The sequence below is a fragment of the Schistocerca nitens genome, chromosome 1 (assembly GCF_023898315.1).
Source record: "Schistocerca nitens isolate TAMUIC-IGC-003100 chromosome 1, iqSchNite1.1, whole genome shotgun sequence".
In the NCBI taxonomy this organism is placed as follows: Eukaryota; Metazoa; Arthropoda; class Insecta; order Orthoptera; family Acrididae; genus Schistocerca; species Schistocerca nitens.
Window position 1 is genome coordinate 135,528,201 of NC_064614.1, and position 288,358 is coordinate 135,816,558.

At 43.0% G+C, this 288,358-nt stretch overlaps 2 protein-coding genes and 1 non-coding gene across 3 annotated transcripts; 1 reads left to right on the top strand and 2 right to left on the bottom strand.

The window, feature by feature from the left end:
• The first annotated feature begins 28,814 nt into the window (after positions 1 to 28,814).
• On the top strand, positions 28,815 to 61,579 carry LOC126243215 (NADH dehydrogenase [ubiquinone] 1 beta subcomplex subunit 2, mitochondrial-like). Its single transcript, XM_049948147.1, has 3 exons — positions 28,815 to 28,998; positions 46,750 to 46,873; positions 61,409 to 61,579. The coding sequence occupies exons 1-3, from the start codon at positions 28,892 to 28,894 to the stop codon at positions 61,481 to 61,483; spliced, it is 306 nt and encodes a 101-aa protein (XP_049804104.1). The 5' UTR covers positions 28,815 to 28,891; the 3' UTR covers positions 61,484 to 61,579.
• A 14,653-nt stretch (positions 61,580 to 76,232) lies between these two features.
• LOC126243231 (aldehyde dehydrogenase, mitochondrial) lies at positions 76,233 to 217,964 on the bottom strand. The gene is made up of 12 exons (XM_049948148.1): positions 217,802 to 217,964; positions 117,770 to 117,874; positions 117,477 to 117,578; positions 113,988 to 114,153; positions 110,324 to 110,514; positions 110,128 to 110,241; positions 100,485 to 100,587; positions 98,914 to 99,098; positions 87,560 to 87,724; positions 78,039 to 78,196; positions 76,559 to 76,633; positions 76,233 to 76,472 (listed from the first exon to the last, which is right to left on the bottom strand). Exons 1-12 carry the CDS (start codon positions 217,835 to 217,837, stop codon positions 76,403 to 76,405), a joined length of 1,470 nt encoding a protein of 489 aa, XP_049804105.1. The 5' UTR covers positions 217,838 to 217,964; the 3' UTR covers positions 76,233 to 76,402.
• Trnas-cga (transfer RNA serine (anticodon CGA)) lies at positions 190,630 to 190,704 on the bottom strand. The gene has a single exon. It is a non-coding gene; the product is annotated as a tRNA-Ser (tRNA).
• Positions 217,965 to 288,358: the final 70,394 nt, after the last annotated feature.

A 288,358-nucleotide genomic window follows, 5' to 3' on the forward strand; every position in this document is an offset into this window, starting at 1 on the left:
GTATTATAGTGCATCGGTAGGTGGGGCTGTTATGTATTTCTGCAATAAATAATTCAAACTTTTGAAACGAACAAATAAGCAGTTGCAGTGTTATTTCGCTGCACTTAAACACTTTTGTCGAATGGTTCTACATCTAATTACTGAATAACCAGTCAGACTACTCCCCTGAAGAATACACTTCAACAGTTGATTCCTTTCATCTTTTTTTCTTGATGTATTCATATTCATATCGCTTCGCTGAATCGGTTATTTACAGGTTCAAAAACACAAATTCACGGCAATAGCTGCCGCGTTTGCACATTACCACCCTTACACGGAACAAATAAACTGAGCGAGAGTCTATATTTTTAAAGCTCTGCAGTCTGTTTCAGTGTGTGTCGCAAACCGTCAATACCGCTCTCAGATGGTCAATTGCGCAGTACTCAGTATCCCTACATATTTTAAAAAAGGATGTATGTATACACGTATGTTCCCCATCCCCTCCTAACTGGACCGATTTCAAACAAAATTGGTACACATACTATTTACTGTCTGGAAAGAACCGCTATCAGGATAAGAACCAACCGAATATCAAAAGGGGGGAAGATGTGTAGCTCACGAAGAGCGAAATATTCACAGTTTATTTATCCATAATTTGAAAATGAGACCACTTCATGATTTATATATAATCATCGGAAAAATGCTCTTATCAAACCACAAAAAGTAGAATATGCTCCTGTTTATTAAAAGATTTGACTGAAAAGTGGGTACATCTACACCTACATGGTTACTCTGCAATTCACACTAAAGTGCGTGGCAGAGGGTTCATCGAACCATTTTCATACTATTTCTCTACCATTCCACTCTCGAATGGCGCATGGGAAAAAGGAACACGTAAATCTTTCCGTTCGAGCTCTGATTTCTCCTATTTTATGATGATGATCATTTCTCCTTACGTAGGTGGATGTCAACAAAATATTTACGCATTCGGAAGAGAAAGTTGGTGGTTGAAATTTCGTAAATAGATCTCGCCGCAAAGAAAACCGTCTTTGTTTCAGTGACTGCCACCCCAACTCGCGTATCATATCAGTGACACTCTCATCCCTATTGCGCGATAACACGAAACGAGCTGCCCTTCTTTGCACTTTTTCGATGTCCTCCGCCAATCCTACCCGGTAAGGATCCCATACCGCGCAGCAATATTCCAGCAGAGGACGGACAAGTGTAATGCAGGCTGTCTCTTTAGTGGGTCTGTCGCAGCTTCTAAGTGTCTTGCCAACAAAGCGCCTTCTCCGCAATATTATCTATGTCATCTTTCCAATTTAAGTTGCTCGTGATTGTAATTCCTAGGTATTTAGTCGAACTGACAGCTCTTAGATTTGTGCGACTTATCGTATACACAAAATTTATCGGATTTCTTTTAGTGCCCATGTGGATGACCTCGCACTTTTCTTTGTTTAGTGCTAATCGCCACTTTTCGCACGATTCAGAAATTCTCTCTAGATCATTTTGTAATTGGAATTGATCGACTGATGACTTTACTAGACGGCAAATTACAGTGTCATCTGCAAACAGTCTAAGGGGGCTGCTCAGATTATCACCTAGATCATTTATATAAACCAGGAACAGCAGAGGGCTTATGACACTACCTTGCGGAACGGCAGATATCACTTCTGTTTTACTCGATGATTTACCGTCAATCACTACGAACTGTGACCTCTCTGAGAGGAAATCACGAATCCAGTCACACAACTGAGACGATACTCCATATGCACGCAATTTGATTAATAGTCGCTTGTGAGGAACGGTATCAAAAGCCTTCTGGAAATCTGGGAATTTGGAATCGATCTGAGACCCCTTGTCGACAGCACTCATTACTTCATGGGAATAAAGATCTAGCTGTTTTGCACAAGAACGATATTTTCTGAATCCATGTTGGTTATGTATCAATAAGTCATTTTCTTCAAGGTGATTCATAATGTTCGAGTACGGTATATGCTCCAAAATCCTACTGCAAATTGAGGTCAGTGATATGGGTCTGTAATTCAGTGGATTACTCCTATTTCCTTTCTTGAATATTGGTGTGACCTGTGCTACTTTCCAGTCTTTAGGTGCAGAGCGGTTGTATATGATTGCTAAGAAAGGCGCTATTGTGTCTGCATACTCTGAGAGGAACCTGATTGGTATACCATCTGGACCGGAAGACTTGCCTTTCTTAAGTGATTTGACTTGTGTCGCAACACTTAAAATATCTACTTTTATGTCACTCATGCTAACAGCTGTTCTGGTTTCGAATTCTGGAATATTTACTGAAGGAATTACGGAAAACTGTATTTAGTAGCTCCGCTTTAGATGCACCATCATCGGTAACATTTCCATCGCTTTCGCGCAATGACGGTGTTGACTGTTTTTTTGTCACTGGTGTACTTTACATACGACCAGAATCTCGTTGGGTTTTCTACCATATTTTGAGACCGTATTTCATTGTGGTAACTATTAAAAGCATCTCGCATTGACGTCCGCACTAAATTTCGAGCTTCCGTGAAACTTAGCCAGTCTTAGGGATTTTGCGTTCTTCTGAATGTGGCATGCTTTTTTCGTTGCTTCTGCAACAGTGTTCTGACCTGTTTTGTGTACCACGGTGGATCAGTCCCGTCTCTTATTAACTTATGCGGTATGAATCTATCTATTGCTGTCGATAATGTACCTTTGAATTTGAGCCATATCTGGTCTGCACTTACATAATTAGCTTGGAAGGGATGGAGACTCTCTCTTAGGAAGGTATCAAGTGAATTTTTATCTGCTGTTTTAAATAGATATATTTCGCTTTTATTTTTAGTGGTTTCTGTTGATACGGTTTTGAACCTCGCTACAATAACCTTGTGTTCACTAATCCCTGTACCCGTCATGACGCTCTCTATTAGATCAGGACTATTTGTGGCTAAGAGGTCGAGTGTTCTTTCGCAACCATTTACAATTCGTGTGGGCTCATGAACTAATTGTTCACTCAGAGAAAGCATTTAGTACAATTTCGTAAGATGTTTTCTGTCTACCACCGGCTTTGAAAATTTTCCCAAAAATTTTGGCATGCGGACACATTTGCGCTCTTTTCAACATCTTACTCATCACTTACTTCCACAAGCTCCCCTAGCTGTAACTCGCTCTCACCCACTACTCTATCGCTGGAAGTCTCTCATACCCATCCACTCCCAGCTGCCCTTTCTCACTCTAGCGCAACTCAGTGTCACTATCTCTTTGTGTCTCTCTCTACTTATCCTTGTCTGCTGTCTCTCGGCCACGTTTTCCTTCGTACTGTCCTACCACTACAGTCTCGTCTCACTGTCGCTGCCTCCCTCTTGCTCTTTCTCTCTCTCTTACTGCTGCTATCTGATTCGTTTCTTCCCACTGCTGCTGTCTCTTCTCGATGTCACTATTCTGTCTTCCTTGTTGTCATTGTCAGAGACTCTGTTTCTCATTATCACTGGCTGTCACCCATTTCCACTTTGTCTTTATTCCTTTCCCAAGAACACTGTTTCCTTCACTCTTTTCCTAGAGTTCTCTCACTGTCAACTATGTTCCACTGTCATTTATTCCCTTTCTTTCTCTCGCACTGCCATTGTCTCCTTCGTTCTTTCTACACCACAGTCACTGTCAACTATCTTCCAGTACTTACTACACTACTGGCCATAAAATTGCTACACCAAGAAGAAATGCAGATGATACACGCGTATTCATTGGACAAATATATTATACTAGAACTGACATGTGATTACATTTTCACCCAATTTGGGTGAATAGATCCTGAGAAATCAGTACCCAGAACAACCACCTCTGGTCGTAATAACGGCCTTGATACGCCTGGACATTGAGTCAAACAGAGCTTGGATGACGTGTACAGGTACAGCTGCCCATGCAGCTTCAACACGATACCACAGTTCATCAAGAGTAGTGACTGGAGTATTGTGATAAGCCAGTTGCTCGGCCACCATTGACCAGACGTTTTCAATTGGTGAGAGATCTGGAGAATGTGCTGGCCAGGGCAGCAGTCGAACATTTTTTGTATCCTGAAAGGCCCGTACAGGACCTGCAACATGCGGTCGTGCATTATCCTGCTGAAATGTAGGGTTTTCAGGGATCGAATGAAGGGTAGAGCCACAGGTCGTAACACATCTGAAATGTAACGTCCACTGTTCAAAGTGCCGTCAATGCGAACAAGAGGTGACCGAAACGTGTAACCAATAGCACACCATACCATCACGCCGGATGATACGCCAGTATGGCCATGACGAATTCACGCTTCCAATTTGCGTTCACCGCGATGTCGCCAAACACGGATGAGACCATCATGATGCTGTAAACAGAACCTGGATTCATCCGCAAAAAATAACGTTTTGCCATTCATGCACCCATGTTCGTCGTTGAGTATACCATCGCAGGTGCTCCTGTCTGTGATGCAACATCAAAGGTACCGCAACCATGGTCTTCGAGCTGATAGTCCATGCTGCTGCAAACGTCGTCGAACTATTCGTGCAGATGGTTGTTGTCTTGCAAACGTACCCATCTGTTGACTCAGGGATCGAGACGTGGCTGCCCGATCCGTTACAGCCATACAGATAAGATGCCTGTCATCTCGACTGCTAGTGATACGAGGCCGTTGAGATCCAGCACGGCGTTCCGTATTACCCTCCTGTACCCATCGATTCCATATTCTGCTAACAGTCATTGGATCTCGACCAACGCGAGCAGCAATGTCGCGATACGATAAACCGCAATCGCGATAGGCTACAATCCGGCCTTTATCAAAGTCGGAAACGCGATGGTACGCATTTCTCCTCCTTAAACGAGGCATCACAACAACGTTTCACCAGGCAACGCTGGACAACTGCTGTTTGTGTAGGAGAAATCGGTTGGAAACTTTCCTCATTGCAGCACATTGTAGGTGTCGCCACCGGCGCCAACCTTGTGTGAATGCTCTGAAAAGCTAATCATTTGCATATTACAGCATCTTCTTCCTGTCGGTTAAATTTCGCTTCTGTAGCACGTCATCTTCGCGGTGTAGCAATTTTAATGGCTAGTAGTGTACTTTTGCGTCTGTTACCCACTCTCTCAATATAAAAAGCGTGAATATGTTTGTATGCCAGAATTTTTGGGAAAATTTTTGAAGGTGTTGAGGGAGGTGGAATGAGGCAGCTGGTATCCCACTTTTCAGTCAGTCTTTTCATAAACAGGAGCATATTCGCTTTTTTTGTGCTCCAATAGGAGCATTTTTCGTCAGCTTCGCTTCTCTTCCCTGCACGCCAAGTCATGTCACTCATATGAAAATATCTGTAGACATCAGTAAAAATTTGATAGTTTACTTATCTGAAATCGAAATAACGCAACTAATTTTACATCTCAGACCTGATTTTAACTGCAAAAAAAATTTGCAGTGTGCTTCAGTACTGCAGCAAGGGGTTGCCATAACCTTTCTGATGATAACGAAGACATTTTACAGCATATTTTTCCGTGCTACGTCACTTTATAAAGTACGTTTTCCCCTCACAAAGGACTGTACGTATACAAGTAAGGTAACTTTCAGCCTCTGTACCTCGGAATCGAAGAAAGATATCAAGCAAATTTTCCAGATTGTTCGAGATTGGGATCTTAGGAATATATCTTAAGACTATCAACCATTTGCTGTGCATAGCCGTCTTGGAATCCGCGGCTCAGTTTTGGTACCCAAAAATTATATTTTTGGGGTGTTTCCCATTATGGCCCATGAACTAAATGGTGGCTCCATAAGCCCCATTAAAGCGCATCACAGACCACATATGACGCAAAAAAACATACGATTAGCTCCATTTACCTAAGCTGTAGGAACTGTGTAAGATTCAAATTTCGACCATGTATTGTACGATGTTTACAGTAAGATGAAATGGTCCCTAGCCGAAGGGCTATCCAAAATCCTTGACCCTACCTTTCTACCAGCAACAGAACCTGAGGTATGAACCACGTAAAAATCTCGTTTTTATGGGTGGTGTTTCGAGACATGTTATAAGGTGGCGCTCGCTGTCGCGTGGGTCGCGATTTCAAACCTTTACGAAACTTTTTCTCGCTGAGAGCCCTCATAAAATGATGAAAGTAAAGAAGTTTATCTCTTACCCAGTTTCACTGTTCATGCAGTGAAACTACCGCATTAACCACGACGTCTTAATTTGTTACTTCTTTGTATTCGAGATATATTTTGCAGACAGTATCCACACAGTAAACAATGAGCTACGTGAAAATGAAACTGCAGAGCGAAAATCGCTAGAGATACAGGTGAAATATGTGCACAAATACGTGTGAAGTATTTTAAATATATGGGAAATATAGAAGAAAACAGAAGCTTTTGAAATGTGCTGTTACAGAAGAATGCTGAAGGTTAGATGGATAGATCACGTATCTAATGAGGAGATACTGAGTAGAATTTGGAGAAGAGAAATTTATGGCACAACTTGACTAGAAGTAGGGATCCGTTGGTTGGACACGTTCTGAGCATCAAGGCATCACGAATTTAGTACTGGAGGGAAGCGTGGAGGATAAAAATCGTAGTGAGAGACCAAGAGAGGAATACACTAAGCAGATAAGAAGATACAGATGGATGTCCGTTGCAGTAGCTACTTGGAGATGAAGAGGCTTGCACAGGATAGAGTAGTACAGAGAGCTGCATCAAACCAGTCTTTGTACTGAAGACTGCAACAACAACAATGTGTGAAATATATTTGACATGTGTGTATACAGGTAAAGCCACCAGTAAAAAGCTCATCCTAAACCATGGGAAATACGTCAAACAAGTTCGGTACACATATTATTTATACCCTGGAAAGAAATGCTATGAGTAGTATATAAATGAGAGCTATGGCTCAAAGAACACATTGATTAAAATTCCAGGATATAAACCAAGATTTTAATTTCACCATATCCCCAACCAAAAATTTATCTACACCCATAAAACGAAATTTTCATTTAACTAAACATAAATTCTTCATTTAAAATTCATTATTCTAAAAGCTAAATTAAAAAATAAATAAATAAAAATTTTAAAATTTATTCAAATTCAATTACATGAATCGAACAGTCTTTATTTTCTTTTTTACCTCAATATATAAAATTCGGTCAAATAATCTTCTCTAATTTTTCATCATCTCTTGAAAAGATTTTAGTATAATGATCTGGAAGAGCAATTTCAAATTTATTATCTAAAAGTAATAAAACCTTTTCACCATATTTAGTTGACAAAATGTCAGCTTTTGAAACATTGTAAGATTTATGGTTTTTTCTGTTCTGATAATTTAGTGAAAACTTCTGCACTACCATTACTATAACTGTTAAGATTTTCAGCGCTATAAATTTTGTTGATTTTGTTTTGATTTTATTTATATAGATAAAATTTTAAGCTTTTAAAAATTAAACCGTTTTGATAAATGGGAAGAACAAAAAATGGACAACATATGTGAAAGAAAGTAAATGGAAGAAAAATGGAAGTAAATGGAGATTGATGAAAAATGAGGACACCAAAAGTTGACAACATATGTGAAAGAATGTAAATGAATAGAATACATGAATGAAAAATTGAAGTAAATGGAGACTGATAAAAAATGAGGACAACAAAAAATGGACACCACATGTGAATGAAAGTAAATGAATGAAAAATGGAAGTTCAAAAATGGCTCTGAGCGCTATGGGACTTAACTGCTGAGGTCATCAGTCCCCTAGAACTTAGAACTACTTAAACCTAACTAACCTAAAGACATCACACACATCCATGCCCGAGGCAGAACTGTAGCGCCTAGAACCGCTCGGCCACACTGGCCAGCAATAATGGAAGTAGATGGAGATTGAAAGGACAACAAAAAATGGACAACATATGTGAAAGAAAGCAAAAAAATGAAAGTACATGAATAACAAATCTGTTGTCCATTTTTTGTTGGCCTCATTTTGCATCAGTCCCCATTTACTTCCATTTTATTCATTCATTTACTTTCTTTCACATATGTTGTCCATATTTGTTTGTCCTCATTTTTCAAAATGTTTTAATTTTTGAAAGCTTATAATTTTTTCTACACAAATAAAACCAAAACAAAATGAACAAAATTTATAGCACTGAAAAATCTAGTAAGTGAATTTAACTGTTATAGTAATGGTTGTGCATAAGTGTTCATTAAACTATCAAAACTGAAAAATCATAAATCTTACGATGCTTCAAAAGTTCAATCTTTCTCAACTAAATATAGTGAAAAAGTTTTATTACTTTTAGATAATAAATTTGAAATTACTCTTCCAAATCGTTATACTAAAATCTTTTCAGAAGATGATGAAAAATTAGAGAAATATATTGACTGAATTTTATCTATTGGGGTAAAAAAAAAGATTGTTCGATTCATGTTATTGAATTTGAATAAATTTTAAATTTTTTTAAATTTAGTTTTTAGAACATTAACTTTTAAATGGATAATTAATTTTTTTGTTAAATGAAAATTTCGTTTTGCAGGTGTAGATAAAGTTTTGTTTGGGGGATATGGTGAAATTAAAATCTCGGTTTATATCCTGTAATTTTTAATCAATGCGCTTTTTAAGCCAGAACTCTCATTATATACTACTGCTTTGGGTCTAGGACCACCAGCCTTCTACTGGGGTGGGGGTGATAACATCGAGTGAGAACTGGGAGGAGGGAATGGACACACAGAGGGAGAGGAGGAGGAGATGGACAGAGATAGGAAAGAGGAGGAGATCGACAGAAATAGCGGCAGAAAGAGATGGGTAGTGAGAGTGGGAGGAGGAGATAGACAAAGACAGGAGAAGGAAATGGACAGAGAGAGGGGGAGCAGGAGATGAACAGTGAGAGGGAGGGGAGGAGATCGGCAGAAATGGTGGGAGAAAGAGATGGGCAGTGAGAGTGGGAGGAGGAGATAGACAAAGAGAGAAGGAGAAGGATATGGACAGAGAGAAGGGGAGCAGGAGATGAACAGTGAGAGGGAGAGGAGGAGTGAGAAGAAGGAGACGAACTCTATGTTTGTCTCCTAGGAGGAAACGGACGGTGGGGCAAGGATCTGATGGACATAGAGAGGGGAAGGAGGAGAAGAACAAAGGGAGGGGTAGGAGTGGGGGTGGAGGAAGTAGATTAGAGGGGGTGGAAAAGGTGGACAGAGAGGGAGAGAAGGAGGAGCAGAGTACCCATGTAAACGTACACTCCTGGAAATGGAAAAAAGAACACATTGAAACCGGTGTGTCAGACCCACCATACTTGCTCCGGACACTGCGAGAGGGCTGTACAAGCAATGATCACACGCACGGCACAGCGGACACACCAGGAACCGCGGTGTTGGCCGTCGAATGGCGCTAGCTGCGCAGCATTTGTGCACCGCCGCCGTCAGTGTCAGCCAGTTTGCCGTGGCATACGGAGCTCCATCGCAGTCTTTAACACTGGTAGCATGCCGCGACAGCGTGGACGTGAACCGTATGTGCAGTTGACGGACTTTGAGCGAGGGCGTATAGTGGGCATGCGGGAGGCCGGGTGGACGTACCGCCGAATTGCTCAACACGTGGGGCGTGAGGTCTCCACAGTACATCGATGTTGTCGCCAGTGGTCGGCGGAAGGTGCACGTGCCCGTCGACCTGAGACCGGACCGCAGCGACGCACGGATGCACGCCAAGACCGTAGGATCCTACGCAGTGCCGTAGGGGACTGCACCGCCACTTCCCAGCAAATTAGGGACACTGTTGCTCCTGAGGTATCGGCGAGGACCATTCGCAACCGTCTCCATGAAGCTGGGCTACGGTCCCGCACACCGTTAGGCCGTCTTCCGCTCACGCCCCAACATCGTGCAGCCCGCCTCCAGTGGTGTCGCGACAGGCGTGAATGGAGGGACGAATGGAGACGTGTCGTCTTCAGCGATGAGAGTCGCTTCTGCCTTGGTGCCAATGATGGTCGTATGCGTGTTTGGCGCCGTGCAGGTGAGCGCCACAATCAGGACTGCATACGACCGAGGCACACAGGGCCAACACCCGGCATCATGGTGTGGGGAGCGATCTCCTACACTGGCCGTACACCACTGGTGATCGTCGAGGGGACACTGAATAGTGCACGGTACATTCAAACCGTCATCGAACCCATCGTTCTACCATTCCTAGACCGGCAAGGGAACTTGCTGTTCCAACAGGACAATGCACGTCCGCATGTATCCCGTGCCACCCAACGTGCTCTAGAAGGTGTAAGTCAACTACCCTGGCCAGCAAGATCTCCGGATCTGTCCCCCATTGAGCATGTTTGGGACTGGATGAAGCGTCGTCTCTCGCGGTCTGCACGTCCAGCACGAACGCTGGTCCAACTGAGGCGCCAGGTGGAAATGGCATGGCAAGCCGTTCCACAGGACTACATCCAGCATCTCTACGATCGTCTCCATGGGAGAATAGCAGCCTGCATTGCTGCGAAAGGTGGATATACACTGTACTAGTGCCGACATTGTGCATACTCTGTTGCCTGTGTCTATGTGCCTGTGGTTCTGTCAGTGTGATCATGTGATGTATCTGACCCCAGGAATGTGTCAATAAAGTTTCCCCTTCCTGGGACAATGAATTCACGGTGTTCTTATTTCAATTTCCAGGAGTGTAGATGTAGAGATGGACAGGGAGAGGGACAAGGAAGAGATGAACCAATAGAAGACTGGAATAAGTCTACACCCGTGCAACGCCGGGTGCTCCAGCTAATTGAGCAGTAAATATTGAGCGCCTGAAGATCCATGCGCCCTAGCAGACGTGTACTCTTCAGATTTTACGCTACTAGAGTACCTTATCGGCGCTTCACACGTCTATCTCGTCGCAGAAAAGCTCATGCCAGACGAGCAGTTCGGGTTTCAGCGGGGTCACTCCACCATACATCAGCTGCTGCGACAAAGTCGTCCTCTCACGGGTCGTGAAAACGCATGTGGACGAGGATATGGTGACGTCACGCCATGGTACTCCACATTCCATTACAATGCGAAGCGTGAAATGAAGAATTTGGTTCGTCAGATTCTTGCTTCGTGGAGAGTATTGTGGCCAATGAGATGGTTTTATGTCACTATTCAGAACTTACGAGATGCCATATTTTATGGGGGTCAAATTCTGTATTTGGTGGTTTCTTTAATTATAGCAAAAATGGTATGAATGAAAGCTGTATCAGAGCACCAGCACACTGAGAACCTCTTGAAAAGGGTACGATTTGTTATAATGAAATGACAGGAAACCACTAATTGGGTGTTAAAAGTTTGCTGTATTTGACGTTTTTAATGTTATAACTTGTGTACTATGTCCCGTTTCAGTGCTACAGCACAATGATGATCCATCAAAAGTGCGTCGATTTTGTTACAATATGTCATAGTTCAATAGCGTAAATGATGGCATAGAAACTTGTAAAGAGACAGGTAGCAGGTTTGTGGCTAGCTACTATCAGTTTTTTTCATCTTTTGTGTTCTAATGGATTCCGGGTCTTTCTTATTAAATAGAAGTAGTCTGTGCAATAATCGATGTTGTTTATTATAAACAACGTATTTGCTCCAAATCTTGTTGCATAGGCCAACGACTGGAATGTTTCTCCCGTCACGAGCAATGTAAATGTGACTGCTAGTCTGTGTCAGAAATCAAACACAAGTTACACACTGGAAGTTGTTGCTATTACGAAACTTTGTGTAAAATATACAGGGTGCAACTAAATTCCGTTTACAGACATCGAGGACAGTTTCCTTACACTAGAGAAAATCAATATCCAGTAAGATATGCACTAAATCATCTACGATACTGTGAAGATACAGCTCTTTTACTAAACAACTGCTCGTAGCTCTTGAAGAATGCATTTTAGAGCTCATATTTACTGGAAATTTTTCTTATTTTGGTGTAAGAAACCTGTCCTCGAAGTCTGTATAGGGAATTTTATTACATCATGTACATACTTATCTCTTGGCTTCATGGAGTGTCTCATGTTTGTATCTTGCTGGTATATATCTTTTTCGGTGATAGTTAGCGGATTCAAAAAGATATCCTCCTCCATTAAATTCCTAAGCGAATCCCGATACTGGAACCTATGTGATGAATTACGTTACTTCATTGTGATGGTAGGTAAATCAACATCGAGTATATGGATTTATGAATGCACAAACTGACATTAGACACTATACTTTATCTACATTCGATTTAAAATCGAAAATGAGACGAAGATTCAACTGCGTTAGCGATTAGCTTCTGCTACAAGGGCCATTTCAAAATTTCTGCACACTGCACATGCGACCGTTACAATGGCGTCATCAAGTTTAAATTCATATCAGTTGTGAGCAAGATTTTCGCTGTGCTGTCATTATGTGTGTTTGCTGGTTCACGTGGCTGTGTCGTGAGCAATTCAGTTTTAAAGTGGAAGCTGAAATCGAGTCCGGTCGGTTTACATGTAATGACCAGCGTTCCTGCATCTGCATAGATACTCCGCAAGCCGACGTGCGATGCTTGGCGGAGAGTACCCTGTACCACTACTTATTATTTCCCTTCCTGTACCACTCGCAAATAGAGCGAGGGAAAAACGGCTGTCTAAATGCCTCCGTATGAGCCTTAATTTCTTCTATCTTCGTCGTTGTTATGCACAGTTTATATGGCGGCAGTAAAATCGTTCGGCACTCAGCTTCAAATGCCGATTCTCTAAATTTTATCAGTATTGTTTCTTGAAAAGAAGGTCACCTTCCCTCCAAGGATTCTCATTTGAGTTCCTGTAGCATCTCCGTAGCACTTACGTGTTGTTCGAACCTACAGGTAACAAATCTAGCAGCCCACTTCTGAATTGCTTCGATGTCTTCCTTCAATCCGACCTGGTACGGATCCCAGACACTCGAACAGTACTTAAGAATAGGTCGCAACAGCGTCCTATATGCGGTCTCGCGGTCTCCATTGCTAGTGAACCACTCCTTCCTAAAATTCTTCAACAGCAAAATCGAATTCCTACATGGAAAGAATCCGATGGAAATTTACAACGCTTTGTGAAAAGTGTGTAGGAATAGTTTAGTGGATCGTGGCACAGTACCCCGGTGGTTTGTTCGTTTCCGTGAAGGTCGGGTAAGCATTGAGGACATCTGAAGAAATTGAAGACCATCAGCTGGTCAGGTTACTGACAATGACATTTTGAGAGAGGATCGATGAAAAAGGTGTGACGAAATGTCTGACACTTCAGTTTACAGAATCATAACTGAAAAGCTAAAGATGAAACAAATTGCTGGCAGATGGGTTTCGCATGGTCTGACTGTAAAACGGAAAGTGGGTCGCAAAAGAATCGCAGAAGAATTGCTTAAACGTTATCGAACAGAAAGAGAATGGCTTCTGAAAAGAGTTGTTGCACTAAATGAAACTTGGTTACGGCATTTTGAACTAGAACTGAAATCTCAGTCGTCACAACGTGGGAGCTCTGACCCTCCAAGCCCGAAAAAATTTCCGGTGAGATTGATTATGATCTTTGCGATGATATGATGGAGTCATAGCTACAAACAGAGTGCCCCAGGGGCGTCTCCTACAGGCTCATACTAGAAGCTGTTTTTGCAAAATGTTTTGCGCCCGAAAATTTGTCAAAGAAGACCAGATTGCTTGTAGCCGGTGTTCTCATTTTGTACAATAATGGAAGACGACATACTGCCCTACCAGTGGGAGAAACGCTCGACACATATGAATGGGAAATACTTCCCCACCCCCAATATAGTCCTGATATGAGCTCAATAGACTTCGAGTTGTTTCACACATTGAAAAATGGCTCTGAGCACTATGGGACTTAACTTCTGAGGTTATCAGTCCCCTAGAACTTAGAACTACTTAAACCTAACTAACCTAAGGACATCACACACATCCATGCTCGAGGCAGGATTCGAACCTGCGACCGTAGCAGTCGCGCGGTTCCGGACTGCGCGCCTAGAACCGCTAGACCACCGCGGCCGGCTCACACATTGAAAGAATAGTTCTTGGCAAATGTTTTGATACAATTCATAAAGCTTCCAGTGAGGTGGCTCGAGTAATCAGATAGCTCAACAATGAAGCTGCCGGAATAAGGAAGTTGCCAAAACATTGGGAAGCTCTCATAAGCAAGAATGGAGATTATAATGAAGCCTTGTAAAGGTATTTTGTAAAATAAAGTATTTTCTTCAATTGCTTGTTTCAGTGTGCAGCAGTTTTGAAATGACCCTCATAGTATGTATCTCAGACTAGTGTACAGCGTTATGTAGTGTCCTCTACAAGCAATTCGTTGTTCAAACCACCGACGGGTCCACCATCTTCTTCACGTTTTTCTCTGTTGTTCTTCAACTACCGCTAACAGAGTTAATACAGTTATTTTACGCGCGTTCATTTTACTGAAGAAACTGGGTGATTTGCGCACCAGATGCAAGCGGAATCTGCCGCTGGAAAGCACTGTCGTCGCCAGTCGCGATGAGGAACACCACATTTGCCATGCTTCACGATGAGAAATATGTTCCGTGTGAGAAAGGCTTAGCAGAGGAAGCATTCTGCGCCGTGGAGCGATACGAGTACTTGTGTGCACTTCTGATCATTTGACACTATGTGGCTTGATGACCTCCTCTACAAACTCTTTATATTAGGGGTGCCCATGACACGTGTGAAAATCTTGCAGAGCTGTCTCGCAGGACGCTCGTTTCACGTCCGGACAGGCTGTGGAATTTGCACGTGGCGTCGAATACTCATCGGTGCACCGCAAGCTTCTGTCCTTGTACCACTGCTCTTCTGTTTGTACACTGCCGACCTGCTCCATACGGATCGAGCGAAAGTCGCCCGATACTCGGACGATACGGCTATATACAGTCGCAGCACGTAGATACGGATGATGCAGCGGCGATTGCAGGCCGCAGCAAATGACCTGGAAGACTAGCCAACGAAGTGGCGACTGGTGTATAACGCCACGGAGGCGCAAGCCGTCGTCACTGGTCACAAGATGGTTGCAGCAAAACTCTGAGAAGTAACAGATTGGGAAAGACCCATCCCATGGTGTGTCACTACAAAATATGAGGGCACGACACCAGACAAATGTATTACGTGGCGCCCATACGTCGAAGAAGTTCTCATAAAGGTACCGGGTAGAATCAGGATGCTTTACCCAGTGCTAAATCCGGGACCATTTCCTGAACATCTGAGCACAATCATGCACAAAACCCTCATACGACTGGTGATTGCACGTGTGGTAGCCATATGGAGGAATAGTGCAGCATCTAACCTGCAACGTCTGCAGTTGGTGCAGAAGAGATCGCTCAGATGGGCGCTCCATCTACCAGGAGACTACCCCAGCGACGAGATCCACGTCACGGCGTACGTCGTAACGCTGGCGCTGTTGCAGCCTTCCAACTCCGAGAGATTGCCAAACGCGGAGATACATAACTTCAGAAGAGGAGAAACATGGTGAGTACACCTGCATTGGCCGCACCAGCATCGTCAACAGCACTGATGAAGCCACTGTTTCATAGCAAAGAAACACCACAACAAAATGTACAACCATAAAGGCCGGAAACTAATGGCTGACAAAAAGCAAATTATAGAAAGAAGAACAACAAATGCTGAAACATCTCAAATTAATCAGAAAAACTAATGCCTAACAAAATGCAAATTATGGAAAGAAGAGCAACAAATGCTGAAACTTCCCAAATAAATCAGAAAACTTACGAATAGAAGTTTCAGTAGTATGAAGAGAGTGTGTATTATAAGTAGAGAAGCAGTAACGACAGAATAAGTTGGTCGAGAGAGCTCAGTGACTCTGAACATGTCTGTGGATGTTGCCTGAGTAATCAATCAAGGACTTGTCAATCCTTCCAGAGCTACCCAAGTCGATTGTTGCTGATGTGAAAGTGAAGCGGAAATCCGAAAGAACAACCACAGGTAAACCTACATCAAGTAGACATCATTTACAACATGGTCAGGGCTCATCGAGCATTGTAGAGGGTAGTCGTGAAAAAAAAATCGCATGAAGTCAGCAGGAGGAGTTACGTGAGAGTTCCATAATGTTAGCCGAGCGGTTCTAGGCACTTCAGTCTGGAACCGCGCAACCGCTACGGTCGCAGATTCGATAACAAACTTCTCAAAAAACAAACTTCGCACTTAAATAAAGAAAGAAAATAATTAAAAATTATTAATAATAATAATAGTATAAAAATATTCTTCTCTTGCCAATATAAACATATTTTTGAGAATAATGTGGAAGAATATAAAAATATAAATTAGTAATACAAACTAGCATAGAACCAGAATAACGTGACTGAACAGTAGGCAACAAATTTAGATAAAGGAAAATTTTTGACTGACTTAGACAACGATTCAATCATTGCCTAACTTCAGTGCAAAAATTAAGTTCGAAGGGTGGTGATATGTAAGGAGTCAGGCAAATCCAACACCTTCCATGAAAGCCCTGACATGATAAGCAAATCCAGTAGTATGTCGCATAGCTCCGAATAAATCGTGACATTAAATTAACCAAAGTAATACGAGTAACGAGTGACCAAATGGAATACCACAGACAAACACAAGAATGTCTAAATGCATGTCATACCTTCCCAGCGTGACACAAGCGCTGTTCCGAGGGGAGAAACGAGAACAGAAGCCGAGAGCAGAACCGTGTTAATCTAGAAGGCCCTACGATAAGGGACGGACACCCACGTCGCCAGCTAACAACCAGGACCACCCGCCAGCCCATGTTAAAAGCTAGAGCCCTCCAGAAGAACAGTATAGATCTTACGATAACACTAAAAGGGCCACACCAGCTGCAAGTTTTAGCGTGAGAGTCTTTTGCGTCTCTGTTACGTTGCAAACTTTAAAAACATTGCCCCGCCACGAAAAGTATAACGTTTCTCATTGGATAGACAGAATTTTTGTAGGCGGAGCTTAAGGTTAACATTGAGACCCTGATTGGTCAGATGAAAACACAGCCAGATAGTTTTTTTTTTTAAACCAACTTCGGTATATTGTAGTAAGGAGAAGTTAGGAGAGAGCTGCTTCCGAGACGGGGAGCTGTATAGAGCTGCGTCGCCCGCCGCCCTCTGACGCTGCATAACCAACGACAAGGTACCTAATGAACGCACGCGATGCCGCAAAACCTAGGTCAGCATACGACAGAGGAGCAGGAAAGTAGAGAGACAGCCGATGAGGATTCTATCTTGCATCTTGAATACGTAGAACCCATAGTACAAGTAATCAGAGCTCCCTCACCACGGAGTACAAGGAATTCGAGCAGAAACGTGTCACCGCACAGTTCAATGCAATAGGTTGCAAACCAACACTTGGGCGAAAACACAGAGCGTAGGACGTCGGAAGAAAACGCAATAGGACCCACCAATCTGGCAGAATTATTACAATTAATGAAGGAAACCATGACAAGACAAAATAAAGAAATTGCGAACCAAATTAAAATTCAGAATGCAGAAACGACGAAACAAATTGCAGAAACCCTGAGACAAATGCGTGAGATTAAAGAACAAAACACAAAAATTCAGTTACACCTAAGTCATATTGAAGACGAGGCAAAAGAATCTCGAGAAGTGATAGGAAACTTAATAACAGGTCAAAATCAATTGAGAACAGACATTGACAAGGTACAGGCGGACGTACAAACATTGCGTAATGACACTCAGGACTAGATCAGAACATTACGTAACAACACCCAGGGTGAAGTCAAGAAAATAGAGAAACAGATAAACGTAATTACTAGACAAGCAGCAGGTACAGCGCGTGAAATTGTTGAAAACAGTGTGTTACACAAACGTATCGCAAAAGCAGCGCTGAAAAGATATGATAACCGCATAGTCAAAATAGAAGCGCAAACGAAGCAACAATTTCAGAAATTGCGAACAGAGTTGTTGCAAACCATTAAAGAGCGTAGTGAACAAGATCGAACAAGCACTGAGTCTGCAACCACATCCGTATCTGTAACAGCACCGGAAAAACAAGCAATTAACGAAGATATCATGCATTTTCGATTCCAATCACAGGCGGAAAATAACATACGTGAAATCAGACAGCCTGCACCGCAACAAACACGTTTCGAAATTCTTGATGAACAAACGGCACCACAAACATATGCAGAACCACAAATGTATGTGTCAAGACAGTTTGGATCGTGCAATGAAGCAGCAAGGTTAGCCAGACAAGATATCGAACCAATACCTGACAATGGAAAGCCAGGTCGCGAAGAATACAGTGCAATGCATTCAGCTACACGTTCACAACCGATGGAAGAAAATTATTGCGTACCACTCCAACGATACTACGCAAGGGTAGGCGAAAGTTACAGTGGACAATATCCAATGGATCTACCACAACCGGAAAGAACGACGGGAGAAATGATCAGAGACAAAAGTGGCGAAGAATCGCGAATTTCATATGGAACTATGACGAAGTACAACGATCATTTCCTCACAGTCAGAAAATTTCAACACTTTCGAGAAGGAAACTCATTACATCCACGAACTTTTATTGATCAATTCCGAGCAGGATTATCAGAACACTGGACGCTAGCACACAAATTAGACTTTATATGTGCACACATGTCAGGAACAGTCGCAGAAACCATGCAGAATGTTGCAGCGACATGCCGATCGTACGAAGATTTCAGAGAGAAGTTTCTCTCACGATATTGGTCCAGTGAAGCACAGAACAGAGTGAAGTACGACAACCGGAACGGGTATCAACAAAGAAACCACTATCAACAAGCTGAACAAGAAAAGAGAATACAGATAGAAGAGGTGGAGGTAAGACCACCGAACCCCGATAAACGTTCGAATTGACAGCTAAGCGCCCATGCCAAAGAGAATGGCGCACCGACCCAGGACAATTGCAGCACCTTGAACAGAGAAGTAAATACCCTATCACGAGAAGAGAAGAAGGAAGAAACAAATCCGCAGGGACCAGATGAGAACGAAGACAGGAAAATAACAATATCGTGTTGGGACGAAATTAATTGGGAGAATACTGACGAGGAAGATGAATTACCAGAGGCATGCACAACGAACGTAGGAGGAAAGGACGAAGTAATGAGTATTTCAGAGCTATTTGAGATGGAAACCAGGGAAAGCGAATTCAATGAGGATAATGCGCAGTCGTCAGAAGTTGAAAATAAGTTACTAGTGGGCACACAACCCAACGTATATAATGAAGGAAGTTACGAAGCGATAATTAGAGCATTTAGATGCGATTATGTGGAAGTAGCGACGAAGAAGGAGAAGATAGACGAGGATGAGGAAAAAGTAAAGGATGTTGAAGAAAGCGTAAATGAAGGAAGAAATAGAGAAGAGGAAATAAAAGAGAGAGAAGTAGCAGTCGAAGCTTATCCTACAGAAAGTTCGAATTCACAAGGGAAATTCCTGAAAAGACTCATGTATGATTCAGGGGAGGACTCGTTGATGCAAGAAGAAGAAGAACAGAACCAAGCCTTTCAAATTCAACCAATTGTGAAGGCCATGGTAAAGCATATCCCAGTCAATATTGTAATTGATAGCGGAAGTGAACTGACTGCGATCTCAGAAAATTTATTCATGCAGTGTAATGCCAATGAGGAATTGCCAGTTCTGAAAACACGTAAGATTAAACTAAGAGGTCCTATTAAAAACAATGCTGCGGAACTTGCGAGACAAACAAGGTTAACTCTTTCGTGCCAAGGTCAAAATATCGAAGCCAACTTCGTGATTATACCTAAACTAACTGTAGATTTGATTATGGGTGCAGATTATTTTAAATGAGAGGCGAGCGATAATAGATATGGGGAAAGGTAGCGTAACATTCGGAAATGTCACACTTCTCTTTGAGCAAAAGCTAAAATTAGAAGAAATACCAGTTATAAAGAAACAATTAAGAATGAGGCGAGATAAAGAGGATGAAGAATTAGAATGATATGCACAAAAGGGGGAATCGCCTCAACTCATGTTAGAAGTCCATAAAGAAATCGACGAAAAATTGCAAGACGTTCAAGGTATTTCCTAACACAGTAAAAGAGAATTAGAGGGTATTTTACGAGATAAAGCAGAGGTATTTTTACCTAAGACTGGCAGTATTAAACACTTTCAGTACAAGTTTGAAGTAAAACAGCACAAACCATTTAGAGTGCCACCCTATACAATCCCATTAAGCTACAGGAATGAAGTATTCCAGGAGATATCTAAAATGTTAGATGATGATACTATTGAACCAGCTACCTCCACATATAACAGCCCACTCCATATTGTACAAAAACGAGATGTGAGCATCAGGTTAGTGCTTGATTTCAGGCAGATCAACACAATCATAATCACTGAGACAGATCGCCCAGAAAAATTAGAGGAATTGATACAAAACTTCCATGGTGCTAAGATATTTTCATCAATTGATTTACGGAGTAGTTTCTGGCAAATAGAATTGGCCCCAGAATGTAGAAAATTTACAGCATTTATCGTATTCGGTAGATGTTACCAGTAAAAACGATTGCCGTTTGGTTTAAACATATGATCAGCAGCGTTTATTAGGGGATTTAATACTATACTCAGTCCTGAAATTTTACAAAAAATTACTTGTTATGTTGATGATGTGATTATAGCAGAACCCTCTTGGAAACATCACAACGACACATTAAATCAGTTTTTACAGATCATAAAAGAGCATGGGGTCACAGTAAATATAACAAAATCCGAATTTGGAAGGCGAGAGGTCAAATTTTTGGACACATAATTTCAGAGAAAGGGGTAATGCCCGACCCAGAAAAACTAACGGCAATCAAAGAATTCTGTACTCCATATAATAAGAAAACTCTCAGAGGATTTCTAGGTCTCACCGGATTCTATAAAAAATTTATTTGAATCGACTCTCTCGCAACACCATGCCTATGTGCATTGACTGGAAAAAACACGCCATGGGTATGGGATCAACAAGCCAATGAAGAATTTTTAAAAGTGAGAAACGCACTAACAACAGCACCGATTTTAGCACATCCTGATCTAACACAAAATTTTTGTATGGCCACTGATAGCGCTAAAACAGGTTTAGGAGTTGTTTTATTCCAAGAATACGAACAGGCAGGGCTAAGATCATATAGAAAAATTGCATTTGCCAGTTGGGTACTCACAAAAAGCGAGAAAAACTATTCAGTCACGGAGCTGGAAGCATTGGCCATTGCATTGGGCTTCCAACGTTTTCGATACTTCCTATTCAGAAGAAAAACAAAAGTATACACTGACCACAAAGCATTAGAATTTCTGTTATCCGCCAAACTAACTCATGGGAGGTTAGCCAGATGGATGTTAATACTGCAAGAATTTGACTTCACTATTACACACATACCAGGACCAGCGAATGTATTAGCAGATGCTTTATCAAGATGTCCACAGGGTGCATACAATAACATAGGTTTGGAAGCAGCAGAAGACCAGTTTACAATGTACTACATGAAACAAGTACCTTTCGAAAACTACATTACGACAGCATTGAAAAACATAGGCAAAGAACAGGACAAGGATCCCGAAATACTAGGAATCAAACACAAGTGGAGAAGTAAGGATTTAGCACTATCTCGTAAAAAACAATGTTTTATTTTTTAGACGAAATGTTGCAACGAATGAATGGTTAATTTATATCCCAGATGAACTAATTAATAAGTACAAATGGTATACACATTTAAGTAATGGCCACTTTGTACCAAAGAAATGCTTTTTAAAAATAAAACAAACGAGCCATTTTCCTAATATGGAAAGACGAATTAGAACAGTATTAGTCAAATGCAAAAAATGTATGAGGGCTAAACACGTCACTTTCCAAACCAAACCACCTATGTTTCCAATAATCCCTAAAAAATTAAAACAAATAGCTGCAACAAATTTGATGGGGCCCCTCCCACACACAAAAAATGGATATATTTTCATATTTGTCGTTTTGGAACTTACTTATAAATATGTTACCTTGACACCATTAAAACGGGCAACAGGTCTTACTATAAGTAAAGCATTTAGACAAGAATTTCTCAGACAAGTAGGTCGAGTGGAACGAATAATTTCGGATAATGGCCCACAATACAAATCAGTGCAATGGCAGAACACGTTAAAACAACACAAAATAAAACCCATCTACATATCTAAGTACAAACTTAGTGTAAATCCAGCTGAACGATCTATGAAGGACAGAGCCACTTTATGCCGATTATATGCAGGCAAAAGACACAACACTTGGGATACATACATTAAAGATTTTCAAGAAGTAATAATAGAAATGCCACATAGCACTACACTACTACCTCCAGTTACTGTACTTAAAAATATTGAACCCCCAAACATAACCAGAGAAAATGTTAGATTTCCTATTGTACCACGTATACAGCACAAACAAGTCATAGCAGCAGCACTCTCCAACATCAGAAAGGCAGCCATTAAAAGAAAAGAAAGAGGAGATAGAACAGCAATTAAAAGAACATTCTCAGTAGGCCAGAAAGTATTTGTAAAAACACACCATCTCTCCAGCAAACAGAAACACAAAATCCATAAGTTTTAGGCTGCATACAAAGGACCTGTCATAATTAGCCGAATTGCTCATGATAATGCTGTGGAACTAATGAACCCAAAAACAGGCAAAAACTTAGGACTTCACCATGTGAGCCATATCAAAAAGTTTGAAGATTAATTTAATCCTGGTAAATAATCAGCACAATATTTCAAGATTATGTTGCAGATAAGATCGTCAGGAGGAAGAAGAATGAAGAGAGGGGAAGGTGGCAAAAAGAAAGTAGTTTCAATAAAAACAAAAACAAAAATAAAAAGGGATAAAGCATAGATAGTCTAACAGCATGAAATATTAAAATGCTATACACCACGACTCTACACAAAAATAAAAAACGAATTTGAGGATTCTTGAAGAAGTTAAGACTCAAAATATCTTAGAATTGTAACATGGAAAGGGCGCCAAAATTTGTAAAGCTTTTTAAGAAGGCATAAAAAAATGTAGGTACTAGACATATGTTAGATGATTATAAGTAAAACTTTTTGTAAGAACCATTGTAAAAACTCCAGCAAAGACCAGATGCAACGACCCACAAGTTGCAACACGAGAAGTATCAAGAAAGAAAAGGACATAATTAGCAAGACATGATTCCTACAAGGCAGAAGCATCGAGAGAAGGGAAAGGACAGCGAGACCAACAGAGGACCCTTGTAGCCGAAGTGGGCAGTAAATCTGCCCGCTAAGTGGAACCCTGCTGGGACAGAACACGGAAGGCCAAGAGGGTCTTGGAACGCCGACTCAGTGGAGCGAGCAAAAAACGGCCCATCGAGAAGACCGCTTGGGCAAGCCACCACTGGCAAAAAAATATGTGTAAAAGTCACACTACTGCTATTAAACAGCACGCTGATTCACGAAACTGAAGCAAACTTCGACAAAGTAAAAATGATACGCCCAAACAATTTATCAAACTGTTACTAAGAGGAGAATATCAAAGCGACTAGTTATCAACAGATATTTCCATATCCTGCCCAAAGAAGAACCAAGAAGCAAGTAAGAAGCAGAGAAAAAGCAGGAAGAACAGAAGTTGAAGATTCGCAAGATTGAGACGAAGAAAGAAGATAGGTGAAGAATAGACGACATACCTTCCCAAATCCCTATACTATTGTAAACTAGTCGTCTGCGAAGTATTACAACGAAAAACGACCGCTTTCAGCGACACATAACGATGACTTTCACGCATACAAAGCGAGTAAACTACGAGATTCTGCACTCACAGCACCATTCCATTATGGGACCTTCACAACAGCAACACACACTTGCAAAGCCAACAAGAAACGACGAACGAAGCTGTACATCAAATACTTGCCCACATCCATCTCGCTCAAGTCCATCACCTTCATGCAAAAACATTTGCCAACCACATGCTTAAACATTCATAGGATTGTGTGAAAGTGTGAAATCAAATTATGTGATGTAGGAATTGTGCAAAAAGAAACATGTGAAAAACTAAATAAGTTAAGCACACCAGACAGCTAATAAACTACAAAATAACAGTCATTGACTATGGACTTAAGTAAAAAATAGACTATCGATAAAAATAAGTCATTAGTTCTGAAATGGACAGTATATAAAGAACAAAAGTAAGGCATAGTAAACACTAAAACGATTTGCCACTTATTTTCTCCTAATAAAAATAAAACAATAACTATATTTTACTTATTTTCTCCTTATAAACACAAAGAATAAAAAATTATCTTGTTGGATGTTTTCCCTTTTTTTAACATTTGTACCATTTGTTAGGATAATATCTCAATACTTGTGTATGTATATTTCTTTGTCAAAGCAATTCTTGGAAATAATTCTTATTTGTTAGTGTAACAATGTTGAAATGAGTTCTAGAAACAAAAACATTTTACTTGTACATGATATTTAGAAAATGTGTTAGGAATAGATTTTACTTAATTACTACATTTATAAAAAAATATTTCTACGAAAATCGATGTGAAAGACTCCTCACTTTCGATAACAAACTTCTCAAAAAACAAACTTCACACTTAAATAAAGAAAGAAAATAATTAAAAATTAATAATAATAATAATAGTATAAAAATACTCTTCTCTTGTCAGTATAAATATATTTTTGAGAATAATGTGAAAGAATATAAAAATATAAATTAGTGATACAAACTAGCATAGAACCAGAATAACGTGACTGAACAGTAGGCAACAAATTTAGATAAAGGAAAATTTTTGACTGACTTAGACAACGATTCAATCATTGCCTAACTTCAGTGCAAAAATTAAGTTCGAAGGGTGGTGATATGTAAGTTGTCAGGCAAATCCAACACCTTCCATGAAAACCCTGACATGATAAGCAAATCCAGTAGTATGTCACATAGCTCCGAATAAATCGTGACATTAAATTAACCAAAGTAATACGAGTAACGAGTGAGCAAATGGAATACCTCAGACTAACACAAGAATACCTAAATGCATGTCATACCTTCCAACCGTGACACAGACGCTGTTCCGAGGGGAGAAATAAGTACAGAAGCCGAGAGCAGAACCATGTTAAGCTAGAAGGCCCTACGATAAAGGACGGACACCCACGTCGCCAGCTAACCACCAGGACCACCCGCTAGCCCATGTTAAAAGCTAGAGCCCTCCAGAAGAACAGTATTGATCTTACGATAACACTAAAAGGGCCACACCAGCTGCAAGTTTTAGCGTGAGACTTTTTCGCGTCTCTGTTACGTTGCAAACGTTAAAAACATTGCCCCACCATGAAAAGTAACCGCCAGGACCACCCCCTAGCCCATGTTAAAAGATAGAGCCCTCCAGAAGAACAGTATAGATCTTACGATAACACTAAAAGGGCCACACCAGCTGCAAGTTTTAGCGTGAGACTTTTTCGCGTGTCTGTTACGTTGCAAACTTTCAAAACATTGCCCCACCACGAAAAGTATAACGTTTCTCATTGGATAGACAGAATTTTTGTAGGTGGAGCTTAAGGTTAACATTGAGACCCTGATTGGTCAGATGAAAACACAGCCAGATAGATTTTTTTAAACCCGCCGCCCTCAGACGCTGGATAACCAATGACTAGGTAATGAACGCACTCGATGCCGCATAACAGCGCATAAAGCTTCACTCAGAACTGCAGAAGTCTCATCTGTTACACCCCCGTTTTGCGCAATACTAGTGTCGATCGTCAATTAAAGCTCATGGTATTCACATTTGCTACGTGAAGGAAAAAATCTGAAACGTGATGATTTTTCTGTTATATAATCATTGAGAAGCCACATCAGCCACTGTAATTTACGACAAGATAGATAAGTAATTTAAGATAATTGAGGGTCACTGTAGACCATTTTGATAATTTTCTCTTTTATTAAACTTAACTTAAATCTAGATTATAGATGTGATATGGCATAGGTCATCCTTTGATCCATTGTAGAACTTGGAAACCCATTCAGAGAATATGCGATCACATTTTTGTTGAACACAGTTGGTTTTTATCATCCTGTATTAAAACATTTCCTTTTATCAATAGTGCAATTTATAAACAATGTTTTGTGAGTAGAATAAAATTTCCAATGGTAAACTTAACTGCTCTTTCGACGTTATTTTACCAGCTAACTAAAAATAGGAAAGCCTTGAACCCCTTCCACTAAATTTAGTTAGTATTAAGATTCTTTTACAAGGAGTGCAGTGGAGCTGACGCTGAAATCATTAAGTATTTGGTTATATCATCGCTAGTCTCACTGAACTCTTCTGACCTCTATATGTCATGTGTGGTCTGGCGTCTCCTTACCAGCAACAGGTCCCAGGTTCAAACTAGTCAATTCCCTAAAAAAAAAAAAAAAACACGCTCAGAGCGTCGTTGCGCGAAAGTGGTAGGGAGACACGACATAGAACAACAGACACCGTGCAGAATGTTAGATGGAAACTAGTGATTTGGAATGATAAATCACTCTATACCGTCTGGTGGCCCAATGGAAGGGTTTGGGTCTGATGAATGCCTGGAGAACATTACCTGAGAACATGTGTAGTGCTGACAGTGAAATACAGAAGAAGTAGTGTTGCGGTATGGGGGGGAGGTGTTTTTCGCGTTTAGGGTACGGTGGTCTTACTGCACTTGCGAAAACGTTAACTGTTGAAGGATATGAATCCATTTTACAGGGTCGTCACATAATGTGTCACATCACCAACAACTTTAATCTTGCTATAGTTAAGAGCTCCTTTAAGCCATATGGACACAGAATCTGACTCATTTATTTTACGGTGATTCCTCGTTCTGAGAACATATTCTTAAGTATCATATATATATATATTTTCCATAGAATAGTATACTATGCTTATCTGCGATACTTAAGAATGTGTTCTCAGGACGAGGAATCATCATAAAATAAATGAGCCAGATTCTTTGTCCATATGGCTTAAAGGAGCTCTTAACTGTAGCAAGATTAAAGTTGTTGGCGATGTGACATATTATTATAGAAACTGAAGTAAAGCACTTATCCTTTCCTTATCTCAGATTTTTCATACAAGCGAAATTTGGAAACTAGTATTCCAAACACCTTTTTCACAATACCACAGACTCTCGACAGTCTATAAGTGAATAACCTTTCGTTGAAACTCAGTGGATCATGCTTGCTTTGAATAAGACCTCACTGACCAACTTTGATTGCTTCCTTTAGGCCTCATTAAACATGATCCCAACATTAAAGCGTCATCGCCAAATAAAACTGTATCTTGCAGCAAGCCGAGAGGTCTGGGCTCTGCTGCCAGTTTTAGAGTACTACTTGCTAAGTTCCATTAGATTTCAAGCTTTTCCGCTGTACCCTGCAATTCATCCTGAGGCCGAGGTGCCTATCAAAAATAATTAGGATTATGTATCCAGAGATTCAGTAGAATGGTACCAAATTATAATCAGGTGCGCTTCAACTCAGGCTGTAACAGTCTTGTTTTTTCCCATTGAGGATGATGATAAAGCAAATGATGAAGAAAATTTTCTGGCATCGGAGAACACAGTAAGAAAACCATAGACGCCCACTTCAAGAAAAATCAATGACAATGTTCATTGTTTCTGTAGCGGCTCACAGTTAGCGAGGTGACAGGGCACGAAGACAGAGTAATCACACAACAGCCTGAGGAGCATGATGAAATTGCCACTTTAACAAGAGTATTGTGACGCAAATGCGGAAGCTGCCAGAACAATACAACACTGAAGTTACAGAAGCAATCCAATCGCTAATTAATGCTAAGCGAATGCGTTTCTTGGCTGAGAGCTAAAAGAAAGAATATTACCACTCAGGGCAATGTGTTACTGGTGCTAAAGAAGTATTGAGCGAAGGAGGAGGACTGTCTGTCTAAAGCCATCACCTTGTAGTATGACGCCACATTATATTGAGTTGTAATGGTATTCCGCGCTGCAATTGTTTGTAAATGTACTTTTTGTTCTCTAAATCCCCATATAGATGACATCAAAAACAGCTGGACCTAATTTGGCATCTGTTGGAACGAAGTATAGGCACTGAAGAGACGAATGCGAATCCCCACTCACCAAGAAAGGCATTGTGAACTGTAGTTTCTGCCCTGCCGACAATGCTCCACGCATTACAGTGTCTTTCTTCCTTATTGCGTTAGAAACGTGAACCGTTCCAGTGATATTCTCAGATGAGTGAAATAACTTCTTGGATCTCCCACAACAACTTCTTTCAGCAAAGTCGTTGAGAAACCTAGCTGACTTCTTTTCTTTGGGCAATACGTTTCTTATTTAATTTCTTACGCAGACAAATTTTGACTCCGCAACTACTCCTATGGCTGCCAAAACTTTTATTCAGACACGATCCCGGCACTTAAAACTGAAGAAGTTACAGTAGTGTCACTATGTCTACCATTTGCGCGAAATGAGTAGCGCAACCTAATGTCGTCGTGTAAACTATCCGTTAGATAATTTTTTGTGTAGTATTGAAATTTTTATGGATATGGCTTGGAAATACAGTCGGACGTGTATCAACTGTTTCAAATGAGTCGCTAAAATGAGTACGGTACAACTGGTGTTTGGCAGTAATTGGTCGACTTGGTGGTGGTGATAGATTGATCTGTGGTGTCGTCCGAGCTCTAGGTTAGGCTGAAAGGTGATGATTTGATTGTGAGTTGGCGAAGTCAACGAATGCCAAATGAAGGTCCCAATAACAGACTGATGTGCAGTGTAGCCTAAATGTTTACGTTCACGTCATATTCAATCGGTCAGTTTCATCCTAACGCCAGATGTACCGTACTCATTTCAGTTTCTTGTTGGATTGATCGCGCAGTCTGGTGACGAACTGCTGCGAATCGTTGTAGATATACGGAAGGTCTCCAACGTTTAAGATGTTTGATATTTTGCTCCCCCGAAGATCTGGGTGTCTGTTGTTAATGACCTCGTAGAAGGAGGAGGTGAAAATGTTTTCGTCTAGGGGATTGTTGCTGTGTCGGAGATTAGCGTCAACTTCGAAGAGTATACAGAGGCGTACGTTTATGCTGAAACCACCTCTAAATGGCGGTGGCGAGTAAGTAACTTTGCGTAGGCATAGTGAGGTAATAAGGCATTCTAAATGAAGCAGACGATTTTTTTTTTTACAAGCATTTTTTCGATGTTCCGGGCTTATCATCAAAATAGTCAGACGTCAGTCACTGTAGATCGCAAAATGTATAGCAGGTGTTTATGAAAAACTCGGTTGGAGAGTGTTTCAGTTGTTGATGCACTTTTAGTCCAGTTGCAGTGTATATTTGTAAGGCTTACGTTTTATAGCAGAAATTGTGACATGCAGTTTTGGTGACAGTTGTTTCCATTGAAGTTCATGAACTCAAGGAAAATGTATACTTACTAAGAGAAATAAACCATCCGTTTCTGAAGAAGTCATTTTGTACTTGGTTGCCAGCAAGGGTAAACGTTTCATGTCTGTGCGAAAACATTGGTGCAAGTTTACTTTCAAATAATACACGCCCATCAAAATACGTTAGCATGAAATCGAGATAGAAACAACGGTTTATGCAAATACTGTATTTTGTTCGCGGAAACTTTAATGTTTTAAGTCCAGATGCCATCATGATTTAGATGTGACTAGAAAAAGTCAGATGTTGGCTGCAAGACATTGTTATGTTGTGATATGAAACAATTAAGTGTATAGCAAAAGCCAAACTAACGTGTGCAAGAACACTACAAGAATAAGATGTTCGTATCAGACCAGTAGATAAAAATTTGACGTTGTTACATATAACATCACTTGCAACTCTTGTTTCCTTTAAAACAAGTGACAGTGGAAAACAGAAGAATTATCCTAGTGGTATTTTCTGTAACTGTACTCCATGGGTCATAACATCGTGATAAGGATATTTCAACATTATAAATACCCCTTGCAACGGTGGGGATTACATTTTTTAAAAATTATTTTTCATCCTTTGGTCACTATTTCTAGAATTGGATTCATCAATATACACATGCTGTTACTGCAAAGTGTTTCTGTATTTACTCATAAACAAAAATTAGAGTTGCCAGCACATCATTACATGATGTTGTATGGGATCTGTAGACAAATGATATTTTAATGGATTTGTAGATTTTAACATGTATACTTGGCTCCAAGAATTCATTTACATTGTGACGACAGGCTGAGACCAGGTGACATCTTAGTTTTTATTTGAATGTAGACATTATTTTTCAGTTATTTATGCTGTATGGAGGTTTGTTATAAAATTTGCAGCTGGCTATTTCAGGATCGTTGTCATTTAACATAAGTGTATTTTTGTTTGTTAATAACAACAGATGAGGAGGGTATTTTACTAAGAGTAGCGCAGAAGAAAATTAAACTCAAAAAGAGAGAACATGAAATGTGTAGTCCCATAGTTCTTAATGTACATAACTGATGTTCCAAAACAAAAGAAACATAATTTTATTCAGTCATTTGATGTAGACTATTTCAATTGATACATGTTGTTTGGGGTCAAGCAATGTGAGTCATCCACTTGGATCACTGATAGAATGCTAATGGCTAAAGTGATGTTACCTGTTGGTGTGGATATTTACAGGCTTGTTGAAAAAAAAGCCAACAAAAATGAAAGCAAAAAAATTGGTTGTGGTGACAGGCTAATCTGTAGCTTTGCCCGAGGTCTAGGTTAGGTTGCAAGGTGACAGTTAGGTTGTGGGTTGGCAAAGCCAGCAAATGTGGAACTAAATAAACCTGGTCATGGTGACACACTGATTTGTAGCTTAGACTGAAAAAATTGCCACTGATCTCACATTGTCACAATGTTGTTTACAGCATTTATCACATGTTTCCGATATTATCACTGGTAAAAGTTCATTACTACAATGACATTTATGTAGTGTACTATACAATTCAGTGTCTGTATAAAACAGATTGCAGCATAATAAATGGATGGCATTGTATAGGCCCTAACGTTTTGAATTCTTTAAAGTTATGACTAATTCCCTGTGTTTAAATTTGCATACATGTTGTTTATCAAAATTTCATGTCAGTTACGTGTATTTTCTACTTGTTCATGCATAATTATTTAAAATTTACCTTCCAACAAACAGAAAATTCGTTTAAGGAGTAAAATTGAGTTTTCTACAATATTTCTCTGACTGTGTGGTGCAAGGCATTAATGTTCTTTATTTGGGTGATATCATTTGGAAGGCAGTTGAATAGGTATGTTCCCATGTGTGTTGAACTTTTCTCGTAATGTCTTGTCATGTGAACTGTTCTTAGTTTTTGGCAGTTTCTTGTTTCATAGTGATGAACCTCAATTTTTTTTTTTTAAACTAATATTCTTCTCTTTATAGGGATATGAGTTTTTTTGTAACCCCATGTCTTGACATAAACTGATGAACTTTTGTTCAACGATAATGAAAAGATATTCAGTTATTTTAGTTTCGGAAAATTATCACCCCCAACCAGAAGAAATCAATTTTTTCCATACTTTATTCTTATTTATGACATACAAATTACAAATAAATACAAAACTATTAACTTATAAGTATAAATATGATAAATGTTGCATCACTCTTGTGTCTGGCTGGACAAAATTAATGCAAACAAAATTTTCTGCTTCATTTTACAATAGATATTAAGATCTTGAAGACAGTTGATTGCCTGTTCTGCACACCGAGAACTGATAGCCTTGATGGTTCTTGATTCCAAAACTTTTTCACGCAGTTTAATGGTTTTCCATGAACCAGTGAGCTGCTGCGCAGCTTCTGATAGTCATGTGCATGCTACACACGGTCATTAAACTAATGATCTGCTTATTTGTAAGAGATGATCCTATGAATTGGAATAGTGAGTCTCTTCTCTCTGGTATAAGAACAAATGCCGAAAGAGCCTGTATTGCTCGGGAGTTCTGTCTTGTGTCACTTAACATTTGGTATTTTCTGAAGCTTAACCTTATATTCCAGTGAAACTGTCAGAAAAAAAAGCCTGTACCTTGCAAAAGGTGGGGTAGAAGATTTTATTTTATTAACCCGTTCATATTGTTGGAAAGGTTAGAAAACGAAGTTTTCCCAACAAATGGGAAAACTTTCTGCAGTCAAAAAACTTCGAAAATTTCGGACTTTTTTCAGTTTTTTCAAAATACATCTGTTTCATTTGCTCCTATCGCTTTGACGTCTATTTTCATTTTTAAAGAGCACAAAATTCTCTACAAATTTGATTCTTACCATTTTTTTCTACTCCCAGTATCTAAGGCACTACAGCATGTCAAAAAATACCATTTTTTTTCAAATTTCGAGCAAAGTGGCAAATTACCTAATTTTTGAACACTGTTATTTCAGTTTCTATTTGTGTGGTATAAACATATTACTCATCATGTTATTCATTGGAATGTACCATCTCACTCTGCTGCAGGGCCAGGACAAACAGCATCATATTCAGTAACTACAAACACATTCACGTCGGATTGCGTGAAGTTTATTTGTGTTACAATATGTAATACGATTGCATGCAGGTGCTGTACATTTTCTACAGTTGATTGACGTTAATGATCAGTTATAAGAAAAAGTATGTAGGAATTGTTCTTTAGCAGACAAAAGCATATTTATTCTTTGGCCTTCGTTCCAGTGGAAGATGTGAAGTCAGGTGGCCCGAGTAAATTTTTTGTCATTGATGGATGGTACCTTATCCACAAAGTGACTTGGACTCGAAATGTTTGCTTCAAGTCAATAGCCCAAAGCTATGTTTCTTACCTGCAAAATCATTTTGGATCTCAATTTTCTATTGTATTTGATGGGCATCCATGTGAGGGAGACAAATGTAGCACAAAGAGTGCTGAGAGGATTCGTAGGTCCAAAAAACATTCTTCAGTTGATGTTGTGGTTGAATCAGAGATGGTGAACCAAGTCCCTCAGGACAAGTTCTTGTACAACGAACGAAACAAGATGCGTTTGATGACATTTCTTAAAAAGGAATTTCTGGAGTGTAGCATTGAATTGCTCCAGGCACAAGAAGATGCTGACGTTATGATTGTAACATCTGCCATTTCAAGAACCAAAGATTTTGGAAGTGTTGTCATTGTAGGAGAAGATGTTGACCTGCTTGTGCTCATGACCGGTTTGGGGCACGGCATTGAAAACTTATTTTTCTTAAAGCCAGGAAGAAGAAATGCAGAAGACAAGTGGTTTTCCACTGCAGCTTACTAGTTTGACAGTGAATATGTTCTGTTCACTTACGCATTTAGCGGATGTGATACAACATCCGCATTTTTTGGTCAAGGAAAAATTAAGTGCTGCAATATTGTTGCAAAAAATGAACACCTAACCTCAGCCCTTTGCACGTTCAATAAACCACATGCTACCCGTGTAGAAATAATAACAGCAGGAGAACAGGTTACCTATCGCATTGTATAGTGGAGGTGTCAGCAGATCCCACACACTAGACCATTTGCGGTACCAGCTATTCGCCAAGTCTGCCACAAAAAGCAAACTGAATCTTGCACGGTTGCCACCTATACAAGATGCTGCGCATCATTCATTGCGGACTTACGAACAAGTCCAAAGTTGGATGGGAAACTGGAAGCCTCCTGAGAAATGTGGCTGGAATCACAGTGACCACGGTCCAATACCCATTATAATGAGCCAAGATCCAGCACCTGAAGCACTTCTTCACATTGTTTCATGCTCATGCAAGCTGAACTGTGGCGGAGCGTGCTCCTGCAGAAAAGCGGGTTTGAAATGTTCTTCAATTTGTAAGAAATGTATTGGGGTCAACTGTGAAAACGTGCCAAAATTTTTATATGAAGACAGTGAAGAAGATGTTATGGAGGATGTTGAGGACACCGCTGACGAAATCAACGAACTTGCTGAGGCTGACTCGCTGTTTAAAGAAGAGGTCAATCTGGGATCAACTCTATGTACAGACCATGAATCCGTAACTCAAGGTATTTCTGGTGACACTGAGGAACCTGGCCCATCAAAAAGTTGGAAATGATGCTCATATCTGTCTCAAGTGTGCTAAAGTGCGATATTACAAGTATTGCACACCCAGAACTGTCAACATTTTTTAGTAACTGACAATGCATTTTAATTGTAATAAAGCTACTTATTTTTAATGTCAACTGCGTGGCTTTTATACACAAGAATAATTACCTACCTAATTAGGTTGCCTATTGCAGCTAATAATAGTTCAGTTTCCTGAGACAAATTTGTGTGTGTGTGTGTGTGTGTGTGTGTGTGTGTGTGTGTGTGTGTGTGTTAGTTAGTTAGTTAGTTTTACAAATACCAGGGCAGAGGTGCCCCATAGTGAACTTGAGGTAGTGATGTAAGAATCACTATAGTTGGGTGCCCAGCAATCCTCATGTTGCATACAGAGAAATTGAATACCTGAAAGTGTATAATGTATTTATACTACACAAACAGAAACAGAAAAATAGTGTTCAAAAATAAGGTATCTTGCCACTATGCTTAAAATTTGAAAAATTGGTATTTTTTTAGGCGCTGTAGTGCCTTAGATATTGGGAGTATAAAAAAATGGCAACAATCAAATTTGTAGAGAATTTTGTGCTCTTTAAAAAAGAAAATAGACATTAAAGTGATAGGAGCAAATGAAACTGAGATATTTTGAAAAAATTGAAAAAAGGTCGAAATTTTTCAAGTTTTTTGACTGCAGAAAGTTTTCCCAAGCGAAATTTTGTTGGCAAAACTCGGTTTTCTAATCTTTCCAACCATATGAACGAGTTGAAAAAATAAACTCTTCTACCCCACCTTTTGCAAGGTATATCTGCAATTTGACTGGACTACTTGGGAAACCTTCCAGTTTCTTCATATCACAACCCCATTCCAAAGTTTCAGTAATCTCATCTTGAATACCTTGAAAAATTCATCTTAAGTTGCTCATAATTCTTGCCAAGTTCTGGGATAAATGGATTCTTGATATTTGGTGAATGTGTTATTTCCTCCAAGTTCACCATTCGTTATTATGTGAAGCGCACTGCCAAGAACATGGTGTCCAGATAATAAATTGTGGTTCTCCTAGTTTCTTTTGAGCAAGCTGTCTTTGTTGAATTATGATACCATTCATTCTTCCAGTGTTCACATTCATAGCGTCAGCAACAGTCATCTTTACACTCGTCCGTAAACTGTATTCTTTGAGAACAGCTGTTGTTCCTTTGACAGCAGTATGTGCTTTCCCATTTAGTAGATCTAATGTTTCCACCTTCACTTCTCTTCATTCGTTCTTGAAGACTAACACCTGATATTCTTTGTTACCAATATGCTTACCATCGCAATGTAGCGACTAGCTTTCTAAGTGTAGTGTTTTCTTCATTTCTACTTTGATTTTATCGGCTTCTCAAGGTGTCTGAATGTCGGTCTTACCTTCAGATAATTATCAGCAAATGGTTGGCCCTTTGGAGCTTAATATCTTTGAACTTGTTACTAATTGGGTTGCAGTTTTTGTTTTGTTGTACTTCTTCCCTGTACCTGTGGGCTGTTCACATAAACTATTGGACTCCTGATATCAACTGTCAGACTGTGATGTGATGTACGTGAAGTATAAGGGATGATCAAAAAGTTTCCATTCGAAGGTCGTACAATCCAGAATTGGTATACCAATGATGCAAAATCCCTATGAGCTTTGAGGCAGTCATCCCATCAGTGCACCAGGTTGAAGACACCCATTTACTAAAACACCATATCCTGCTGTATGAAGAAGTCTTATAATTGCGTGCTGCACATCCTCATCCAATAGGAATAGTTGACCCTTCAAGGCTGTTTTAAGAGACCGAGGGCATATGATAATCATATGGGGATGGATCAGGACTGTAGGGTGGGTACTCGAGTGTCTTCCACTTGAGATGGTGTAACTCTCCTGCATTCCGAAATTTGCAGTGTGAAAATATGTGTTATCATGAATCGGCAGCACCCGTTGTCGCGCACCATTTTGTAATGGTCGTTTTCAACAGACACGTTACCTCCCTTGCTGCATGTGCCTAGCTATCCCACAGTCCTAGCAGCCAGAGTAAAGATTGAGGGAATAGTGCTTAAGCTCTAGTCGGAGGTTTAATACTCTGTGAAGTCTTTCACTCTGCAGTCAAGTTGGCACGGCAGTGGTTTCGTAAGGGTGCAGATAGTACACCAAACTTTTCAATATCATGGAGTTTCACAGTTAGGCAATCTGCCGTCTGAAAAATAGAATTGTTAAACTGTCTTATTCTTGTGGTAGTTAAAGCATCAGTAATAAAATCGAGATGTAATCTTCTATTCAGTTTTGATATTACAAGCAGGATTAAGCTTAGTGGCAGTAGATGGATTTTTAAAACTTTTTAAAATCCTTTCTGATTTTAATACACTGATCACTTCTAAAGAAACTTCCTTGAATCTGCTATTTATTTGCCCCCCGATAAAAATAAAAATATTTGTTTAATCCACTTATTAAAACTGTACATGGCAGTGCCATTTACCACATAATTTATGAAATTTCTTTATTTCAGTAAATTTGGTATAAAATCTAGCAACAAGATCACAGATTGCATTAGGCTATAAATTCAAAATGTTGACTGTAACATTAAGAATTTATAATTTGATTGGTTGTTTGCCATTGATGCCATTTTGATGTCGTTAATCAGTAGAAAGTTTGTGCTTCTTCAGTTTCTCCCAGCGTATTTGTCAGTTGAACAGCCTATCGTTGTAATGCCAGTTTGTAGTGTCCAGCGGGCTTGACATTTCAGGGATCAGACATGTCTTCATTGTGAGGTGCTGACAAACTGAGCTCCTGAGGATGTACAGCCAACTTCTATCCTCTCCCATGCAGGGCGTAACCAATGCGGCCGCCTGATAGCGCATGTTGAGATGCTAGCATCGGCTTCTGTGGTAGCATTCATGAGTATGCTCTGCCTGTCCTGGTTGCCAGATCATTTTGTTTGCTGAAAGTCTCCGTAATTAAACCCATTACTGGTTCCAAAGCCTTGATAAGATTATAGACACAATCTCGGTTAATGAGGTCATCCCTGGTGCAAATTTCTACAGCCCCTCTAACGATGCTGTCCCAGTATTTGGAAGTCTGTGTAAACATCTTGATATGTTTGTACTCTGTGATGTTTAAAGCTTTCCCGGCGTACTGATTGTTCCGTAAAAACACGGGAGAACTGCCGGATATCAGTAACGTTCTGCCACGATATTTCGGCGCAGAGTCTTCTGGCCATCTTCAGGTGAATGCCACTGTAGTAGGACTGGCGAGTGCGTGCTGAGCTCCGCTATTTAAAGCCTTCTGAGGTGACATCGCTCATGCGCTGCTCAGCGTGCGCATTCATAACGGCTCTGTGCGCTGCGCCTCGCGCCCTCCACTGTGAAAGCGTGGCATATCGGCATCAGGTCGATTTCCATCTTTATGCAGATAACTACGTCGACTATGAAGTTTCTCTATAACGGGATTCCAAGCAGAGTTTAGCTGATAACCACTATCTCGATTGATGAGAGTCTCGTTGTCAGACAATCTTATTTCCACACATTCATTGATAATCGAGCTCCAAAATTTTTGTGTCGTCGTAATTCATGGAATGGTCTGTGGAAATACAATGTTCGGCGATTGCGGACTTGGTGGGTTGGAGAAGGCGAGTATGCCGTCGGTGTTCCACAATGCGTTCCTGCACAGTTCGTGTCGTTTGCCCTATATATGATTTGCCGCATTCACACGGAATTTTGTAAACACCTGGTTTACGCAGGCCCAGGTCGTCTTTAACGGATCCCACCAGTGATGAAATTTTGGAAGGAGGACGAAAGATGACTCTCACTTGATGCTTTCTCAGTATTCTGCCTATCTGTGAAGAAATATTCCCAATAAATGGTAGATAAACAGTCGACCTGAAAGCCTCTTGCTCTTCCTTGTTCCGTCGTTTGTAGGTCTTCATCACTCTGTTCACTTGCCTAGGTGAAAAGCCATTCTTCAAAAATACTTTTTGCAGGTGTTCCAGTTCCACTTGAAGACTGTTGGTGTCAGAGATAGTATGGGCACGGTGGACCAAGGTTTTGAGAACGCCCATTGTTTGTGCTGGATGGTGGCAACTAGTAGCTTGTAGATATAGGTCTGTATGAGTGGGCTTTCTGTACACCGAGTGACCAAGTGTGCCATCACTCTTCCGTCGCACCAAGACGTCTAAAAATGGCAGACAACCATCTTTCTCTATCTCCATGGTAAACTTTATGTTTTCATGTATGGAGTTCATGTGACGTAAAAATTCTTGGAGACTGTCCAGACCATGAGGCCACACTATAAAAGTGTCGTCAACGTACCGCCAAAATACTGTCGGTTTAAAAGTGGCAGAGTCGAGTGCTCTCTCCTCAAAATCCTCCATAAAAAGATCGGCCACCAGGGGAGACAAAGGACTCCCCATGGCGACACCATCAGATTGTTCGTAAAATTCGTTGTTAAATATAAAATATGTAGAGGAGAGAGTGTGCTCAAACAACGCTGTAATGTCTGCACCAAACATATTGCCAATGAGGTGTAGTGAGTCCACCAGAGGCACCTTTGTGAACAGTGAAACCACATCAAGACTGACCAATAAGTCACTACTTTGCAGTTGTAGTGACTGAAGTCGACTGATAAAATCACCAGAATTCTTTATGTGATGTGCACACTTGCCTATCATTGGTTTGAGCAAAGATGCCAAGAATTTTGCTAGGTCGTAGGTGGCTGCTCCAATGTTACTCACATTTGGACGTAATGGCACATTTTCCTTGTGGATCTTAGGCAGTCCATGTAGCCTAGGTGGAACTGAACTGTTTGGTTTCAGTCTCTTGACAACCTCCTTCGGTAGAGAACTATTTGATAAAAGTTCTGCTGTTTTTCGCACTACTCGGCTCGTGGGATCCTTATCGATTTTGCGATACGTTGAATCACACAATAAAACATTGATCTTACTAATATAGTCAACCCTTGGCATGAGGACAGTAGCATTTCCTTTGTCAGATTTTAAGACTACTGTATCCACATCTGCTCGTAAGTTACTGAGGGCTATCCTCTCCATGGGCAAGATGTTATTCTTCATTGGTGCACCCCTGGTCAATACATGGCAAGACTCTCGACGAACTTCCTCCGCTTCATCTGTATCAAGACGGCGTACAGCTTCTTCGATGGCACTGATGAAATCCACTAGTGGCAGTGAATCAGGTGTGGGAGCAAAATTCAGTCCTTTTGCTAGCACAGACACAGTCGCGTCATCTAAAGTTTACAGCGTTGTTTGAGCACACTCTCTCCTCTACATATTTTATATTTAACAACGAATTTTACGAACAATCTGATGGTGTCGCCATGGGGAGTCCTTTGTCTCCCCTGGTGGCCGATCTTTTTATGGAGGATTTTGAGGAGAGAGCACTCGACTCTGCCACTTTTAAACCGACAGTATTTTGGCGGTACGTTGACGACACTTTTATAGTGTGGCCTCATGGTCTGGACCATCTCCAAGAATTTTTACGTCACATGAACTCCATACATGAAAACATAAAGTTTACCATGGAGATAGAGAAAGATGGTTGTCTGCCATTTTTAGACGTCTTGGTGCGACGGAAGAGTGATGGCACACTTGGTCACTCGGTGTACAGAAAGCCCACTCATACAGACCTATATCTACAAGCTACTAGTTGCCACTATCCAGCACAAACAATGGGCGTTCTCAAAACCTTGGTCCACCGTGCCCATACTATCTCTGACACCAACAGTCTTCAAGCGGAACTGGAACACCTGCAAAAAGTATTTTTGAAGAATGGCTTTTCACCTAGGCAAGTGAACAGAGTGATGAAGACCTACAAACGACGGAACAAGGAAGAGCAAGAGGCTTTCAGGTCGACTGTTTATCTACCATTTATTGGGAATATTTCTTCACAGATAGGCAGAATACTGAGAAAGCATCAAGTGAGAGTCATCTTTCGTCCTCCTTCCAAAATTTCATCACTGGTGGGATCCGTTAAAGACGACCTGGGCCTGCGTAAACCAGGTGTTTACAAAATTCCGTGTGAATGCGGCAAATCATATATAGGGCAAACGACACGAACTGTGCAGGAACGCATTGTGGAACACCGACGGCATACTCGCCTTCTCCAACCCACCAAGTCCGCAATCGCCGAACATTGTATTTCCACAGACCATTCCATGAATTACGACGACACAAAAATTTTGGAGCTCGATTATCAATGAATGTGTGGAAATAAGATTGTCTGACAACGAGACTCTCATCAATCGAGATAGTGGTTATCAGCTAAACTCTGCTTGGAATCCCGTTATAGAGAAACTTCATAGTCGACGTAGTTATCTGCATAAAGATGGAAATCGACCTGATGCCGATATGCCACGCTTTCACAGTGGAGGGCGCGAGGCGCAGCGCACAGAGCCGTTATGAATGCGCACGCTGAGCAGCGCATGAGCGATGTCACCTCAGAAGGCTTTAAATAGTGGAGCTCAGCACGCACTCGCCAGTCCTACTACAGTGGCATTCACCTGAAGATGGCCAGAAGACTCTGCGCCAAAATATCGTGGCAGAACGTTACTGATATCCGGCATTCTCCCGTGTTTTTATGGAACACGTTTGTACTCTATTGGATAAGTCTTGGACAAACAGTGCTCTGCGACCATGTTGGGATACATCAGATCGAGTGTGTCTCCTTTGTTCTTGGTAATGATGTCTGACAGTGTGCCATGTCTGTCTAATACACGTATTTCCATATTGACATAGAACTGGCATACACTGACCCTCCACAAACCGAGATCATCTTTAACATTTCTCAGTAGTGCTTGTGTTTTGTTGGGTGGGCAAAAGACAATTTTTACTCGGTACTTCTTCATATGCATCTGATTTTTCCCGATAGTGTGCCAGTGTACGATATAAAGGTAGTGGCTGCCTCTTCCTCCATGACTGCTTCCATCTTCACTAGTTGTACTGTTGTGATGGGGTTGAGAGCACATCTAATCTCTGCCATTCTGGATACCCATTTTTTTGGATCACAGTTCTGAGGTGTTCCAGCTCCTGGAGTAGACTCTCTGTGTGCAAGATGGTGCATGTCCTGTATATTAGAGTTTTTATCATCCCATTCCTGTGTGAAGGGTGGTGGCAGCTGTCAGTGTGCATTTTCTTCCGATACATACAGTGGTCCAGAGTTCAAATGTGTAAGGAAGTCGAGTTTGTCCCTTCCATTGGGCCAGACGATGATCATGTCGTCCACATAAAGGAAAGAAAAATGTGAGTTTCCATTTGGTTAATGCCAGGGCTTTCTTCTCGAGGTAGTCTATATACAAATTTGTGACCACAGGCAATGTGGGCTTCTCATTGCTACTCCATCCGTTTGTTCATAGTGCTCTCCATTAAACAGAAAATGCGTGGAAGTCAGGACATGCCTGAAAAGGCCATGCATGGCTTTCTCGTCAAATTTCTGACCAATAAGCGCTAGTGACTGTCTTTGAGGCATTCTGGGGAATAATGAAATTGTATCAAAACTCACCAGAATACGAGTCTTTCATCCTGAAGTTGTCAAGGCCTTTTACAAAATCCATAAAATTGCAGATATGATGAGGGCATTTACCCAAATAAGAGCTTAACATTTCTGTCGGAAACTCAGTTCGATGGAGACAAGTCCGATCATCAAAACATTGTGACTGTTGGACACTAAATTGGCAGTACACACGTGGACTGTTTGGCTGACAAATATGCTGGATGAAACTGAAGAGTCACATCATGTACCTTTATGAGGGAAGAGATGTATCATAGCCTGAAGAAATTTGACCAGCTGTACCACCAAAGATGCCATTTGCTGAGTGCTCTTGCATTTCTGAAACTTTGCTGAAGTCACGCATCGCATCGACTCTGCAACAACCAGGAGAATTAAGAGGCGGGTCAGCCTTGCCTTGCTATGTGGAGGGTGCTCTTTACCCATCAAAACCCTGAGTACAACTCCCGGGAACTGTTTAGACTGCATTTACAACTGATCAATTATTTTAATTCCGGGATCTGGGACTGGACTTAGCATTACCAGGGTGGCAGGTGATTCTGCCCATAGGAAGGCCACAAGACCTAACTATCAAAATTATCTCATCTTTCTGACAAACCATCACTGGAGGCCCCATGTGAGGTGGTTATCAATCTGACTGACATGGAGCTGAGTGACAATGCAGTTTGTTATGGAGAAGGGACTTAATTTTGTTCCCACTCCTAAGTTCATACTGGTTGCAGGCATCATTGGCGCAGTTGAACAGTTTACGGTGCGACTACCGGCTGAAGAAGTATGTCGTGAAACCAGCCATGCTCTGATGAAAACTAAGTCCATGAAGTTGAACATTACCAGCAAAGAGAGAGGGGGGGGGGGGGCTATTCAGGACCTAGGAGTGTGCCCTCGGATTGTTGTCTTATCTGCAGACAAAGGAAAAACCACTGTTGCTCTTTACCACTATGGCTACATTGAGAAGGTGCAGAGGTTGCTAGATGACGACCCCTATAGGAAGATCAATGCTGACCCTGCAAAGATGATGGAGAACAAGACTAGGGCTCTTCTCAAGGACAGGGATTTACTGGAGGAGATCCCAAAGAATCTATTACCTCAAGGATTTGTACTGCCAAGACTTTATGGACTCCCTTAAGTTCATACAGATGGGGTGCCATTGTGCCCCAATGTCAGCAACATTAGGGCGCCTTCATATTTTCTGGCAGAATACCTGATGGAAGTACTGAGCCCTTATGTTGGTAAATGCACTCATCACATCTACAATTCTGTCAATTTTCTAAAATGCCTCAACAACTTCATGATGAAAGATTCATTATCCTGTTGAGTTTCAATGGTGTTTTGTTATTCCCCTGGGCTTATCTATGAGAGCCACTTTAGCTTATTGGTGAGAAATAAAAGGCCACTGAACTTTTCAGGCATGTCCTGACCGCCACATATTTTCCATTTAATGGAGAACTCTATGAACAAATGGAAGGAATCATAGAGGGCAACCCACTATCGCCTGTGGTCGCAAATTTGTATATGCAGTACTTTGACAAAGAAGCCCTGGCATAATCCAAATTGAAACCCACGTGCTCTTTTTCTTTTCTTCTTCTTCTTTTTTTTTATGTGGATGACATGTTTGTATGCTGGCCCCCTGGGAGGAACAAACTCCTTGACTTCCTTACATATCCCAACATAAATTCACTATGGAGACAAAGTGGAAGGAACATTTACCATTCCTGGATGTTATGGTCAAGAGAAGAGCTGACAGCACCCTTGGCCTGTGTGTGTACTGGGAGAAAACGCGCACTGACCTGTATTTGCATGCAGACAGTTGCCACCACCCTTCACAGAGGAATGTGGTACTAAAAACACTAGTACACAGGGCGTGCACCATCTCAGATGCCGAGTGTCTGCCTAAAGACCTGGAACATTTCAGGATTGTATTCTGAAAGAAACGGGTACCCAGAACGGCAGATGAGGAATGCTCTCTGCCCTACCACAACAGTACAAGCTGTGAAGACTGAAGAAGTCACAGAGGACGGGGCAGCCACTGCCTTGATACTGTACACTGGTGCACTATCAGGAAAAATCGGATGCATATTGAAGAAGCACCGAGTAAAAACTGTTTTGCGTGCCCAGTAAAACTCGAGCATTATTAAGATGTGTCAAAGATATTCTTGGTTTGTCGATGGCTGGTGTATACCAGATTCCATGTCAATGTGGAAAGACATGTATTGAACAGACAGTGCACACTGTTGAAGACTGTTAACGAGAACATGAGAGGCACACTCAAGTGATGTATCCCAACAAGCAAGCAGTTACAGAGCACTGTTTGTCAAAGATTCATGCCATGGGATATGAACATACCAGGATCTTGTCACAGACTTCCAAATACTGGGACAGTGTTGTTAATTAACATATCTGACAATGGCGAGATGTCTGATGTGCTGATGAACTGATGAACTGAACTCCAGAGAATGAGCGGCCGACTTGTATCCTCACCCTCCACAGGCTGAGCCTGTGAATCAGTGGATGTGGAAACGCTGGTGTCGGTGCCTGTTGTAACGCTGTTGTAGGTGCTTTGTCTGCCCAGGTCACCAGATTGTTTTGTTTGCTGAGAGTCTTCTTAAGTAAACTCAGTGCTGGTTCCCAAGCCTTGATAAGATTATACCTGCAATCTTGGTTGAGGAGATGGTCCCTAGTCTGAATTCTATGGCCTCTCAAACAACACTATTGAAGTAGAAAGGAGTAGTTGTGAATAAGCATCACAGTAAGCAGATCTGAAGCATATGAAATCTGATGTTAATTTGTACTTTCGTGGATGAAGCTTATTTTGTCATTTTTGCATGTAATCTACACTTACAATTAGTTCAGAATTCGATAAGTTACATAGTGGACACTGCTTTGTATTTTTTGTAGTTTATGTACGTAGAACAAGGAGCGAAAGGCTATTTACAATTTGTACAGAAACCAGATGGCAGTTAAAAGAGTCGAGGGGCATGAAAGGGAAGCAGTGGTTGGGAAGGGAGTGAGGCAGGTTGTAGCCTATCCCCGATGTTATTCAATCTGTATATTGAGCAAGCAGTAAAGGAAACAAAAGAAAAATTTGGAGTAGGATTTAAAATCCATGGAGAAGAAATAAAAACTTTGAGGTTCGCCGATGACGTAATTCTGTCAGAGACAGCAAAGGACCTGGAAGAGCAGTTGAACAGAATGGACAGTGTCTTGAAAAGAGGATATAAGATGAACATCAACAAAAGAAAAACGAGGATAATGGAATGTAGACGAATTAAGTTGGGTGATGCTGAGGGTATTAGATTAGGAAATGAGACGCTTAAAGTAGTAAATGAGTTTTGCTATTTGGGGAGCAAAATAACTGACCATGGTCGAAGTAGAGAGGATATAAAATGTAGGTTTGGCAATGGCAAGGAAAGCATTTGTGAAGAAGAGAAATTTGTTAACATCAAGTTTAGATTTTAGTGTCAGGAAGCCATTTCTGAACGTATTTGTATGGAGCGTAGCCATGTATGGAAGTGAAACATGGATGATAAATAGTTCGGTTAAGAGGAGAATACTAGCTTTCGAAATGTGGTGCTACAGAAGAATGCTGAAGGTTAGATGGGTAGATCACATAACTAATGAGGAGGTATTGAATAGAATTGGGGAGAAGAGAAGTTTGTGGCACAACTTGCCTAGAAGAAGGGATCGGTTGGTAGGACATGTTCTGAGGTATCAAGGGATAAACAATTTAGTATTGGAGGGCAGCGTGGAGGGTAAAAATCGTAGAGGGAGACCAAGAGATGAATACACTAAGCAGATTCAGAAGGATGTAGGCTGCAGCAGGTACTGGGAGATGAAGAAGCTTACAAGGGATAGAGTAGCATGGAGAGTGGCATCAAACCAGTCTCTGGACTGAAGACCACAACACCAACATGTACATAATACACATCAAAATGCTCATCCATTATCTAATATATGTTACAGGCCACTTTGTTACCACAATTTTTATTTAATATTCACATTCATTGGCTTCACCAATTCTCAACCAGATTGTCACCTTTCAACCTAAACTGGATCTATCTAATTATAAAGTATGTTACAGATTCCCGTCTACTATTTCATTCGTAATGATTTCAGTGAGAGTAAGTGGGTAAACTCTTACCCAACAAATAAACATTCTGTTACCTGTTTATTTAAGTAGTTGACATACAGAAATTTAACGTCTGTTGCCACAATGTTGCATTACCTTATTTTTTCAGAAGAGTTTTTTCCATAATCTACGTAAGTTTTTTATATTATTTGAAGGGCATTCAAAAGAAAAGATATAAAACAAGAATGTGGATATAATTGCAGTCTTTATTTGAAAGTAATCACCAGAGGCTGAGCACAATTATCCCACTGTTTGTTGAGCCAAAGGCTTTCCTGTTCTCAGAATCCCTGTGGTAGGGACAGGAGCCAGTACTCCACTGTGTCCTTCAGTTCATCATTAGAGTTGAAATGTTTCCCATTGAGATGCATTTTTTAGCGGACCAAACACGTGCAAGTCACAGGGCGACATATCGGATCTTGAGGGGGATGTTCGAGTTGCTCCGACTTGAACTTGGCCATTGCACTTTGTGTGACATGAGAGATGTGTGGACACATGTTATCATGGAGCAGAATCACTCCCTACACGATCAGTTCAGGCTGTTTGCTCATAATGGACTCGCGTAAGCTGTGGAGTGTCTCACAGTGTGTGTCACTGTTAATGGTTTTTCAGTGCTCGAGGAATTTGATGGGTATTGGACCTCTGACTTCAAACAAGACAGTGAGCATCACCTTGCCTGCTGAGAGTACAGTTTCAAAGTTTCTAGGGGTAGGTGATGACACATACTTCACTCTCCTAGACGTCTCGCTACATTATCCCACAGAAGCATAAGCAAATTTCCAGTGGTGTGGTTGCTGCAACATTTCATACCGTTTAATTTGAAAACTCCTTATATTTGAGCATTGTTTGTGTTATTGTGGAATCAAAAAATAATGCAAGATTTTCTGTAACTTTTATCCAACAGGTCTTTGAAGAACAGCCTGTGTTACTTCTTGTTGCCCCAACACTGTAAATAAAAAATATTTTGACTTTCTTTGGCATGCAGACTACTTTTTAAAAGTTTTGTGTGCTCTGTGATTTACCTATTGGTACTGTCTCTCATTTTGACACTGTGTGTACAAAAAGAGGTCAGAATAAAGTGCAACGCACCAAAACATCAAAAGCTACTATATATAGCCTAAACTTTGTTTTAATTTTACTTATTTAATACTACTGTGTGGATATACAGTATAAATATATGTTTAGTAACATTTCTTTATATGTTGCCAGATATGTATACCGATCAGCTCCAAAACCACATGCAAAAATTACAATATTCTTAGCAGAAGCAGTCGGAGCCTACATGTGGTGGTGGATCCTGTGGCACCTTTGGCATGAACCAGAGCATATTACAGTAAGACTATTTCTGCTCAAAATTTCTTTACTGTTCCTTCCTTTTTTGCTTTTGACACTGGTTCTTACATCTGCACTGATTTACTAAAAGAAAATAATACATGTTGTGTGTTGTATTATGTTTGTGAAGTCCAAGTTTGACTAGCCAGAAAACACATTTATGCATTAATAGTTTTAACTATTATGCAGTACAATTATAAGCAGGACTTTTTTTAATGTTTGGTTTTCTTTACAAGAAAGTCGCAGCAGTATCACAGTAATAGTAGTAATGGTACTGAATGTATACTTTGTTTGAGTTTTAGGTTTCCCAAGCAGATTCTATATACATTTGTGTTTTGCCATAAAACTTCCTCCCTGTCAGAACATTTTCCTCTGCAAACATACTAACCATATTAAATGAAAAGCATTTAAAGGCAGTGCACAAGCTGTCATTGATTAAAACAACTGCATGATGGAGGCTGGTTGGTACTGGCAATCCTATTACCATGTCTGAATGTGCTTTTGTGGCCCAAGAATTCTTCTGTAAGCCAGAGTTGCTGGTGTTAACAATAATGATGCACAGTCTTAATATTCTCAATATAATGGTCACACTGCCTCAAATATCAGAAGAGAAAGATAACCTAAGTACATTGAAATGTATCATTTACAGAGTTGATATCTGCTCTCTTACCTTGGCACTATTGAGTGCCATGTGAGTTCATATACTTCAGATGCGGCGTCAAAGTCAATTCCTGATTCAATATGAGGGTAAGAAACTTCATTGATTCTTTAAGACATGTAAAGAACAACCAAGATTAAAGTCAATAAACAAACTTCTGTTATAAGAAATAGAAACTGTTTCACCTTACAATTTCTCCAACCTGTTAAGACTTAGCTGTAGCTGATGAAACAATGACGTCAGGCTGGAAGTAGGATAGCAAATAGAAATCATCCAAGAATAAATAGTTGTACTGAAGCTAGTTACTGTGAAGACAGGCTGTCTCTGATTATCACAAGCAAATTAACAGTTAAAGTGTTACCTTTTATTCTTCCTTCTATTAAAGAGATCCATTCCGTATCATTATGAGAGGGTCTTGAGACAAATAATGGGAAGGGTATAATAAAGTACACACCTGAGAATGAACACTCTGTCCTTTGTGAAGTATTGGGTTCCGCTTTACACCCCAGCAACCCTGATAAAAAGAGGCTGTCACTCTACATTTTTCCATTTGTACAAGGGTTATTTGGAAAGTAAGGAACGATCGGTCGCAAAATGGAAACCACAGTGAAAATCTGATGAAGTTTTGCACAGGTATTGGGCGGTGCCTCCAGCATGCCCGTCGATCGCGTTATGTCATTCTTTTTAGTTCTGAACTCACAGGGAGCATATAAAGATACCTAGAACAATAGTATCTCCTGCCAAGTATGATGGCCTGGTGATAAATTTCGCCTGAAGCTATGCAGCATTGTCCGCCCAGGCAGCTGAGTGGTCAGTGCGGCAGCCTGTCACACCAAGGGGCCCGGTTTCAATTCCCGGCTGGGTTGAACATTCTCTCCGCTCAGGGACTGGGTGTTGTGTTGTCCTCGTTATCATTTCATCATCATCATCAGTGTAAGGCAACGGGAAATGTTTGATTACCTACAATACAGCCCATATTTGTCTCTCTCTCTGAGTTTCATCTCTGCTCACATGAACCACTGTCTATGAAGACAACATTTTGGCTTAGACAGTGAGCTGTAGACCAGCATAGAGAATTGGCAGAAAGCACTGGTGGCTGCCTTCTATAACGAGGGTATTGGAAAATTGGTGCAACGCTACAACAAACGTCTAAGTCAGATTGGCAACCATGGAGATTAGTAGCTGGAAGTTGTAGCTAACTGTTGCAAATAAAACAGTTTTGAATTTCACTGTGGTTTCCATTTCGCGATCTATCGTTCCTTATTTTCCGAATAGCCCTCGTATATCCCTGGCCGTGGTGTGATTAATTAGCAAGAACCTTCTGCTTACCTCTTGGCCAAGTGAAACTCGTAAATTTATAATTTAATAAATGCTTCACTAAATTTGGTAGAGATTATATTTCACAAAAAGCCTTTCTTCTTCTTCTTCTTCTTGCTTTTTTCAAAATAATGTTATTACCATGAAAGACATAAAATATGATGTGCCCCGAATGGTGACAAAGAGCACCAATAAAATTTTATATTCTTGTTTGCATGTGAATTGTCAACTGTATTCTGTTGTCACCCATCCAATTAAGAATATTCAGTAAGCAATAATGGATGTGCAGCGATATAAAATTCTGTCTGTGCTTTGTGTGGTATTTTGATACAGGAGATTGATTTTCTTTGAAATGATTACTTATTTGACTGTATAATTTTGAAAACAGTTTATTCTGCTTTCTTTAACAAGATATTGTTGCAGTGATCACATTCTGGTTGCAAAAACTCCAGAATTGATGACAATGTAGAACTGTTTTTTTTTTAATTATTATTTATTTATTTATTTATTTATTTTTTATTTGCCCTTTCGTTAATGAATTATCATTTGTAGCAAAAGCCGTTGGTGGGGAGGCTTGCGTGCCTCAGCGATACAGATGGCCGTACCGTAGGTGCAACCACAACGGAGGGGTATCTGTTGAGAGGCCAGACAAACATGTGGTTCCTGAAGAGGGGCAGCAGCCTTTTCAGTAGTTGCAGGGGCAACAGTCTGGATGATTGACTGATCTGGCCTTGTAACATTAACCAAAACGGCCTTGCTGTGCTGGTACTGCGAACGGCTGAAAGCAAGGGGAAACTACAGCCGTAATTTTTCCCGAGGACATGCAGCTCTACTGTATGATTAAATGATGATGGCGTCCTCTTGGGTAAAATATTCCGGAGGTAAAATAATCCCCCATTCGGATCTCCGGGCGGGGACTACTCAAGAGGACGTCGTTATCAGGAGAAAGAAAACTGGCGTTCTACGGATCGGAGCGTGGAATGTCAGATCACTTAATCGGGCAGGTAGGTTAGAAAATTTGAAAAGGGAAATGGATAGGTTAAAGTTAGATATAGTGGGAATTAGTGAAGTTCGGTGGCAGGAGGAACAAGACTTTTGGTCAGGTGATTACAGGGTTATAAATACAAAATCAAATAGGGGTAATGCAGGAGTAGGTTTAATAATGAATAAAAAAATAGGAGTGCGGGTTAGCTACTACAAACAGCATAGTGAACGCATTATTGTGGCCAAGATAGACACAAAGCCCATGCCTACTACAGTAGTACAAGTTTATATGCCAACTAGCTCTGCAGATGATGAAGAAATAGATGAAATGTATGACGAGATAAAAGAAATTATTCAGGTAGTGAAGGGAGACGAAAATTTAATAGTCATGGGCGACTGGAATTCGTCAGTAGGAAAAGGGAGAGAAGGAAACATAGTAGGTGAATATGGATTGGGGGGAAGGAATGAAAGAGGAAGCCGCCTTGTAGAATTTTGCACAGAGCATAACTTAATCATAGCTAACACTTGGTTCAAGAATCATGAAAGGAGGCTGTATACTTGGAAGAAGCCAGGAGATACTGACAGGTTTCAGATAGATTATATAATGGTAAGACAGAGATTTAGGAACCAGGTTTTAAATTGTAAGACATTTCCTGGGGCAGATGTGGATTCTGACCACAATCTATTGGTTATGAACTGCAGATTGAAACTGAAGAAACTGCTAAAAGGTGTGAATTTAAGGAGATGGGACCTGGATAAACTGAAAGAACCAGAGGTTGTAGAGAGTTTCAGGGAGAGCATAAGGGGACAATTGACAGGAATGGGGGAAAGAAATACAGTAGAAGAAGAATGGGTAGCTCTGAGGGATGAAGTGGTGAAGGCAGCAGATGATCAAGTAGGTAAAAAGACGAGGGCTAATAGAAATCGTTGGGTAACAGAAGAAATATTGAATTTAATTGATGAAAGGAGAAAATATAAAAATGCAGTAAATGAAGCAGGCAAAAAGGAATACAAACGTCTCAAAAATGAAATCGACAGGAAGTGCAAAATGGCTAAGCAGGGATGGCTAGAGGACAAATGTAAGGATGTAGAGGCTTGTCTCACTAGGGGTAAGATAGATACTGCCTACAGGAAAATTAAAGAGACCTTTGGAGATAAGAGAACCACTTGTATGAATATCAAGAGCTCAGATGGAAACCCAGTTCTAAGCAAAGAAGGAAAGGCAGAAAGGTGGAAGGAGTATATAGAGGGTTTATACAAGGGAGATGTACTCGAGGACAATATTATGGAAATGGAAGAGGATGTAGATGAAGACGAAATGGGAGATAAGATACTGCGTGAAGAGTTTGACAGAGCACTGAAAGACCTGAGTCGAAACAAGGCCCCGGGAGTAGACAACATTCCACTAGAACTACTGATGGCCTCGGGAGAGCCAGTCATGACAAAACTCTACCATCTAGTGAGCACGATGTATGAGACAGGTGAAATACCCTCAGACTTCAAGAAGAATATAATAATTCCAATCCCAAAGAAAGCAGGTGTTGACAGATGTGAAAATTACCGAACTATCAGTTTAATAAGTCACAGCTGCAAAATACTAACGCGAATTCTTTACAGACGAATGGAAAAACTGGTAGAAGCCGACCTCGGGGAAGATCAGTTTGGATTCCGTAGAAATGTTGGAACACGTGAGGCAATACTGACCTTACGACTTATCTTGGAAGAAAGATTAAGAAAAGGCAAACCTACGTTTCTAGCATTTGTAGACTTAGAGAAAGCTTTTGACAATGTTGACTGGAATACTCTCTTTCAAATTCTGAAGGTGGCAGGGGTAAAATACAGGGAGCGAAAGGCTATTTACAATTTGTACAGAAACCAGATGGCAGTTATAAGAGTCGAGGGGCATGAAAGGGAAGCAGTGGTTGGGAAAGGAGTGAGACAGGGTTGTAGCCTCTCCCCGATGTTATTCAATCTGTATATTGAGCAAGCAGTAAAGGAAACAAAAGAAAAGTTCGGAGTAGGTATTAAAATTCATGGAGAGGAAGTAAAAACTTTGAGGTTCGCCGATGACATTGTAATTCTGTCAGAGACAGCAAAGGACTTGGAAGAGCAGTTGAACGGAATGGACAATGTCTTGAAAGGAGGATATAAGATGAACATCAACAAAAGCAAAACGAGGATAATGGAATGTAGTCAAATTAAGTCGGGTGATGCTGAGGGAATTAGATTAGGAAATGAGACACTTAAAGTAGTAAAGGAGTTTTGCTATTTAGGGAGTAAAATAACCGATGATGGTCGAAGTAGAGAGGATATAAAATGTAGACTGGCAATGGCAAGGAAAGCGTTTCTCAAGAAGAGAAATTTGCTAACATCGAGTATAGATTTAGGTGTCAGGAAGTCGTTTCTGAAAGTATTTGTATGGAGTGTAGCCATGTATGGAAGTGAGACATGGACGATAACTAGTTTGGACAAGAAGAGAATAGAAGCTTTCGAAATGTGGTGCTACAGAAGAATGCTGAAGATAAGGTGGGTAGATCACGTAACTAATGAGGAGGTATTGAATAGGATTGGGGAGAAGAGAAGTTTGTGGCACAACTTGACTAAAAGAAGGGATCGGTTGGTAGGACATGTTTTGAGGCATCAAGGGATCACAAATTTAGCATTGGAGGGCAGCGTGGAGGGTAAAAATCGTAGAGGGAGACCAAGAGATCAATACACTAAGCAGATTCAGAAGGATGTAGGTTGCAGTAGGTACTGGGAGATGAAGAAGCTTGCACAGGATAGAGTAGCATGGAGAGCTGCATCAAACCAGTCTCAGGACTGAAGACCACAACAACAACAACAGCAAAAGCAGTACTTTCTAGCAAAAATTTCAGTAATGACAGTTGCAAATGGCCATTCTTACAGCTTTCCAAAACATAAATACTTTTACAATAGAAGTAGCAACAGCATTAATAGAATGTATGTACAATGTCTCAGTTTAGCCACATAATTACATTGCATTTTCTAGAAAATTGGTGATAAGAGACCTTTTAGGCAACCTATACTCTGCCAAAAACCTGAAAATCTGACATTAAAAATTCTTTTCCTAAATTTTTAGTAGTTATTTGTTGTTGTACAGCATACAGAGTTAATCGAATATTTTAAGTTCCACTATCTGCGCTATAAGTTTATGCCAAGAAAAGAAGGGAAAAAAGTCCATATTTAGTACCACCACTTTCCATAAAGCATTACATCTAATTACTTTTTCTCTCACACTACCTGAAAATTGCAACTTGCCACCTATTTTCTTTTCAGGCAGATGTGGGCTATCTTCATTCACTACAGTGTGACAATCACACTACGGATATATCTCAATGTATTAAGTCTAGCTAAGACACGGCCAAGTCAAGCAGGGCCAACTTAAAAATGTAATTAATGTAACTTCCCCAAGTACAGTAATAAAATTCATGCAATTACATTGGTGGCTTTCATATATATATCTATCTCTCTCTCTCTCCATCTCTCTCTCTCTCTCTCTCACACACACACACACACACACACACACACACACACACACACACACACACACACACACTTACAATGATTATTAGTTTATTTTGCAAACACTTACTTTGCATATCCTTAGCAAACATGTTTACTAGCCTATTTGATCTCATGTGTGGTGCAAATGCTTCACTTAGTGGTAACAAGTAAGATTAAATTCTTGTTGGATCTTTGAAGAAGGATAAAATTCTTCATTTATGGGGTCTTGGCATGAGACCTTATATGAGGTCCCAAAATAATTAAAGTCCTCCAAGTTGGTAGGATGTAGAGTTTGGATGAAAATTATCATACACAGGATAATGAAACGTGCAGTTCCAACAGTTGTCTTTTTTAACAAAACTTATAATTGTGGCTGTGACCAGCTAATATCAAAACACTCATTCGCAGAGCACACAAGAAGCAACTCTCAATGTTTGTGATGCCTCACTTCCTCTCCCTTTCACTGCCTGTTTGTTGACTGGACTGTTTACACTGACTTGTATATTGTACCTCACAGATTCCAGTTCTTTGCAAAAGTATAACCTACTTGTGGGCCCAGTGTTACTTAATTTCCACAATCACAATTTTGACCTTACATAGATACTAAGTGGCAAGAGGCAGACAAACAGAAGTTGCCAACACTAACAAAAGAGTAAAATGGATGTGAACCTATACATCTACATATACATAGATACTCCGCAAACCGCCATAAGGCGCATGGCGGAGGGTACCCTGTACCACTGCTTGTCATTTCCCTTTCTGTTCCACTCACTTATAGAGTGAGAAAAAGTGACTGTCTGCACGACTCTGTATGAGCCCTAGTTTCTCGTATCTTATTGTCATGGTCCATACGTGCGATGTTGGCTTCAAATGCAGGTTCTCTAAATTTGCTCAATAGTGTTTCCTGAAATGAATGCTGCTTTTCATCCAGGGAGCATATCCATAACACTGAAGTTTTGTTCGAACCTACCAGTAACAACTCTAGCAGCCCTCCTCTGAGTTACATCAATGTCTTCCTTCAATCCGACCTGGTACGTATCCCAAACACTAGAACAGTACTCAAGAATAGGATGCACCAGTGTTCTATATGTGGTCTCCTAAACAGGTGAAACACTCTTTCCTAAAATTCTCCCAGTGAAGCGAAGTTGACCATTTGCCTTCCCTACACTCCACATGTTGTAAGGAAAGCACGGAAACCGTCTGAAAATGAATCGTAATGATTCAAAACTGGTAACAGTACCCTTTGAATAAAGGAACTGAAAGTAAAATTGTGGCTGGTTGCTGTCCCAACACCATCAACAGTTAATTGTGTTGAAGGCAAATTCATTTGAGAAAATGAATAAATCAAGAGACAGATTTGACGACCAGTACTTACCTTCAGGAGGCAAAATGTGTAGGACACTGTCTGATTAAAGGTATGAGACACCACTATGTAATGCAGTCTCACCAATGTAAAAGGAGACAGAGAGTACTTTGTTGTCAGAACAGAACAACAGAATGGTTTGGCCAGGAGAGCTTAATAATTTCTGATGTGATCATTGGATATCACCTGAGTGACAGGTCCATCAGAGATGTTTCCACGCTTCTAAAGCTGCTCAAGTCAACCATTGGTGATGTTCTTGTGAAGTGGGAATGCAAAGAGAAAAACCACAGGTAAACCAAGACCAAGTGGGCCTCATGCATTTGTAGGGGGTTCAAAAGAATTGAGTACAGTCATCTGGCAGCTCCTTGTAAGTTGTGTATTTCTGTAGTCAGTGCTAGACAATACATCATCGTGTAAACAGCAATGCTATTGGACATTGAATGAGTGGAAGCAATGGACTTGCAGTGATGAAACACACTATGCCATGTGGCACTCGGGTGGAAGGATTTGGATTTCCATCTGTGGTGCCAACTGAAGTACAGTGGAGGTATCGGTAGAGTACGGTATGGGGGTGTGTTTTGTGGTTTGGGTTGTAATCCCCATATTGTGCCAAAGAAAATGCTGAATGCGGAAGTGTATGACCACATTGTACAACACTGCTTACTGTAGGGGAACAGATCGGAGATAGTTACTGTTTGTATTAGCAAGACAGTACACCCTGTCATAAAGTAGGTTCTTGTGGCAATGGTTTACGGACAATAATATTTCTGATTTTGACTGCCCTGCCTACAGTCCCAACCTGAATCCAATGAAACACCTCTGGGATGATTTAGAGCCTGAACTTCACTCCTGCCCCGTGTCAGACTCACCATTTTCTCTGGTTTCAGCTCTTGAGAAAGAATGGGCTGCCATTGCTCCACAGACATTCAGACACCTCACTGAAAGCGTCCCCAGCAGAGTATAAGCAGTCACAAAGGCAAAGGGTGGACAAACCCCATATTTGTAGTAACACTGTTCACGTTTACGTCGCACTTCACTTAGCGTAGACCGGGACTGTGTCCTAGGCATGCCCGATGTTGACTGACTGGGCACGGCCCGTGCTGCTGGAGTTGTTGTTGTTGTTCTTCTTGTTACGCCGGCAGAGGTCGCGTCCGAATTCTCGCGTGCCCTCTGGTAGACGGGACTCTACTTGCGGCAACTACCGCCTGTGACGCGCCGTGCCAATGTGCGCCTCCCGCGATCTTTCTGGTGGCTACTACACTCCTCCTCCTTCGGGGGGTGAAGCCACTGTGATCCACTGCGTCGGAAGGTGGAGCGTCGGGCAGGAGTGATGACCTCCACATCCATTGGATGGCCGGAGTCGAGGGGATCTGCCAACCCTCGAGCTGGAACCTTCGAATACGGCTGGAAGTGACCCACACGAAGAGGCCCCCGTCGTCCCACAACCGGAGCTCGGGACAGAACGGGTGACAAGCTGTCGAACTCCGGATCCCGTTCCACCTCGGGAGGGGCAATACCCAGTGGTGGGGATGAAGGGGAAGGGACAACCACAGGTGAACTAGCCCCCTGAGAAACCGAACCTGCTAGGGGAGCCGGCTCTCGCTGGGGCATCTCGAATGATGGCGATGCCGGTGCTGGAGCTACTGGAGGCTGCCAAGGCTGAGAACCATCGCAGTGCGGCAGAGTCACAGCGGGGAGAGGAGGTAACGTCCCCTGTGAAACCAATACAGGTGCCGGCAATGGGGAAGCCGGTGTCCGAGAGGTCGGAGGGTGGGTGCCCGAACGTGGACGTAGCTGATTTTGGTGACGACGTACCACCCGATCCCCCGCCTGCAAGGTATAGAGCCGGCGGCCATTTCGGCGCAGGACCACCGCCGGTATCCAACGTGGATTGCGACCAAACCCACGGGCCCAGACCGACATACCCAGTGGAAAGCCAGGTACTTCGTTTTGTGAAGACTGGCGAGGACCAGGCCGGAGGAGGTGCAGCAGAGTCCTAGGTTGACGCCCATGGAGGAGCTCTGCGGGGCTGCGGTCGCCCATTGGTGTGGTCCAGTATGCCATCAAGAAAAACGTCAAGGCTTCCTCTGCAGGAAATTCGTGCACATACTTTTTCATCTGCGTCTTAAATGTGCGCACCATGCGCTCGGCTTCCCCATTCGATTGTGGATGGAAGGGGGGAGAGCAAACGTGCCGAATACCGAAGCGCCTACAAAAATCCTGGAAGGTCTGCGAAATAAACTGCGGTCCATTGTCTGAGACCAGGGTGATTGGCAGACCTTCCACAGAAAAGATTTTTGCTAGTGCCTGGATTGCAACTTCTGAAGTGGTTGAGGAGCAGCGAACCACATATGGGAATCGGGAATAAGCATCGATGACAATGAGCCAAAAGCCATTGAGAAACGGGCCCGCAAAATCGATGTGAACACGTTCCCATGCTTGTGTTGCCGGCGGCCATGAAGAGAACGCTGCCCTGGGAGATGCTTGTTGGCTCGCACACTGGGAACAGGCGGCCACCAAGTGCTCAATTTCTCTGTCAATACCGGGCCAGTACACATGTCTGCGAGCCAAGGTTTTAGTATGGGAAACACCCCAGTGCCCCGCATGTAATAACGTGAGGACCTCCCTTCGTAAACCTGCAGGAACAACCACGCGAGGAGCTGTATCATCGGTAACCAGAAGGAGAACTCCTTCCAAGACCGAGAGGCGGTCTCGTAGAAGAAAATAATTACGAAGAGGGTCCGAGGCCCGGCCTGGAGGGCGGGAGGACCACCCCTGCTGAATGAGGCGAACTACTTGCCGGAGAACCGGGTCAGCCGCCGTTTCCCTGGCGACTCGAGAACTAGTGATCGGAAAGCCATCAACTGCTTGGCGGGATGCCACATCCAAATGAAAACACATAATCTCCTCCCGATCGAACGTAGGATCCGGGCCCACCGGAAGACGGGAAAGAGCGTCGGCGTTGGCATGCTGTCCTGTAGGGCGAAAATTAATGTCATAATGGTACTTAGAGAGGAACAAGGCCCAGCGCTGTAGTCTGTGGGCCGCCCTATCCGGAATCTGAGAGGTGGGGCCAAATAACGATATTAACGGCTTATGGTCAGTGATTAACTGAAACTTCGTGCCGTACAAGAAAGGGTGAAACTTGGTAACAGCGTAGACAATGGCCAAAGCCTCTTTTTCCACCTGGGAGTAATGGGCCTGCGCGGGACTAAGCGTTTTAGACGCAAACGCCAGTGGTTGCTCGGAACCGTCTGCATTGCGATGGGCCTGGACCGCCCCCACCCCATACTGCGAAGCATCTGTAGCCAGGACCAACGGCTTACGGGGATCAAAAGTAGCCAAACAAGGGGCTGAAGTGAGGAGGCCCTTCAACGAGGTGAACGCTCGCTCGCATGCAGGCGACCAATCAAAAGGAACACCCTTGTGCAGAAGGCAGTACAGGGGGTGGGCTATAGTGGAAGCCCTGGGAATGAACCGGTGGTAATAGGCTATCTTGCCTAAAAAAGCTTGTAACTCTTTCAGCGAAGTGGGCCGAGGAAGGTTGACGATACCTTGGACCAAACTTCCTAGTGGCTGTATGCCATGCCGAGATATGGTGTAGCCCACATACTCAATGGACGGTTGGAAGAAGGTTGACTTATGCAGGTTGCAACGCAAGCCCACAGACCTGAATTTGAGAAAGAGGGTGCGAAGGTTGTGCAAGTGTTCCTTCGTGCTGCGGCCTGTGACAGTTATGTCATCCAGGTAATTAATACAATGAGGGATTGTCGACGTGACATGCTCAAGATAACGCTGGAATATCGCCGGGGCACTGGATATTCCAAAAGCCAACCGCTGGTATTGGTAAAGGCCAAACGGGGTGTTGACGACCGCCAGCCGTTTGGAGTCCTCATCAAGAGGTATCTGATGATAAGCCTCCGACAGATCGATTTTCGAAAAATATTGGCCACCCGCCACGGCGGAGAACAATTCATCAGCACGAGGCAAAGGATAGGTGTCCACCACCAATTGGGAATTAATGGTGGCCTTGAAATCGCCACAAAGACGTAAGTTTCCTGAGGGCTTCTTGACAATAACGAGGGGCGAAGCCCACTCACTGGAAGAAACGGGAAGAACGACCCCTAGGGCTGTCAGCCGGTCTAGCTCTTCCTTTACCCGAGGGCGGAGAGCCAAGGGGATCTGTCTCGCGCGTAGAAAACGCGGGCGAGCCGACGCCTTCAACGTTAAGTGAGCTTCAAAATCGGAAACACGCCCCAGGCCCTCCTCAAAAATATCTGGAAAGTCTGAGATCAAAGATTCCAATGAGTGATAGGGACCGTCTTCGGAGACCAACTGTATGGTGTCAGCAATAGAAAAACCGAAAGCCTGAAAGGCATCCAGGCCAAAAAGGTTAGCGGAGCTCGCATCACTGACAACAATAAAAGTAATAGGCCGAGTGACTGATTTGTAAGTCACGTCGGTAGTGAATTGGCCCAGTAGGGGAATGAACTGTTTACCATAACCGCGTAGACGCCGGTAAACTGGCGCCAACGGGGGCGATCCAAGGTCGGAATAAGTTTGTGCATTCAACAACGAAACTGCCGCCCCCGTATCTACTTGCAGTTATAACCGGCGCGACCGAACCGACACCTCGATAAAGAGTTTGTGGGCCGATGCGTCGGGAGCCTGGCCCGATGAAACTTCCTGAATGTCAACGTCCATGTCCTCTGTACTTGCTTCCTTCGATGCCTTTGAGGCTGAGCGGCAAACTTTAGCAATGTGACCTTTTTTATTACATTTGCGACAAACGGCCCAACGCTGGGGGCACTCTGACCGATCGTGATGTATATAGCACGACGCACAGGACGGCAACAGGGGCCGGCGGCCGGAATTCTGTTTACACGCCGTGCGGGAGCGGCCGTAACGGCCGGATTGTACCGCTCGCACGTCGTCCACCCCGGACACAGTGGACGCGGCCGCGCCACCCTGAACCTCTGCGACGTCGCACCACGCTTCCAGCTGTTGACCTGCCGCGTGAGAGACTTCATACGATTGAGCAATGGACAGAACTTCCTCGAGGGAAGGGTCTTCTAACTGCAGGGCCCGTTGCCGGACCTCCCTATCAGGGGCCGAACGAACAATGACGTCGCGTACCATAACGTGGGCATACGACTCTCGCGACTGCTCCGTGACAAAATGACACTTGCGACTAAGACCGTGCAGGGTAGCGGCCCACGCCCGGTAAGACTGATGGGGCTGTTTCTTGCATTGATAGAACTCGACCCTAGCCGCCACAACATGCGTGCGGCGGCGATAATATGAAGACAGCAAAGAACACAATGCGTCAAAAGACAAGGACGAGGGTTCCTGCAACGGCGCTAGCTGCCGCAAAACTTGATACAGCGAGGGAGATATCCAAGACAAGAAGAGAGCACGACATACCTCCGCCTCGGCAACATGAAACGCCTGGAAATGCTGCCGAAGGCGATGTTCATATGCGTCCCAATCCTCCGCCGTCTCGTCATACGGGGGAAAGGGAGGAGGGAACTGCGCCGGAGCAGACGGCGTGGAGAGCAACGCCGGAAGCACTTGTTTCATGGTGGCCATGAGTTCCGTCTGCTGCGCAACCAAAACTCGCACCCAATCCTCCATGCCGTGGAGAAACTGCGAAACCGGAACGACGACGCAACACGCGAAAGAACGACCCTACTCGTCGCCAATTGTGTAGTAACACTGTTCACGTTTACGTCGCACTTCACTTAGCGTAGACCGGGACTGTGTCCTAGGCATGCCCGATGTTGACTGACTGGGCACGGCCCGTGCTGCTGGAGTTGTTGTTGTTGTTGTTCTTGTTGTTACGCCGGCAGAGGTCGCGTCCGAATTCTCGCGTGCCCTCTGGTGGACGGGACTCTACTTGCGGCAACTACCGCCCGTGACGCGCCGTGCCAATGTGCGCCTCCCGCGATCTTTCTGGTGGCTACTACAATATTAATGTCCACTAATAGGTGTGTTGATACTTTTGATCAGATATTGTATTGCTGATATTCAAATATAAATGTTAAAGTGACTCACTACCCAGCTTTTGGAACAGTAGATTTTTCCTCTCATTTAGGTGTGTTGAGTGACTTTCCCTCCCTTTTCAATCTTCCCAGCATATCCCTCTCTCCTTCCCAAGAAAGGGAGTATTAGTATGCTAGGTAGTGTGTCATTCTCACTTTTAGACATGTCTGTCGGCAGTACTACACAATTTGCCTACAAAGACAAACACTGAAGAGCAATTCTGTCACATAACTTGCAAAGTCAACATGATTTCAATTGCCTTTGAATGGTCTTCATCTGCAATGTGACAGTAGCAAAATGCTGATGATGTTAAAAAAGGTCAAAGATTAACTGCAGCCTCTGTTATCTGTGGAATGAAATAATCAAAAGTGAAGCTAATACGGCTTTGTTTTAGATCTGTTTTTCCATTTGATTAATTTGATGTACTGTCTTGTATACCCTTCTTAGCTTAAGTCATTCCCCGGATTCCACCTGTCACTCTAAACTGCTCAAGAGAATGTTGCATAAGAATCTTGCAAGTGTCACTGACCATTGTATTACATGTAATGTTTGCTTACCTGCTGTTATTCTTATTTTAAGTATCTTCTTTGAATTTGCCTTCATAGATAAAATAACATTTGTGACCAACTTTCCTTTGTTGTTTACAGGGCGAATTTCCATATCCTGATCCATCAAAATGGACAGACGAAGAGCTAGGCATACCACCAGATGAAGAGGAATAAACGAGAATTGTTTCTTTAGTGCTGCAGAATTTATTTCTATTTATATAGATTAAGAACTGTTTGTGAATTTGTATATAAAGTGTAAATTGTAATGTATTCAGTCTGGTCTGCGAGCTCTTGCAAACATAATTTGGATATGTAATGCACGTTCTCAGACTTTTCAAGTAAAGCGTGAATCACACTTCCATTTTTATCTGTGGGTTTAATAAAGACAGTTTGGATGCAACTAAAATAATGGTGTGGAATCAGTTTTGCTTTAAAAATATATGGCGTATATTTCAGCATATCTGTAAAATTATTACAAGAATGAAAAATGCACTTCCGCTAGATGAACACTGCAAAGTTAGGGCAAGGTGCTCCCGAATAAATAGCATGTTTGTTCTGTGATATGTTAATAAAAAAAAGAAAAGAAAATTAAATGGATATTCATATTTGAATTGAAAAGCATCTACTTATGTAATTATTTCTCTAATATGGTGGGTGATGGAAGAATCCAGGGATATATATGGGTAATGCCAAGTATACACTGTGAAAATTGAAGAAATAAACAACTATATATATATCATATATTTATACATACAGGTGCATCATTTTAAGGCTGAAAGAAATAAGCAACAAGCAGTATTCTAAGAAATGGTGATTGTTTTCTAAACATAATTTTATTTGTGGATGATGAACATTGACGACAACAGAACGGCTTCAGTTATTACTACAGAACATTTCTGCTGTAATAAGGAAATATGCCTTACACTTTAAGCCTTACTAATAGTGTTCTGTTGTAGTCTAGTGAAAAGAGTGTAGTAGTGTTCTGTACAGACAGTGGAGGTAGCTCAACACTTAATGAAGGTAGCTGGTAGGTGCGTACCATTTTCACGATGCGCTAGGAAGTCTGTCTATGCTTGTGTTAATAAAGACATTTCACTTAAACAAGATGTAGTTATTGTCCATGTATTCTGAAAGGGGGACAACTATGGAAAGAGTTTCACATTTCAATTATTTTTATTGTGACTGCTGGCTTCAAAACTTTAAATTAAAATCATATCATAAACTTAGGTGTTAAAAAAATAATAAAAAAGGGCAGCTACTAGTGAAAGCTTTAATAACACTGAATCAAATAACACTGATAGGAAAGAAAAGCATTACAGAATAATTTTTAAATAGAGGAATATTTTTATTATGCCTGTCGGCATTGGTGTTCATTTTTTAACAGAATGTAATTGTCATTTCCAAAATAATGAGATTACTGAGCATGTATAGTGTCCATGTTATAAAAAAAAAATCAAATCAGCTGGATCAACATACTTCTGAACAAGGATGACACAGTAAGCCATGTGAAGCGTGATGTTCTAACTCCAAAGAGTAAATATGAACTGAAATCCAACATGTCAGAAGCTTCAGGAGTAGAGAAAAAGTGGCCCCAACTTACAGATTCCAGTAGGAAGTAGCAGATATTCAAATTAGATGTCCTACAACCGTCAGTTACAGCACTTATGAAAGTGGAAAACTCCCAAATAACTCATAATTGAAGACCTATCTTAAAAAAAATCATGACTAATGTTGGTATAATAAAAGAAAAAGCCATTTGGATTGGTAAATTATTTATTACTTGATTCAATCTGATGAACAGATCACCTTCAGATCTAGTGCTGCCAAGCAAAGTTTGCCTTGAAGGGTATCAAGCATTGTGAATGTAACAGTACAAATAAACTACGTAAAATGTACAATTCAGAATTGCAGTTGGCTTACTGTTGCAATTGTGTGGTAGCTATGTGTCCCCAGGTCAAAATATTTTGATGTAGAAGACACATTAATTTAAATGTTTTTGACATTGCTTCAGTGTGGGGGTGATCTGAAAGTAATATCACCCTTAATGAATCAAGTTAACCAAGATTGTTAGCAATTCTTGTTATTACTATGACCAGTTTCAACAGATCCACGCTGCCATCATCGGATCTTGCAATATTATTAGTACATGCTTGTTAAAATACTGAAAGTCACATAGTGATGTTGCATCAAATAAAATGTGTAGGGAACATCAGCTTGTCACAAATAAATTAACACAATTAAACAACATGTGCTGATGTCCCAGCATATACTAATCACTAGACACTCCAAATGTTTCATTTGTTTATGTTGAGGGTCAATTGCCACTCCCTAGACAAGGTGTCACGAAAAGCCCCATGGAAGTTCTGAAGTTGTCTACTATGTCATTTATATATTGTGAAGAACAGTGGATCTATAACAATCCCTTGTGGAATGCGCTTTTATGGATAAAGACTTCTCTCCTTTGAGAATTACATGTCGTGCTCCGTTTGCTGGAAACTCTTCAATCCAGTCTCTCAGTTCATTTATACTGAATGCGTTACTTATTCCTAGAAATGTAAGTTATGGAAATTTCTTGCCTGACGAATCAGTGTCTTTCTAGCTTTGTATTTAATTTTGCTTTGCATCTTTTGACTACATCATAACTTCCAATTTGAAAATTGTATAGTGCTGTCATGCTCCTTGTAATTCCCAATAAAATCTCTCAAATTTTTAGTTTGATTTTGTTCTAGTCAAATTCATTTTCCATTTCTTTCCTTCTGGAAAAAGTGTTAAAGACAAACATGTTCACACCAAATACCAGTAATGTAGTTTCCAGAGTTTCACACTGACAAGTCATTCTTTAGTTTTATTCTGTTTTTGCATTAATATCCATTGTTATGATCTTGTAATGGAGTTTGCATTCGTTTATCACTTTCTGCAACTCTTGATAGCCATCCTCTGCTGCCTCATCAGAAAGTGAACTTATTGGTGCATAAACTAGCATCAGATACCTTTGTGGGCCTTCACAGACAGGCACTGCCATCGATATCAGGGATTTTCAAAGACGTTAGGGAAATTTGGAAAAAAAAGACCCTCATTTTTGTCTCAGTAGATGAAATGGTTTGTTTAATGCAGTGTCCTGCATTGTCGCTGGCTGGGTGCAGCTGGCACATGCGCCTCTTTCCTACTTCCTCTTCCTACTGCTTCTCCCCTTCCTACCACTCCCCCAAGCTTGCAGTCAGTGCTGCCACCACTTGCCACTGCTAGTTTAGCAGCTGCTGATGAGAGGCAGGGAAGTATGAAGAGTGGTCATGTGTGCACGAGTTGTTTCAGAGTGATTTTGTGTGTGTGTGTGTGTGTGTGTGTGTGTGTGTGTGTGTGTGTGTGTTCTCATTTTCTGACAGAAGCTATGGCTGGAAATTTATTTGTGGGAGTGTGATTGTTTTTTCTACATGCCTGTGTGCGGCACAGCAATCATCTTTATGGTAATTTGCTAGCTATCCTCATTATTACTGATTCTCAGAGTATTTGAACAAGTTATCTGTTGCACTGATTGATCACCATGGTTTCATTTCATCGACTGCTGTCTGTGGCTCACGAATAGCTGGCCACATGAGTGGATTTCAATGACGGGCTGAAACCAGAGGCTGTTCTTGCGGGTATCTGTAATGGATCGGGCCTGCCGATCTGAAGCCATTCGGTTCCCACTAATGTGCAGGCCCTGCCCATCAGATCTAGTCTCACTGATCTGCCTGGAGGCCAGGTCTGTTTGTATGTGACGTAGTTCAGTGGATTTTCATGGTTTATCTTTGGATGCAGGACTGTGGTGCTCCTCAGCAGGCCAGAGACCACGGACTTTGGATTTCAGGAATTGTGACTGTCTCACCACAGATATCTTGTACAGTGTGGTGTTTTATAGACATTTTATTTCCTCTTGTACATTTTGGCACTTCAAAAGTAGTTTATATGTTAGAAAGTATGGACGATGAGAAGAAGAAAATTGTGTCAGTCACTAATAGTTTGTACCCTATGTATTCACATGTTTCTCGAAAGAAAAATCACGCAATACCTGGAAAAATAATAGATATAACAAGTTGCTAAGAACCGACAGTAATGAACATAATAGAACCATCATTTTATTGACAGTCACGTACAGTGTTGGTTTACACAATTCTTCCCTGCCTTATACACTTCTTTCAAGAGGCCTACTTTTTTTTCTGAGGCTATTTCTGAAATCAGTGAAGGTGTTTTAAATCTGTCTTGCAACTTCCAAGCAAATGTTTATTTTTGTTACCAAATGTGTTTTGTTTATTGAAACTCCATAATATCAGTGGTCTAAATGAAACATAACCATTTAGCTTGCTTTCTACATCTAAAAACAGTTAACTACAAAAAGATGTTGCTGTTAGTACTTAAGATTTTTACTCACATTTGGGAACGCAATCTGCTTGCAAGCTTTTTTTTTTTTTTTTTAAGATATTTTCTCATTTGCAGTATAGTTTTTTGTACCATAGCCGCAAAGACAGATTGTCAAATTACGTCTTAACTTACCCTTGAGATCTCAAAATTTGTCAGGGAAAAATGCTAAAGCTTGTCTGGAAATCAGGGAAATATCAGTTAATTTCAATTGGGGAAACTTGTAACGACCCTGAATATCTAGTCTGCAAACAAATTTCCTGTGCCTTATCCTTTGTAGAAGATGCTATAATATAAATACACAACTGCATACAATGATAGCATTTTGGTGGCAGACTAGTGTGGGATGGGGGTTGTGTCAGATGGGAGAGAGAGAGGGAGAGGGAGAGAGAGAAGGGTTGCAGGTGGGTAGTTACCAGCTGAGAGGAAAGTAGGTTTGCTGTTATGGAATGCGAGAGGGAGGAGTGGCAGCTACATGGACTAAGCATGTAATGGACAGTTACTGGAGTTGGTGGGTGATGTGCATGATAAAGATGACATGGAGACGTGAATTGCGAGGGAGGCAAAACTCTTGATTGGTGGGTATGGGGACAGTGGGTTAATGGAGTGGATGTGTTGCGAGGATAACTCCCATCTGCGTAGTTCAGAAAAGCTAGTGATCGAGGGAAGGATCCCAATGGTCCAGGTTATGAATCACCCATTGAAATCCAGTATGCTGTGTTCAGCTGCATGTTGTGCCTCTGGGTGGTCAACTTCGTTCTTGGCGGCAGGCTGCCGGTGGCCGTTTAGTCTGGCAGACTGCTGGTTGATTGTCATACTGACATAAAAAACTGTGCAATGATTGCAAAAGAATTGGCGTATGAGGTACCAGCTTTGACAGGTGGCCCTGCCTCTGACAGTATAGGCTGAGCTTGTGATGGCAACGGAATAGGAAGTGCTTGGTGTGTGGATTTGGCAAATCTTGTACCTGGATCTTCCACAGGGATATGATCCGTATGGCAAGGGTTTGGGAGTGGGAGTAGCATAGGGATGAACCATGATGATGAAACTTCCTGGCAGATTAAAACTGTGTGCCGGACCAAGACTCGAACTCGGGTCCTTTGCCACTGAGCTACCCAAGCACAACGCACGCCCCGTCCTCACAGCTTTACTTCTGCCAGCTGTGAGGACGGTGTGTGAGTCGTGCTTGGGTAGCTCAGTGGTAGAGCACTTCCGCTCGAAAGGCAAAGGTCCCGAGTACGAGTCTCGGTCTGGCAGACAGTTTCAATCTGCCAGGAAGTTTCATATCAGCACACACTTCGCTGCAGAGTGAAAATCTCATTCTGGAACCATGATGATGCTTAGATTGGGTGGGTGAAACAATACTGTTTTAGGAGGGGTGGGAAGTTCATCGAACCACAATCATACTATCTCTCTACCATTCCACTCCCGAACAGCGTGCGGGAAAAACTAACACCTAAACCTTTCTGTTCGAGCTCTGATTTCTCTTATTTTATTTTGATGATCTTTCCTACCTATGTAGGTTGGGCTCAACAAAATATTTTCACATTCGGAAGAGAAAGTTGGTGACTGAAATTTCATAAATAGATCTCGCCGCGACGAAAGACGTCTTTGCTTTAATGACTTCCATCCCAACTCGCGTATCATATCTGCCACACTCTCTCCCCTATTACATGATAATACAAAACGAGCTGCCCTTTTTTGCACCCTTTCGATGTCCTTAGTCAATCCCACCTGGCAAGGATCCCACACCGCGCAGCAATATTCTAACAGAGGACGAACGAGTGTAGTGTAAGCTGTCTCTTTAGTGGACTTGTTGCATCTTCTAAGTGTCCTGCCAATGAAACGCAACCTTTGGCTCACCTTCCCCACAATATTATCTATGTGGTCTTTCCAACTGAAGTTGAAGTTGTTCATCATAATTTTAACATCCAGGTACTTAGTTGAATTGACAGCCTTGAGCATTGTACTATTTATCGAATTCCAACGGATTTCTTTTGGAACTCATGTGGATCACCTCGCACTTTTCCTTATTTAGCGTCAACTGCCACCTTGACAGCAATCTTTTCTAAATCGCTTTGCAACTGATACTGGTCTTCGGATGACCTTACTAGATAGTAAATTACAGCATCATCTGCGAACAACGTAAGAGAACTGCTCAGATTGTCACCCAGGTCATTTATACAGATCAGGAACAGCAGAGGTCCCAGGACGCTTCCCTGGGGAACACCTGATATAGCTTCAGTTTTACTCGATGATTTGCCGTCTATTACTATGAACTGTGACCTTCCTGACAGGAAATCACGAATCCAGTGGCACAACTGAGACGATACCCCATAGGCCCGCAGTTTGATTAGAAGTCGCTTATGAGGAATGGTGTCAAAAGCTTTCCAGAAATACGGAATCAACTCGAGATCCCTTGTCGATAGCGGCCATTACTTGGTGCGAATAAAGAGCTAGCTGTGTTGCACAAGAACAATGTTTTCTGAAACCATGCTGATTATGTATCAATAGATCGTTCCCTTCTAGGTGATTCATAATGTTTGAATACAGTATATGCTCCAAAACCCTACTGCAAACCGACGTCAATGATATAGGCCTGTAGTTCGATGGATTACTCCTACTACCCTTCTTAAACACTGGTGCGACCTGCGCAATTTTCCAATCTGTAGGTACAGATCTATCGGTGAGTGAGCGGTTGTATATGACTGCGTAGGGAGCTATTGTATCAGCGTAATCTGAAAGGAACCTAATTGGTATACAATCTGGACCTGAAGACTTGCCCGTATAAAGTGATTTGAGTTGCTTCGCAACCCCTAAGGTATCTACTTCTGAGAAACTCATGCTAGCAGCTGTTCATGTTTCAAATTCTGGAATATTCCATTTGTCTTCCCTGGTGAAGGAATTTCAGAAAACTGCGTTCAATAACTCCACTTAAGTGGCACAGTCGTCGGTAACAGTACCATCAGCACTGCGCAGCGAAGGAATTGACTGCATATTGCTGCTTGTGTACTTTACATACAACCAGAATTTCTTCGGATTTTCTACCAAATTTCGAGACAATGTTTCGTTGTGGAACCTATTAAAGGCATCCCGCATTGAAGTCCGTGCCAAATTTCGCGCGTCTGTAAATTTTAGCCAATCTTCGGGATTTCGCGTTCTTCTGAACTTCAACCCTAGTGAAGGATAAGGTTGAGTTGTTTTCTTCTAGGTTAATATTGGTTCAAGAATCATGAAAGAAGGTTGTATACATGGAAGAACCCTTGAGATACTAAAAGGTATCAGATAGATTGTATAATGGTAAGACAGAGATTTAGGAACCAGGTTTTAAATTGTAAGACATTTCCAGGGGCAGATGTGGACTCTGACCACAATCTATTGGTTATGAACTGTAGATTAAAACTGAAGAAACTGCAAAAAGGTGGGAATTTAAGGAGATGGGACCTGGATAAACTGAAAGAACCAGGGGTTGTACAGAGTTTCAGGGAGAGCATAAGGGAACAATTTACAGGAATGGGGGAAAGAAATACAGTAGAAGAATGGGTAGCTTTTAGGGATGAAACAGTGAAGGCAGCAGAGGAACAAATAGGTAAAAAGATGAGGGCTAGTAGAAACCCTTGGGTAACAGAAGAAATACTGAATTTAATTGATGAAAGGAGAAAATATAAAAATGCAGTAAATGAAGCAGGCAAAAAGGAATACAAGCGTCTCAAAAATGATATAGACAGGAAGCGTAAAAAGGCTAAGCAGGGATGGCTAGAGGACAAATGTAAGGATGTAGAGGCTTATCTCACTAGGGGTAAGATAGATACTGCCTACAGGAAAATTAAAGAGACCTTTGGAGGAAGGAGAACAACTTGCACGGATATCAAGAGCTTTGATGGAAACCCAGTTCTAAGCAAAGAAGGGAAAGCAGAAAGGTGGAAGGAGTATATAGAGGGTCTATACAAGGGCAATGTACTTGAGGACAATATTATGGAAATGGAAGAGGATGTAGATGAAGATGAAATGGGAGATACGATACTGCGTGAAGAGTTTGACAGAGCACTGAAAGACTTGAGTCGAAACAAGGTCCCGGGAGTAGACAACAGCACATTAGAACTACTGACGGCCTTGGGAGAGCCAGTCCTGACAAAACTCTACCATCTGGTGAGCAAGATGTATGAGACAGGCGAAATAACCTCAGACTTCAAGAAGAATATAATAATTCCAATCCCAAAGAAAGCAGGTGTTGACAGATGTGAAAATTTCCGAACTATCAGTTTAATAAGTCAGCTGCAAAATACTAACGTGAATTCTTTACAGACGAATGGAAAAACTGATAGAAGCCGACCTCGGGGAAGATCAGTTTGGACTCCATAGAAATGTTGGAACACGTGAGGCAATACTGACCCTACAACTTATCTTAGAAGAAAGATTAAGGAAAGGCAAACCTACGTTTCTAGCATTTGTAGACTTAGAGAAAGCTTTTGACAATGTTGATTGGAATACTCTCTTTCAAATTCTAAAGGTGGCAGGGGTAAAATACAGGGAGTGAAAGGCTATTTACAATTTGTACAGAAACCAGATGGCAGTTATAAGAGTCGAGGGACATGAAAAGGAAGCAGTGGTTGGGAAGGGAGTGAGACAGAGGTGTAGCCTATCCCCAATCTGTATATTGAGCAAGCAATAAAGGAAACAAAAGAAAAGTTGGGAGTGGGTATTAAAATCCATGGAGAAGAAATAAAAACTTTGAGGTTCGTCGATGACATTCTGTCAGAGACAGCAAAGGACTTGGAATGGACAGTGTATTGATAGGAGGGTATAAAATGAACAACAACAAAAGCAAAACGAGGATAATGGAATGTAGTCAAATTAAGTCGGGTGATGCTGAGGGAATTAGATTAGGAAATGAGACACTTACAGTAGTAAAGGAGTTTTGATATTTGGGGAGCAAAATAACTGATGATGGTCGAAGTAGAGAGGATATAAAATGTAGACTGGCAATGGCAAGGAAAGCGTTTCTGAAGAAGAAAAATTTGTTAACATCGAGTATACATTTAAATGTCAAGAAGTCGTTTCTGAAAGTATTTGTATGGAGTGTAGCCATGTATGGAAGTGTAACGTGGCCGATAAATAGTTTAGACAAAAAGAGAATAGAAGCTTTCGAAATGTGGTGCTACAGAAGAATGCTGAAGATTAGATGGGTAGATCACATAACTAATGAGGAGGTATTGAATAGAATTCGGGAGAAGAGGAGCTTGTGGCACAACTTGACTAGAAGAAGGGATCGGTTGGTAGGACATGTTCTGAGACATCACCAATTTAGTATTGGAGGGCAGCGTGGAGGGTAAAAATCGTAGAGGGAGGCCAAGAGATGAATACACTAAGCAGATTCAGAAGGATGTAGGTTGCAGTAAGTACTGGGAGATGAAGAAGCTTGCACAGGATAGAGTAGCATGGAGAGCTGCATCAAACCAGTCTCAGGACTGAAGACCACAACAACAACAACAACAACAACAACAACAATATTGGGTAATGAGGGGGTAGTCCTTCGGAGCCGATTCTTCTGTATGGTGGGATGATTATATTGTGTGTGAGGATATGGCACGAGAAGTCCATTTGTGGAGTAGGTGTGGAGTGAAGCGCCTGTCTGTGAAGGCTCTCTTGAGACCCTCAGCATACTAGGCAAGGAATCCTCATCACTGCAGATATGGTGTAGCTTTTTCTCTGAATAAATGTATCAGAATGACCCTATTAAAAGTTTCAGCTTTCCCATGATAGTTAATTTTGCCCAAACCATTTTACCTGCAGACTCTCATTCAAAATAGATTCAAATGGAGTTTCTTGTAATACTTTTTTCTCCCTCAGACTATGTTACAGTCAACTTCCTGCACAATGTATTATTTGAGTACCATTACGTTTTAGGAGAGCTTCAAATTATGGGACTTTTTTATGAATGCTTCTACAGTTATCATTAATACCTTTTGTTTGATGCATTACATGTAGTTGGTAAGCACCATGAGTTTTGAGCCAGCTACAACTAAATTCATGAGGAACTGCTTGATATAGATCAAAACATTTGTGCGTCTCATGAACTATCAGCTACACATGTTGTGAGATGCACAGCTGAGCCATTTTATGGAGGTGTCTCGGTTATTTTTAATCCTATGGCACAAGTCTTAAGTCATAACCTAGGATAAATTCTGCATAATTCTATTGTTTATATTAAAGTAGTACTGGCTTTGCCAGTATATAGGCACTAAGTAACTCTTGTAATTAACAGCAATGTAGGAAAAGACAGATTGCTACTTACCACAAAGAAGACAGGTTAAGTAGCAGACAGGTACACTTAAGACACTTTATCACACTTATCAGTGTGTGTAGATTAACACTACTTAATTCGTTGTTAGTACGTCTGCTGAACTAATCTGAAGTGGCTGCTTCTGTGTATTCATGTATGACTAGACTCATTACACATCTGTGAAAGCTGTGCTTCATGATGAAATTTACAGAACACGATGTGTGGGAGTGCGTGAATGAATGGTCACTTAACCATTTCCAATCCAATTTTTCTACTCGCTGCATTCTTCCTAACTCTTGTTAATTTTACACTTGTGGAAACATGTCTGACATTAGAGCTGTAGCGGAAAATCATAACATTGAACGTAGTCCAACAGTGGGTTTGAAAGAGTTAAGTGTGTAGTACATGTTTTCCAGTCTGCTCATAACCTATCATCCATACTTAGTTCTAAGATAAATTTTGCAGATTTGATCTTTACTGAAATAAAATGAAGAAAGCTGACCATTTCAGCCACATTCTCTATTAGTGACTGTCGCTCTTGATCCAGCTGTGCAAACCGAGAGCACACTGTGGTTCGTCCAGTCATTTTCTGCTTATCCAATGAAGACAGATTGGAACTGTGTGTTAATGTACCGTACTCTTCCCTCGTGCACCTACTTTAATCTGGCTTCCATGTATCACCGTACTTCACAAGCTGCCTTGCTGTTGCTACACCACCTTGTGAGCTTGATTCTCTGTAATTATACCTCCATTTTCTTTTTGCTTGATATGTGTAGGAGGAAGCAAAATTTTGGTTGACTCTTCTACAATTGTATGCTCTCAGAAGTAAAACAGTAATATACATCAGAATGATATTTTCACTCTGCAGCAGAGTGGGCACTGATATGAAACTTCCTGCCAGATTAAAATTGTGTACCAAAACGAGCCCCCCCATGAACCATGGACCTTGCCGTTGGTGGGGAGGCTTGCGTGCCTCAGCGATACAGATAGCCGTACCGTAGGTACAACCACAACGGAGGGGTATCTGTTGAGAGACCAGACAAACGTGTGGTTCCTGAAGAGGGGCAGCAGCCTTTTCAGTAGTTGCAAGGGCAACAGTCTGGATGATTGACTGATCTGGCCTTGTAACAATAACCAAAACGGCCTTGCTGTGCTGGTACTGTAAACGGCTGAAAGCAAGGGGAAACTACGGCCGTAATTTTTCCCGAGGGCATGCAGCTTTACTGTATGATTAAATGATGATGGCGTCCTCTTGGGTAAAATATTCTGGAAGTAAAATAGTCCCCCATTCGGATCTCCGGGCGGGGACTACTCAAGAGGATGTCGTTATCAGGAGAAAGAAAACGCGTTCTACGGATCGGAGCGTGGAATGTCAGGTCCCTTAATCGGGCAGGTAGGTTAGAAAATTTGAAAAGGGAAATGGATAGGTTAAAGTTAGATATAGTGGGAATTAGTGAAGTTCGGTGGCAGGAGGAACAAGACTTCTGGTCAGGTGACTACAGGGTTATAAACACAAAGTCAAATAGGGGTAATGCAGGAGTAGGTTTAATAATGAATAGGAAAATAGGAACGCGGGAAAGCTTCTACAAACAGCTTAGTGAACGCATTATTGTGGCCAAGATAGATACGAAGCCCACACCTACTACAGTAGTACAAGTTTATATGCCAACTAGCTCTGCAGATGATGAAGAAATTGAAGAAATGTATGATGAAATAAATGAAATTATTCAGAGAGTGAAGGGAGATGAAAATTTAATAGTCATGGGTGACTGGAATTCGAGTGTAGGAAAAGGGAGAGAAGCAAATGTAGTAGGTGAATATGGATTGGGGCTAAGAAATGAAAGAGGAAGCCGCTTGGAAGAATTTTGCACAGAGCACAACTTAATCATAGCTAACACTTGGTTCAAGAATCATGATAGAAGGTTGTATACATAGAAGAACCCAGGAGATACTAAAAGGTATCAGATAGATTATATAATGGTAAGACAGAGATTTAGGAACCAGGTTTTAAATTGTAAGACATTTCCAGGGGCAGATGTGGACTCTGACCACAATCTATTGGTTATGACCTGTAGATTAAAACTGAAGAAACTGTAAAAAGGTGGGAATTTAAGGAGATGGGACCTGGATAAACTGAAAGAACCAGAGGTTGTACAGAGTTTCAGGGAGAGCATAAGGGAACAATGAACAGGAATGGGGAAAAGAAATACAGTAGATGAAGAATGGGTAGCTTTGAGGGATGAAGTAGTGAAGGCAGCAGAGGATCAAGTAGATAAAAAGACGAGGGCTAGTAGAAATCCTTGGGTAACAGAAGAAATATTGAATTTAATTGATGAAAGGAGAAAATATAAAAATGCAGTAAATGAAGCAGGCAAAAAGGAATACAAACGTCTCAAAAATGAGATCGACAGGAAGTGCAAAATGGCTAAGCAGGGATGGCTAGAGGACAAATGTAAGGATGTAGAGGCTTATCTCACTAGGGGTAAGATAGATACTGCCTACAGGAAAATTAAAGAGACCTTTGGAGATAAGAGAACCACTTGTATGAACATCAAGAGCTCAGATGGAAACCCAGTTCTAAGCAAAGAAGGGAAAGCAGAAAGGTGGAAGGAGTATATAGTCTATACAAGGGCGATGTACTTGAGGACAATATTATGGAAATGGAAGAGGATGTAGATGAAGATGAAATGGGAGATACGATACTGCATGAAGAGTTTGACAGAGCACTGAAAGACCTGAGTCGAAACAAGGCCCCCGGAGTAGACAACATTCCACTGGAACTACTGACAGCCTTGGGAGAGCCAGTCCTGACAAAACTCTACCATCTGGTGAGCAAGATGTATGAAACAGGCGAAATACCCTCAGACTTCAAGAAGAATATAATAATTCCAATCCCAAAGAAAGCAGGTGTTGACAGATGTGAGAATTACCGAACAATCAGTTTAATAAGCCACAGCTGCAAAATACTAACACGAATTCTTTACAGACAAATGGAAAAACTAGTAGAAGGATAATGGAATGTAGTCGAATTAAGTCGGATGATGTTGAGGGTATTAGATTAGGAAATGAGACACAAAGTAGTAAAGGAGTTTTGCTATTTGGGGAGCAAAATAACTGATGATGGTCGAAGTAGAGAGGATATAAAATGTAGACTGGCAATGGCATGGAAAGCGCTTCTGAAGAAGAGAAATTTGTTAACATCGAGTATAGATTTAAGTGTCAGGAAGTCTTTTCTGAAAGTATTTGTATGGAGTGTAGCCATGTATGGAAGTGAAACATGGACGATAAATAGTTTAGACAAGAAGAGAATAGAAGCTTTCGAAATGTGGTGCTACAGAAGAATGCTGAAGATTATATGGGTAGATCACATAACTAATGAGGAGGTACTGAATAGGATTGGGGAGAAGAGGAGTTTGTGGCACAACTTGACCAGAAGAAGGGATCAGTTGGTAGGACATGTTCTGAGGCATCACCAATTTAGTATTGGAGGGCAGCGTGGAGGGTAAAAATCGTAGAGGGAGACCAAGAGATGCATACACTAAGCAGATTCAGAAGGATGTAGGTTGCAGTAGGTACTGGGAGATGATGAAGCTTGCACAGGATAGAGTAGCATGGAGAGCTGCATCAAACCAGTCTCAGGACTGAAGACCGCAACAACAACAACAACGAGACTCAAACTTGGGACCTTTGCCTTTCGCGGGCAAGTGCTTTAGGCAGAAGTGAAGCTGTGAGGATGGGGCTTGAGTCGTGCTTGGGTAGTTCAGTTGGTAGAGCACTTGCCCGTGAAAGGCAAAGGTCCCGAGTTCGAGTCTCGGTCTGGCACACACTTTTAATCTGCCAGGAAGTTTCATATCAGTGCACACTCCACTGCAGAATGAAAATCTCATTCAGGTAGTCATAATGTTTTGGCTCATCAATGTATTTGTTAAGGGAGTGGCTTGTTTAGTATGTACACCAAAAGACTAACTGTGTATCTTTACAGAAAACAGCTATTCCCTCTTTTTAAATGTACGAGCAGGGTTTTTCTTTCTCTTGAAGCTCCAATCCAAAATCTAAAGCAATTTTATTGACATTTTGGATGCCTGTCCACTGTTAATAGCTCTTCTATTGGGTGAGTAGTGATAGGTCTTCATAAACACATCTGGATTTTGCCAGTCAGCAACTCGTATTCAGTAAATGACCCAAACTCTTTTCAGGACTGGATATAAGTGTTCTACAAAAGTTGACTAAGTTGTAAGAAATAAATTGTCTGGGCTATATAGGGCAAGTTTTAATAATTTTTGTATTACATCCAGGCATTATTTATCAAAACATGTGAATCTTCAAAAACATCTCTTGCTTAAGTCTTGTCACTGGTATTTTAGGCATTACACATCACATCAAGAATCAGCTTTAAATCTCTGTTGTATGTTAGCTTAGTTTTTTACTGGCAGCTTAACAGAAACTGTTTTTACTTCTGTATATTCTTTCAGAGCATCTTCTCCCCTGAAAAGAGAAAACAGAATAAGCCACCTAATTGCAAACAGAATATCTGAATACTCCATCTTTATCTGATCTGCAAATTTACTCACAGTTCTCTGCCATAGCCTGACTGTTTGAATCCTCCAAATGGTGCCTGTGATGTTACAGCATCATAACAGTTTATCCTGCAATTAAAACAAAACAGGTGATTAAAATCAAGCCTTTGCATGGTCCATTTGTTCTACATTCTGTATTTCAAGAGTATTTGCGTAACTAACTTACGATAATTCTTTCATTACTATAGGACATTGTAACTTATTTGGTGGATGGTTGGGTAGGGGGCAGTGGGGAAGCAACTGCTCCCCATATCAATTAATAGTCTTGGATCAAACTCAAAATCAAGCCTGTAAATCTTCTGGCCCTACAGTTTATTTTGGAACAAAGAGCAAGAGAAGAGGTGCTCACTGGTTTAAGATCACACTCCCCAAATGCTGACATGAGGTACAAAATCAATTAAATAAACAAACCGTGGCACTGTGAACAAACCTGGCCTTTGCCAAGAAGAGAATTTTACTAGAAACCTGTTCTGGTTTCCCCCAGATTTTGGCATCTGGCGATCAGCATTATGACATCACAGAGAATTTATTATGTCAGGGCACATACCAATGATTTCATAGGATTTACACAAGAGTGCAGCATGTTTGTGGAAGAGCTACTAAATCAGAGAAATAAAGAATTAGGCCGGTATAAGCTAATTTGTAACTGATAGTAAATTTTGTATTGGGGGCACTGCTTTAGTAATGAGATGCAGCATCTATTCACAAACATACTTGGGCTTGCAGAAACGAGGACTTGAGAAGAGTGATTCTTCTGGACGTAGAAATTTAAGTGAACTAACAGAGCCTGCAATCTTAACAATATTTCAGTATGGAGATTAATTATTAAAAATGAAAAAAAAAGAAATCACCTAAGTAAGCATGGGTATGGATATGAGATCATTTTGACACTAGAATGTAAAAGGTTCTAATCAAAATCAGAAAATTCTAGTAAAATATTATGAGAGAAACTTGGAAACTCTACAATAACTAAAGTATATGAAGACAGTTTGTCCAACTAATCACAAAGAAGTAAAATATGATCCAGCATATGATAAAAAAAAAAAAAAACTTATTGTCAATATGCTACCGTTCCTTGCTTTTATTTCAAGAACTGTCCAACTTAGCAGCAACACACACTTGGAAAAGATTTTCCTAAGGTCATATTCCAATGATGAAAATTGCAGGATGGAAACAATAAACAAACATGAAGATACATAGCGATTCACTTGCAGCTGACTGACGAATGGCTATTACATACAATAGCTTTTCGCTAGCTTTGGAAGTACCAATCATACTGCACACACATCCATCGACACCAAAATGTAACCACCCACAACAATTGTCCCCCAATAATTGTAGGGAAGCTTCCCACCTTTGATAAAGCAGTTTATGTGAACTGATATGACTTATTTTGTGATGTCAGTGACAGGTGTATAATAAAATTTAGCCCATAAGTGTATTAAGCATAGCATGAGAGGATACGATACATTACCATACAGAACCAGCTTCTACAGCATGTGCAAACACAAGAGCTTTATTTATGTCCTTTGTGATTATTCCAGCTGCCAATCCATAAGTTGTGTTATTAGCTCTCTCGATTGCTTCTTCTAGTGTTTTGAATTTTATAATACATTGGACTGGACCAAATATCTGAAACATTAACGCCATTTTTATAATAATGTTTGCAAAATCATGTACAGTCTCATAAACAGCTGTGTTCAGTGACAGATGACAATAATACTGTTGTGATATCAGAGACACATCCCTGACATTAAAACTAGGATGTGTGTTGAAACTAAGTATATGCCAGAGTCAAGATTTTTATGTCAGTTTCAGGCAAAGAAAATAATGTGATTACGAAGATACTCAAATTTCTTCTGAAATTAAGAAAATCACATATCCTCTCAAAAATATAAGCTCATCTGGATTTGATGGAGTTCCCATAATAAAGTACACTGAGGTGATAAAAGTCATGGGCTAGCTCCTAATATTGTGTCAGACCTCCTTTTGCCCAGCGTAGTGCAGCAACATGGAACGGACTCAACAAATCGTTGGAAGTCCTCTGCAGAGATACTGAGCCATGCTGCCTCTACAGTCATCCATAACTGTGAAAGTGTTGCCAGGGCAGGATTTTGTGCTCGAACTTACCTCTCAAATATGTTGCATAAATGTTTGATGGGATTCATGTCAGGTGATCTGCTTGGCCAATCATTCACTCCAACTGTCCGGAATGTTCTTCAAAGCAATCATGAACAATTGTGGCTGGTAACATGACTCACTGTCAACCATAAAAATTCCATCATTGTTTGGAAACAATGTCCACGAATGGCTGCAAATGGTCACCAAGTAGCTGAACATAACCATTTCCAGTCAATGATCAGTTCAGTTGGACCAGAGGACCTATTCCATTCCACATGAACACAGCCCTTACAGTTATGGAGCCACCACCAGCTTACACAGTGCCTGACTGACAACTTGAGTCCATGGCTTCATGGTGTCTGCACCACAATCAAACACTACCATCAGCTCTTACCAACTGAAATTGGGCTCGTCTAACCAGACTATGGTTTTCCAGTTGTCAAGAGTGCAACTGATACAATCATGAGCCCAGGAGAGGCAGTGCATGTGACATCAAGCTGTTAGCAAAGGCACTCTTATCTGTCATCTACTGCAATAGCCCATTAATGCTAAATTTTGTTGTGCTGTTTTAACTAATATGTTCATCATACAGCCCACACTGATTTCTGTCATCAACACTGATAGCTCTATGTAAATGCTGCTGCTCTTGGGCAGTAAGTGAAGACTGTCAGCCACTCCGTGGTAAGAGGTAATGCCTGACATTTGGTACTCCCCCTGTGATTTCTGGGATGTCCCTGTGTCTAGATCTTACTACTATTCCCTGTTCAGAGTCTGTTACTTCCTGTTGTGTGGTCATTGTCATGTCGGAAACCTTTCCACACGAATCACCTGAGTACAAAGAACAGCTCACTGCCACCTGTACATGTGCACATCACTATCCCATGACTTCTATACCCTCAGTACGTCATGCATCACTAACTCAGGGTATTTTTCCAGAGAGATAGAAATATGCCATTTTTAAACACTTTTATAAGGAAAGTGGTAGGTGAGGTATCAATAACTACTGACCTGTTTCACTACTGATATTTTCCAAAATTTTTGTGGTGATGTATTCTAGAATAGTATGTCACCTGAGCAACAATAATATCCTCAGCAAATCACAGTTTGGATTTCATAAAAGTTGCTCTACTTGAGAATGCCATTTACACATTCACTCAAGTTTTACAAGCATTAAATAACAAAATAACATCGGCTGATATTTTCTGTGACCTGTAGAAGGCATTTGACTGGTGAATCACGATAAATTGAGGTTTTATGGAATTTATGGAATAGCAAACCAGTAGATAATTAAATATCCAGCAAAATGAATGCAGGAAGTTACATTTATTATTAATTCAAGCAATGTAAGGAGGGGAGATTCTTCTGACAGGGAAGAAATGAGCTTTGGGCTTCGGTTCAATCTTCGGTCAACTATTGTTTCTCATATATGTAAATGACCCTCCGTCTAACATACAACATACAGATTTTGTACAAAAGTTCTGGTAGAATGTAAATACTTTCGGGTTAAAGGAGACCACCCATTGAAAAACAGAAGGATTGAGTTGACAATAGGTGCACACAGAAAGAAATAAATATTGCTAGCTTTCTGAGTAATCTTTTTACAAACTAAAGTAAAATATGCATGCATACACAAACACATCCACACTCACATTTTGGCAGGTGGCCTGGTTGTGATGGGGTAGCATCAGGTTGAGTGGGGAGGGTGGCTAGAGACCCAGAGAGAGGCAGCTGATTTACTGACTAGGAATGTAGGAGGGTAGGTTGGCAGGTATAAGAGCTAAGCATGTGATGCACAATTGTAGGAGCCAGTGGGGAGCAATACAGGCTGAAGGTGATTTGGGGGCATGAATTGGGAGGGGGTGATAGGGTGGAGGAAGAAGAGACTGTTTCCACTTCCACTCGCCTGTCAGGGTTAGGATATACTGTATTTACTCAAATCTAAGCCGCACTTGAAATTTGAGACTCGAAATTCAAGGGGAGAGAAAAGTTTTAGGCCGCATCTCCAAATCGAAACGAAGTTGGTCCATTGTAATATGAGACACAATTCAGGTCGAATGAATGACAATACAGCTACAGTAGTTTGGTTCGAGTCGTAACCTTAGCAGTTAAGCTTTACCAGGTAGCCATTGCTATGCGTCAGGCGCTCCGTCCGTATTTGTACGGGTACCCTTCCTTTTTCACTTGCTTCATCTGGTTTGAATTGATTGCTTACTTTTCTTTGATCTGATAAGTGCCGTTTTCTTTGTTATAGGTGTTTATGTCACTCTAAGCTGAAAATGCATTACTGTACTGTGTCATGCATTGTTTGTCGCATTCTGATAGTGCGTGTTTACGGCCTGTCGCGGCTCGCGGCATGGCTTGCTTTTGTGCGCACTACCACCACTTACAATATTAAAAAAAAAAAAAAAAAAAAAAAAAAAAAAAAAAAAAAAAAAAAGAGGAATCGTCTCATTAGCGAAACAATGGCAAGAGACTTACATTGCTGCTTTCTTTGATAATGATCAACAAGAACCAAATAATACACTGCGTATGATAGAAGATGAGAGTTTAGCGAAAATTTTTCTCCGTTTGAAAATCTTTGCAGACGCCTCTTTGGTACATTACATTCTGCACAGAAATTAGAGTCATCTTAGATTTAAAAATCTAGTCAATTGCTGTGCTTCATTTCTGACTGTATCACTATTAGGCATAAGAATAATACGAATATAAACATGACATGATATGTATATTCTTCCGCATTTGCTGTTGTCTCACTCTAGTTTCGTAGTTTATTAGGCAGACAGGATTTAAATGAGAGAGCAGCAAACACATAACAATACATGGCAAAAGTTTATATTCTTATTATTCTTATGGTGAAGAGAATACTGCATGTGATTCACAATTCAGAGAAGTTCCTGTTAGCAACCATCTCTTCTCACAGGTAGGAAAAAATTCAGAACGTAGAGTTGGCCATATTGACAAACATCCCAAACAGTCTTGCCAGTCAGATTTTCGTAGTACATCGAAATGTTGCTGCATTCAAAGATGAACAATACGGGATTTGTATTTACTTCGTTGGATAATGTATGAAAATGCAGTGGTCGAAACTCAGGGCGGAGAAAAAAAAAAGCTCGTCTCCCACCTCTTTTTTTTTTATTTTTTTTATTTATTTTTTATTTATTTACTAGCGCAGAGGATTTAGTGCCAGTATTTATCTTTGTGCCTACAAAGCATGCCTGTGAAGCGCTACATATATTCAACGGCATAAGTTAGTTGTGGCGGCACCCACCAACATTTTTCGGAACTTCCACTTGCTTTGCACTCAATTCTAAGCCGCAGGCGGTTTTTTGTATTACAAAAACTGGAAAAAAAGTGCGGCTTAGATTCGAGTAAATACAGTACATCAAAACAGAAAGTGCAGTTTCATTCAAGTACATTTACATAAGCATTGAAATAAAAAAAAACTTTTCATTGTGTGATATTTTATGATGCTCTTCAGGGTGGATTGTTTGCATCACCATTTTATTCCAGTTGTTCACAAATGAATCACTGTTGCCATCAAAATCATTGTCTCTCTCTGCATGAAGAACTAGCCATTTCATACCTACTAATTTGAACATAATAATTGTGACCTCTCTCTCAACACAACTGCTATAGTTCAACACTGCTTTAACACATGATTCCTAGGTGGCAGTAGTATGCAGCATTGATGCCTATTATACAGAGAGTCAAGAATGTAGCGTGTGAGAGCTACAAAAAATCATGTCAAATGAGGCTTGACATCAGAGTGAAAAACAAAGTTCCAAATTTCAAGCACAACTTGCTTTTGCAGTGGAAAGGGTTAAATATGGAATTTTGAATGGCAGAAGGAAAAGCGTGGGACATTCTGTTTCAGAAGTTATTCAAAGAATGGAAACCCCATGTAGGAAAAAACAGATTGCTACTTACCGTAAAGAAGACATTAAGTTGCAGACAGGCACAATTAAAAGACACTTACAAAGTATTTATCTCAAAGAAGAGAAACCAAATGACTATATGCACACAATAAATATGCCATTTATAATGTGGGTAAATGAGTTATTTGGCAGCAGTTTCTTTGAAGTTATGAACAATGCAAGGAATACCAACCTTGTGGGAACTTTACAGCTTATGTCACACACAAGTTGACTTCAGACCTAGCAGAGAAACTCTGACAAGGGGATTGCTTCTAGTCAGGGATGGGGATCAGAGAACAGACTGAATGGTAATATGGTTTAGGGTGCCACATATCTGACCCTAAAACTGTTATTCCTGGTAGACATTCATTTCAAGAGACGAGATTAATTTATTTACCATCCATTAATACGATCTCAGTCTGTGTAGCAGTACCACAGTGTAGTGTGTAAGGTCATAAATCACTACAGTGGAGATTATCGGTTCTATTCTACTCCAAAGAAAATTGTTTTCTTGCTCTCTTTCTTTACTCTTGCTCTACTTTCACATTTTACAACAGCTGATAATTGCCTTAATGACTTTGGTTACAAATTAGATGACAAAAAACAAAAAAATATACAGTAAAACATGCTCAAATCAGCACATGTATAATTCGGAAATCTGCCCAAACCGTAGAAGTATTTCAGTCCTGACTCATTCAGTGCACTTTTATATGCTGATTTTTTGTACAAAGCGGAATGTGTCTAACATGAAAACGGAAAGTAAATCTTAGAACATACTTAATAATTCATTGTATAATGTGAAAAAGAGCCTATACAGTACTACTGTAATACAGTTCACTAGTTATTCAAGACTCTACAAGGATGTTACTTTTAACACCTCTGTTAAATGGTGCAAAACCAAGAAAAGAGCTCCAGCACAGCACGACACTGCTGGTGTGGACCTAAAACTGCGCTGTTCTGTGCAACAACAAGTAAGTTATGCTCAGTGTTAAGTACAGTACATCAAAGGAAATGGTTCATTCATCAGCACACTGTCGGCTTTCTGGTTTTCTTCATTATTGACACATGCCAGCACATACAGGAACATTGTTGTGCATTTACCAACACTCTGCTGCAATGTGCACAGTGAAAGAGGTGGGTATGACTCCTTTAGACAATGGTTTTACCTGGCAAGGTGATTATTTTCTGCCAGCTTCAGTTGACTAATAGCACTTTAAGAGATACAGTAACATGATGTCGAACAACTGGTATGTGTAGTTAACACTTAACGAAAAGATTAATGTTATTGAGGTGAGTGAGAAAGACTGGGGGGGGGGGGGGGGGGGGAGGAAAAAAAAACCACCTTACCTTTATCTGGACCCATGTTGCAGAGTGAGGCTCTCAAAGTCGCTAAAGAGCACAGGATGGCTGGACAGTCTCAAAGCTAGGCACAACATCGTGTGGAATGAGGTGTGTGGAGAAGTTAAGGATGTGCAGGAAAGTTTTCCAACAGAATGGAAGACAGCACTGTCCACCTTAATTGTGAATTATGACCCGAAAGATGTGTTCAATGCTGATGAAACTAGACTGTTTTATCACGCGCTGCCTTCAAATTTGCTAGCAATTTTAGGAGAAAAGTGCACTGGCGAAAAAATGTCCAAGGGAAGACTCACTATACTGCTGTGTGGAAACATGTTAGGTGAAATGGAGAAGCCACTGGTGATTGGAAAGGTGGCAAAACCACGTTGTTTCAGAAACACAGACGTCAGTAAGCTTCCAGTCACATGGAGAAGCAATGAAAAGATGTGGATGGAGAGTGGTCTTATGGAAGAATGGCTGGACTCTTTCAATACCAAAATAAAAAAAGGAAATCGTCAAGTTCTCCTTTTCCTAGACAATGCAACCTGCCACCCGAAAGTAACATTATCAAATGTGAAATTGGCTTGGTTCCTTCCAGGTTCAACCAGCCTCACACAACCAACGGACCAGGGGGTTGACATTCAAGTATCATCATAGGTGATTACTGCTGCAATCTCTTATTGTTAGCGTTGAAGAAGCTGAAAGTGCATTTGCTCATGTGTGGTCAGTTTCTGTCCTGGATGCAGTAAATTGGATTGGCTCGGCAGTAAAGGAAATAAAACCGGAAACTGTCACCAAGTGCTTCAACAAAGAGGGGTTTGGGGGTCAAGAACAAGACGCTTCTGTGGCCATCAAAGTTCAATAAAATGCAACTACTGAATTAATGAAAATGCGAAACATTCCATGTAGTGCAGATGATTACATTCAAAGTGATGACTTTCTGTCAACTCACTCCACTTTCACTTCTGCAACAGATTTAATAGAAATCCACAATACAGAGGATGATGAAAAAGAAACAAAGGAAGAAGAGGAGGTGTAAAATATGTCCCTATAAAAATTAATGCGCCTGAAGAAGCCATTGTGTGCATAAATGATGTTCCGAAATTTGCAGCGCACAGATTCTCCCAAGTTGTATGTACATACAATAACAAACAAGTTTAGAGTTCATGTAAAAATATAGAAATGCAGTGTTATTTATCAATTAGTGTAATAATCCAGTGTTCTATTGTCCAATATACAGTACTACTGTGCTTGAGTGAAGGTACGTAAATACAGTACATGATTAATTTAAAAAAATTTACTGTACCTTTGTGCATGATACCCGACAAATTTTACTTAACCCAGTGAGTTTTGTGTAATCAGGAAACTTGTCCAATTTAGAAAATTACATTAGTCCCAAGTGATTTGTTTTGAGCAAGTTTTACTGTACAATTGATCTCATATTTCATATACAGCAGGCATGTACAAATTAATTTATTATGTTATGATTAATAATTTTGAGAGTGATAGTCCTTGTAGAAACATTGGTAACAAACAGCTCTCATACAATGATTATAATATAAAGGACACCTTGCCACAGTGGTGTTTAACATGCAAAACAATGTGCAGGGAAAATTTGTCACTAACATTCTGCAAGGCTTTTCATATATTAATTGTGTAGCCACGAACCAGAGTCTAACTGGAATTTACCCTTACTTTCACAAAAGTGAATCCATAACAATGTCAGATTGTTACATTTTCCTTTTTATTTAAAACAGCTCAACATAGGCACAATTTCATCACATCACACTTATCTGGAGCAATTTTCTCTCATATTATCTCTGTAGTACCTGCTAATTGTATTGTGATGAAGCAAGCTGGGATCTCTTTACTTCCCCTCCTGTTTTGCCATCTGCCTCAAATTCATTTTTGCCTAATTACCATTAACATGCACGAGTATAATCTTCATTTCCATGGGCCCCAGTCTTGAGGAATATAGCACCGGGTCTAATTTTGTGCTTAGTTTTGTGTATGTAATTAATTTCCTAAGTTATTTTGACAGTTCCTAGTTAATATCTTTTGCTACAGATCATTATAGGGTGAAATCAGTAATTGTTTCATGGCTTAGATTCTAATGTTGACTTACAAACAAATATAAATTCTGTACTAATTATAAACATTTGGAAGAAGAACTACTACCATTCTTAAAGTATTTATTTGGCTATATTCAAAAACACATTAGCAAAGCCAGCCCTTCACTAATTCCAAAATAATTGCCATGTTCATCAAAAGTATTGTTTGTATAATTATATCTGTTAATTTCATTATTTAAACAAATAATTCAGCGTAACCTTTGTGGTAGAAGGAACTGTTAAAAAAGGAATTTTTCAAGTATTCGGTTAATTGAATGGGTTATGTTTTAAATGTAATTACTGTAACTTAAACATCAAACAATGTATAGTGTCAATGCCTGTTATTGTGAGAATGTATAAAGGACCAATTTTTGGTCCCGAGGCTGATTTTCGTATGTGAAACATGTATTGGTTAGATTAACAACACTGCATCAACTTCGCAGTAAAATAAGTAACACAAATAGGTGGTGTGTTAGAACAATTAATGACAATGTGTGTTTACTTTATTTGAAAAATAGTGTCATGCATATCATATTATTCTGCAAGAACTGAACTGTGTGGTTAGGTTTTTACTGCTCACAGATGTTCAGCAGCAAACTATTGTAGCAGTAGCTGCCTGCAACTTATTAATGAGGCTTATCAACATTTACCAATAATGAACTGGCCATATAATTGTGCAATACTGGAGGGTAGTGAATAATGAGAGTAAAGAACTATGAAACGCAATTATGCAACTGTTCGCTACATCATTTACAGCAGTCAGTGTTGAACTTCCACCCTTCTCCCCCCCCCCCCCCCCCCCCATTTTTCAGCCACTATAACAATGCAGCATGTTGACACCGAAGACTATCAACGAAGAAATAAAGTGTGCAAACATCACAGGATGAGAGTAAAAAAAAGATTTGAAGTCAAGTCTTACAGCAATGCGAGTTGCAGATGACTTCAACATGAATAATATATCTAAAAAATGTATAGAATATTTCATAAAAGTGTGTTTTTTTTTTCAACTAGATATATCACTTTCCCAGTGGATAACTTCCCAAAATGTGAACTCAAGAGCCAATTCCATTCACTACAGGTCTCAGCAGGCAACCTTCTCTAAGCATCTTCGGTAGACTACATAATATTCTGGGTCAGACAGATATTCAGGGCATTAGACTATTGTTAATACAGCTACACATTCTGAAGTGTGATAACAGATTTTTTCAATGCATTCACGCAACACGTCGTGTTGTAGTCCTGTCACTGGTATTTCCTTTTCCTGTTGGGGGTGTGTGTACCTCAACTTGTTTGTGTCGATAGGCCTAATTACTGCCCCACCCCCACACAATTTTCTTAATGGTACTATTTCTCTATACACAACTACCATCCCCTACCCCCCTCTTTTTTCATCTGGTGGGCTTCTGACTCTTACCCTTCTGTCCTTCCAGAACTCTAGTTCATATGTTCTCTTTCTTAGATAAACTAGGATTGACTACATTAAAACACAAAAATATCAAAGCAATAATTACCTCTTCCTTAGCGATTCTCATGTTATCATTAACATTGGAAAAGACCGTTGGCTTAATGAAGTAGCCTTTCCCACCAACAGCATCTCCTCCACATTCAAGTCTAGCTCCTTGTTCCTTTCCTGATTTTATTAAACCAAGTACCTTCTCAAACATATCCTGGTCAATCTGTGAATGATTAAGCATATCAATAAACAAGTATCATGGTCTCACACAGCAGAAGTTTTAAGTAAATAGTTAATGTCACTATTGTTTTCTACTGCAAGTTTGCTGTTTTAGCATGATATATTTAAAGTATTACTTTACCTGCTACATTTCAACAAACACCTAGTTGTTATAATTTTTAATATATCATGAAAGATCTCTGATTACTTTTTATTTAGATAGTAAGTCAAATAAAATGAAGCTTAAGGGAAGCAGAGTAAGCACAGTGCTTATACTAAAATCAATAATCAACCATGAATCTCTCTGCCAGTTAATAGGAGTATTCCATATTTTACTGACCACAGAGTCTGATAGAGGCAATATTCAGTTAACTAATGCTGACCAACCAACTACCTTCACTAATGAGAATGGCAAAAATAAGCATTATTAGTATGGATTTACATATTCTCGGGAATAGTCTTTAAAGAGTTAAAATTCCATTCAGACAACTATGAAAATAGATTTAATGCAGAGAAATTCTGATGTGGAACTATATGACTTCGTCAAAGAACTTTCACGAGTATTGTGAAGAACAAAATATGAATTGTAAAGAAAATTGATATTATAACATCATCATCATCATAATCATTGTCATCATCATCATTATTATTATTATGGTGAATCAGTTTTCGCTGTCACATTTATCAGAAAATTCACCATTTCTTTGTTATAATTCCCTAATAACTTTATGTTGGTGTATTAATTTGTTTTATTGTTAATCAATAAATTTTTCTCTTGTTATTCACTCATAGCATATTTTGACTTCTCCATATGTTCAAAAATTTTCTTTTCAGTAACACTTGCCAACTGTTTTAATTCTGTGTAACATATAACATATTATGCACTATGAACTGCAAGCAGCTGACAAATATGCAAAGGATGGCTTTCTTTATCACAACTGACAGCAACTGCTGAGAAGTATGCGAGGATTATACTCTTATTTTCTGAAGTTCTGTAATGTACTCACTTAATTTTAAAGTCAGTCGTACATATATAAGAACAAACTTTCCATACTTTAGTTGCAGATTATTCTGTTGCAATCGCAAGTGTTCCTTTTGAGCCTTATTACACATTCAATAATTTCCTGTGTTATTAATATTTTTTCTAGGTAAAACTGCATCCAATTCCTCTTCATTTGGGGTAGTCATGATTCCACAGAGTAAAATCAAATAACAGAAAATCCAGGATGGAATAATGACAATATTATGAAAAGGATAGACTGCTACCCACTAAAAGAAGAGATGTTTACTCACAGACAGACCACAAAAAGATTGCGGAATGTGAGAGTTTTCGGCCAAAAAGTCTTTGACCGAAAGCTCGCATATATTATGTGATCAAAAGTATCTGGACACCTGCCTGAAAATGACTTACAAGTTTGTGGCGCCCTCCATTGGTAATGCTGGAATTTAAATATGGTGTTGGCCCACCCTTAGCCTTGATGACAGCTTCCACTCTCACAGACACACATTCAATCAAGTGCTGGAAGGTTTCTCGGGGAATGGCAGCCCATTCTTTGCAGAGTGCTGCACTGAGGAGAGGTATCGATGTCCGTCGGTGAGGCCTGGTGCGAAGTCGAAATTTCAAACCATCCTGAAGGTGTTCTTTAAGATTCATGTCAAGACTCTGTGCAGGCTAGACCATTACAAGGATGTTATTGTAATGTAACCACTCTGACATAGGTCGTGCATTATGAACAGGTGCTCGATCGTGTTGAAAGATGCAATCACCATCCCTGAATTGCTATTCAACAGTGAGAAGCATAAAGGCACTTAAAACATCAATGTAGGCCTGTGCTGTGATAATTCCATGTAAAACAATGGGTGCAAGCCCCCTCCATGAAAAACATGGCCATATCATAACACCACCACCTCCAAATTTTACTGTTGGCACTACACAAGCTGGCAGATGATGTTCACCGGGCATTTGCCATACCCACACCCTGCCATCTGATCGCCACATTGTGTACCATGATTCGTTACTCCACACAACATGTTTGCACTGTTCAGTCGTCTAATGTTTATGCACCTTACATCAAGCGAAGCATTGTTTGGCATTTATCGGCATGATGTGTGGCTTATGAGCAGCCACTCAACCATGAAATCCAGGTTTTCTCACCTCCCACTGAACTGTCATAGTACTCGCAGTGAATCCTGATGCAGTTTGGAATTACTGTGTGAGGATCTGGACAGATGTCTGCCTATTTAGGAGTGTGGAAATCTTGCATACAGATGCATGACACAAGTGACACCCAATCACCTGACCACGTTCGAAGTCAGTGAGTTCTGCAGAGTGCCACATTCTGCTCTCTCACAATGTCTAATGACTACTGAGGTTGCTGATATGGAGTACCTAGCAGTAGGTGGCAGCACAATTCACCTAATATAAAAAACATATGTTTTAGTGGGTGTCCAGATACTTTTGATCATATAGTGTATGTTTAGCAGTCTTTTTGTTGTGCCTGTCTGTGACTCGGCATCCTACCTATACGGTGAGTAGCAATCTGCCCTTTTCATATTCCACAGAATGAATCTAGATAAGAATTCTTAGTATGAAAAGGCAAAAGATTCTAGTTTCTGGAACCCAATCTCATTTTTTAGGAAAAGGTGTCATTGCAGCCATGAGCAGTTGCATTTGGTTTTGGATGGTGGTGGTGGTGGTGATGGTGGTGGTGGTGGTGGTGAGTGTGTGCTAAAGAAAGAGCAGTTGCTTGAAAACTAGTAACATATCTGTGTTTTTATGCCTACCACAATGAAAACAACCAATTATTGATTAAATTATTTAATTGGATAGATAAAAAATCTACTCACTAAGTGGCAGCTGAACACACATAAAAAGAGTGTTGTAATTGGTAATCTTTCGGAGCCAGTGGCTCCTTATTCAGGCAGAAGGGTTGAAGGCGAAGGAAGAAGGGTGAAGGAAAAGGACTGGAGAGGTCTCGGACAAGGGGTAGACTTCAAGAAAGTCACCCAGAACTACGGGTTAGGGGCGACTTACTGTATGGGATGAGAAGGAAAGACTGCTTGTTGGGGACTGCATCGGACAAGATTTGAAAACCTGAAAGCTTAAAGGTGGAAGAGAGGGTAATATGCAGACAGAGATTACTGCTTAAACATCATGCATGAGTTAATAAGAATGAAAAGCTAAGTTCCTTGTATGTAACAGAGGTGGGAAAGGGGTGGTGAAAAATAGATGGGAAAGACAATGAAAGATGTAGGAAACTTGAACAGTGTGAAGCAAAGAGTAGTTACAGTGAAGAAACAACTAATGTCATACAGCAGCTGTTATGTAAACACTGTTCGGCCCTTTACATCGGCATGACTACCACTAAATTATCAATTAGGATGAATGAGCATAGGCAGAGGGTGTATACTGGCAACTCTCAATATCCTGTTGCAGAGCATGCTCTGCAACATGACATTCATGACCTCGGCCCCTATTTCATCACACGCACCATATGGATTCTTCCCCCACACACCAGTTTCTCAGAACTCCACAGGTGGGAACCAGCACAACAACATGTCCTTGGTTTTCGCCAACTAGCTGGCCTTAATTTATGTTAATTTCTACCATCTCGGCATTTCTTCACTGTAACTACTGTTTGCTTCACTCTGTTTTAGTTATCTACATCTCTCATTGTCTTTCCTGTCTATTTTTCAGCCCCTCCCACCTCTGTTACATACAATGCTCTTAGCTTTTAACACTTATTAACTCATGCATGATGTTTAAGCATTAATCTCTGTCTGCATATTACTCTGTCTTCCACCTTTAAGCTCTCAGGTTTTCAAATCTCATTCAATGCAGCCCCCCCTACCCCCAACAATTAGTCTTTCCTTCTCATCCCGTACGGTAGGTCTTACCTCACCCGTGGTTCTGGGTGACCTTCCTGTAGCCTACCCCTTTTCCTAGACCTCTCCAGTCCTTTTCCTTCACCCTTCTTCCTTCCCCTTCAACCCTTTTGCCTTTTTTCCTGAAGGAGGAGCCACTGGCCCCCAAAAACTTGCCAGTTACAACCATTTGTTATTTGTGTATGTTCTGTCACTGCTTGGTGAGTACATTTTTTATCTATCCAATTAAATAATTTTGTCAGTAATTGATTGTTTTCACAGTTATATTTACTAACTTTTTTCATAACCCAATAACCCACAACTACTTCTCTCCTCTCCCCTCCCCTCCCCCCCTTTCATGGAACCCACAGCTCTTTTGTGGTTTGGTGAGCATGGGGCACGCTGTGGCACAACATGCAGCTAAGCATAACATGCTCGATTTCAATAGCTGCTTCATTACCCGAGCCATGGTAGTTATCCTTACAACACATTCTCCACTCCTGTAACTATCCTGACCTCAACTTACAGTAACATACTGTCCCCACATCCTCCACTCAACACGTTCCACCCCCTGTGTCCTGTCATCTCCTCCCCCTTTCTCATCTCCCATCCTCTTTGTTTGCTGTCCTCTGTCAACATACCCACCCATCTTTCCCCACTCCTCTCCTCCTTCCACCCCCCCCCCTCCCAGCCCCACAACCTCCTGATGCTGCACATTTTGGAATTTTAGTCCCTGTACGCTCTGCCAGACAGCATCATCTCCTCCCCCCCCCCCCCCCAACTGTGCACCTACTATCCCTTCCTCTTTCCCATTCCCTCCAGATTGCTGCTTGCATCACACATGATAGTCTAATTCCTGCCTGAGATGCTGGAGTTGGCAGCCATGTGTGCATGAAGCGTGCCTGCTTGTGTTTATGAATGGTGTGTGGTTCTCTTTTGCTGATAAAGGTTGTGGCCAAAATCTTCATGTAAGTCTCTCTTAATTGTGCCTCTCTGAAGCTTAATGTGTCTTTATGGCAAGTAGCAGTCTGTCTTTTCCTTCAGTTTTTTTTTTTTTTTTTTTTTTTTTTTTTTTTTTTTTTTTTTTTTTTTTGGGGGTTTTCGGGCGCACAACTTCAATGGTCATTAGCGCCCTGACTACTCTAAGAATGCACCGCGAGGCACAAGTTGACAACAACAACTAAAAGGGAAAACACAATAAAAGACAGACTGACAGGCATAGGATTAAAAAACATCATCAAATGTCCTTAGCGAGGTTTGTCAAATTGATAAAACAAAGAACACGAGCAGATGCTCGTGGGTCATCCGCTAAAATGGCATCTAAAGTAGTAGGCAGGTTAAGATCGAGGCGCAGTGTTTTAAGATCGGGACAGGACATTAAAATGTGACGAACTGTCAGCAAGTGCCCACATGGGCAGAACGGCGCCGGCGCGGCCGTCAGCAGATGGCGATGGCTGAACCGGCAGTGTCCAATTCTTAATCTTGCTAAAACGACCTCCTCTCGCCGAGAAGGGCGTGAGGAGGACGTCCAAGCCACGGGAAGAGGTTTTAAGGCCCGAAGCTTGTTGTCGGTAAGTGCAGCCCAATCGGCATGCCACAGCGACACAACGCGCCGACAAATGACCCTGCTAAAATCGGACGAAGGGACACAACAAGAAGCTGTCCGAGGCTGGAGGACCGCAGCCTTGGCCGCGGCATCTGCAGCTTCGTTCCCAGGGATACCGACATGGCCAGGAACCCACATAAAGCTAACCGGCGTACCGACGTCCACCAGCTGCTGAAGAGAGCGTTGGATCCGGTGTACGAAAGGGTGAACCGGGTACGGATCACTGAGGCTCTGGATGGCGCTCAGGGAATCTGAGCAGATGACATAAGCAGAATGTCGGTGGCGGCAGATGTACAGAACAGCCTGGTAGAGGGCAAAGAGCTCAGCTGTGAAGACCGAACAATGGCCATGGAGCCGGTATTGGAAACTTTGTGCCCCGACAATAAAGGAACACCCGACCCCGTCATTGGTCTTAGAGCCATCTGTATAAATGAAAGTCATGTTGTTGAACTTCGAACGAAGTTCCAAAAAACGGGAGTGGTAGACCGAACCGGGGGTGACCTCTTTTGGGAGTGAGCTGAGGTCGAGGTGAACGCGGACCTGAGCCTGGAGCCAAGGTGGCGTGCGGCTCTCGCCCACTCGAAAGGTTGCAGGGAGTGAAAAATGAAGGTGTTGAAGGAGGCGACGAAAGCGAACTCCAGGGGGTAGCAAGGCAGAGACATACAACCCGTATTGAAGGTCAAGAGAGTCGTCAAAAAAGGAACGATAAGAAGGATGGTCGGGCATTGACAGTAGCCGACAGGCATACCGACAAAGCAGTATATCGCGCCGGTAGGTGAGTGGCAATTCGCCAGCGTCAGCATGAAGACTCTCTACGGGACTGGTATAAAATGCTCCGATCGCAAGTCGTAAACCCCGATGTTGTATGGAGTTGAGGCGGCGTAAGATGGATGGCCGTGCAGAGGAGTATACGAAGCTCCCATAATCCAGCTTGGAGCGGACGATCGACCGATATAGACGAAGTAGGACGGTTCGATCCGCTCCCCACGACATACCACTGAGAACACGGAGGACATTTAAAGAACGGGTACAACGGGCGGCCAAATATGACACATGTGGAGACCAGCTAAGTTTCCTGTCAAAGGTAAGGCCTAAAAATTTGATTGTCTCCACGAGTGGGAGAGCAACGGGACCGAGTCGTAAGGACGGTGGGAGAAACTCTTTGTAGCGCCAGAAGTTAATACAGACCGTCTTCTCGGCAGAAAAACGGAAGCCATTGGCGACACTCCAGGAGTAAAGACGGTCAAGAGAACGCTGAAGACAGCGCTCCAAGACACGTGGACACTGCGCGCTGCAATAGATGGTAAAATCGTCCACGAAAAGGGAGCCTGATACATCAGCTGGGAGGCAATCCATTATTGGATTGATCGCGATGGCGAAGAGAGCGACGCTCAAAACTGAGCCCTGTGGCACCCCATTCTCCTGGCGAAAGGTGTCAGACAGGACAGAACCCACACGTACCCGAAACTGGCGATCCATTAAAAAGGAACGAATAAAAAGAGGGAGGCGACCGCGAAAGCCCCACGTATGCATGGTGCGGAGAATGCCCGCCCTCCAACAGGTGTCGTAAGCCTTCTCCAAATCAAAGAACACAGCCGCGGTCGGGCGCTTCCGCAAGAAGTTATTCATGATGAAGGTCGACAAGGTAACCAGATGGTCGACAGCAGAGCGGCGCCTTCGAAATCCACATTGTACATTGGTAAGTAGGCGTCGAGACTCGAGCAGCCAAACCAATCGAGAGTTAACCATTCGCTCCATCACTTTACAGACACAGCTGGTAAGCGAGATAGGTCGATAACTGGAAGGCAAGTGCTTGTCCTTCCCCGGCTTAGGAATCGGGACAACAATAGACTCGCGCCAGCATGCGGGAACATGTCCCTCAATCCAGATGCGATTGTATGTACGAAGAAGAAAACCTTTACCCGCAGGAGAAAGGTTCTTCAGCATCTGAATATGAATAGAATCAGGCCCTGGAGCGGAGGACCGTGATCGGCCAAGTGCGGTTTCGAGTTCCCGCATGGTGAATGGGGCATTATAACTTTCACAATTCGAGGAGCGGAAGTCACGTGGCCTAGCCTCCTCGGCCTGTTTGCGGGGGAGGAAGGCAGGGTGGTAATGAACGGAGCTCGAAACCTCGGCGAAAAAGCGGCCGAAGGCATTGGAGACAGCCTCAGGGGCCACAAGGACTTCATTCGCGACCTTCAAGCCAGAAATTGGGGAGTGGACCTTAGTGCCAGATAGCCGGCGCAGGCTACCCCAGACAACAGAAGAAGGAGTAGAACTGTTGAAGGTGCTGGTGAAAGCAGCCCAGCTGGCTTTCTTGCTTTCTTTAATAATACGACGACACTGAGCACGTAATCGTTTATAATTAATACAATTCGCCACTGTAGGGTGGCGTTGAAAGGTGCGTAAAGCACGTCGACGAGCACGTATAGCGTCCCTACATGCTGCGGTCCACCAGGGGACCGGTACGCGACGTGGAGAAGAGGTAGGGTGAGGGATGGAATATTCAGCAGCAGCGAGAATGACTTCCGTGAGGTGTGCGACCTGACGATCGCAGCTTGTGAAGGTTTGATCCTGAAAGGTTGCCCTGGAAGAGAAGAGCCCCCAGTCTGCCTTGGAGATGGTCCAACGAGAGGAGCACGGAGAGGGAGTATGCTGCAGGAGATGGATAATACACGGGAAGTGGTCGCTCGAATATGTATCAGCAAGGGCATACCACTCAAACCGGCGTGCAAGTTGGGGAGTACATATAGAGAGGTCTAAATGGGAATAGGTATGAGATGTGTCCGAAAGAAAAGTAGGGGCGCCAGTATTGAGGCAGACAAGATTGAGCTGGTTGAAAAGGTCTGCTAACAAGGAGCCCCTCGGGCAGGATGCTGGAGAGCCCCAAAGAGGATGGTGGGCATTGAAGTCTCCAGTTAACAAAAATGGTGCAGGTAGCTGAGCAACAAGTTGCGTCATGTCTGCCCTGGTAACGGCAGATGACGATGGAGCGTAAACGGTACAAAAGGAAAACGTAAAAGTGGGGAGAGTAATGCGGATGGCAACTGCCTGCAGGCCGGTGTGCAACGTGATGGGATCGTAGTAAATATCATCCCGGACCAGCAACATAACCCCTCCATGAGCTGGGATACCTACCACAGGGGGTAGGTCAAAACGCACAGAGGTGTAGTGTGCCAAGGCAATTTGATCGCATGGGCGTAGCTTCGTTTCCTGGAGGGCGACGACGAGCGGACGATGCGAGCGGAGCAGCAACTTCAAGTCCTCTCGGTTGGAGCGAACGCTGCGAATATTCCAGTTAATAAGTGCCATCGGAAGAAAAGGAAGATGAGAGAAGGGGTCACCTCGAAGGCCGCTGAGGGCCTGGCTTCGAGCGAGCACTGCCGCCGCTATCAGTAGGCGGACAGTCATCGTCCATTGGTTCTATAGGTTCATCGGCCATCTTGGGAAGATGGCCGGGAGGGGGAGCTTCCTCCGCCGGTGAACGGCCAGATGTTCGGCTACCAGCGGTGTGGCCAGGCGAAAGGGATGACGGCCTGGGGCGGCAACCGCTGGGTGGCGCAGGAGAAGAAATGCGCCGTGGCGGAGAAGGAGAACTGTGCTTCCTATTAGCCTTCTTGGATGGTCGTTTGGTGGAAGTACCGGACGAAGGCTGGGAGGTCGAGGTACGTAGGAAGTCTGCACGGGACGGTTCCTTCTTGAAGGCCCGTGCATCTGACTTCTGGGTCTTCGTCTTAGCAGAAGCTGATGAAGGGGCTGGTGTCTGTGGGGTGATGGGACGAAGAGGAGACGTCGACCGCGCGATCTTAGCACTGGCCGAACGGACGACCGTGGTGCTGAAGGTCAGATCGCATGTCTGGGTTGCTACCTCCCGGGTAGTCCGAGGAGAGGCGAGGACAGTGCTGTATTTCCCCGCTGGGAGCAGCGTGGGCTTCCTACTAGCCAATAGCTTGCGAGCAGCCGAGGTGGACACTTTCTCTTTGACTCGAATTTCCTGGATACAGCGTTCTTCCTTATAGACAGGACAGTCGCGGGAGGATGCGGCATGGTCACCCTGACAGTTCACACAACGAGGAGACGGAGGTGGACAGTCACCCTCATGGGCATCCCTGCCACAAGTGACACATTTAGCCGCATTGGAACAAGACTGTCGAGTGTGATTGAAACGCTGACACTGGTAGCAGCGCGTAGGTGTCGGGACATAGGGGCGAACAGAAATAACCTCGTAGCCCGCCTTGATGCGCGATGGCAGCTTAACACTATCGAAGGTTAAGAAAAGTGTCCGGGTCGGTACAAGGTCATTGTTGACCTTTTTCATGACCCGATGGACAGCCGTCACGCCCTGCTCAGCGAGGAAAGATTGAAGCTCCTCGTCAGTCAATCCGTCGAGAGAGCTACTATAGACTACACCACGAGACGAATTCAAAGTGCGGTGGGCCTCCACCCGGACAGGGAACGTGTACAAGAGTGTGGCCCGAAGCAGTTTTTGTGCCTGAAAGGCACTCTCAGTTTCTAGTAATAAGGTACCGTTACGCAACCTGGTACAAGATTTGACAGATCCGGCTATGGCATCTACGCCCTTCTGGATAACGAAAGGGTTGACAGAGGAAAAATCCTTTCCGTCCTCAGATCGAGAAACTACGAGGAACTGTGGGGCAGGCGGTAGTATTTTTGTCACTGTTGGCTGGTCACGTTTCCGTTTGTGGGTCGAAGTCGAAAGCGATGGAGTAGAATCCATTGCGGAGGAATCCCCCATGATTGCCAGCGTCTCCGATGGCGCGCTCCTCCCTTGTGGGGACCCTCTCAGAGGGCACTCCCGCCTTAGGTGAATGTTTACACCTCAGGTCACACCTCCCGAGAAACAGACGGAGGGACCAATCGGCATGGTCAGAAGGTATCAGCTCAGGCAATCACCCCTCCCCGGGCCTGGCCTTTACCAGGGGGTACGCGCGTGCCTTACATGTCTACCCAGGGCGGGGACTTACGCGTTACCCCGTCACCGGCTACGCGTGCGAACGCGTGGGTCGGCCTTCAGACACGCACAGGGAGGAAGGAAGAAGAGGAAAAAGAAGAGAGAGGGAGAAAGAGGACAGACTGTCTCAAACGCCGAGGCGGAGACCAGAGAAGGCAAGGAGAAGAAGGCAATGAGAAAGCAAGGAGAAGGAGGCAAGGAGAAGGCAAGGAGAAGAAGGCAATGAGAAGGCAAGGAGAAAAAGGCAATGAGAAGGCAAGGAGGAGTCAAGGGAAAGAGTAAGGAAGACAGTGAAGTGGAGAAGAGCAAAGAAAGGAACCAACAAAAGGAAGGAAGAAACGAGAAGTGAAAAACCAAAAAGACCACGATTATAGGTCGTGAAACCGTCCGTCTCCGGACGCAGGCGCTAACTACCCCCGTGAGGGGGATGGACTCCTTTTAGTCGCCTCTTACGACAGGCAGGAATACCTCGGGCCTATTCTAATCCCCGGACCCGCAGGGGGGTTTTCCTTCAGTGCTGATATCCACTTTTGAAAGTATTACTGAGCCCACTGCATCATGATATTCATACATACACAATTGTGAAATGGATGTTTATAGTTCTACATTTACATTTCTATAAAACACTAACAAACAAAACAAGAATCAACAATAGTTTGCATCCAGTAAGTCTACATCATCTAGAGCTTCATTTAGGAGTTGCTAATACAACACAAAAGTACTGTTTCCAATAGGTCTCACAGCTTACCTGAGGCCCCTGCTCGGTGCCATCACTGAAAGGATCCCCCACTTTTCGTGCTACAGCTTTAGCTGTTGCTTTTTTAACAAATTCACTATACACGTCCTCTTGTACAAAAGTTCTTGATCCAGCACAGCAGTTCTGACCATGGTTGGCGAATATGGCAGTGTGAGCAATCTCAACAGCTTCATCAACTGCAATGAAGTAGGTATTAAAAATGTTATGTACAATATTGCTTATGACTATTACACAGTTTATTTTGCCACACAGTTCAAAAATATAGATTCCAAGTAGAAGGTAACTATGTTAGATATCCTACACAATTAATTACAAAAATAATTCTGTGAAGTAAATATCTACTTAAAATATTTAATCTTCAGAGGGACTTTGAAGAATCAAGTTAGAATGTTTTCTTCAAGATGATGATGAAAGCACATATTAACCAAATGCTCCAACCTCTCTACTTTATTTTCTTCCCACTCATTAAATGATTGGAATGCAGTTACATACAAAGTAGTTATTTATTGTAATTATGAGAAGTCATAAATGTAGTGCCTTGCCAACACCAACTTCCTAATTCTCACTTAAGTCAAATATGAAAATGGAAAATCTTACTGTATAATCTAATTTAAATGGATACATAAAAAGTCTACTCATCACGCAGTGGCAGGGCAGACACACAATAGAAGATTGTAATTAGGCATGCTTTCAGAGCCAGTGGCTGCTTCTTCAGGCCGAAGGGTTAAAGGGGAAGGAAGAGGGGTGAAGGAAAAAGGCTGGAGAGATCTAAGAAAAGGGGTAGATTTTGAGAAAGTCACCCAGAACCATGCGTCAGTGGAGACTTATCAGACAGGATAAGAAAGAAACACTGTTCTCATCTCGTTCTGTAAGTCTCCCCTAATCTGCGGTCCTGGGTAACTCTCAAAATCTACCCCTTTTTCCTACATGTCTCCAGTCCTTTTCCTTCACCCCTCTTCCTTCCCCTTAAACCCTTCTGCTTCAATAACGAGCCACTGGCTCCAAAATCTTAGCTAATTATAGCCTTCTTTTGTGTGTGTGTCCTGCTGCCACTTTGTGAGTAGATTTTTTATCCATCCAATTAAATTATGTTGTCAAAAATTGATTGTTTTCATTCTTACTGAGTAATTTGGCACATAACATACCAGCCATCTCAGTCCTTCAAAAACAGACTTCAGTCTTAAATAAAGTCACCAATCAAATGAAGATTCACCAAGAACATTTTAAAAAGTAAACATAAGCTCTCAATCTGAATCAAAGCTTTGCGAGTTGCTATTGCATTAATTTTAATTTTCCATCTGTGTATACCATGTATTCCTTTAATTTATTGTTTTGCTGTCACCCTCTCAACATAGCTCTCCCTCCTCCATTGGGCCAATAGACACTTATGAAATGTAGGCTCATATTTCCTAAAATGATGTATTTTTAATGATTACCATTTCCTTACTTATATTTTACGAGAACTATAACATGCAGTATAAGTTATTTGCTGATCAGATGCTATATTTCTATTATTTCCATGTGAATTGTTTCTTCAATCACAAATGTAAAGCTCTACTAACCATCAGCATCAGAAAGCACTACTAGCGGGCTCTTTCCACCAAGTTCCAGAGATACTCTTTTCAAGTTGGACTTCGCTGATGCCTCCATGATCAAATGACCAACCTAAAAGTCAAAAAATGAAAAATGTTATATTTAAATCTAACTATTTGTACTAAAACAGTCTTTCAGAAATGACACATTTACAGTCCAATAATAGCACGAAACAACACACTTCTACAAGCAACTAAAAATATTTAGACTGTTTAAAAAATGGTTCAAATGGCTCTGAGCACTATGGGACTCAACTGCTGTCGTCATTAGTCCCCTAGAACTTAGAACTACTTAAACCTAACTAACCTAAGGACATCACACACATCCATGCCCGAGGCAGGATTCGAACCTGCGACCGTAGCAGTCGCACGGTTCCGGACTGCGCGCCTAGAACCGCGAGACCACTGCGGCCGGCACAGACTGTTTATGAAATAAATTATCTGTATAATGACAGAGTTAATTTTAATGGTTAATCCTACATAATTATAAGTAGCCATAATTCTTTCATGCTGAAACTGTTTAGACAGTACAAAAATTAACTGCACAGAAAAGAATACACCGTAACCTAATAGGAACACACAACATGATATGTCTGTTAGGTAACAGCTGATATTCAAAGAAAAGAAATGTGTGTATACACACACACACACACACACACACACACACACACACTAGCGTTCAGAGCATGTATGTTCTATGACTAGTAACAAGCACAAATTATTTGAAGAGATGAGACTTCATAATTTCTGGACATACAAGGACATGCTAAACTTTCAGGAAAAGACAAGACAAGAATTAAAATTGGAATGTCAACAACATATATTTGGAATGCTGTCTCATGGAAAGGGAGACAGAGAGCATTCAACACATAAAAAAAAAACTGGAAAGAGATAATGGTTTGGGATATTTGGGTGGGATAGAAGAGAGTGAAAAGGTACAATACACACTCAAATAAAACAACTGTGGAGAGTAGCAAAGCTAATAACGGTATGATGGCAAGAAAGGGGAATGGTTTAAGTGAAGCCTGGAGGAAAGACAAGAAGAAACATTAGGGTTTAACAATGATGCAGAAAAAGATAGATTGCTGCTTACCATAAAGAAGACACTGAGTTGCAGACAGGCACAATTAAAAAGACACATACACAAAGCTTTCCACCGAAGCCTTCATCAGCAAAACAGAAACAGTGAAAGACACGCCATTCATACATACAAGCAAGCACAGATCACGCACACATGACTGTCAACTCCAACACCTCAGTCTGAATTTAACTGTCATGTGGGATGGCAGCAGCAATCTGGAGGGCGTGGGGAAGGTGAAGGGATGGTAGTGTATCAGTGGGTGACAGAGGAACGCTGTTCGGTGGAGTGTGCAGGGACTAGAATGGCAACAGGTGCTGCATCAGGAGGTTGTGAGCAGGGAGGTGGGGAAAAAAAGGAGAGGAGCAGGGAAAGATGGGCAGGTGCAGGCTGGAAGACGACTGTGAGGAGGAGATGATAGAAAAGAGGGGGTGGAAACTGTTGGGTGGAGGGTGTGGGGATAGTATGTTACCATAGGTTGATGCCAGGATAATTACAGGAGCACAGATGTGTTGTAAGGATAACTCCAATTTGCACAGTTCAAAACAGCTGGTGATGGAGAGGAGGATTCAGATGGCTCGGGAAGTGGAAGCAGCCATGGAAATCAAGCATGTTATGCTCAGCTGCTAGTTGTGTCACAGGTTTGGTGCTGGCCATTCATTCTTGTGGACAGCTGGTTGGTTATCATACCAATACAAAAAGTTGTGCAATAAGTACAGCAGAGCCAGTAAATGACATGGCTGCTTTCACAGGTGGTCCCACTCCTGATGGGGTGGAATCTGAGATAGGACTGGAATAGGATGTGCTGGGTGGTTGGAATGGGCAGCTTTGCACCTCTGTCTTCCACAGGGATGTGGTCCTTCTGGCAAGGGGTTGGGATTGGGAGTGGCATAGGGATAGACTAGGATTTTGTAGAGGTGGTGTGGGCGACAGACCACCACTTTAGTAGGGGTGGGAAGGATGTTGGTTAGGATGTCCCTCTTTGCAGAGCATGATGATAGGTAATTAAAGCCCTGGTGAAGGACGTGGTTCAGTTGTTCCAGTCCAGGGTCGTTCTGGGCGAAAAAGAAGGCACTCCTCTGCGGCTAGTTTATGGTGGTGGTGGGAAGATTGGGGGTGTGAGAGGAAATGAAATGGGAGATCTGTTTGCAGACTAGGTCTGGGGGATAGTGATTCCCTTTGAAGGCATTGATGAGACTATCAGCATACTGAGGAATCATGTTCTTATCATTGCAAATACACCATCCCTGGGCAGCCAGGGAGTATGGGAGGGATTTTTTTTTGGCATTAAAAGGATGACAGCTGTTGAAATACAGGTATTGTTGGTGGTTGGTGGGTTTAATGTGGACAGAGATGCAAATAGAGCCATCAGAGAGGATGTCTTGGCCCTGAGATCATGAAGATGATATCGATGAACCTGAACCAGTGTAAGGGAGGCTAGGAAGGCTTCCCCTAGATGGCCCATCGCAGGTTGACACAGGAGGGTGCCCATAGCTGTGCCATGGATTTGTTTGTGTACCTTCCCTTCAACAGAGAAGTAGTTGTGGGTCAGGATAAAGTTAGTAAGGTGTATGGGGAATGAGGCAGTGGGTTTGCAGTCTGAAGGATGTTTGAAAAAGTAGTGTTCAATAATAGTAAGACTGTGAGCATGAGGGATGTTGGCGTATAGTGAGGAGATGTGAAGCGATTCAGGTGGCAAAAGGGTAGTGATGATAAAGAGTCAGTGAAGGAAGTGGTTCTTATCTTTGATGTTGGAGGCCAGATTATGGGCAATCGGGAGGTGGTATTCGTCAATGAGGGTCAAAATCCTTTCAGTGGTGGCACAATAACCAGCCACAATGGTGTATCCAGGATTGTTGGGTTCACGGATTTTGGGGCACTTGTAGAAGATGGGTGTCACAGAGATGAGGATAGGTTCTGGGAAGGGTCTACGGCTTTAAGAAAAGATTAGAGATTGTGGTGGACTTATGGGATTGGATCACTCTGGCAGAGTTTACAGGTGGAGGAATCAGATAACTGACTTGGCTTTCTGCCAGGTAGTCACTGCAGTTCATAACAACAGTGATGGAACCTTTGTCTGCAGGTAGGATGATTAGGTCAGGACTTGTTTTGAAGTTGTGTCTGGCTACTCTTTCTTCTGCTGAAAGGTTGGTATTCTGAGGAAGGAACCTGGGGAAGGATGGTGAGGCTAAGTTGGAGGTAAGGAATTCCTGGAATACGACCAGTGGGGAGTTAGGTGGGAGGGGGTCGTGAGGATCATAGTTAGATGGTGGTGTGAACCAAGAGAGCAGTTGGAGGCATTGGTGGCAAAGAAATGTTTCCATTGCAGGGATCAGGAGAAGGAGAGTAGGTTTTGACAAGTCCAGCATGGTTAAATTTGGGCATAGGGCTGAATGTGAGGCCTTCCTTCTGTGGAGATGAGAGTTTTGATGGAAAGGTTAACACCAGTGTTATGGGAATGTTCTGGCTCTAGATTTGGTGGAGAGTTGTTAGGGAGTTTTGGGGATGTGGAAGTTGAAAAGGGCAGCCAGGAAGGATTTAGATGCTATGAGGGGTGGACATGGAGGAACATTGTGGGTAGGATAGGGGCTGGATAGTGGTGCCCTGAGGCGGCAGTAGGATGTTAGCAGGTTGGATAACTTATGGAGATGGTGTCAAGACTGCTCCTCCAGGTGTTGGTTAAACACCTGTCAATAAAATGTCATTAGATATCATGCATTAACACTAACTGGACAATGAAAGAACAAAACTAGCTTTCTCAGATTTTGAGCAGTGAGGGGCTTTGAACTATTTCAGCTGCTTTTGATAATTATTCCAGCTAGCCTGAAGTTTACAATCTGCTTAATGTGCAACTGAACTTAACTCTGTGGATTAGTTAATGGTTTATAGTTAATATGTTATGGGACTCTATATCACACAAATTTACAATGAATAGTTGACTGAGGAAATGCACCTGCATTTTAATCACAGTTGCACATATATTATTATTATTTCTTTACTTTCTCAGACTTTTTAGAAGTCTGGTTAAGAATGGAGTGACGCGGACCTTTATCAAGCGTCACTTCCTTTTTGCTGTACGGTACATGTTATATTGCATTTAGGAACTTTCGGGTAATTGAACATGTATCAATAATTACGGATTTCTGTAATTGTATATATATGTTTGGATGTAGCTGTATTGCATTGATGTATTGGTGGATATTGTGTGGTATGACTCCTGTAGTTGATAGTATAATTGGTATGATGTCAACTTTATCCTGATGCCACATGTCTTTGACTTCCTCAGCCAGTTGGATGTATTTTTCAATTTTTTCTCCAGTTTTCTTTTGTATATTTGTTGTATTGGGTATGGATATTTCGATTAATTGTGTTAATTTCTTCTTTTTATTGGTGAGTATGATGTCAGGTTTGTTATGTGGCGTTGTTTTATCTGTTATAATGGTTCTGTTCCAGTATAATTTGTATTCATCATTCTCCAGTACATTTTGTGGTGCATACTTGTATGTAGGAACGTGTTGTTTTATAAGTTTATGTTGTAAGGCAAGCTGTTGATGTATTATTTTTGCGACATTGTCATGTCTTCTGGGGTATTCTGTATTTGCTAGTATTGTACATCCGCTTGTGATGTGATCTACTGTTTCTATTTGTTGTTTACAAAGTCTGCATTTATCTGTTGTGGTATTGGGATCTTTAATAATATGCTTGCTGTAATACCTGGTGTTTATTGTTTGATCCTGTATTGCAATCATGAATCCTTCTGTCTCACTGTATATATTGCCTTTTCTTAGCCATGTGTTGGATGCGTCTTGATCGATGTGTGGCTGTGTTAGATGATACGGGTGCTTGCCATGTAGTGTTTTCTTTTTCCAATTTACTTTCTTCGTATTTGTTGATGTTATGTGATCTAAAGGGTTGTAGAAGTGGTTATGAAGTTGCAGTGGTGTAGCCGATGTATTTATATGAGTGATTGCCTTGTGTATTTTGCTAGTTTCTGCTCGTTCTAGAAAGAATTTTCTTAAATTGTCTACCTGTCCATAGTGTAGGTTTTTTATGTCGATAAATCCCCTTCCTCCTTCCTTTCTGCTTAATGTGAATCTTTCTGTTGCTGAATGTATGTGATGTATTCTATATTTGTGGCATTGTGATCGTGTAAGTGTATTGAGTGCTTCTAGGTCTGTGTTACTCCATTTCACTACTCCAAATGAGTAGGTCAATATTGGTATGGCATAAGTATTTATAGCTTTTGTCTTGTTTCTTGCTGTCAATTCTGTTTTCAGTATTTTTGTTAGTCTTTGTCTATATTTTTCTTTTAGTTCTTCTTTAATATTTGTATTATCTATTCCTATTTTTTGTCTGTGTCCTAGATATTTATAGGTATCTGTTTTTTCCACCGCTTCTATGCAGTCGCTGTATGTAATCTTCTTGTTTAGTGTGTTTTCCCTTGATTATGCTATTTTTCTTACATTTGTCTGTTCCAAAAGCCATATTTATATCATTGCTGAATACTTCGGTTATCTTTAGTAATTGGTTGAGTTGTTGATTTGTTGCTGCCAGTAGTTTTAGATCATCCATGTATAGCAAATGTGTGATTTTGTGTTGGTATGTTCCAGTAATATTATATCCATAATTTGTATTATTTAGCATGTTGGATAGTGGGTTCAGAGCAAGACAGAACCAGAAAGGACTTAATGAGTCTCCTTGGTATATTCCACACTTAATCTGTATTGGCTGTGATGTGATATTACTTGAATTTGTTTGGATATTAAGTGTGGTTTTCCAATTTTTCATTACTGTATCAGTTTAGGATCTACTTTGTAGATTTCCAATATTTGTAGTAACCATGAGTGGGGTACACTATCAAAAGCTTTTTGGTAATCAATGTATGCATTGTGTAGCGACCTTTCTTTAGTTTTAGCTTGATATGTCACCTCGGCATCTATTATCAGTTGCTCTTTACATCCTCGTGCCTTCTTTGCAGCAGCCTTTTTGTTCTCAATTTATAATTTTGTTCTGTGTTGTATGTGTCATTAATTTCTGTGTAATGATTGAAGTTAATATTTTGTATATTGTTGGTAGGCATGTTATGGGGCGATATTTTGCTGGGTTTGCTGTGTCTACTTGATCTTTAGGTTTCAGATAAGTTATTCCTTGTGTAAATGTATCAGGGACTGTGTATGGGTCTGCAATGTAACTGTTAAATAATTTATATCTAAAAACAAAGATGATGAGACTTACCAAACAAAAGCGCTGGCAGGTCGATAGACACACAAACAAACACAAACATATACACAAAATTCTACTTTCGCAACCAACGGTTGCTTCGTCAGGAAAGAGGGAAGGAGAGGGCAAGACGAAAGGATGTGGGTTTTAAGGGAGAGGGTAAGGAGTCATCCCAATCCCGGGAGCGGAAAGACTTACCTTAGGGGGAAAAAAGGACAGGTATACACTCGCGCGCGCGCGCGCGCGCGCGCGCTCGCTCGCACACACACACACACACACACACACACACACACACACACACACACACACACACACACACATCCATCCGCACATACACAGACACAAGCAGCCAGAAATTTGCTATTTTATCTTTTCCAGGGGCTTTCCAATTGTGAGTAGAATTAGTTGCTCGGGGTGACTTCATGTTGCAAAATTATCACTTCAGGCATTTGTGGTATCATCTTGTATTTATCTGTTTCTGCTTGTATCCACCATGCATGTCTGCTATGTTGTACGGGGTTTGACCATATGTTGCTCCAGAAGTGTTCCATGTCTGTTATGTTTGGTGGATTGTCTATTTTAACGTGTGTGTTCTCTATTGTCTGGTAAAATTTCTTTTGGTTTGTGTTGAATGTTTGGTTTTGTTTCCTTCTATTTTCACTTTTATTGTATCTTCTAAGTCATTTGGCCAATGCTTGTAATTTCTGCTTCTTTTCATCTAATTGCTCCATCGCTTCTTGTTGTGAGATTTTACCTAACCTTTTTCGTTTTTTGTCTGATATTTCATTTCTTATAAATTGTGTTAGCTGTCCAATGTCTCTTCTCAGTTTTTCTATTCTGATCTGTAGCCTGTGTTGCCATGCTGGTTTTGTGGGTTTCTTCTGAGTGTTGGTTGGTTCTGATCTCTGCCTAGTATGTATATTTAGTGTATTGAGTGCTTCTATATAAACCAGTAGTTGTAACTCTTCCATAGTTGTATTTTCATTTATTTTGTTGTGTATGATTGTGTTTATAGTTGTTATTGTTGTTTCGACTTGTGGGTTATTTGGTGGTCTATGCAAGAATGGTCTAGTGTCTGTATTTGTGTCTTTGTATTCTATATATGTCAGCTGAAATTTTTCTTCTATGTCTAACATGTGTGTCATTTCGTGTTCTATTTGCGCTTGTTCTGGTGGCTGTCTTAAGATTTCGTTTTCCGCTGATTGTTTAATTGATGCGTGTTGTTCTTTATTTGTTTGCTCTGGGATGTTTGAGTCCATTACTGTATCTTCTTCTTCTTCTTCTTCTTCTTCTTCTTGCACATTATTTTGTTCCAGTATTTGTTGTAATTGTTGTTTGATGTTTTCTAATTCTGACTGGGGTATCCTGTTATTTTTGATTATTACACGGATCTGATCAGCTAGTCATTGTTCTGTTAAAAATTTTAATTCTGGGTATCTGGTAATAAATGTTGTGTATACTTGTGATCTGTATCCAGTTGTGTTGGTTCCTAAGTTTGTTGCTTGGTAATAACAGAACATGAGTGTCGGTTTACTTCATCTGACCATCTCATCCCGTCTGTTTTCCTTCTAGGGTGGTTGCAGGAAGCATATCCTGCAAAACACCTCTATCTGGATTTAAATTATTTTCCATGTGGCTAGCAGTGTCGTTACCATTGTGGACGGGCATAGGGTTCAAGCGTCGTCCCCGACCATGACAGCGCTTGTCCTAGGCTTCATTAGTTCTGTCCTGAGCCAACTAATCACACTCAAAGGGGGGTTAGTTCTATTAGTGGTTTGTTCTTTTCGTCACCTTTTACGACTGGCAGAACATTATTATTATTATTATTATTATTATTATTATTATTATTATTATTCAGTTTATTTAACACCATATCCCTCTGCTTTTTGTAAGGTCACCAGTTTATTTGTTATTTTTCATTGATGAATGAATAACCAGTTCATAAAATCTTAAATCACTGGTGTTACGAACCATTACTGATTCTAAGGGACTTCTCACTTATTATTAATTTATGAACCTGACACACTTAGAATATCAACAGCAGGACCACTAGTGTAACCTATACAGTTTAACCTAGCAAAACTTCAAGGCAATAACAAAAAATAATCAGCAAGCATTAGCGAGGATTGCACATGTGTCCAACTTCCACAACTTCAATTTCAGTTTTTGTTGACTGATATTCAGATAGGGAGAAGTGAGCATTCCTGTAGTGTATGCCAAAAGAAGGTAGAGCTCAGCTGGACAACTATAATTATATACCATCCAGAATCACTACCTCACCATGGGCTATAGAAAACACTGTTCCACTGATACAACTCTGTTCACTGTGTGTCATACGTCACAATGATGTGTGGGTGCAGGAATACTGCCACTGAGTGCTTGAAGAATGGAGAAATGACACGATCTGACAAGCCATATTCACATTTGTACACCGATAGCAGAGAATGACTATGTGAAACAAAACAAGACAAATTCCCCTTGCCACAGCACCGCAGTTACGACAGTGGAGAATGTTTACACGGAATGAAATGACAAACGTCTCACAATATGTCTCACTGTTGTATTATACAGGATTCTAGTGCCCAACCATATCCATCACTTCAGTTGTCTGCACATTGCAAGCCACCTATGCCTTCCACAAGACTGCATCCAGCTCCCATATTGTGTCAGAATGGTTTGAGGAACACTTGACAGGCTTTAGAGTGCTCCCCAGATCCACCAGATCAATTCTACGGGTCACATCTGTGATAACAAGTGAGATGTACACAGCTTGCAACTAGCTTCAACCATTCTTCATGGCTTGTGGCCAGTGGTTGAACAATCATGGACCAGGGCAGGTCCCCAAAGTATTGGTGTCTTGTGGAGCCCTAACAACACTTAATGAATGTTAAAAGTTGTATATACAACTATTTTAACTGTGGAATTTTCCGCTCCTTCCCTTATCTCAGTCTGAAAGATTACCCTCTCTACCATTTCTCACTCTACGTATTTTCGAATCTCATCTGTTACTGATATTTCATTATTTACTTTTCTCTCTTCCTATCCTGCTGTCTCTCCCAAACTCAGAAACCTGTGAAATTTTCTATCTAATCCATCTACAATCCTAATTCCAGGAACCTTTCCCATCCTTTTAGAAGATGAAAAAATCCTGGGTGAATGCTGGGGCTGTTTTACATCTGTGTGAATCTACTGATCTATAGTAAGTCTGGTTCTGGGATATAAAACAAGTTACAGAAGACACATGACGTAGTTACTGTTATTAATCATAATGTAACACACTGCCAGCGATATCTTATAGAAAAGTGGAATACTTGCCTCAGTAGATCCAGTAAATGCAATTTTGTTGATGTCAGGATGCATAGAAAGAGCAGCTCCAGCTGTTGGTCCAAACCCTGTTATTACATTGATAACACCATTGGGAAACCCTGCCTAAAACAATAAAAACATATCACAGATAAGAGGGCACAGTCATTGGAATGTGAAAACTGATTCTTGACTTAGCTACACCAACCTCTTTGGTAAGCGCAGCCACATACAGAGCTGTGAGTGGCGTCTGCTCGGCAGGCTTCAGTACGATGGTACAGCCAGCAGCCAGAGCAGGGCCCCACTTCCAGACCAACATCAGAATAGGGTAGTTCCACGGAATAATCTGCCCCACCACACCCACCGGCTCCTTTCGTGTATATGTGAAGAAATTTCCATCTGTGGTCATAAAATAAATTACATAAAAATAATTAACTTTAAATCACAACAGAATTCAAAAATTCAGAAAATTCAATTATGTTAAACTCAACTGGAAGAGGCATCACAATGACAGCTCTCTTCTATATAATTCAAAATATGTGATGTTGTTGGGACCGATATAGATGGCATGGGTGAAACTCAGGATGTTGTGCTCAGAAGCACGTTGTGCCAATGGCTGGTTGATTTGGGTCAACAGCTGATTGGTAGCAGTGCCCACGTAAAATACTGTGCTAAATTACAACAGAGCTCATATCCAACATAGCTGCCTCCGATAGGGTAAGATAAGACAGTGGTGTGATTTAAGTAGCACGTTCTCCAACACCAGCTTCTTTGAATGAGGTAGATGGCAGTTGTCCTTGCAACACATCCCTCAATCCAGTGATGCTCTTAGCCTGTCTCTGTTAACCCCTGCCCCCACACCCACCTTCACCTATTGTCTTATAATCCTAACTTCAATCATAATGCACTCTCACCCTCTTCTCTATGGTCTCCCTCTTTGTCAGTTCTATCTCCACTCCCAATCCACTCTTCCATATCACTGTGTGTTGTGCACTGCTCACCGAGCGAGGTGGCGCAGTGGTTAGCACACTGGACTCGCATTCGGGAGGACGACGGTTCAATCCCGCGTCCGGCCATCCTGATTTAGGTTTTCCGTGATTTCCCTAAATCCTTTCAGGCAAATGCCGGGATGGTTCCTTTGAAAGGGCATGGTCGATTTCCTTCACCACCCTTCCCTCACCCGAGCTTGCGCTCCATCTCTAATGACCTCGTTGTCGACGGGATGTTAAACACTAATCTCCTCCTCCTCCTCCTCCTGTGCACTGCTCCCCCTACCTGCAGCCACAACTTTGTCACATTATTTTCCTGTGCACATGCTGTCTCTCCCAACCATCAGCCACCCCTCTATAATCTTTCCTCACACTCCCCAGCTCTACTTTTCCTCACCCATTCCAACTGATACAGAATAAATGGAGAGAAATTTTACCGAGTGAGGTGGCACAGTGGTTAGCACACTGGACTCGCATTCGGGAGGACAATGGTTCAATCCCGTCTCCAGACATCCTGATTTAGGTTTTCTATGATTTCCCTAAATCCTTTCAGGCAAATGCCGGGATGGTTCCTTTGAAAGGGCATGGTCGATTTCCTTCACCACCCTTCCCTCACCCGAGCTTGCGCTCCATCTCTAATGACCTCGTTGTCGACGGGATGTTAAACACTAATCTCCTCCTCCTCCTCCTCCTCCTCCTCCTCCTCCGAGAAATTTTATGTAAATTTAAAAAGTAATGTTAATTTTATTAGAAGGAAAATACACTTGAGAAAGGTATAAAATTATGAAACAAAATTGCTTGTCAATACTTACCTTCAGGAGATGAAATATCTACTGCTGATATGCACTTGTGAAGATACACAACACTACATGTAATTTGTTATGTGAATTTTGTAAAATCATCAGTCTCATAGAAATCTGACTCACTACAGTACAAAAACAGCACATTTCAACATTGAGTATGGCAACAAAAGCTACAATACAAGGGCAGACACACAAAACAAAACAAATATTAGTATTAAACTTTTGACGATAGTAGGATAATATTATTCACAATAAAATGACACCGTCATGCTGTTAATTGGTCATATTATAATTCTGAGTACAATGGTATCCTATGTAGGTATTACTCAGGGCCAGTTTAATGCCCAAGCGATAATGCAATGTCACAACTTGGGGCACCAGTGCCACCCAAGTGTAAGATTCATATACAGTGCATACCACAATTGGTATTAAAAACTGACATGGGTGAAAACTTACACAGGAAAAGTGGGCTCTGAACAATAGATTTATTGTTTGGTGCCCCATTTCCCTTGTAAGTTTTCACTTGTGTCAGTAGTGTGGGGAAAAATATTCTCAAACTGGCCCTGCTTTTACTTGGAAATGAAGCTGATTTTGAAAATAAAATACTTGCAGTTTGACTGGAACAAATAATATTGTAGTAATTGGTAAAATTAAAGTACTTGAGAAAGGCAAATGATAAAATGTTTTAACATGTTACCTCTTCATCAGAGGCACTATGAAAATCAGAAACACAAGTTTCATGATTAACTGTAAATGCTGTCAACAGGAGGTTCAGGATAATAGTGTAACCAAAGGGAGTGAGAAAAAAAACTTACAAGGGCTTCTGTACATGTCCTGCATACATTGCTATTGTATGCATACCAAAACTGATGGCCTCAATTGGGACTCAGCTGCAACTCATCAACAGATACGACTTGAAACGCACTGAATAACTGTACCACTTTCTTGCCATTTTCTGGTATAATTGCAGTTGACCTGCAGCCAACAAATGTATCCATCACAATAATTGACTGCTGAAACTTGTTGAATAGTTGGTTCATCATTTTCGTATTTGGGCCTCCTTCAATGAGAAAGCAATGTCGATAACAGTGTGTCACTGCAACAGGACTGTGTTTTAACTGGTGACATTTGAAGCTACCTCTCCCATCATGTGCTGCTGCTTGCAGTCTGGCCTCAGCAGCCAGAGGCAGTGGTCGTGTGTGTGTGTGTGTGTGTGTGTGTGTGTGTGTGTGTGTTTGTTTTATTTCCAAAGAATCCTGTTGAAAGAACATCCACAACTGACCATGCTCCTAGAGGTTGAAAATACCACTTAGGTTGTAAATTTCTTTCATTATCATGACTGGTTTCAGGCTCTCATAAGCCCATCCTCAGGTGTCGCAACTGTGCTGTGACCCGCCGAGCGCCACAGTGGACGCGGCGCCTAGTATACATGAGCTGCTGCGCTCGGGGGCCACAGAACAGTTGCGACACTTGAGGATGGGCTTATGAGAGCCTGAAACCAGTCATGCTAATAAAATAAATTTACAACTGAAGCGGATTTTCAATCTCTAGTTGTCTATTTCCGATGAAGGCCTTGTTGGCCGGAACCTCACTTTCTGACAGTCTTTTCGTTGTGCCTACCTGCAATTCAGCACCTCTGCTGTATGGTGGGTAGCAACTATCCTTTTCATAATACTGTTACATTCCACCTTGGATTTTCCATTTTCACTATCTCCTTTCCACCTGTGCAACCACTTGGCACATGTTACCTGTGGAACTCTTCACTGACTGCCATTTCAATGCTGCAGCACAGTCTTTAAAATATACTGCACAATGATTACAGTTTCCAGCACCACCTGATAATGAAATTTAAAACTGCAAATGTCCTGCATCCAATTTTCATGAATTCTCAATGGAGGGATCACATGTTGCAACCTTCTACTGTTCAGCATACCTGCATTATTTCTTTTCAGACTTAAAGGGACTGTTAGTAAAACACACTGTACACTTTGGTGTTGATGCATAATTCCCTAATGATGGAATCTTAATACTATATGCTACAACACAAATGAAACACAGAATTACTCCTTTAGTTTCATACCTGATGGAATAGTATTCCCATGAATTTTGTCTGCCCATCCAGCAAAGTAACGAAGTGTATCAATTGCCATATTGATGTCAAACAGGGAGTCTCCATACGGTTTCCCATTGTCCAGAGTTTCCACACTGGCCAGGTACTCAATGTCTCTCTGAATCAAGTCAGCAAGCTGCAATTAACATTATTTGTATGAGAAACATATGAAACAGAATGTGCTCCATCATTTGTTACACACTGTACATGTTAATACGACAAACTGAACTGTTACACACTCAAACTCAAGTGTAAATCTAAATTAATTCTCTGGCAGCTCATTGCTTGACATCAGCTGTACTGGGTATAAATTTACTACCCAATAGTGACATATGAAAATTTGTGCTAGACCTGGGCCTGAACCTAGATTTTCCACTTATTGTGAGTGGCCACCTGAACCACTTCACCTATACATGCATGCTCCTGAGACCAACCCAAACGTCCATATGTCACACTGCCTACATCCTTATATTGTAGTTTGGGTCAGTCTGGGGAGCATACATGGATAACACATTTTTTTCGTTTTGAATAATCGTTCTTGTCATTTCCCTGAATATTGATCATTCCTCCTGAGACACCTTATGTATCAGTACAACAGCATGGATCAAGAGTAGTAGGGAAACATCATCCTACAAAAGAAGACTGAATGTGTCCTCCGATTCTGTAGAAAAATTGAAAACATGGTGTTATGCATCATTTCTTCCACAGATTAAATGATGTCTCTACTAAAGTTACTATATACACTTGTTAGTACAGATGTGATCCAAGGTCATGAAAGTATAAACTTTCATCGAACTTTGCACAGAATTATTGTACTAATGACAAAAATTTCAACCATTACTATTCAGAAACATCTAGAACATTCACTAATACATAAGAAATTGTTTGAGAGTTTAAATGTATTGGCAGTTCAGGGGCTAAGAATACAAGTGGTATAAGTAGTGCAAGTGACATTTCACAAGAAAATTATCTAAATGTACATCTGGAAAGCTAAAGTGTGGATCTCTTCAGAGCAAAGGAAGTGCATGTGACTTCCTACATAGCTTTGTACTCTGTGATGATAAAATTTAAGTTCTAAGCCTGGACTGCATTTAGAATAGAACTAGTATGATTTAAATGTAGAACAGAATGACAATTGTTGCTGTCTTTAATCACTGTTCAGGTATGTACTTTTCTGAAAGTACAGCTATAGCCTAATGCATACACTTAAGAATCCTTATATTTGAAATACTGCCTTTACATCTTGAGGCAAATCAGCATATTGAGCACAACAGGTCCTTTAAACTTGCCACACACATATGGAATGTGAAAGACTCTGGTTTCCATGAAAAGACAAAGAAACACTTCAGACATGTATTCATTCTCAAAGACATGCAGTGAAGCAGATCAGCAGAACGCTTCCCGTAGTGGAAATGAGAACAGAAAACTTCCAATCGATTAAAACCATGGATACCATAGCAAAGGATAAAGTTGCTAAGCCTATAGAAGGAAACAAAATACAATGGAAGAATACCACAATAGGATTTTAGGACCCCCAGTGTTCATCCCCTATCAATACCTCTTCTGCAGCCTTTGTATCAAAATGAGTTTGGAATAAAATTTGAGATATGGAAAACTGTCCAGGAGATGAAGAACTACATCCCTCCACTTTATCATGAGTTCTATAACAATTAATCCCATTCCCTGACAGCAGTTACAATGAGAAAGATTCAGGACATGGTCAAAGAAGGGGATGAGGAAGACTGAAAAATGCACAATGTAATGGTAAACCACCACGAGTGTTGCCCAGGAAGGACATTCTTCAAGACATACCACAGAAGGAAATGACTGATTACATAGACACAGACTGTGAGAGGTTTATAGACATGACTACAAATAATCCCTCGTATGTGTTGGAAACACACCAATATATTTTTGTTTTGGTATTTTAATTTTATCTGCTATTTGCCTATTGTGCTTCAATTTGTTATATTAATTTCACTTTAATTTCAGACATGTTCCCATTTTACAATGAACATATATTGTACTATGTACATCATGTGCGCTGTAAAAAAAAACACAGCACTGTAAATAAAATGTTATTGCACTTGTAACTGTTTTACTGCAAACAGTTTTAAGACACAAGGAGTAAAAGTATTTTTAGTATATTATAAAAATCGTGCAGAGGCATTACAACCTCTAATCATACCTACAACTATACACATACCAACCAACCAACCATTAGGAAAAGATAGCCAATATTCCGATACTAACTCATATAATTCATAACTATCTATTTAACTATCTTTGTCATTTACTCAGCTAGCACTTTTACCATTTGTACCCTCACCCCCTCTATTATATACATACGGATGCTGTAACATTTTAGTTTCTCTACATGAATTCATAATCTGCATAGTTAAAGGCCTGGGCAAGATTACATAAAACGCCAATAAGGTAATTTCTCTTATTTATTTCTACTAGCACTATGTTCATCACATGATATATGGCTTTCTTAGTAGAGAAACCTTGGCAGAAGCTGAAATGAGCTGCTATTCATTCTCACAGAGATGGTTCAATGTTCTTTTGTAAGAAAAAGAAAGAGAACACGGAACACATGAAGGAGGGAGTTGGATCTATAATTAGAGTTCACATGCACATCACATCTTTTTTCATAAATGGGTGTTACTACCCCACACATTTCAGTCTTTCAGGAAAATACTCCTCTTCTCATCAACTCGTTACAAAGGTAACTCAAAGGGACACCACCAAGTAAGCACAAGATTTTAGTACTTCAGCTTCAATACCATCATGGCCAGAAGAGTTACTGCTTTTCTGGGACCTGGTGATCTATTTAATGAATGATTTGGCAAAACTGATGTCTGGTGGTGGCCTGCAAAACACGTCCGATGGACCTCCTTTCCTTTCTGGTCTTTTTTGTCCATGTGTTTTCAGCTACTATTAGAAAAACTTCATTGAAGTTAGTAGCTAATTATCCGAATTTTATATAATTTGTCTTACTGCTATGTCCATTTTCTTTACTAAGTGTATTTATTTGAAGCCTATGTTCTTGAAATTTTAATCTTTTGTGCATAGCAAATAGTTTAAGCCTTTCTGATCACTTGGTAAAGAATATTGCAATACCTCCTGTCGAGTCTTTAAATTTTGATAGCTCTAATCAAAAATTAAAATTCCATGTTGCTTTTGTAGTGTACTTGTAAATAATTTGACTCACAAAAACATCACCAAACTACAAAATATCAGCCCCTGTGGCTTTTTCTTTAATTTATCTGTCCCCATTCCTGCAATGTCAGATCAGACTCAGTCATGGATGTGATGCATGAAAAGTTTTCAATATTATATTGTTGAAGTATACTAATCTTACATGAACTAAAATAGTGATATGCAACAAAACTGAATTATCATGAAATCAAATACTGATAGCTTACACTTGGTGACAAACTTTACAACCATGCGTACCTTATTCATTAGCTTGCCCCTTGCTGAAGCATCCATATTCCTCCATTCAGATCCTCTTTTGAAAGCTGCCTTGGCAGCTGCAACTGCTCGATCAACATCAGCCTGGAAATGCAACAGAGAACATTATATACGTAAACTTTCAGTCCAAACAAAGCATATTAATGATTGTTTGGCAAGGTAAGTAATCCAAGTGTGTGACACAAAGTTATATTTGAAATAAAGTGTGTTGTATCACTAGCTTCTTTCGGAAGCACTATTAGAATATCAAAACTGAAAAAGGATTCTTCAATTACCTTGTCACCTTCGGCAACATCTATGATCTTCGTGCCAGTAGCTGGGTTAATGGTGGCAAACTTCTTTCCAGAAACAGCATCCACAAACTGGTTGTTGATAAAGAGCTAAAAACAAATGACAAAATGATTTTTTTTCTGTTCAGTCTTTGCATTATTGCCACAAAGGGGAAAAGTCCAGCATATCTAATCTTTTGCTTTAACTGAACAGCAAGATGGAATAGTATTTACAGTATTTTTTAGAAAACAGAAACATTTGATCGTCAGCTTCCAATACAGAAAACTGCAAAAATGGATGACAGATGCCGAAAGTTATGCAAAAATAACTACTAAAACAATGAGCACATTATGTGTAAGGGATATTTCGTTAGTGCAAGTGAACTAATCCCTAAAATTCCTGAGTACTCTTAATAGTGAGGGATGGTCATGAGTCATGCCCACCAAACGCAGTCAGTAAGAATGTTGCCTACAAAAAGCAAGATTCCGGGTTCATGTCTGACCAATGGAATTTTCATGGCAAATAATATTTAGCGCCCACCTCCCTAATGATAGGAGTGGCCAGACAATGTTACGTACAAAATCACTGTTCATTAATTTTGATAAATTCCTCTCTTCATGGGTTTTAATGCTATGAATGAGAATATGTAACAACTTCTTACGAATTCATAAATTTTTGTATTGATTACTATAATCAATATTTCTGGATTTACTTATTTGAAAGAACTCTTTAAATTCTTGAGCCGCTTGTAAATGAGACTGGTCAATTGTTCAACCGAGAGGCTCTAAGACGACAGTCCCATTTTTAAGAGACACTTTTCAGTGTCCTGCCACACAAGTGCTCCATTGATAGAACTGTTTCAACAATTGACTGGAATACACACAGCAGACATTGATCTGGGCAGGCTTCACACACACAGTCTGAAATGATACAAAACATTAGCACTGGTATGCAATAATGTAATGCATCATTCACTGGAAGAAGAACTGTTGCTGAACCAGGTACACCAAAAAACTGTTTTAATGAAGTTATTCACCTGATCATACTAATTATGATGATGCCAGCAGCATCCTATAATAGGTCAGTGAGTGGAAAATTGTACACAATATATCTGAGGTCTAAAAAGAAACAAAATAATTTTTTTCAATTAAATGATGTTTTTCATTTTTCCATTAATAATAATAATAATAATAAAATAATAATGAAAATGAGGAGAGCCTTATACAAAACACAGGGTATTTACAAGAAACATCTGTCCACCTGCACCAAAATTTGTCACTACAAAACTGTAATCAAACCTGTGGTGCTATATGCCAGTGAGATACTGATGTTACACACAAAGGCTGACCTTGAGAACATTCTCACACAGGAAAGAAAAATCATTAAATTATTGGACCAAAACTCACAAACAAAGGATATCGGCAAAACTCCAGGGACACCACACAGATGTTCTCCAACATTGCAGTGGACATTAGAAAGAGGCAACTAAAATTTTATGGACACATCAGCAGACTCCCACAGACCACACCCACCAGCCAAATCATCAGGTACATCCTGGGACTCAAGACCATTACACCCTGAATGAAAAGTCAAAATTGATCTGGAAAGAGCTCAGATAGATTCAGCGGACGTCATGGACAAAGGCATCTATAGACACAAGGTGTACAAGTGGGAGGTGATGTCAGAGGAAACAGCATCTAAAGCCCAAAGACCAAAGTGGACTGAAGAAAGGAAGAGAGCCTTTAGTTAATGAATGAAGGGGTACTGGAAGAACAGGAAGAACAAGTAGTCATGAATGTTTCACGTGGTCTGATAAAAGACCTGTAAAGTGTGTAATAATAATTATAATAATAATTATTATAATATAATAATAATTATAATTATAATATTATTATTATTATTATTATTTCTTTCCTTTCTCAGACGTTATGTCTGGTTAAAAATGGAAAGTGACGCGGCCCTTGACCAAGCGTGACTTCCTTTTAACTGTACTGTATATGTTACATTGCATTGAGGAACTTTCGGGTAATTGAACATGTATCAATAATTACAGATTTCTGTATTTGTATATATACGTTTGGATGTAGCTGTATTGCGTTGATGTACTGGTGGGTATTGTGTGGTATGACTCCTGTAGTTGATAGTATAATTGGTATAATGTCAACTTTATCCTGATGCCACATGTCCTTGACTTCCTCAGCCAGTTGGATGTATTTTTCAATTTTTTCTCATGTTTTCTTCTGTATATTTGTTGTATTGGGTATGGATATTTCGATTAGTTGTGTTAATTTCTTCTTTTTATTGGTGAGTATGATGTCAGGTTGGCTATGTGGTGGTGTTTTATCTGTTATAATGGTTCTGTTCCAGTATAATTTGTATTCATAATTCTCCAGTACATTTTGTGGTGCATACTTGTATATGGGAACGTGTTGTTTTATTAGTTTATGTTGTATGGCAAGTTGTTGATGTATTATTTTTGCTACATTGTCAAGTCTTCTGGGGTATTCTGTATTTGCTAGTATTGTACATCTGCTTGTGATGTGGTCTACTGTTTCTATTTGTTGTTTGCAAAGTCTGCATTTATCTGTTGTGGTATTGGGATCTTTAATAATATGCTTGCTGTAATATCTGGTGTTTATTGTTTGATCCTGTATTGCAATCATGAATCCTTCCATCTCACTGTATATATTGCTTTTTCTTAGCCATGTGTTGGATGCATCTCGATCGGTGTGTGGCTGTGTTAGGTGAGACGGGTGCTTGCCATGTAGTGTTTTGTTTTTCCAATTTACTATTGAATTGTCTATTTTGATGTGTGTGTTATCTATTGTCTGGTAAAATCGATTTTGGTTTGTGTTGAATGTTTGGTTTTGTTCCCTTCTATTTTCATATTATATATATATATATATATATATATATATATGGTTATAATAGAGGGAAACATTCCACGTAGGAAAAATATATCTAAAAACAATGATGATGTGACTTACCAAATGAAAGTGCTGGCAGGTCGACAGACACACAAACAAACACAAACATACACACAAAATTCAAGCTTTTTCATTTGGTAAGTCACATCATCTTTGTTTGTATCTTCTAAGTCATTTGCCCAATGCTTGTAATTTCTACTTCTTTTCATCTAATTGCTCTATCGCTTCTTGTTGTGAGATTTTACCTAACCTTTTTTGTACGGAGGATGATCTAGAGTTTCCCAAAAAATGGTTCAAATGGCTCTGAGCACTATGGGACGTAACAGCTGAGGTCATCAGCCCCCTAGAACTTAGAACTACTTAAACCTAACTAACCTAAGGACACTACACACATCCATGCCCGAGGCAGGATTCAAACCTGCGACCTTAAAGTTCACGCGCTTCCAGACTGAAGCGCCTAGAACCGCTCGGCCACGCCGGCCGGCAGAGTTTCCCATCGAAAAGTTGTGATGAGATCTTTGGTCTGATTCGCCACAAGCGGACGGGCATTGTCTTGCAGCAAAACGATGCCCTTGATCAACTTCCATGGACTGTTGCTTTGATTCTGATGCGACGTAGGCCACCCATGATTCATCGTCCGTAACAGTTTGGCTTAAGAAATCATCACCGTCGTTGTGGTACCGCTCAAGGAAAGTCAATGCACTGTCTAAACGTTTGGTTTTGTGCACATCTGTCAACATTTTCGGTACCCAACGTGCACACAATTTTCGGTAATTCAAGTGCTCAGTCAAAATGCCATACAAAATACTACGAGAAACATTAGGAAAGTCATCCCGCAAGGAGGAAGTCGTAAACCGTCTGTTTTCTCTCACCTTATTGTCCACTTCCTGTACCAAACTTTCATTAACGACCAAAGGACGCCCACTCAGTTGTTCATCATGCGCATTTGAGCGGCCATCTTTAAATTCTCTCGCTCACTTTCTTACCATTCCATCACTCATAATGTTTCCTCCGTAAACTGCACAGATCTCACGATGAATATCAATCGCTTTTAGGCCTTGAGCACTAAGAAATCTTATAACAGCCCGTACTTCACAGTCGACGAGACTCACGATTATCGGAGATATCTTAAACACTCTGTACACAACGTAAACAAGGAAGAATCAGACTGCAATTGCGTCAGTACGTAGATTAAGGTACAGGCTTTCATGTAAAAATAAAATTATTGAGATATCTTAGCACGTCTTTTTTTGCATTTCAAAACGGTACTTACTTAAAAAAACACGCCTCGTATTTGACGCCCACCCTCATGGTGCAACGATCAACCCTGAAGTGTACCGAGCTACACTCACGACATTGAAGAAACGACTTCAATGTGTTCGTCACCACAAAAATGCAAACGGACTTCTCCTTCTCTATGACAATGCAAGGCCTGACCCAAGTCTGCACACCCGCGGAGAGCTTGTAAAACTTAATTGGGCTGTTCTTCTTCATCCACCCTACAGCCCAGATCTCGCACCTTCTGACTTCCATCTGTTTGGCCCAATGAAGGATGCACTCCGCGGGAGGCAATACGTGGATGATGGGGAGGTTACAGTTACAGCAAGACGTTGGCTCCGACTCGACCAGTAGAGTGCTACCATGCGATCGTACAGGGTCTCCCAATTACGTGGCGTTAGGTCGTTGCATTGGACAGAGATTATGTTTAAAAACAGCGTTTTGTAACCAAAGAGCGAGGAACAAAATGGTGCATTGAAATCTTGAATAAAACCAACCTGCTTTCAGCAACAGCAAAAAATGTGTTGCATTACTTATTGACCGCCCCCACGTACATTTGTTGAAGGTATGAATCTTTGAATCAGTCGTCAAGCTTAAAGTCATTGTTTTCCGTCAGGAAACAGCGGGTTTTAATGTTACTTTTTAGGCAGTCATTTTTGAGTTAACAGGGTGTAACTTCTCATGCAGTCGCGGATCACTGCTATCCACACAATCACTAATCAGAATTTTCATACAGGTTGTACTAATCAAAAGTTTGGTTGTCTCCTTTCATGAGTTGTTATCATATGTCTCTTAATGGTTCAAATGGCTCTGTGCACTATGGGACTTAACAGCTGAGGTCATCAGTCCCCTAGAACTTAGAACTACTTAAACCTAACTAACCTAACGACATCACACACATATATGCCCGAGGCAGGATTCGAACCTGCGACCGTAGCAGCCGCGTGGTTCCGGACTGAAGCGCCTAGAACCGCTCGATCACAGCGGTCGGCTGTCTCTTAATGAATAAATTGGAGTGTTTAAATGAAATAATGTTTTTGTCAGATGCGCTGTCACATTAAACTCTTGTGTAAACCTCCCATCCCCATCTACAGTTATACTCCGCAAGCCACCCAACGGTGTGTGGCGGAGGGCACTTTACGTGCCACTGTCATTACCTCCCTTTCCTGTTCCAGTCGCGTATGGTTCGCGGGAAGAACGACTGTGTGAAAGCCTCCGTGCGCGCTCTAATCTCTCTAATTTTACATTCGTGATCTCCTCGGGAGGTATATGTAGGGGGAAGCAATATATTAGATACCTCATCCAGAAACGCACCCTCTCGAAACCTGGCGAGCAAGCTACACCGCGATGGAGAGCGCCTCTCTTGCAGAGTTTGCCATTTGAGTTTGCTAAACATCTCCGTAACGCTATCACGGTTACCAAATAACCCTGTGACGAAACGCGCCGCTCTTCTTTGGATCTTCTCTATCTCCTCCGTCAACCCGATCTGGTACGGATCCCACACTGATGAGCAATACTCCCACTGTAGGATCCACGCCTAAGACTTAAAAAACGTCGCGTTATCCGTTACAAACTGTGCACATTAAGTTCTTAGGATAGGTCTTAAAGGAATGGCTTGCCCACAATATTAGTTTCCTGGTATAGGGAAATTTTTGCAGGTAGAGGAGATTTTGCAAAACACGAACGAGTTTGTGTGCGCTCACGTTCCCATGCAGTACAACATCGGGCCACTGTCACATCCGAATGCCCCACAAATCTGGATACTGCGGGTCCTTTCAGCCTCTGACACGTGCTGATAAAGCTGTCTCAAAGAGGTACGCGGCCTCTTCCGTTCCTTCACAGTGATCGTTCAATATCTGACTGTTCACGCCCCTTATAAGGGGTCTGTTCAAAAAATTCCGGAACATCTGTAACTCCGCGCTTATCGTGTGTTGGAGCGAAATGCGTTGCCATCCCTGCATATTCCTGTGTTTGATGTGTAACTGCCGGAAGTTTCATTGTTATAGATTTGTTAGTTCTGTGCTGTACTGACAAGGGAACCTCCCCATCGCACCCCCCTCAGATTTAGTTGTAAGTTGGCACAGTGGATAGGCCTTGAAAAACTGAACACAGATCAATCGAGAAAACAGGAAGAAGTTGTGTGGAACTATGAAAAAAATTAGTGAAATATACAAACTGAGTAGTCCATGCGAAGATAGGCAACATCAAGGACAATGGAAGTCAAGGAGCGCCGTGGTTACGTGGTTAGCGAGAGCAGCTATGGAACGAGAGGTCCTAGTTTCGAGTCTTCCCTCGAGTGAAAAGTTTGATTTTTTATTTTCAGTTTATGTGACAAACTCTCATGTTTTCATCACTTTTTTGGGAGTGATTATCACATCCACAAGAAAACCTAAATCGGGCAAGGTAGAAGAATCTTTTTACCCATTCGCTAAGTGTACAAGTTAGGTGGGTCGACAACATATTCCTGTCATGTGACGTACACTCTGTCACCAGTGTAGTATAGAATATATCAGATGTGTTTTCCTGTGGAGGAATCTGCTGACCTATGACCTTGCTATCGAATGTTTTCGGTTCCCATGGGAGAGGCACGTCCTTTCGTCTACTAATCGCACGGTTTTGCGGTGCGGTCGCAAAACACAGACACTAAACTTATTGCAGTGAACAGAGACGTCAATGAACGAACGGACGGATCATAAGTTTACGAAAATAAAGAAAGTAAAATTTTCAGTGGAGGGAAGACTTGAACCAAGGACCTCTCGTTCCACAGCTAATCACGCTAACCGCGTGACCACGACGCTACTGAGCTCAGATTCTCCATAATGTGGCATATCTTGCACATGGACTACTCAGTTTATATATTTTACAAATTTTTTTCATAGTTCCACACAACTTCTTCCTGTTTTCCCTATTGATCTGTGTTCAGTTTTTCAAGGCCTATCCACTGTGCCAACTTATAACTAAATCTGAGGGGGGTGCGATGGGGAGGTTCCCTTGTGAGTACAACGTTGTGTCGCACAGCTTCCGAATTTGGAGATGGGGGAGTTAGAGGAATAATGCGCCCACATTAAATTTTGCGTTAAACTCACGAAAAGCTTTACAGAGACACACCAAATGACGCAGGAACCCTATGGTGATGAGTGCTTAAAGCTGTACTCTGTGTTACAGATGGATCACACGGTTTAAAAATGACCGGACGGAAGCTCAAGGTGGCCCTTTGTCAGGATGCTCTTCGACGTGGCTGTGGCCGCCAGTATTTTATCTTGCTAGAAACTCGCTTTGATGCAGCTTGATACACGTGAAGTAGCATATGGTACAAAAGTGGAATGAGGTACAAGCAGCATATGGTACAGTATGTACTATTCCCGTGGGAGAGCCCGCCAATTGTACTGAACTTGATTCTGATTGGTCGGCATATTCGGGTGTTAGGCGTCAAAACGCCCAATTTCTCTTATAAATTATTTATATAGTTTTCATTGTATTCAACCCAGTTTCCAGCATGACAATCTCTCATGGTTACGCTAAGAGTTCATCGTTTTTGTTTATTAAATTTCACTGGTTATCATAAACATAAGAGTAACTATATTGCAATCGAAGTGCTTCGGACAACTTGGGGTCAGGTCCGGTCACGCAACTCTGTTTCGGTCGTTCGGAGGGCCGGACGTGTAGCTCTGTTTCCGACGGGCATGTCGTACTCTACATCGGAAGTTGTCAGAAAAATTACCGTGTTATTAAGAAAACTATGTCGAGTGTTGTGGAAGACAGTGTAAAACGTGATATTTTAAAATATAAACACACAGGAGACATTAATGAGAGGTGTCACCTAACATCATTGTAAGTAGTACAGATCTTGCCCTCTGTAGATAAAGAGACTAACCTCGGCAAGTGGCATCCCACACAAACACAGGTTCAAGTTCGAGATGACAGCATAGCAGCCTCCGCCGACCAAGATACCACGACCGACGAGCTGTCTTCTGCGCTGGGGACACAACTTTAGAAGACGACAGGTTGGTGGAAAGAACGTTTAGGGACTCTTATTCAATCTCAACAGGTCTCTCCAGCTTCCAGATCGGACTTCCTACACGACAACGTATAATTTATACTACCGGCGATGCTCATGTCAGGAACATCAACAAAACAGTGCGTGCAAATCGAAGACTGGCTGTCCAAGAGACTGCAGAAGAATGTAACATTGCAATTGGATCATGCCATGAAATCCTGACACAGCATCTTGGAATGCATCGTGTTGCCGCCAAGTTCGTTCCAAGGTTCATAAGTCAAAACCAGAACGACTTTCGCCTCGCAATCTGTGAAGAAAAAAAATGGTTCAAATGGCTCTGAGCACTATGAGACTTAACATCTGTGGTCATCAGTCCCCTAGAACTTAGAACTACTTAAACCTAACTAACCTAAGGACATCACACACATCCATGCCCGAGGCAGGATTCGAACCTGCGACCGTAGCAGTCGCGCGGTTCCGGACTGAGCGCCTAGAACCGCTAGACCACCGCAATGTGTGAAGAGCTTTCGGATCGCGCAAATGAGAACGAGATGTTCCTTAAGAGAATCATCACTAGTGATGAGACGTGGGTCTACGGTTATAATGCCGATACGTTGGAAGCACGACGACTTGCAACGATAGACGAGATAAAAGAAAGCCGGCCGTGGTGGCCGAGCGGTTCTAGGCGCTACAACCTGGAACCACGCGACCGCTACGATCGCAGGTTTGAATCCTGCCTCGGGCATGGATGTGTGTGATGTCCTTCGGTTGGTTAAGTTTAAGTAGTTCTAAGTTCTAGGGGACTGATGACCTCAGAAGTTAAGTCTCATAGTGCTCATAGCCATTTGAACCATTTTTGATAAAAGAAAATTCGCAGACGGCGCTTCCTGCATTCCAGTAACAAGAGAGAGTACCCAAGACTGCTTCAAAAGTGGAAGCGGCATTGGGAGCGAAATACCAACTGTGGATGAGGGTATTTCGGAGACCATACACAATAGGGAAAAAAAAATTGTGGACCAAGTTCCGAAATAATTTGAACAGATCTCGTATACTGTATGTAGTCTGGAAACAACAGCAAATACGAACAACGCTAATGCACTCCAGCGGCCGTTCCACCTGTCGCAGAGAATTGTAACTCCGATCATTTACAAACCATCCAAAGCTACGTTCGTGTACCAGGTTATATTGAGATCCGACTATGTCTTCTGGGTGCTTCAATTTTTGTATCAAGTGCAGAGACTGGCATGTAGCAGAGAAATGAACAGCGGAGTATTCGAAGAAAAAATTTGATATCATTTTACTCCACAACTAGGGTCAGTAATAACGTATCAGTTTTGGGGGCGGGTGACAGTGTGGAGAGAGAGAGAGAGAGAGAGAGAGAGAGAGAGAGAGAGAGACGAAGTGGAACGAGCATATAGACTCGTTTGCAGGTACACAGGGTGGAAGGCCTCCAGCCATTGGCACGTTACTGGAAAATCTCAATATTTCTTTATATATAAAAAAGAGATTGTAAACAAAAAGACTTGTACAGCCCTTCATTGAAGAATAGTGTTCAAGCGTACGAGATCGATATCAAATGGAACTAAAAGATATGTACACAAAGAAGGCCTCAGTGAAGGATCGCAGGATGTTTGACTGGCGAGAAAGTGTAACCAGAAATCCCGAACGAATTTTCCACTCTGCGGCAGAGTCTGTGATGATAGCAAACTTCCAGACAGATTAAAACTGTGTGCTGGACTGCGAATCGGTACGCACACTCTTGCCTTTCTCGGGCCAGTGCACTACCCACAGAGCTAGTAGCCAAGTACGACTAGCAACTCGTCCACACAGTTTCACTTCCGCCAAAATCTCACTTCCTACTTTCCAAACTACACAAAATATCTTTTCTTCCAGGGGTGCTTGTCTTGTAAGTTTCGCGGACGAACTTGTGTGAAATTTAGAAGGACAGAAATTAGGTACTGGCGCAAGTAACGCTGTGATGACGGGTCGTGAGTCGTGTTTGGGTAGCTCAATCGCTAGAACACTTGCCTGCGTAGGGCGAGGGTCCTGAGTTTGAGTCTCGGTCCGGCACACAGTTTTACACTGGCAGAAAGTGTTAATAGAAATGTTGACAACTCTGACTGACGGTATTCTAAGAAAGACTCAGTACGTCTCGCGTCAACATCTACGTACGAGGTGTGGCTAGAAAAAAATCGGACTAGTACTGGTGAAACAATAAAACGAATGCAATAAGGCTGAAAGTCGCGTGGCCTGTCACGTGACTCTCGCTCCGCCTACTGCTCGAGTTTCATCTGCCTCCTGCACTCAGTCTGCCCGTGGCGTCCGTTTTAAGTAGTTGACGTTTTGTCTGTGCGTCGGAAAATGTTGAGTGTACAGAAAGAACAGCGTGTTAACATCAAATTTTGTTTCAAACTAGGAAAGCCTGCAAGTGAAACGTTTGTAATGTTACAACAAGTGTACGGCGATGATTGTTTATCGCGAACACAAGTGTTTGAGTGGTTTAAACGATTTAAAGATGGTCGCGAAGACACCAGTGATGACACTCGCACTGGCAGACCATTGTCAGCAAAAACTGATGCAAACATTGAAAAAATCGGTAAACTTGTTCGACAAGATCGCCGTTTAACAATCAGAGCAGTGTCTGAGTTAACAGGAGTTGACAAGGAAACTTGTCGAACAAGTTTACCGATTTTTTCAATGTTTGCATCAGTTTTTGCTGACAATGGTCTGCTAGTGCGAGTGTCATCACTGGTGTCTTCGCGGCCATCTTTAAATCGTTTAAACCACTCAAACACTTGTGTTCGCGATAAACAATCATCGCCGTACACTTGTTGTAACATTACAAACGTTTCACTTGCAGATTTTCCTAGTTTGAAACAAAATTTGATGTTAACACGCTGTTCTTTCTGTACACTCAACATTTTCCGACGCACAGACAAAACGTCAACTACTTAAAACAGACGCCACGGGCAGACTGAGTGCAGGAGGCAGATGAAACTCGAGCAGTAGGCGGAGCGAGAGTCACGTGACAGGCCACGCGACTTTCAGCCATATTGCATTCGTTTTATTGTTTCACCAGTACTAGTCCGGTTTTTTTCTAGCCACACCTCGTATACACTCAGCAAACCACCGTGAGGTGAATGCAGAGGGTACGTCCCGCTTTACCAGTTATTAGGGTTTCTTCTCGTTCCATTCACGTATGGAGCGCGAGAACAATGACTGTTTGAACACTTCTGTGCGTACAGTAATTGTTCTAATCTTGACCTCACGGTCCCTATGCGAGCGATAGGCAGTTCTTGAAACTTTATTAGTAGACTCTCTCTGGACAGATTAAGTCTATTTCCAAGAGTGTCCCAGTTCAGTTCCTTCAATATCTCTGTGAAACTCTCCCATGGGTCAAACAAGCTTACGACCATTCGTGGTGCCCTTCTCTGTGTACGTTCAATATCCCCTCTAGCCCTATATGGCACGCCTCCCACACACTTAAGCAATAGTCTCGAATGGGCCCCAGAAACGATTTGTAAGCAATCTCCTTTATAGACCGCTTGAACTTCCCCAGTATTCTACCAATTAATCGAAGTCTGTGTGTTCAGGAAACTTCAGTAACTGGGCTCTCAGGGCAGAAAGTACAAAGATTCTTCAGCTATCTACGTATCTCTCCCAAAGACATCGTGCGGATAAAACCAGGCCCACACTATCGACTATAAAAGTCTGTCGGTTGAGTTCTGCTTCACCGTGTACTTGGTGCAATAGAAGGTGCACAGTTCCGAGTGATTCACACAGCACAGACGAAGGAGGATGGGGTATATAGCGTCGACGACGGAGAGGTTATGAAGGATGAAGAGTCAGCTCTCTGGTAAAACAACAGAAAAGGAAATGGGTTGTGGCCTATTAGCAGAAACCATTTCGGTATTCGTATCTTGTGATTTAGAGAAAAACAAGAATACCAAACCTGCTTTTCCAGTCTGGAATTCGTGCGCAGTCTTCCTAGAAGCGGTTCTAATGTCTTAACCATCTGCTTTACACGTCACCGGAACTGATACATCAAATTCAAACTCAAAACAAGAAAACTATAACGCTTTTATATGAAACAGAGAATGGGGACAGGAACGGAAGAGATGGGCAGGAATTCGCGACTTCCAGCCGCACAGGGCATTATCGTAAGTGCAGTGGCGAAAGTTAAAATTATGTGCCGAACTGGGTCTCGATCCCGGATTTCCCGTTTCTCATGAACGGTTTCCCTAACCGCTTCGGACATCCGGACATAGTCTTTTACCGACTCAAATTTCCAACTTATCCCTCGTGCATTAACCCCTTACTCGCAAATCCGTGTCCGGATGGCCGAAGCGGTTAGGGCAAACACTCGTGAGAAGTGGTAAACCTGGGTTCGAGTTCTGTTCCGGCACAAATTTTTAACTTTCCCCATTGCACTATCACAATGTCCTGTGCACCTGGAAGTCGCAAATTCCTTCCCTTTCTTTCCCCATTTCATATGAATGTACGCACGGCACGCGTCATCACGATTGTGTGTGTTCTGTCAGTAATCCCATTGCGGAATCATCGGCAACAAAGTGAGGAACCCTAGTTAAAGACACTATCGTGACTGGTGAGAGCAAACTGTGATTAAATGCCATCAACTGATCACGTTTGCAGTTTTAACTGGCAATCCCGGATAAATGAGAATCACCCGATGAAAGAAGTCTACCGGGGTACACTTACATGTGGCACCCGAATATTGTAATGATAATAATGCAAACTAAAATGAAACTATTATATTGTAAACGATGTATGTCTCTGATGGGCTCTATAAAGCGGATCGCTGACTTTGCACGACTGCACAGCCAAAGATACTGCTTCTGGTCTGAGATTGTAGTGCTGGGAGCGCTTGGCGCACAGCAGTATGTATCAGTCTGTGAGCGATAGAATATGGAGTAGGTAGTTTCTGTGGTGTGCTCTGTAAAGTCACCAAGTGTTCGAATATAATGTAGGAATTTTCTCACTCCAATATTTTGTGTTACGCCGCACGTAAAATAGGTAGTTAAAAATGATGAGTGATGTTATAATGGAATGTAAAGTGAAATTATAAAATGTAAATTTAATTGTGACAAGAAAGGATTACTGGGTTGATATTACAAAGAAGCTTTACGAGTACATGTATTATTGTAAATATAAATGTGTAAGCAGAAGTCTTCTTACATTTAAGATAAATAAGTTATTTATTTTTATTCCGTTCAGTTTGCCAATGCATTAGCGTAAACGAGTTGGCTGATAATTGTTAAGAGTGAGTTCTATGTTGAGTAACTCCAGAGTGTACGTAAACAGATTTGATGTACAGGCTAGTTACATATTTATCTTTTGTAATGTTTCTAATATTTGCTAACACAGGCATACGTAATTTGACGATTTGTCTTTATGCTTTTTAGTGATGTTAGGTAATACTTGCTGTACAAATCTCTGTTTGCGACTGCGTCAGCAAATAAAGGTTCTCGTATAGTAAAAAAGGATGTAATTTTTCTGAGTAATATAATTTCAATGTGAGATGTTTTGAAAAGCCATACTTAACTTCGAATATAACTTCACTATTGAAAAGGTGTGTGTTAATAATTCACCAAAATCACTACCGCCTTCCTGTCCAGGTCACATGTTTTTCAAAGACATTGAACTTTTCTTAACTGTTTTCATTTATCAGCCATAAGAATTTCATGTATATTTCAAAGTATTACGGCCAGCATTGCACACCGCTGAGCCTGTACCTAGTATATTTTATTCTTCTTCATGAGAGCAGAATCTATGCGATCCACCATTGCTGCTTTAGAGATAAGGCAATTTATTTATTATGTGCACAGGGACCAAAGTTATCAGTTTTGAACAGGGTCAGAGGATTCACTACCTGAGGGGCTGAATGTATTTAGCAATGACTGTATTTCTTTATTGGTACTGGGAGTTTCATTGCCCAATCAGTTCGTATAAGGTTTTGCTAACAATGACACAGAGTAAGCACACCAATTTCAGTTACAACATGCTACACGATAACTCCAGTTTCTTAGGCATTCCCAGTTCAGGCTGGCATTTAAGTATTTCAGTAAAACTTACAAAGAAAGTAACATTTGTGAAAACTGCCACACCAAATTAAAGACGGACTCTAAGCTGACTCTGTACTTTCTCCTCTGTCGCCTATGGTAAATGAGGGGGGGGGGGGGGGGGGGGGGGTTACGAAGTACAGAAGAATGAAGCAACATTAGGCTTTAACGTTCTGTAGAAAACGAAGTGGTTACAGACGGAGCACAAGTTCGGAATGTTTCGAGGATGAAGAAGAAAATCGTTCTGAAAGGAATCATCCCTGCATTTGCCTGGGAGCGATTCAGGAAAATCACGGAAAACCTGAATCTGGATGGCCGGACACGGTTTTGAACTGTCGTCCTCCCGAATGTGAGACCGGGGCAAGAAGTTTCGCTGAAGTTCCGTAGTGACAATAATTCGCTTACGATTTTAATATGTAAACTTTTACCAGAATCTTTAGCGTCATCACTTATTTGTGACTATGGCATGATTGGAAGGCCTCATCTTTTCCTTGGATGCACACAGCGATATCATATCATTTCAGAATTACTGTTGAAAAATAGAATGTAATAAATTAACTTTTCATAACTGGGATTCACAGTCATGTAAAATTTTTTGAAAGACGTCATGTTTACACCAGTGACTGTTAAATTTATTATTTCCACTATTGCAATTTCTGTCTTAGGCGATTATCAAGTGCAGCTGAAATATAAAATTTTCATAAAATATTTTACAAAAATCGTTGTGTATTTTGACATTCGACCGATTACACAATTTGAAAAATGCAGCTAGGTAACCATGTATACTTACATGTTTTGGCTTTAAGCCATGTCAACTTAATACACGCTGACACATTTATATGTCGATGTCATTTGCTGTTATATACATCCGCACTACTTAGCAGTGGAAACAAAAAGTTTAACAGTCACTGGCGTAAACATGTTGTCTTTCATGGAATGCAATAGGTGTCACAGCTTTCCTTGCAATGAACAGTACTGATATCGTAGTCTCAAACGACCTTTTATTAGTTAAGTAGAGATGTATCTATTAATACGTATTACTTACAAAAAATTATTAAAGTACGAAAATATTTTTTTATTAATTCTACTGTAATTGTCTACTAAACATGACGTTTTACGATGATAACGCGTGTCGCTGTAAATGAGTCAGCAAAGCCACATAATATGCCGTTGCGACACGACAATCGTTCCGTGTCAAAATGGGTGCTTTTCAGGTATGTCAAGAGGTGCATACACCACTTCGTTTGGGAATGAGGAAAAAGATAGCATCAAAATGTTGAATTGCATCGACGAGTCTACAGACTTTTTTGACACTGCCTCATGGAAATCGCACCAGCTAAGGAAATTGTTATTGAGACTTATTTGTATAGATTATTACGGAAAAGTTGTAAAATTTAAACGATCAATAATAATCGTGTTTCGGTTCTTGTGGGGAATAAAGGTGGGGACATTTCTTTCATACGCGCAAGTTAAACAAATGTTCTTGAAACTGTGCTTTTACAAATAGCTTATACAGAATGTTTTACAAGGACAAAGGCAATTCCAAGTGCAGTTTTTAAATAGGAAACTACATCAATACTACATTTTTCTCAATATTTGTAATGTTTCCATTACGTGAAATACTGTGTTGTCCATCGATCGGAGAAATGCGACGAGTGATGAACTATGTGTTTATTGCCGAAACTCTGAATATGGTTTTCCAATTTAGTGGGAACTCACTAACCCAAGCATGACTAACAGACGCTAATTACACATTTACTTTGAGAATGCAGAGCTACTCCAAGTTATTATTTTATTATTGTTTTAACTTTTGTAGCTAACAGAATTTCGCCTACGTTAAAACAAGGAGGTAAACATTAACATTCTTGTCTTCGGATGACTGCTAAATGTATTACAGCCGGAATGGTGTACATCTTATTTTAGTCTTGGACAAAACAAGATTAAGAAGAAACTAAACCTTGCTGACTGAACGCATCTTCGTTTCACTGTGATTTGCACATCTGCACTGTATATCAGATTTTTTACAGAAATGCAGTCTTCGGTTCGGATGCAACGAGAGAGAGAGAGAGAGAGAGAGAGAGAGAGAGAGAGAGATCCACTTGATAGAACGTTATCTTTGGCTGAAGCTGGCGCTCTCGGTCAAGGGACCCAGGTGATAAGCAACACGTCGGTATATTTTCGTCTTTAGTTATAAATTTACCTGTTCGATATTTTATTCTTGCACCTGTGCAGTTAATAATATGAGAACAAAAAATTTCGTCTCGAAATCACATTAGTGTATCACAGACTGATAATTAGAGGGGCAGAAATGGTGTGCGATGTGTAAAAATGTAAATAAAAAAATTATTTGCCGTGCGCTAAATTTCGCTATCGGTATCAGTCGTTCGACTGGATATCCAGATTATCGAAGTTGGCAGCACTGAAGTGCCTCTGATATTTCACGGTAGTATCAGAAGTTGATAATTTTGATAAAGTCGCCTTTCATCTGCGCAGTGGTGAGTGTCGTTAACAATACTTACTTTTCGCAACAATAATTTGATTAAGCAAATTGCGTTGGTTATCTTTGATTTTGGGCTTTAAGGGTCTTTTACATCATTATTAGCATTTCGCGCTTCTCGTGATGTTTATATTTGTTTCATAATGCTTGATATTGTAAAAAACTGATTTTTTACGCATCAAAAAATTTTTTTGGATGTCTACTCAGTTTCGGACAACTACCGCGGCAGAGTGTTTACTAAAAATAAGATATTAGCAGGGCTTCGGTTGTGTGTATATTTGATTTATTAGTATTTGTGGGGATAATCACTGTTCCAGTGCTTGCAAAGTAGAACGTTCGGTCATTGTTATCACATATGTGCTGTTACGTAATGACATCCGAGAAGGCGTTGTCAATCTGGGCGAAGATTCTTGCTAGAGAAATTCTTTAACAGCGTGATACGAATGTTTCTTTCACCAAAATTTGAAATTAGCGCAACAAATTACTGACAACATTTAACATTTATGAGTTATAAATCAATCTAGGAAAAAAAGTTTGCAAATAGTCAGCATTGTTTTGAAGCAACGTAACACTATTCCATTTTAAGACTGAAAATCAACCATTGGATAGATTTCACTGGTATTTATTTTCAATAATTCGTTTTGATGTGTGTAGCAAATGAACAAGTAGTGTGCGATACCCGTGAAAAATGATGATTTTTTTTCTTTTAATGTAAGAATTTGATTGACGTTGACTGGGTCCCTTGAGCGCTTACGTAAACCAATCAGGAAAGTAGGGTCCAAGTTACGAAAATCGAGGTAATTCGTCTTTAGCTTACTTCGGCCTTTCAGTCAACGTAAGAGCAATGAAATTTCCACGCCTACAGTCCGCTAGGCAACTTATGATGTGTGGCGGAGGGCTCTTCTGTACCACTACGATTTACTTTTTCATTCGTGAATGAAGCGCGGAAAGAAAGGCTGGTCCGGAAGGTTGCTTATGATCTTTATTTAATTATTTTCTTTTCTTCAAATTTTCTCGTGATGGTTGGGAATGGGCGCGGACCACAGAGGAAGCGCCTGCAGCCGTTGGTGGAGGGGGAAGGCCATAGGCATAAATACTGGACCAGGTCCATTCGAGGAGCAGTCTCAGGTCGCACATGATGAAGGTTACGAGCTACGTGACCGAAATATCGTGCAAGTACGACGCTGATATCCGGCAGAACACCCGACAACCCAAGATGTCACATAATTTGTTGCCCGAATATTCTTGGAAACTAGATACGCGCTTTAAATATTAAGCAATTCTCTCCGCGATGCACAACGCCTGTTGTAGGGATTTCGCTGATGCACACCCACATAGCGCTCTCGCGCTTACCAAATCAGTCCGTGTCGGTGTCTGGCGTTCTCCTCTGTCTCTTCTGTCTCGCCTATTAACTTCGCACCAGTAAACCCCCACCCCCACATCCTCTAAAAATCTAGCTCCCATATACAAAACAGCTTCAAATGCCTACTTAATTTAAAAATTTAGTTAAGACGTTAAATATTTGAACTTAAGCGTGCAAAATATTTATGGTTAAACATACAAAATCTTAACTACGTTGGTTTTATTAATTTCGAGTTATTCACCCAAGGACTAATGAAAAAGTGAAAATCAAATTTCACTGTTTACGATGCTTTATCTCCTTAACTATGTGTCGTACAGTTATACAGTCTTGCAGGTATGTTCAGCCGTGTACGTGGATGCTGTCTGTAAAATGCTTTGTGAATAGATTTAGCAGTACCGAGGTAATAAATTAAAACGTCGTGCCTGACGCTGACGTTTTACTGCATAAATCGTGGAGGGAAGGAGGGGGTGAGTGCCAGAAGCAAATGTTTCTAAAAGGTTTGAAATTGTGTGTAAAGTTTATCGGAAAACGCTGTTCTCAAATAGTAAATATACGCAGCATTGCTAACTTGCGCGCCGTTAGTTATCAAGACATATACACAGTTTCTGACTTCCTTAATACTTGACTTATTGCGTTAAGCCTTTGACGAAAAATCAGATCTCTTCCTGAGTAGATTATGACAGTAGTTTAATGAGCGAAACATTAAACATCAAGTTTCTGAATGTCGAAATTCTAACACTCATTTCCAGATACTTGCGAGTAATGATGTAATGATATAGTCGCAGGCTACTTTTTCTGTAGCATTTGTTCCTTTGCCCGTAAAGCAAGAGACGTATCGTAACAACAGACATACATCTCAATATACGTAAAATTGGTGTCCTTTTTAGTGGCGCTAAAAGTTATTTTCTAGCACACTACATACAACTGCACTGCGCGTAACAATGCTGACTAGTCCTTGAGAAATGGTTGGTTGGTTGGTTGGTTGGTTGGTTGGTTGATACGCCGGAGGGGGACACACGGCGAGGTCATCTGTCCCATTGGATTAGGGAAGAATAGGGGAAGGAACCATCCCAGAATTTGCCTGAAGCGATGTAGGAAAATCACGAAAAACTTAAATGAGGATGGACGGACGCAGGTTTGTACCGTCGTCCTCTCGCATGCGGGTCCAGTGTGTTAACCGCTGCGCCACCTCGCTCGGTTTGAGAAATGGCTATTACACCAAAACGTGCAGCAATTTCGGTTTCAGGAACAAGTATAACAGAGGCGAGCATTATCATCGCGTATCGCTGAATGTATTGCTATCCTTTCGCGCCACAGTACTGTATTCGTTCGAAAAAGCTACGACTAGAAGCTGTTCTACTCATATGCAAGTAATATGGTGTCGCCTTATTTTTCATTAGTTTATGTGATACCGACGTATGAAATGAACTTCAACGTTATCACCAGCAAGATATTTGTTTAATGATCTCTGAGCTTATGCAGAAAATCTTTCTTCTAATCTGTTCCACTTCTACCGTCAGTCCCACGTTAGTGAACAGTTTCCCAGAATTGTGATAAAGAAAAGTGCCTCGCGGCCCTACTTTTTTTCATAAACAAGTGTTAATTACTGAAAATTCTCGGAAGACTCGAACGCTGCCCTTCAGTTAATCTTTTGTCGAACGTCAAAGCTTTAAAAACTTATCTCTTCTTTTGTTTCTTGGCTTCTGCTCATAGAGGGAAGCACTTTACAGATTTCTCCGTTACACGGTACCAGTAAGTGAACTTTAATATACACTTCGTGAAAATTGCAGCACCTAGCGTTAACAGCACTAATTAATTCAAAATCTGAGTAAGTGCAGAACAGTATGAACAGTATAAAGCAGTAAGTGATTAAGACAATACAAATGGCGCTGCGCTCTTGCGGGGGCACCTAAACGGTCATTGTTACATGAATCTAAGTCCACAAAATACCCGGAACAAAGCGGAAATATGAACAAGTGCTCAGTATCCCTCGTCAGCATGAGTACGAACGGGATAGAATGTTCGGTTTCCAGGAAATGGGTTTCTCGTTCTGCGACATTTCTTCATCCATAACGGCTGTTGCTCCGGTAGTGAAATATGCGCGGAAAGGATGGTCGTACACATCGTCTAAGCAGTGGGTCAGACACTGTGACCACAACAGGGAAATATCGCCATCGTCAGAAGGAATCATTGCCATTGTTATCTCAATTAGCTCAATGCTGGAGGGATTACTACACGAAGCAAGTCCGTTACGTATGACGTCACAACAGCAAACTGTAAAATTGTTCTGCTACATAGGAAAACTATCGTTACTATTTACTGATCCTCCCAACGCTGTGTGGTTGGTTTGCAGTTCGCTGTTAATACTGATGCGTGTCTGCTGCTGCTAAAACCATATTTTTCGTATTCTTCCTAAGATCTTCCAAAATTTAACGTCTCAAAAATGATAATTCTGTACAAGACAGGGCTTGCTTTCACTTTTGATATACGACTAATTGAATGAAAACATACCGACACAAAATGAGCAGAGCATTGACATGAGAACTTTAAGCTATTTGCGGGTCCTATTTGATGGAAACACCTATCTCGCCACACCTAATAAAAAAAGTTGTGCAGATATTATTAGACAATAAAACCATTACTTTTGTAAGTTCCTTGTTCTAAATATTAAATCCAACAAGCTACAAACAAAAATAATGTTTTATCATTAGTATGGGTAATAAACATGTGGGAAAGTAGGAGTTCAAAAGTGTCACGCATCGACCAATTCAATCAGATTGTCTTATTAATTTTCTGCTGTAAATGGCTGGGAAAACGAATACCTCTGTACATTACAGTCTTTCTACAGCTGTTTTATCTTTTGCAAAAAGATCGCTGCACATCAAACTATTTCATTGGTGTCTAGTATTCCTTGCATCCACAGATTTATTTAGAAATTCTGGATTCGAGGGGGGAAGTCGGAAATGTTTTAATAGCATTATCTGTGTTTCTCTGACATTATTTTCTTGCAATTATACAGCAAGCGTAAATTACCTGTGGGTGTACATACAGAAGGCATTGCATACAGTGCACGAGGGGCGTGCAATAAGCAACGCCACTTTTTTTTTTTGCTGAAAGTAGGTTGGTTTTATTGAGGATACCAATACACCATATTATTGTCCCCCCTCCTTTTTGGTTACAAAACCCTATTTTTCAACAAAATTTCCGTTCAATGCGAGGGGGTCGCGCCATCCTACTGGGGTCCTTATGCCCGCATGGTACCACTCTACTAGTCTATCAGAGCCAATGTCTTGCTGCATCAGTAACCTCTCCATCGTCCACGTACTGCTTCCTGCGGATAGCATCCTTCATTGGGCAAAATAGGTGGGAAGTCGGAAGGTGCGAGATGCGGATTGTGGCGTGGACGAGGAACAACAGTGCAGTGACGTTTTGTGAGCTCCTGTCGTGTGTGCAAATTCCAACAGAAACGTCGAGCTTTTTTTTTGTGGTTTCATTCCCCTGCCCCATATGGGCAGGGGAGGGCTGTCAGCGGCACAATCCGCCGCTCTTCAGCTGAGTGACATGACAACTTAAAATAAGAATAAAATGTTATATACATAAGGCGATAAAGGGGAACGTAAAACAGAATAATGGGAGAAAACGTCGCGACGAGCAGCGAGGCGTTTTATTTATGATCCGTCTATCACCTCGAACGAGAGTGTCCACACGTTCCCATGCTGCAGAAGTCACACATGTGTGTGGCTGGCTGACATGCGGGAGATCGGAGAGATTTGGACGATCTTTTGTTAACTGCCGGGTCTCCGTAGACATTCTGCAAGAACCTATGAATATCTGTGTTGCTCTGGTTTTCCACCAAAAGAAAATCATTGACAGCACCTCCGTTACAGACGCCATTTTGAAGGCTACGTATAGGGCCGCCATCTATCGCTACTTCATGAAATTATAGGCGCTGAAGCGCGAATATTCCATGGTGTCCCACAACAAATTCAGCATTTTTTTCAAGTGAAACTGGCTGACAAAAAGAAAATGTTGCATTACTTATTGAAAGTCCCTGAACTTGTGCGTCACATTGTTTAATATGTCTGCACCGTTATTTATGGGTTTTAGCTAATGTTAGAGACGACTAGTGCTCAGATGTCCTTCCTGGTGCCAACTCCTCTCCTCTCCTCTCCTCTCCTCTCCCCCACTGGGCAGTGAGTTCGTGTACTCCATCTGTCTGTCCATTCAGTTTGGAACCGCGCGACCGCTACGGTCGCAGGTTCGAATCCTGCCTCGGGCATGGATGTGTGTGATGTCCTTAGGTTAGTTAGGTTTAAGTAGTTCTAAGTTCTAGGGGACTGATGACCTCAGATATTAAGTCCCATAGTTCTCTGAGCCATTTGAAGGGATTTCACTTTAAAACCCGACGTTTCGTTTCCATCAGCGGAGGACATTTTCAAGGGGGATCGTAGCTTTGTTTTGTTTTGTTTTGTTTTGTTTTTGTTTTTTAGGGCGCAAAACTTCTATGGTCATTAGCGCCCAGCCCGTGACTTAGGAAACAGTAAAAAACCGAAATTGAAAACCAGCAGCAATGGGAACAAAGTCATAAAATTGGAGAAACTAAAAGCAGAAGGAATGCTTAAAAATCCACTACAGAAAGGGGTTGGTTGTCCCCAAAAAAGGCTTCAAATGACTGACGTCATTTCACTGTCACTAATAAACTGGAGAACGCGGTCGGCTGAGCGCGTGTCATCTGCTAAAATCGACGATAGATCAGGCGATAGCTGTAGACGGGAGCGTAACGGATTAAAATAGGGGCATTCAATTAAAAGGTGTCTTACCGTCCACAGCTGAGAGCAGTGGGGACAGAGTGGGGGAGGATTGCCGCTTAAAAGATGTCGATGGCTAAAAAGAAAGTGCCCTATCCGGAGTCTAGCTAAAATTACCTCCTCCCGACGACGCGTTCGGGAGGAAGAGGTCCAAGCGCAAGGAAGGGCTTTCACTTCCCGCAATTTATTATGGGGAAGTGTTGACCAATGCGCGTGCCATAAATGAGCAACTTTGCGACATAAAACGCTCCGTAGATCGGTGAAGGGAATCGACTGAATAGCTGGCCGAGGAAGAGAGACTGCAGCCTTGGCCGCTATATCGGCCGCCTCATTCCCACAGATACCAGCGTGTCCCGGGAGCCAGAGGAACGCCACCGAGACGCCCCCCAGGTGGAGCAAGCGCAGACAGTCCTGAATCTGGTGGATCAGAGGGTGCACAGGGTAAAGAGCTTGGAGACTAAGGAGAGAGCTGAGAGAATCTGAGCAGATTATGTACTGTATCCGCTGATGGCGGCGAATGTAGTGGACAGCCTGGAGAACAGCGTAAAGCTCCGCAGTATAAACCGAACACTGGTCGGGAAGCCGAAAGTGATTTGGGGTGTCGCCAACAATATAGGCACTCCCTACACCTAACGATGTTTTCGAGCCGTCGGTGTAAATAAATGTGGCGTCCGTCATTTGTGCACATAGAGCAGCAAATGCCCGACGATAAACAAGTGTAGGGGTACCATCCTTGGGAAATCGACAAAGGTCACTGAGCAGGCAGATCCGGGGACGGAGCCAAGGCGGTGCTGTACCCCAAGTTGTCAAGAAGGTTTTAGGAAAGGGGAAAGAAAGAGAATGGAGCAGTTGACGGAAGCGGACTCCCGGGGGTAGTAGGGAGGAGGAGCGGCCTGCATACCCTACATCAAAGGAGGCGTCGAAAAAAAGGTCATGGGCTTGATTAGCAGGCATGGAAGACAGATGGCTAGCATAACGACTCAGAAGGACTGCTCGCCGATTGGACAGCGGAGGTTCAGCAGTCTCAGCATAAAGGCTTTCCACAGGGCTAGTGTAAAAAGCTCCAGACACTAAACGTAATCCACGTTGGTGGATAGAGTCGAGACGCCGAAGAATAGACGGCCGAGCAGAGGAGTAGACTATGCTTCCATAATCCAATTTCGAGCGCACTAAGGCGCGATAGAGGCGGAGAAGGACCACTCGGTCCGCTCCCCAGGAGGTACCATTCAGGACACGGAGGGTGTTAAGGGATCGCAGACAGCGAGCCGAAAGATAGGAAACGTGGGAGGACCAGCACAGTTTTCTGTCAAACATAAGACCCAAGAATTTAGCGACGTCTCAAAACGGAAGGTTGACAGGACCTAGATGTAAGGAGGGCGGAAGAAACTCTTTACGTCGCCAAAAATTAACACAAACGGTCTTACTGGGTGAGAAACGGAAGCCGGTTTCGATGCTCCAAGAGTGGAGGCGATCGAGACATCCTTGAAGACGTCGTTCAAGAAGGCTGGTCCGTTGAGAGCTGTAGTAGATCGCAAAATCATCCACAAAGAGGGAGCCCGAGACATCAGGAAGGAGACAATCCATAATTGGATTTATGGCGATGGCAAACAGTACAACACTCAGCACTGAGCCCTGGGGTACCCCGTTTTCTTGGGAGAAAGTACGGGAGAAAGTAGTGTTCACCCGCACCTTAAATGTGCGCTCTGCCATAAATTCGCGAAGAAAAAGGGGCAGCCGGCCTCGAAAGCCCCAAGAGAACAGTGTGCGGAGGATGCCTGTCCTCCAACAGGTATCGTATGCTCTCTCCAGATCAAAAAATATTGCTACCGTTTGGCGTTTCCGGAGAAAATTGTTCATGATGTAAGTGGAGAGAGCAACAAGATGGTCAACTGCCGAACGATGCTTTCGGAATCCGCATTGGGCTGGTGTTAAAAGACTGCGGGATTCCAGCCACCAAGCTAAACGGTAATTCACCATACGCTCCAAAATCTTACAGACACTACTCATGAGAGAAATGGGGCGATAGCTAGAGGGGAGATGTTTGTCCTTTCCAGGTTTCGGAACGGGAACGACAATAGCTTCCCGCCATCGTCTGGGAAAGGTACTGTCGGTCCAAATTCGATTATAAAGGCGAAGGAGGTAACGCAGACTACGGGTTGATAAATGCAGCAACATTTGGACATGGATACCATCCGGTCCTGGGGCGAAGGAGCGAGAAGAAGAGAGGGCATGTTGGAGTTCCCGCATGGAGAAAACAGTATTGTAGCTTTCGTGATTTTGAGAGGAGAAAGCAAGAGGTCGCACTTCCGCTGCACGTTTCTTCGGGAGAAACGCTGGCAGGTAATTTGAAGAGCTCGAAATCTCAGCAAAGTGCTGACCCAATGAGTTAGAAATTGCGACGGGGTCCACTAAGGTATCATGCGCGACAGTGAGCCCAGAGACCGGGGAGAAACTAGGCGCGCCTGAGAACCGTCGAAGCCGACTCCAAACTTCCGAGGAGGGAGTGAAGATGTTAAATGAGCTAATAAAGAATTTCCAGCTTGCCTTCTTGCTATCGCGGATGACGCGACGGCATCGCGCACGGAGCTGCTTATAGCGGATACAGTTGGCCAAAGTAGGATGGTGACGGAAAATGCGAAGAGCACGTCGTCGCTCACGTATTGCGTCACGGCATGTCTCGTTCCACCAAGGAACTGGGGGGCGCCGGGGAAATTCGGAGGTGCGTGGTATTGAACGTTCCGCAGCTATAAGAATAACGTCGGTAATATGTGTGACCTCATCGTCGACGCTGGGAGAGCGACGGTCATCGAAAGTCGCTAGAGACGAAAAAAGTGTCCAATCGGCTTGGGCAAACTTCCAGCGTCGCGAGCGCATATATGGCAGTTGAGGCTGCAGTCGAAGGACACATGGAAAGTGGTCACTCGAGTGTGTATCATCAAGGGCGAACCATTCGAAGCGCCGAGCTAGCGGAACAGTACCGACCGCAAGGTCCAAATGAGATAAATTTGTCGTGGAGGCAGACAAAAATGTGGGGACCCCAGTGTTGAGGCAAACTAGATCCGCTTGGTGGAAGACGTCTAGCAATAGTGAGCCACGTGGACAAGGATGTGGAGATCCCCAAAGCGGGTGGTGGGCATTGAAGTCCCCAACCAGCAAATAGGGGGGTGGAAGCTGACCAAGAAGATGAAGGAGATCAGCTCGTGCCATTGGTGTGGACGATGGAATGTATACAGTACAAAGAGAGAACGTGTATCCAGAAAGGGAAAGACGGACAGCGACAGCTTGGAAGGAACTGTTCAAGGGGATTGGGTGATAATGGAGAGTATCATGGAGAAGAATCATGAGTCCTCCATGGGCTGGAGTGCCTTCAACAGAGAGGAGGTCATATCGGACGGACTGAAAATGAGGGAGAACAAAGCGGTCATGGGGACGCAGCTTTGTTTCCTGAAGACAGAAGATGACCGGCGAGTAGGATCGTAAGAGGATCGACAATTCATCCCGATTGGCTCGAATGCCGCGGATATTCCAGTGGATAATGGACATAGGGTGAACGGAAAATGGAGGAATGTGACCAAGGGTACTGTCAACTCAACGACTGCTCAGAGCTTGCGACCGACAGCATGGAATGGCATTCAGCCGAAGGCAGAAGATCCTGATCCATAGGTTGGTCAGGAGCAGCTCCTGCCACCAGCGATCGGCCGGTTGACCGGCCACCAGCAGTGCGCCTCGGCGACACAGAAGACGGCCGAGGGCGATTCCCGCCAGGTGGTGCTGTAGATGGGACACGCCTTGGCAGAGAAGGAGAGGAACTGGGTTTCTTTGTAGCCTTCTTGGAAGTATGATGTTTAGATGAAGGAGGAACCGATGGTTGGGAAGTTGCGGTACGTAAAAACTCTTCACGAGTATGCTCTTTTTTCGAAGACTTGGCGTCTGACTTTTGGGCTCGAGATTTAGCAGAACCCAACGAAGGGTGAGCCATAGAGTGGGCAGGCGAAAGTGGTGAGTTTGAACGGGCGATCTTTGCGCTGGCCGATCTGACTACCGTGGTACTAAAGGTGAGGTCGCAAGTCTGCGTGGCCACCTAACTTTGTTGGCCGAGGGGAAGCAAAGACAGTGCTGTATTTTCCTGTCTGAGGCACGGTGGGCTGTCGACTGGCGAATAATTTTCGAGCAGCAAAGGTCGACACCTTTTCCTTCACTCTTATTTCCTGGATGAGTTTTTCGTCCTTAAAAACGGAGCAATCTCGAGAGGAAGCAGCGTGGTCACCCATACAGTTGATGCAGCGAGGGGATGGAGGTGGACAAGCACCCTCATGGGCATCCTTGCCACACGTAACACATTTGGCCGGATTGGAACAGGACTGGCTGGTGTGATTGAACCGCTAGCATCGATAGCAACGCATAGGGTTTGGGACGTAAGGGCGAACGGAAATTATCTCATAGCCTGCTTTGATTTTCGATGGGAGTTGAACTTTGTCAAATGTCAAGAAGACAGTGCGGGTTGGAATGATGTTCGTGTCAACCCTTTTCATAACTGTATGAACAGCCGTTACGCCCTGGTCAGACAGGTAATGCTGAATTTCTTCGTCAGACAATCCATCGAGGGAGCGTGTATAAACGACTCCACGCGAGGAATTTAAGGTACGGTGCGGTTCCACCCGGACAGGGAAGGTGTGGAGCAGAGAAGTATGCAGCAATTTTTGTGCCTGGAGGGCACTGTGTGTTTCTAACAACAGGGTGCCATTCCGTAATCTGGAACAAGACTTTACAGGACCTGCAATTGCGTCGACACCTTTCTGAATAATGAAAGGGTTGACCGTGGAGAAGTCGTGACCTTCGTCAGACCGAGAAACAACAAGGAACTGTGGCAACGATGGAAGAACCGTCTGTGGCTGAGACTCAGTGAACTTACGTTTGTGAGCAGACATAGTGGAAGGTGAGGAAACCATTGCGGAAGAATCCCCCATGATTACCGGCGTCTCCGATGGCGCGCTCCTCCCTTGTGGGGGCCCTCACTGAGGGCACACCCGCCTTAGGTGATTGTTCACACCTCAGGTCACACCTCCCGACAAACGGACGGAGGGACCAATCGGCACTTTCGGAAGGTATCAGCTCGGGTAATCACCCATCCCTGGGCCTGGCCGTTACCAGGGGGTACGTACGTGTCCTACCTGTCTACCCGGGGCGGGGAATTACGCGTTACCCAGTCACCGGCTACGCATGGAAGTGCGTGGGTCGGCATTCAGACACGCACAGGGAGGAAAAAAGAGAAAGGGAAAGGAAAGAAGAGAGGTCTCAAACGCCGCAGCGGAGAAACGGGTAGAGAGAAGAGGTAAGGAAAAGAGAAGGACAAAGGAAGGATGAAGACTTACAAGCAAGGAAGGCGAAGAATGTAGGATATTTACAAGCGTCCGTCTCCGGACGTAGGCACAAACCATAACCCCAGAAGGGGAGAAAGGGAAAGAAAGAGCTAGAGGTGAGGGGGGGGGCGAAGATGGGGGATGGGGAAGGATGCGGAAAGGGAAGGTATGCAGCCCAGAAAGGAAGGAAGGCCACATCAGCTCGGGGTCCCGTGCCCGCTACGCACGTATCCACAAAAGAGTTGTGGATCCCCTGGGGGGTCGTAGCTTTGTTGAATGCCTGATTCACACCCTGGCTCTATACTGACATTATTAATTGTAGGTGTGAACTATGTTACAATAAAGGAATTCAAGAGTCAAAACGGAAGGCACATCAAAGACTTTAATACGTGTTTTGACAGGGAAAAGAGAAACAGTGTGATTGTGAAACTGTTACGCTCATTTGTTGCAGCTTACGTGACAAAATACTATGTTTCCATCATTTCCTTGGGAGTGATCACATTCAAGTTCATACGAACACCTAAATCGGACAAGGAGGCATACCTCACTCACCAGGCGTACAAGTTAGGTGCATCGGTAAGAGATTCCTATCACTTGACACACGTAATACCACTAATGGCGTGTATGACATACCACCATACCGGTGGAGGATTCGGTTGACTTGTCGCCTTGTCATCAAACGTTTGCGGTTCCCATTCGAAAGCCAGTTCCTTTCAGCCGCTAACAGTAGTTGTGCAGAGTCAACTGTCTTTATAGGTCCCTTCCGTACACCTCGCTGTTAGAAACAGGCACACGAGCGAGGTTTGAACACGGCTCGCCCGCTGCTGTCACAGGTTGCTCTATATTGCATTTCTTGTCCTTCGACCGTTCACTGTTTCTATTATGCTTTTTTCTCCACATTTCAGTACACCTTCTTCTTGTTTTCATGTTGATCTGCGTTCAGTTTTTGACTGAGCCATCTTGCCACTAAATCTGACGGGGGTGCGCGGGCGAGTTTCACTTGCAAGGTGAGGCGAGGCGAGACGTGGATACCAGCCAGGTATTCACTTAGACGTGCGGAAACCGCCTAAAAACCACATCCAGGTTGGCTGGCCGGCTGGGTCACCAGCCGCCGTTAATCCGGAAGGCGGATTCAATACGTGGAGGGCTCTTCTCCCCGAATCCCGAAAACGGCGCGTTAACGATATCTGCAATCCCGGCGATCGACCCCATAGAGGTCTTGCAGTTAGACAGACAGCATCTCGCACTAGAGTGTAGAGTCAGTCACTTCCCGTGCTGCCGCGCCGATTGTGGTAGCAGCCTCGCTGACCGCAGGATGTCGTAAGTAAACAAGCGCTTTGTGAAAGTTACGTAAGTCAATGGATTTCCCCATTTGCGGTAGTACAGTAGCTGTAATGGTTCCCCATTCGTCTGCTTCACTTACATACTTTCCTTGCTTGAACACGTAACTCGTGGCGCAGCTTGTTCCCTGCCCCACCCAGCCACTAGGCACGGGAATAACCGACCGATTAAAACCGATGGAGGTATTTTAGTTCCGAAAAACTGATACTTTTCGGTATTTGTCTGTTCTCGTTTATGACAGATGTTTTTTTTATCTTTTACTAAAAACCGAGTAAAGAAACGAAATATCAAATGGTTCAAATGGCTCTGAGCACTATGGGACTCAACTGCTGTGGTCATAAGTCCCCTACAACTTAGAACTACTTAAACCTAACTAACCTAAGGACAGCACACAACACCCAGCCATCACGAGGCAGAGAAAATCCCTGACCCCGCCGGGAATCGAACCCGGGAACCCGGGCGTGGGAAGCGAGAACGCTACCGCACGACCACGAAATGCGGGCAAAACGAAATATCAGTCACCGATAGCAGCAGTGCTGACATTTTTCGTTTTTAAATAAACCTCTTGTAACAAGGAGTCATTTTTATCCGTAAACTTTGCACTGGTTTGAAATACTGCGTTATTATACGAGGGTTTCCAAGAAAGTAATGCAGCCCAAAACAATGCTCGAATGCGAAACGTTACGTATGTATTATTTGAAGTCCCCTGAATGAGCGCGCCAAGTTTCCGTCACTTCCGACAGATAGCGTAGCCGCAGGACAGTTTCAAAATGGCGTCTGTAGGTGATGAACGTCTATGCTGATGTACGTTACTAGCAAAGTGCCGCCTTTGAATTTCTCACTGCAGAGAAAGAAACTGAGGGGAATATTCACAATCGCTTGTGCAAAGTCTTTGGAGCATCTGCTGTCGACAAAGGTATAGCTAGTCGCTGGGCACGGAGCGGAGCTCCACGATTTGCGGCGTTCGAGGAGCCCACCCACGGCTGTCACACCTGAACTAGCCCCCTCGGATTTCCACTTGTTTGGGCCATTGAATGCCATTCTTTCATCGTGTAACGCCGCAAATGCATATCATCCTATGCTATCGAACGATTACATCGATAGATCGTGTGGAGAACCAAAGTGTTTAGGATCTTTGATAGTGTTTAGGATCTTTGATAGTGTTAACTCTGCCGCATGGAGCGCGGGCAGAGGGAGTCTGGCTGGAGTAGGGCGGTGGAGCAGGTGTGTTGTGTGACGCTCCCGTGAGTTGCCGCGCTTTCGGGGTCTGGCAGCATGTATGTAATTGCGCTCGACTTGCTATGATAGTTTCTGACACGGTGTCGCGGACGGGAAGCATTAGCTAGCGCACATCAAGAGCCCGTTTCGCCTGGTGACCGTGTCGAGAAGGAGGCGCGCCAACATCCAACTTCTGCAACAGCGACGGCCGACAATGAGTGGCTGTCGCCACCTCCCCGATCGACGACTGCAAACCTTCAATCAACCAACAAGGAAGACTAAAAGCACGTAAAGTTTTAGAACTGTATGGCAGGCCTCAGCTTTTCAAACTGTTGCATCACAAAAATACAGCAACTTAGCATGAACCTTTGTTGCTCATTGTCCCAATTGCATTACCAAGCAGGGTCCCTTCCTTTTCTGGAATGAACCCGAGTGTCGTTGAAATTCATACGCCAGCGTTAAAGTAATATCATTCCATTTCACTGCTTTAATTTCAAAGTTCAGTTAAGGTATTCATAGCTGGTTACAATATTTAGATTACACAAACACAAATTAAGAGTGCAAGTTTTGTTACCATATTTTAGCTTACCTGTGACTGCAGCTCAGCTTGGTATGTACCAAATTTTACTATTGTTAATTGTTCAGAATCATTTAATTCAAGTTCAAAGTTAAATCTCTTATTTCTATATTGCGTAGATTCAAGTAGCTTTTGAAATGATTGTTGAGGTAGCCCAAGACTAACCTTATTTTATTGAATTTCGTAGTGCTTCAGAAACAAAGTTCACTATTAATTTCGGTCACTAAATTAACTTTCAATTTTCCGGTTTTATTAATTATTTTGCTAAATTAAGTCAGAGTGTAGCGAAATTTATTACTTCTGACAAACATTCAGTTTTCACACAGCATGTGTAAACCTTCAGTTGCCACGCTTTTAGTGCTAATTATATGTGCATTAATCTTTCATTTTCAGTTATTACAGTAGTTGTCCATATGACTAGCGACCGTAGTTTTCCCCAAATCTCAAATATCTAATTAACGCCAATTAATTGTTAACGTAACGACCGCACATTTACTTTCTTCATTAATTTTACCCTTTTCTCAAAATTGTCACCTATTTCATTTGCATTTTTCCTTTCATTTAGATGTAACCCTTTCCTTCCTCTTTACCGACAGATTAACTTCGGTGATGATTGCTTTTCCCAAATTCCCATTAGGTACACGCGGTTAAGTTTTTTATTGTCATTAAGGGCGATAAGTGAGGGGGAGGTTACAATCGGAAAAGTCTGTAGTTAATAGCATAACACGGAAGATAATGAAGCTTTGCATAATTCCCATACAGCAAAGTACTCTCCTCTTTGTGTGCTATCATTTGTCAAAACCTCATTTCGATATCTGAAACCGTTTATGAAATATGAGAAATGTTGTGGAAATTTCACTTTCGCTTTATGGCTGGCGCGGTGCCATCGCAAATGTGTGCGCTACAGATTGGTGATAGATGGAGACCTGCAACCAAGTCTAAAGAAAAATTCAATATGTTAGCTAAATTTCATACGCAGCAACGTACACTATGTGATCAAAAGTATCCGGACACCCCCAAAAACATACGTTTTTCATATAAGATGCATTGTGCTGCCGCCTACTGTCAGGTACTCCATATCAGCGACCTCAGTGGTCATTAAACATCGTGAGAGAGCAGAATGGGCCGGCCGAAGTGGCCGTGCGGTTAAAGGCGCTGCAGTCTGGAACCGCAAGACCGCTACGGTCGCAGGTTCGAATCCTGCCTCGGGCATGGATGTTTGTGATGTCCTTAGGTTAGTTAGGTTTAACCAGTTCTAAGTTCTAGGGGACTAATGACCTCAGCAGTTGAGTCCCATAGTGCTCAGAGCCATTTGAACCATTTTTAGAGCAGAATGAGGCCTCCGCGCAACTCGCGGACTTCGAATGTGGTCAGGTGATTGGGTGCCACTTGTGTCCTACGTCTGTACGCAAGATTTCCACACTCCTAAAGATCCTAGGTCCACTGTTTCCGACGTGATAGTGAAGTGGAAACTTGAAGGGACACGTACAGCACAAAAGCGTACAGGTCGACCTCGTCTGTTGACTGACAGAGACCGCCGACAGTTGAAGAGGGTCGTAATGTGTTAATAGGCAGACATCCATCCAGACCATGACACAGGAATTCCAAACAGTATCAGGATCCACTGCAACTACTATGAGGTAGGAGGTAAGGAAACTTTGATTTCATGGTCGAGCTGCTGCTCATAAGCCACACATCACGCCGGTAAATGTCAAATGACGCCTCGCTTAGCCGGCCGCTGTGTGTGCGCAGTTGTAAGCGCTTCAGTCCGGAACCGCGCTGCTGCTACGGTCGCGGGTTCGAATTCTGCCTCTGGCATGGATGTGTATGATGTCCTTAGGTTACTCAGGTTTAAGTAGTTGTAACTCTAGGGGACTGATGACCTCACATGTTAAGTCCCATAGTGCTTAGAGCCATTTGAACCATTTGACGCCTCGCTTGGTGTAAGGAGTGTAAACATTGGACAATTGAACAGTGGCAAGACGTTGTGTGGAGTGACGAATCACAGTACACAATGTCGCAATCTGATGGCAGGGCGTGGGTATGTCGAATGCCCGGTGAACGTCATCTGGCAGCGTGTGTAGTGCCAACAGTAAAATTCGGAAGCGGTGGTGTTATGGTGTGATCATGCTTTTCATGGAGGGGGCTTGCACCCCTTGTTTTGCGTGGCATTATCACAGCACAGGCCTATATTGATGTTTTAAGCACCTTCTTGCTTCCCACTGTTGGAGAGCAATTCGGGGATGGCGACTGAATCTTTGAACACGATCGAGCACCTGTTGATAAAGCACAGCCTGTGGCGGAGGGGTTACACGACAATAACATCCCTGTACTGGACTGGCCTGCACAGAGGCCTGACCTGAATCCTATAGAACACAGCGGCCGGCGGTAGCTTTTCAGAGTGGAATTCATGCATCCATGATTAACTGCGACCATCCACAAAATACAAGACTTACGAGCTACCTACGTTTCTTTACGGAAACTATATGAAGTACACCAAAATGCAGAATACTTTTAAGAAAAACTACACACAGCAAGGCAAAATAAAAAAAAAAACTAGCACTGGGGTAACAGCTTACTACTTCGTTATACGACCAGTCTAATCGAAGCTGGTTACCTTCTGGTCTATGCAGCCTCCTAAGCAATTCATTGTATTATACACTGAAGAGCCAGAAAAACTGGTATGCGCATGCATATTCAAATACACAGATGTGTAAACAGGCAGAATACGACGCTGCGGTTGGCAACGCCTATATAAGACAACAAGTATCTGGCGCAGTTCTTAGATCGGTTAGTCCTGCTACAATGGCAGATTATTTAAGTGAGTTTGAACGCGTTATTACAGTCGGTGCCTGAGCGATGGGACACAGCATCTGAGGTAGCGATGAAGTGGGGATTTTCCCATATGACCATTACACGAGTCTACCGTGAATATCAGGAATCTGGTAAAACATCAAATCTCCCACTTCGCTGCGGCCGGAAGAAGATCCTACAAGAACAGGACTAACGATGACTCAAAAGAATCTTTCAACGTGACAGAAGTGCAACCCTTCCGAAAAATTGCTGCAGATCTCAACGGTGGGCCATGAGCAAGTGTCAGCGTGCGAACCATTCTACGAAACATCATCGATATGGGCTTTCGGAGCCGAAGGCCCACTCGTGTACCATTGGTGACTGCATGACACAAAGTTTTACGCCCCGCCTGGGTCGTCAACACCGACATTGGACTGTTGATGACAGGAAACGTGTTTCCTGGTCGGAAGAGTCTCGTTTCAAATTGTATCGAGCGGATGGACGTGTACGGATATGGAGACAGCCTCATGAATCCATGGACCCTGCATGTCAGCAGGGGACTGTTTAATCTGGTGGAGGCTCTGTAATGGTGTGGGGCGTGTGCAGTTGGAGTGATATGGGACCCTCGGTATGTCAAGATACGACTCCGACAGGTGACACATATGTAAGCATCCTGTCTGATCCCTGCATCGATTCGTGTCCATTGTGCATTCCGACGGACCTGAGCAATTCCAGCAGGGCAATGTGACACCACACGTCCAGAATTGCTAGAGTGGCTCCAGGAACACTTCGGCCGGCCACGAACCTCCCCAGACATGAACATTGAGTATATCTGGGATACCTTGCAAGGTGCTGTTCAGAAGAGATCTCTACCACCTCTTATTCTTACGGATTTATGGACAGCCCTGCAGGATTCATGGTGTCAGTTCCCTCCAGTTCTACTTCAAACATTGGTCGAGTCCATGCCACGTCGTGTTGTAGCACTTCTGCGTGCTCTCGGGGCCCTACACGATATTAGGCAGGTGAACCAGTTTCTTTGGCTCCTCAGTGTATATCAGAATACTGTCTTGCGGCTGTTGTGTAGTTCGGGGTTGAAACGACGGATTGCTTACACTTACGCGCATAGACTTGAAGATGATCACCTTTCACTGACGCTAACCATATAATAAAAACGAATGCGCGGCTCAAACGGAGAAACGGGCGACCGACATCATCCACTTTACAAGTTATGGACAGATGATGATGATGATGATGTCCCATACTTCTTTACAGAGCGTAGGGGAGCGACACGGGAGACCCGCACCGCCTTACTAGGCTAGGTCCTAATGGAGGTGGTTTGCCATTGCCTTCCTCCGACCGTAATGGGGATGAATGATGATGATGAGGACGACAGCAACACCCAGTCATCTCGAGGCAGAAAAAATCCTTGACCCCGCCGGGAATCGAACCCGGGCCCTCGTGCTCGGGAAGCGAGAACACTACCGCGAGACCACGAGCTGCGGACCCGAGCACTATTATTTCTGTCCCTGCCGGAAATAATTGGTGCATCTGGAAATACGAAGTCGATTTTGATTGCTTATGCCATCTGTTGGATAGCAGATGTACTGATAATGGTTTCAACGTGATCTGCCGACAGACAGTGTAATGCCACAGTTACTAGCCGGAAGGCTCAGTGTGCTGCAGACATGTAAAGCAAGCAGGTAACCAAGCTACAGAGAAGCACACAGCTTCCTACTGCCAAATGAGCGACTCTGAAAGTGGTCAAACTTCGGCCTTTCGGAGAATCACCGCACAAGGTGGACATGCCGAGTAAGTTGAGCCGTGACATTGGTGTCATTGGTCACGTGAACATTCTCACACCCGTAGACGAGGTTCTGGACTTACACGCAGCACAGACGCCCGCCAGCATCGTCTTACTGTACGGACAGCAGTGGCAAATCGTACAGCTACCACAGCACAAATAAGTGCTTGTGGGGCCAGACGTGTCAACACGAACTGTTGCGAATCTGTCAGAGGATCACTTGGGAGATGGGATGGTGCGACGTGGTCTTCAGCGACGAAATCAGATTTTGCAAGTGATGGTTTTTTGTCCATAAGACGCAGACGCGGTGAGCACTATTTTGTAGGGTGCATTCATCCGAGACACACTGGCAGCACCCCAGGCCTTATGGTCTAGGGTACGATAAGGTACACTTCTCGTTCACTTTTGGTGTTTCTCGATGGGACACTAACCAGCGCTAGGTACGTGGCGAATGTTAGACCCGTTCTTTTGCCGCTCTTGCAATAGGAAGGTGATGTATTGTTCTAACAGGATAATGCTCGCCCACACTCTTCTCGCGAAACTCAGCGTGTACTGCAAGATGTGCAGCAACTTCCCGGGCCAGCACGATCTCCGGATCTGTCTCCAATCGAGCACGTGTGGGATATCATGGAACGAGAAGTGACTCGTGCGACTCGTTTTTCAGCCAACTCAAAGAATAATGTGAACAGGTCCAGCAGGCGTGGCATAACGTGTCCTTGGACAGTATTCGCTGTATGCACGATCGGCTGGATGCCAGAGTCAGCGTCTGACTTGCCACCGGTGAAGGCTACACCACATAGTACAAGCGTCACTCCAAAAGAAATGCACATTATTTTTTTTAAATCCATCTTTTATTCTACATGTTTGAAAGTTTTACGGTGTATAGATACATCCCTTAGGAACACTATTTTCATTTCTCCACATAATTTCCATCACTCCCAACTGCCTTACGCCATCTTGGAACCAGCGCCTGTATACCCGCACGGCAAAATTCTGGACCAACCTGTTGGAGCCACTGTTTGGCAGCGTGCACAAGCGAGTCATCATCTTCAAACCTTGTTCCACGAAGAGAGTCTTAGTTTCCCAAAGAGATGATAGTCACATGGAGCCAGGTCAGGACTGTAAGGCGGGTGTTTCACTGTTGTCCATCCGAGTTTTGTGATCGCTTCCATGGTTTTTTGACTGACATGTGGCCGTGCATTGTCGTGCAACAGCAAAACATCCTGCTTTTGCCGATGTGGTCGAACACGACTCAGTCGAGCTTGAAGTTTCTTCAGAGTCGTCACATATGCATCAGAATTTATGGTGGTTCCACTTGGCACGATGTCCACAAGCAAGATTCCTTCGAAATCGAAAAACACCGTAGCCATAACTTTTCCAGCAGAAGGTGTGGTTTTGAATTGATTGCCTCTTCGTCTCTGGTGAAAAATGATGGAGCCATGTTTCATCACCTGTTACAATGCTTCCAAGAAATTCATCTCCACCATTCTCGTACTGTTCCAAAAGTTCGCTGCATACCGTTTTTCTTGTTTCTTTGCGAGCCACTGTCAACATCCTGGGAATCCACCTGGCACAAACCTTTTTTAATGCTAACACTTTCAGTATTCTGCAAACACTTCCTTCCCCTATCCCAACGTAGCGTGACAATTCGTTCACTGTGATGCGTCTGTCAGCAGTCACCAATTCGTTAACTCTCTGCACATTGTGTGGAGTGTGTGCAGTACGAGGCCTGCCGCTGCGAGGACAATCCTTAATATTGCCGTGCCCGCTTTCATCACGTAACCTGCTTGCCCACCGACTAACTGTACTGCGATCGACAGCAACATCTCCGTACACCTTTTTCAACCTCTTGTGGATGTTTCCCACTGTCTCGTTTTCACAGCACAGGAATTCTATGACAGCACGTTGCTTCTGACGAACGTCAAGTGTAGCAGCCACCTTTAAGACATGCTGTGACGGCGCCACTCACGGGAACAGGTTGAACTAAGTTTGAAAACAAGCTAGAAGGATGTATCTACACACTGTAAAACTTTCACACATGGAGAATGAAAACTGTATTTTTACAAAAATAGTGTGCATTTCTTTTGCCGTGACCCTTGTATTAAGGGTGTTTCAGCTTGGGTCGATACCTGGTACCTCAGAACCGCTTGTACTATTCATTTCATGTACTCTATACGCAATATTGCAACAACAAATCGCGAATGAATTGGAAACCTATAACAGGTTATTTTTTCCGGCAGTGTATTTTTGTTGTGTGCGCTGAAAAGCTGTGTTGTAGACCTTCGAGTTGACGCTGCCCACCTTGACTTCTCTGTTCGTTGGTAAGTCTGGTTAGCTCCACGTGTACACCGACTTACTTCTTTCCTTTTTTTTTATTTTCTGGTAGAAAAAACAAAACCAGCGCCTGAGTCGTTTGACCAGTATTGCATTACGACAGGTGTTTAGCGCGCGCTGTGTGATGCACGCCCGAGAACCTTGCATCCAAGACCGATACTCGTTTTCCACGAATTCCAGTGTTTGACATCCAAAGTCGACAGGTCTTCTTAGCCTCCGTGTCAGGCACCAGGCTTCGTGACAGGGGTGACACGTCTCAAAAATTGGCAGTGGAGAAACTGCTACTGTAATTTCAGACTTTTTTCAAGAATACACGCTGCGATAAATACGAGGGTTGAAACTTTAATAGCGATAACTATTTATTTACAGCTCGTACAAAATAGATGTCTTTTTAAGTTTTACTGACCTTCAAAGTAGTCACCAGCATTGTGTATAACCCGTTGCCAGCGATGTGGTGAGTCGTAGGATACTCTTAGCAGTGCCAGTTGTGTTGACGGTTCGAGCGGCGCGGTCTATTGCCCAACGAATTTGTAGTAGTTCTGGAGCGAATGCCGTGAAGTGTTTCCTTCAATTTAGAGATCGAGTTGAACTCGCGAAGGCTTAAGTCAGGGGAGTTCAGTAGGTGGTGGTATAGCACTTAGCAGCCCCATCAGTCCAACAAATCAGTAACAGCTTGACTGTACATGGTTAAGCATTGTCCTGCAAAATGATGGTCGGGTCCTGCATAAAGTGTCATCACTTCTGTCTCTAGGCTGGTCGTAGGTTGTGTTCCAAAAATGAACAGCATAGAGACAGAAGTGATGACACTTTCTGCAGGACCCGACCATCATTTTGCAAGACAATGATCAAGCATGTACATTGCAAGCTGCTACTGATTTGTTTGACTGATGGGGCTGCTAAGTGCTATACCACGTACTGCACTCCCCTGGCTTAAGCCCTCGTGAGTTTAACTCTATCTCTAAACTGAAGGAAACACTTCATGGCATTCGCTTCAGGAGTGCTACAAATTCGTCGGGCAATAGACCACGCTGCTCGATCTGTCAACACAACTGGCACTGCTAACAAGTGAACCTCCCCATCGCACCCCTCTCAGATTTAGTTATATGTTGGCACAGTGGATAGGCCTTGAAAAACTGAACACATATCAATCGAGAAAACAGGAAGAAGTTGTGTGGAACTATGAAAAAATAAGCAAAATATACAAACTGTGTAGTCCATGAGCAAGATAGCCAACATCAAGGATAGTGTGAGCTCAGGAGCGCCGTGGTCCGGTAGTAAGCGTGAGCAGCTGCAGAATTAGAGGTCCTTGGCCTAAGTCTTCCCTCGAGTAAATAGTTTAATTTTTTATTTTCAGGCAATTATAAAAGTTCAGGCACTCACACATAATCAACTTCGCTCTCCAAAATTCCAGGACATGGTTCAAATGGCTCTGAGCACTATGGGACTTAACATCTGAGGTCATCAGTCCCCTAGAACTTAGAACTACTTAAACCTAACTAACCTAAGGACGTCACACACACCCATGCCCCAGGCAGGATTCGAACCTGCGACCGTGGTGGTCGCGCGGTCCAGGACATGTTCAGATTTGCTTGGACATATGCAGGATTTGACGGTCTACACACGGAAAAATTTGAAAACGTTAAAAACATGTGTTTTGACAGAGCACAGGGAAAAGTGCGCGACTGTGAAACTGCTGCATTCATTTGTTGTAGTTTATGTGACAAACTCTTATGTTTTCATCACTTTTTTGGGAGTGATTATCACATCCACAAGAAACGCTAAATCGGGCAAGGTAGAAGAATCGCCAAGTGCACAAGTTAGGTGGGTCGACAACATATTCTTGTCATGTGGCGCACATGCCGTCACCAGTGTCGTATAGAATATATCAGACGTGTTTCCCTGTGGAGGAATCGGTTGACCTATGACCTCGCGATCAAATGTTTTCGGTTTCCATTGGAGAGGCACGTCCTTTCATCTACTAATGGCACGGTTTTGCGGTGCGGTCGCAAAACACAGACACTAAACTTATTACAGTGAACAGAGACGTCAATGAACGGACAGATCATAACTTTGCGAAAATAATGAAAATAAACTTTTCACTCGAGGGAAGACTTTAACCACGGACCTCTCATTCCGCAGCTGCTCACGCTAACCACGGGACCACGGCGTTCCTGAGGTCACCCTGTCCTTGATGTTGCCTATCTTGCGCATGTACTACTCAGTTTGTATATTATGCTATTTTTTTCATAGTTCCACGCAACTTCTTCCTGTTTTCTCGATTGATCTGTGTTCAGGTTTTCAAGGCCTATCCACTGTGCCAACTTATAACTAAATCTGAGGGGGGTACGATGGGGAGGTTCCCTTGTAAGAGTATCCTACGACTTCCACATCGCTGGCAACGGGTTATTCACAATGCTGGTGACTACTCTGAAGGTCAGTAAAACTTTGAAACACGTATCTATTTTGTACGAGCTGTAAATAAATAGTTGCCACTATTAAAGTTCCAACCGTCGCATTTGTGTTAAAGTGTTTGCCTGACAGACTAAAAAACGCAGATAACACCTTTGTTGTAAGTAATGGTGAGGAACTTTGTGATATGTTGTAGCTTTAACAAATCCTGTAAGGCGATTGGACCTGATGATTTCGCTTTTGTTACTCTTTGAACTGGTTTGATGCGGCCCTCTCCGACTGTTCATTTCAGAGCAGCAGTTGCGCACAGCGTCCTCGGTTATTTGTTTCATACCGTCCAGTCTCTGTCTTTTCCTTCCGTGTTTGCTCTCTAGCATCATGGAAGTTATTCACTGAAGTCGTAACATGTCCTGTCACACAAGTCAATGTTTTCCACATTATCTTACTTCCTTTCTCGCTGATTCTGTGTCGATTTTCATTTCTACATCTACATCCATACTCCGCAAGCCACCTGACGGTGTGTGGCGGATGGTACTTTAAGTACCTCTATCGATTCTCCCTTCTATTCAAATCTCGTATTGTTCGTGGAAAGAAACATTGTCGGTATGCCTCTGTGTGTCCTTTCAATTCATATCTTCATCATCCTTCTTCATCATCACATCTCAAACGAATTTTGCACATATTATGCCCCATACCCCTTTAATATTTGAAGAACGTCATATTTGACCCGCCAGGGGCTACCGATAAATATTAATTTGGTGCATAAGTTCGTAGCGTTTTCCTTTTGCGTGTTGGTATTCCGGTTGCTATGGGTTTATTTTTCAAAAAAATGGTTCAAATTGCTCTGACCACTATGGGACTCAACGTCTGAGGTCATCAGTCCCCTAGAACTTAGAACTACTTAAACCTAACTAACCTAAGGACATCACACACATCCATGCCCGAGGCAGGATTCGAACCTGCGACTGTAGCGGTCGCGCGTTTCCAGACGGTAGCGCCTAGAACCGCTTGGCCAGCACGGCCGGCGTTTATTTTTCGATTGTCATTTTTTATTTGTAGTTCGCTTTCGGTATTTGAGTTTACATATTGTCATTTGGTGATAGTGAGTGGAGTTGTGGACGCTAGAAAATTAAGTGGCAAGTGGAGAAATCTTAACATTTCCAACAAATTCTTCTGTTTGAATTCTACAGAGAGTGACAGCTGCGCAGGCGACCAGAAACATCTGCGACGTATATGGGGTTAATACCATTTGACAGCGTACGACAAGAAAAGAGTGTTCTCGTTTTAAGGAGGATAGATTTGACATTAGTAACTCCCCACGTTCAGGAAGGCCTTCGGGTTTGTTGATCGTTTAAGCGCATTAATCCATCATGGTCCACGTCAGTGTTTTCGAGAACCAGCAGATGGGATGAATTGTGATCATTTCACCATCGTGCGACATTTGGATGCAACAGAGAAGATTCAAAAACCTGGGTGAATGGGTACAGCATCCTCCAAGCCAAAATCACAAAAATAAGCTGGTGATTTCCAGTTACATTAACTATCCTGCTATTTGAAATATTAGCTACGTATGTGAGGTCTCTGACAACACCTGTCTTCTTTGGGGGTTAAAATTGTAATAGCTACAATAAGTAATGATATTAGTAAACTAGTTTTCTTTTAGTTGGCAGTCGCGTGATTTAATAGATAATTTTGCAATTTTTCGAAGCCTAAAGTATGAAAAGTGCTAGATCTCCTCGCTTCTAAAACTGATACTGTTATTACTCAGCCGCGAGTCCGTAGAGGGTGGTATATATGACGTACAGTATAACTGGTCAGCATTTCCATCCGGAACTTGCGAGTTTAAGTCGGACCTTCCTTGCTCCGCCTTGGTGGGTCGTGTCGTCGGATTTCCTCCTACCTGTGCGCAGTGCAGCTCTCGTAAATGTCGTCCCGTGCAGATTCTTCATTGGCGCATTGGATGTCTCTGTCGGTGAAAGCTAATTGTCTGAAATTGCTGTCGGTCAACTTTAGGGTATCTATTTACTCGAAATTAACATTCAGAATGCCGTAATATCACTTTTATTCCTATTAGATCAATAATGAAACACTCATGTCACAAACTACTCGTAACCGAGAGCATGCCTACCATCGAACAAGACAGGAAGAGCTCTTAACGCCGACTGCCGACTTTGGCGCGCAGTCCGTATCTCTTACTAGTTTCGTCACAGTTCGTGGATTTCTGATCAACTTCGTACTTACTAAGATATGCATTTGTTAATGAACGGGTGTGAATTTTAACGAGGCAAAATTATGATAAATAGTTTTAAACATCCAGAGGCTCCTCCAAGTATTCATGTTGTCATAAATGACTATTAAATGTAAATAAACAAAATCAGTGAATGTGGCGCGAAGATGGCGGTACTTCCCGTCACGTATATTTCCCAGGCTGACGCTTGTTGCTACGGTCCAGCGCCGAGCCCCACCCCACTACGCGCGACATGTGGTCGCTTCTTCACCTAGCCAGCCAGCTTGGGAAATGCTCTCCGACTCATGGCCGGCTACGGACTACAGCACTTCCTAACTATCGTGCATACATCAATAAGAGACAATAATTTATTAAAACTGGTAAAAATGTCTTCCCTACGTAAGCCGGCCGCGGTGGTCTCGCGGTTCTAGGCGCTCAGTCCGGAGCCGCGCAACTGCTACGGTTGCAGGTTCGAATCCTGCCTCGGGCATGGATGTGTGTGATGTCCTTAGGTTAGTTAGGTTTAAGTAGTTCTAAGTTCTAGGGGACTGATGACCTCAGATATTAAGTCCCATAGTGCTCAGAGCCATTTGAACCATCTTCCCTACGTAAGAGGCACCTTACAAAAGCTAGACGAAGGACTCTATATGCCCTAAGAAACAACTAATGATTATAACAGTATAACAATAAACGTTAATTTTAGAAATTAAAATCACATATTTTAACTACAGTCATTACAAAGACATCCAGTATCATCCTTTTTTATTCTTTTATTTGCCGACAATTACTAGTTTATCTTTACAATAGCTGGTGTCGGCTGCATCTATAGTCATCTTGAGATCAGTGTTGCAGTCAAGACAGCGCACGCGCTTTTGTGTTGCGATTGCATCTCACGCTTCAACACAGACCTGAAGGGGACAATAGATCTTCGTATGTTCAAGTATTCGAAATTAATCGCGTAGGATGAATTCAAAGCCTTGGTAATATTTTAAAATACAGGGTGGAAATATCAATAGCAGGTGAAACGCGTTCAAGAATTTTGACATACATAGCAAAATTTTGTTATTGTGATTAAAACTAACTATCCACTTTAAAGTTAAATCAGCACACAGTCCCCTGCAAAGTGAAAATTCATTCTGGAAAAAAAAATTATTGTTCTCATTTACATATACAGTTATTACAGACTGAAGCGCCAAAGAAACTAGTATAGGCATGCGTATTCGAATACAGAAATGTGTAAACAGCCAGAACACGGCGCTGCAGTCGGCAATGCCTACATAAGACGACAAGTGTGTAGCGCAGTTGTTAGTCGTTTACTGATGCTACAATGGCTGGTTATCAAGATTTAAGTGAATCTGAACGTGGCGCACGAGCGACGGTGCGTAGCATCTCCGAGGTAGCGATGAAGTGGAGATTTTCCCGTACGACCATTACATGAGTGTACCGTGAATATCACTAATACGGTAAAACATCAAATCTCCGACAACACTGCGGCCGGAAAAAGATCCTGCAAGAACGGGACCACCGACGACTGGTGACAATCGTTCAACTGATAGAAGTGCAACCCTTCCCCAAATTGCTGCAGATTTCAACGCTGGGCCATCAATAAGTGTCAGCGTGCGAAGTATTCAACAAAACGTCATCGATTTGGCTTTCGGAACCGAAGGCCCACTCGTGTACTCTTGAAGACTGCACGACACAAAGCTTTACGCCACGCCTGGGCCCATCAACACTGATATTGGTTTGTTGATGACTGGAAACACGTTGCCTGGTCGGACGAGTCTGGTTTCACATTTATCCAGCGGATGGACGTGTACGGGTATGGAGACAACCTCATGAACCCATGGACCCTGCATGTTAGCAGGGGACTGTTCAAGCTGTTGGAGGCTCTGTAATGGCGTGAGGCGTGTGCAAATGGAGTGATATGGGATCCCTGATACGTCAAGATACGACTCTGACAGGTGACACATATGTAAGCATCCTGTCTGATCACCTGCATCCATTCATGTCCATTATGCATTCTGACGGACTTGGGCAATTCCAGCAGGACAATGTGACACACCACATCTCCAGAATTGCTACAGAGTGGTGCCAGGAACACTCCTCTGAGTTTAAACAATTCCGCTGGCCACCTAACTCCCCAGACATGAACATTACTTAGCATATCTGGGATGCTTTGCAACGTGCTGTTGAGAAGTGATCTCCACCCCCTCGTACTCTTACGGATTTACGGACAGCCCTGCCAGGTTCATGGTGTCAATGCCCTCCGGCATTACTTCAGACATTAGTCGAGTCCACGCCACGTCGTGTTGTGGCACTGCTGAGCGCTCGCGGGGACCCTACACGATATTAGGCAGGTGTACCAATTTCTTCGGCTCTTCAATGTATTTCGTACTGCTTTATACTTCGAAGCATTTGTATGAAATATAAAATGCCGCGTTAGTCTGTAAAAAAAAAATTTTTTTTGCCTATAACGTTAGTTTTAATGTTGAATTTTTTAACAAAAATTTTATAATTCACAAATCGCATTTTTAAAACATGTATTCAGCACACATTTTTAATTTTAGCATCCTCAAAATATTTGTGGCTGGTCCGTTGTCTGTTTGGAAAAGGTATGCAAGCTCTAAATATATGATTTGAAGTTCGTTAAAGTGTGTGGAAGTCACGGTATTCAAAGAACCAAGTTAACAGGGTATTACTATAATGGCACCAACGACATTCTTATACACTTACGACGAAACTGTTAATATGAGTCTGCAATAGCGGCAATGTAGCCGACCGGCATCACAGAAAGGGTGAGTCATGCGGGAAATCTACACACAGTGATTCCCCCCCCACCTGTCATTTCTTCCCAGTCCGGCTGCACGAAGGTAGTGTGTGGTTTTAGAGCGTAAGGGAAAACCGGAAGGCTTCCTTTATCAGACAGAGGAACAGCGAATGTCAGTCGTACAGCTGCGCGTAACGCATCGAACCAACTACAATCAGATTCTACGTCTTCGGGCCTCTTCGAATGAAAACGTCACTTCTTAAGTTTTTCCGCAAAAAGTCTGCAGAATCTGCCACGCATTTCGTCCGGGGCATATGTTTTTCCACTATTAAGCGATTGTAGCTGCTTTCCAATATCGTGATCACTTCGTCAATGTCTGTCATTTCGACGTTCGTGCGCCGGCCGGAGTGGCCATGCGGTTCTAGGCGCTACAGTCTGGAGCCGAGCTACCGCTACGGTCGCAGGTTCGAATCCTGCCTCGGACATGGATGTGTGTGATGTCCTTAGGTTAGTTAGGTTTAATTAGTTCTAAGTTCTAGGCGACTGATGACCTCAGAAGTTAAGTCCCATAGTGCCCACAGCCATTTGAACCATTTGAACAGAATCTTAACTTTTTGGAGTTCGCGCATAATATTTTGGGAATTAATTCTTCAATGTATGTTGTTGCTACTGTCTTCAGTCCAGAGACTGGTTTGATGCAGCTCTCCATGCTACACTATCATGTGCAAACCTCTTCATCTCCGAATAACTACTGCAAACTAAATCCTTCTGAATCTGCTTAGTGTATTCATCTCTTGGTCTCCCTCTACGATTTTTACCCTCCACGCTTCCCTCCAATACTAAGTTGGTGATCCCTTGATACTCAGAATGTGTCCTACCAACCGATTCCTTCTTCTACTCAAGTTGTGTCACAAGTTCCTCTTCTCCCCAATTCTATTCAGTAGCTCCTCATAAGTTACGTAATCTACAAATCTAATTTCAGCATTCTTCTGTAGCATCGCATTTTGAAAGCTTCTATTCTCTTCTTGTCTACATTGTTGACAAGCAGTCCACGTTTCACTTCCACTCTTTTACTTTAAGTGCCTCATTTCCTAATCTAATTCCTTCAGCATCAGCCGATTCAATTCAACTACATTCCATTATTCTCGTTTTGCTTTTGTTGATATTCATCTTGAATCCTCCTTTCAAGGCACTGCCCATTCCGTTCAACTGTTCTTCCAGGTCCTTTGCTGTCTCTGACAGACTTACAATGTCATGGGCAAACCTCAAAGTTTCTATTTATTTCCATAGATTTTAATTCCTACTCCAAATTTTTCTTTTGTTTCCTTCACTGCTTGCTCAATATACAGATTGAATAACATCGGGGACAGGCTACAACCCTGTCTCCTTCCCTTCCCAACCACTGCTTCCCTTTCATCCCTCTCAGCTCTTGTAACTGCCATCTGGCTTCTGTATAAATAGTAAGTAGCCTTTGCTCCTTGTATTTTACCCCTGCCAACTTCAGAATTTGAAAGAGTATTCCAGTCAACATTGTCAAAAGCTTTCTCTAAGTCTACGAATCCTAGAAACATAGATTTTCCTTTCCTTAACTTATCTTCTAAGATAAGTTGTAGGGTCAGTATTGCCTCACGTGTTGCAACATTTCTACGGTATTCAAACTGATCTTCCCCGAGGTCTGCTTCTACCAGTTTTTCCATTCATTTGTAAAGATTTCGTATTAGTACTTTGCAACCATGACTTATTAAACTGGTAGTTTTGTAATTTTCGCACCTGTCAACACCTGCTTTCTTTGAGATTGGAGTTATTATATTCTTCTTGAAGGTCTTTTTCCTGTCCCATACATCTTGCTGGCCAGATGGAAAAGTTTTGTCGTGGCTGGCTCTCGCAAGACTATCAGTAGAGCTAATGGAATGTTGTCTACTCCAGGGGTCTTGTTACTATTTCGATCTTTCAGTGCTCTGTCAAATTCTTTACACATTATCGTATCTTCCTTGTCATCTTCATGTACGTCCTCTTCCATTTCCATAATATTTCCCTTAAGTACATCGCCCTTGTACAGACCCTCTTCAATTTATATAGATTCGAATTCCGTAATAAAAAAAATTAGAGTTTTTCCAACCGTCATCCTGTCGTTCCCCCGTAACATACCCCCAGAGGAAAAGGTCACAATGCGTTGGGTCAAGCGAGCTAGGGCGCCATGGAAACAGAGCCACGTCATTTCACAATTACGCTCCGTCCAGCGATGCGGAAATTCGTCGCTTAGGCCGCGAAGTATATCGATCCTCCAATGCGGAGGTGCACTGTCTTGTTGGAAGATGAATTTCTCAAAATCAGCAGTCAGTTGGTGAAACAACCACAACTGCAACACATCAAGGTAAGAGGTACCCGTCAAGGTCTTCTGAACGAAGAAAAACGCCCCATACAGATTCGTCTGTGACATTGTACAGAAAACAACCTTCGGCGAATGTCGTTCATGCTTTAGGATTTCATGAGTATTTTCAATGCCCAACACTCTCACATCGTGGCGGTTAGAATTTCCAGGTCAATGGAATCTCGCTGAGTATCAGCTTGAAAGGGAAATGTTACTACTCAAATGCTCCCCTCCGCATTGTGATGCAAAATTGAAGGCGCCGGTCATAATTTTCCGGTTTCAATTGTTGCACGGGCTGAAAAATGGTACGTTCTGAAATGTAACCGCAATTTACTGTAGTATTCCAAGTTCGTGGCTTTGTTTTAACTAGGTACGAACATCCCTCACCTCTGCTGTTTCGTGTGGCACAGTTCGTCGACCGATACTTTTCTCTTTGCAGACAACCTTTGTCACTAAATTGTCGATACCAACGCACCATGCTCTGTTTATATGCCGGTTCTTTTCCATAATGTCTTCTGAAAGCACGCTGCACTCTTATGAAAGATAAACATATCGTATATTCCAATACACTGAACTCTTCTTCTTGTTACTATTGGTTATCTGTTTCGAGCTGCCTGCAATTTAATTAAAAAGAGTTACACCACATGCGTTTCGCTTTTATTCATAAAGCATCTTCCGTGATTACATACGTTCGTACATTTTCGTTTGTTTTAAGTTAAAAACTGCGTTTTGTTTATAAAATTGGTGTGCACCTTACTTACGCCGTGTCTTTATATATTCTGCTCCTTTCCTCATTGCTACCAGCGGTTGACGTCGAAAGACTTCCAATCATATTCTTTCGACATCAACCGCTGCTAGCAAAGAGGAAAGGAGCAGAATATGTAAAGATACGCCGTAAGTAGCTTGCGTACCAAATTGATAAACAAAACGCTTTTTTTTAACCTTAAACAACCAAAATGTACAAACGCATGCATCCAATTTGCAGAATAACCACGGAAGATGCTTTATGAAGAAAAGGCTCAAGACGGACAACCAATAGTAACAGAGTTGAACAGCTGCTGCGGAAGCGGCCACGCAAGCAAAAGTATCTTTTCCTCTTGATTTGTCGCCATTTTGTCATGGAACTGCACTCGTAACGCCAGCTGATTGGCATAACGCAAACTTATTTTACAGTTCTCATCGATGCATCAGTTATATTTGTACGTGTAAACACTATGGAAAATACAGAACTTACATGTAACACTACTGGAAATACAGGGTGTACATAAAGTTCGGGAACACTTTCAATTATTTATTGCACAAGAACCAAACATTGTACAGATGTCATACATATGTCATTTTGAAGAGAAACCGTGAAAGTTGGGTTTTTTTTTTTTCATGAATACCGCCACAGCGTAGTTTGGTAATTTGCCGATAGTCAGCGCTGGTCGCAAACATTGCGAGCTTTCTGTGTTGGAGTTCGAAATGGCCTACCCTATCACTAGATATCCGTGTGACTTTTTTCTGTGGGGACACATTAAAGGTCTGGTGTATGTACCGCCTCTACCACGTGATGTATCAGAGCTCTGGGAGAGAATACGGGAAGCGACTGCCACAGTCAACGATGCCATGCTGGGACGGGTATGGCAAGAACTCTTATTACCGGATTGACGTCTGCCGGGTCACTCTTGGTTCACATATCGAATGTTCGTAAAAAAACCTTTCAGAGTTTGTCTTCAAAATGCAATGTATATGACGTCTGTACAATGTTTAGTTCTTTTGCAATAAAATATAACTGGAAGTGTTCCCGGACTTCATGTACACCCTGTACAGAACGAATCAATCGCTTTAGTAGCCTTGGATTAACTGCTAGTGCGAATACCGTGATTCATATCATCGCGTGGTATCACGTCAGGTCACGATGTCGCGTCTAGTGTGACCGATACGGGGCATTTGCCGCTATATTCGGCGTCGCAAATATTTAACGACTCTCGCAGCGATTTCAACAGGTAAACATTGCGTAACAGACATCTTTACTGCCTTTATGTAATCGACCCCACTGCTCTCCCTTGGAAACATTTATGGCGAAGGAGTCACCAGAGAAACGCAGTCTAACAGTCCAGTGAAAGGGCTGCTCGTAGATAAGCGAGAACGTCAACAGTAAACACGATTCTCGCGGCCTCCTCACGCGTTGTTGCGCTTACGGTACGTTAAACAGAACAGTCGCAAACTTTTGCCGTCGTTATCGCATTATACCTCACATGACAGTTTGTGTCCTGACAAATGAAATGGAGGATAGATCATACTAACAACGGAAACTCCCTCAGATTTAGTGGTAAGAGGGCCCAGTAGACAGCCTGGTAAAAACTAAACAAAGATCTAGCATGGAAACAGGAAGAAGGTGTACTGTACTGTGAACCATGACAATGTTACAGAAATTATAATTCTATAGTGTAAAGGGAATAGCATATGAGTGGTTTAAGTCATACCTACGGAACAGGAAGCAAAAAGTTTCCTTATAGGGGTCAAGTGATTTAAATAAGTTTGCCACTTCATCTAACAGTGGTGAAATTACATTAGGTGTTCCACACGGTTCAATCATGGGCCCCTTCTGTTCTTGATATACGTGAACGACCTCCCTTCCTATCAGAAACAGGAAGCTGAACTGACACTGTTTGCTGACGATACAAGCATCATTATAATCCAGTAAAAGAAACTCCAATTGAAAATGATACAAATAAAGTCTTTGGAAAAGTCATTAATTGGTTTTCTGTAAATGGGCTTGCTCTTAACTTTGAAGAAACACAGTACATCCAATTTTCTGCTGCAAAAAGTACAGTTCCTACAATAAATATAACACATCAACAGAAGTCAGTACAGGGTAGAGCATACTAAGTTTTTGGGTGTACATATAGATGAGAATCTTAATTGGAAAATTCATATTTTGGATCTTCTAAAGCGACTAGATCCAGCGACTTTTGCAATCACAATAATTGCCAATTTTGAGGATATAGAAATTAGTAAGCTAAAATACTTTGCGTACTTTCACATGTCATACGGAATTATATTTTGGGGTAACTCAACATTTAGACAAGAAGTATTCACTGCTCAAAAGAAAGTGGTTAGAACAATGTGTGGGGTTCATAGTCGCACATCTTGAAGGCATCTTTTTAAAAGATTGGGAATTCTTACAACAGCCTCACAGTACATTTACTCACTAACGAATTTTGTTCTCAACAACATGGACCAGTTTAAAAACAGTGACATTCATGATTATAATACCAGAAAAAAGAAAGGCTTACACCATCCTTAAGCCGGCCGCGGTGGTCTAGCGGTTCTGGCGCTGCAGTCCGGAACCGCGGGACTGCTACGGTCGCAGGTTCGAATGCTGCCTCGGGCATGGGTGTGTGTGATGTCCTTAGGTTAGTTAGGTTTAAGTAGTTCTAAGTTCTAGGGGACTTATGACCTAAGATGTTGAGTCCCATAGTGCTCAGAGCCATTTGAACCATTTGAACACCATCCTTTACTCAACCTATCTTTGGCACAGAAAGGGGTAAAATATGCTGCTGTACAAATTTTCGACAAATTACCACATGAAATAAAATGTCTGACAGACAGCAGTAATAGCTTCAAAATAAATTGAAATCGTATCTCCTCGACAGCTCCTTCTATACCATTGATGAATTCTTGAATAGGAATAAATAGATCTATAAATATGGTATATGCATTTTGTGCCATTTAAGGGAATGGGGTGAATAACAGAAATGTTAATCTGAATGGGGTAAATAACAGAAATGTTAATCTTTAACTCTGTATTTCATACGTTCATTTCTTGTGCACTTGACGCGTTTCACATCATAACGGCTACCGTACCGTGCGATTGATCAATGGAACAAGCAACCAACTAACTGAACTGTGAAAAAAAAAGCAAGATAGAAACAGGGAACGGTCCAAGCACAAAAAGTGCAAAATAGAGCAGCCTCTAACATCGATGGCGTCGTGCTGAGGTCACGGTGAGGGGAGGCATTTTCAAACCTCCACGGCGCCAACTTTTTTTTCTTCATTGTTCGCTGTATTCAAATTTGTGTCTGTGTCGTGGTGAAATGTCCGTTGGCAACAGCGAGGTGTAAGGGAGAGAGAGAGACCTATAATGACAGTTGACTCTCCACAAGTACTCTATTAGCAGCCGAAAGGAAGTGCCTTCCGAATGGGAACCGCAAACGTTTAATGACAAGTCGATCGAATCCTCCACTGGAAAACACGTCTGGTATGTCATACACGACAATAGTGGCAATACGTGGGTCATATGATAGGAATATATATGGGGTTAGTTTCTGTTCCTTCGGACATGCAGCGCTCTGGAAAGAAATGATAATTAAATCAAGACCCAGGGATTTATCCCTTGCACGCTCCCCGTCAGACCCACATTCCCAACTTAATGTCCACACACTACATTCGTAGTGGCCCTGCCCACTACACCCATTACTCGCGACAGACAATCCGGGCAATGCGTGTGCATCCGCACAGAAGGAGGAGGTCATGGCCGGTTAGTCTGAGCTATATATGGAGATGGTATCTGCTCTTTCAGACGTGTCCGAAATAACAGATACCATCTCCGTATATGGTTCAGGCTAACCGGCCATGACATCCTCCTCCTGTGCGGATGCACACGCATTGCCCGAACTCTTACGGGACTCTCAGATTTTCTGCCGCGAGTAACAAGTGCAGTGGGTAGGGGCACAACGAATGTAGTGTGTGGACATTAAGTTGGGAATGTGGGTCTCACGGGGAGCGTGCAAGGGATAAATCCCTGCAGTCGCACTATCGTCTGTGCCCTCGGTGGTTGAGATGGATAGAGCGTTTGCCATGTAAGCAGGAGATCCCCGTTTCGAGTCCCGGTCGGGGCACACATTTTCAACTGTCCCCACTGATGTACATCAACGCCTGTCGACAGCGTAGGGTCTTGGTTTAATTGTCATTTCTATGATAGGAATCTCTTACGGAAGCACCTAATTTGTACGCCTAGTAAATGAGTGAGATATGCCTGCTTGTCCGAATTACGTGTCAATGTGAATGTGACCACTCTCAAGGAAATTATGAAAACATAATAGTTTGTTACATAAGTTGCAACAAATGAACGTAAGAGTTTCACATTCACAGAGTTTCTGAGCTCTGTCAAAACCTTTTTTTTAACGTTTTTGAAGTTGCGTTCCGTTTTGGAAGCTTTGACTCTTGAATTCCTTTGCTGCATAGTTCACACCCGTTTATTTGTTGTTTTCATTTCGGTGCGGCATCTATGTGGTATCTCGCATGCTCTCACTGTTTCATCACATGTACTTGCGACGGTAACCTAGTCTAACCACATGATTCATAGTCCATAACCAATATGTAGTATGACAACTGCCAAGACTACAGAAAGAGAATAAACATTTCAATGACCGGACGGACAGTTGATAATGCTCCTCACAAGCGACTATTAATCAAATTGCGTGCATATGGAGTATCGTCTCAGTTGTGTGACTGGATTCGTGATTTCCTCTCAAAGAGGTCACAGTTCGTAGTGATAGACAGTAAATCATTGTGTACAACAGAAGTGATATTTGGCGTTCCGCAAGGTAGTGTCTTAGGCCCTCCACTGTTCCTGATGTACATAAATGATCTAGGTGGTAATCTGAGCAGCCCCCTTAGATTGTTTGCAGATGACGCTGTAATTTACCGTATAGTAAAATCATCCGACGATCAATTCCAATTACAAAATGATCTAGAGAGAATTTCTGTATGGCGCGAGAAGTGGCAATTGGCACTAAACAAGAAAAAGCGCGAGGTCATCCACATGGGTACTAAAAGAAATTCGATAAATTTTGGGTATACGACAAATCGCACAAATCTAAGGGCTGTCAATTCGACTAAATAGCTAGGAATTACAATTACGAGCAACTTAAATTGGAAAGACCACGTAGATAATATTGTGGCGAAGGCGAAACGAAGACTGCGTTTTTTGGCAGAACACTTAGAAGCTGCGACAGACCCACTAAAGAGACAGCCTACATTCGACTTGTCCCTCCTCTGCTGAATATTGCTCCGCGGTGTGGGATCCTTACCAGGTAGGATTGGCGGAGGTCATCGAAAAAGTGCAGAGAAAGGCAGCTCGTTTCGTGTTATCGCGCAACAGGGGTGAGAGTGTCACTGATATGATACGCGAGTAGGGGGTGGCAGTCACTGAAACAAAGTCGGTCTTCTTTGCGGCGAGATCTATTTACGAAATTTCAATCGCCAACTTTCTCTTCCGAATGCGAAATATTTTGTTGACATCCACCTACGTAGGGAGAAATGATCATCATTATAAAATAAGAGAAATCAGAGCTCGAACGGAAAGATTTAGGTGTTTCTTTTTCCCGCGCGCCATTCGAGAGTGAAATGGTAGAGAAGTAGTAGGAAAATTGTTCGATGAACCCTCTGCCAGGCACTTAGGTGTGAATTGCAGAGTAACCATGTAGATGTAGATGTTGTGGGGGAAAAAATAAAAATAAATTTCACAAGAGGGTTTAGGTCACGGTTCGTCCGGTTTGCAGTCCGTGGCCACTTTATTTTTTTTTTTTAAATACATAATTTTGTTCGGTATTGTTCGTTTCGTTTGGTCTGGGCGGACGTCACATGACATCCGTTCAAGTTGATCGTCGTTTCCTTTAGTCATGTTCTTTTTTTTACAGTGGACACTCGGCCCTCTGACCGAACGGGCTGAGCTACCGTGCCGACGCTTAACGATGACGCGGCGGGTGTTCGTTTCATCTCGACAATGCACTTGTTAAGCTTGGACTGTTGCTGTTTTTATTTTGCTTTGTTTCACAGCTCAGCTCACCTTTTTCCTGTTTTCATGCGTGATCTGTATTCAGCTTTTGACGGGCTGTCCACCGGGTCATCTTACCACTAAATCTGAGGAGGAAGGGGGGGGGGGTTGCATGCGATGGGGAGTTTCCCCTGTAAGGGCACAGATGCACTGAATCTCCATCAGTTCCTAATCAAAGACAAGAACAACGGCGAAAAATGATCTGATGTTCTACAACCATTTCTATTTTCTTGCTAACCAGTTGTCGGCTTAGATAAACACCGGTTTCCTCCCCTCCCCCCCCCCCCCCATTGTTTAAAGAACCTACAGCTAAGTATGAAACAGCTTCAGAGGTCTTATCACTTTACAAATGAGTTAATGGGTTGCTATTTGACGTCAAGGATTTCAAACTTTTATGGCTGATGACTGTGAAACTTAATTATGTTGGTTTTCTTAGTTTCAGGTTACTCACCCATCATCATCATAAATTAAAGGCTATGCCTTGTCGATTTAGCCACGTCCCTCTCTCTACTGTCATCCTCTTCAATTCTTCATACGATTCTATCCCCGTATCGTCTTTGATGCTATTAAAATATGTTGCTCTTTGCCTGCCTCTTGGTTTTTTCCCCTAAAACTTTCCCTTCAAAAACATCTACATCTACATGATTACTCTGCAATTCACATTTGAGTGCTTGGCAGAGGGTTCATCGAACCACAATCATACTATCTCTCTACCATTCCACTCCCGAACAGCGCGCGGGAAAAACGAACACCTAAACCTTTCTGTTCGAGCTCTGATTTCTCTTATTTTATTTTGATGATCATTCCTACCTATATAGGTTGGGCTCAACAAAATATTTTCGCATTCGGAAGAGAAAGTTGGTGACTGAAATTTCGTAAATAAATCTCGCCGCGACGAAAAACGTCTTTGCTTTAATGACTTCCATCCCAACTCGCGTATCATATCTGTCACACTCTCTCCCCTATTACGTGATAATACAAAACGAGCTGCCCTTTTTTGCACCCTTTCGATGTCCTCCGTCAATCCCACCTGGTAAGGATTCCACACCGCGCAGCAATATTCTAACAGAGGACGAAAGAGTGTAGTGTAAGCTGTCTCTTTAGTGGACTTGTTGCATCTTCTAAGTGTCTTGCCAATGAAACGCAACCTTTGGCTCGCCTTCCCCACAATATTATCTATGTGGTCTTTCCAACTGAAGTTGTTCATAATTTTAACACCCAGGTACTTAGTTGAATTGACAGCCTTAAGAACTGTACTATTTATCGAGTAATCGAAATCCAACGGATTTCTTTTGGAACTCATGTGGATCACCTCACACTTTTCGTTATTTAACGTCAACTGCCACCTGCCACACCATACAGCAATCCTTTCTAAATCGCTTTGCAACTGATACTGGTCTTCGGATGACCTTACTAGACGGTAAATTACAGCATCATCTGAGAACAACCTAAGAGAACTGCTCAAATTGTCACCCAGGTCATTTATATACACTCCTGGAAATGGAAAAAAGAACACATTGACACCGGTGTGTCAGACCCACCATACTTGCTCCGGACACTGCGAGAGGGCTGTACAAGCAATGATCACACGCACGGCACAGCGGACACATCAGGAACCGCGGTGTTGGCCGTCGAATGGCGCTAGCTGCGCAGCATTTGTGCACCGCCGCCGTCAGTGTCAGCCAGTTTGCCGTGGCATACGGAGCTCCATCGCAGTCTTTAACACTGGTAGCATGCCGCGACAGCGTGGACGTGAACCGTATGTGCAGTTGACGGACTTTGAGCGAGGGCGTATAGTGGGCATGCGGGAGGCCGGGTGGACGTACCGCCGAATTGCTCAACACGTGGGGCGTGAGGTCTCCACAGAACATCGATGTTGTCGCCAGTGGTCGGCGGAAGGTGCACGTGCCCGTCGACCTGGGACCGGACCGCAGCGACGCACGGATGCACGCCAAGACCGTAGGATCCTACGCAGTGCCGTAGGGGACCGCACCGCCACTTCCCAGCAAATTAGGGACACTGTTGCTCCTGGGGTATCGGCGAGGACCATTCGCAACCGTCTCCATGAAGCTGGGCTACGGTCCCGCACACCGTTAGGCCGTCTTCCGCTCACGCCCCAACATCGTGCAGCCCGCCTCCAGTGGTGTCGCGACAGGCGTGAATGGAGGGACGAATGGAGACATGTCGTCTTCAGCGATGAGAGTCGCTTCTGCCTTGGTGCCAATGATGGTCGTATGCGTGTTTGGCGCCGTGCAGGTGAGCGCCACAATCAGGACTGCATACGACCGAGGCACACAGGGCCAACACCCGGCATCATGGTGTGGGGAGCGATATCCTACACTGGCCGTACACCACTGGTGATCGTCGAGGGGACACTGAATAGTGCACGGTACATCCAAACCGTCATCGAACACATCGTTCTACCATTCCTAGACCGGCAAGGGAACTTGCTGTTCCAACAGGACAATGCACGTCCGCATGTATCCCGTGCCACCCAACGTGCTCTAGAAGGTGTAAGTCAACTACCCTGGCCAGCAAGATCTCCGGATCTGTCCCCCATTGAGCATGTTTGGGACTGGATGAAGCGTCGTCTCACGCGGTCTGCACGTCCAGCACGAACGCTGGTCCAACTGAGGCGCCAGGTGGAAATGGCATGGCAAGCCGTTCCACAGGACTACATCCAGCATCTCTACGATCGTCTCCATGGGAGAATAGCAGCCTGCATTGCTGCGAAAGGTGGATATACACTGTACTAGTGCCGACATTGTGCATGCTGTGTTGCCTGTGTCTATGTGCCTGTGGTTCTGTCAGTGTGATCATGTGATGTATCTGACCCCAGGAATGTGTCAATAAAGTTTCCCCTTCCTGGGACAATGAATTCACGGTGTTCTTATTTCAATTTCCAGGAGTGTAGATCAGGAACAGCAGAGGTCCCAGGACGCTTCCCTGGGGAACACCTGATATCACGTCAGTTTTACTCTATGATTTGCCGTCTATTACTACGAACTGCGACCTTCCTGACAGGAAATACATTCCTTAGGAACTGGTTGTGTCTCATTATGTGCCCTATCATATTTTGATTTTCTTCTTTCTATATAATTGAGTAGCGTTCTGTTGTCATTCACTTCTCTTAATACCTGTTCATTACTTTTTCTATCTGACCCAGCTTGTTTTCGTTTTCTTCTCCATATCCACATTTCCATTGCTTCCCCTCTCTTTTTCTCTGCCTTTCCCAGAGTCCACCCTTCACATCCGTATGTTAAGACACTCCAGACATACGTTTTGCCAGACTTTTTCTACTTTCTAGGCTTACATGATTGTCTGTTAGTAAATTCCTTTTATTTTGGAAAGCTTGCTTTTCCAAGGCTACTGTGATACATTTATTGTAGTCAGTGATTGTGCTCCCCAAATAAAAGAAGTTCTCAACCTGCTCTAGAACATCATCTTCCAGTTTAATATTAACTTTACCATTTTCTTTTGTCTTCCCTACTACCATAGTTTTTGTTTTCTTCTTATTTATTTTTAGATTAAATTCTCTTAGGATTTTGGCAAATTTTAGCAACATAAACTCCATTTCCATTACTGAGTCAGCAAGTACTACTATATCATCTGCAAAACGGATACAACGTATTCGTTCCCCGTTAATTTTAATTCCTTTGGTTATTCATTTCAATTTTTCAATGGTTTTTGTAATAAGTTGATATTAATAAGTAAGTTGAACAAATATGGTGATAATAGGCATCCGTGCCTTACTCCCCTCCTTATTTTTGCTTTTTTCTGCACGCCATTCACTTCTATCTCTGCTTCCTGCCTTTTATACAGGTTGCAGATTAATCTTCTGTCCCTCCAATCAAGATTTATTTCCTTCATTGTTCGGAATAACAATTTCCAATTAACCATGTCAAATACTTTTTGTAAATCTATAAAGGTTAAGTAGGTTTTCCTATTAACTCCAATTCGTCTTTCTAATACCATCCTCAGAGCTAGTATTGCCTCTAGTTCCTTTTCCGGATCTGAAACCAAACTCGTCTTCTCCTAGGTTTGCCTCAATTTTCTTTTTTATGCGATTTTTTTTTTAACATTATTTTGGAAGTGTGGAATAGTAAGGAGATAGTTCTATAGCTCTCACAGTCCAGAGCATTTCCTTTCTTTGGGATTATTACTGTTTTGCTGCTAAGCAAATCTCTAGGTGTTTCTTTTGCATCTTCATAATACTCTTTAATAAGTTTATGTAAGTACTCGCAGTCACCCATAGACTAATGAAAAAGTCAAACCTAACTCATTTAGAAATGACGACCTGGGTGTGCACCGAAAAGGATCTTAATGTATTTCACACTGGTCGTGAAAGCTTTATATACTCATGGGTGAAATATAGATCAGTATCATCCGATCAAATGAGATTATTCCCACTGCCGCCTAGTTCACATTTAATGGCTTCAACAACACTTCCTCATGTTACGGGCATTTGCATCACTGGTGAGTGACTGTGGAATTTCAGCTCACACTGCAATTGCTTGCTTATGGAGCTCTCTTGGTGTTGTTTTGTTGCTGACAGGGTTCACGTACTCTACGTTCAGTTCTGCAGTGGCTTCTGCAGCTATCGTCCTCGTATTTTTTGTCGCCATTTTCTTCAATAGGTGCGTCTCACGATCAATAAACACAGGTTTTCGTCCGCGGATGATGTTCCTCCGCTTTCCCCGTATGCTGTATGAATCTTCGATCGGTGCCTGTTGACCTTAGCACTCACAACCGTTCACACCACAACTGACATTTGCAACGTTTTCAGCGTTGAAGGCATTGCACAGGTGACGTTCGTGGTCAGATACAACAGAGCCACCTGCAGGTTTGGTTATCATCTGCACTTACGTTGAAGCACGCATTTCTGGCGGCTTTTCCATATTTTTGTCCAACCTCTGTACCTTTTCCAGAACGGTGAAAGACGTTTTAGAATACATCGTTCAGAAGCGATTCGTCGGAGAATTGGGAATACCAGTACCAATATGGGCGACTGTACACCACTTACAACATAACAAGCGGTGGCACTTCAGTTTTTGCCTAGTGGTGATTCACACAGAAGTCTGATGCACTTCTAGTCTACGAGGGTCATGCAATAAGTAGTGCCCCACATTTTTTTAAAAAAAGCTGTTAATATACATAGACAAACGTCCATCTTGGTGCTTCAAATTTGGTGTTTATTCTGTGCGCTGGTGAAGTTTCGAACCGTTCTGACAGATGGCAAAGCCGTAGTACAGCGTCAAAATGGCGAGTCACGTTGAATTCTTGTGTGCAGAAAAAGAAACCGTGGAGAGCATTCATAAACGTTTATGCGCAGTGTATGGCGTTGCTGCAGTTGATACGAGTACAGTTGGGCGATAGGTAAAGAAAGTTACAGACTCAGGAAAAGCACAAAGAGCTCCATGATCAGCCACGCTCGGGACATCCTGTCACAGCCGCTGCTCCGGAGATTCTGAATCGTGCGGATGCCATTATTCGTGCCGACCGGCGCTTAAAGATCCTCTACGGAGAACACACTTTGAAGATGACGAGAGTGTCAGTTATACAGTGGAAACATGGCTACGCCTACAGGACAAGAGCTTTTACCATCAGAGAATACACGCTCTTCCACGACGTTGGCGTACGGCCACAGAACGTGATGAAGACTATGTAGAAAAATAGGTCAAGACATGTTGATATACATTGTCACCAAATTCTGATTCTTAACAATAAATATGCACACTGGGGTCGCATTCGGGAGGACGACGGTTCAACCCAGCGTCGGGCCATCCTGATTTAGGTTTCCCGTGATTTCCCTAAATCGCTCCAGGCAAATGCCGGGATGGTTCCTTTGAAAGGGCACGGCCGACTTCCTTCCCCATCCTTCCCTAATCCAATGACACCGATGACCTCACTGTCTGGTCTTCTGCCCCAAAACAACCCAACCCAATAAATATGTTCTGAGAAAAAAATTTGGGGCATTACTTGTTGAACGATCCTCATATAAGGTGCACTGTTCACCGATATGCCTCTTGGTACAACGCTGCCGAAATACTTTGAGAATTATGGTACTTCGATGGAACATCTTGTTCATTTTGAAGGTTAATCAAATTCTTAAAAGAGTCAGAAAAATTTGTTTTTATTCAGTGATTACTTCAATTTTACGTCATAACTAACAGCACAGATATCAAATAAAATTTTAAAAAAATTAGTACCGTCAAAACTCAAAAAATGCGATTTATTTGTAATTTTTCAAGGAGTATTTCCCAAGGAATATCGTTTGGGACACCCGGTTGTAGACAACCAACAAATCTAGAGTATCTACATACATGCGCCAACTTTTCAAACTGAAGCGAAATAATATTGCTTCGCGTGACTCGGCACTGCAGCGAGTACCGGTGTGAGGAAGAGGAAGAACAATATCGGGTGTTTATAAATGAATATCGGGGTTTTAACGCTTTATAATATTATTATATATAATTTATAAATGATATGTCAAATGAAGGAGCAACTCAAATAGTTTTACCAAGAACCTTATAAATGTTCAATGTGAGCACCATTTGTCACACAGCACATATCAAGTCTATAACCGAGATCTTCCCAGACGTTGATAAGTGTGTCTTCAGTGATTGGAGCAACAGCTGCTTCAATCCTGTTTCTTAATACAGGGAGATCTGCTGGTCGACATGGGAACTTTTAATTCATGACTAGCCTTCCGGACTGATTTCTTTGGGCTACGAGTGAACGACTCTCACTCGCTCAACAGTCTCTTCACTAACTCTTGGTCGTCCTGTGCTCTTCCCTTTACACAGGCAGCCGGTATCTTCAAACTGATGATACCATTTACGAATGTTATCACTTGGAGGATCAGAACCGAACTTCAGACAGAACGCACGTTGCACAGTAACTACAGATTCAGTCTTTGCAAACTGCAAAACACAAAAAACTTTTTGTTCACTAGTCGCCATCTTCGCTACTACCGCTGCCTAGCGGATTGCGGCGGAAACATTGCGCACTGCGCATGCGCACTGCTGCCAAACAACTGAGTTGCTCTTTCATTTGGCATATCATTTATAACTAAGTTTAATGTAATAAATATTATAAAGCGTTAAAACCCCGATATTCATTTATAAATACCCTGTATATACAAGGACAGGGGCCCCACCACACTAATTATTCTCCACTCTAGGTTGACAACACTGGCAACATCTTACCAATGGTTCAAATGGCTGAGCACTATGGGACTTAACATCTGAGGTTATCAGTCCCCAAGAACTTAGAACTACTTAAACCTAACTAACCTAAGGACATCACACACATCCATGCCCGAGGCAGGATTCGAACCTGCGACCGTAGCGGTCGCGCGGTTCCAGACTGAAGCTCTTACCAATACGTTAGAAACTACCTGCAAAAGTTTGCTCCACCAGTAATTTTGCCCAGGCGTACCGCAGTATTGTCATGTATTGCAGTAACATTGAAGCAATGTTGACGGCAACATTATTCATCTACATCTACATATTCCGCAGGCCACCATACGGTGCGTGGCGGAGGGTATCCCGTACCACAACTAGTCGTTTCCTTTCCTGCACAGCGAGAGAAAAATGACAGTCTACATGCCTCAATATGAGCCCTAATTTCTCGTATCTAATCTTCGTGGTCCCTGCGCGAAATGTGTCTTGGCAGCAGTAGGAGCGTTCTGCAGTCAGCTTCAAATGCCGATTCTCTAAACTTTCTCAGTAGTGTTCTTCGAAATGCATGTCTTCTTCCCTCCTGGGATTCTCACTTGAGCTCCGCGAAGCATATCCGGAACAGTCGCATACTGATAGAAGCTAACGGTAACAAATCTAGCAGCTCGCCTCTGAATTACTTCTATGTCTTCTTTCAATCCGACCTGGCGCGGATCCCAAACATTCGAGCAGTACTCAAAAATAGGTCGCACTAGCGTCCTATATGCGGCCTTATTTACACATGAACCACACTTTCCTAAAATTCTCCCAATAAACTGAATTCTACCATTCTCCTTTCCTACCACAATCCTCACATACTCGTTCCACTTCATATCACTTCGCAACGTTACACACAGACATTTAAACGACATGACTGTGTCAAGCAGGACACTACTAATGCTGTATCCGAACATTACGGGTTTTCTTTTCCTACTAGTCCGCCTTAACTTTCATTTTTCCACATTAAGAACCAGCTGCCATTCATAACACCAACTTGAAATTTTTTCTAGGTCATCTTGCATCGATCTACAGTCACTTATCTTCGACACCTTCCTACACGCCACAGCATCACCAGGAAACAACCGCAGATTGCTGGGCACCCTGTCTGCCAGATCATTTATGTATACAGAAAATAGTAACGGTCTTATCACAGTTACTTGGGGCACTCCTGATGTCACCCCTGTCTCCGATGAACAGTCGCCATTCAGGACAACCTACTGGGTTCTATTACTCAATAAGTCTTCGAGCCAATCACATATCTGGGATCCAATTCCACATTCTACAGCGGGGTACCGTGTCGAATGCCTTTCGCAAATCTTGAAATATGGAATCTGCCTGTTGCCCTTCATCCATAGTTCGTAGTATATCATGTATGAAAAGAGCAAGCTGGGTTTCGCACGAGCGATGCTTTTCAAAGCCGTGCTGATTCGTAGCCATGAGCTTTTAGGTCTACAGGAATCTGGGCCACACACTGCCGAAAAAATATTGCCCATGAGAACGCACACTCAAACACAACACTGCCGAGTTAGATAGTTCCGTATAGACTATTAAATACTGTAAGATGGACCTGTATTGTTTTTCTTTTATGGATGGATTCCCGATTCATATTTTCATCACGTAAAAATACATACTTTTTACGTATGGTTCAGTGCGTTACAAGTCTATTTGATGCAGGAGGATACGTCAGCCAGTGCATATTGTAAAGCAGGTTACCAGTCGATCTGCTAGATACATGAGTTAAAGAGCGTAATGAGTATTAAAGTTCTTTAGTTCGACATTGCAGCACTGAAAAATAGCTCCATTACGAGAACTATCGGTGCCTTTAATATACGATTTACTACGCCAGACGATCGGTGGACGTTCTGTTCTTAATGCAGAAATGTGTGGTGTGTGTTTACATTTACCGGATAATCTTCGTGAACGCTTATCACCACACAGCCTTTTAGACATCACATCTAAATTTTATTCACATAGCTTTCACCGACTTCTTTTTAGACACTGGAACATTAAAATCAAATTCGAGTGATCGTGAAGGAGGAAATTTTCCTGTGACTTTGGACTTCACGGGGAGAAGAGATGGTGGAGTGCATTTCCAGATCACTCGAATTCAGGAGGTCATCGACAGCATCGATGTTCCGACAGTTCAGCGGGTCATGCAGAATTTCGCTATTCGTCTGCGCCACATCATTGGCAATGATGGCAGACATATCGAACATGTCATAACCTAAATGCGAATATCTGTAGTGACGTTTACATGTTGAATAAAGCGTGTGCACGCCGTAGTTTGCTTCTAATTTAGCTTTTTTCATATAGTTCAATAATTGACACTATATATATATATATATATATATATATATATATATATATATATTCGCTTTGTGATAGATGGCGCTGTAATAGTCAAACACATAAGTACGTGATATCACGTAACGTTCCGTCAGTGCGGACGGTATTTGCTTCGTAACACATTACCCGTGTTAAAATGGACCGTTTATCAATTGCGGAAAAGGTTGATATCGTGTTGATGTATGGCTGTTGTGATCAAAATGCCCAACGGGCCTGTGGTATGTATGCTGCTCGCTATCCTGGACGACATCATCATCCTCCAAGTGTCCGGGTCGTTCGCCGGATAGTTACGTTATTTAAGGAAATAGGAAGTGTTCAGCCAAATGTGAAACGTCAACCACGACCTGCAACAAATGACGATGCCCAAGTAGGTGTTTTAGCTGCTGTCGCGGCTAATCCGCACATCAGTAGCAGACAAATTGCGCGAGAATCGGGAATCTCAAAAACGTCGGTGTTGAGACTGCTACATCAACATCGATTGCACCCGTACCATATTTCTATGTACCAGGAATTGCATGGAGACGACTTTGAACGTCGTGTACAGTTCTGCCACTGGGCACAAGAGAAATTACGGGACGATGACAGATTTTTTGCACGCGTTCTATTTAGCGACGAAGCGTCATTCACCAACAGCGGTAACGTAAACCGGCATAATATGCACTATTGGACAACGGAAAATCCACGATGGCTGCGGCAAGTGGAACATCAGTGACCTTGGCGGGTTAATGTATGGTGCGGCATTATGGGAGAAAGGATAATTGGCCCCTATTTTATCGATGGCAATCTAAATGGTGCAATGTATGCTGATTTCCTACGTAATGTTCTTCCGGTGTTACTACAAGATGTTTCACTGCATGATAGAATGGCGATGTACTTCCAATACGATGGATGTCCGGCACATAGCTCGCGTACGGTTGAAGCGGTATTGATTAGCATATTTCATGACAGGTGGATTGGTCGTCGAGGTACCATACCATGGCCCGCACGTTCACCGGATCTGACATCCCCGGATTTCTTTCTGTGGGGAAAGTTGAAGGATATTTGCTATCGTGAACCGCCGGCAACACCTGACAACATGCGTCAGCGCGAACTACTCGCCGTTGAGAGGAATGTCGTTACACGTATTGCCAAATGCAATGAGGTTGGCGGACATCATTTTGAGCATTTATTGCATTAATGTGGTATTTACAGGTAATCACGCTGTAACAGCATGCGTTCTCAGAAATGATAAGTTCACAAAGGTACATGTATCACATTGGAACAACCGAAATAAAATGTTCAAACGTACCTACGTTCTGTATTTCAAATTACAAAACCTACCTGTTACCAACTGTTCGTCTAAAATTGTGAACCATATGTTTGTGACTATTACAGCGCCATCTGTCACAAAGCGAAGAAAGTGGTCCAACTAAAAATTCATATTTCTTTACGTACTACACGAATATGTAATAAAAAATGGGGGTTCCTACTTAAAAAACGCAGTTGATATCCGTTTGACCTATGGCAGCGACGTCTAGCGGGCCAACCATAGCGCCATCTGGTTTCCCCTTCAAGTTAGACAAGTTTCGTTCTTTGTAGTTTTTTCGTTTGACGCTTATTTCGTGAGATATTTGGCCCGGTCACGATCAATGGACCACAATATATATAAGCTGCCCCTACCCACGGGTTTTATGCAACCCGCAATGCCTCCAAAGAACGCACGCGAGATTTTTATTTCTCCCGCTCGCCACACGCAAACTACTACTCCGACAGAAAACAGGAACTTTTTTTGGAAATTTAATGTAGTTAAAGTTTGTACTGGTATAGTTTTTCAATTCTTCAAGAGAAACGCGTTGTAGATCACTTTTCTTAAACAATCCGAAAATTTCGGCCTATAGCGAAAACGTGTACTAGTACAAAATTTGACTACATTAAATTTCCTACAAAAAGGCAAAAACATCCTGTTTATTTTTTCTGTAGGACGAACAGTTTGCGCATAACGAGGGAGAGAAAATGACAATCGAGTGCGTGGTATATGAGCGCATTGCTGGTCGCATAAAATCTGTAGGTAGGGACAGCTGAATCACCCCGGATATCTCACACGCACTGACATTCGTACCGCAATAAGGGACACTGGTTGGGTCAAAAAGGGGGGGGGGGGGGGGAAGGGACCAAGGGGAAGGGACCAAACTGCGAGAAGAAGGGACAGTGCCCAACGCGTGTGAACCAAGAAATACCTTTACAACTTACACGGCTGAATCTTTCCAGGTCACTATTCAGCTAATAATGTCACACGATACTTGTTTTCATTGAAATAAAAATAAAGAATACGCTGTCATATAGACAGCAAAGCAAGCAGCAGGTCGACTAGCAGTTCACAGTAATTTTTCTCCAGGCGAAAAGACGTACCAGACTGCTTATCCGGGATACTGATACAGACAGCTGCCGTGTGTCACTTATGAAATAAATATATTTTCATTATCTAATTTTCGGGCACTTTCCAGTCCACCTTCTGATAAAGTACGCAGAAGTTCTATATTTATTCATCTGGAGAGGAGTCTGCAAAGATTCGCAAACTAGTTAATGGACATTTCATAAGTGATCTGGAACTATATTTCATTTAACACTAGAACACTACAGGTGGGAAATGATATTACTGAACCATAATCAATTTTGCTACGTCATATTTTATTCAAAGGAACCAAAATTTATAGTTATGAACTAATTAATTACAATTATAAGGTCTCCAATGGTGCACCACATACAAAATAAGCACAAAATTTCCTGTTTTACACCCTATACTACCAATACCAGATTGTTGGGAACCGTGAATTGGTACCAACTGCTATCGTAGATTTTACGAGGATTAAGTAACCGGGGAATAATATACAGTCGCTGTGTTGTCAGGGTGGACCATGAATAAGCTTAACACTACTGCTTACGACTCTGTTGTTCTCCATGACTGTCATGTAGTTAGCGCGATAAACGTATACCGCTTTTATTACTGTACCCACTCGACGTGAATGTATTGCAAGATGGGCGATGCCTGCTTGGTAAACTTTTGCCGAGACGCAGGCACACCTTCATGCATTTTTCAGAGCACGTCTTGTCGAAGGCGTCGCAGCAAATTCCGTACATCCGAGATAAGAATCGTGGATGGTTTTCTAAAGTTTACGAGGATGACTGTAAAACGACTTGGCACCTCCCAGCATCCCCAAATCGAATGCAGCCTTTATGTGAACATTTCACGATCGGATACAGTGGCAAGCCGGATCTGTTAAAATCTGAAAGTACAATAATGCGAGGCTGAAATCTGTGCGAACTTTGACTTGTTTTGGTGACTTTCGAACTGGCTTTTTCGTCTCAAGACATCCTGTACTTCTGCTCCAGGCAAGTGGAAGCGAGAACGTCGTCTGACCAGTAGCAGACCCCTAATGGCGATAGATGTCCACTCTGCAAGTGCTGGTCCGTGTTTATGTCCTCCTTTCTTGGTACATCACGTGTTTTGTTTCAAAGGCAGCAGAATTTCTTCACTTCGTCTATCTCTTAGTCCCCAAGTTTTAAGCTAAAGTTTATTACTAACCTCATTACAGCTATTCCTCATTACTTCTGCCTTTTTCCGGTTTACTGTCAATCCATATTTTATATTCTCACTATTCATTCCGTTCAGCAGATCCTGCAATTCTACTTCACACTTACTGAGAATAGCAATGTCATCAGCGAATCTTATCATTGATACTCTTTCACCCTGAATTTTAATCCCACTCTTGAATCCTCTTTTTATTTCCGTCATTGCTTCTTCCATGTCTAGATTGAATGTAGTCGCGAAAGACTATCCCTATCTTACCTCCTTTTAAATCCCCACACTTCATTCTTGGGCTTCCATTCTTATTATTCCCTGTTAGTTCTCGTATATTTTTGTGTTCCAGTAATTCCTCTACAGCTTACAACAAATTCTTCTCAGAATTGCAATGATCTTGCATCTTTTTCGTTTCCTAACGCTTCTCCTATGAACGTATCTGTATTTTTCTTCAGTGTTTCCTCCATTACTAACTACGAAACTGCCTCTCTGGTGCCTTTACCTTTCCCAAAGCCAAACAGGTCTCCATCTCACTGACGCTCAATTTTGTTTCCTCCTTTTCTGTATACTATTCTTGTCAGCAACTTGAACGTTGTGCTGATTTTGAGATAGTTGTATTTATCTGCTCTTCCTATCCTAGGGACTGTTTGGATGATACTCTTCTGAAAGGCCGAACGTATGTCTTCTTTTTCTTCACTACAAATTTCGCGTGATGCAGCATCCCAGTACACAATAGCGAAGTTTGCCTAGCAGCCTCGGTAAGGCTCATCTAGGAATATGTATAAGGTACAGAGTGTTGTGAGAAATGGAACTGAGTTCAGACTGGCGTGTAGTATTTCCTAAAGAGTCTATGCCGGGCGATGTGGCCGAGCGGTTCTAGGCGCTTCAGTCTTGTACCGCGCGACCGCTACGGTCGCAGGTTCGAATGCTGCCTCGGGCATGGATGTGTGTGATGTCCTTAGGTTAGTTAGGTTTAAGTAGTTCTAAGTCTCGCGGACTGATGACCTCAGGTGTTAAGTCCGATAGTGCTCAGAGCCATTTGAACCATTTTAACTAACGAGTCTCCAATCGAACCGCATACCTGGCTTTAAATTCCTTGTTTACTAAACGGATGTGCAGGATGGTATGAATGTGGATTCTCCTGTCCCCTGGGTTTCGAAAATGATGAGAGCTATTTGCGTTTGATAAGATCGATGCATGCGTTATTGATGTGCATTCTGGATGAGTTGTTCGGTCCCTGGCTTGAATCTGGTTAAAACGGGTTTTCTGGTGTAAATTACAATTTCCAGTGCAGGTAGCACTGTTTATTGGTAGGATACTGAGATCCTCTTCTTTGTCCAGAAAGTGATTCCTTATAAAATGCTTGTGGGGGATATAATGAAAAACTACTTTAATCAACAAGAATTAGCAGGAAAAAAAATGATCGAGCGCAAACAAGACCATACAGTTCGAACAGCCTCGGATGTGTTTGACCCACGGTCGAGTGTGTACTGTTGAATAGCAAACTTTCTTAAAATATACTAGTAATATTTCGCGGAAAGCTACTGTGATATTTGTTAACTGGCTTTCGATGAGGGACGTATTTCTGCAAGCCCCGTACAATACAGTGAGGTGACGAAAAGCCATGGGGTACCTCCTAATATCGTGTCGGAGCGGTTTTTGCATGGCATAGCGCGGCAACTCGACATGACATGGACTCAACAAGTCGCTGGAAGTCCCCAGCAGAAATATTGATCCATGCTGCCTCTATAGCCGTCCATAATTACGAAAGTGGTGCGGTTCAGGATTTTGAGCACGAACTGACCTCTCTATTATGTCCCATGAATGTTCGACGGGATTCATGTCGGGCGATATCTGGGTGGCCGAAACATTTGCTAGACTTCTCCAGAATGTTCTTGAAACCAGACTAACAATTATGGCCCGCTGACATGGCGCATTGTCATCCATAAAAATTCCATCGTTGTTTGGGAACACGAAGTCCATGAATGGCTGCAAATGGTCTCCGAGCATCCGAACAGAGCCATTTCCAGTTAATGATCGGTTCAGGTGGGCCAGAGGACCCAGTCCATTCCATGTAAACACGCCGCAAGCCATTATGAAGCCACCACCAGCATGTACTGTGCCTTGTTGACAAGCTGGGTCCATCCCTTTGCGGGGTGTGCGCCACACTCTAACCCTACCATAAGCTCTCACGAACTGAAATCGGGACTCGTCTGACCAGGCCACGGTTTTCCAGTCGTCGAGGGTCAATTCGTTATGTTCACGAGCCTAGGGGAGGCGCTGCAGGCGATGTCGTACTGTCAGCAAAGGCACTCGCGTTGGTCCGCCCAATTTCACTGCACTGCCGTAACAGACATGTTCGTCGTACGTCCCTCCCACATTGATTTCTGCGATTATTTCACGCGGCGTTGCTTGTCTGTTAGCACTGACAACTCTACGCAAGTGCTGCTGCTCTCGGTCGTTAAGTGAAGGCCGTCGGCCACTGCGTTGTCCGTGTGAGAGGTGACGCCCGAAATGTGGTATTGTCAGCACACTATTGCCGTTTTGGATCTCGGAATATTTAATTTCCGAACGGTTTCTGAAATGGGATGTCCCATAAGTCTAGCTCCAACTACCATTCCGCATTCAGAGTCTTAATTCCCGTCGTGCGGCAATCATCTGGTCAAGAAACCTTTTCACATGAAATACCCGAGTCAAAATGACAGTTCCGCCAATGCGCTGAATGTTTTTACCTCGTGTACGCGATACAGCCGGCCTTTGTATGTGTGCATATCGCTATCCCATAACTTTTGTCACCTCTGTTTGTACTCCCATGGGAATCCTGAATTAAGATTAATTTCAGCAAGTAAAGTGGCATATAAGCTGTCATGCTCCTATGCTCCATTGTGACTAAAACAGAAACAGACATTAATGCTGGGACATAGTAACCTCGGCCGCGTTCTTTCTCGTCACTTTTGTAACACAGATACAGATACACTCCTGGAAATGGAAAAAAGAACACATTGACACCGGTGTGTCAGACCCACCATACTTGCTCCTGACACTGCGAGAGGGCTGTACAAGCAATGATCACACGCACGGCACAGCGGACACACCAGGAACCGCGGTGTTGGCCGTCGAATGGCGCTAGCTGCGCAGCATTTGTGCACCGCCGCCGTCAGTGTCAGCCAGTTTGCCGTGGCATACGGAGCTCCATCGCAGTCTTTAACACTGGTAGCATGCCGTGACAGCGTGGACGTGAACCGTATGTGCAGTTGACGGACTTTGAGCGAGGGCGTATAGTGGGCACGCGGGAGGCTGGGTGGACGTACCGCCGAATTGCTCAACACGTGGGGCGTGAGGTCTCCACAGTACATCGATGTTGTCGCCAGTGGTCGGCGGAAGGTGCACGTGCCCGTCGACCTGGGACCGGACCGCAGCGACGCACGGATGCACGCCAAGACCGTAGGATCGTACGCAGTGCCGTAGGGGACCGCACCGCCACTTCCCAGCAAATTAGGGACACTGTTGCTCCTGGGGTATCGGCGAGGACCATTCGCAACCGTCTCCATGAAGCTGGGCTACGGTCCCGCACACCGTTAGGCCGTCTTCCGCTCACGCCCCAACATCGTGCAGCCCGCCTCCAGTGGTGTCGCGACAGGCGTGAATGGAGGGACGAATGGAGACGTGTCGTCTTCAGCGATGAGAGTCGCTTCTGCCTTGGTGCCAATGATGGTCGTATGCGTGTTTGGCGCCGTGCAGGTGAGCGCCACAATCAGGACTGCATACGACCGAGGCACACAGGGCCAACACCCGGCATCATGGTGTGGGGAGCGATCTCCTACACTGGCCGTACACCACTGATGATTGTCGAGGGGACACTGAATAGTGCACGGTACATCCAAACCGTCATCGAACACATCGTTCTACCATTCCTAGACCGGCAAGGGAACTTGCTGTTCCAACAGGACAATGCACGTCCGCATGTATCCCGTGCCACCCAACGTGCTCTAGAAGGTGTAAGTCAACTACCCTGGCCAGCAAGATCTCCGGATCTGTCCCCCATTGAGCATGTTTGGGACTGGATGAAGCGTCGTCTCACGCGGTCTGCACGTCCAGCACGAACGCTGGTCCAACTGAGGCGCCAGGTGGAAATGGCATGGCAAGCCGTTCCGCAGGACTACATCCAGCATCTCTACGATCGTCTCCATGGGAGAATAGCAGCCTGCGTTGCTGCGAAAGGTGGATATACACTGTACTAGTGCCGACATTGTGCATGCTGTGTTGCCTGTGTCTATGTGCCTGTGGTTCTGTCACTGTGATCATGTGATGTATCTGACCCCAGGAATGTGTCAATAAAGTTTCCCCTTCCTGGGACAATGAATTCACGGTGTTCTTATTTCAATATCCAGGAGTGTATAACCATTATTCCAAAGCGCTACAAACTTGCGTATTTACGTACGTAGCTATGTTACCGGTTTATCCCCCCTTCTAGGGGTCACACAAGCAAACAAAAATGAATTTTTTTCCGGATGTACACGTAAATCTACATTACTGCGACGTAATTAACCGACCAACTCAATAAGACAAAGTGAGTATTGTTCGTAAGGAAATATGGCTGTGTACGGTGGTTTTGAAGCAAATGTCAGACAAAAGTAATGCACGCCGCAGTTTAATTTTCTGTATCACGAGGTAAGATGCCAGTCATCATCTGAAAAGCAGAATGAGATTTTCACTCTTCAGCGGAGTGTGCGCTGATATGAAACTTCCTGGCAGATTAAAACTGTGTGCCGGGCCGAGACTCGAACTCGGGACCTTTGCCTTTCGCGGGCAAGTGCTCTACCAACTGAGCTACCCAAGCACGACTCACGCCCCGTCCTCACAGCTTTACTTCTGCCAGTACCTCGTCTCCTACCTTCCAAACTTAACAGAAGCTCTCCTGCGAAACTTGCAGAACTAGCACTTGCCCGCGAAAGGCAAAGGTCCCGAGTTCGAGTCTCGGTCCGGCACAGTTTTAATCTGCCAGGAAGTTTCATCTGAAAAGCAATTTTTGTAAGTCTATAGTTTGCTGTTCTTGACATTGGCTGTTTCGTTTCTGCCCAAGGAATAAAAAGTGATTTAGAAACATAACTGTCAAGTTTGGCAGCCTCCTCCAGAAAAGGAAATTTTGGCTCATAACCAAACTGGCGATCGGGAGGGGTGCTTGGACTGATTATGGCGTTATTACAACAAGTTGCTTCTAACATATGTGGCGAAAGGAACCAAATGCTATAAAATGATTCCCTAATTTAGTAAGAAACTGCAGCGTCTGTACTATAAACATAAACGAGGAGTAAATGTGTGTGGCATTTAGTACGCCAAATGAACGCACAATAAGAGCAAACAAAAACTAACAGTGAGGCTGCTTCTGTCATCTCTATATGCATAGCAAACAGCGAAGCTTTATTTCTCAACACGATGCCTTTCTAGACACGGGATTACTGCTAACACAAGTTGTAATAAAAGTCACACGATTTATTCGTTCTCCTAACTCGGTATCATTATGTGCAGCTAGTTCCCATGTGCAGTTCTGTCACACGCTGGAGAGCACAGGAAACCCCAAATAGTTATGCTGCTCCGAGAGTGCTTCCAGTAATTGCTTCCTGTCACGACAGGTCATTTGCTTTGTCGTTTTGGACTCCAAATGACTGGTGGAAACAGAGCGACAAAGAAGCCCATTGCAGAATCGCGTTGTTAGACCTGCTTCAAGGGCGAGGACTGAGGACATTGGGTATAGACAGTTCACGTCGGGTCACGCAAGCGAGAATGTCGTTTTTCGAGCCAGGTCTCAAACCGGCGCAGTTCAAGGCTGTCAACAATTTCTCAGGAAACTACTCCTCGGAGTACTGGTTTGCACACGTGACTTCTGAAAGAATAAACTCCAACATTTAAAACAATCGCCAGCAAAGCATTTTTCATACAGTTTCATCATTTACATGTACATGTACACTCAATGATGTACGAAAAGTCTGCGGACTAGTGTCGAAAATTCCTTTTGTTGAAGACAGGAATTCGTTTACACGCTGTATTCTACAAAGTGGATATTCTGAGCTTGAACGAATTTCTACCTTCGCTTTTTACAAACTTAGAAGCACTCACGAAATTGGTGCTTTGCTATCCTGCCAAGGTGTTTTAATGGGGCTCTGTAGTCTTGAAATGGTGCAAGTTCATTTTTTATTTAAAGATGTAAAGGTAAACGCAATCGCAGACTAAGAACGTGTGGGGGCTTTGGCACCCATTTTGGCAAAAACACTTTGACAAAGGTGTGCAGATGTATTGTCGTGGTGAAGCATTCACGACTTATGTCGCCACAAATCTAGCTGCTGCTGTTGGTCGCTTGAGTCAGGTTCCGGACAATTTCAACTGATGATGTGTGCAAGACGACTAGCTTTCTTCTGGCTACTAACGGCCAGTATCGACGTTTTGTCACCAGTTATCCATCACGTATTGGTAGTCGTTTGCCTACAGCTTCGACTGGGCTACAGAAATACAACATGGCAAGTTTATCATCTATTGTAAGTGCTGCATTACTAATGCCTTTGATTTTAAAGACGTTTTCCATTTGAAGCCCCCACATCACTTTTAACATAGTTGATTATATCGACAGCAACATTATTCTACGCATATATATATATATATATATATATATATATATATATATATATATATATATATATATATATATAATGTTGAAGTACAATGAAACTTTAGAGCAGAAGTTTTGTTTCGAGAGAATTCCGTAGTGGGTTTTGTACTGCCATCAAATACGCTCGACATCTATTGCTTCTAGAATCTTAGAATATATTCTGAGCTCAAGTCTGTAAAGATACAGTACCTCGGACAGAATACGTCCACCATGCCAGTAAGCACATATTGCGAAAACATCGATCACGTGAAACGTAGCTCGTACTTTTCCCACATGAAGTACTGAAAGCTTTGGATCATGGCATCATTCGACACAGCACCACACGCACGCTTATTATCGAAAGTACGATCGTGTAGGGTATCAAGAGAATTTTGTGAGGGGATTGAGGATTTTTTGGTAACAGGACGCAGCATGTTATCTTGGGTGGAGAATCATCGACGAATGTAAAAGTAACTTCGGGTGTGCCACAGGGAAGTGTGTTGGGCCCCTTCTGTTCATGTTATATATTAATGACCTTGCTGGCAACATTCGTAGTAACGTCAAACTTTTCGCAGGTGATGTTATCTATAATGATGTACTCTCTGAAAAAGCTGGGCGAATAGTCAGATCTTGAAGCGGTGCAAAAATTGGCAATTCGCTTTAAATTTTCACAAATACAATATTATGCAGTTCACGAAACGCAAAAACGCAATATGCTGTGACTACAGTATCAGTCACAGTTTGAATCTGTCAACTAATACAAACAATTTGTAGGGATATGAAATGGAACACATCACAAAGGTTGCAGCTTGTATCAGCGAAGTAGGAACAACGACCGAGGAATATGCATGACTTAGTACATCAACCGACGCTGAGAACAGAATAAAAAATTTGGAGGCTGAATATACTGACAGTTTTACAGTAATTAATTTTTTGTTGCTTCCCCAAGGTAACATCTCGCATAGTCCTAGAAACTGTAGAATTGTTGGTAACCACCACTTTTTAGACATTTTTGGCACTCCTCTCATACTTAGAAATTCATCTGTGAGGTGAATGTAAAATGACTCGTTCCACACCATTAAGACTTCTCAAAAGATCAAATAAAAGTATATGGACCCAGATACCATTTGAAGTCTCAAACATCTATAGTGTATATACGCAGGCGGAAGCGACTAATGAAAATTTGTACCAAGGCCGGTATTCGAACGCGTGTCTCCTGCCTACTTGACAGATTCGCCAACCATTACACCACCCTGGTATAGTGGCTTTGCACAACTGCACGCACATGCTAGAACGCCTCCCTGCTCAGTACAAATTCCCATTTACACCTCAACCCACTTGATATTTCCCTTAAACTCGAACAGCACTGGAGAGGAGCATCAGCTACACTGAAGAGCCAAAGAAACTGGTACACCTGCCTAATACCGTGTAGGGCCCCCATGAGCACGCAGAAGTGCCGCTACACGACGTGACATGGTGTCGACTAATGTCTGAAGTAGTGCTGGAGGGAACTGACACCGTGAATCCTCCAGGTCTGTCCATAAATACGTAAGAGTACGAGGGGATGGAGGTCTCTTCTGAACAGCACGTTGCAAGGTGTCCCAGATACGCTCAATAATGTTCATGTCTGGGGAGTCTAGTGGCCAGCGGAAGAGTTTACACTCAGAAGAGTATTCCTGGAGCAATGCTGGACGTGTGGGTTGTCGCATTGTCGTGCGGAAATTGCCCAAATCCGTCGAAATGCACAAAGGACATGAATGGATGCAGGTGATCAGACAGGATGCTTACGTACATGTCACCTGCCCTACAGCTGTATCTAGACGTATCAGGGGTCCCATATCACTCCAACTGCACACGCCCCACACCATTACTGACAAGGGAACCTCCCCATCGTACCCCCCTCAGATTTAGTTATAAGTTGGCACAGTGGATAGGCCTTGAAAAACTGAACACAGATCAATCGAGAAAACAGGAAGAAGTTGTATGGAACTATGAAAAAAAAAGCAAAATATACAAACTGAGTAGTCCGTGCGCATGATAGGCAATATCAAGGTAATTTTAACTGAGGTGCGCCGTGGTCGCGTGGTTAGCGTGAGCAGCTACGGAACGAAAGGTCCTTTGTTCAATCCTCCCTCGAGTCAGATGTTTTAATTTTTATTTTCAGACAATTATCGAAGTTCATGCACTCAAATATTATCAACTTCGCTCTCCAAAATTCCAGGGCATGTTCAGATTTGCTTGGACTCATGCAGGATTTGACGGTCTACACACGGAAAAATTTGAAAACGTTAAAAACATATGTTTTGACAGAGCACAGGGAAAACTGTGCGACTGTGAAACTGTTGCATTCATTTGTTGCAGTTTGTGAGACAAACTCTTATGTTTGCATCACTTTTTTGGGCGTGATTATCAAATCCACAAGAAAACCTAAATCGGGCAAGGTAGAAGAATCTTTTTACCCATTCCCCAAGTGTACAAGTTAGGTGGGTCGACAACATATTCCTGTCATGTGACGCACATGCCGTCACCAGTGTCGTATAGAATATATCAGACGTGTTTTCCTGTGGAGGAATCCGTTGACCTATGACCTTGCGAGCTAATGTTTTCGTTGCCCATTGGAGAGGCACGTCCTTTCGTCTACTAATCGCACGGTTTTGCGGTGCGGTCGCAAAACACAAACAGTAAATTTATTACAGTGAACAGAGACGTCAATGAACGAACGGACGGATCATAACTTTGCGAAAACAAAGAATGTAAACTTTTCACTCCAGGGAAGACTTGAACCAAGGACCTCTCATTCCGCAGCTGCTCACGCTTACCACGGGACCACGGCGCTCCTCGTCTCACATTTTCCTTAATGTTGCTTATCTTGCGCATGGACTACTTATTTCGTATATTTTGCCAATTTTTTTCATAGTTCCATACAATTTCTTCCTGTTTTGTCGATTGATCTGTGTTCAGTTTTTCAAGGCCTATCCACTGTGCCAACTTATAACTACATCTGAGGGGGGTGCGATGAGAAGGTTCCCTTGTGAGCCTCCACCACCTTGAACAGTTCCCTGCTGACATGCAGGATCAACAGCTTGTCTCCATAGCTGTACACATCCATCCGCTCGATACAATTAGAAACGAGACTCGTCCAACCAGGCAATATATTTCCAGTCATCAACAGTCCAATGCCGGTACTGACTGGCCCAGGCGAGACGTAAAGCTTTGTGTCGTGCAGTAATCAACGGTACTCGAGTGGGCCCACGGCTCCGAAAGCCCATATCGACGACGTTTCGTGGAATGGTTCGGACACTGACACTTGCTGATGGTCCAGCATTGAAATATGCAGCATTCTGCAGAAGGGTTCCTCTTCTGTCACGTTGAACGATTCTCTTCAGTCGCCGTTGGTCCCGTTCTTGTGGGATCTTTCTCCTGCCACAGCGATGTCGGAAATTTGATGATTTACGGGATCCCTGATATTCACGGTACACTCGTGAAGCCGGCTGCTGTGACCGTGCGGTTCTAGGCGCTTCCGTTTGGAACCGCACTGCTGCTACAGTCGCAGGTTCGAATCCTACCTCGGGCATTGATGTGTGTGATGTTTTTGGGTCAGTTAAGTTTAAGTAGTTCTAAGTCTAGGGGACTGATGACCTCAGATGTCAAGTCCCATAGTGCTTAGAGCCATTTGAACAATATGAACACTCGTGAAATGGCCGCACAGGAAAATCCTCACTTCATTGCTACCTCTGAGAAGCCGTGTACCATCGCTCGTTCGCCGATTGGTTCGCACCCTGACACTTGTTGGTGGCCCAGCATTGGAGTCTCCAGCAAATTTCGGAAGGGTTGCACTTCTATCACATTGAACGGTTCTCTTGAGTCGTAATTAGTCCCGTTATTGCAGGATCTTTTTCCGGCTGCAGCGAAGTCCAAGATTTGATGTTTTACTGGGTTCCTGATATTCACTCATGAAATGGTCACATGGGAAAATCCCCACTTCGTCGCTACGTCGATGCTGTCCCCCATCGCTCATGTAGCGACTATAAGATCACGTTCAAACTCACTTGAATCTTGATAATCCGTCATTGTAGCAGCAGTCACCGATCTGACAACAGCCGGCCGGTGTGGCCGAGCGTTTCTAGGCGCTACAGTCCGGAACCGCGCGACCGCTACGGTCGCAGGTTCGAATCCTGCCTCAGGCATGGATGTGTGTGTTGTCCTTAGGTTAGTTAGGTTTAAGTAGTTCTAAGTTCTAGGGGACTGATGACCTCAGCAGTTAAGTCCCATAGTGCTCAGAACCATTTTTGATCTGACAACTACGCCAGACACTTGCCTCATATATGTGTTGCCGACCACTGCGCCGTATTCTGCCTGTATTTGAATACGCATGCCTATACCAGTTTATTTGGCGCTTCAGTTATATTGGAAGAGCACCTCAGCATTGGACGAAACGGGGGATCATGCCCGAAACCCAGGCATAGGTGCTTTAATGAAATGAAACAACATAAGTGCAAACGCCTTTTCAGGTCTCTAGAGTGCACTTCCAGTGCGCAAAGCCACTGTGCCATGGTGGTGTAGTGCTGAGCACATCTGTGTAGTGACCAGGAGATCCGTCTACGAATTCCGGCCTCTGTACATATTTTCATTCTCTTCCGTCTGCATATACACTCCTGGAAATTGAAATAAGAACACCGTGAATTCATTGTCCCAGGAGGGGGAAACTTTATTGACACATTCCTGGGGTCAGATACATCACATGATCACACTGACAGAACCACAGGCACATAGACACAGGCAACAGAGCATGCACAATGTCGGCACTAGTACAGTGTATATCCACCTTTCGCAGCAATGCAGGCTGCTATTCTCCCATGGAGACGATCGTAGAGATGCTGGATGTAGTCCTGTGGAACGGCTTGCCATGCCATTTCCACCTGGCGCCTCAGTTGGACCAGCGTTCGTGCTGGACGTGCAGACCGCGTGAGACGACGCTTCATCCAGTCCCAAACATGCTCAATGGGGGACAGATCCGGAGATCTTGCTGGCCAGGGTAGTTGACTTACACCTTCTAGAGCACGTTGGGTGGCACGGGATACATGCGGACGTGCATTGTCCTGTTGGAACAGCAAGTTCCCTTGCCGGTCTAGGAATGGTAGAACGATGGGTTCGATGACGGTTTGGATGTACCGTGCACTATTCAGTGTCCCCTCGACGATCACCAGTGGTGTACGGCCAGTGTAGGAGATCGCTTCCCACACCATGATGCCGGGTGTTGGCCCTGTGTGCCTCGGTCGTATGCAGTCCTGATTGTGGCGCTCACCTGCACGGCGCCAAACACGCATACGACCATCATTGGCACCAAGGCAGAAGCGACTCTCATCGCTGAAGACGACATGTCTCCATTCGTCCCTCCATTCACGCCTGTCGCGACACCACTGGAGGCGGGCTGCACGATGTTGGGGCGTGAGCGGAAGACGGCCTAACGCTGTGTGGGACCGTAGCCCAGCTTCATGGAGACGGTTGCGAATGGTCCTCGCCGATACCCCAGGAGTAACAGTGTCCCTAATTTGCTGGGAAGTGGCGGTGCGGTCCCCTACGGCACTGCGTAGGATCCTACGGTCTTGGCGTGCATCCGTGCGTCGCTGCGGTCCGGTCCCAGGTCGACGGGCACGTGCACCTTCCGCCGACCACTGGCGACAACATCGATGTACTGTGGAGACCTCACGCCCCACGTGTTGAGCAATTCGGCGGTACGTCCACCCGGCCTCCTGCATGCCCACTATACGCCCTCGCTCAAAGTCCGTCAACTGCACATACGGTTCACGTCCACGCTGTCGCGGCATGCTACCAGTGTTAAAGACTGCGATGGAGCTCCGTATGCCACGGCAAACTGGCTGACACTGACGGCGGCGGTGCACAAATGCTGCGCAGCTAGCGCCATTCGACGGCCAACACCGCGGTTCCTGGTGTGTCCGCTGTGCCGTGCGTGTGATCATTGCTTGTACAGCCCTCTCGCAGTGTCCGGAGCAAGTATGGTGGCTCTGACACACCGGTGTCAATGTGTTCTTTTTTCCATTTCCAGGAGTGTATATATACAGGGTGGTCCATTGATCGTGACCGGGCCAAATATCTCACGAACGAAAAAACTACAAAGAACGAAACTTGTCTAGCTTGAAGGGGGAAACCAGATGGCGCTATGGTTGGCCCGCTAGATGGCGCTGCCATAGGTCAAACGAATATCAACTGCGTTTTTTAAATAGGAACCCCCATTTTTATTACATATTCGTGTAGTACGTAAAGAAATATGAATGTTTTAGTTGGACCACTTTTCTCGCTTTGTGATAGATGGTGCTGTAATAGTCACAAACGTATAAGTACGTAGTAGCACGTAACATTCCGCCAGTGCGGACGGTATTTGCTTCGTGATACATTACCCGTGTTAAAATGGACCGTTTAACAACTGTGGAAAAGGTCAATATCGTGTTGATGTATGGATATTGTGATCAAAATGCCTAACGGGCGTGTGCTATGTATGCTGCTCGGTATCCTGGACGACGTCATCCAAGTGTCCGGACCGTTCGCCGGACAGTTACGTCATTTAAGGAAACAGGAAGTGTTTAGCCACATGTTAAACGTGAACCACGTCCAGCAACAAATGATGATGCCCAAGTAGGTGTTTTAGCTGTTGTCGCGGTCCCTAAAAAAAAAAAAATCGCAGTTGATATCCGTGTGACCTATGGCGGCGCCATCTAGCGGGCCAATCATAGCGCCATCTGGTTTCCCCCTTCAAGCTAGACAAGTTTCGTTCTTGTGAGATATTTGGCCTGGTCACTATCAATGGACCACCCTGTACATCATAGATGTTTGAGGCTTGCTAAGGTTTCTGAAGTCTTGTAGTTTCATTTGATTAAGGTACATATGCCTGTGTCTCAGGCAGGACTCCACGTTTCGTTCGATGCTGAGGTGCTACTCCAAATTCATTTGGAGAGCTTCTGCAATCCTTTTCAATTATTATTATTTTTTTGGGGGGGGGAGGGGAGGGAGATACAAAGTGGACTGACGGATGAATGGGAATTTGGACTGGGGAGGGAGTCGTGTTATGGTAGTCGGCGCACTTGTGCGAAGCCACTGTGCTAAGGTGGCGTATCTGTCTAGGAGCGCGCCCGTGCGTAGAAACAGTTTACGATGTACTTCGCTCATCGGTCAGCGACGTTTACGACGGCACAAGTCTTAACGTGTCACCTAATACGCGGCTCGCGTTAACAACGCGCTTCGCAACCCCTCCCCTCCCTCACACCGTCGCGCATCTTGATTCCTCTGCATGCAGAGTGAATCAAGATGCAACCCGAGCCGGCAGGCGCCTCTTTTGTTATGAGCGTCACAGCTGCAGCACTAGTAGCGGCCACACGCGGGTTTCGTTTTACAGCCGACGCAGACTCCATCCAGACGGCCTGTGGTGACGTCACGCTGGGGCAGGGCTGGGTTGCGACGCCAAGCGGCCGCTTAGGGCGCCATGCCGAGAAGCTCAAACTCACACGGGTGAAAGTATAAAACAGAAGCAAAACAGTTCCAGTGAATATTGGCCCGCAATCGAGCCGCTTGCGAGATAACTGTGAATGTGTGGTTATTTGCCGCCACTGCTTCCAGTAAGAAATCTACCGCGTGGTTATAATTAAACTTCCCCTATTTAACACTTTATAACATGGAAAGCACCAAACTTGGTAGCATTAATGCCCAGAGTATGGGGTGCATGATTTCCATGAGTCACAGCGCCACTGTTCAGTTCCAACCATGGCCACCAGGTGCCTTGATCAGTCATTGTGATTCACAGTCTCACAGTCCGCCCCGATACCTGAGCGGTCAGCGTGACCGATTGCCGTCCTACGGGCCCGGGTTCGATTCCCGGCTGGGTCGGAGATTTTCCCCGCTCAGGGACTGGGTGTTGTGTTGTCTTCATCATTTCATCCCCATCCGGCGCGCAGGTCGCCCAGTGTGGCGTCGAATGTAATAAGAGCTGCACCAAGGCGGCCGGACCTGCCCCGCAAGGGGCCTCCCGGCCAATGACGCAAAACGCTCAATTCCATTTCCATTTGGAAACGATCGGCTGATAATTCTTTAGTGTGTTTCGGAGAAGCAGGTAAACTTCACGAGCGGTGTGCGATGGGGCCCCATCTTGCCTGAAAACTGTTTAATTCAATGCGCCTCTTTCCTGTACGGTGGGTATGAAATACTGGGAAAGAATATCGCAGTAACGCTGGCTCTTCATACAGCATGTCTTTGGTTCTTGAATGCCAACCTGTTGAAAACAGAGTGGGCCAACGATGAACGTAGCCGTGAAGCCACACCATACGGTGACACCTTCACCACATAGAGGAACTGCCTGGAGATGAAGATCCCCACACTCGACAATTCTGTGTGTTCACCTCATCCCCCAGAGAAAAATGAGCTTCGTCTGTTCATAGGATGGTCCAGGGCCAACCCTCTCCTTGCAGAAAGTCGAGAGGGAAGTGAACACGTCGTTGTGTGTCCTGTGGTGCAAGCTGCTGTACGATATGGATGTTGTATGGATACCATTTGAGAATCGTTCGAAGCACCTTCCGTATAATGGACCAAAAGATGTTCAACTGTCGTGACAAGTGCACGTCCTGGCGATCGGGAGTTGCGCACAGCGTTGTCTGCCATAGCAACAGCGATTTCATCAACCACCTTTGGTGCAACCGGTCGTCGGCCCCTTCCCAGAGCGACGCCCAGTTCTCCAGTTAATTCGAACTTTTTCATCACGCTCCACACAGCAGGTGGAGAAAGAGGACCCTTCCGTAACCCTTTCAGCCGGCGATATTCTCGAAGTGCTGCTGCAGCATTACTGTTGTTTCTGATAATGGAGCTTCACCAATAACGCCCTGCTCCTTTTGTCAAAGCACATGTTGACACGTCCACAAGTGCACTGGGAATGGTCAGTTGTGTGAGACTATGGAAATGAGCGTCTGGCGTCATTGGCCGCTAGGCCCCTTGCGGGGCAAAAGTCAAATGGCTCTAAGCACTATGGGACTCAACATCTGAGGTCATCAGTCCCCTAGAACTTAGAATTACTTGAAACTAACTAACCTAAGGACATCACACACATCCATGCCCGAGGCAGGATTCGAACCTGCGACCGTAGCAGCAGCGCGGTTCCGGACTGAAGCACCTAGAACCGCTCGGCCACTCCGGCCGGCCCTTGCGGAGCAGGTCCGGCCGGCTTGGTGCAGGTCTTATTACATTCGACGCCACATTGGACGACCTGCGCGCCGGATGGGGATGAAATGATGAAGACAGCACAACACCCAGTCCCGGAGCGGAGAAAATACCCGACCCAGCCGGGAATCGAACCTGGGCCCATAGGACGACAATCTGTCACGCTGACCACTCAGCTATCGGGGCGGACGTTTCCAAATGATTGGCCGGCACGATCACCTGATCCCACTCCCTGTGATTTCTGGTTGTGGCCCTACCTGAAGGACAGGGTTTACCAGGAGAAAATTCACACATGTGCTGATTTGAAGCGCAGCACATCAAGAGAGGTAGTCAACATACCTACGGGCATGCTTCGTTCCGCTGTGCAGAAGGCAATTCTGCGCTTTCAGATTCTTCTGGACACTGATGGGCGCCATATTGAGCTCGTTTTCTATCAGTAATGGTACCGGTATCTGATGGTATGATGTAGCGTAGTAACTCATTAAAACTGTTTCAGCTGAACTGATTCTGCCTTATTTCTCTTCCCCATGCCCTTGACATTAATGCTACCAAGTTTTGACTCGTACGGTAATTAGTTTCCGTGTTATAAGGTGTTAAATATGGAAAGTTTAATTATAACCACACGGTATCTTATTAGCAAGCGACTGTTCTAGAACCCGGAACCAGTTGCAGCTGCCTATCTAATGGCTTCTAGGGGGCAACAAAACTTCGATTTTCAATATTTCGTATAATTATCAACCGAATTTTAGAAAACTGAAAATGCTGACGTAATCTACCAGTTAAGATGTATAACCTCATGTTAAGAGTTTAAGACAATAAGACGAGTATTACTGCTAGAAACTGTGTCTTGGTGCAGTGTAACTGATGGCGCACAAATACAAGGACTTTATTCATCCAGTATTTGAGAATCAAAGCACTTAGCGACTTGACACAAACCTAACACACGATTTCGAACCTTTTCGAAACTTTTCCCGCTGACGGCCCCGTAGAGATGCGCAGAACGAGAATTCCGTCCGCAACATCTGCTGCTGCTTAAGTCACGTGATTTTGGGATGGCGCATTTTAGCCCGCATTAAGAGTGTTATTACTTCGCTGCTACAAATAGGTCACCTTCAGAAATACCGCGAAACTTTATATACGCGTTTCACAGACATCCTAACAAATATAATACCAGGAACTGCAGATGCGAAGACAATGGCATTGCGCTTTTGCACCATAGTATCATAACTCAGACTCCACTTTATTCACTTTTTTCGGTAGCGGGATAAGAAGTGAAAGCCAACAATATTTTTTTTGTTTTCTGCTGCACTGATTCACATTTCAAATCTGTTATAATTAATTACGTTACACTGACACTTTATAGGAAACTGTCTCATGCAGAAATACATAGATACACACAACAGTTTGAGAACCTGCATAGATTGAAAGAAATTAATCAGACTGTCATGCATAAATTTTATCTGTACATGAACATAGCACCGATACGTATACACTGTCTGTCAGTTTAGTCGGACACACTTGCAAGTTTACCTAGCACTTGCCTGGTAAACAAATGGCCATAAAATCGCAGAGCTGATCTCTACAATACAAGACTTTATAATACCATGTCTAGATATTGTTCAACATATACAGTGCCTCATTTAAATATATGTGCATTTGTTTTACATACCTCCTTTCACATACTTCTCTTTACATCCGTAGCAACGACATTGCTATTATTAAAACTCAAAACGTGCTGAAACAAGGCGAATACGTGTAATATTCAAATTTCGCTATCATCGCAAATTGTCGTCCATTTTCGCTGTTCATGCAGTAAAACTGCAGCATCAGACATGACGTTCTATGATATTACTACTTTGCTATTAACTTTATTCGCGACATAGTTCTCAGACAGTCTCCACATATACTACTGAATGTACCTGCAAAATAATACCTTTGTATGACCCACAGTTCAGGAGATATGACGCCGCAAACACTAAGAAGCGTGAAAAAACTTGCTATAGCTTAGGACTGCATTCACCCAGTGTTTCATAATGAGAACACTTACTCGCTGAGATGCTTGAAGTCAAATAGTTAACATATTAAAGTAACCAGACGTTTGAAGTTGTTTTATACGCGGAAGTTCGATTTTTTTAGGAATCGTGGTTTACTGGTATAGCTCTATTTAGTTGGAACTAACGAGCCGCTGAGAATTCTCACGCCTATCACTACGTCGGGACGACTTGTGTGGCGTAGTGGTGATAGATTACACACACAAAGTTCCTCATGAATGTCCATCTGTTAGTGAAAACCGTATGAAAACAACTACAGCAGCTCTTGGGATTAGCGTTCACGTACAGACATACTACAGAGCTTGCTAAGGAACAAATGCCAACTGCTAACAAGGGAACCTCCCCATCGCACCCCCCTCAGATTTAGTTACAAGTTGGCACAGTGGATAGGCCTTGAAAAACTGAACACAGATCAATCGAGAAAACAGGAAGAAGTTGTGTGGAACTATGAAAAAATAAGCAAAATATACAAACTGAGTAGTCTATGCACAATATAGGCAACATCAAGGAGCGTGTGAGCTTAGCAGCGCCGTGGTCCCGTGGTTAGCGCGAGCAGCTGCGGTACGAGAGATCCTTGGTTCAAGTCTTCCCTCGGATGAAAAGTTTAATTTTTTATTTTCAGTTTACGTGACAAACTCTTATGTTTTCATCACTTTTTGGGAGTGATTATCACATCCACAAGAAAACCTAAATCGGGCAAGGTAGAAGAATCCTTTTACCCATTCGCCAAGTGGGTCGACAACATATTCCTGTCATGTGACGCACATGCCGTCACCAGTGGCGTATAGAATATATTAGACGTGTTTTACTGTGAGGGACCTATGACCTTGCGATCAAATGTTTTCGGTTCCCATTGGAGAGGCACGTCCTTTCGTCTACTAATCGGACGGTTTTGCAGTGCGGTCGCAGAACACAGACACTAAACTTATTACAGTGAACAGAGACGTCAATCAATGAACGGGCAGATCACAACTATGCTAAAATAAAGAAAGCAAACTTTTCATCGGAGGGCAGACTTGAACCAAGGACCTCTCGTTCCGCAGCTGCTCACGCTAACCACGGGACCACGGCGCTCCTTAGCTCACGTTCGCCTTTATGTTGCTTCCCCCATGAACCATGGACCTTGCCGTTGGTGGGGAGGCTTGCGTGCCTCAGCGATACAGATGGCCGTACCGTAGGTGCAACCACAACGGAGGGGTATCTGTTGAGAGGCCAGACAAACATGTGGTTCCTGAAGAGGGGCAGCAGCCTTTTCAGTAGTTGCAGGGGCAACAGTCTGGATGATTGACTGATCTGGCCTTTTAACATTAACCAAAACGGCCTTGCTGTGCTGGTACTGCGAACGGCTGAAAGCAAGGGGAAACTACAGCCGTCATTTTTCCCGAGGACATGCAGCTTTACTGTATGATTAAATGATGATGGCGTCCTCTTGGGTAAAATATTCCGGAGGTAAAATAGTCCCCCATTCGGATCTACGGGCGGGGACTACTCAAGAGGACGTCGTTATCAGGAGAAAGAAAACTGGCATTCTACGGATTGGAGCGTGGAATCTCAGATCCCTTAATCGGGCAGGTAGGTTAGAAAATTTAAAAAGGGAAATGGATAGGTTAAAGTTAGATATAGTGGGAATTAGTGAAGTTCGGTGGCAGGAGGAACAAGACTTTTGGTAAGGTGATTACAGGGTTATAAATACAAAATCAAATAGGGGTAATGCAGGAGTAGGTTTAATAATGAATAAAAAAATAGGAGTGCGGGTTAGCTACTACAAACAGCATAGTGAACGCATTATTGTGGCCAAGATAGACACAAAGCCCATGCCTACTACAGTAGTACAAGTTTATATGCCAACTAGCTCTGCAGATGAAGAAATTGATGAAATGTATGACGAGATAAAAGAAATTCAGGTAGTGAAGGGAGACGAAAATTTAATAGTCATGGGAGACTGGAATTCGTCAGTAGGAAAAGGCAGAGAAGGAAACATAGTAGGTGAATATGGATTGGGGGGAAGAAATGAAGGAGGAAGCCGCCTAGTAGAATTTTGCACAGAGCATAACTTAATCATAGCCAACACTTGGTTCAAGAATCATAAAAGAAGGTTGTATACCTGGAAGAATCCTGGAGATACTAATAGGTATCAGATAGATTATACTGTATAATGGTAAGACAGAGATTTAGGAACCAGGTTTTAAATTGTAAGACATTTCCAGGGGCAGATGTGGATTCTGACCACAATCTATTGGTTATGAACTGCAGATTGAAACTGAAGAAACTGCAAAAAGGTGGGAATTTAAGGAGATGGGACCTGGATAAACTGAAAGAACCAGAGGTTGTACAGAGTTTCAGGGAGAGCATAAGGGAACAATTGACAGGAATGGGGGAAAGAAATACAGTAGAAGAAGAATGGGTAGCTCTGAGGGATGAAGTAGTGAAGGCAGCAGAGGATCAAGTAGGCAAAAAGACGAGGGCAAATAGAAATCCTTGGGTAACAGAAGAAATATTGAATTTAATTGATGAAAGGAGAAAATATAAAAACTCAGTAAATGAAGCAGGCAAAAGGGAATACAAACGTATCAAAAATGAGATCGACAGAAAGTGCAAAATGGCTAAGCAGGGATGGCTAGAGGTCAAATGTAAGGATGTAGAGGCTTGTCTCACTAGGGGTAAGATGGATACTGCCTACAGGAAAATTAAAGAGACCTTTGGAGAGAAGAGAACCACTTGTATGAATATCAAGAGCTCAGATGGCAACCCAGTTCTAAGCAAAGAAGGGAAGGCAGAAAGGTGGGAGGAGTATATAGAGGGTTTATACAAGGGCGATGTACTTGAGGACAGTATTATGGAAATGGAAGAGGATGTAGATGAAGATGAAATGGGAGATAAGATACTGCGTGAAGAGTTTGACAGAGCACTGAAAGACCTGAGTCGAAACAAGGCCCCGGGAGTAGACAACATTCCATTAGAACTACTGATGGCCTTGGGAGAGCCAGTCATGACAAAACTCTACCATCTGGTGAGCACGATGTATGAGACAGGAGAAATACCCACAGACTTCAAGAAGAATATAATAATTCCTATACCAAAGAAAGCAGGTGTTGACAGATGTGAAAATTACCGAACTATCAGTTTAATAAGTCACAGCTGCAAAATACTAACGCGAATTCTGTACAGACGAATGGAAAAACTGGTAGAAGCGGACCTCGGGGAAGACCAGTTTGGATTCCGTAGAAATGTTGGAACACGTGAGGCAATACTAACCTTACGACTTATCTTAGAAGAAAGATTAAGAAAAGGCAAACCTACGTTTCTAGCATTTGTAGACTTAGAGAAAGCTTTTGACAAGGCTGACTGGAATACTCTCTTTCAAATTCTGAAGGTGGCAGGGGTAAAATACAGAGAGCGAAAGGCTATTTACAATTTGTACAGAAACCAGATGGCAGTTATAAGAGTCGAGGGGCATGAAAGGGAAGCAGTGGTTGGGAAAGGAGTGAGACAGGGTTGTAGCCTCTCCCCGATGTTATTCAATCTGTATATTGAGCAAGCAGTAAAGGAAACAAAAGAAAAATTCGGAGTAGGTATTAAAATTCATGGAGAAGAAATAAAAACGTTGAGGTTCACCGATGACATTGTAATTCTGTCAAAGACAGCAGAGGACTTGGAAGAGCAGTTAAACGGAATGGACAGCGTCTTGAAAGGAGGATATAACATGAACAGCAACAAAAGCAAAACGAGGATAATGGAATGTAGTCAAATTAAATCGGGTGATGCTGAGGGGATTAGATTAGGAAATGAGACACTTAAAGTAGTAAAGGAGTTTTGCTATTTGGGGAGCAAAATAACTGATGATGGTCGAAGTAGAGAGGATATAAAATGTAGACTGGCAATGGCAAGGAAATCGTTTCTGAAGAAGAGAAATTTGTTAACATCGAGTATAGATTTAAATGTCAGGAAGTTGTTTCTGAAAGTATTTGTATGGAGTGTAGCCATGTATGGAAGTGAAACATGGACGATAACCAGTTTGGACAAGAAGAGAATAGAAGCTTTCGAAATGTGGTGCTACAGAAGAATGCTGAAGATAAGGTGGGTAGATCACGTAACTAATGAGGAGGTATTGAATAGGATTGGGGAGAAGAGAAGTTTGTGGCACAACTTGACTAGAAGAAGAGATCGGTTGGTAGGGCATGTTTTGAGGCATCAAGGGATCACAAATTTAGCATTGGAGGGCAGCGTGGAGGGTAAAAATCGTAGAGGGAGACCAAGAGATCAATACACTAAGCAGATTCAGAAGGATGTAGGTTGCAGTAGGTACTGGGAGATGAAGCTTGCACAGGATAGAGTAGCATGGAGAGCTGCATCAAACCAGTCTCAGGACTGAAGACCACAACAACAACAACAACAACAACATCTTACACATGGACTACTCAGTTTGCATATTTTGCTTTTTTTTCATAGTTTGTCACAACTTCTTCCTGTTTTCTCGATTGACCTGTGTTCAGTTTTTCAAGGCCTATCCACTGTGCCAACTTATAACTAAATCTGAGGGGGGTGCGATAGGGAGGTTCCCTTGTAAGGAACAACTGACACTTGGTACAGAACAATTGACAAATGGCAGTAAAATGAAATATAGAGGGCGGGACGTGTTAAGTGCAGCGAAGCCTATGCGCGAACGCTCTGTATACGTTCGACAGTTATGCATTACGGTGTCCGACGGAACTTGTGGAACCGATTACTGCTATATTCCGTGCAGTACGGCAACATGTCTGGGAGACATCATTTGAGTGCTTACGATCGTGAACAAGCAGTTGGACGCCTCGAAGCCGGTCAAAGTGTCACTACCGTTGGTGTGACCCAAAATGTCATTCTGCTATTAAATGAGGCCGCTGAAGGACGAAATGCTATGCGAAAGCATGCAGGTGGTCGTAGCCAGTGACTCAAGGGCCAAAGAAACTGATACAGCTGCCAAACATCTTGTAGGGGCCCCGCGAGCTCGTAAAGGTGCCGCAACACGACGTGGTACGGACTCGACTAATGTGTGAAGTAGTACTGGAGGGAACAGACACCGTCAATCCTGCAGGGCTGTCCATAAATCCGTAAGAGTACGAAAGAGTGGACATCTCTTCTGAACAGCACGTTGCAAGGCATGCCAGATATGCTCAATAATTTTCATGTCTGGAGAGTTTGGTGGCCACCGGTAGTGTTCCTGTAGCCACTCTGTAGCAATTCTGGACATGTGGGGTATCACTTTGTCCTGTTGGAATTGCCCAAGTCCGTCGGGATGCAGCGTCGACATGAATGGATGCAGGTGATCAGGCAGGATGCTTACGTACGTGTCACCTGTCAGAGTCGTATCTAGACGTGTCAGGGGTCCCATATCACTCCAACTGCACACGCCCCACGCACAGAACCTCCACAAGCTTCAACAGTCCCCCGCTGACACGCAGAGTCCATACCCGTACACGTCCATCCTCTCGATACAATCTGAAACAAAACTCGTCCGACCAGGCAAAATGTTTCCAGTCATCAACAGACCAAAGTTGGTGCTGACGGGCCCAGGCGAGGCGTAAAGCTTTGTGTCGTGCAGTCATCAAGGGTACACGAGCGGGCCTTCGTCTCAGAAAACCCATATCGACGATGGTTCGCTCGCTAACACTTGTCGATGGCCCAGCATCGAAATCTGCAGCAATTTGCGAAAGGGTTGCACTTCTGTTACGTTAAACGATTCTCTTCAGTTGTCGTTGGTCACGTTCTTGCAGGATGTTTTACCGGCAGCAGCGATGTCGGAGATTTGATGTTTTACCGGATTCCCGATATTAACGGTACACTCGTAAAATGGTCGTACGGGAAAATTGACATTTTATCGTTACCTCTGAGATGCTGTGTGTCATCGCTCGTGCGCCGACCATAACACCACGTTAAAACTCACTTATACCTTGATAACCTGCCACTGCAGCAGTAGAACCCGATCTACTAACCACGCTAGACACGTGTCTTCTATAGGTATTGTCGACCAACTCTTCTTTTGTTAAGCGATATTCCATTCCCCCAGCCCCCCCCCCCCCCCCCCCTCCGCCCGACCGACTTCTAGAATCGCCCCTGACTGCACACGAATTTTGAAATAAAAACAACATAACTAAAGCGTGATTAAGGAAAACGTTGATGGATGTTAATACATTTGAATATCTTAAAGTCATACATAAGTATGACCTACTTCCAAGAGCGTAACACCAACAGTGTACGAGTGCTACGGCTTCTGACCCATCATCGCGTTTGTGTTTGTTTTCATCAGATTTATTCTTATGATGAAGAGTATACCAGCAGTCCAGCTAGCACAATGGCTGGGAATAGGGAATTGAAAGTAATGGGGTACAATGGTCCAGCAGCTCCTTACAACCCACACATTACTGTAGTGAATGCTAAGTGACACTTGAGGCGGTGTACGGAACCACGCCACTGGTCAGTGGACGAAGGGAAACGAATGATTTAGTGTGATAAACTACGCTATACTCCGTGGTAATCGACTGGAAGGGTCTGAGTCTGTTGAATGCCTGCCACCAGGTGTAGTGCTAAGAGCGAAGTACAAAGGAGGTGGTGTTATGGTACAAGGGCGTTTTTCGTGATTAGGATGTGATCCCCTTATTCTGCTTACAAAAAACGCTAAATGCGAAAGAATGTGAACACACTCAGCACTGTATACAGCGTACAGTAGAGGAACAGTTCGGAGACGATGATTGATTGTATCAGCACAACGCACGCTAAAATAGAGTAGCATCTGTGAGACAATAGTTTGTAAACAATAACATTCCTGAAATGGACTGGCCTGCGCAGAGTCCCCACTTCAACCCAGCGAAACACCTCTGGGAAGTGTCAGAAAGACGACGTCGCTCCGGGAAGTGTCAGAAAGACGACGTCGCTCCAGACTCCAGTATCCGTTACGACTTTTGAGGAAGAATGCGGCCTTATTCATCCAGAGACATTCAGACACTTCAATGTAAATGTCCCTGGCAGATTTCAAGTCATCATAAAGGCGAACAGGTGGACATACTCCACATTAACCTCCAGTAAAAGGTGCCTAGATACTTTTGACCTGGTGGTAGATGCACATGAGTAGTACGTAATGTCCCAGCGTATTTCCATTCCCGTTACGTGGTGTTTACATCGTAATGAAAGTGGAACTACACTTTTCCAACACCCTTGATCTCCACTGTTACCAAATCCAAAGGCTATTTTTGTTGAAACTCTGTAGAACACTGAAAAGTGTTGTTACTATTCAGGTTTTTTGAAAACAGACTTTAAAACTTTAAAATTTCAAACAAATTTATAGAAAGAAGATATAGAGCTGGGTTTAGTGTTATTTTGTAGGGAAACACATTAAGGTCTTTTTTTACCTTACACTAAAGATGTGTGTGGCTTCCGTGGGTTATCCTGCACACATCCCATCGGAAGTCAATTTCTTGCCAAACTCGCTGTAGCATTGCAGGTATAACTTGCACAGTGGCGGCGTAAATTCTTGCTCTAAATTCAGGTAGTGAGCTGGCACAGGAGGTACAAACACGATATCCTTGATGAATCCCCATAACACGAAATCGGGTGCTGTCAGGTCTGGGGAACGTGGGGGCCATGAATTGGCGCACCCGGGCCAATCCATTGACCTGGAAAGCGGTCACTGAGAAAATTCAAGACGACAGCCAGGCAGTGGGGTGGTGCACCATCTTGCATGAAGTAAACATTTCGTTCTTGGTCATTCTCATCGATCTGTGGTATCAAAAATTGTTTCAACATGTCCAGGTACACTATCCCATTGGCGGTTCTCTCACGGGAAAAAAGGGAGCCGTACATTTTGTTCTTGCTCAATGCACAAAAAACGTTCAGTTTAGAGCTATCACGAACATGTTGCAATGTTTGATGTGGATTTTGTTTGCCCCAAATCCTACAGGTGTGTGTACTAAGTGAAAAGTCGACTCTTCAGAAAAGATGAATTTGTCCAAGAAATGTTCATCCTCATGTAATCGATTTAACATATCCGCACAGAAGTTCTTTCGAGCAATTTTATCAGTCTTATAATTATAAGATCTATAAGATCACCAATGGTACATGGACGTTCCATTACGTCCAATGCTGGGGTCCATGTCAATGTCGGACAGCCCTGGCAGTAGAGACAATATGTATGGGAAAAATGAACAGAAGTTTGTGTTGGGGAGGGCACGCAGCTTAGGTAGTTCGTGCAGCAACGTTGACCATCGTACTGCGGGGGTGTAATGGTTAGAATTTCTGCCTACCAAGCAAGAAGACCTGGGTTCAAGTCCCGGTCGCAGCACAAACTAACTCATTTCTTCTGCTTCGATCACTATTGTAAATTTTTACAGTGTCTTATTGCTTGTACGATCGTCAATCTGTACGGTTTCAAATGCAAACGGTTTCTCAACACATGCCAAACAGTCGTATGTGGGGTTTGCAGTTTGCGAGGTGCACGCCAGGTCGATTTCGTAGGACTGTTGACAAAACGTTGTCTCATTCGTTCAACGACATCGTCAGATGAGCTTGGACAATCAGATGATTTCCCATATCTTACCAAGCATCTTGTTTCTACTAAACACTTATCTCACTCAAACTGTAGGCCTACTAGGAGGATCTTTAGAGTACTCGGTATGGAAATTACGCTGAACTGTTGTCAATGACTTCGATTCTTTAAAACAAAACAAAATACAACACACAGCTAGCATACTTGGGTCCAGTGCCATCCTTAACGACACTGCCGCTAGTGCTCCTTACGGTGCGATTCGGCACTATATAGCGAACTACGAGAGACAAAACTTCATTATTTCCCTACAAACTGACACTATAATCACCTCTGTAGGTACCATAAATTAATATATATGAATTTTCAAAGTTGTAAAGTACTTTTTGAAACACTCTGTATTTCTCTTCCACAGTCTATACTCTATTGAGTCATGTTTAATGTGAGTATACTGTTAAAAATTTCGATTCAGTATCTTAAAAAATAAAAGTAGTTACTAGTAACAATTACTGAGTCAACCCTTCGCATATTGTCAGAATTTTCAAACTTCATTTCAGTGTGTTGGACCATAAAGATTCTATTTTACATGAAACATTCTGCTTTCTGTTTTGGCATCGAGTGCCGTTTTTGAAGCGTCACAAGGGGAGTGATAGCCACTCCACAATGTGTACCCTAAACGATCGAGAAACTGACAGTGTGTCTCCGGGTTTCTAGTTTAAGTGATTACTCCATTCTTGGGTGCACTATTTCGACGCCTGGCCTGGATGCCTTCCTCAGAACCTGAACACGAACCAAGTCTCGTTGCAGTTCAAAATGGTTCAAATGGCTCTGAGCACTATGGGACTCAACATCTTAGGTCATAAGTCCCCTAGAACTTAGAACTACTTAAACCTAACTAACCTAAGGACATCACACACACCCATGCCCGAGGCAGGATTCGAACCTGCGACCGTAGCAGTCCCGCGGTTCCGGACTGCAGCGCCAGAACCGCTAGACCACCGCGGCCGGCTTCTCGTTGCAGTAAATCTGAAAATCATGCCATCAGTCATTCCGGGAGGTCCCTATTAATACGGTCTGGGAAACAACGAGGCAGACTTATCACTGTAAGGCGAAATAATCGAGGTACTGTGGCACGCGGAACGCTGACAAGATGCCGTCGAGAAAGTTTTTCTACAGCTATAAGAGCCTTAAAAATGCTGCATTACTGGACTGAGGGAGCAAGCTGGTACATGCCGGGCACTGTAAGCCAGTTGCGCTGATATACACTACTGGCCATTAAAATTGCTACACCACGAAGATGACGTGCTACAGACGCGAACTTTAATTGACGAAGAAGATGCTGTGATATGCAAATGATTAGCTTTTCAGAGCATTCACACACGGTTGGCGCCGGTGGCGACACCTGCAACGTGCTGAAATGAGGAAAGTTTCCAACCGATTTCTCATACACAAACAGCGGTTGATCGGCGTTGCCTGGTGAAACGTTGTTGTGATGCCTCGTGTAAGGAGGAGAAATCCGTACCATCACGTTTCCGACTTTGATAAAGGTCGGATTGTAGCTTATGGCGATTGCGGTTTATCGTTTCGCGACACTGCTGCTCGCGTTGGTCAAACTTCATTTCAGTGTGTTGGACCATAAAGATTCTATTTTACACGAAACATTCTGCTTTATGTTTGGGCGTCGATTGACCCTTTTGAAGCAACACAAGGTTGGCGCCGGTGGCGACACCTGCAACGTGCTGAAATGAGGAAAGTTTCCAACCGATTTCTCATACACAAACAGCGGTTGATCGGCGTTGCCTGGTGAAACGTTGTTGTGATGCCTCGTGTAAGGAGGAGAAATCCGTACCATCACGTTTCCGACTTTGATAAAGGTCGGATTGTAGCTTATGGCGATTGCGGTTTATCGTTTCGCGACACTGCTGCTCGCGTTGGTCAAACTTCATTTCAGTGTGTTGGACCATAAAGATTCTATTTTACACGAAACATTCTGCTTTATGTTTGGGCGTCGATTGACCCTTTTGAAGCAACACAAGGTTGGCGCCGGTGGCGACACCTGCAACGTGCTGAAATGAGGAAAGTTTCCAACCGATTTCTGATACACAAACAGCGGTTGATCAGCGCTGCCTGGTGAAACGTTGCTGTGATGCCTCGTGTAAGGAGGAGAAATGCGTAGCAGAATATGGAATCGGTGGGTTCAGGAGGGTAATACGGAACGCCGTGCTGGATCCCAATGGCCTCGTATCACTAGCAGTCGAGATGACAGGCATTTTATCCGCGTGGCTGTAACGGATCGTGCAGCCACGTCTCGATCCCTGAGTCAACAGATGGGGACGTTTGCAAGACAATAACCATCTGCACGAACAGTTCGACGACGTTTGCAGCAGCATGGACTATCAGCTCGGAGACCATGGCTTCGGTTACCCTTGACGCTGAATCACAGACAGGAGCGCCCGCGATGGTGTACTCAACGACGAACCTGGGTGCACGAATGGCAAAACGTCATTTTTTCGGATAAATCCAGGTTCTGTTTACAGCATCATGATGTTCGCATCCGTGTTTGGCGACATCGCAGTGAACGCACATTGGAAGCGTGTATTCGTCATCGCCATATTGGCGTATCACCCGGCGTGATGGTATGGGGTGCCATTGGTTACACATCTCGGTCACCTCTTGTTCGCATTGACGGCACTTTGAACAGTGGACATTACATTTCAGATGTGTTACGACCCGTGGCTCTACCCTTCATTCAATCCCTACGAAACCCTACATTTCTGCAGGATAATGCACGGCCGCATGTTGCAGGTCCTGTACGGGCCTTTCTGGATACAGAAAATGTTCGACTGCTGCCCTGATCAGCACATTCTCCAGATCTCTCACTATTTGATAACGTCTGGTCAATGATGGCCGAGCAACTGGCTCGTCACAATACGCCAGCCACTACTCTTGATGGACTATGGTAACGTGTTGAAGCTGCATGGGCAGCTGTACCTGTACACGCCATCCACGTTCTGTTTGACTCAATGCCCAGGCGTATCAAAGCCGTTATTACGGCCAGAGGTGGTTGTTCTGGGTACTGATTTCTCTGGATCTATGCACCCAAGCTGCGTGAAAATGTAATCACATGTCAGTTCTAGTATATTTGTCCAATGAATACCCGTTTATAATCTGCATTTCTTCTTGGTGTAGCAACTTTAATGGTCAGTAGTGTAGTTAGGAGCGATGGCTACACGAATAGTGTGATTGCTATGAAAGACAAGTGCAGGGAATTACTGGAAGACCTGGCAGACGAGCAGGCGAAATCTCCAGTACTGATATGGATGAACACTTCACAATCCAAGCAAGTTCTCATGACTGACAAGTTCTGTGACGCTTCTCTCGAGGGCAATAGGAATGGTCCTATTTACGACCAAAAAAGAAAGGAAGGGCAGGGTTTAACAGCCCATGTAGGACATTGTTATTACACATCGAGCACATGTTCAGATTTTGGACTTTTCTTAGGGAGGAGGGTCATAGATTTAGGGAAACCAGGGAAAACAAACATTGATCGCCAGATAAAGATCTGAACCCCAGTCTTCCCAAATAGGAGTCCATTTAATCTAGAATTGTGCGCAATTAATATCGAGTCCGAGAACAGATGACCATCGAGTCCTCATTTTGAAGAGGTTCCAGAGAACAGCGCTTTTCATTATAGGTACATTTAGTAAGCGCGAAAGCGTTACGGCCACTGGTGTAGGACGAGAATCTTCTCATCCTACTCCAGTGGCAGATGCTACTAGAGGTGTTGTCCGCCATGGAGAAGTTTGGTGTCAACGACCAGAAAGTGTACATTCCTTGAAGCGCCAACCAATATATCGTTCCCTCGCACATACATCTCACGACAAGATCATGGAGGTAAAGTTAGAAAACATACAGCTCGCTTACCAACAATAGTTCCTTCAGCGCATCATTAGCAATTCTAACTGGGTAACATACAGGGGTTCGAAAAAAAATGGTTAACACCAGAAACACAGCTCATTACCATGCCCAGTACAGTGTAGGAAATCCGTTGCCATTCAAAACAGCTTCCAGTCTTCTCGTAATGGACAGGTATGGCTCCCGTATCGTTTGCAACAGAATCGTATACTATTCTTCCTACAAAACAGAGGCAAGTTCAGGCAACTATGGAGGTGGATAGCTGTTCGAGTTCACAATCAGTATCATCCGTGATTTTGGAGCTTTCACACCCAGTACTTCAGGTGGGTATTCAGCTGTTCCTTCGACAGCCCAATATTTCCAGCCTGCAGGTCGGTTTCTGATCTATCTCTAATGTCCGTGATGACAGGATATTAAAATACTCGAATCAAGATTTGACTTCAGCATCTTGACAGTCGTGTCGATGTAGAACAAGGTCGCTTTGACCCACGAAGGAAATCTCCAATTTGATTTTTGGAGAAATCACTCCGCTATTCGCCCACAGTGATTCAGTTAAATATCTGCTCACGTAAATCTGAGGGTCCGTACGGGATTTCGAACCCCGTTCCTTCTAAAAGCAAATCCAGCGCTGTCAGACCAATAAACAACAAACATTGTCTGGACAAATGTTTAAAATCACTTGGAATCAGGTTTCATGTCAATAAACTGGCTTCCTCTGAACCACGGTAAGATCAGTGACCAATCACTTCGGCATATCGTCACAATCACGAGCACTATAGTGCATGCAAGCATCAGAAATTTCAAACAAAGAAAAAAAGAATTTGCAAAGTATAATTAGACAGAAGAAGCTATCATAAATAAAATGTCGTGGAACAATAGTAACTGTGTAGGAGGATATAAAACTGCGAGTTGGTCCTGTTAAATCTGCATCAGAAGCGAAACGAAAATTAATTTACGGAAGGCGTCAGGTAGTTTATATTGTAATATGTGAGACGGGATATGTATGTCTTCATTAATATAAAGCATTTATTTTTCTGGTACCCAAACCATGTTTCGGGAAAGCCACACCATAGTCAGCAGGCTTTTGTTGTCTTGCATAGTATTCTTCAGCGTTCTAACTGAGACAAATAATTTATTTTTACACTTCTTCAGGCTGTATGAAGATATTTTATGAATTTTATTGTTTGGTATTCACCGAAGACTAAAAAATACTTGCAGAGTCGTCTATTTTTGTCGCTCCTGATAATCTCTGGCCTGTCTCCATCGGGCGGCTGTCAAGTTTACGAGTCTGTTCCTGAGTTGATAGTCACTAACAAGCAATGTTTGTTCCGGTACACTCATTCCTTCCGAAACACTAGTAAGACAATACATTCATAGCTCTGCAGTTTCTCGTTTTTGACAAATATGAAAAGCAGTGGAAAAATTACAAAAATCTATATAGATTAGAAAAACACACACACACACACACACACACACACACACACACACACAGAGAGAGAGGTGTGAAAGCGTGAAAAATAAAAATCGGGTCTTTGGCAAAACGGTGGCTAAATATGATTTAGCAGACACGCCAGAGCTATGAGCACGTAAACATTTACCTGGGTGTATTTAATCTTGGGATTCCTGTTGGCCATCGCTGGTTCACTTGCTGGAATGAGAGAGAGAACGCACAGCCGGTGTTTCGCCTCTTGATATGATAACGCAGCTGTCGCAGACGCTTCGCGATGGCCGACTGTGGGCGCGGCAGAACCGACCCTACATGTGTTTACGTCTGCCCCTCCACAGAATCCCGATGCGTTGACAGCGCCGCCGGCGGCCGCTGCGAAAAGCATCTTGCACGGATACAAGCAGCTGACGTGAGCGGCGACGACCTTTTAACAAGCGCATGGCGTGGGGTTTTCTTTAGTTTCTCAAACGAACTACTTTTGGTTGCGAAATGTGTCCTTACGGAAGAAATTTTCAATCTTACTCACTGCTGATAGCTTTTCTTCCCGCTTTCTGAACCACCCCTTACACGAACGCTGAATTTTTCTTTCATTGTCAGCTATAAATAGCTCAGCTTGGGATACGTCCTTCGCTGACCCCTAGTGCGTCCTAAGCCCTCCGGAGCAATGCGTTCTCTGTGGCGACGTAGTCTAGGTACAACTGATAAGTGAACGTCATTGGTAAAGGAACCCAACCGAGATCTGCCTGTACTGAGACTCATTGGAGCAGCTATAGTATTGGTCATCAAGGTCGAAAGGACTACTACAACATATCTGAAGGTTTTAATATCTCCTACCAATGGGTTGAAAAGGCAATCATGTATCTCAGAGAGGAAATTAAAATATTTGGAAAATAAGTGTGACAATTTTTCCATTAAGTACGGAAAATGACTTACACGAACTAACGAGTGCTATCGGCAGGGAATCTGAAATTGATTCTTTATTTCCAGATTTCGAGAAGATTTTTGCAGTTGTGTGACAGGATTCGCGATTTCCTATTAGAAAGGTCACAGTTCGTAGTAACTGAGGAGAAGTTATCGAGTAAAACACAAGTTATATCTGGGATTCCCCAAGGGAGTGTTATTATAGGACCTCTGCTGTTTCTAATATATATAAACGACTTGCGTCACAACATGAGCAGTGCTCTTAGATTATTTGCAGATGTCGCTGTCATTAACCTCCTTGTAAAGTCTTCAGAAAATCAATGTGAGTTACAAGATGATTTAGATATCTGTGTGGTGCGAAAAGTGACAATTGAACTTGGAAAATAAAACTATGATGTCCTCCGCTTGAGTACTAAAATAAGGCGTTAAATTTCACTTACGCGACAAATAATACAAACTTGAAGGTTGTTGACTCAACTAAATACCTAGACATTACAGTTACGAAAAACTTAAATTGGAACCCTCATACAAAAAATGTTGCGAGGAAGGTTGTGGTTTATTGGCGGAACACTTAGAAGATGCAACAAATCTGCTAAAGAGACTGCCTACACTACACTTTCTCGGCCTCTTCTGGAATATTGCTTTGCAGTAGGGGATCCTTACCAGATAGGCCCCTTCTTCTTCTTCTTCTTCTTCTTCTTCTTGCTGGAACGTTCCCACTTATACAGGTTGTTCACAGAGGCCATTCCAAGTTCCTCTTTTCTCCCATAGTCTATCATTTAGCATCTCCTCCCACTCTGGTCCTCTTCAGTTCACATCATCCTTTACCTGGGCTCTCCATCTTGTCCGTAGCATTCAGCTTACTCTTCTTCCAGGTTCTGTCCATTCTATGGCTCTCCTTAGAAGTCTTTCTCGTCCCATTCTTTTAATGTTACTGTACCATTTAAGTCTATTACTCTCCACAGATTCTTTTGGGGGGCTTGATCTGCAGGGTGTTTCGTATTATTTCATTCCTCTCCCTGTTTTTTCTCGACTTACATAGAATCCCTCGTAGAAAGGGTACATCTGTTGCTTGTCTTCTTTGTCCACGCCCGACACTCTGATCCGTAGGTCAAAATTGCTAGATAATATGACTTGCAAATAACGATCTCTGCTTTGGCCTATATTCCCGATTTCTATTTATGACCGATACACGGTAATAAAATTTCGAACAATTTTCTATTCTCTCCAAAATTTCGTCGTTGATGTTTACTTTCCTGTTTAATTTACTTCCTAGATACTTGAAAGCATCTACTTCTTGAATATTTTTTCTATTACAACTTATATACTTCATTTTTTTCATTTTTCTTGCTGACTTTCATTACTTCACTTTTAGTTAAACTTATTCCCATGCCTGCTTCTTCAGTTACTATCTTCCATGTATTTAGTTGTTTTTCCACCTGCTCATTTTCTTCCCAGATCATCGCATTATTTGCATATGCTATGTCATCTGCTGATGACTTTCGGCGTACGTCCCTTGTGGTGTTGTCCATGGCTATAGTAAAAAGCATTGGCGAGAGCACACTTTCTCGCCGAACCTCTTAGAAAGTCGTTCTTACAGAGCGCCTTGTTACCCTTCTTAAAGAGGTACAATAATTGTTTTAGCCCAATCACCATGAATCTTTCCATACGTCCACACTATTCTCATTATTCTATACTGCCTACGCCAGGAGCTTTGCCATTTTTCGTTTCTGATACAGCTTTCTCTGCATCCAACATCTGCAGATCTTCCCTTTCTATTTCCGTTGTGGGTGTGATATTTCTTTCGTCTCCCTACATCTCATCATGCTCATCATGTGCATACGTTCCATCCTGTCCTTCATATAGTTTTCGAAAGTACTGTTTCCGTACTTTCAAAACCTCTCCTTCCTCCCACATAGGTTTTGCATCTTTGTTGATGTCTTTTGAAGTATTTTCTTTTTGCTTTCCTTTTTTACCTAATATACGGTATAATATCTTCTTGTCATCCTTAATATTCTCTCCCATATCTTTTCTGAATTTTTATCAAGACTTCGTATTAGCAAATGCTATCATTTTCTTTGCAGAGAGAACTGACGGAGGATACCGAAGAAGTTCAAAGAAGGCCAGCTCGTTTTGTAGGCTCGTAAAATAGGGGGGAAAGTGTTACGGATGTGACACGTGAGTAAGGGTGGCAATCATGAAAACAAAGACTTTTTCGTTGCCGCGAGATAATTTCACGAAATTTAAATCACCAGCTTTCTCCTCACAAGGGAACTTCCCCATCGCACTCCCCTCAGATTTAGTTATAAGTTGGCACAGTGGATAGGCCTTGAAAAACTGAACACAGATCAATCGAGAAAACAGTTCTTTCACTATGTTGTCATCCTGTGAGAATATGCATCCTAAGTACTTGAAACCGTCCACCTGTTCTAACTTTGTTCCTCCTATTTGGCACTCAATCCATTTATATCTCTTTCCCACTGACGTTACTTTCGTTTTGGAGATGCTAATCTTCATACCATAGTCCTTACATTTCTGATCTAGCTCTGAAATATTACTTTGCAAACTTTCAATCAAATCTGTCATCACAACTAAGTCATCCGCATATGCGAGACTGCTTATTTTGTGTTCAAATATCTTAATCTCGCCCAGCCAGTCTATTGTTTTCAACATATGATCCATAAATAATATGAACAACAGTGGAGACAGGTTGCAGCCTTGTCTTACCCTTGAATCTACTCTGAACCATGAACTCAATTTACCTTCAACTCCAACTGCTGCCTGACTATCCATGTAAACACCTTTAATTGCTTGCAAAAGTTTGCCTCCTATTCCATAATCTCATAGAACAGACAATAATTTCCTCCTAGGAACCCAGTCATATGCCTTTTCTAGATCTATAAAGCATAGATACAATTCCCTGGTCCACTCGTAACACTTCTCCATTATTTACCGTAAGCTAAAGATCTGGTCCTGACAATCTCTAAGAGGCCTAAACCCACACTGATTTTCATCCAGTTTGTCCTCAACTAATACTCGCACTTTACTTTCAACAATACCCGAGAAGATTTTACCCACAACGCTGATTAAAGAGATACCTCTGTAGTTGTTACAATCTTTTCTGTTTCCATGTTTAAAGATTGGTGTGATTACTGCTTTCGTCCAGTCTGGTGGAACCTGTCCCGACTCCCACGCCATTTCAGTTATCCTGTGTAGCCATTTAAGACCTGACATTCCACTGTATTTGATGAGTTCCGACTTAATTTCATCCACCCCAGCCGCTTTATTGCACTGCAATCTATTGACCATTTTCTCCACTTCCTCAAATGTGATCCTATTTCCATCATCATTCCTATCCCATTGTACATCGAAATCTGAAACATTACTGATAGTATTTTCACCTGCATTGAGCAACTCTTCAAAATATTCCCTCCATCTGCCCAAGGCATCAACAGGATTCACCAGCAGTAGATACTGTTTTGTATGGAAAATGAGGACGTATGTGGCTCCCATGTTCAGTAAAGGCTTAGCTCACTTGCGTACAGAACTTCATCTAATCGAAACAGAAGTGACTTGTGTACAGATATGGAAGTGAGACAATAATGAATAAATGGGGCACTACTGATCACAGAGAGATGTTAAGTTATTGAGATGATAAATGGTAATGATATTACAGGAAATTTCGGACTCCACATAATAATGAAATCTCAACAATCACGTTACCGCTCCAGTTAAGAACTAGTTAAGTGACTAACTTTAATTATTCCTACCTTCCTGATAATGAAATCGTCTGCGCTTATCTATACTCTGCGAACCGCTGTGAAGCCCGTGGTGGAGGGTACATCCCACTGTACCAGGTATTTAGGCTGTTTCCCATTGCATTCAAGTATGGAACGCGGGAAGAATGATTGTTTAAATGCCTCTGTGAATGTTGTAATTAATTTAAAGTTATCCTCACGATCTCTGAGGGAGTGATAAGTAGGGAGTTACAGTGTATTCCTGGAGTCATCATTTAAAGCCATTACTTGATACTTTGTAAGTAGACTTTCCCGGGATAGTTTACGTCTGCGTTCAGGAGTCTGCCAATTCAGTTCCTTCAGTATCTCTGTGACACTCTCAGACGGATTAAACAAACCTGTGACCATTCGTGCTGCCCTCCTCTGTACACGTTCAATATCCCGAGCTAGTCTTGTTTAGTACGGGTCGCACACACTTAAGCGATATTCTAGGACGGCTCGCACGAGCGATTTGTAAGCAATATCCTTTGTAGACTGATTGCATTTCTCTAGCCTTCTACCTATAAACCTGCTTTACTCATAACTGAGCCTATGTTATCGTTCCACTCCATGTCACTACCAAGTGATGCACAAGTATTTGTATGAGTTTACTTATTCCAACTGTGACTGGCTAACATTATATGCATAGAATTCTGAAGCGTGCATGTCAAATTAAGAATATATAGCAGGCCAGCAACTTAAATCACTACCCAACTTCCTAAGCACTTGTTTCCACTTACTTGAGGTTTTATTTATGGGAGCCGAACGGTTCATACGTGTATGAAAAGTCAGTGATAAACTTTACACACTGATAACACTCCCGTAAATCAACTTGTGTACATATCGTGAATCATGTGCTGCCCCTAGCGTCATAAGCTGCATGACTAAGCTTGCTAAATCGAGTGACATATTAATGAGAAAAGTTGGCGTAAAAGAGAGATGAAGGGTCGAAGAGTGCGATAGAATTCCACTCCGCACCTGATCTGCCACGAAGTTTCAGTGCGACAAATCGACCAATTCCCTCGAAAGCTTTGTTCTGGCACTGCGACCAGTCGCTTTGTAATACATTCTCTTTTAATCTTTCACTCTTCCATTTGCTCGTTTTTTAGCCTCTCCGGATCATTCCGAGATGACGTGTAATTTAGAACCACTTTATATTTTACGCCCCGTGCGCCCTGTAGTGGCGTCGTAGCGGTGTTACTAGGTGGAACTCCAGAGCTGTTGCCTGAGGGGGGGGGGGGGAGGGGGAGAGGACAACAGTTTCCTACTTCCTCCTCCTCCTCTCACCCCCCCCCCCCCTGACCCCTATCATAGCATGTAAGTTGCTCAGCTGACACCATTACTTTTAACACACCACAGATGCTTAAGATTTTAACAATAAAATATGCACGGTGTATCAAATAACCATCTGAATTGGCACGTCTATATTTCTGAAACTAATAAGCATATACAACGAATTTTGTTTTTTGATGAACGGGAAATTCGAAAAGCTTTTTTTTCTTCATACCTTTTCATAGGTGTTCAATATGCCCCCTTGAGATGCACGGCATTTATCAGTGCGGTATTCAAATTGTTTCCCCACTGCAACGAGCACGTCTTGCGTTACAGCTTCCACAGCTGCTGTTACGCGATATCTCAGTTCATTCATTGTTGTTGATAACGGAGGCACATAAACCCCCCAAGAAATAACCACATACAATCAAGTCTGGTGGCCTTGGAGGGCAGTAATCTAAGGCTGAATCGTCTGGTCTAGTGCGACCGATCCATCGTTCAGTAATCCTTTGATTTAAAAATTCCCGCACTTCCAAATGCCAGTGTGGCGGCACCCCATCCGGTCGGTAAATGAAGTCGTTCGAATCAGTCTCCAACTGTGGGAAAAGAAAGTTCTCAAGCATATCGAGATATGTGCTTCCTGTAACAGTGTCCTCAGCAAAGAAAAATGGACCGTACGCCTTTTCCCGTGAAACTACAATAACACTTCATGTGGTTGTTCCGTACCCCATATTCTCACATTATGAAGGTTCATCTTTCCATTTAAATGGAATGTCGGCTCGTTTTAGATTAGATTAGTTTGCGTTCCATAGATCCGTGCTGAGGAGATCCTCGTGGATGTGGAACATGTCAATTTTTTTTTTTAAAGCTGAAATAACAATACTAATAGTATGAATATATACAATACATCATTTGTTTCTATTAAAAAATTCGTCAATGGAGTAGAAGGAATTGGCCACTAGTAAGTCTTTCAGGCTCCTTTTAAACTGATCTTTATTTGTAACTAAATTTTTTATGTTTGCTGGCAAATTATTGAAGATGAGTGTTCCTGAGTAGTGGACCCCTTTTTGAACTAAAGTAAGTGCTTTTAAGTCCTTGTGCAGATCATTTCTGTTCCTGGTATTGTATGTATGAACTGAGCTGTTTGTTGGAAAAAGAGATATATTATTTAGGGCAAATTTCATTAATGAGTAAATATACTGAGAGGCGGTAGTTAGTATACCCAGTTCTTTGAAGAGGTTTCTACAGGACGTCCGTGAATTTACTCCACAAATACACTCCTGGAAATGGAAAAAAGAACACATTGACACCGGTGTGTCAGACCCACCATACTTGCTCCGGACACTGCGAGAGGGCTGTACAAGCAATGATCACACGCACGGCACAGCGGACACACCAGGAACCGCGGTGTTGGCCGTCGAATGGCGCTAGCTGCGCAGCATTTGTGCACCGCCGCCGTCAGTGTCAGCCAGTTTGCCGTGGCATACGGAGCTCCATCGCAGTCTTTAACACTGGTAGCATGCCGCGACAGCGTGGACGTGAACCGTATGTGCAGTTGACGGACTTTGAGCGAGGGCGTATAGTGGGCATGCGGGAGGCCGGGTGGACGTACCGCCGAATTGCTCAACACGTGGGGCGTGAGGTCTCCACAGTACATCGATGTTGTCGCCAGTGGTCGGCGGAAGGTGCACGTGCCCGTCGACCTGGGACCGGACCGCAGCGACGCACGGATGCACGCCAAGACCGTAGGATCCTACGCAGTGCCGTAGGGGACCGCACCGCCACTTCCCAGCAAATTAGGGACACTGTTGCTCCTGGGGTATCGGCGAGGACCATTCGCAACCGTCTCCATGAAGCTGGGCTACGGTCCCGCACACCGTTAGGCCGTCTTCCGCTCACGCCCCAACATCGTGCAGCCCGCCTCCAGTGGTGTCGCGACAGGCGTGAATGGAGGGACGAATGGAGACGTGTCGTCTTCAGCGATGAGAGTCGCTTCTGCCTTGGTGCCAATGATGGTCGTATGCGTGTTTGGCGCCGTGCAGGTGAGCGCCACAATCAGGACTGCATACGACCGAGGCACACAGGGCCAACACCCGGCATCATGGTGTGGGGAGCGATCTCCTACACCGGCCGTACACCACTGGTGATCGTCGAGGGGACACTGAATAGTGCACGGTACATCCAAACCGTCATCGAACCCATCGTTCTACCATTCCTAGACCGGCAAGGGAACTTGCTGTTCCAACAGGACAATGCACGTCCGCATGTATCCCGTGCCACCCAACGTGCTCTAGAAGGTGTAAGTCAACTACCCTGGCCAGCAAGATCTCCGGATCTGTCCCCCATTGAGCATGTTTGGGACTGGATGAAGCGTCGTCTCACGCGGTCTGCACGTCCAGCACGAACGCTGGTCCAACTGAGGCGCCAGGTGGAAATGGCATGGCAAGCCGTTCCACAGGACTACATCCAGCATCTCTACGATCGTCTCCATGGGAGAATAGCAGCCTGCATTGCTGCGAAAGGTGGATATACACTGTACTAGTGCCGACATTGTGCATGCTCTGTTGCCTGTGTCTATGTGCCTGTGGTTCTGTCAGTGTGATCATGTGATGTATCTGACCCCAGGAATGTGTCAATAAAGTTTCCCCTTCCTGGGAGAATGAATTCACGGTGTTCTTATTTCAATTTCCAGGAGTGTAATACGTATTACACGCTTTTGGACTCTGAAAACTTTTGTTTGACTTGAAGAGTTACCCCAAAATATTATACCATATGACATTATGGAATGAAAGTAGGCAAAGTATGCAAGCTTTTTCATTTTTATGTCGCCTATGTCTGCTAACACTCGAATTGCAAATACAGATTTGTTAAGGCGTTTCTGCAGTTCTGTGGTGTGCTCTTCCCAACTGAATTTATTATCGTCACTAAACACTAAGCGTGGAAGAAAACTGTCATCCTCCACCGTGCCAAGAACGAAATTACAGAACCGCACACGTCGTTGTTTGTCACCTTCACGAAGAGCTTGCAGTAGCAGAATTTTGTATGGTTTCATGTGTGAACGTCAACGCAACACATGTCAGACGGACATCGGGGGCATGTTGAGCTGTCGATCTGCACAGCGAACGGATTTCTGCGACTTCTTGTGAAACTATGGCGGATGCGTTCGACGTCTGTGTCAGACAATAGGGCCCGGGTTCCCAGGTTCGATTCCCGGCGGGGTCAGGGATTTTCTCTGCCTCGTGATGACTGGGTGTTGTGTGCTGTCCTTAGGTTAGTTAGGTATAAGTAGTTCTAAGTTCTAGGGGACTGATGACCATAGATGTTAAGTCCCATAGTGCTCAGAGCCATTTGAACCAATTTTTTTGAGCCATTCAGACAGTAGGGGACGGCCCGGCGATTTGCTTTTACACCTGTTTCTCGGGAATGTTCATGCCATAGTCTAATGCTCTGTGCTGTAGAAGGATCCACACCATACACAGTACGAAAGTCATACTTAACAATTATTACTGAGCTGTATTGCGCAGAACGTAGAACACGAAACGCTTTCTGTTGTCCCGACACCAGTTTCGTTACAACTGAAGTGGGTTAGTGGGCGCACACTGCTCCTACCTAGCGGGAACCATGTCAAACTCGACAGCTTGGTCTTTCCAACAGTACGTTCTTCACGCACGCGTCCATCACGAGCCGGGGGCGGACAAACGCCTGTCGGCCAACCGCAGAGGACGTGTTGGCTCGTTTGCTGTTATGAAGACTTGTTCTCATATTTCGCCCTAAAACTAGCTGTGCTGTGTTTTATGTGTTTGTTTCTCCCTAGCTGCTGTCCACTTCTGTCTGCGTCGCATAATTCTTTTTGATACATCCTGTACAGTGCCGGATAAAAAAGTGAGGAGGAAGGTAAATAAAACTGAAAAGTTTCAAAGGTTATGTGATGATATTGCAGTGATTACAGAATCGAATGACACCTACAAAGGACTTGGCAGTACGAGCCCCTTTACGACTACGGCGTTGCTACCCCCTCTGGCGTGGACGCAGGCACTGACTCTGGTGGGGAGGATGTCATACACTACTGGCCATTAAAAATGCTGCACCACGAAGATGACGTGCTACAGACGCGAAATTGAACCGACAGGAAGACGATGCTGTGATATGCAAATGATAACTTTTCAGAGTATTCGCACAAGGTTGGCGCCGGTGCCGACACCTACAACGTGCTGATATGAGGGAAGTTTACAACCGATTTCTCATACACAAACAGCAGTTGACGGCGTTGCCTGGTGAAACGCTGTTGTGATGCCTCGTGTAAGGAGGAGAAATGCGTACCATCACGTTTCCGACTTCGATAAAGGTCAAATTGTAGCCTGTCGCGATTGCGGTTTATCGTATCGCGACACTGCTGCTCGCGTTGGACGAGATCCAATGACTGTTAGCAGAATGTGGAGTCGGTGGGTTCAGGAGGGTAATACGGAACGCCGTGCTGAATCTCAGTGGCCTCGTATCACTAGCAGACGAGATGACAGGCATTTTATCCGCGTGGCTGTAACGGATCGTGCAGCCACGTCTCGATCCCTGAGTCAACAGATGGGGACGTTTGCAAGACAATAACCATCTGCACGAACAGTTCGACGACGTTTGCAGCAGCATGGACTATCAGCTCGGAGACCATGGCTGCGGTTACCCTTGACGCTGCATCACAGACAGGAGCGCCCGCGATGGTGTACTCAACGACGAACCTGGGTGCACGAATGGCAAAACGTCATTTTTTCGGATGAATCCAGGTTCTGTTTACAGCATCATGATGGTCGCATCAGTGTTTGGCGACATCGCGGTGAACGCACATTGGAAGCGTGTATTCCTCATCGCCATACTGGCGTATCACCCGGCGAGATGGTACGGGGTGCCATTGGTTACCCGCCTCGGTCACCTCTTGTTCGCACTGACGGCTCTTTAAACAGTGGACGCTACATTTCAGATGTGTTACGACCCGTGGTTCTACCCTCCAGTCCGCAGTTCCCGGGTTCGATACCCGGCGGGGTCAGGGATTTTCTCTGCCTCGTGATGACTGGGTGTTGTGTGATGTCCTTAGGTTAGTTACGTTTAAGTAGTTCTAAGTTCTGGGGGACTGATGACCATAACTGTCAAGTCCCATAGTGCTCAGAGCCATTTTTCTACCCTTCATTCGATCCCTGCGAAACCCTACATTTCAGCAGGATAATGCACGACCGCATGTTGCAGGTTCTTTACGGGCCTTTCTGGATACAGAAAATGTTCGACTGCTGCCCAGGCTAGCACATTCTCGAGACCTCTCACCAATTGAAAACGTCTGGTCAATGGTGGCCGAGCAACTGGCTCGTCACAGTACGCCAGTCACTACTCTTGATGAACTGTGGTATCGTGTTGAAGCTGCATGGGCAGCTGTACCTGTACACGCCATCCAAGCTCTGTTTGACTCAATGCCCAGGCGCGTCAAGGCCGTTATTACGGCCAGAGGTGGTTGTTCTGGGTACTGTTTTCTCAGGATCTATGCACCCAAATTGCGTGAAAATGTAATCACATGTCAGTTCTAGTATATTTGTCCAATGAATACCCGTGTATCATCTGCATTTCTTCTTGGTGTAGCAATTTTAATGGCCAGTAGTGGACTACTGTATTCCAGGTACCTCTTTTCTCAATTTTCAGGCAGCGTAATCACAATCCTGTTTGCCTTCAACAGCTTTACACAATTGCAGTTTTTCTGTTCCTCCAGGTCATTAATTTAAACCACCGGAAAATAACTTCTATAAAATAACCATCTGACGCAGCAGAACGCTAAAGTATCTGTGTATCTGATGTTGTACTGCACACTTAACTGCTGCTGAAACATTATTATTTAAAAGTGCTTAAGCAGGACCAACTTTCATTTCATCGTAAAGCCCTGGTCTTATTATATTTCCTCGTAGATTCCAAGCAATGCTCAAGTTTTCTCTTGGTTAAAACCATACTTCTTTACAACAGTATCAATGTAGATAGGTGTAAGTGGCAAATTATTCTAATCGACGACTTGTTTAGAAGAATAATATGGTCGGAAATCGTTAAATGGTTTCTCAGATTCTTCACAATAAGAGCTACGTCAGGCATCAAACACAGTTTCTTAACACCATCCTTGTGAATCAGCTCAAACTGATTAGGTAAAAATAAAGCTAATAAATGAAAATAGACATTAATAAGTATTGTGGCATATAATCAAAACTGTTACATAACTGTATTACGAATAAAGTGGTCTTAAGAAGACAGTTCTAGTAGCCGAAGAGAACAGGAAGGGGAAAACGAGACGTACTCCGAATGAGCAGTGACCTTGTAAACATTGCATTAAAAGCGAAGTACTCTACCTGTTACGATGCGAGCGACAACGTGTTCATGTGGAGCGTTTACTTAGATCCTCACAGACACAAACACACGTAGTGACCTGTGATTCATCTGGATCTCTACGAGCGAGTTGCAACATGTTACGCATCTTATCGTTCTTTGGGACACTGAAAAACAATCTTTACGGAGTTTTTTTTACACAGAACCGCCAAAGAAACTCCTATAGGCATGCGTGTTCAAATACAGATATATGTAAACAGGCAGAATACGGCCCTGCTGTCGGCAACGCCTGTAGAAGACACGTGTCTGGCGCAGTTATTAGATCGGGTTCCGCTGCTGCAGTGGCAGGTTATCAAGGTATAAGTGAGTTATGACGTGGTGTTATAGTCGGCGCACGAGCGATGAGACACAGCATCTCTGAGGTAGCGATGAAATGTCAGTTTTCTCGTACGACAATTTTACGAGTGTACCGTGAATATCAAGAATCCGGTAAAACATTAAATCTCCGACATCGCTGCTGCCGGTAAAAGATCCTCCAAGAACGGCACCAACGATGACTGACGAGAAACGTACAACGTGACAGAAGTGCAACCCTTCAGCAAATTGCTGCAGATTTCAGTGCTGGGCCATCAACAAGTGTCAGCGTGCGAACCATTCAACGAAACATCACCGATATGGGCTTTCGGAGCCGAAGGCCCACTCGTGTACCCTTCATGACTGCACGACACGAAGCTTTATGCCTTGCCTGGGCCCATCAACACCGACATTGGTCTGTTCATTACTGGAAACATGTTGCCTGGTCGGACGAGTCTCGTGCGAAATTGTATTGAGCGGATGGACGTGTACGGTCTAGGGCGCTGCAGTCATGGACTGTGCGGCTGGTCCCGGCGGAGGTACGAGTCCTCCCTCGGGCATGTGTGTGTGTATGTTTGTCCTTAGGATAATTTACGTTACGTAGTGTGTAAGCTTAGGGACTGATGACTTTAGCAGTTAAGTCCCATAGGATTTCACACACATTTGAACATTTTTTTTTTATGGAGACAACCTCATGAAAATGTTGTTGTTGTTGTGGTCTTCAGTCCTGAGTCTGGTTTGATGCAGCTCTCCATGCTACTCTATCCTGTGCAAGGTTCTTCATCTTCCAGTACCTATTGCAACCTATATCCTGAATCTGCTTGGTGTATTCATCTCTTGGTCTCCCTCTACGATTTTTACCCTCCACGCTGCCCTCCAATACTAAATTGGTGATCCCTTTATGCCTCAGAACATGTCCTACCAACCGATCCCTTCTTCTAGTCAAGTTGCGCCACGAACTTCTCTTCTCCCCAATCGTATTCAACAGCTCCTCATTAGTTATGTGATCTACCCATCTAACCTTTAGCATTCTTCTGTAGCACCACATTTCGAAAGCTTCTATTCTCTTCTTGTCTAAACTATTTATCGTCCATGTTTCACTTCCATACATGGCTACACTCCATGCAAATACTTTCAAAAACGACTTCCTAACACTTAAATCAATACTCGATGTTAACAAATTTGTCCTCTTCAGAAACGCTTTCCTTCCCATTGCCAGTCTACATTTTATATCCTCTCTGCTTCGACCATCATCAGTTATTTTGCTCCCCAAATAGCAAAATTCCTTTACTACTTTAAGTGTCTCATTTCCTAATCTAATACCCTCAACATCACCCGACTTAATTCAACTACATTCCATTATTCTCGTTTTGCTTTTGTTTATGTTCATGTTATATCCTCCCTTCAAGACACTATCCATTCCGTTCAACTGCTCTTCCAAGTCCTTTGCTGTCTCTGACAGAATTACAATGCCATCGACGAACCTCAAAGATTTTATTTCTTCTCCATGGATTTTAATACCTACTCCGAATTTTTCTTTTGTTTCCTTCACTGCTTGCTCAATATACAGATTGAATAACATCAGGGAGAGGCTACAACCCTGTCTCACTCCTTTCCCAACCACTGCTTCCCTTTCATGCCCCTCAACTCTTATAACTGCCGTTTGGTTTCTATACAAATTGTAAATAGCCTTTCGCTCCCTATATTTTACCCCTGCCACCTTCAGAATTTGAAAGAGACTATTCCAGTTAACTTTGTCAAAATATTTCTGTAAGTCTACAAATGCTAGAAACGTAGGTTTGCCTTTCCTTAATCTAGCTTCTAAGATAAGCCGTAGGGTCAGTATTGCCTCACGTGTTCCAATATTTCTACGGAATCCAAACTGATCTTCCCCAAGGTCGGCTTCTACTAGTTTTTCCATTCGTCTGTAAAGAATTCGCGTTAGTATTTTGCAGCCATGACTTATTAAACTGATAGTTCGGTAATTTTCACAACTGTCAACACCTGCTTTCTTTGGGATTTTTGCCTGCTTCATTTACTGCATTTTTATATTTTCTCCTTTCATCAATTAAATTCAATCTTTCTACTGTTACCGAAGGATTTCTATTAGCCCTCGTCTTTTTACCTACTTTATCCTCTGCTGCCTTCACTACTTCATCCGTCAAAGCTACCCATTCTTCTTCTACTGTATTTCTTTCCCCCATTTCTGCCATTTGTTCCCTTACGCTCTCCCTGAAACTCTGTATAACCTCTGGTTTAGTCATTTTATCCAGGTCCCATCTCCTTAAATTCCCACCTTTTTGCAGTTTCTTCAGTTTTAATCTACAGTTCACAACCAATAGATTGTGGTCAGAGTCCACATCTGCCCCTGGAAATGTCTTACAATTTAAAACCTGATTCCTAAATCTCTGTCTTACCATTATATAATCTATCTGAAATCTGTCGCCGGCCGGGGTGGCCGAGCGGTTCTAGAAGCTACAGTCTGGAACCGCACGACCGCCACGGTCGCAGGTTCGAATCCAGCCTCAGGCATGGATGTGTGTGATGTCCTTAGGTTAGTTAGGTTTAAGTAGTTCTAAGTTCTAGGGGACTGATGAACTCAGAAGTTAAGTCCCATAGTGCTCAAAGCCATTTGAACCAATTTTTGAAATCTGTCAGTACCTCCAGGCTTCTTCCATGTATACAACCTTCTTTTATGATTCTTGAACCAAGTGTTAGCTACGATTAAGTTGTGCTCTGTGCAAAATTCTACCAGGCGGCTTCCTCTTCCATTCCTTCGCCCCAATCCATATTCACCTACTATGTTTCCTTCTCTTCCTTTTCCTACTATCGAATTCCAGTCACCCATTACTATTAAATTTCCGTCTCCCTTCACTACCTGAATGATTTCTTTTATGTCATCATACATTTCTTCAATTTATTCGTCATCTGCAGATCTAGTTGGCATATAAACTTGTACTACTGTAGTAGGCGTGGGCTTCGTGTCTATCTTGGCCACAATAATGCGTTCACTATGCTGTTTGTAGTAGCTTACCCGATTTCCTATTTTTTTTATACATTATTAAACATACTCCTGCATTACCCCTATTTGAATTTGTATTTATAACCCTGTATTCGCCTGACCAAAAGTCTTGTTCCTCCTGCCACCGAACTTCACTAATTCCCACTATATCTAACTTTAACCTATCCTTTTCCCTTTTTAAGTTTTCTAACCTACCTGCCCGATTAATGGATCTGACATTCCACGCTCCGATCTGTAGAACGCCAGTTTTCTTTCTCCTGATAACGACGTCCTCTTGAGTAGTCCCCGCCCGGAGATCCGAATGGGGGACTATTTTACCTCCGGAATATTTTACCCAAGAGGACGCCATCATCATTAACCATACAGTAAAGCTGCATGCCCGCGGGAAAAATGACGGCTGTAGTTTCCCCTTGCTTTCAACCGTTCGCAGTACCAGCACAGCAAGGCCGTTTTGGTTAGTGTTACAAGGCCTGATCAGTCAATCATTCAGACTGTTGCCCCTGCAACTACTGAAAAGGCTGCTGCCCCTCTTGAGGAACCACGCATTTGTCTGGCCTCTCAACAGATACCCCTCCGTTGTGGTTGCCCCTACGGTACGGCTATCTGTATCGCTGAGGCACGCAAGCCTCCCCACCAACGTCAAGGTCCACGGTTCATGGGGGGACGCTCATGAATATATGGACTTTGAATGTCAGCAGGTGACTATTCAAGCTGGTGGAGGCTCTCTAATAGCGTGGTTCATGTGCAGTTGGAGTGATATGGGACCCCTGATATGTCTAGATACGACTCTGACAGGTGACACGTATGTAAGCATCGTGTCTGATCACCTGCATCCATTCATGTCCATTGTGCATTCCGACGGACCTGAGCAATTCCAGCAGGACAATGCGACACCCCCCCACCCCCACCCCCCACGACCAGTATTGCTACAGCAGCGGTATCTCCAGGAACACTCTTCTGAATTTTAACACTTCCACTGGCCACCAAACTCCACAGATATGAACATTATTGAGCATATCTGGAATGCCTTCCAACGCGCTTTTCAGAAGAGACCTCCACCCCCTCGTATTCTCACAGATTTATTGACAGCCCTGCACGATTAATGGTGTCAGTTCCCTCCAGCACTACTTCAGACATTAGTCGAGTCCATGCCACGTCGTGTTGCGGCACTTCTGCGCGCTCGCGGGGGCCCTACACGATATTAGGCTGGTGCAGCAGTTTATTTGGCGCTTCGCTGTAGATACCCGCTGGAGTCGCGCAGGTGTGCGAAGTTACGCTGAAATAGAATCCTATATTCTTTTTCAGCCAGTGTATTTTCTTCTGTTGACTTTTCACTGGGTGTTTCCTCTACTGAGTTGGCTCTGTTGTAGCGGTTGATCCATGCAGGCGCCTCATACGCTCAATATGTATTGCGCAATACTGATCACTGCGCAATAATATTGACAGTTTCAAGTGTGGTGTTGACGGTTTTCGCAGTGTACAGCAGGAAACTGTTGAGCTTTAAAAATATTGATACACTCTCAATATACTGCGTGATGTATTGTACAGTGTAAGGGTAGCAATGCGCAATTGACGGCAGTTCCTGCCGAGACCCGGAACAGTCAGTTCGTACCGAACGAATTTCGGCAAGGAACTGCAAAAAGTAAATGAATTTATCTGACATTGTGAAAATAGGAAGAAGCGATCGTAAGTTGATAACAAATTGTAAAATCACAAACATTTTAAAAACGTTTTATAAAACTTTTTTTACTTTCAATTTCTTTCTATATTTTGTCTCAATCGCATTTAACATTAAAAAATTATTTACAAAGTGATGACCACTAGTTACAGTAGCTTAACTACCATATTATGATTTGAGAAGCATTATAATGCCTTAAGTACTACAGTTATGCTATTACTTTGCATGGGGGCTTAATTAAGTAAAATGCAAATATTTTTAGTACCTGTCTGTTCGGTTACGCTGTCTCGTAAACGGTTGGCCCTGATTAGTATTAGTACGCAATCTGACTGCATAGAATAACAACAAAGAATGAGAAAAAACTTCCGTTAACACAATTAATTAATTAAGTCCCCAGCAACTATGAAAGCTACGAAACAACAAGGCACAAGTGTCGCTGTTCTGTGTGTGGAAGTGTGATTCAACGTACACATCTGGCACGGTTCTTCCTCAATAAGGCCAGATATTTTAAACACCATTTATACTGAAGTAATTAAAAAAAACCTGAATTACTATAATTGCACATAGAAACCAGAAATACAGTCTAATACAAGAACACGAGCCAGATACTTTGTTGACTGAACCTGTGACCAAGAGGCATTATTGTCTAAGACATTGAAATAAATTTAAAAAAAGGAATTTTTTTTTACCTTCATATATATTGACGAAAAGCACATTACAGCATCCCTAATCCAACAACATCTGGTGTCTAGCCCATCAAAACAATACTACAAGTTCTGAACAAGCACTCTCCATGGGAACTTCTCAACAACGACTCACCACTGCTACATCTCAACAAGCACTCTCCACCACGACTTCTCGATAAGCACTCTCCACTACCACATCTCAACCAACACTGCCCACTACGACTTCTCGACAAGAACTGCCAGTGGAGGCGGCTGAATAATACTCTTTGGCGCAATCTCTGGCGCTGTGGCTCAGTGTAGCCACCTTTCATATGCCCCTCCTCCACGGGCCAGAATTTGATGGTATTTTTGCCAGCATTTTTGGTGGTGAAAATACCACCAAATTCGTCCAAAAAAAATACAGACAAAAATAAAAGATAATATTAATAAGTAAATATAAATTCATTAAATAAATTTTGGCTTTGCACTGACCGTTCCATAACCTAATATATAAAATACAGTAAGGAATACAAATGCTTTTATACATGTGATTTTACATAATAGTTTACATAAGTATTATTCAATCAATGGCACCCAGTAATGTTGAGCAGGTGCAGACACCAACAAGTGACATTATTTCAGTAGAAGCAGTCCATCAGTGGCACCCAGCAATGTTGAACAGGTGCAGACACCAACAAGTGACATCATTTCAGTAGAAGCAGTCCATCAGTGGCACCCAGCAATGTTAAACAGGTGCAGACAGCAACAAGTGACATCATCAGTAGTAGCAGTTCCATCAGTGGCACCCAGCAATGTTGAACAGGTGCAGGCACGAACAACAGTTTGAATGCACACACAATTGCTTTTACAAAATTATCATCAATGCTCTTACACTAAACATACAAATTATAATAAACACACAAATGATATCAGATAATTGTCATATTAAATATTACAAATACACAAATAACAGTAAACCTATAATATTTATGGGTGTCAGTGCAAACCACAACAAACAAGTAAAATAATATTTAGGAGATAGGTCGGTACCAATTATTTGGGATTAGGAAAGGAAAACACACAAAACACACTCACTCACCTTTCATCCACATTAAGTACTACTGTGTAATTGAATAGTGTTAACTGTGTAAATGCAATTCTGTCAAAGGTTTGATGTTCAACATGTGTATCAAGTAGTAGTGGCAGCAATGTATAACAGTCAATAATAGTTAGTCAACGTCATAGTCATCATGTCAAGACCAATGTTTGCCAAGCCAAATCAAATGTACGGTTGCTGAACAACTGTCAGTGTGCCAAGATATGCAAATACTTCCTCTCTCCAAAAAAAAGTATATACTGCTTATTGATTTAACAAAGTGTGTGTAGACAATCTTCTTCCTACTTGAGTGTTCTAGTCTGCCATCTTCATCCTCCTTGTTCCATATAAACCAAAAAAAAAAAAAAAAAAAAATATGCTCCTCACTTACTTTACCTCTTATCCATCAAAACTCCAATAATCATCAGCATCACATAATCTCAATACTTCAATAATATCTCTTACGTTGATACATATAAACCTTATCATCAATATCATTTACCTTACCTCTTGTCCACCAAAACGCCAATAATCATCAACTTCACATAATCTCAACAACTCAATAATACCTCTTCAATACGTCGACACATATAAACCTTATTGCCAATATCATTTCACTTCCATAACAACTCTTTCCTCTAGTCAGTCTCCTCGAACAAGTACAGATAAAATTCTAGTGCAAACTTCAATTCATCATCCCATACAATCCGAAGACACAATGTCCACACACAACCTCTGTGTAATCCATCTGACCCATATCTTCTACTCATTATGAATTATAAAATACATTTTGGTTACCTTGTTCCATCATTAAATACAAGAAATGCATACATGACCTCTAACAGCCTTTAGTTCGAAGAACTTTCAGTAAGTAAGTACGATTACGGAGTGTGAATGATCATAATATTTCACAGTGTGTACACCACTTCAAGAATCATGGCAAAACAGAAGCAAACATGTGGAGTATTTCTTGTGTCAAGTGTCACTTACTATTTCAATTGCTCACGAAGAATGCAGTGTAATAACTGTCAATGGTCTAAACCTAGTGTTGGTATGTCATGTCGTTAGCTTCCTTTCTACTAGCACAAATTTATACAGCTTCCATAAAACCTCCAGCTCATGTGACTTCAACGAAGTTCCTTGTACCAATGTCGTTCGTAGAATTATAGCAGTTCATTTTCTTATCTTAAAATATAAAGCACTGAGCGTAAGCAAAACATGCAATAGCGAGTAAATATACCAGTAGAGAACAGAATGTCAACAAGTGGATGCAGCACAATTCCTACCACGAGGCTTTGCCAAGCGAACAATCTATAATTAATACCATAGTGTGACCTAAACTCTATGTTTGTACACAGTATATCAGCATTTCTATATACCAAATTAAATAGTAGTTATGACAACAAAACAGAAATGTGTAAATATGCAATCCATACGCAAAGCAGCAAATATATATCTTACATAATAAACAGGTCATTAGCATCATATCAGCATAAGCAAATAAATGTTCATATGTCATCTTAGTAAGTAAACATGAAGGCGCTAGCAGATACATCACAAAGTATAACCTACATACATAACCTTATCAGCACAATTAATCAGGTGACAATTATAATTTAAATAAATAAGCACAGCAGGCACATAATAAAAAAATGTGACGTGAGTGAAAAAGCAGTGCAGCCAAGCGATGCATAATATACATAATTAACAACCCTGTTCATTAATCAATCATTGTCAAAATCAGATAACACAAAGTATAAATCACGTAATCGCGAGCAGCAAATTACGTCTAAAGTACGTACCAAGTGGAAATATGTTACCTGAAAAATAAACTCAATTAATAGTTACCTTTTCAGTTTATTAGTTTCTTCTTCGAAATTACATTCTTCCTGAAAATTTTCTCGATAGCAAGTCCTCTTAACGTCGGACACACACAGAATTTACCTGAAGGTCTTAAATATTTTATACAACCGTATCCTGAAAAATACTGAATGTTAATAACATAATTTATCAAGTCACTATAGCTTTATACTGAATTTATTCGGAGAAATTAGACTGTGTATTTGTTTACGGCTGTCAGTGTATTCGCACTGAGCGCTCGATCGGCTGTATAGTCTGATTTAAAGTAGTTGTCACTTGACATTTGTGCTGCGAAGTTGCGGCGTTGTCACGTCAAGCACTGGCTGGAGGCAGCCGCCTCAGCGCATCGCTACCCCCGGCGATAGAAAATCGTTTTAAAGCCTGTATCTTCTACAAATAGTAAGTAAAAAATTTCAAACCCACATATGATGTATATCTCTACAATGTCTCTCAATCTGTCAAATATCTATTCTTAATTTTAATTAGGACAAGAGTTACGTTATTTTGTTTGAAACCATTTAAATTCTCGATTTCGCAAACAGCTTCTAACTTATCACGTCATTACTGAAAAACTATTGGTGTCACAGCAGAATATTTTTTTCCATTCATTACCGAAATAATGCACTCGGCAAAGAATCCTTAAAAGTTTTCGTAGTGCATTACGTTTCCTGTACATAAATTTCTGAAAACAGCGTTTTTAAGGAACCCTATCAGTACTGAGCTCGAAACAAGTATGACGTTTAAAATCTCTATCTCCTATAAATATTATGTAAATATTTTGAAATGTACGTACAGTATCGGTCTCAGTGGTATCTATAAGCATATCAAATATCTTTTCTTAATTTTAATTAGGGCCGTTGTTACATTAACTATTTAAGTGTGAGAAACTTTCGCTTCCGTAAAAGTTTTCTTCTTTAGATTGCAAATCTCGAAAACTCTTACACACATTGAATAACATCTTGGTGTATATACAAAGTGAAATAGAATTAAAATTCAGTCTAACTTACAGTAAGGAGATGACGAGAGCTGGCCAAACAGTATTTCTTAGTCTCACAACAAGAATAAGAATTAATCGAAATAAATTCACAAACACACTATTTAATGGCAGTAAGTACACTACACACTAATCAGACAATGCGAAAACACCGCTTAATTCATAGTCAGAGTCAGTGGAACTATCCGTGTCGCTGCTCGTATTGACAGATATAATCAAGTCTTCGACACTTTGTTGTAAGATACCTTCATTGTTCCGTGCGTCCTGTATCACTCCTTCTGCCAGTCTTCCGATGTCACAATTTCAACTGCCTCTTTCAAAAGGTGTTCCACTTCGGTTAATGTGAATTTCTTATTTTCTGCAGCAATATGCCGTTTAACCTGAGCCCAAATCAGCTCTACTGCGTTGAAATGGCAATGGAAAGGAGGCAACCTGAGCACTTCATGCCCGCAATTTTTTGCTACTTCATCCACAATGTAAATCCAGTTCTTTGGCCTGTGTTGCGATACAAGTTCTAATAATTCTGCCCTTGTCAAATTACTGTCGAACTGTACCTTATAGGTACGCGTGACGCTCGATCAGCTGTAGGTACGCGTGACGTAGGAAGTAATTGTTTGCGGTCAACGACTGCTTTGTGCGGCGCGCAGACTTGACTGTTGCTTTGAGTATGTGCCGCCGCCAAAACACAGCGCGGTATCCTTGTATTCTCTGCATGTTTACGGGGTCAGGATTTTCTCTGCCTCGTGATGACTGGGTGTTGTGTGCTGTCCTTAGGTTAGTTAGGTTTAAGTAGTTCTAAGTTCTAGGGGACTGATGACCATAGCTGTTAAGTCCCGTAGTGCTCAGAGCCATCTGCATGTTTACGTATAACTGTTGGTTTCTCGAAAGTATGTCATTCCACAAAAATTTTAACGTTCGATATATGATGTATTCCCTTAGAGCGTCGAGATTTAAGAGTTTCTACTTCAACAGTGTTATCATGAATAATTTTGCGAACTCTATATGGACCGTTATAATTTGCGACACAAGCCCTTTCCTTTGTGAGACAAACGGAGAGACTTAATTAACACATTTTGACCAACTGACAAGGTTTTTAAACGACCAGTACGTTTAGCTGATTTCTCTCTTCTAGCAGCCGCAGACGCAATATTTTGTAGAGCCAAGTTGACAACTTCAGAATGCCGCAGTTTCCGTGAAGGCGGTGATTTCAGAAATGCGATTTGTCGGTGCTTTATTTTTTAATATCAATATAGGCGGTAAAGAAGTTGAATCATTAGGGAGTTCATTCAGAATGTTTTGAAAAATATGAAGATACTGATCCCACGTTCTGTGATCTGATGACAATAAAGTCGACACAATTTATTGATTTCCTTCATCCATCTCTCTGAAGCGTTAGATTGAGGGTGAAAAAGTGAAATGAAAATTGGTTTAATCTTACGACGCTGTAGAGTACGAAGCCAAATTTTAGAACGAAACTGTGATCCATTATCTGATATAACTTTATCAACATGACCCACTTCTTTAAGAAAATCTTTGATGAAAGCATTAGATACTGAACGAGCTGTTGCTTTGCGTAAAGGTGTAAAACACACATATTTTGATGTCAGTTCCACTGCTACCAAAATGTACGCAAAACCATTAGTAGAACGAACCACTGGACCGAACAAATCGACTGCAGCCATCTCCTTTAATTTCGCTGGAATGATAGGAAACAACGGTGCTCTGTGAGAAATAGTTGGCGGCTTAGCCTTTTGACATAATTTGCATTTGGCAAGAACAGATCGAATACGTTTTTGCATGTTACTGAAGTAGCAATTTTCTCGTAATTTATGAAAGCATTTTCTGGGACCAAAGTGTGCATAACTGAAATGTGTGTACCAAATCAATTTATTGATCCCACTCATCAGGAATACAAACTAACCAAACAGACTTGTCGACCGATTTTCGTTTAAAAAGAATATCATTGCGAACTAAATAATACTGTCTGATCGCTACGCTTTCCTTTCTCCTCCACTTCTCCTTGATGTCCTTCCAGATTGGATCCTTGTTTTGCTCCTTAGCGATGTCCTGGAGCGAAGACGAAATAAAATTCTCAAACGCAACACCTTGAATATACATCAAACAATAATTGCTTTCCTTGCAGTCCTCCTCAGCACTTTGTTTCAAACCCATAGGTGCACGTGATAAAGCATCAGCAATAATATTTGAAGAGCCCTGTATGTAAACAATACTGAAATCAAATTCCTGTAGATACAGCGCCCATCGTGACAATCTTCCATGAGTTAATTTTGTTGACATAAGAAATTCCAGAGCTCGATGATCGGTGTAAACCTTAGTATGTCTCCCATACAAAAATGTCCGAAATTTTGTGAAAGCCCAAATAACAGCCAAGGCTTCAAGTTCCGTAATCGAATAATTCTTTTCTGATTTAGAGAGAACACGACTTCCAAATGCAATAGTCTTCTGTACTACAACGCAGTTTTCTTCTATCTCTTGAAATAAATGTGCACCTAGGCCTTTGTATGACGAGTCCGTCGCCAAACAAAAATCTTTAGATAAATCCGGATGTGAAAGAAGTGGAGCAGCAACTAAAGCATCACGAAGTTGTTCGAATTCTAACTGAGCTTCCTCATCCCAACACCAATTAGAATTTTTTCCAGAAAGTTCACATAAACGAGGTGTGGCCAAATTGTCCAATCTAACAAAGCGTCTAAGAAAATTACAGACACCAAGGAAACTCCGAACATCACGTTTTGTGGTAGGAACAGCATAATTACGAATAGCATCTAGTTTCTCTGGATCAGGAAGAATACCTTCTGTAGAAATAATATGACCAAGAAATTTCACCTGAGAACGACCAAATTCAGATTTTTCCAAGTTCACTGTAATGCCAACTCTTGCAAAAATACGTAATAATGAATCCAAAATTTTGTTATGCTCACTCCAAGAACGTTTAGCAATAAGAATATCGTCAACGTATGAAGTAATATTGTCACGAAGATAAACAGGTAAAATTTCGTTTAAACTACGAATGAATGCTGCTGAAGATACAGTAAGTCTAAACGGTAATTTCCGAAATTGGTAAGTTACCAAAGGCTAAAAAGGCAGTGTATTTTCTACAATCAGGGTGGAGTTCTATTTGCCAAAAACTTGCGCGCATATCAATCGTGGATAAAACTTTAATTCCAAGGAAATGTTGAAGAAGTTCATCTAAATTTTGTGGACGGTCAGTTTCAGGAATGATGATATTATTTATCTGTCTGGAATCCAGAACCAAACGAATTGACCCATCCTTTTTAAGAACGACGTGTAATGGGCTGGTATAAGGACTGACTGCTGGCTCAATAATGCCTTGATCTAACATGTATTGAAGTTCACTCTTAACCTTGTCTCTGTAAGCCAAAGGAATAGCGTACGTTTTCCCCCGAAATGGTGTGTGTTCTTTTACTTTAAATAAATATTGTAAGCCTTGTATAGTTCCTGTGTGATGACTAAATACTGTAGCATGTGAAGTCAAAATTTGGTGCAGTTCTTCTCTTGCAACGTCATCTGGCACTTCAGCTTTCTTAACCTTTTCATTAATTAATTCTTCGCTATTAATTATATCATCCATCCCGTCCCTGTATCTATTGTCATTGTCATGAATGAACACATTGTCGTCATAATGCTCAGCGAAAACATGAGAAGTAAGAAACCTTAAACATTTTGTGTCTGATTCAGATTTTGTTAAACACTCGAAAAATTTCAAACTTTTCGGCATTCCGGCAACAGTCAAATTCACACTTCCTTCTTTAAAGTTCAAAATTGCCTTATGTGTGTTAAGAAACTCCATACCTAATGTAATTTGTGTACTGAGTAATGGAACACTAATAAAATTAGCAGAAAATTCGTATCCTTGACAAATGAAATTTAAGTTGGTCTGTTGTTTGACTTCCACACTTTTTCCAGAACTAGCGCCTCGAATTGTAGTTTTAGAAACAGGTAACACAGGACAAGCAATAGTTCTTACACATATACGAAAAACTGATTCACTAATGACATTCAATGGGCTCCCAGAATCTAAAACCGCAGTGAACTTATTCTTACCCACACATACTTCAATAACAGGATGTAAAAATGCGTCTACATTATTTTCCTTTTCGTCTAGCAAAATGTCTCTCATGTCTTCCAGGCGTACGTAGTGTAAAGTCGTAGTGTCATTACTTTCTGAACCGTCTATATTGCGGCCAGAAGCCGAAGCTGCAAGTCATTGTCGATTGTTTACGTCACGTCTTTGATTATTCGCGTCATTTCGCGGATCAATTTCTACGATTTGCACTTGTCTCTCGGAATTTCTGTCACGTGGAGGATGCCAATTAGGTCCCTCCTGTCTGTTAGATGTAAATTCTTGGTTGTGTCTGTTATTAAAATTTCTATTTTTCTGTCTGTCTGCATGACTGCTTCTTGTGTAATTTCGACTGTCACTTCTGAAATTACTGTTAGATCTGCTACCCTGGTTATTTCTGTAGTAAGTATTTCTATTATTGTATGAATAATTTCTGTCTTGATGATACCGATTACTGTTTCCGTATGATTGATCATTCCGGTAGGAATCACCGTTATTATAATTGTCTGTGTAATTTCTGTTACAACGTCTGTTATTGTCATAAGGCTGGTATCTATTGTCCTGTCTGTTTCGTCTGTCATTCTCAAAATTACCCATATAACGCCCGTTCCGATCACTATCCCTTTTCTCTGAAAATCTATTGTAATTACTGTTACTGAAAAAATTACAAGAAGTCCCGTCGTCGTTGCCATACTCAAGTTCTTGTAGCAAAGTCTTAAAAGTCTCAATGTCGTCTTTACATCTTCCGGCTAAAGCAATTTGTCTTATCGATTGTGGCAGCTTAGTTAAACAAATGCGAATTAATTCAGTCGGGCTATAAGGGTTGAAAAGGAACTGATTCTTTCGAATCATGTCTTCAAAGTATTCCGCTGGCGTGCGGAACTCAGACTGTTTAAAATTACGCTGCATAATAAGACTATGTTTGACTCTGTCTTGCGTGTTTTCGGACCAATATGCCGATAGAAATGCATGATAAAAATCATTTAGATTATTACAATCTCTAATAAGTGCGCGCATGCGCGTCGCCGGTTCGTTTTCTAAATATCCACACATAAATTCCAGTTTGTGACTTAGTGGCCAATTTGGTGGAAGTACGTACATAAATTGATCTAACCGTGAACATGGATTTATGTCGTTCTTAGAATTGCGAAAGATCTTAGATTTCCGAACAGTTAAGAAGTGTTTATAGTCAAAGTTTTCTCCTCGTGGCGACAAAGACCTACCGCGTCTGTCCCAGTCCGAATGTCGATTGTTGTCAAGTTCGCGCGCCTGGCGCTCTCTTGTTGCATCCTGTAAATGAAATAAATTATTGTCTTCAAAGCCCTCTGCTATCTGTGATTCTAAATTTCTTCTGCTGTCTTTTCCTACGATTTCGCCTTCAGTTTCTTTGACTTGCTTTTGTAATGCCTCAAATTCCCTTTTCACGCGTTCATTAAATTTTCCCTGTTTTTCAACATGCTTATTTATGTTCTGGTACTCTTCGGTTTCTACAAATGGCAATGGAGCTGTATCATCTGAATCTCTGTCCCCATTTAAACTAAGACTTGTCAATTTATCTGCAATCTCCTCAACTCTTTCCGATAAGTCACCTATTTGTTCTTTCTGTTTATTTACGTCTTCCTTAAGTGTCGCGACTCGGGTTTCAGTATTGACACATTTAGTAGTTAAATGGTCATACTGTTGTGTTAGGTTATTTATTCTGTCATTTGGTACGGATTCCTCGATTCTTTCAAGTATTTCTTCCTTATCGTGTGCACGTTGTAAATTAAACTCTGTAAATTTTTGTACTATCACGCGATCTCTTTCTTCCTGTTCTCTATCCTGTTCCTTTTATCTGATTTCTATTGAAATTAATCTATTATTGTGAGAATTCAAAATCGGTTGTACTTCTTCTCTAATTTATTTCTTTAATTCATCTTTCATGTTTTTGAAACATGTCCCTATCCGTGAATCTAACTGTGTTTCCATTGTTTCCATCTCTGTTTTAATTGTTCCTATTTGTGAGTCTAACCGTGTTGCCAAAGTTCCCATCTCTCTTTTTAATTCAGATCCTAACTGTGTTTCCATTGTTCCCATATCAATTTTAATTGTTCCTATCTCTGTTTTAATTGTTCCTATTTGTGATCCCAGTGAGTCTAACCGTGTTTCCATTGTTCCCATATCAGTTTCTAACCGTACCCCAAATTTAATATTGCACTCATCAACTGCTCCATGTTAACTTGTTCGAAATTCTTTTCGCCCCTAACATTTCCCGTAAAACTAACTTCTTTCGACATAGCCGTAAGGCTATCTGTGTTCGATACTATTCCAGAATCTTCTGTCGTTAATCTCGAATTCTGAAAATTTTTTGATTGTGAAAAATTTTTAATTGGTTCCGGACTATTTTCCCGACTTATTAAATTGTTTTCAACTTCATTATTCATCATCCTGTTCTCCTGTGTTGGCGAGTTCGCCATGTTAACAATTTCGTCATTCTCACTATTCATCATTTTTGCCTTTTTCATCGATCGCGTAATCATTTACAAAACATACAAAACTCGTCACTATATGAAAATTACACACAACGACACTTTATCACCAACAATATCATTCACACGAAATGCTTCCCTCACACACGATTAACGAACAATTGAAATCTTCATAATTGCACAAAATTGTCAAACCCGTATACAAGACAACAAAAATTAAATTCTGCAAAAAAAATACCATTAGAAGAATGACAATTACCAAATCTACACATGCAATATAGACTACAATTACTAAACTACAAATTACTACAACAATCCTACTATCTGCTATTTTTACAATCAGAAGAATTCCAAGGGACGATCCTAAGCAGCGGTCGCCACGTGCATGGGGGCTTAATTAAATAAAATGCAAATATTTTTAGTAGCTGTCTGTTCGGTTACGCTGTCTCGTAAACGGTTGGCCCTGATTAGTATTAGTACGCAATCTGACTGCATAGAACAACAACAAAGAATGAGAGAAAACTTCCGTTAACACAATTAATTAATTAAGTCCCCAGCAACTATGAAAGCTACGAAACAACAAGGCACAAGTGTCGCTGTTCTGTGTGTGGAAGTGTGATTCAACGTACACATCTGGCACGGTTCTTCTTCAATAAGACCAGATATTTTAAACACCATTTATACTGAAGTAATTAAAAAACACCTGAATTACTATAATTGCACATAGAAAACAGAAATACAGTCTAATACAAGAACACAGGCCAGATACTTTGTTGACTGAACCTGTGACCAAGAGGCATTATTGTTTAAGACATTAAAATAATAAGAAAAAAGATTTTTTTTACCTTCATATATATTGACGAAAAGCACACTCTAATCATTACAGCATCCCCAATCCAACAACATCTGGTGTCTAGCCCATCAAAACAATATGACAACATCTGAACAAGCACTCTCCATGGGAACTTCTCAACAACGACTCCACTGCTACATCTCAACAAGCACTCTCCACCACCACTTCTCAACAAGAACTGCCTACTACGACTTCTCGACAAGAACTGCCAGTGGAGGCGGATGAATAATACTCTTTTGGCGCAATCTCTGGCGCTGTGGCTCAGTGTAGCCACCTTTCAACTTTGTAAATAATTTTGTAATGTTACATGCGATCGAGACAATATACAGAAAAAATGTGAAAGTTTTAAATAATTGTTTTATTTCGTTTACAGCAATTGTTGGCAGTAGAAATCAGCACATGCAACAGTCAATTACACAATTCACTTATTTAATTTGTAATTACACTACTGGCCATTAAAATTGCTACACTAAGAAGAAATACAGATGATAAACGGGTATTCATTCGACAAATATATTATACTAGAACTGACATGTGATTACATTTTCACGCAATTTGGGTGCATAGATCTTGAGAAATCGTGCCCAGAACAATCACCTCTGGCCGTAATAACGGCCATGATACGCCTGGGCATTGAGTCAAACAGAGTTTGTATGGCATGTACAGGTACAGCTGCCCATGCAGCTTCAACACGATACCACAGTTCATCAAGAGTAGTGACTGGCGTATTGTGACGAGCCAGTTGCTCGGCCACCATTGACCAGACGTTTTCAATTGGTGACAGATCTGGAGAATGTGCTGGCCAGGGCAGTGGTCGAACATTTTCTGTATCCAGAAAGGCCCGTACAAGACCTGCAACATGCGGTCGTGCATTATCCTGCTGTAATGTAGGGTTTCGTAGGGATCGAAAGAAGGGTAGAGCCATGGGTCGTAACACATCTGAAATGTTACGTCCACTGTTCAAAGTGCCATCAATGCGATCAAGAGGTGATCCAGAAGTGTAGCCAATGGCACCCCATACTATCTCGCCTCGTGACACGCCAGTATGGCGAAGACGAATACACGCTTCCAATGTGCGTTCTCCGCGATGTCGCCAAACACGGATGCGACCATCATGATGCTGTATACAGAACCTGGATTCATCCGAAAAAAATGACGTTCTGCCATTCGTGCACCCAGGTTCGTCGTTGAGTACACCAACGCAGGCGCTCCTGTCTGTGATGCAGCGTCAAGGGTAACCGCAGCCATGCTCTCCGAGTTAATAGTCCATGCTGCTGTAAACGTCGTCGAACTGTTAGTGCAGATGGTTGTTGTCTTGCAAACGTCCCCATCAGTTGACTCAGGGATCGAGACGTGGCTGCATCATCCGTTACAGCCATGCGGATAAGATGCCTGTCATCTCGACTGCTAGTGATACGAGGCCGTTGGGATCCAGCACGGCGTTCCGTTTACCCTCCTGAACCCACCGAATCCATATTCTGCTAACAGTCATTGGATTATGACCAACGCGAGCAGCAATGTCGCGATACGGTAAACCGCAATCGCGACAGGCTACAATCCGACCTTTATCAAAGTCGGGAACGTGTTGGTACGCATTTCTCCTCCTTACACGAGGCATCACAACAACGTTTCAGCAGGCAACGCCCGTCAACTGCTGTTTGTGTATGAGTAATCGGTTGGAAACTTTCTTCATGTCAGCACGTTGTAGGTGTCGCCACCTGCGCCAACCTTGTGTGAATGCTCTGAAAAGCTAATCATTTGCATACCACAGTATCTTCTTCCTATCGGTTACATCTGGCGTCTGAAGCACGTCATCTTCGTGATGTAGCAATTTTAATGGCCAGTAGTGTATAATTCCAGTGGCTAATGGCTCACCAGTTATTGAACTGTGCATTGTTCTAAGCAGAAGAATAAACAGACAAGAAAGTATACACATATACGTATCTGAAAACTATTATGTACTAACGAAAAGAGATGGAGCGCTTAAACGGCGAAAAAGGAAACCCATCTCAGTGACAATAAAATTCAGTATACTGTAAGACCGTATTTTTCGGATGGGCTATACTTCCGCTGCCCATATGCACCATTCCGAAGGGAGCATACGGCAGGACTGCCTTCCCGTTCCCTGCCTCACCCCTCCGGCAATGTTCGCGAGGCGCGCGGCGCGAGGAGCTGTGCCACAACCAGAACGCCGCGGGACCTTGCGCAGGGGCGTGTCGCGTCCCAGTCGTGTCGCGTCGCAATTTGCGCGGTCCTATTGAACCTGTGAAGTCACAGAAATGCGCGCTGCGCCGCGCCACACGCGCTATACGCGTCTCTATTTTTCTTAGAGCACTCCGCTCCCCTACCTGCTGGGGATGTTTCTGAGTTCGGACAGGGAATTAGTGGAACTCTTCTCGACCTTTTCCGGGCACAATTTATTGGACGCCATATCATCCTAACTGCGCCTGAGCGACCCCTTGTGTTTGCCAGGAAAACCGAAAGCAGGTGGTTCACGCGGAGCAACTCACCACAACTTACACGCTCGCGAACAATTAGAGCTTGCAATCTATTCGGCCCCTGGGATATTCGCACCTGAACAGGGCGTTGACGTCTGTTCCACTTGCTATTCTCCTCTATACGCGAAAATGTTTTGTGCATTAGTGAATGCTGACGTATGGATTTAAATTTTACGAATTCTGTTTCTACAGGATGCCCCAAGGGAAATACTACATTTCAACTGGCCACCCGGCCTGCATGACGCCCTCTGCCAGATGTATTCGGACCAACAGAGTAAGCCAGCCAGTTCAGTCGGGTTGATTTGGGGAGGAGGGTGGGGGAGGAGACAAACAGCGAGATCATCGGTCTCATCGGTTTAGGTAAAGATGGAGAAGGAAGTCGCCCGTGCCCTCTCAAAGGAACCACCGAGGCCTGCAGCGATTTGGAGAAATCACGGAAAACCCAAATCAGGATGGCCGGACGCGGGACTGAACCGTCATCCTCCCGAATGCGAGTCCAGTGCGCTAACCATTGCGCCACCTCCCTCGGTTCCATACGGAACGCTGGCCGGTGCAGGTGCGTACTGAGGCAGTGGGGGAATCCTGTCGTGTGCAGAGCAATGTGCCTGTCCAACGCACAATACGCCGCGGAAGGGACCACCATTTCACAAGGAAACTAAACGGCAGTGTGACTTTTGTATTTTTTAAATTTTATTTATGGTGTGTGAAGTTCAGAACTCAAATATCAGTCATACAAAGCAGTTGAAGGCAACGCTCAAGAATTCTCGAGAAAATCGACTTTGAAGTTTTCTGGGCGCCTTTATACCTTGATGTAACACCTTTTTTTTCCACAGGCAGTGTGGCTCTGTGATAGAACGATCGCCTGTCACGTGGGAAGCGTAGGTTCGATTCCCAGCTGACACATATTTTTCAGCAAAGGTGCCATGTTCTGAGAGCATTGTCGTGAAGTGTAAACTAAATAACGATAGAAAAAAATAAATAGCGCTCTACATTGGTAATCGCTGAAGACTGGTTCGAATCTACACTGAAGAGCCAAAGAAAACGGTATAGGTTTGCGTATTCAAATACGAAGATATGTAAACAGGCAGACTATGGCGCCGCTGTCGACAACGCCTATATAAGACAAGCGCCTGGCGTAGTTTGTGAGGTCGGTTACGGCTGCTATAATGGCAGGTTATCAAGATTTAAGTGAGTTTCAACGTCGTGTTATAGTAGATGTACGAGCGATGGGGCGCAGCATCTCCGAGGTAGCGATGAAGTGGAGATATCCCGTACGACCATTTCACGAGTGTACCGTGAATATCAGGAATCCGGTAAAATATCAAATCTCCGACATCGCTCCGGCCGGAAAAAGATCCTCCAAGAATGGGACCAATGGCGACTAAAGAGTACCGTTCAACGTAACACAAGTGCAACCCTTCCGCAAATTGCTGCAGATTTTAATGTCGGGCCATCAACAAGTGTCAGCGTGCGAACCATTCAACGAAACATCATCGATATGGGCTTTCGGAGCCGGCGGCCCACTTGTATACCCTTGACTGCACGACACAAAGCTTTACGCCTCGCCTGGGCCCGTCAACAGCGACCATGGACTATTGATGACTGGAAACATGTTGCCTCGTCGGGAAGAATATCGTTTCAAATTGTATCGTGGGGATGGACGTGTACGGGTATGCAGACAACCTTACGAATCCATGGACCCTGCATGTCATCAGGGGACTGTTCAATCTGGTGGAGGCTCTGTAATGGTGTGGGGCGTGTGTAGTTGGATTAATATGGAACCCCTGATACGTCTAGGTACGATTCTGACAGATGATACGTACATAAGCATCCTGCCTGATCACCTGCGTTCATAAAAGTCCATTGTGCATTCCGACAGACTTGGGCTATTCCACCAGGACAATGCGACACCCCACACGTACAGAATTGCTACAGAGTGGCTCCAGGAACACTCTTCTGGGTTTAAACACTTCCGCTGGCCACTAATCTCCTCAGATATGAACATTATTGAGCATATCTGGGATGCCCGGCAACAAGCTGTTCGGAAGTGATCTCCATCCCGTTATACTCTTACGGATTTACGGACAGCCCTGCAGAATTCATGGTGTCAATTCTCTCCAGCCCTACTTCAGATGTTAGTCTATCCATGTCACGTCTTGTTGCTGCGCTTCTACGTGCTTGCGGGAGCTCTACACGATATTAGGCAATTGTACCAGTTTCTATCGGTTTTCAATGTAGTTTCGGTCACTGATTCTTTTTTTCAGTCCAAATACCTACGTTGTTTAAATATTAGGGACAGTAAAACGAAAACCGAATACCAGACATTTATCCCACAGGGAGACGAGAGGGATCAGTTCCTCTTTCCTCCTTCGCTGCAGATAAATATGCGTGAACTTCGGTTTTGTTCGGACGAGAAGTGCACGGTTTTGGTCGGACGAGAAGTGCAAGAACCGGTGCGGTTATGGATCCGTCGTCCTAACCGGCAGTGGTCTACGAAACGAAACTGATCGCCTCGTCTCTCTGCAGGAAAAATATCTTAAACGCATGTGGTGATTACTTTTGAATGAAACCATTCCACGGTCCCGTTGTGGCGAAAGTTCAGTTGGTATTTCACTGACCCTCGTATGTAATTCATGCTTATTCACACATGCGTCTTTGTTTAAAATTTTACCTCAAACAGGAATCGAGCGACAGTCACGACCCATGTGGCAGGCGAGCATCCTACCACAGAGCCACGGAACCATACGAAAAAAGCGACATGGCTCTAAACGCGCTCGAGGAACTTCAAAAGTCGATTTTCTCGTGATTTTTTTACAGTTGCATCGAACTGCTTTGGTGGACTGACATTTCATTTCTAAACTTCACGTACCACAAATTAAAAAAAAAATAAAAGAATCCGGTTGCGATTTAGTCTGCTTGCTAGATAGGATAACAATATCCAAGTGGATAACACAATGGCCTGAGGCGGGTTCTTTAACCTGTGTGAAGCATTAGGGACGTGAAAAGACAGTTTGAACGCTGGAAAAATCTGATGAGTTCGTGCAGCACTGTAACGAAGCCCACAGCGTTATCTCCGTCGACATTCTGGAACGTTACAAATTCCACAGGACTGTGAAACAGGCTTTAAAGTTTCATTCTCACTGCTAGTGGCTCAACGGTTTCAGCAGGAAGATAAAAAGAGAGTATGCGCAATTTCATCACTACGTTAGTGGACAGAAGTGATTATGGTGACGCATTTCTGACAAATCATAAGGTATCTAATGAAGCAAACTTTCATCTGGGTGGGTTTCTCAATAAATAAAAGTTCCAATATTACTCGGATACATACCCGTAGCTTTTCCTTGAAAAGGCCCAGGGTAGACCAAAGATGGTCGTCTGGTGTGCTATTGTACAGTTGTGAGTAGCCTCTACTTGTATGTGTGCTGTCGTAAATACAACAAAGAATTAAAAAGAATCCTGTGTATATGAAAACCGATCTCTTTCATAAGCAAACCAATAATTTGACGCACAGTACACTTGATCAATACGAACTATATGAAACAAACGTAATCGTATAAAAAAACTGTGATGTCGACCTGTATACGGATGTTACCTGAAACACACGAAAATTTCTGCACTGCCAAATGGCACCAGTAAAATAAGGAAAATTACAGGACCTACATTGCGCAAAGGAAACGAAAAAAATCACATACTATGAATCTCAACTGCAAAATGAAGTACTGGCAAAAACAGGAACATAGCAAGACTCCGCAACGGCTAAAAAATTACTGCAAAAAACTAACTACAATTGGTCCACGGAAACTGGGTTCACAATCTTGGCACAGAATGCCAATGAAACAAATGACTCAACATCTAAGTACTGAAATTTCAGTTAAGAAGGAACTTATGGAAGGAAACAATTATAGACTCTCATACGAAAACTCATTTAATCTAATAACTTCCATGGTACAGTAAATTAACTCAGAAGATCAATCAATAGAATAATTATCAAAAACTCGATATGACGAGGGTCAAGTGGACCAATAATACAAGTCTACAAAAATAAGAATAAAGTTTTTACCCCATCAAATAATACCTTGTTCTTTATTTCAAAAACCTTTTTTATGTCCGTATGCTATCCGACCATTGTTCTGAGTCATCATTTCTCCTCATAATAAATCTGCAACTCATATAATTCCAAAAACACGCTCATGCATTGCACTGTATCATTCACAGTGCTGCCGTCGCAGACACAGATACTGTTACCTAATAACCGTTTCTCAGACCATAATTCTTCGTATATATCATTTTCGTTTACAAATGTTAACACATCCAATGACATAATCAAAAAATAACCATCTTACCCGTCCATTGGAATCGTAACGCTATATTTTTTTCTCGAGATAACAAAGGCCGACAAATAAGTGTCAATTCCAAGCTGTATACGGTCATGATTAATAAGCTCTCCATTGCGAAGCAGCTCGAACATTAGGGTGTCAACACGATATGGTCCCGGCAAGTCGGGGCTACAGCTCGTGGACCCAGTTCCCACTTCGATTTCTCCTCCGAACGGTTGATACACCATGGCCAGTGAGATCATCTGATCTTTCAGCTCCTGATTTTTTTTCCGTGGCGCCATCACAACAACAAATTTTGTATTCGGCGGCTCCACAATACTGATGATCTTGCATGATCCCTTCGCTTCTAAATGATACTGTTATTACTCAGCTTAGCCGCGAGTCCGTAGAGGGTGGTCTATGTGACGTACAGTATAACTGGTCAGCATTTCCATCCGGAATTTGAGTGTAAGTCGGACCTTCCTTGCTCCGCCTTGGTGGGTCGTGTCGTCGGATTTCTTCCTACCTGTGCGCGGTGCAGCTCTCGTAAATGTCGTCCCGTGCAGATTCTTCATTGGCGCATTGGATGTCTCTGTCGGTGGAAGCTAATTATCTGAAATTGCCGTCGATCAACTTTGGGGTATCTATTTACTCGAAATTAACATTCAGAATGCCTTAATATCACTTTTATTCCTATTAGATCAATAATGAAACACTCGTGTCACAAACTACTCGTAACCGAGAGCATGGCTACCATCGAACAAGACAGGAAGAGCTCTTAACGTCGACTGCCGACTTTGGCGGGCAGTCCGAATCTCTTACTAGTTTCGTCACAGTTCGTGGATTACCGATCAAGTTCGTACTTACTAAGATATGCATTTGTTAATGAACGGGTGTGAATTTTAACGAGGCAAAATTATGATAAATTGTTTTAAACAACCAGAGGCTCCTCCTAGTATTCATGCTGCCCTAAATGACTATTAAATGTAAATAAACAAAATCGCTGACTTTGGCGCCAAGATGGCGGTACTTCCCGTCATGTGTTATTTCCCAGGCTGACGGTTGTTGCTAGGGTCCAGCGCCGAACCCCACCCCACTACGCGCGACATATGGTCGCTTCGTCACCTAGCCAGCCAGCGTGGGAATTGCTTTCCGATTCATGGCCGGCTACGGACTACAGCACTTCCTAACTGTCGTGAATACATCAATAAGAGACAATAATTTATTAAAATTGGTAAAAATGTTTTCCTCACGTACGAGGCACCTTACAATCTGACAGCCGCAATCTTTGAAGAGATAGAGACCAGTCCTCAAGAAATGATTGAGAACGTCATGAGAAGCTTCCGTGAACGTCTACAGCAGTTCATTACCGATTACGGAAGGCATTTTGGCGTCGTTTATGTTTGAAGAAATAAATTTGTGTTTGGCTTTTCAGTAATGGCGATGTATACAGAATAGTTACCTATAACTAATACTGGTGTAAATATACGTTAAACATAATAAGCCAATGAAACACTTCAACTCCCCGTAGGGAGTATTGTGCTTTTGCTGAGTGACGTTGTGGGACATTACACGCTCAGCATGTGTGGAGCGTAAGCTGCTGCTGTTTAGAACTATGCGGGATAATTTCACACTATACCGACTCCCACATCCACAATTACAAGCACTGCCATTTACAACCAGTGAAACTACACTACTTCTGGAATTAGTGGGAGACAGTGGCCAGGATGGGGGGGGGGGTGCAGAGGGGAAATATTGTGAGAAACGAGATATGGGAAACGATTTGATGAGTTGTAAAAGGACGGGGCACCCTCTAGTCAGTAGGTACTTGTCCCGGGCTACAACGTTCTATATTTTTTTCGTATTTCATTGTTTTTCAGTTGTATGCCCAAAATTAACAGATAAGTGACAAATTATATTTATTTACATCACCTAGAAGTTAAATTACATTTAAATAATCGTACCAAGTAGTAGGAATTTTGTAGAGATCTTTGGTCATCAACTGCACTGCATATTGTAGTAAGATAAAAGTTTAATTCGGAAACCTCCAAATATGGCATTTCTGCTTCACAATTCACATACACGTAAATCAACATGGCATCCAGTTTACTTCTATCAACCAATCACAGCGCACGTCATCTAACGCAAACGTGTTTCTGGCGGTGTAACAGAACACTGATAGTTTTCGCAGCATTTGCTCAAGGTTGTATTTTGCAAAATGATGTCTTTGGTGCCAGCCTGATCTGCAGCGTAGCCTCAGTGACTGATAGAAGCAAAACAAGGAGGAATCGTGTTGATTTAGGTGTTTGCAGAGTTAAAAGTGCTGTATTTGTGGGTTTTGCTTTGTGATTGCCACCAAGAAAATACAAGTTTAATTGATGTACCGTATTAATGATCTCTGGAAAACGCGATGTTCGTACAAAAGTGTCAGAAAATATGTTTTCAGCATATAAAGATTTTACTGGCTGATGTCACGTCAAGATAGTATTTTATTCAACAGGAAACAAGTGAACTAACATTTTAAGACTATACGTGTACCTCAGCCTTGAAAGCAAAAGTCAAGATCCAATTTCAATATTAAATAGCCATAGTGAGCAACACCAGTAAACAGTTACCGCCATATGAAGATTTGTACGGAACGGGGAAAAATGTCACTTTTCACGATACTTTTTAAGAACCACCGATTTGCACAGGTCACACCAATATTCAAGAAAGGTATGAGTAATCCACTAAATTACAGGTCCATATCATTAAGGCCGATATGCAGCAGGATTTTGGAACATACATTGTATTCGAACAGTATGCATTACTTCGAAGAGAACGGTCTATTGATGTAGTCAACATGGATTTAGAAAACTTCGTTCTTGTGAAACACAACTAGCTCTTTACTCACACGAAGTGTTGAGTGCTATTGACAAGGGATTTCAAATTGATTCCGGATTCTAGATTTCCAGAAGGCTTTTGACACTGTACCACACAAGCAGCTTGCAGTGAAATTGCATGCTAATGAAATATCGTCTCAGTTATGTGACTAGATTCGTGATTTCCTGTCAGAGAGGTCACAGTTCGTAGTAATTGACGCAAAGTCATCGAATAAAGCAGAAATTATTTCTGGCGTTCCCCAAGGTATGTTATAGGCCTTTCGTTGTTCCTTATCTATATAAACGATTTGGGAGATAGTATGAGCAGCCGTCTTAGGTTGTTTGCAGATGACGCTGTCGTTTATCGACTAGTAAAGTCATCAGAAGATCAAAACAAATTGCGAAATGATTTAGAAGAAATATCTGTGTGGTGCAAAAATTGGCAATTGACCCATAATAACGAAAAGTGTCAGGTCACCCACGTGAGTCGTAAAAGGAATCCGTTAAACTTCGGTTAGACGATAAATCAGTCAAATCTAAAGGTCGCCCCCCGTCGGAGGTTCGAGTCCTCCCTCGGGCATGGGTGTGGGTGTGTGTTTTCCTTAGCGTAAGTTAGTTTAAGTTAGATTAAGTAGTGTGTAAGCTTATGGACCGATGACCTCAGCGGTTTGGTCCCTAAGATCTTATCACAAATTTCGAAAATTCTAAAGGGCGTAAATTAAACTAAATCCCTAGGAATCACAATTACAAACAACTTAAATTGGAAGGAACACATAGAAAATGTGTGGAAGGCAAGCCAAAGACTGCGTTTTATTGGCAGAACACTTAGAAAATGCAACAGGTCTACTAAAGACACTGTCTACACTACGCTTGTCCGTCCACTTCTGGACCACTGTTGCGCGGTCTGGGATCCTTATGAGATAGCATTGAAGGTGTACACCGAGAAAGGTCAAAGAAGAGCAGCACGTTTTCTATTACCGCGAAATAGGGGAGAGAGTGTCACCGACATAATACAGGACTTGGGGTAAACATCATTAAAACGAATGCTTATTTCGCTGCGGCGGAACCTTCTCACGACATTCAGTCACCAACTTTCTCCTCCGAATGCGAAAATATTTTTTTGACGCCGACGTACATGGGGAGAAACGACCATCATAATAAAATAAGGGAAATAAGAGCTCGCACGGAAAGATAAAGGCGTTCGTTTTTTCCGCGCGCTGTCCGAGATTGGAATAATAGAGAGCCGGCCGCGGTGGTCTAGCGGTTCTAGGCGCTCAGTCCGGAACCGCGCGACTGCTACGGTCGCAGGTTCGAATCCTGCCTCGGGCATTGATGTGTGTGATTTCCTTAGGTTAGTTAGGTTTAAGTAGTTCTAAGTTCTAGGGCACTGATGACCACAGATGTTAAGTCCCATAGTGCTCAGAGCCATTTGCACCATTTGAACCAATAATAGAGTGTTATTGTGAATGTGGTTCGATGAACCCTCTGCCAGGCACTTAAATGTGAAGAGTATTCATGTAGATGTAGATATAGATTTCGCATTATGTCGGTGAAAACCGCCGATTTCGCGTTATTTGTCGCGTTACGGTTTACGCGAAATTCTCGTGTCTGTTTATTCCTCAATAAGAACAGCAGTAGGAGAATGACCTTGAAATTTTTGTGGTGGGCGTAATGATGACTGGGAACGGCATGGAGTCTGGCAGAGGTGTTGTGCAAGAGAACTGTTTTGGGGAAGGTGGAGGGCAGAAACAAGATGCACAGTCTGAGGACTGTCTCTTTGAACACACGTATATCTATTCAATACAGACCAAGTAAGGCAATATGGAGGTTATCCTGTTATTCACTTGTTCCATTCTGCATCCCATACAACAGACCAGGCTTTAACATTGTTTGCTTCTTTTTTTTTAATATTATAGCTATAGCACTTTCCTCTGTGACGTTCTATGAGCTGTTTAAATTGTCTGTTGTTGCAGTCTAAATTGTTTATTTAGCACAGTATTAATGACACACACACACACACACACACACAAACACACACACACACATACACCCTGTGAACCAGCCTCCAATGGGGCGCGTGAATGATGACTCAGACCCTGTCCAAATGCAACGCGCAGAAACGAACCACTCCCTTTGATGTGCCGAATGTTGGCCTTCAAGCTGCGCCGCTCAACTCAGAGGCGTATGTGCGACGGCGCAGCTCTTTCAGTGTGCGCTGTCGGCACATCAGAGGAAGCCAGTAAGCTTCAACGAACTGCGGCAACTTGTTGGAAAGGGTTGCTGTCGACTATTTTTTAGTCGAGCCATACAGTAATGCTACGAGCCTTCTGGCGTGGGACGCAGCGTAATATCTGTGGGCTAGCGGGAGAATTACTCCTCCCATTGCTTTATCAGGAGCGTGACTACTATTTCACTACTTCTTTATCTTACTGTCATCCGAAGAGTTAAAATATTATCTCATCGCAGATTCTTTGTCGCTCTTGCTATAGACACAAAATCTGCTTCCTTTTTCGTTAACAAATTTCAAAACGAGCAATTAGAATTCGGTATCTACATCTACATCTAAATCATACTCTGCAAGCCACCTAATGATGTGTGGCGGAGGGTACTTTCGGTAATAATTTCTGATCCCTCCAACCCTGTTCCACTCGCGAATAGTGCATGGGAAGAATGATTGTCGGTAAGCCTCTGAATTGGCTCCAATTTCTCAATTTTCTTCTCGTGGTCAATACACGAGATTTATGTGGAGGGTCAGTAATGTACTATGTGATCAAAAGTATCTGGACACCCCTAAAAACATACGTTTCTCATATTAGATGCATTGTGCTGCCGCCAACTGCCAGGTGCTCCATATCAGCGACCTCACTAGCATTAAACATCGTGAGAGAGCAGAATGGGGCGCTCCGCGGAACTCGACGACTTCGAACTTGCTCAGATGATTGGCTGCCACTGTGTCATACGTCTGTACGCGAGATTTCCACACTTCTAAACATCCCGATGTCCACTGTTTCCGATATGATAGCGAAGTGGAAACGTGAAGGGACACGTAGAGCACAAAAGCGTACAGGCCGACCTCGTCTGTTGACTGACAGAGACCGCCGACAGTTGAAGAGGGTCGTAACGTGTTATAGGCAAACACTCATCTAGGCCATCTCACAGGAATTCAAAACTGCATCAGGATCGACTGCAACTATTATGGCAATTAGGCTGGAGGTGAGAATACTTGGATTTACTGGCCGAGTGGCTGCTCATAAGCCACACATCACGCCGGTCAATCCTAGACGACGCCTCGCTTTGTTTAATGAGCGTAAACATTGGACAATTGAACAAAACGTTGTGTGGAGTGACGAATCACGGTACACAATGTGGCGGGTGGCAGGGTATGGGTATGGTGAACGCCCGGTGAACGTTATCTACCAGCGTGTGTAGTGCCAACAGTAAATTCGGAGGCGGTGGTTTTATGGTGTGGTCGTTTTTTTTCATGGAGGGGGCTTGGACCACTTGTTGATTTCAGTGGCACTATTACAGCACGATCGAGCACCTGTTCATAAAGAACAGCCTGTGGACGAGTGGTTACACGACAATAACATCCCTGTAATGGACATGCCTGCACTGAGTCCTGACCTGAATCGTAAAGAACACTTTTGTGATGTTTTGGAACGTCGACTTGGTGTCAGGCTTCACCGACCGATATCGATACCTCTCCTCAGTGCAGCACTCCGCGAAGAACAGGCTGCCATTCCCCAAGAAACCTTCTAGCACCTGACTGAACGTATGCCTGCGAGAGTGGAAGCTGTCATCAAGGTTAAGGGTGGCCAACACCATATTGAATTCCAGCTTTACCGACAGAGGGCGCCACGAACTTGTAATTCATATTCAACCAGGTGTCAGGATACTTTCGATCACATAGTGTATGTTGTCGGACTCCTCCTGAAACGTGCTGTCCAAAAATTTCAATAGTAAATCTCTCTGTGATGCACAACGCCTCTCTCGTAACGCCCGCCAGTGGAGTTTGTTTATCATTTCCGTAACAGTCTCTCGCTAGCTAAACGATCCCCTGACGAAGCGCGACCCTCTTCGTTGGATCTTCTCTAAATCCTCCATAAGTCCTACCTGATAGTTATCCCAGACAGATGAACGATACTCAAGAGTCGGGCGAACAAGCGCCTCAGAAGCCACTTCTTTCGTCGGTGAGTTACATTTCCTTAAGAATCTGGTGTCTGCTTTTACCATATCTGTTTTATGTGGTCATTCCACTTAAGGTCGCTCTGAACAGTTACGCCTAGATATTTTACAGCAGACGCTGTCTCCAGCTTTTTGTCATCAATAATGCAGCTGTACAGTAGTGGATTTCTTTTCCTACGTGTGCGCAATATGCTACATTTATTTACGTTCAGGGTCAACTGCCAGAGCCTGCACCAGTCATCAGTTCTCCGCAGGTCGTTCTGCAAATTCTTACTATCTTCTGGCGTAGCTACTTTTGTATAGACAACTGCATGATCTGCGAATAGCCTTAAAGAGCATCCGATGCTTTCTCCTAGATCATTTACATATATGGCAAACAGCAACGGCCCTATCACACTTCCATGTGGTACTCCGGATATTACCTTTACATCTGCCGATTTAGTCCCGTTAAGACCGACGTGTTGGGTTCTATCTGCAAGAAAGTCTTGAATCCAATCGCAGGTCTGCTCTGATACTCCCTAAGCTCGCATTTCTTTCATTAAACGGCAATGCGGGACGGTGTGAAATGCCTTACTGTAATCAAGGAACACGGCATCAACCTGAGCGCCGTTGTCCATTGCGCTGTGGATCTCATGGAGGAACAGAGCGAGCTGACTTTCGCAGGATCTCTGTTTATGGAATCCATGTTGATTCTTATAGAGGAGATGCTCATTTTCCAAGAACGTCATAATTCTTGAACATAAAACTTGTTCCATAATTCTACAACACATTGACGTCAACGATATAAGTCTACAATTGTGTGGATCTGTCTTACGGCCTTTGTTAAAAATGGGAATGACCAGCACTTTTTTCCAGTCGTTAGGTACCTTTCGTTGGTCAAGCGATCTACTGTAATTTTCTGCTAGAAGGGGAGCAAGTCCTTTCGCATAATCTTAATAGTATCTTATTGGTATCTCATCTGGGTCCTGAAGCCTTTCCGCTACTAAGCGATCGTAGACAGGCCGGCGGAGTGGCCGAGCGGTTCTAGGCGCTACAGTCTGGAACCGCGCGACCGCTACGGTCTCAAGTTCGAATCCTGCCTCGGGAATGGATGTGTGTGTTGTCCTTAGATTAGTTAGGTTTAAGTAGTTCTAAGTTCTAGGGACTGATGACCACAGCAGTTGAGTCCCATAGTGCTCAGAACCATTTCTGATTGTAGCTGTTTTTCAATTCCGCGAGCGGTTATTCAATATCCGCGATTTCGATGTTCGTACGGCGACAGAAAGGAGGGGCAGTGTTACGATCTTCTGCGGTGAAACAGCTTCAGAAGACCGAATTCAGTATTTCGGCCTTTTGTTATCTTCCGTTTCGGTACCGGTGTGGTCGCTGAGAGAATGAATAGATGATTGTGTGCTAATAGCGCTGTTAGTTTCCTTGCTGTGTTTACCAGAGATAATAATTAACCGCTATATCGCAGCGTGCAGCGGTATCTGATACCCGACATAGGTATTGTCAATTAAATTCTGATTATCAAGTCCGTGCTCACTGTAGTCACTTCCCGGATGATTAAGTGGCGTAACTTTTATTAGCAGACAACTTAAAGTTCCCTCTCTTTCAGAAATTATCAAATAATTTGTTCTAAAACCACATCGTCGTAATATTTCACTACCAGAGATTAATGAAACACTTCAGCTTCGCATCGTATTTACTTTATAGCCTTAATTCTGAATTAGCCATTGTTCTCCGGTAGACAAGGTTCAAAATACCTTCATTTAGGTGTTTTCCAGAACAAATCACAAGCTTTGTGAAGTAGGCGAGAAACGAAATTAAAAATTCCGTTTTTTTGTTTTTTTGTTGTTTTTCTTTCTCATTGTGGTTCGAATGGCTCTGAGCACTATGCGACTTAACTTCTGAGGTCATCAGTCGCCTAGAACATAGAACGAACTAACCTAAGGACATCACACAGATCCATTCCCGAGGTAGGATTCGAACCTGCGACCGTAGCGGTCGCTCGGCTCGGCTCCAGACTGTAGCGCCTAGAACGGCATGGCCACTCCGGCCGGCTTCTCATTGTGGTTTCTGAAGTCCGGCTATAAGTAAGAATTTTGAAACTGCGTCCGACAGAAACAAAAATAAATTATGGTCACTTGTTGTTGTTGTTGTTGTTGTGGTCTGCAGTCCTGAGACTGGTTTGATGCAGATCTTCATGCTACTCGATCCTGTGCGAGCTCCTTCATTTCCCAGTACCTACTGCAACCTACATCCTTCTGAATCTGCATAGTGTATTCATCTCTTGGTCTCCCTCTACGATTCTTACCCTCCACGCTGCCCTCCAATTCAAAATTTGTGATCCCTTGATGCCTCAGGATACGTCCTACCAACCGATCCCTTCTTCTAGTCGAGTTGTGCCACAAACTTCTCTTCTCCCCAATCCTATTCAATACCTCCTCATTAGTTACATGATCTACTCACCTAATCTTCAACATTCTTCTGTAGCACCACATTTCGAAAGCTTCTATTCTCTTCTTGTCTAAGCTATTTATCGTCCACGTTTTACTTCCATACGTGGCTACACTCCATACAAATACTTTCAGAAACGACTTCCTGACACTTAAATCTATACTCGATGTTAACAAATTTCTCTTCTTCAGAAACGCTTTCCTTGCCATTGCCAGTCTACATTTTATATCCTCTCTATTTCTACCATTATCAGTTATTTTTCTCCCTAAATAGCAAAAGTCCTTTACTACTTTAAGTGTCTCATTTCCTAATCTAATTCCCTCAACATCACCCGACTTAATTCGACTACATTCCATTATCCTCGTTTTGCTTTTGTTGATGTTCATCTTATATCCTCCCTTCAAGACACTATCCATTCCGTTCAACTGCTCTTCCAAGTCCTTTGCTGTCTCTGACAGAATTACAATGTCATCGGCGAACCTCAAAGTTTTTATTTCTTCTCCATGGATTTTAATACCTACTCCAAATTTTTCTTTTGTTTCTTTTACTGATTGCTCAATATACAGATTGAATAACATCGGGGAGAGGCTACAACCCTGTCTCACTCCCTTCCCAACCACTGCTTCCCTTTCGTGCCCCTCGACTCTTATAACTGCCATCTGGTTTCTGTACAAATTGTAAATAGCCTTTCGCTCCCTGTATTTTACCCCTGCCACCTTCAGAATTTGAAAGAGAGTATTCCAGTCAACATTGTCAAAAGCTTTCTCTAAGTCTACAAATGCTAGAAACGTAGGGTTGCCTTTCCTTAATCTTTCTTCTAAGATAACTCGTAGCGTCAGTATTGCCTCACGTGTTCCAACATTTCTACGGAATCCAAACTGATCTTCCCCGAGGTCGGCTTCTACCAGTTTTTCCATTCGTCTGTAAATAATTCGCGTTAATATTTTGCGGCTGTGACTTATTAAACTGATAGTTCGATAATTTTCACAACTGTCAACACCTGCTTTCTTTGGGATTGGAATTCTTATATTCTTCTTGAAGTCTGAGGGTATTTCGCCTGTCTCATACATCTTACTCACCAGATGGTAGAGTTTTGTCATGACTGGCTCTCCCAAGGCCGTCAGTAGTTCTAATGGAATTTTGTCTACTCCCGGGGCCTTGTTTCGACTCATGTTTTTCAGTGCTCTGTCAAACTCTTCACGCAGTATCGTATCTCCCATTTCATCTTCATCCTCTTCCATCTCCATAATATTGTCCTCAAGTACATCGCCCTTGTATAGACCCTCTATATACTCCTTCCACCTTTCTGCTTTCCCTTCTTTGCTTAGAACTGGTTTTCCATCTGAGCTCTTGATATTCATACAAGTTGCTCTCTTTTCTCCAAAGGTCTCTTTAATTTTCCTCTAGGCAGTATCTATCTTACCCCTAGTGAGATAAGCCTCTACATCCTTACATTTGTCCTCTAGCCATGCCTGCTTAGCCATTTTGCACTTCCTGTCGATCTCATTTTTGAGACGTTTGTATTCCTTTTTGCCTGCTTCATTTACTGCATTTTTTTTATTTTCTCCTTTCATTTATTAAATTCAATACTTCTTCTGTTACCCAAGGATTTCTACTAGCCCTCATCTTTTTACCTACTTGAGCCCCTGCTGCCTTCACTACTTCATCCCTCAGAGCTACCCATTCTTCTTCTACTGTATTTCTTTCCCCCATTCCTGTCAATTGCTCCCTTATGCTCTGCCTGAAACTCTCTACAACCTCTGGTTTGGTCAGTTTATCCAGGTCCCATCTCCTTAAATTCCCACCTTTTTGCAATTTCTTCAGTTTTAATCAACAGTTCATAACCAATAGATTGTGGTCAGAGTCCACATCTGCCCCTGGAAATGTCTTACAATTTAAAACCTGGTTCCTAAATCTCTGTCTCACCATTATATAATCTATCTGATACCTTTCAGTATCTCCAGGATTCTTCCATGTATACAACCTTCTTTTATGATTCTTAAACCAAGTGTTAGCTATGATTAAGTTATGCTCTGTGCAAAATTCTACCAGACGGCTTCCTCTTTCATTTCTTACCCCCAGTCCATATTCACCTACTACGTTTCCTTCTCTCTCTTTTCCTACTCTCGAATTCCAGTCACCCATGACTATTAAATTTTCGTCTCCCTTCACTACCTGAATAATTTCTTTTATCTCATCATACATTTCTTCAATTTCTTCGTCATCTGAAGAGCTAGTTGGCATATGAACTTGTACTACTGTAGTAGGCGTGGGCTTCGTGTCTACCATGGCCACTATAATATGTTCACTATGCTGTTTGTAGTAGCTTACCCGCACTCCTATTTTTTATTCATTATTAAACCTACTCCTCCATTACCCCATTTGATTTTGTATTTATAACCCTGTATTCACCTGACCAGAAGTCTTGTTCCTCCTGCCACCGAACTTCACTAATTCCCACTATATCTAACTTTAACCTATCCATTTCCCTTTTTAAATTTTCTAATCTACCTGCCTTATTAAGGGATCTGAGATTCCACGCTCCGATCCGTAGAACGCGTTTTCTTTCTCCTGATAACGACGTCCTCTTGAGTAGACCCCGCCCGGAGATCCGAATGGGGGACTCTTTTACCTCCGGAATATTTTACCCAAGAGGACGCCATCATCATTTAATCTTACAGTAAAGCTGCATGCCCTCGGGAAAAATTACGGCTGTAGTTTCCCCTTGCTTTCAGCCGTTCGCAGTACCAGCACAGCAAGGCCGTTTTGGTTAGTGTTACAAGGCCAGATCAGTCAATCATCCAAACTGTTGCCCCTGCAACTACTGAAAAGGCTGCTGCCCCTCTTCAGGAACCACAAGTTTGTCTGGCTTCCCAACAGATACCCCTCCGTTGTGGTTGCACCTACGGTACGGCTATCTGTATCGTTGAGGCACGCAAGCCTCCCCACCAACGGCAAGGTCCATGGTTCATGGACTTACTGTTGTAAAAATGTTAGTTGCGGACTTAACATCTAAATCTACATTTATACTCCGCAAGCCACCCAACGGTGTGTGGCGGGGGGCACTTTACGTGCTACTGTCATTACCTCCCTTTCCTGTTCCAGTCGCGTATGGTACGCGGGAAGAACGACTGCCGGAAAGCCTCCGCGCGCGCTCGAATCCCTCCAATTTTACATTCGTGATCTCCTCTGGAGGTATAAGTAGAGGGAAGCAATATATTCGATACCTCATCCAGAAACGCACCCTCTCGAAACCTGGACAGCAAGCTACACCGCGATACAGAGCGCGTCTCTTGCAGAGTCTGCCACTTGAGTTTCCTAAACATCTCCGTAACGCTATCACGCTTACCAAATAAACCTGTGACGAAACGCGCCGCTCTTCTTTGGATCTTCTCTATCTCCTCCGTCAACCCGATCTGGTACGGATCCCATACTGATGAGCAATACTCAAGTATAGGTCGAACGACTGTTTTGTAAGCCACCTCCTTTGTTGATGGACTACATTCTCTAAGGACTCTCCCAATGAACCTCAACCTGGTACCCGCCTTACCAACAATTAATTTTATATGATCATTCCATTTAAAATCGTTCCGCACGCATACTCCCAGATATTTTACGGAAGTAACTGACACCAGTGTTTGTTCCGCTATCATATAATCATATGATAAAGGATCCTTCTTTCTATGTATTCGCAATACATTACATTTGTCTATGTTAGGGGTCAGTTGCCACTCCCTGCACCAAGTGCCTATCCGCTGCAGATCTTCCTGCATTTCGCTACAATTTTCTAATGCTGCATCTTCTCTGTATAGTACAGCATCATTCGCGAAAAGCCGCACGGAACTTCCGGCACTATCTACTATGTCATTTATATATATTGTGAGAAGCAATGGTCCCATAACACTCCCCTGTGGCACGCCAGAGGTTACTTTAACGCCTGTAGACGTCTCTCCATTGAGAACAACATGCTGTGTTCTGTTTGCTAAAAACTCTTCAATCCAGCCACACAGCTGGTCTGATATTCCGTAGGCCCTTACTTTGTTTATCAGGCGACAGTGCGGAACTGTATCGAACGCCTTCCGGAAGTCAAGGAAAATAGCATCTACCTGGGTGCCTGTATCTAATAATTTCTGGATCTCATGAACAAATAAAGCGAGTTGGGTCTCACACGATCGTTGTTTCCGGAATCCATGTTGATTCCTACAGAGTAGATTCTGGGTTTCCAGAAACGACATGATACGCGAGCAAAAAAATATGTTCTAAAATTATACAACAGATCGGCGTCAGAGATATAGGTCTATAGTTTTGCGCATCTGCTCGACGATGCTTCTTGAAAACTGGGACTACCTGTACTCTTTTCCAATCATTTGTAACCTTCCGTTGCACTAGAGACTTGCGGTACACGGCTGTTAGAAAGGGGGGCAAGTTCTTTCGCGTACTCTGTGTAGAATCGAATTGGTATTTGCGTTCACCGCGATGTCGCCAAACACGGATGCGACCATCATGATGCTGTAAACAGAACCTGGATTCATGCGAAAAAATGACGTTTTGCACATTCGTGCACAGTGGGATTAGCGGACCATTACTTGATCTTTACTGAATGTTTTGGCGCTCCGAGCAGTTTCGAGACGGCCAGTATTGAGTTGATAAGCACAGAGTCTTCCGGTAGCAAGGCGTGGCAGCCTTCTCTGAAGCGCACGCCAGTGCGTGTCCTGCCCACTGCGCAGTCGTATAAGGCAGCGTCGAGCGCTTATCTCTCTCGCCTTGATGTGCCGCGTCGGCAGCAGGGGTCCCAGCTAGCCCGCCACACACACACACACACACACACAACACAGAGGGGCCGCTAGCTGTGTGAGCCGCGTCAGCTGTGCGACGTGCTGCGACGAACATCCGGTGACTGACCCGACACTACTTGGGAAAACAAACAAAAGCGCTTGCTGCCAAAGTTTGCTAGTTATTATTGTTGTGGTCTTCGTCAGCTGAGACTGCCATCTGCGCTAGTGTCAGGTGCAAGAATCCATTGTTTGGTTATGAGAAAGGCGGGGGGAGGTGGGAGAAATCACTGTTTCTTACAGCTACCTCTCCCCCGAACATAACACACTGTCACACACACACAAATTCAGCGCACCCACAGATGGGCTAGAGAGGAATTCCGACTCGCGGTAAGACGCCGTTTTCTAGTTTTACTATACTCCGTTCATCATAAGAATAAACCTGATGAATACAAACGCAAAAGCGATGATTGGTCAGAAGTCATAGCACGCGTACACTGGTGTTGTTGCGCTAATGGTAGTAAGTCCTGCTTATGTGTTAGATATACACTCCTGGAAATGGAAAAAAGAACACATTGACACCGGTGTGTCAGACCCACCATACTTGCTCCGGACACTGCGAGAGGGCTGTACAAGCAATGATCACACGCACGGCACAGCGGACACACCAGGAACCGCGGTGTTGGCCGTCGAATGGCGCTAGCTGCGCAGCATTTGTGCACCGCCGCCGTCAGTGTCAGCCAGTTTGCCGTGGCATACGGAGCTCCATCGCAGTCTTTAACACTGGTAGCATGCCGCGACAGCGTGGACGTGAACCCTATGTGCAGTTGACGGACTTTGAGCGAGGGCGTATAATGGGCATGCGGGAGGCCGGGTGGACGTACCGCCGAATTGCTCAACACGTGGGGCGTGAGGTCTCCACAGTACATCGATGTTGTCGCCAGTGGTCGGCGGAAGGTGCACGTGCCCGTCGACCTGGGACCGGACCGCAGCGACGCACGGATGCACGCCAAGACCGTAGGATCCTACGCAGTGCCGTAGGGGACCGCACCGCCACTTCCCAGCAAATTAGGGACACTGTTGCTCCTGGGGTATCGGCGAGGACCATTCGCAACCGTCTCCATGAAGCTGGGCTACGGTCCCGCACACCGTTAGGCCGTCTTCCGCTCACGCCCCAACATCGTGCAGCCCGCCTCCAGTGGTGTCGCGACAGGCGTGAATGGAGGGACGAATGGAGACGTGTCGTCTTCAGCGATGAGAGTCGCTTCTGCCTTGGTGCCAATGATGGTCGTATGCGTGTTTGGCGCCGTGCAGGTGAGCGCCACAATCAGGACTGCATACGACCGAGGCACACAGGGCCAACACCCGGCATCATGGGGAGCGATCTCCTACACTGGCCGTACACCACTGGTGATCGTCGAGGGGACACTGAATAGTGCACGGTACATCCAAACCGTCATCGAACCCATCGTTCTACCATTCCTAGACCGGCAAGGGAACTTGCTGTTCCAACAGGACAATGCACGTCCGCATGTATCCCGTGCCACCCAACGTGCTCTAGAAGGTGTAAGTCAACTACCCTGGCCAGCAAGATCTCCGGATCTGTCCCCCATTGAGCATGTTTGGGACTGGATGAAGCGTCGTCTCACGCGGTCTGCACGTCCAGCACGAACGCTGGTCCAACTGAGGCGCCAGGTGGAAATGGCATGGCAAGCCGTTCCACAGGACTACATCCAGCATCTCTACGATCGTCTCCATGGGAGAATAGCAGCCTGCATTGCTGCGAAAGGTGGATATACACTGTACTAGTGCCGACATTGTGCATGCTCTGTTGCCTGTGTCTATGTGCCTGTGGTTCTGTCAGTGTGATCATGTGATGTATCTGACCCCAGGAATGTGTCAATAAAGTTTCCCCTTCCTGGGACAATGAATTCACGGTGTTCTTATTTCAATTTCCAGGAGTGTATTATTACGCTACTGGCCATCAAAATTGCTACACCAAGAAGAAATGCAGATGATAAACGGGTATTCATTGGACAAATATATTACACTAGAACTGATACGTGATTACATTTTCACGCAATTTGGGTGCATGCATCTTGAGATATCAGTACCGAGAACAACCACCTCTGGCCGTAATAACGGCCTTGATACGCCTGGGCATTGAGTCAAACATAGCTTGGATGGCGTGTACAGGTGCAGTTGCCCAGGCAGCTTCAACACGATACCACAGTTCATCAAGAGTAGTGACTGGTGTAATGTGACGAGCCAGTTGCTTAGCCACCATTGACCAGATGTTTTCAGTTGGTGAGAGATCTGGAGAATGTGCTGGCCAGGGCAGCAGTCGAACATTTTCTGTATCCAGAAAGGCCCATACAGGACCTGCAACATGTGGTCGTGCACTATACTGCTGAAATGTAGGGATCGAATGAAGGGTAGAGCCACGGGTCGTAACACATCTGAAATGTAACGTCCACTGTCTAAAGTGCCGTCATTGCGAACAAGAGGTGACCGAGACGTGTAACCAATGGCACCCCATACCATCACGCCGGGTGATACGCCAGTATGGCGAAGACGAATACACGCTTCCAATGTGCGTTCACCGCGATGTCGCCGAACACGGATGCGACCATCATGATGCTGTAAACAGAACCTGGATTCATCCGAAAATATGACGTTTTGCCATTCGTGCACCCAGGTTCGTCGTTGAGTACACCATCGCAGGCACTCCTGTCTGTGATGCAGCGTCAAGGGTAACCGCAGCCATGGTCTCCGAGCTGATAGCCCATGCTGCTGGAAACGTCGTCGAACTGTTCGTGCAGACGGTTGTTGTCTTGCAAACGTACCCATCTGTTGACTCAGGGATCGGGACGTGGCTGCACGATCCGTTACAGCCATGCGGATAAGATGCCTATCAGTTCGATTGCTAGTGATACGAGGCCTTTGGGATCCAGCACGGCTTTCCGTATCACCCTCCTGAACCCACCGATTCCATATTCTACTAACACTCATTCTATCTCGACCAACGCGAGCAGCAATGTCGCGATACGATAAACCGCAATCGCGATAGGCTACATCCGACCTTTATCAAAGTCGGAAACTTGATGGTTCGGCATTTCTCCTCCTTACACGAGGCATCACAACAACGTTTCAGCAGGCAACACCGGTCAACTGCTGTTTGTGTATGAGAAATCGGTTGGAAACTTTCCTCATGTCAGCACGTTTTAGGTGTCGGCACCGGCGCCAACCTTGTGTGAATGCTCTGAAAAGCTAATCATTTGCATATCACAGCATCTTCTTCCTGTCGGTTAAATTTCGCGTCTGTAGCACGTCATCTTCTTGGTGTAGCAATTTTAATGGCCAGTAGTGTATATTTTCGCGGATGTGAGACAATCACCGGCAGACGTGGGGTCATCTGTCGCAGTACGACGCTTCAGCAGCGCCCGCAAGCAGACGACATCGTCTCGTCTTTCACCGGCCATATCACCTTAACGATGTGCAGCTTCGGCAAATTCAGAAGCTTATCAATCGTTTTCAGGGCCGTCTTTCTTCGTAGCAGCCTTGTAATCGCAGTAGTCACTCCCAGTGTCCGTTGCATGCTTAATTGTATCTTGACGCGAGAGACCAATCACTGGAACGATACAGCAGAGTGTGCTTCCCTAGACTGACATCCGTCCACTCACAGTAGCCAGTCTCATTTACACGCAAATTCCAGTTAAGTTCCCCAAGTCTATTGCAACCAACCTGAGATCATGTTAATATAATGTTACACAGATCAATATTCTGTTTGTACGTTTGTTCTCTCTTGACCTTGATATTAGTTAATAAAGCTCTTTGTAATACCGCAGATTCTTGTTATTAATTTTTTCATCAACACCCATTCTCATTCTCTATGATCTCATTTATTTTGTTTTGGGTTTGAAGTAATAAATTAACTTTATGTTTAGTCAGCCATCTCAGGGGTGATTCACACAGGGGCCACTGTTTAATTTCAGAGTTCCTTGCGCTCACGATAAATGTGGCACCTCTTGGGTATAGTGATTACGACTTTTAGTCGTTTGTCAGACGGAGAACTGCCGTCACCGTACGCTAACTTGCATAATACTGTATTATTTCCTGTAATTTTTGACACTTCGCACCATAGAAGGTTTATACACTCCTGGAAATGGAAAAAAGAACACATTGACACCGGTGTGTCAGACCCACCATACTTGCTCCGGACACTGCGAGAGGGCTGTACAAGCAATGATCACACGCACGGCACAGCGGACACACCAGGAACCGCGGTATTGGCCGTCGAATGGCGCTAGCTGCGCAGCATTTGTGCACCGCCGCCGTCAGTGTCAGCCAGTTTGCCGTGGCATACGGAGCTCCATCGCAGTCTTTAACACTGGTAGCATGCCGCGACAGCGTGGACGTGAACCGTATGTGCAGTTGACGGACTTTGAGCGAGGGCGTATAGTGGGCATGCGGGAGGCCGGGTGGACGCACCGCCGAATTGCTCAACACGTGGGGCGTGAGGTCTCCACAGTACATCGATGTTGTCGCCAGTGGTCGGCGGAAGGTGCACGTGCCCGTCGACCTGGGACCGGACCGCAGCGACGCACGGATGCACGCCAAGACCGTAGGATCCTACGCAGTGCCGTAGGGGACCGCACCGCCACTTCCCAGCAAATTAGGGACACTGTTGCTCCTGGGGTATCGGCGAGGACCATTCTCAACCGTCTCCATGAAGCTTGGCTACGGTCCCGCACACCGTTAGGCCGTCTTCCGCTCACGCCCCAACATCGTGCAGCCCGCCTCCAGTGGTGTCGCGACAGGCGTGAATGGAGGGACGAATGGAGACGTGTCGTCTTCAGCGATGAGAGTCGCTTCTGCCTTGGTGCCAATGATGGTCGTATGCGTGTTTGGCGCCGTGCAGGTGAGCGCCACAATCAGGACTGCATACGACCGAGGCTCATAGGGCCAACACCCGGCATCATGGTGTGGGGAGCGATCTCCTACACTGGCCGTACACCACTGGTGATCGTCGAGGGGACACTGAATAGTGCACGGTACATCCAAACCGTCATCGAACCCATCGTTCTACCATTCCTAGACCGGCAAGGGAACTTGCTGTTCCAACAGGACAATGCACGTCCGCATGTATCCCGTGCCACCCAACGTGCTCTAGAAGGTGTAAGTCAACTACCCTGGCCAGCAAGATCTCCGGATCTGTCCCCCATTGAGCATGTTTGGGACTGGATGAAGCGTCGTCTCACGCGGTCTGCACGTCCAGTACGAACGCTGGTCCACCTGAGGCGCCAGGTGGAAATGGCATGGCAAGCCGTTCCACAGGACTACATCCAGCATCTCTACGATCGTCTCCATGGGAGAATAGCAGCCTGCATTGCTGCGAAAGGTGGATATACACTGTACTAGTGCAGACATTGTGCATGCTCTGTTGCCTGTGTCTATGTGCCTGTGGTTCTGTCAGTGTGATCATGTGATGTATCTGACCCCAGGAATGTGTCAATAAAGTTTCCCCTTCCTGGGACAATGAATTCACGGTGTTCTTATTTCAATTTCCAGGAGTGTATTTACATAGTAACAGACATTATATATATATATATATATATATATATATATATATATATATATATATATATATATATATAGGGTGAGTCACCTAACATTACCGCTGGATATATTTCATAAACCACATCAAATACTGACGAATCGATTCCACAGACCGAACGTGAGGAGAGGGGCCAGTGTAATTGGTTAATACAAACCATAAAAAAATGCACGGAAGTATGTTTTTTAAAACAAACCTACGTTTTTTTTAAATGGAACCCCGTTAGTTTTGTTAGCACATCTGAACATATAAACAAATACGTAATCAGTGCCGTTTGTTGCACTGTAAAATGTTAATTACATCCGGAGATATTGTAACCTAAAGTTGACGCTTGAGTACCACTCCTCCGCTGTTCGATCGTGTGTATCGGAGAGCACCGAATTACGTAGGGATCCAAAGGGAACGGTGATGGACCTTAGGTACAGAAGAGACTGGAACAGCACATTACGTCCACATGCTAACACCTTTTTATTGGTCTTTTTCACTGACGCACATGTACATTACCATGAGGGGTGAGGTACACGTACACACGTGGTTTCCGTTTTCAATTACGGAGTGGAATAGAATGTGTCCCGACATGTCAGGCCAATAGATGTTCAATGTGGTGGCCATCATTTGCTGCACACAATTGCAATCTCTGGCGTAATGAATGTCGTACACGCCGCAGTACATCTGGTGTAATGTCGCCGCAGGCTGCCACAATACGTTGTTTCATATCCTCTGGGGTTGTAGGCACATCACGGTACACATTCTCCTTTAACGTACCCCACAGAAAGAAGTCCAGAGGTGTAAGATCAGGAGAACGGGCTGGCCAATTTATGCGTCCTCCACGTCTTATGAAACGCCCGTCGAACATCCTGTCAAGGTTCAGCCTGATACCACATACGTCGACGCGTTCCCGGTGGGACATTTTCGAGCAACGTTGGCAGATCATTCTGTAGAAACGCGATGTATGTTGCAGTGCTCTCCGATACACACGATCGAACAGCGGAGGAGTGGTACTCAAGCGTCAACTTTAGGTTACAATATCTCCGGATGTAATTAACATTTTACAATGCAACAACGGCGCTGATTACGTATTTGTTTATATGTTCAGATGTGCTAACAAAACTAACGTGGTTCCATTTAAAAAAACGTAGGTTTGTGTTAAAAAACATACTTCCGTGCATTTTTGTATGGTTTGTATTCAACAATTACACTAGCCCCTCTCCTCACGTTCGGTCTGTGGAATCGGTTCGTCAGTATTTGATGTGGTTTACGAAATACATCCAGCGGTAACTTAGGTGACTCACCCCGTACATGCTCTGCAAGTCACAGTGAGGTTCATGGCAGAGGGTACGTTCCATTGCACCAGTTATTAGGGATTAGGGTTTCTTCCTGCACGTTTTAGGTATGGAGCGCAAAAAGAATGATTGTTTGAATGCCTCTGTATGTACAATAATTATTCTAATCTTATCCTCACGATCCCTATGTGAGCGACTCTTCGCATGTTGATTTATTGACTGAAATCAGGACCACGTTCCCAATTGGTTTCATAAGCTATTTTCGGTCGATAGGTAATAAAATAGAGAAGAAAGTACGTTAATGAGGGATGTGTCCCTGTCGACGAGAAACTGGAAGAAATTTCCAGATTTCTGACGGCAGGCATCTCATTCGAATGCTTCAAGGTTAGTTTTGTAATATCACCAAACACAATTGTAAAATTTTATGTACGCATGTGAAGCAATAGCAGCGTGGCAAGGATATATTCAGGTAATTAACGTGAAACTTTTTTTTTAAAGTAATTGCAGATATACGAGGTATTTTACGAAGTGGAAGCGTTTTTCCCAACTGCTGCGTAATTTATGAAGTTCTACTGTATTTTCAAACTAATGAAGAAAGCAATGTTATACGGAATCCTCCATTGACGATCCTAAAGTAGTTTAAAACAATGACTGTCCTTCTACGGGGCTGTTAAAATTGTTTTTTTGTCAAAAGACTACTTGAAAAATGAATCTGTGGAGTGATATACACAGAGACAAATTGGGAACATAAACAGTGCACACTAATGCTGAGTGGCTGGTTCATGGAGAATACTGTCAAACCGTCGAAACCTGACCTACGTATTCAGTATGTACTGACAATACAGAGAATATTTATGGGGCCATCTACGCTGCTCCTCAGTATTTCTAGTGCTGTGCAATACGCCAATACGCGCCCTGCGTCAGACAACACATTGACGCTTTGACAATACTACTGAACGTGCGGCGGTCCCTTTTACAGTTCAGAGACGACGTAGATGGGCCTGCGCTCTTACCGCTTGCGGAGAACCGTTCCAGACAAAGGCTGACCATAGCTGCTGCCGACAATATATACGAGGTGGTCCAAAAGTCCGGAAACACCCTCATAAAATTCAAATGGAGTAGCAAACAAGGAAACAGAGTCCCTACACACGAGGAACGGGAAGGGGGAAACTTTATAGGCTATGCCACCAACATGGCGGCCATCTCGAAAGCCGCCATCTTGGATTCAACTCCAAAATTTCAAATGGGAATGTGGTCATGTGACATATCAAACAGATAGAGGATTTCACCAGAAAAACAATGCTGTTGTTATTTTAAACATAGCATTATTCATTCTCGGGTTATAGCCAGTTACATGTGGCAGCGGTGGGACACTCAGCAACATGTGTGTTATGTGTCGAAGAGACATTACGCTGATGTTACACAGTCCTGAGAGACCACCAACAGTCATAGGAATGGCTCAATATGTCGTCCATTATGTTGGATTGTTAATGCTATCCTCCGAACCCAGTCCTGATGAGCTTTGACCAACACATCTGGCTGAATTTGACCACACACATCAACAATGCGCTGCTTTAGATGATGAAAATTCCCCGCATTTTCACAGAATAAACCAGTGCTTTGACATGACCCCAAATATAAAAATCCAAAAGAGTCAAATCTGGTGAACGTGGTGTCCACTCCACAGCACACCTATGACCAATCCACTTTTGAGGGAACTGCACATCCAGGTACGCTCGCACATTGTGCCCATAATGTGGTGGGGCTCCATCATGCTGGAAGAATTCCGGAAATGTCCCGTCCTCCATTAACAACGACGGACACACTTCTTCATCCAATAACCTCAGATAACCGTTGGCTGTTAACGTACCATAAATAAAAAAGGTCCAACATCTTTAGTACTCCACACACCACACCAGACCATCACTTTTTCTGAGTCGACCGTTTTGGAAGCATCGACCCAGTGCGGTTTTGTGTCGGACCAGTATCTGTGATTCACTTCACCATCGATAAAGAAATTGGCTTCATCACTGAAGAGCACCTGATAGGGGAAACGTGGGTTCATCTGCAGCTGCTGTGTCACCCATTCTGCGAACTGTACCTGACGGTCTGGATCATCCTCGTTCAGGTGTTGGAGCAGCTGAATTTTGTACGAGTGCCATTTGTGCTGCGATAAAATTCGCAGTATGGAGGTACGGCTAACCCCACATTCTTGTGACAGGCGACGAGTACTCCCTTGCGGACTCTTGCTAAATGATGCCGACACGCCCACTCTTGTTGCGTCATCGGTGGCGGATTTTGGTCTTCCAGCCTTAGGTTTATCTGCGGCAGAACCTGTTGCTCGGAATTTGGCCAAAAGCTTGGCAACTGCACTGTGAGTGATGGGCTGTCTGGTTGGGTGACGACTGTTGAAATCCTCACCAATGACCCGTGTGCTTCTTTCTCCTGATATCAAGATGATTTCAATGTGTTCTTCATTTTGTAACCTGTAAATAAGGAAGCAATGATTAAAACATTAGCATGAGTAAATGATACCTAACAGTTAAACACATGCAACATATCAGGCATCATGGGATAGTCACTTTGCACCGTTTCAGATTCCATTTTATGACTTCTCAGTACGTAATACTCACGCTGCCGAGTGTCCCACTGCTGCCGCAAGTAATTGGCTATAACCCGAGAATGAATAAAGCTATGTTTAAAATAACAACGGCATCGTTTTTCTGGTGAAAATCTCTATCTGTTTGATATGTCACATGACCACATTCCCATTTGAAATTTTGGAGTTGAATTCAAGATCTCGGCTTTCAATATGGCCGCCATGTTGATGGAAAAGCCTATAAAGTTTCCCCCTTCCCGTTCCTCGTGTGTAGGGACTCTGTTTCCTTGTTTGCTACTCCATTTGGATATTATCAGGGTGTTTCCGAACTTTTGGACCACCCTGTACATCCGCCCACATGCATATAGAACTGGCGTTCAGCAAGAAGTTGAGTTTGCCACGACAGAAAGGAAAAGAACCCCCCTGTCCAGATAAGAAAAAAAATGCAGGAAGACCAGCTTCCGTAAAGTTGTTGGCGGAAATGAAACGCTCGCATATGCATAGCACGCAGACCGTTCGCCATCGTAGTGCCACCGGTAAGTGAAATACTTGTAATGGTCATAAATACACGAAACTACATCTTCATCTACATCTACATACATACTCCGCAATCCACCATACGGTGCGTGGCGGAGGGTACCTCGTACCACAACTAGCATCTTCTCTCCCTGTTCCACTCCCAAACAGAACGAGGGAAAAATGATTGCCTATATGCCTCTGTACGAGCCCTAATCTCTCTTATCTTATATTTGTGATCTTTCCGCGAAATGTAAGTTGGCGGCAGTAAAATTGTACTGCAGTCAGCCTCAAATGCTGGTTCTCTAAATTTCCTCAGTAGCGATTCACGAAAAGAACGCCTCCTTTCCTCTAGAGACTCCCACCCGAGTTCCTGAAGCATTTCCGTAACACTCGCGTGATGATCAAACCTACCAGTAACAAATCTAGCAACCTGCCTCTGAATTGCTTCTATGTCCTCCCTCAATCTGACCTGTTAGGGATCCCAAACGCTCGAGCAGTACTCAAGAATAGGTCGTATTAGTGTTTTATAAGCGGCCTCCTTTACAGATGAACCACATCTTCCCAAAATTCTACCAATGAACCGAAGACGACTATCTGCCTTCCCCACAACTGCCATTACATGCTTGTCCCACTTCATATCGCTCTGCAATGTTACGCACAAATATTTAATCGACGTGACTGTGTCAAGCGCTACAATACTAATGGAGTATTCAAACATTACGATCAGCAAACAGCCGCACATTGTTATCCACCCTATCCAAAAGATCATTTTTGTAGATAGAAAACAACAGCGGACCTACCACACTTCCCTGGGGCACTCCAGATGATACCCTCACCTCCGATGAACACTCACCATTGAGGACAACGTACTGGGTTCTATTACTTAAGAAGTCAACCAGTCACTTTTTAAAAATCCTAATCACATGGCACTAATAACGTTTTGGATATTGTAGCTCTTCTCATTTTCCGTGCTTGCCAAGAAAAACTGGAGAGGAATTCAGCCTTATGCGGAGACAAGGACTTCGCATAGCACACCGAGCTAACAACACAATGCAGAACTGACTTGGAAGACAAACCACCAACACTGGAAAATAAATATAGCCAGTCTGCTTACCCACTAAGTAATTTATAATTGCTGTTAATCAGTGAATGTGGGCTGTAGGAAGTTTAGAACTCATATACAGAACACTAAAAGGTAACAGCTTCCACTGAACATTTGTTGAATTGCCACTCAGCGAACATAGAATGTGATCAAAAAATTCCTAAAACTAGCAACAGCTTGTATCTAAAATTAACAACAGCAGAGAATTACAGCATCCAATAAAACACTGCTTGTCACAATAGAAGAACTGTATACGTCACCTATCCTGCCCCCAGCCCTACCAAACAACAGCAAATGTTTAAATTCTTCTCCCCATGCTCTGTACCAGTCATTCTATTTGCAAATGTTCAAATGTGGGTGAAGTCGTAAGGGATCAAACTGCTGAGGTCGTCGGTTCCTAGACCTACACATTACTTAAACTAACTGATACTAAGAACAACACACACACCCGTGCCCGAGGGAGGACTCGAACCTCCGGCGGGAGGGGCCGCGCGGACCGTAACAAGACAGCTTCTGATCACGTGACGGAGCTTCAGAAAAGCACTTTCCATAACCAATAAGCTTAAATAATAAAATACTTAGATGCTAACGCACACACGTTTTATACGGAACATTTCACTTCAAGAAAACCTCTTTCTTACTATATTTACTTTCAAAAGCTATTACTCTTTGAACTAACTCTGTATAGTCATTTAATAGATTCTAGTAACTTTGCTTCACTCTGACTGAACTTTACGTAAACAAATTTTTACTATAACACTTTGCAACAGTTAAGAAAACTTTTAAAACAAGAACAGTTTGACTTTATTTCTCTGTAATGTACTAAAGCATGGGCGTGTTATTGTTCTAACTAAAATTTTCATTACGCCTTTCAGTGAAACAACTAAGACAACTTTTCTTTAACTATTGCTCAGGATGAAAATATATATGAACTCTTTAACTTTATGATGCAAAATTACATTTAAATTCACTCTATTCAATTTACACTCTTCCACTGTAACTAAAAACTAAACTCCTCCTGAACAGGCCATGAAGGCCCAACGGCACCGACCGGCCGCCGTGTCATCCTCACCCATAGGCGTCACTGGGTGCGGATATGGAGGGGCATGTGGTCAGCACACCGCTCTCCCGGCCGTATGTCAGTTTACGAGACAGGAGCCGCTACTTCTCAATCAAGTAGCTCCTCAGTTTGCCTCACAAGGGCCGAGTGCACCCCGCTTGCCAACAGCGCTCGGCAGACCGGATGGTCACCCATCCAAGTGTCAGCCCAGCCCGACGGCGCTTAACTTCGGTGATCTGACGGGAACCGATATCACCACTGTGACAAGGCCGTTGGCACACACTTCCACTACTGAGACGCAATTTTCATTACTACGGGATTTAGCCCCTCACACATATCTGATTATTTACACATAAACAATTTAAATGGTACTTCTTTATATTTACTAAGCGCTTCATAAGTCTGTAAAACTGGATACTCAGATTAATCAAACAGCAGGAAGGAACACCATATAGGTGTATGAGTAGGATGAAATAACAGGGTGAACCACTCTCTTTAAAGTTCATGAATGATTATTCACTAATAAAACACAGTATAAATTAATGGTTGACGCTGTACAAAGGAAAATACCATAAAATCTTATCTGGTGGCTGTAAGTTGGGTGTCGTGAACAATTACAGCGGCTTCACTATCCACAGTACGGCCTGCAAGTATCTTGCTGTATGGGCTCAATTTCTCTTCTACGCGTCGCTCAATTTTACACACAGTAGCCCAATAACTCGCAACTATGCCGTAAGCCGATTGCAGTCTTCATGTGAGGCATTTTTGTGCAAATCTGCAGGCAAAGCTTCTCCTGCTCCATAAAGGTGTTGCCACAATCATTGCTGCCTACAGACCGCGCTCTAGATAGCGCGCCAATTCGCCCTTGCCACCTTTTCCACACCCCAGAGCAACTTTCGTTTCAAACAAAAGAACACTGGCTTTTACATAGCACCTATTTCTTTCATTGTTCCTAAGCGTGACCATTTCTTACAATTGTCAAATTTACATCAACATGAACAGTTTACACACACAAATATTTTTAAATAAAAATGTCATGAGAAAATTACACGACTGGCCACTAAAATTGCTACACCACGAAGATGACGTGCTACAGACGCGAAATTTAACCGACAGGAGGAAGATGCTACGATATTCAAATGATTAGCTTTTCAGAGCACTCACACAAGGTTGGCGCCGGTGGCGACACATACAACGTGCTGACATGAGGAAAGTTTCCAACCGATTTCTCATACACAAACAGCAGTTGACCGGCGTTGCCTGCTGAAACGTTGTTGCAATGCCTCGTGTAAGGAGGAGAAATACGTACCATCAAGTTTCCGACTTTGATGAAGGTCGGATTGTAGCCTATCGCGATTGCGGTTTATCGTATCGCGACATTGCTGCTCCCGTTGGTCGAGATCCAATGACTGTTAGTAGAATATGGAATCGGTGGGTTCAGGAGGGTAATACGGAAAGCCGTGCTGGATCCCAACGGCCTCGTATAAAAAAAAATGGTTCAAATGGCTCTGAGCACTATGGGACTCAACTGCTGTGGTCGTAAGTCCCCTAGAACTTAGAACTACTTAAACCTAACTAACCTAAGGACATCACACACATCCATGCCCGAGGCAGGATTCGAACCTGCGACCGTAGCAGTCGCACGGTTCCGGACTGCGCGCCTAGAACCGCGAGATCACCGCGGCCGGCGGCCTCGCATCACTAGCAGTCGAGATGACAGGCATCTTATCCGCTTGGCTGTAACGGATCGTGCAGCCACGTCTCGATCCCTGAGTCAACAGATGGGGACGTTTGCAAGACAACAACCATCTGCACGAACACAAAACGTCATTTTTTCAGATGAATCCAGGTTCTGTTTACAGCATCATGATGGTCGCATCCGTGTTTGGCGTCATCGCGGTGAACGCACATTGGAAGCGTGTATTCGACATCGCCATGCTGGCGTATCACCCGGCCAGATGGTATGGGGTGCCATTGGTTATAGACACCACTTGTTCGCATTGACGGCACTTTCAACAGTGGTCGTTACATTTCAGAAGTGTTACGACCCGTGGCTCTACCCTTCATTCGATCCCTGCAAAACCCTACATTTCAGCAGGATAATGCACGACTGCATGTTGCAGGTCCTGTACGGGCCTTTCTGGGTACAGAAAATGTTGGACTGCTGCCCTGGCCAACACATTCTCCATACCTCTCACCAATTGGAAACGTCTGGTCAATGGTTGCCGAGTAACTGGCTCATCACAATATGCCAGTCACTACTCTCGATGAACTGTGGTACCGTGTTGAAGCTGCATGGGCAGCTGTACCTGTACAAGCCATCCAAGCTCTGTTTGATTCAATGCCCAGAGGTACCAAGGCCGTGGTTGTTCTGGGTACTGATTTCTCAGGATCTATGCAGCCAAATTGCGTTAAAATGTAATCGGAAGTCAGTTCTAGTGAATTATATTTCTCCAATGAATATCCGTTTATCATCTGCTTTTCTTCTTGGTGTAGCAACTTTAATGGCCAGTAGTGTATTTAACGTAACAAACAATTTTCATAGTATTTCACATACATTACTCACATACAGTGCAAAGAACTTCAACTTCCAGTATAGCACACTTTACATTACATATACAGAAAATATAGCACCAAAATGCGAGAATTTTAAGGCAAAAAAGTATGAAAAATCTCGATGAACCACAAACAAATAGTGTTACAAGCTGATCTGCCAGATGAACCAATAGGCTACCGACAATTTCTCCTCAACGACCGTTCGGCGACCGTTGCTGCGTGTGCGTCTCCGCATCAGGTGCCTGGTTCACGCACCCAGCGACAAAGGCAGGACTTTGCACGCCAATACCGCAACAAGACGTCCATACCGGAGGAGGGGGCATTACGACCTGCGGAATGTTTTCGTGGCAACCTGTGGGTGATCTTGTCATTCGGAAAGACCCAGTGGATTTCCACAAGTATTGCATATGTATTCTTGGGGACAAGGGCGTACCCAGGATCTGAACTAGGGGGGGGGGGGGGGGGGCAGGTCATACTAGTCTCAGGAAACAGGGACTCGAGACATCATACAGCACTTCTTATTAAATAAAACAGTAAACCAGTGAAAAACTGCTTTTAATAAACATTTTAAATACAAGAATGCACTTGTACAATCCGTGAAAACATGCAGCATTTCTTATTAAATAAAACAGTAAACTACTGAAAAACTGCTTTCAATAAACATTTTAAATATAAGAACAGTAGCATGGCGAGGTGCCCGTTTAGACTGCGGGCTGAGCACAGCGATGCAGAACAGTGCTGCACGGTAGCTCCGAGTTTTGTTTCGTGCGATCGCTGGATGCGATTTCTTGCGATGGACATCGAAAGTCCCATATGTACGTCAACATCCCGTCTTGTGGGATCAGAAAAACAAACACTGCCACGACAGATGTCTGGTATGCCAAGCTTGGAATGAACTGTATAAGTACAAAAAATTAAAATAAATAACTACCAAAAATACTACAGACAAGAAACGCATAAACTTTGGTATATTATCTTATTTGAGTTACGTACAAATTTTATCATTTTAATAAAGAAATGATAGCCCCAGTAGTTACAGTATTCAATAAACGATTCATGAGGTAAATTTGCAATAATGACAGTTGACAGGTTTTGAACACCTCTCCTCCGCTCCTCATCCTTCTTGAAGCTCCACTGTTTGCTTCTGAAAGCATGCGTCAAAGCGCTGTTTTCGATTATGTCCTGGTAAAATCTCAATTGAAGGGAGATTTTGAGTCTACCTTTATCGATTAATATGTTGTGAAAGAAGGAGATGCACTGAATAAAAATGTCTTCGTGTTCTAAAGGAGTTTTTTTTTTTTCTTTGGGAGAATATGCAACTTGCTCGTCAAAAATCCGAACGTGCGTTCCACTAGCACTCTAGCCGCCGATAATTTCTTGGTAAATACTCCTTCTTCGTCACTTAGTAACAATGCAGAAAATGGACTCATTAAATTATGCAAGTGAGCAAGGGCTTCAGGCAGCCCTAATGGGGCTTTTACTGAAGTGCCCGATAGTTTTTTCGGTGATGACCAGTTTTGTGGAACGTTCTAAAAATTATTTTATAAATCACTTGCACTAAATATCTAGCCATCTACTGCTTGTCATAATCTGCACGTCAACTGCTATTAATCTACAGTAAGCGTCAGCTGTAACTAAAAAAATTAATAATTTAGGAGCAGAAAAGCATTTTATATTTAAATATGGTAGGCGAAACGATGTTGTTCGTTAGAAACTTCACATAGTCATGATCCCCTACAAGTGAATACGCTGTTCCTTCACGACGTAACATGCCTGCGAATAGGAGAGCGGATTGCTTATCGCTAAATTTATTATTTCTATAAACTTCCCTGCCGACAGTAACGTGGCGAAGACGAAAAAATTACTCTCCGATCTGCGCGAACGAGTTCGATTATCTTCTAGGGGGGGGGGGGGGGGGGGCGGGGCAGCTACACCCGCCCCCTGCCCCTCGCTGGGTACGCCCATGCTTGGGGACCACGTCCACCCCTAGGTACATTTTGTTTTTTCCCGGCACGTTGGTATCTACCAGCAGGACAATGCGACATGTCACACAGACAACAAACTCCCCAGGTCTAAATCCGATCGAGAATCTGTAAGCGCCCTAGATGCTCAACCGAGAAACCCGGCGCAGCTGGACACAGCACTGGAGTCGGCGCGGTATCCCATCGCTGTCCGGGCCGCCTTCATGATACGTCTTTGCTGGTCATCGGGGCTCAGTTCGCAGCGAGGCTCATCACTGAAGACAACTCGACTCCAGTCAACGAAATTCCAGGCCGAATTTGCCCGACACCGCAGAAAACGGGCTTCTTGGTGTACAGAGGTCAGTGGTGCTCTCAGATCCCTTTCTGTGAGCCAATTAATGGTCTTTGTGCCTGCTGAAACACCAGTTGCACCTTAGATCGGTGGTAATGATCAATCCGAGGCTCTGAGTACCTGTCTGACGATTGCTCGGTCCTCTCGTTCTTTCGTCTCTCCAGGTCAACCGCTTCCTTCAAATGGTTCGAATGGCTCTGTGCACTATGCGACTTAACTTCTGAGGTCATCAGTCCCCTAGAACTTAGAACAACTTAAACCTTAGTAACCTAAGGACATCACACACATCCATGCCCGAGGCAGGATTCGAACCTGTGACCGTAGCGGTCGCTCGGCTCCAGACTGTAAGCGACTAGAACCGCACGGCCACTCTGGCCGGCCGACCGCTTCCTTCTTGACGCTGTGTTCGGCCGTGGTCCACCTATCAACATCGTCAAACAGTGGCGTCACTCCTATTGAAATGTCGACCGATCCGCCGATTTCTCCAACCGGCTTCTTGGGGTCGAACTACACGTCCTCTCTCAAATGCTGATATCTGCATATATACGAGGGCTGTAACTTAAATAGCGACAACTATTTATTCACAAACGATACAGTTTAACGCAATAAGACGAGTTTTACAGTTAGCAGCTGTGTGTTTGTATTGAGCCAGAATACTCCGCGCAAATACCCGAACTGTATTCATCCAGTATTTGAGAACGAGAGCAGTTCGCGACTTCCAACAAACTTAACATAAAATTTCACACCTTCACGGAATTTTCTCGCTCACACCCCCCACAAAACGGTGAAAGGAAAAATTCGCTGTTCATGCAATAAAACTTCGGCACCAGACATGACGCTTCTATTTATTATTTCTTGAGTATTGACTTCATCGCAACTTAGTTTGCATACATTATGTACTTAATGTACCTGCATAATTACAGGGTGTTTGAAAAAGAACTCCCTAATTTTAAGTATATATTTAATGGGGAAATTAATGAAAAATTACGTCAATGAGTACATATCATGAAAGAGAATTTCTTCAAGTTTTGTTAGTGTTAGTAAACATCAACATGGAATCAATTTGTTGCCCTGCACTCGTCGAGACGATATTCCACTTCTCGCCACGTACTCGCCAACATTTCAGGTGTAACTGTCCCAATCGCCGCGACGATTCTTTCCCGTAAATGATTGATGTCCCTGAAATTATATCATTGTAGAACACAGACTCAGGAGATAATGCATCATTAACATTCAGTCGTGTGCTAAACATGCTTTCGCTTAAAATGGAACGCGAATTATCCACACTATATTCATCCAGTGTTTGAAAATGAGGGCACTTAGCGACTTCCAACAAACTATACACATAATTTCAAACCTTTTGGTGTTCTTCCCTTGCTGTCTTGCTTAACGTCAAATATTTAACGCCTTAACCCGTTTGCAAAGTAATCAGACGTTTGAAGCTGTTTTATACGTGGGTGTTCGCATGTTCAAAGAATCGAGGGTTTTCTGGTAATCTACACTACTGGCCATTAAAATTGCTACACCAAGAAGAAATGCAGATGATAAAAGGGTATTCATTAGACAAATATATTATACTAGAACTGACACGTGACTACATTTTCATGCTATTTGGGTGCATAAATCCTGAGAAATCAGTACCCTGAACAACCACCTCTGGCTATAATAACGGCCGTGATACGCCTGGGCATTGAGTCAAACAGAGCTTCGATGGCGTGTACAGGTACAGCTACCCATGCAGCTTCAACACGATACCACAGTTCATCAGGAGTAGTGACTGGCGTATTGTGACGAGCCAGTTGCTCGCCTACCATTGACCAAACGTTTTCAATTGGTGAGAGATCTGGAGAATGTGCTGGCCAGGGCAGCGGTCGAACATTTTCTGTATCCAGAAAGGCCCGTACAGGACCTGCAACATGCGGTCGTGCATTATCCTGCTGAAATGTAGGGTTTCACAGGGATCGAATGAAGGATAGAGCCACGGGTCGTAACACATCTTAAATGTAGCGTCCACTGTTCAAAGTGCCGTCAATGCGAACAAGAGGTGACCGAGATGTGTAACCAATGGCACCCCATACCATCACGTGGGGTGCTAAGCCAGTATGGCGAAGACGAATACACGCGTCCAATGTGCGTTCACCGCGATGTCGCCAAACACGGATGCGACCATCATGATGCTGTAAACAGAACCTGGATACATCCGAAAAAATGACGTTTTGCCATTCGTGCACCCAGGTTCGTCGTTGAGTACACCATCGCAGGTACACTATCGCAGGTACATCGCAGGCGCTCCTGTCTGTGATGCAGCGTCAAGGGTAACCGCAGCCGTGGTCTCCGAGCTGATAGCCCATGCTGCTGCAAACGTCGTCGGACTCTTCGTACAGGTGGTTATTGTCTTGCAGACGTCCGCATCTGTTGACTCAGGGATCGAGACATGGCTGCACGATCCGTTACAGACATGCGGATAAGATGCCTGTCATCTCGACTGCTAGTGAGTGATACGAGGCCGTTGGGATCCAGCACGGCGTTCCGTATTACCCTCCTGAACCCACCGATTCCATATTCTGCTAACAGTCATTGGATCTCGACCAACGGGAGCAGCAATGTCGCGATACGATAAACCGCATTCGCGATAGGCTACAATCCGACCTTTATCAAAGTCAGAAACGTGATGGTACGCATTTCTCCTCCTTACACGAGGCACCACAACAACGTTTCACCAACCAACGCCGGTCAACTGCTGTTTGTGTATGAGTAATCGGTTGGAAACTTTCCTCATGTCAGCACGTTGTAGGTGTCGCTACCGGCGCCAACCTTGTGCGAATACTCAGAAAAGCTAATCATTTGCATATCACAGCATCTTCTTCCTGTTGGTTAAATTTCGCGTCTGTAGCACGTCATCTTCGTGGTGTAGCAATTTTAATGGCCAGTAGTGTATAATATGCCATCTTTGACAAACAGTCGTAAACTGTACAGTGTGTGAAACTGCTCTATACGTGGTCACGTCACAGAACAATGTTTTTCAATGTGGTACTACAAACGTCAGTGTTGCACGGTATTTGTTTTGTTTCGAAACATCAACTGCTTATAAAATAATATCTGCCTAACACATACTGCTGACTCAAGACCTAGGGCCACCTAAATATTTCCGACCACTGGTTCCTTGTCACGAAAAAGATTAG

Excerpts from the sequence above, each read along its gene's own strand:
- LOC126243215 (XM_049948147.1), top strand. The coding sequence starts at position 28,892 with ATGTTTTCGTCTAGGGGATTGTTGCTGTGTCGGAGATTAGCGTCAACT. Across the intron at positions 28,999-46,749 it reads CCTCTAAATGGCGGTGGCGA|ATATGTATACCGATCAGCTC; the intron begins GTAAGTAACTTT and ends ATATGTTGCCAG. Across the intron at positions 46,874-61,408 it reads ATGAACCAGAGCATATTACA|GGCGAATTTCCATATCCTGA; the intron begins GTAAGACTATTT and ends TGTTGTTTACAG.
- LOC126243231 (XM_049948148.1), bottom strand. The coding sequence starts at position 217,837 with ATGGCCAACAGGAATCCCAAGATTAAATACACCCAG. Across the intron at positions 100,588-110,127 it reads CATTTACTGGATCTACTGAG|GTTGGTCATTTGATCATGGA; the intron begins GCAAGTATTCCA and ends TTTGACTTTTAG. Across the intron at positions 76,634-78,038 it reads GTAGAAGCTGGTTCTGTATG|GATAAACTGTTATGATGCTG; the intron begins GTAATGTATCGT and ends TTTTAATTGCAG.